The sequence below is a fragment of the Anguilla anguilla genome, chromosome 18, assembly GCF_013347855.1.
Source record: "Anguilla anguilla isolate fAngAng1 chromosome 18, fAngAng1.pri, whole genome shotgun sequence".
Lineage (NCBI taxonomy): Eukaryota > Metazoa > Chordata > Actinopteri > Anguilliformes > Anguillidae > Anguilla > Anguilla anguilla.
Genome location: NC_049218.1, coordinates 1675629 through 1963986, shown reverse-complemented (window position 1 = coordinate 1963986; position 288358 = coordinate 1675629). Strand labels below are relative to the sequence as shown.

At 45.3% G+C, this 288358-nt stretch overlaps 11 protein-coding genes across 21 annotated transcripts in view; 4 read left to right on the top strand and 7 right to left on the bottom strand.

The window, feature by feature from the left end:
• Positions 1–3271, bottom strand: part of LOC118217809 (inositol polyphosphate multikinase-like) — a 15449-nt gene extending 12178 nt beyond the window's left edge. The window contains exons 1-2 of the mRNA XM_035399858.1: positions 2773–3271; positions 309–394 (exon numbers count right to left, since the gene is read on the bottom strand). Of these exons, the coding sequence (XP_035255749.1) occupies positions 309–394; positions 2773–2971 (285 nt within the window). The 5' untranslated portion in view covers positions 2972–3271. The remainder of the gene's footprint in view (positions 1–308; positions 395–2772) is intronic.
• Positions 3272–4514: 1243 nt separating this feature from the next.
• Positions 4515–7373, bottom strand: LOC118217676 (CDGSH iron-sulfur domain-containing protein 1-like). The gene is made up of 3 exons (XM_035399627.1): positions 7178–7373; positions 5880–6085; positions 4515–5489 (listed from the first exon to the last, which is right to left on the bottom strand). The coding sequence occupies exons 1-3, from the start codon at positions 7200–7202 to the stop codon at positions 5400–5402; spliced, it is 321 nt and encodes a 106-aa protein (XP_035255518.1). The 5' UTR covers positions 7203–7373; the 3' UTR covers positions 4515–5399.
• Positions 7374–8516: 1143 nt separating this feature from the next.
• Positions 8517–13936, top strand: LOC118218222 (ubiquitin-conjugating enzyme E2 D4-like). The gene is made up of 7 exons (XM_035400747.1): positions 8517–8707; positions 10519–10582; positions 10684–10715; positions 11937–12014; positions 12109–12214; positions 12765–12858; positions 13477–13936. The coding sequence occupies exons 1-7, from the start codon at positions 8684–8686 to the stop codon at positions 13520–13522; spliced, it is 444 nt and encodes a 147-aa protein (XP_035256638.1). The 5' UTR covers positions 8517–8683; the 3' UTR covers positions 13523–13936.
• Positions 13937–15603: 1667 nt separating this feature from the next.
• LOC118218221 (transcription factor A, mitochondrial-like) lies at positions 15604–20373 on the top strand. The gene is made up of 7 exons (XM_035400745.1): positions 15604–15759; positions 17280–17419; positions 17772–17842; positions 18339–18488; positions 18673–18768; positions 18864–18920; positions 19416–20373. The coding sequence occupies exons 1-7, from the start codon at positions 15683–15685 to the stop codon at positions 19650–19652; spliced, it is 828 nt and encodes a 275-aa protein (XP_035256636.1). The 5' UTR covers positions 15604–15682; the 3' UTR covers positions 19653–20373.
• A 3817-nt stretch (positions 20374–24190) lies between these two features.
• On the top strand, positions 24191–85573 carry LOC118217569 (protein bicaudal C homolog 1-like). The gene is made up of 21 exons (XM_035399441.1): positions 24191–24675; positions 40495–40541; positions 52522–52591; positions 62415–62494; positions 63706–63864; positions 64752–64805; positions 68359–68541; positions 69883–70134; positions 70983–71114; positions 73546–73723; positions 76835–77008; positions 77198–77385; positions 77685–77826; positions 79015–79168; positions 79657–79813; positions 80162–80201; positions 80551–80705; positions 82013–82169; positions 83158–83318; positions 83721–83820; positions 85409–85573. The coding sequence occupies exons 1-21, from the start codon at positions 24483–24485 to the stop codon at positions 85537–85539; spliced, it is 2907 nt and encodes a 968-aa protein (XP_035255332.1). The 5' UTR covers positions 24191–24482; the 3' UTR covers positions 85540–85573.
• A 13549-nt stretch (positions 85574–99122) lies between these two features.
• On the top strand, positions 99123–116484 carry LOC118218432 (phytanoyl-CoA hydroxylase-interacting protein-like). The gene is made up of 5 exons (XM_035401078.1): positions 99123–99891; positions 112161–112357; positions 113127–113301; positions 113885–114002; positions 115065–116484. Exons 1-5 carry the CDS (start codon positions 99786–99788, stop codon positions 115600–115602), a joined length of 1134 nt encoding a protein of 377 aa, XP_035256969.1. The 5' UTR covers positions 99123–99785; the 3' UTR covers positions 115603–116484.
• Positions 116485–117221: 737 nt separating this feature from the next.
• LOC118218431 (protein FAM13C-like) lies at positions 117222–126745 on the bottom strand. Of its 2 annotated transcripts, XM_035401077.1 has the most exons (11): positions 126685–126745; positions 124741–125164; positions 122842–123040; positions 122421–122562; positions 121887–121968; positions 121353–121543; positions 120655–120738; positions 120252–120356; positions 118566–118765; positions 118095–118196; positions 117222–117774 (listed from the first exon to the last, which is right to left on the bottom strand). In XM_035401077.1, the coding sequence occupies exons 1-11, from the start codon at positions 126703–126705 to the stop codon at positions 117651–117653; spliced, it is 1674 nt and encodes a 557-aa protein (XP_035256968.1). In that variant the 5' UTR covers positions 126706–126745; the 3' UTR covers positions 117222–117650. The 2 variants fall into 2 exon arrangements, with proteins under 2 accessions (XP_035256968.1, XP_035256966.1); XM_035401075.1 differs by lacking the exon at positions 126685–126745 and having other exon boundaries at positions 124741–125417.
• A 1414-nt stretch (positions 126746–128159) lies between these two features.
• Positions 128160–137847, bottom strand: LOC118218313 (mental retardation GTPase activating protein homolog 3-like). Its single transcript, XM_035400905.1, has 8 exons — positions 137527–137847; positions 136085–136262; positions 135501–135710; positions 134972–135152; positions 134375–134522; positions 133603–134189; positions 130479–130653; positions 128160–128261 (listed from the first exon to the last, which is right to left on the bottom strand). The coding sequence occupies exons 1-8, from the start codon at positions 137554–137556 to the stop codon at positions 128160–128162; spliced, it is 1611 nt and encodes a 536-aa protein (XP_035256796.1). The 5' UTR covers positions 137557–137847.
• An 11974-nt stretch (positions 137848–149821) lies between these two features.
• Positions 149822–158760, bottom strand: LOC118217687 (monocarboxylate transporter 9-like). Of its 6 annotated transcripts, none has more exons than XM_035399641.1 (6): positions 158099–158760; positions 155992–156204; positions 154101–154244; positions 152926–153021; positions 151954–152778; positions 149822–151791 (listed from the first exon to the last, which is right to left on the bottom strand). In XM_035399641.1, the coding sequence occupies exons 2-6, from the start codon at positions 156194–156196 to the stop codon at positions 151607–151609; spliced, it is 1455 nt and encodes a 484-aa protein (XP_035255532.1). In that variant the 5' UTR covers positions 156197–156204; positions 158099–158760; the 3' UTR covers positions 149822–151606. The 6 variants fall into 6 exon arrangements, with proteins under 6 accessions (XP_035255532.1, XP_035255531.1, XP_035255534.1 ...); XM_035399640.1 differs by having other exon boundaries at positions 158094–158757; XM_035399643.1 differs by lacking the exon at positions 158099–158760 and adding an exon at positions 157565–158065.
• A 3088-nt stretch (positions 158761–161848) lies between these two features.
• LOC118218205 (coiled-coil domain-containing protein 6-like) lies at positions 161849–178205 on the bottom strand. Its single transcript, XM_035400703.1, is given in 11 exon segments — positions 161849–164917; positions 164919–165019; positions 166817–166938; positions 167990–168090; positions 168481–168637; positions 169495–169655; positions 171415–171518; positions 171835–171963; positions 172712–172861; positions 176586–176877; positions 178132–178205. Coding segments are annotated over 11 exon segments (1458 nt in total). The 5' UTR covers positions 178191–178205; the 3' UTR covers positions 161849–164835.
• Positions 178206–178970: 765 nt separating this feature from the next.
• Positions 178971–285358, bottom strand: LOC118217965 (ankyrin-3-like). 5 transcript variants are annotated; one of them, XM_035400220.1, is made up of 50 exons: positions 284839–285358; positions 254291–254392; positions 253627–253725; positions 251395–251493; positions 250073–250171; positions 248281–248466; positions 247542–247565; positions 244575–244673; positions 242557–242655; positions 240560–240658; positions 239845–240042; positions 238302–238400; positions 237681–237779; positions 236295–236393; positions 235431–235628; positions 233875–233973; positions 232467–232565; positions 228610–228807; positions 228044–228142; positions 227483–227581; positions 226889–226987; positions 225352–225447; positions 223995–224067; positions 219769–219892; positions 217474–217485; positions 215576–215660; positions 215134–215184; positions 213914–214020; positions 213448–213480; positions 211176–211400; positions 209255–209409; positions 208582–208793; positions 206770–206977; positions 206435–206531; positions 204477–204705; positions 203729–203854; positions 203075–203197; positions 202566–202592; positions 201365–201446; positions 192941–200320; positions 192027–192101; positions 191042–191173; positions 190027–190170; positions 186458–187133; positions 185885–186086; positions 184382–184459; positions 182942–183025; positions 182674–182823; positions 181585–181670; positions 178971–180750 (listed from the first exon to the last, which is right to left on the bottom strand). In XM_035400220.1, the coding sequence occupies exons 1-49, from the start codon at positions 284953–284955 to the stop codon at positions 181605–181607; spliced, it is 13461 nt and encodes a 4486-aa protein (XP_035256111.1). In that variant the 5' UTR covers positions 284956–285358; the 3' UTR covers positions 178971–180750; positions 181585–181604. The 5 variants fall into 5 exon arrangements, 4 of the variants coding, with proteins under 4 accessions (XP_035256111.1, XP_035256112.1, XP_035256113.1 ...); XM_035400221.1 differs by lacking the exon at positions 184382–184459 and having other exon boundaries at positions 215576–215675; positions 284839–284955; XM_035400222.1 differs by lacking the exons at positions 182674–182823; positions 184382–184459 and having other exon boundaries at positions 215576–215675; positions 284839–284955.
• Positions 285359–288358: the final 3000 nt, after the last annotated feature.

Here is a 288358-nt window from a genome sequence, read left to right as displayed (position 1 = left end):
GTTTTAGGCCACATTTCTGTTCAGTGTTCTGAGGCTATGCACAGACAAGAGCAGAGCTTTCATGAGACTCACATCGCTTTCTCCTCGAACTCCAGAATTTAGCTGTGGACATCCGCATAAACGCTGTTTCTAAACGGCAATGGTACATTTTGCTGGAATCGGTTTGAGCCTGCGTCACGTGGCTACTCAGTAAAGCATCTTTGGGACATTTCTCCGTAAAAAGCAAATATACAAAGAAAATTGAAGTATCTGAACTGTAAAGAGATGCTTGTGAAGCTGGAGAGCAGGGCCCTCACTGTGTACAGTACCTTACTATAAAACTGCATTTCCCTACAGCCTCGAGGGGGAGGCTGGAGCTGTTTCAGGACAGTTCCATCTGGATGCTGCAGAATACCTGTTGAAGGCAAACAGAACACAAATGCACCGTATTCATCAGATTTTTAGGAATAATTTAGAGCCCTCTTACTCAGGTAACACCTTTGGATGGTTTAAGGGACCAAGTTCCTTGATTAAGAAACCAAACACACATCCAGGGTGTCAGTTCTAATGTCGACATGCAAATAATTTAGTTTGAATTGCATTAGTAGTGGTGTGCTTACACATATGGCATACAGTTGACAAACTGGATCACACTCAGCATAGGCAAAGTTTGATGTTTAAGCATGGGGGGGTTGTAGATTGCTGTCACAAACCAGGGGAGGGGGAGGGGGAGGGGGATTTCAGATCCAAAACTGGGTGGGGAAGGGGGGGGGGGGTTAAATCGCAGGCTGGGTGTGGGTACCATGGACACCCCCCCCCCCCCCACTCTCCGCCCATGATACTGAGGTCCTGTTTCCCCAGGTTTTTGCATTCAGTGTTCCACCTGACCTGACAATCAGGTTGCAACTGGCATGTCTCACAGCTACCAGGCGTTTATTATGGGATGCCGATTGCCAGAAGAATGCTGGTGCCAGGAGTAGACTCATCTCATGTTGGAGCATTTACTACATTCAGATCCAATACTACCTAAACTCAACCCAGACTTCCTCCATATGCAATTTAAATCATATTTGGCCAAATCAGATCCGTATCCTGTTTACTGAGTCTAGACTACAAGAATGATTTGACAAGTAAGCAGACATATGTATATATATGGGACCTAAGTATCTATGCAGTAGAACTGGATGAAATGGTAAACATACAAACCAGGGGTGAGGAGCACTATGCACAACTTAGAACACCTATAAGCCAACCGAAAAGTTTTTATAAAAGAGAAACTGTGTTAAGAAAAAGGATAAAACACCCAAAAGCTCCCTTCGCTACTCCTGCAGACAACAAAATGAAGTGGATCAGTGCTGCTCAGTGGATTTCGGCTCAAAGCTGACTCCATAAGCCCACATCCAACTTAGAAGGCCTTTGGAGACCCGAGAAGAGGGGAAAAAAAAACCATTCACAAATGCTACTCCCTCCCCAGCCCTGGGTGGGAAAAAAACCTGACTTACTCATCCACACAAACCTGTTTGGGAGGCCTTTCCGCATTCAAACGTTTTCCTGTGACAGAAAGGGCATTCATCTCTTCACGAGGAGCAGTGGTTATGCTCGTAAGAATCCTAAAATTCCAACTGTTTTACCTTCACACTAAATGAATGAACAGTTTTTTTTGGGGGGGTTCTTTTTTTTTTTGACAGCTTTGCCCCAGCTCACATTAGGCATTTGATATGTTCCCACTGACCCACAAACACCACAGTTAGATTATTCATGCAATGCTCTTTACCTGTAAGAATGAATTTGAGAACAGTAACTGCTTGCTCAAGATATACCAAAACTGAACATGTGTTGAATCTGCCACAACATGTTTACCTTAGGAAAGCACAGCATTTGTATAGCATTCCAACAAGGGTTATAAATAAACTGAAAATTATGTATTTGGTGCACATGAGTACACATGATCTTTAGTTGAAAAATAACACATTCAGCAGCAGAATGTATTAAGCTTTAAACACTTAACATGCGAGACAAGTGTGGCTGTGCGTCTGCATGGCCTTTGAAGTCACACTTATGTTTTGGTCTACAATAAGCACATCTGTAGGCCAGCTGAAAACTTCAGCCATGGAGACGTTTACCAGCAACATTACTGGTGGAGTGCCTAGTAAAAGAGGCGCCTGTGTTTTTTGTTTTTTTTTGTTTTTGTTTTTTTAACCGGTAGCCTATGTTTCAAAACCTGAACACTGGACACTGGACCTGTTGCTTGAACGTCTACATTAAACTTTTAATAACGGACACTGGGTGCGCTAAGTTTCCTTAAGTTATTGTGTTACTCGGAGAAAAGCAGCTTAAGAGTCGTTTAAATTCATTACAAATGGCCAGGTTATCTTGCAACCCCGGACTTTGACCTAACAATAAATTCCAAGTCAGCAGCCAGCAACGGGACCAGGAACAGGGTGGTACAGAAGCCAAGATCAATGAAAAGCTTGAGAAATTACCGGGTGAGGCTACAACTCAAAACCAAGCAGTCCAAAGAAGTAGTACGCGCTTTCCTCGAAGAAAATAAAACTTACGTGATTATCCTTCTGCACAACAACACTCAAACTTGGACTCTGAATCGATGAATTGTGGAAATTATTTTAGTTTCCTTAATATTTTATTCTTCGTGTAGCCTACACAATGTCCTTTTCACAAGATCAGTTCTAGTAGGCTACGATCTTACGATAAAATGCGTTTGGTGAGATACAATGAAATTAAATCTCGCATTAGCAATTTCGAATACTAATGTTTATTCTGACTGATACTGACCTACTTTACCAACTCCGCATTTGTGTCCAGCTACTTGATGCGGGAGCGGTAAGCATCCATTCAAACGAGATTGGGGTTCATCCTGGACGTTCTTCTCATTTACATCGCTGTAGTCGCTGTCCGATCTTAGTACTGGACTTTTAATATCCAGTCTTCCCAATGCAAGAGATGAGTCCATGATCTGGTGTCCAGTCGACATTTTACAGTTTGGCAGTTTGTATGTCTAGCTAATATACTACATGTAGCCAATGTTTAAAAGATTGAACCGCGCAATATCGCGCATATAAACGTACTATTCGATTTTAATTGGACCAAACGGCTCTCCATTTAATCTAAATCAAAGGTTAGCTAACGGTAGCTAGCTTGTTAACAATCATTCCACGATCAGTCATCACTGGATACAAATCTAGCGGAGTTTAGAGGTGCATTGTAGCTAGTTATCACGAGGTACAGAAACACGCAAGCCAAGACAGCACTTTGAACGTCCTCGCCGCTACTGACTGAATTTGCACATCTCAAACAGCAGCACAACATCAGCTCGTGGCCACATCCCACTTCCTCGCGGGGAGAGCCGGCGCTCCTCCCCAGATGTCCCGGCTCTAATTGGGTTTGTCATTCTGGATGAGTGGAAGTCAGAAAATGCACCGGTCGAACCGCTGGTGGCGAAACCATCACCAAGCAGACGCCACTTTACTTGCCGTCTTACGCAACTATTCATATCTATCTCATGACGCATGAGAAATGACAACTTGTGAATATCAGAATGGCATTAAAGACATCACCGAATAGTGCAATGTAGACGTGCTTTTTAAATGACTTGGATAAAGAATGAAAGCTGTTTCCAGCACTGCCATGGCGTGTCCACTATGTACAATCTGTTAATCTGTTTTAATTTCGGATTGGTTTACTCGGTACATCTTTGTAACCGAACTTTATGAGTACAGATTGGCAAAAAAAGAATAGATGTTATCTCATACTTGGAGTTCCATATTCCCGTGCTAATTACTCTAATTATAGATGTTCATGTATACATCCTTTTCAAAAAGCCTTAATTATGCTGTTTATATATCAGTTTTTCTCAAATAAAGGAAACTCGTGCCGTTATTTGAAAATAATCACGAAAGAATTGGAGAGTAAATACAGTATATTAAATACTTAGACGTGTCCAATTATCAAGTAAAAATAGTTACAATACTATTCTGCTACAGCCTCTATTGCTTTCCATGGTAATATTCACAATACACGATACCAAATTGCTACCGTAGGCTAAAGAAGAGATATGCAAAGTGATCCCTGGCATCCCTCCAAACTGTGGTTCTTGGTGACATCACCCTGCTGACATGTTTGAATTCTACACTGCCTTCCCCGTGCATTGCTAGCTTATGTGACACATTACACTGGCATTTAGGCCAGGACTGCCCAACCCTGTTCATGGAGATCTATCATCCTGTAGGTTTCCACACCCGATTTTACCAATTAGCAGCTCTAAAAAATATCTAGCTGTTGAATTAGGTGCACTTTGTTAGGATTGGAGAGAAAACCTACAGGGCAGTAGATCTCCAAGAAAAGGGTTGGGAAGAATGTTTTTTGCAGCGATCAATTTATCACTCTTATTCACACCACTGTAGTCTATTGGTGAATGAGTCTTTTTTTTTTTCTTTCATTGACATACAGTTCCTATACAAATTCTCAGCATGTTCAATCTCTTTGGCAGTGGAGGTTGAGGAACCATTCCATAAAAGTATGAATCCAATGCATTTATTCAGAAGCATTCTATTATAAAAGGTGATTCAAACTGTATAGAACCACTGTTTTCAGTCAACCAGTCTCTAGTCTAAACACACCAAATTTTACTATCACACTTTTCTCAAGAGGTGCTCCATGTCAAAATACCAAATTTCATCGTCTTAGAAAAGGCCTGAAGATCACTCAGTCTCAATCCCTGATTTTAGGATTATCTCTGACCACACACACTGTACTATACACAAACAGCACTGTTATTTGAATTATTTTCTGTAGCAAAAACAAAACAAATATACATATATATATATATAGTTGACAGGAAATAAATACAATTTAAATACCCAAATAAATATGGTGAAATTACATAGCAATTACATTCCGTAAACTGTATTGTGAAAATTCAAAACACCAATATATAACCACTTTATTTTCCATACACAATGTAACAGCAGTCACAGAAAACAAAACACAGACAGGAATATGATTTAGTTCAGCTTGCTTTCTATCGGTATCACATCTGTATTTAACAAAGGGAAACAATGACCAAAATCTGCAACAAATATTTTTGTGCCCAAAATATTTTGTAATTATACAAAATGAAACCCCTGCCTATGAGCATTAGACACACTGATACAACACCGCTGGCAAAGCAGTCCATTCCCTGACCTAACAAGTAATAATCCGATGACACACTGTAAAACACAGTGTGCAGTCCTGATATTAACGTAGCATAGCCATAGCCTAGCCATAGCCTACACCAATCATTGTGCGTAAAAACACTGTTAATAGATCATTGGCATGACATTTTAATAAAATAAATACTTCTATGAAAAAAAAAAAATAGTGCGTGTAAAGCAGCATTTTGGGGAACAGCAGAGACGGCTTCAAGCTTCCTTCCTCTTTATAATGAGGGGGCCGACGTTATCGCCCGTCTCCTGATTGTGCTTCGTGTGGGCACCGTCACACAGAGGAAACTTGGGAGGGAAGAGAAAATACAGAAAAAAAACCACATTGAAAAGGTTACCAGGGCCACAATGCAAACGAATCATTCTCCCAAACAGATTAAATGGCTGACAAGCAGAACATTAACAAATTCTGCATGATAATGCATGGCATTACATATGACGAGTAAGCACAGTGTGAACTACAAGCACATAATATCTGTAAATGCAAAGGCCAAGTAATCTGGAGATGCTTCCATCAATCTTAAAATGGAAGCCAAGCACAATAAAGCTGCAGAACTGATGTTAATATTTTATTGTTAAATAAATTCATGACCCAACTGAAAATTGATCCACATACTGGACACAAATAGTGTAATGTAGTGCCTACGATAACCGGATGTTTCATTATTTATTATTTACCTTCTTGGACCGCCAGCATCTGCAGTACACTGCTTTGTCTCCCAGGTCCTCGATGTCAAAAGCGTGCACCACTTTTGGGTTGTCTTTCTGCAGGTCCAAGTTTACCCAGGACTTACAGTTCTTGTCTTTGGAAAAAAACGTTTTATAGACTAGTGCACCCACGGCTGCAGTCCCCACAGCCAAAGAGATGGCTGCTATCAATTCAGCTTTGAACAAAGACAAAAGAAAATACAATCAATTAAAGGACTCGAGTAATAACTATTATTTTATCCTCTGAGTGTAATTATTATTCAGAATAACGCAAACAAATATACAAACACAGCACTGTGCAAAATTGAGACTAGTCGTAAACTTTCACTCTGACGCATGTGCAGTGGCGTCGCATGGTGAGACCCCTGTGCATGCATGACTAAATCATAGGTTAGTTGTGTAATGTAAAAACTTCATGAATTTGAGCATAAATTAAATGAATGCACAAACACCGCTCATTGCGAGCATCCTTTGTCCCTTCAAACACTGGGATATTCTCCCATAAACATGACAAACTCTTGTGGGAAGATGGTCCACGCTTTCTCCTCCCAGAACTTTCCAGAGATCGTATAAATTGCAGTACTAAATAAGTTACTATAATTATTTGCGTCAGATTTTCCCTGATCCAAAAAGGGATGGCTTCAAACCTGTTTTGCATTTATTCCGGCCTTCGTTAAACTTTTAAAATAATGTAAACCCATAATGCGTGACCGGCGATTTAACCATGTTTATAAGTTCCCTGCTACATTCAGATACTCTAGCTATATATGTATAGCGACGGGACTGCTCAAGAATTGTCGTCATCAAATTACTGTACCGCATATTAGATATAAAATATGTCCTAGACACTATGCATTTTATCATGGCCTTCTAGAACGATCTGAGCTACAAATGATATATGAGAGTCGGTTCTTAGCAGGCGCTGTGCGGATCAACTTTTTTCCCCCACACCATCTGGCACCTCTGATAGGTATGCCTGTAAACATAAACGTACGGTATGGCTGACTGGTCACAAGTTAGCTTGTAACGATAAGGCTATTAACTAGTCATATTTAGCCAAGTGGCTCTGAGACCAAAAACAGCGAAACCTAGCTACCTACCACATTCAAGAGCCAGAAAAATTTCGCAATGTTTGACTGCTAGCTTGCTACTGCCAACAAGAAGCGCCGAGAAGTATTATTCTTCTATTAATATCATAAACTCTCCCTTAGCTCGCCATGTAATTAGTTAGCCAGCCGGGTAAATCAAGTAATCGCGAGAGTTTATACCTTTAGATACAGTATTTGAGCTCATGACTTCAAATTTCACCAACTCGGTTGACTTCAGCTTTAAATATATGTTTGGGCTTCCTCCTCTTCTTTGATCTGGCTCGTGATTAAATGACAACCGAGGTTTTGTGAGGTGTGTTGGCTAAAATCAGTTAGCTTTATTAGGCTTCTGCGCAGACCTGCCGAAACCGGAAGAATCCTGCTCCCAGTGGCTGGACCTAGTATGACTTCTACGCATCGCTCCCCAATTTGATTACATTTTTTTAATGGCTAAAATAAATATAAATAAATAAAAATAAAACGTTCCTAAACCACTCTCTGGTGACCTTACGTCATCTCACAGCATCATGGTTCCCCTCCACAGAACTGTATTGGGATGGCAGCCATGCCATCCCGCCAAGTTATGGCTTGGTGGGGTGGCATGCCACATACCTATATAGCACCAAGAGTTTTCCTACTTTTCAGGATTTCCTACAGACATAACCACAATGACCTCAGACTCTCAGCCCTTAAGATCATTAACTTTTGTACCTTCTGACCTCATGTAAACAGATAAGAACAGTTCCGTGCCAGGCGGTACTGACTGGTGTTTGTTGAATGCACAAGGAAGTCTCAGAATGTGAGAGGCAGTGTTGATAAACAAAATACCTGTGTCAGTAAACACTATGTGTGGCCTATGGATATATAAGTGTTACATCATGCAAACCATTCAAGCAAGGCATGCATACTCATCATTCATTATCACATTTTTAAAAGTAACTAATTAGACAGGTTTATTCTGTTGCATACACAGTATTGATGTTATGAGTAATATTACAGAATGTATCTATCTATATATCTGGTACACTGAGGCCATGAGGACTCCACGTAGCCACAAAATGTACTAATATGAGTAAAACAGATGCCTGACTTGCTACTATGACTTGCAGCAGATTTGTATGCCATGATTGCAATAGTCAAACGAAACCTGTCAAAATAGGTGAATTTTAATTTCAGCAGATCTTGCCTGCCCAAAACCAGAGTAATGACATTGTTACAGGTCGTCTTAACCTAAAATCTAGTTAGGCTACTTGTGCTCAGCCATTGGTCAATAAATGCTTATTGACTAACTTAAAAAGTTGTTTGTTTTTTATTTTTATTATTTTTATTTTATTCATTTATTTGTTTCTGTTAAACATTCACCTCATACTGTTAAACATGGCATTTTTTCAGGCCTGTACGTTGCCTATCCTGATCTAATTTCGTTAGAAGATGAACGTGTACATATCTTGTTCCTGCTAAAGCTGTCGCTTTAAGAGGAGGGGCTAACGGGAAAACTCGGTATCCCAGAATGCAATTGTTCTAACTTTCCTGAACAAAAGGCGGAAACAAAAGAAATCGCAAAAATCCTAAAACACACCCTTGTGAGCAGTTCGGGGAAATAGACATAAATAGGTTGTTTTGACGAGAAGAGTACAGGAGTGACAAAAGGTAGCGGCAGTTGTGAACGGCAGGGATTTGGTCGTCATGGCTTTGAAAAGAATACAGAAGGTGAGTCGAAATATGTATTGGCTATCTTAGCTACTATTCATAAACAATACTCCCCTCATAAAAAACAAGCTAGCGCTAGCTGGTTGTCTATTTAGGTATCGATAGCTTTACATATGTTACAGCAACATTCCAACAACGACGCAGTCGATCACGGAAACGGCTAGACCTTAAAGCTTTTTACTTTAACAAGCCAACGTTCATAGCTATCTAAATGAACGTTGTGTAAATTGGAATAACTAACCTAGCTATCGTTAGCTTACTAACTTTGTATCATAAGCACCGTTCAGTGCACTGCCTGCTAGCGTTTGCTGGAGTGTTAGATGGCCAGCTACTAGCTAAATGAGCTGCCCACAAAGCTGACTTTGGTCGCTTTTACATTTTCGTAACTTAAAGTTGTAAGCTAATGTTAGCTGGGTTGATATAGTTAGCTGGCCACATACTAGCTACCGCAACTCTTTACAACAATTCATGATAAATTAGATAAGAACGTTACATTTGGAAATGACAGATATTTCTATCTAGACTATGGCATTACTTGTCTAAGTTAGCGTATAGTCTAATGTTTATGTTTGTTTGCTGACGTAACTGATCCGTATTAAGAAACCTGGTCAATACGCGTTTCACTAGAAACAATAGCTAGCTAACGTAATCGTAGCTAGTCAGCTAACGTTTAAGCTAGACCTGTCTTTTTTTGAGCTCGCTAATGTCGCATTTCCTCAGTTGTGTGAATGTTTTTGGTCGTGGTTATTTAACACTGGTAACGGAGTTAGATGATTATTGTTTTATTTATTTATTTTGCATTCGTAATTGTATCGTGACTGCTATTTTCTTGCTGTAACGTTAGCTAGGTTGGCTTGGTGTGGCACCTGCTGTTTCAGAACGGCCGCGTCTAGTTCGAAAACTAACGTAATGAAACTCGTTATCGGGTTGCCATCTGTCTGGTTTGCTAGATGAGTTGACTGAGGTTAATTCCATATCCAAACGCTGGATATTTGACGTTGGCCAATATAGCTGACTTGCTAGCCGTCTGTCATTTGAGGCCTGACATTTGGCTCAGCTAGGCCCCAAAAGCCTACAGGAGCTACCCCAAAAGTCCATATGTGTAACAAAACTGAACGATTTCTTCATGATTGCTGTACAAACTGTTGTGTATAGGGATCATGCTATTAAATTTTGTATAGCTTGCTAGGTGGGGTAATGTTATTTATTGGTGTCTTTAGAAACGCCGAGCGAAGTTGGATAATCAGCCTCTGATGTAACCCGTTGCTTGCTAGCTAGCTCGTTAGCGAGCAAACAAAGTGTTGAAAATACCCCCAACGTTGCAGTAGGTGTTATGCAACTAAATTTGTGACTTGAACAGCTGGTTAACCAGTTAGTTCAGGTGGTGTCACTGTATCCATTGAGTAAGAAACACTTGTGTTAACACTTCTGGGAAGTGAGAGTTGCATTGCGTTTTTAAAGTTTGTGTTTTTATTTAGATTTTCATACCATACCATCCCAGGACAACTGCTTCAAAGATAAAAGCCAGTTAGGGCTTAAGTCCAGGCTACAACCTATTGTATTAAGTTGGTGTACTTTTTTGTTACACTGAGACTTGTTTGTTAGGGTAGTGCGTACTTTGAGTCTGAAGTGAAACAAACCTAAATTAATGTGTGGAAGAATGTGCGTGTGTGTGTCCACATCCTGATTCATACTTTGGCCTGCCAGTCAGGCACTCCCCAAACGTGTTCTACTGTAATAAGTTGCGGTTCTGGGTAGACAGAATTGCTTGCATGTAAGGCACAGTATACTTAATTGTGTTCATTTTTCAGGAGCTACATGATCTCCAACGGGATCCTCCAGCACAGTGCTCAGCTGGACCAGTGGGGGAGGACTGTAAGCGCATCTAGCACCTCTTGCACTTCTTGCCATTTCATAACTGCCTGTTTCGTGGTTGATGTTGTGATGGTTCAGCACATCTGTTTCTTTCTTTTCAGTGTTCCACTGGCAAGCAACAATAATGGGACCTGTAAGTTAAGTCAGACTTCTTTTCATTTATCTGTCTCTGACCTGATGCTCAAAATGGAAGAATTTCCCCCAGAGTTTCCATTAGGAATAGTTTGTAGACTAATGTTGCATAAACCCTTGAGGTGCTTCCAGTCCAGGCTTCAGTCTGTGCTGGATACTCTGTTATTGTAGGCCAGGGTCCACCCTGCTGGAGATCCAGGTTTGCTGTTGCTGACTTACCAGAGATTCCTCTCACTGATGTTGCCAGTCTAATTCAGTGCCCAATTAGAAGGGAATGACTGGAAGCACAAAACCCAGCACCAGAGCCTTCATTTGGGCCGCATTTAAATAGCCTTGCTCTTGGTATGTGACAAGCCTGGGTAGGCTAAATGGCCTTGTCTTATCATGTTTTTATGGCTGTTATAATCATTAGGCCCATTTAGCTAGTGCTCTCCAAGGATCCTTACGAAGCAGAATTGCATTGTTTCTTTGCATTTATTTGGCAGGCAGACAGTCTGTAATATGACGAGTAGTGCAGGGCTTATATGGCATTGTATTATCATTTATTGTATTATAAAAGAACAGCGGTGAGTTTCGAACAGCAGTAAATACAGTGAATGGGCACCAAGCAGAAAAAACGGTGCTACAGTAAAAATAGTGCAGTAAAACCACAGTTCTGGATCATAATGGGCGTCTGGAGATGCATGTAATATCATAAAAATACATTTTAAATAAGTAGGGCACGGTGGCTATTTCGGTAAGCAGTACAGTAGCTAAACGGACGAGGCTAAGCAACTGCAGGATAAATCCACATATGACACTGTTTGCTAGTCTGATCAGTGATCAACACATTATGCCTGGGAGTCTGCAGTGTAGGAAGTCAGTTACTAGTTACATGTGAGGCACCTACCACTTATCATCAGTCATCAGTGAGAGGTGCAAGCAGTTGGTGCTTGCTCTACCTGTGGCTTGTTGAGTAAAATGCTCACTGGCTTGTGTGCGTGAATATCAGAGGAGTCTACGTGCGTCAGCTGAAGCCCTTTGTGGGGCACAGGTGTTATAGCAGCAGTGCAAGAGCAAAGCTCCGTTTGGGAGATTCCAGAATGAGGCGGCAAGGATGACTGTGGCTGCTGGTATGCTGGTATGAGCAGTTTTATGAACTGAACTTTTTTTTTTTTTTTTGCATAGTGTGGTGCTGCGGTGTGTAATGTCTGTTCTGTGGTCTTGTGCTCCCCTCTTCCAGAGCGACAGTCCGTACCAAGGAGGAGTGTTCTTTCTCACAATCCACTTCCCCACAGACTATCCCTTCAAGCCTCCAAAGGTTGGAAATCTCATGTATTTTTTGTATTATAACTGACATTAACGTGGCGCATGTGTTGGGTGTTGAAATCTGATGTGTATACGTTGTCTCATAGGTAGCATTCACAACAAAAATATATCACCCAAACATAAACAGCAACGGCAGCATTTGCCTGGACATCCTGCGATCACAGTGGTCCCCGGCACTCACAGTATCTAAAGGTGAGTGTCTTTCATGGGTTTCTGTCAGTCACCTTTCATGCAGGTGTTTATGGTGTTTATGCAAATGAGCTCAGTGCTATTGAACATGATTCCATTAGCATTGTGTCACCCAGCCGTATGACACGGGTCATGAATTGTGACTCTGTAGACTTCATTTCCTTGAACCTTGAACTATCCCCCACTTCTGTCCTGCAACATTTGGGGAGTCGACTTTTCTTATGGCTTCAATTAAAGAAGCTCACAATGAAGCTGAGGAGAGAATCTTAATGACGTGTGACCTTTAGTGTTACCTTTTATGGGTTTGTGCACACGAGAAGGTGTGGTGGCAGTTTCAAACCTGGTGCATGTGTCTGGATTAGAATACAAATGCAAGAAAACATCCTTTCAATTCAATTTTATTTGTATAGTGTTTTTTAGACTAGCACTGTCACAAAGATGCTTTACAATTATTGTAACAAGTGTGCAGATACAATAGTTGTTGTCAGTCACTATAGCCGATTGGCACCTTGCCAGGAAAGCCGTCTGACTGCGTTTCAAACTTGTTTTCCAGTTCTCTTGTCCATATGTTCATTGCTTTGCGACCCAAATCCAGACGACCCTTTAGTTCCAGACATAGCACACATCTACAAGTCAGACAAAGAAAAGTGAGTATTGCTTTATGTTATTCAGTTGCGGGCCAATCGGTTTGGAATTTGAATCCTTAATTGTGTCACACAAATATTTTGCCTTGTTTCTTTCAGTCATGATTCCTATGCCCAGCGTGTACAGTCTTATCCAAAAATGGCCGGTGTGGGTCCAGGTTTTTGTTTTAGCCCAGTACCAAGACACCTGATTCTACTTATTTAAGGTCTTGATTGAAGACCATAAGTTGAATCAGCTGTCTTAGTGCTGGGCTAAATCAAAAGCGTGCACCGACGCAGGTTGTCTTTGGATAAGACTGGGCACCCCTGCTTTAGCAAAATGACCTCTTTGACTTAGCATGAGTATCTGTAGATCCAACATATTTAATTGGATAAATTCAGGTAATGCTTATTTCATGACAGGATCAAGGACATTTATTCAGTGTTTTATGTTAGTCACTCTTTAAATCTGGACATGTTGGATGATTAAAATGAGATATTATAAATCTGACTGGACACTGGGACAAAATGCATTCAGTACATTTCATATGGTGTGCCACATGGACAAATAAATACTTGTATATGAGTACTTTGTGTGAACCATGTCGAATATTATTGTTTTTCTTGCTTTCCGTTTTCCAGGTACAACAGACTAGCAAGAGACTGGACCCAAAAGTATGCGATGTGAAGTGCTGTACATTATAGAGAATTTTAAAAAGTAACTTAGGTAATATTATTAAACATAACATACTGTTAACATTTATCATCAAATCGGTCACCATTAATGAACGAACTTAGTATTTTATAGGAAAATATTCCTCAGTCCAACATTACACGAAAAGGCTTAACATTTTGCATTGCAGTTTTATTTTCTTTTTTTTTGTTACTGGGAACTTTTTTGTTAAATAAATTTCCATTTGATAAATTATTATACAGTTGCATTGCTCTGGTCACCCAAAGTCAAGAAGACCAACTATACACCCCACACCCGCCCTGTCCTTTAGGTACTTTTTTTTTCCTATTAGAGATTTTTATTGTATAGTAAAAGCTATACTGGATCTATTTTTATTATTTTGCATTAAAATATAAAAAAGTCCTGCAACATTGTGTGTTTTGTTTTACTTTCAGTGCAGTAATCACTGACTATATTCATAAAAAGGTATTGGAGATATAAAGAATGTGCTGATATGTTTTGTACTAGAATGTGTGTTCTCTATTGGAACTCCAGGCACACTCACTGTTTAAAACCATTTAAAATGGTACATTTACGCATGCAGATCTTTGCACACATTAGTTGCACCAAAAACATGAACACACTCCATGAATCCAGTTGTTACTCCCATAGCTGACTAAATTAGTGTCTTGAAGTTAGCAAGGCTTCTACTGCTGTGTTGTGATGTGAATTGCAGTGAATCCTTCAAAAAGGAAAATTTTCCTTGGGAAGTTGTGGAGGGAAGTCGTGGTGCTTGGCAGTTCAAGTGAGTACAGCCAGAAGACGATATTCTCGTACACGACAATATAATCTGAATGAACACGTTTAATATGGAATACCGAAGAAGTGGCATGGTCAGCAAATTTGGGCAATCGAGTGCTGCCTTCTAACGGTGAGCATTTATATATTCAGTTTTTAAAAAAATACAAGTTTGCAGGAGGATATTCTTTTCAGGGTCTGTGTAATCCACACAGTTCCTTCCTATATTGGTCCACAATAAGACATTTTCACCCAGGATACATGTTAAGTCTACAGCTGTTGAAATTGTCATCCTTAACTGAGGGCAAGGTTAAAGAAGTAATTTCTTTTCTGGGATATGTTGCATTTGCAACATGATAGGGGATTGGTTGTGTTCGACAGCTTTGGGATGGGTTATCAGACCATGTACATTGCTCATATATTTGTCCACAAATGCATACATCAATGGAGATATTACCAATGTTGATTATATACATCAAATATGGCTTCAATGCACTGATGTTTTAAAGAATTAGTCATTGTTTAATATTCTGTTGATGATTCTGTTTATACGGCCACATAACTGAAGCCATATGTATTTGTGCAATGTTCAAAATTAGTTATGAACTTTCAGTTGGCTTGTTTTTTTCTTTTCCAGCCATTGAAGTCAATGTTCACATAAACGCATTATTGGGAAAAGGAAGTTGTGAGGGAGCCGGGAAAGCTGCGGTTGAAGTCATGTTCAGCTTTGAGTTGAGATCACACGGCTGTTAAGGACAACGCATGTAGAGCACGCAGTGTCCCTGAACGGGAGATAGGAGAACAGGCAGTGTACCAGGGAAGAGGAAAGCACAAGGCACTTAGGTGAGATTGCCCAAGTGGCCATGGGAGGAGGGGGGCCGGACATGGGATCGCGAGTGAGATGGACCTCTGGGACAACAGACCAGCTAGGGATCATGTGTCACGGAGAACTAACAACCCATGCAAGAGAGCAGGAACGTTCGTTTTACTGTGACTGTAAGGCACCAAATGTGTCAGATAACGTGGCTATTTTTACAGAACTCGCATTTTAATAGGCAACGGCGTCCAGCCCCCTCGAATAAATATGAAATAAATACGTTAGCGTTTCAGGTGGTCGATACACGTCCCCTCCTCGGGTGCTCAATAATAGGTGCTCTCACCACATACTTATATTTTTTACTGGGTAAGGTAAATGTATTTATTTATTTATGTTGCATATTTTTGTTCGTGATTTCGCGGTATGGAATGTACTGTTGCAAATTGCTAGATACAGTAGCCTTAGGGGCGGGGACTTAAATGAGCACGTTTTCAGCGGGAGGCGGTCGTTACATTCACACGAGCGCGCTAAACTAGCTGCAGTTGACTGATGAACTCAAAATGATATCCTTGATTTCTACTGGAGGCAACTTGTTATGTCGATTGTTGGGGCCTTCCACAAATACTCTGTTTGTGCGGTAAGAACAATATATTTTTCTCTGCAAACGCCGTAAGCCCCAGAGAGCTTGCATCCTATAATTTTCAGTAGCATAGGTGACTGGGTATGATTTTGGTAGAATCAAGTGAACAAGCTAGCACTTTCTGTTCACTTTAACCACTTTTGTCGATGAGCAAATAAGCGATCAAACTATTTATCTAGCTACGCATCTTAGTGAATCGTGATTATTTTAACTGTTAGCTAGTGAGCTAGCAACCTCAGTCGTATATTTTTTGAAAATACACGTTCTTTTTGCTACGGCAGCACGACAGTGTGGATGCTATCATAGCTACTTAGCTAGTATATTCGTAGTTACTGTAATATGGGTAACTTTAAAGTCGTGTCTGTTGGAAGGAGAGCAGGGGCTGGTGCAGTCCTACCCAGGTCGTTTTTGCGGTCACAAAGAATCGAAAACGGTACGGAAGTATGGTGTTTACCAGAACACTGATCGTTGCTATCTACACGGCTTCTGCAAGCAGTAACGTCGCGCCGCCTGTGACGGATAGTTTGACAGTTATTATTAGGCGACATTTTTGGTGAGCGTTAGCTTTATGGCTGGGGTTATCGGGCTAAATTGATTTTAGGGCGCTAGTTTGCGTTACATGGCCAGATGAGAATGTTATTCTTGGTGGGCTACTTGTATGGCCTAAAGAGAATGTTATTGAAGGTGCATGTGGACGATTGAAGAAAGCCGAGGTCTAGTGGCTAGGGCATGATCTGTGCCCTCTTAATGCATCTCTGTACCCATAACCATGTCAATAGTTTGTGCCCAATAGGAAAATTTGTCATTTTTCAGGACTTCTCTCATGGCCTGATCACGCAGTCCTTGTCCCCCTAATAAATATTTACAAAATTATGGTAGTAATAATTAGGCCTGTTTAGCTTGAATTTGTATTGTATGACGACTAGCTACTGCCATGGATCTCAAAGCACTCTACAGTGAAAGGGGATGGGGAAGGGGGTACTCACCTCAACTGCCACCAGTGTGTAACCTATGCATTGGCAGGCCAGCACACAGTGTGTACGCAGTGTGTAAACACTGTAACTCACGAAACACAGGCTGAAAGTTTGACAGTCTGGTTTCTGTCTTGAATGTATTTCTTGCAGTGAATGCTTGCAGTCAAAACCCTTCAGCTCTCAGCTTTAAATCCCTTAACTTACCATTGACTTGTGGCTAGAACAAATGATTTTCTGTCCACAGTAATTCAGTTAATTTGTTTTGACACCTACCCAGATGGGCAATTAGCTGCTGTGTTTAGTCCTTTATTCTTTCTGCAAATGATTGTGGAAAGAGTGGAGCTGTACTGTGATGCTGGTTCAAAGAACCCAACAGATTCCCATTTTGAATGCCATCAATTTGGGTTGTTCCCTATTGTAAATGAACACTTTATTAATTCTGCTGGTCAAGCATGTTAAGAAGCTTGCGGCATTGTGCGTCTGGCTAGCTATCTGCTCGGGAGTAGTGAGTTCTTATTAGCTGTGTTTTACGTCTGGGTACAGGAGTTCCTGTGTTCGCGCGTGTTTGGTTCACGCGGCTAAGAGCTTCAGCTCCGGCTCTGACGGTCCACCGAAGGTTCCGGCGACTGGATACATACGATTTGTAAAGCAGCAACAAACGGTGGTTGCCAAGCAGTATCCAGGTAAACTGTTACGTGACTGTTGCATTGCAATATTACAAAGGTAAAAGACCTTAGTCAGTGTGAGTGGAGGCAGCTCTATTTATTTCAAAACAGGTATTTAACTCTAAAGTTCTCATTCTTCAGAACTGGTTTATTTATTTATTCTTTTTTGGGGGGGGGGGGGGGGGTGATAATACATTTGAATTGTGTTTAATTTAATGGTCTTCTCCATAAAGGGAGCAAGTTTTAGATGTGTGACGTGATGGTTTTTGAGTTCTGCTCTATGTGATCCCGAAGGAGGCGTTTTCTCTCCGTATCTACCTGGTGAATGATGTCAGCAGTCTGGGTACTGAATCTGAACACTCTTTTTTAGATGTTAAGTATGTGGAAATAACTAAAAAGATCGCACAGCAGTGGCATGCCTTGACACCTGAACAGAAACTGGTAAGGGTGTATATTTCCTTTACATTCATTTGGCATTCATTTGACTGATGGGAAATGATGAGATTTATTTAAATATTGACCATTTGGCTTTTATAGAACAAACAGCAGGCTTGGCTCTGTGGCAGAATCTAACCATCCAAACGTTAGAAAACTCTTATATAATACAGCTTTCAACATGGTTCACAGTTGCTGGAGTAAATCAAAGCTTTCATCAGCCTGCTGGTGCTATTTGTTAAAATATTATAGCATTAGGATGTTGTTGTTGTTGTTGTTTTTGTTTTGTTTTTAAAGAATCAAAACGAAAAAGTTTTGTTTGTGTGTAGTTTTGTCCAAATCCCCCTTAGTCTCTTTTTGCTGAGCCTGAGTTGATTGTCTTTTCTCTCAACTATTACATTTCATGCCTTCCTTTTCTGGGAACCAATTTAGTTGCCCTTCTGTGTGCTTTTTTTGAGAGCTGCCTTATCTATGTCACACATGTGTTCTGCTCTGTCTGAAGCCCTTTGAGCAGGCAGCACAGGCCGCCCGGGAGCAGTACAAGGAGGAGCTGAAACAGTTCCACGCCCGCCTCACTCCGGAACAATCCAAAGCGCTGCTGGAGATGAAGCGGCAGAAGAGGGTGAGGAGGAAAGCCATCAGGATGAAGAGGGTGAGAAAAAAAAACATTATTTTCACCAAGTAAACGAATATTCCTCTCTGATACTGTGTTCCTTTCAGCCCTGCTGTTGTGCTGCGGTCAGAGCAGGATACGAAAGCCCTTCTGCCGAACACTGCTGTCCGCACATTCATTTTGTGTTTTTAAAATTTGTATTTTTTGTGTGTGCCGTACTCAGGAGCTGACGATGCTAGGAAAACCCAAAAGGCCCAGGACTGCCTTTAATATCTTCATGTCGGAACACTTTGTGGAGGCCAAAGGGGTAACCATGCAGGTATGACAGTCTGGGTGTAAAAGATTAGATTTTGCTCTCTGAAGTCTACTGGTGCCTGTAACCATGGAGGTGACTGTGTGAAACTCTCTCATTAGGGAAAGATGAAATCGCTAGTCGACGACTGGGCTAAACTGGACGTCTCGCTGAAAAAGGTGAGTTTTAACATCAGACACGGGGTACCGAGCCCAGAAGCTGAAGTGCAGATCTTAAGGCCGGAAACATACCCGAATAAGTACGCGATGCACTGCAAACGCGTGTCCCGGTTGTACCTCCACAGTCCTCAAGGGGGCGATCCAGGACACTTGCAAAAGACTGAGCAGAAGAAGGCACAAATGGAAGAAGGCTGCTTCATCCTGTTGTTGCCCGATTATAGCGCCCCCTCGCTGCGACGCTTTCAACTGCAGCTTGCACTTGCGTTGCGTTGAGAATTTCACGTGACACACGTTAGAAAACACAACGTGTGAAATCGGCTTTGCGTAGCTCGAAGCGTCTGCGTTCGCGTACTTTCGGATTGTGTGTTTTCGGCCTAAGTCCTTCCCAAGATTAATCTTCATTGCACAGATGTGATTGGTTGAGTCGGGAGCAGTTAGTCCATGCTGTTATTTGTTTTTTGTTAGTTTTTTTTTTGTTTTTGTTTTTTGTTAAAGACCTACAAGCAGCTTGCAGAGGATGATCGAGTTCGCTACGTACACGAGATGGAATCGTGGGAGAAGTACATGGCACAGATTGGGAGGGAGGATCTCGTTCGAAGGAAAGGCACGCTCAGAAAGGCCGTTGGCGCAAAAGGAGCCGCTCGTGGGACCAAAGATAAGGCCGTTCAGACTGACGCGACCAGCCAAAACATTACAAAGTCAACAGCCAGACTGAAAAAGCCAGAAGAGTGATGATACCGGACGTAAGTTGCCGCTGACTGGTGTTACTGTGGTGCAGGAAACACTTCGGAGTCTAGACTAGTGTCTCGTGGTGCTACACCACAATTTGGCTAAATTAGCCGTGAAAGAAAGCCTGGCAGCAATTTCAGTTGAGGAATCCAGTCTCCCAACACTGTACAGTTGGGATTGTGTGTTTTTTTTTTTAAACACAAGTGCAAAGGTTTGCTAAAGACTTCCTCCTTCATTTCAGTAAAAGCAAAATAAAAAATACTACCCAAAGAATATCTAAACACAGAAAAACGTTTTGTTACATCAGCTCCTACAGAGTACATATGGTTCCTTTTGGACTCGAATGTAGTCTTTTAGTTAGATAAACATTGGCTATTTTGGATATTTGCATTTATTGCTTGCTAATATTGGCAGCTAGTCCCCAGTCATCATATCACTGTTATGATTTGTAAATGTGAAGAACCCTGTGTTAGATGTTGTGTTAAATAACCGATGATACGTTACTCAGAGTGTGAGTGAGAGCGTGGCGGTCATTTGGTGTGACTACGTACTACGATGTGACCAGTGACCACGCGCGCGCACACACACACACACACACACACGCGATCATGTTTATTCTTTCCCCCTGCACAGTCCCATACAGGAGCTTCATTTTGCTGCATCATGCAAGTGTTTTGTATCTTTAATTACTAAATAAATGTTCCAAGTGATATATTTTTAAGTATTTGAATATTGTTGAATATTCATTTAAATGTTGTTGCACTCACTGAATCGACAGATGGAAGAACTTCATGACTGAACTTCAGGGGGTGGAGGGGGGGCGTATTGGAAATTTCCGGGGAAACCATAACATCTGGTTTTTTTACTAAAATTTTTCAGTTTTGACCAGATCTGTGCTTAAAATTAAAAGTGTGATCCTTAATCTTGAAACCATTTCCTAGTCGCCTTATCTTTATACCTTAATGCTTTCCTCAAATTTACTTTCAAAGTTTTATGCACAAACATGTCCTGAATCCTGGCCAGCGATTGTGTGCCTGTAACTGCGATGCAGGCTCATGCACATACAGATCGCCAGGAAGATGAGGACCACCTACATGCTGCAATCTCACACACACACACACACACACACACACACACGAGTGTGCTCATCCACCTACATGCTGCAATCGCTTTGTTCCCTACACACACACACACACACACGCACACACAGGAGTGCTCATCCACCTACATGCTGTAGTCACAATGTTCCACACACACACACGTGTGCTCTTGGATGAGATAAATGGTTGGTGATGTATGCCCAGTAGAGATATTTGTCTAGTGATCCTGTCCAATAATCCTGCCCACTTTTTTTTATTTTTGTCGTTTTTCAGGTACATGCAAGTTCAGTGTACCGAGTTGATAGCCAATGGCAGTTGGCTTGGTAACATGCAAGAATTTAATTGTAGTTAAACTTGATTCATTGTTTCTAAGACTACAAACATAACTATTTCATCAAATGCAGAAGACATTCTGAGGAGTTTTTTCTTATAGGAATAATGCTGTTTGTTCAGAGGGGTTACTTAATTTAAAGTACTTTATAGTATCTAAACCTAAAATCTAAACAAAGTTTAAAATCCTGTTTTATTTTTATAGCAAAGTAGGTTCTGTCTTAAATGATGACAAAGAAAAGAGTCATAGAGAGGGGGAGAGAAACAGGATGTCAAAAAAAAAGATGTTTTCCTGTTTTGAGTGCTCCCAGAATTTTGGAACTTCAGAGGAAATGCACACAGCATTTGCAATTAAACACTGAGGTCTCTGGACAAACAAATAACCAGGACACAAACCTGCAGTTATAACAGGTTTTACATCAACAAGAAGGGAACGAGAGCAACTATAGCTTCTAAACTCCCCCCTGTCTTCAGAGTAATGTCATTTGTGAGTCTTCAATCAGTAAGTATTGGATATGTACTGTATTAATATTAGTGATCCTCAAATGGCATTCAGGTTGAATCGTTTATTTTATCTGAATAGCTGGAAAGGACACCATCATGCCTTTTTGGCTGTTTTGGGCTGTATGGACTGTGGCTTTGGACACAGGGGTCTGTATCATGAAGCAGGATTCCTGAGTTAGCTGGATAACTGCACTGAGTAAAACCCAGAACCCTCCCAAATCTGGAACATGGACTGAAGTAAAAAGAGCTGATCTGGGGTTTATTTGGTGCAGTTATCCAGGTAACTCAGTAATCCTGCTTCCTTATGCAGGCTCCTAGTAACTGTTACGTACTTACCATTGACATTAATTATTTTAATTGTCACCACAAGGGGGCAGTACTTATTCAGTTCACAGGGAATGGGAAAACAAAGTTTTTTAACTAATGGGAATGACTAAATTTGCATTAAAAATTACAGATTAATTTGATTGTAATTTACAGCTGCACAGAGTTTTGGTCTATTATTAAGGCTGTAACTTCCACTGACTAATATTTATTTTGTAATACTGTTAGAATTTGATGGTTAATCAGTTGTGTACCGCATATCAGAATAAAAGGAGTACAAAAAGTAAAATGTGTGTACAATGGATTTGCCATTCGTTGTGGGATAACTACCTTGCCATGACAGTTAACAAAAAGGAATTGTGTGGCAAAATGTGTGGCAAATAGAACATACAGATATGTTTATTAGGTATATTCCAAATCATTGTGTACAAGGTCCAGTGTGTTTAAAACATGAAGGTCCAACATGTCTTATTCTGGTTATGCATAACTGGGATACTATTTACATCCCAGTTATATTATAGTTGGAATACTGGAATATTTGTGTTAAAATCATAATATTAGTATGCATGTGAATGTAGGGATTGTAAGCACATGCCCTTACTTATAGCAATTTGTGTCAGATGCCTTCCTTATGGCTACAATAGTAGTGTTCCATCTGGGAATCGGAGTAAGTTTGTCACAAACAAATACCATTAACCAAAAACACTATTGTATGCTGAAGCTGTAGGGTGAGGAGGGGAGCAGTTCAGTGCAGTGTTTTGGCAGTTGGAGTAACTTGGGTTGTGGATTTGATTCTCATGTAGAGCAGTGCCATTAGATCTTTTATGAAGGCGCTTAACCTGAAATGCTTCAGTAATATATCCAGCTCGATAAATGGATAGTGTGTGTAAAAAAGTGCAACCGATGTAAGTCACTCTGGATAAGCATGGTGAAAGTGGAGCTTCTGTAGCACCATGGACAGCATCCTTTTCACCTGGGCTGCAGTACCATAGAGACCCAGAGCTCCACTCACCTGGGCTGCAGTACAGACCCAGAGCCCCACTCACCTGGGCTGCAGTACAGACCCAGAGCCCCACTCACCTGGGCTGCAGTACAGACCCAGAGCTCCACTCACCTGGGCTGCAGTACAGACCCAGAGCTCCATTCACCTGGGCTGCAGTACAGACCCAGAGCCCCACTCACGTGGGCTGCAGTACAGACCCAGAGCTCCACTCACCTGGGCTGCAGTACAGACCCAGAGCTCCACTTACCTGGGCTGCAGTACAGACCCAGAGCTCCACTCACCTGGGCTGCAGTACAGACCCAGAGCTCCACTCACCTGGGCTGCAGTACTGACCCAGAGCTCCACTCACCTGGGCTGCGGTGGGGATCCAGCGTTCACCTGGGCTCGAAGAAACTTCCAGCTGAGCATCGGAGGCTGTTCTAACAAATCTCCCAACTTCACCAAGAATCAGCAGGTAGGCGTTGCATGAATCCTAACTGTTCAATTTTTACCGAAAGTTTTATAGAAAGTGCAGTGTGTACATTTTCTGCTTAAAAAAAGACTTTCAGAAAACATACTACGTACCATAATTCACTTCACAAGAATAAAACTGTCTCAGATTGAATTGGGCATTGTTCAAGACGAGTGGAATACACTAGTCTGTCAATAGGTGCAATTTGGTACATATCAACAGAACGTAGGCCTACACAATATTCCATAAACATTCTTGTTTTGCGCAGTCATTTATTTTGAGACGAATGGGCTAATGGGATAATGTATACTGTCCTGTGTTGTGTGTTGCCTTGAATAGACGTTTGCCGAGCACACAAGGCTATTTCTCACTTGGTCGAGTTTATTGGGTTCCTAATTGCGCGTATGGGAAACTTACATTCCAGTAGGATGAATGCATATACAGCTGACGCCCTGTTCCGTTATTTTAATCGTTTTCTTCTGCTTCCCTAAATTTATGCATTCGGCCTTTTCTTAGTACTCTACATATCTATGGTTAATTCCCAAACGGGCTATATATAGCCCGTGTTTTAAATATTGTGGTATTATATTGCGCCTAACATTCTTTTGCGGCCCAGTTAATTATTTTAGACATTCCCAGTGCATAGGCATCATATCCCTCTGCAAACGAGTCATAAAACTTTTTTTTTAACGTAGCCTGTTGCTGAGAGGTCTGCAGACTTGATATGTTTTTGGTTTATAGAAGTTAAGCTCAGCATTTTGAGAGCACAACGTCAATGTTCTCTTGAGGGGAGGAGGGGGAGAAAGCGTAGTTTGGGAGGGGTGGGGGTTATAATGTGTTTGACACGTGAAGTTTCAGCGAAGGCTTCCGAATGTGTTCGAACTTATATATTTTCATGTTTTATTCACTTCGTATGGTGTGGATTGGTTTAAGGGCGACTCTGGATTAAGAAACGTACACCCTGGTATTCGATGAAACCGCGCACTGAAGTTCCAACTGGAAAGCTATCGGGTCTTGCGGATTTCTGGTTAAAGAAGCGAGGAATGAGGGTGAATATTTTTAAGTGCATAGGCTATCTTTAATTCTACGCGAGACTGTGGACGTGGAGTACTGCAGACACCATGGCGGCCCAGGGCGACTCTTTGAGCGGCTACATGCAACAGTCGGACCCGGGCTCAAATAGCGAATGCAGCGCAGACTCTCCGGTCCCGGGCGGCGAGGATGACTGCAGCGGACCGCCGGCCCCTCCAGACCCGGAGTGGACTGAAGAGCGATTTCGCGTGGATCGTAAGAAACTGGAAGTCATGTTATTAGGTAGGTAAATGTTTGTAAATACCGTTAAATGTTCATATGTTGTAGTCTTCTGTGGGAAATACATACATTGGCAGACATTGAGAGATTTTACATTAAGTTTCGGCCACTTAAAAAGTATAGCATCGCAGTTTATTTTAAAACAAACTTTTGAACCTGTTTAAAGGGGTTTTAACATTTTGTGGAATAACAAAATCCAGTATTCTTGCATTTATTGGTAGCCTATATTATCAGTTTTATCAAATAGTGAAAGTCTTCCAGAAACTTTTGGCTCAGGAATGCGCCGTTGAGTACTTAAGTCTATGCTTGAAAATGAACGAAATTCACGGGTAGCCTGTAGTGTGGCCTTCATTCGACAACGTGCTGAATTTTAAGCACGAAAGTTTTGTTGCTGTAGTCTTATCCCTGTGAATATGTTGAAATGTATGACTCGTAAAAATAATCAATATTGGACTGTAATGTTATGACGTGGGAATAATTAACCACATTGGCGTGGCTGTATATTAAATGCTTTTTGTTTTTGGGAAATATTAATTATGCTGCTTTTTAGGGGAAAGTCGCTAAATAATTAGGCGTACGTTAGCGAGAAAACTGCTAGACTTAAGAGCGCTCAAAACACTAAAAAGTCCGCATCCAAAATATGCGATATGCTAGGCTAATTTGCGTGTGCCTATAGGTTCTCTGGGTAGATGGGCATTGATGGGAACATTAGTCAGTCGATAATGAGGCACGAGTCACGATTAATAATCAGTATCACGCAAACCAAAACGCAAAACCATGACACGAGTGAAGGTTCGGGACAATCTGCTTTCATAGAAGAAGTAAACTCAAGTTCATCGCATGATGTAACAGCTACGATTCCATGCGATATCTTTTACGGAAATGTAGGCTATAATTCACGTACGTTACGTCTGTGAAGTGGTCCGCCTGTATTTTGTCTTGTTTTTAAGTTAAGTGCTATAATATTGACGTAGGTAGATTTGGGAGTTGTTTTGAAGCTTATAGACTTAAAATTAAGGCCAGAAAATACTGTGTACAGTATTTAAGATGACTGATGACTGAGTACAACAACACTGTCCTCTGCTTTACTTTAAGCGTATCGCCAGTTTACTTAAGGTAATGCCTCTGACGGGAATCGGAGCGCACACACCAGTGATGCCACCTTTGTTTGCAAACATTTCCTGCCTGAAGGATACGTGTAGTAGAATGATAAGTGTCACAGGGATTCCCCCAATTTAGAAGTCAGCACGTTCCTGAAATGTTTATGCATAAATTAGGCAGGCATGGCTGTGCATTTTTTTGTATACTGATCTCTGTGGCTATTCTTCGTGCGGCACATATTATCCATTACATTATCCGTGGAAAATGCAATCCCGTCCTTCAGATTACATTCAACTTTCTGACTCATTACAGCCTTGACCAGAAGGTGTCACTCTTCAGTTTACTGAGCGACATCTCTGTTGTGTTGTTGGTGTAAAATAAACATTTATATATTGCTTTCCAGCTCTGATTCTCTAAGTAGGTTCAATCAAGCTGTCAAGCGAACATCAAATTTCATAATGTCCTTTGAAAAAAGGCTTCTGCCCAGTTTCTAGAAAATTGCTGACAATAAAGTGAGATGTATAATCAGTCATGTTTACAAGATAGACAAAGTACTACTTGTCTGCTGATGATGTGCTTTTGCTATCAGCTTGACGCTAATGCGTGTATTTGATGCTGTGCCTGTTGTGGGCTCAGATAAGCACATTAAGGAGAAGGTCTTTCACTACAGCGATACGATTTTTACAATGATGTAGACGGTGCTTGCTATTTTTCTCAGTATGAAGGCTCACATAAGATATTTTTATGTTACCAATCTGAATCTGAGGACCTCTTGGGTGTCAGTCAGCGATTCCTGGAGGCAACCAGGAATTTTTCATGAAAGTAGGAAGTTATTCATATCCTGTGTTTGTATGAATACCATCATTTCCTGCGCGAAGCGTAAGTGCGTTTTTGCGCGAGTTGCCATGTCGTTCCTGACTCACCGCAGTCCAGCGGTGCGGAGTTCGCTCGAAGCGGGCTTTTCACTGCGGGGGGTCGCTTAATTAGCAACCGTTATCCCGTCCCCTGCCTTTTACTACTGAGCAAGGAAGAGGAAGACCGTGGCCTGGAATCGCCCTTCATTTAGAAGCGAAATATCAGTTTGCGGTCTTCTCCTCACAGAGCCTTACGGAAGTGTCTGATTCCCGAGGGATGAATGGGTTTACTCTATACAGATGTCTAAGAAAAATATACTTACAGCAAGATTATATATATATATATATATATATATATATATATATATATATTGCAGGAATAGGAGTGCGATTCGTAGGTCACGTTATAAACATTTTTCTAAATAGAATACGTGATGTGTATGACGATAGTTTTGTAGCCCCATTTAAAGACTGAACATTTCATTTTTGGCCAGATACCTGTACATGTCTGTTAATCCTTCTTACTGCATACTAACAGTATTGCAGTATAGAGTACAGTTTATTTATTCAGGGCTGACGTACTGAAAAAGTTCTGTGTTTAATATCAAGCCTTTGGCCAGGGTGAGTAATAATTTGAATAGCACTTTTCTTGATTTTGAAGCACTTTATAGTGGGGGGGGGGGGGGGGTGCTCAACTCGACCAGAACCAATGTGTGGCACTCTCATGGATGAAGAAAAGCATTAGACAGTGTGTGGGTTGACAAGTAGACTTCATTACAGATGCCTAGTTAATTTAGGCTAGCTAATTGCAGATGCAGTCTTATTTTAAAAGTGTCTTATTTCTTGATTGGGTCTTAGTTCTTGTTGAAAATGCAGGTTTAGTTTACATGATGCAGTGGAGTCAGTACAATGCCTTCACAGTAATGCTTTTTATATTCCAGTTTTCTCTGTTGTCTCTCTGTAAGTTTCTCAGAATGAAAAGGAAAAACAAAAAGAAAAAGTGTGTTAAATGAACATCAGAAGGAAATCAGGGATAGCTTTTGTTCACTTATAGGAGGAGCCAGTTCAGTCTAGTGCAGGGGTGTCAAACTCCTGTCCTGGAGGGCTGCATTGTCTGTGGATTTAACTCCAGTCCTGGAGGACCACAGTGTCTGCTGGTTTAACTCCAGTCCTGGAGAACCACAGCGTCTGCTGGTTTAACTCTAGTCATGGAGGACCACAGTGTCTGCTGGTTTAACTCCAGTCCTGGAGGACCACAGTGTCTGCTGGTTTAACTCCAGTCCTAGAGTGGGCGCTGTGTCTGCAGGTTTAACTCCAGTCCTGGAGGGGGCGCTGTGTCTGCAGGTATTTGTGGTTTCCTTTCAGTCAGCAGCCAGCGACGGCCTGGAGAACAAGATGTGTATACACTTTATTCAATAAATGACTTAAATTAGTCACTTGTGCTGATAAACAGTGAAGACCAGCAGACACTGCGGCCCTCCAGGACTGGAGCTTGACACTACTTGTCCATGGTGTGACTGAATGAGCCTTTCTCTGAACAGTCCTGTCTGGGAGAGGGAGTAACCGGCAGAGGATGACTGACAGGGGGATGTGCAGGGGGGGTGGGGCAAAATGAGTTTCCTAGGTGCACAGCGGGATGGAGTTTCCACAGGCCTTTACAGCTAAAAGGGCTGTAATGTGTATCACACATTTTGGGGCTGAATACTTTGCTAATTTGCAGATTAGTCAGTGTATCATTAGCCTGATTTCGAAACATTAGCTGCACTGATGGCACAATCACTGCATCGGAGTAGATAAGAACGATAAGAACATGAAACTGCCGAAATTACAGGCTCTGCTTTAAAAGAAAACAGAAAGTGTGCAGTGTTTTGTGAGAGTGAGGCAATTCAAAGCATGTGTGTTTTTCATTTCCTTTTCATTTTCAGTGCAATGGTTTTTAAAAAAGCAAGGTCAGGGTTTCATAGATTTGATCTGTATTTTTTTAGTTCTCTGTAGCTATGGACAGACAGTAAGTACACACACACGCCAACACACTCCCCACACACCACACTCATACACACCATAGACACACACACACACCACAGACACACACCACACACACCATAGACACACATACACACACATACACACACTTGTGGGTTTTTGTACGTTCACTGTCGACAGTGGCGACTCTCGTGGCGGCTTTACATCCCACTCCTCCCAGGCCTGGTGAACATCCCGCTCCTCAGAGGCCTGGTGAACATCCCGCTCCTCCCAGGCCTGGGGAACATCCCGCTTCTCCCAGGCCTGGGGAACATCCCGCTCCTCCCAGGCCTGGTGAACATCCCGCTCCTCAGAGGCCTGGGGAACATCCCGCTCCTCCCAGGCCTGGGGAACATCCCGCTCCTCCCAGGCCTGGTGAACATCCCGCTCCTCCCAGGCCTGGTGAACATCCCGCTCCTCCCAGGCCTGGTGAACATCCCGCTCCTCCTAGGCCTGGGGAGCATCCCGCTCCTCAGAGGCCTGGTGAACATCCCGCTCCTCCCAGGCCTGGGGAGCATCCCGCTCAGAGCGTGGTGAACATCCCGCTCCTCCCAGGCCTGGTGAACATCCCGCTCCTCCCAGGCCTGGGGAACATCCCGCTCCTCCCAGGCCTGGTGAACATCCCGCTCCTCAGAGGCCTGGGGAACATCCCGCTCCTCAGAGGCCTGGTGAACATCCCGCTCCTCCCAGGCCTGGGGAACATCCCGCTCCTCCCAGGCCTGGTGAACATCCCGCTCCTCCCAGGCCTGGGGAGCATCCCGCTCAGAGCGTGGTGAACATCCCGCTCCTCCCAGGCCTGGTGAACATCCCGCTCCTCCCAGGCCTGGGGAACATCCCGCTCCTCCCAGGCCTGGTGAACATCCCGCTCCTCCCAGGCCTGGGGAACATCCCGCTCCTCCCAGGCCTGGGGAACATCCCGCTCTTCCCAGGCCTGGTGAACATCCCGCTCCTCCCAGGCCTGGTGAACATCCCGCTCAGAGCGTGGTGAACATCCCGCTCCTCCCAGGCCTGGTGAACATCCCGCTCCTCCCAGGCCTGGGGAACATCCCGCTCCTCCCAGGCCTGGTGAACATCCCGCTCCTCCCAGGCCTGGTGAACATCCCGCTCCTCCCAGGCCTGGTGAACATCCCGCTCAGAGCGTGGGGAACATCCCGCTCCTCCCAGGCCTGGGGAACATCCCGCTCTTCCCAGGCCTGGTGAACATCCCGCTCCTCAGAGGCCTGGTGAACATCCCGCTCCTCCCAGGCCTGGTGAACATCCCGCTCCTCCCAGGCCTGGTGAACATCCCGCTCCTCAGAGGCCTGGGGAACATCCCGCTCCTCAGAGGCCTGGTGAACATCCCGCTCCTCCCAGGCCTGGTGAACATCCCGCTCCTCCCAAACCTGGTGAACATCCCGCTCCTCCCAGGCCTGGTGAACATCCCGCTCCTCCCAGGCCTGGGGAGCATCCCGCTCCTCAGAGGCCTGGGGAACATCCCGCTCCTCAGAGGCCTGGGGAACATCCCGCTCAGAGCAGAGCGCGGTGACTCATCCTGGCTCTGGCCGCGGCTCTGCCACTCCGCGCGCACATTCCTCAGCGCTGCATGTAATCCCGCCGTTTCCCGGAAAGGGGCTGGAGCGGGAATCGCGATCCCTGCCACGTCTCTCTGCCCAGACGCACGTCTCTTGTGATCAGCGAGTCCCCGGGTAACGGCTACGGCACGGCGTGACAGTATCGGTGTTTACAACCCAGCGCCGCTCTGGTGTGGTTTCTAGATCATTCCATTGTTTATGACACCGCCGCTTGTTTTATCTTTGAGAGCGCAGCACTCCTCTTTTGTTTATCCCATTCAGTTCCCATCAAAACTGTGTCAGTTCACCTTGATTTGTTCTGCAGTGCAGTCTGTGAAATGTTCCGGACTACTTCTGTCGTAGTGAACACCACGCTATGAGGCTTTCTGAAACTTCTGAAGCTTGTTCTCACTGATTTGCTATTCCGGTCCAATGATGCAGCCGATGTTTGCTGGAACAGCAAAAAGAATCGATTGGTTGAGAAAGTTCCCGGTTATAGTATTGCTGTTCTTTTCTGAATTGCTGAGAACCTTCATATTTTTCCATTCCTGTATCAGAGCCTACTTGATGGCTTAGCTGTGGTTTAAGATCTTAGCCCTTGACAGCTCTGGGTTTGAAGGATTAGTGATGGATAAATAATGTGTGTAAGGTACAGGCACTCCTGGTGTTATTATAGGTAATAGCCTTTGGGTTGTGAGTTGTGTAGGAACTGCAAAACTTGGTTTTTTATATACATGGTGAAATTATTATTATTATTATTATTATTATTATTATTATTATTATTGTTGTTGTTGTTATCTGTAATTACCCCCTGAAATGGCATAAGTTTCAGTGTAACATAAGTGAGTTTGCTCTGCAGATTTTCAAGTAGTTATTTGAAGGGACCTAGTTTTAAATTGTTAGCCATAAACATATGAATTTTGAGTGACTGTGTGTCTGCATCACTGTGGCCAGACAACATAAGCTGGAATGTATCTAATGTATATATTCATTTCCTCCTCACTCTGGGGAAAAAGCATTCGAGCTGAAGCCATAGGTATTTTGAGTAGAAACAGGCAGAAAAACTACACCGCAACTTTAGTGAATTTAAATGTGACTATTAATGCATCATGCAGTGAACAGCCCACACCCATATCTTTGCTTTGTATAGAATAGGTTTCTTGTTTTTGTTTGGCTTTGCGTAATTGTGTCATCAACATGTCTTGCTTAGTCTCAGAGTCATTTGGCCTGTGGAGGGGCTTCACATTTCTATGTAAAATCCTTGAATCTGCATCTGGGAAGCCGGAGAATTGGTCGTACATTTACATGTAGGTTATGCTGTTATAGCTAAAGCAATAAAAAAGTGTGTTAAAATGTACACAAATATGATGTATTATTACTATTTACAATTTTCTGTGAATGTGTCTTAATAGCAACCATGGTAGCGGGACTGCTTGAACTTTGACCCCGGAGAGTAGGCTAAAGCCCCTGTCACCACCGCCGGCACACCCTGTCCACAAGTGCCTTCGGGTCTGTGACGAGCGTCCAGACAGGAAGTGTGTCATAATTTGGTCAGGACGGGTCATTTTCCCTCTTAGTTTCAGAATTTCTGACAGACGAGAAAGGATTTGGGATAAATCTCAGTTTTAATAAGTAAAAGTTCCGTTTCCGCAAAGATTTGTAGTGCTCCAAATATGTCGATATGATATGCAGCTGAGCTACATCTTACAGTGTGTTTACTGAAGGATTTATGGAAAATACTTCCCCAACCCAAAAGGTGTGGAAATGTACTGTATAGTTTCCATAGCAGCTGGGCTGAACTGTAGCATGGAGAATCCATATTTTATTACAGGACAAGTTTGTGGACCAGTTTACTTTTTACTTTTTTTTACTTTTTTTTTTAAATTTATGTTATTTCTGGACTTCACTAAACTATTCACTTTTTTGTATAGTTTATGTGAATTATGTTTGCCCCCAAATTGTTCTAGATTTGGATACAAATAGCTGTAGAGACTCAGGAAATATTTATCAGAGTATATATGAAGTTACTCTGTAAAGTTGAACTTTGTGTTGTGAATTTGCAATCTGTGACACAATCTAGACTCAAATCATGTAGCCAGGTAAAAAAGTAAAAAATAAAGAGAACTTCTGTGTCTATATTGAATACAACAGACAAACAAAGAATACAACAGACAAACAAAATGAATATAAGCAGATCTAATAATTACACCTTCCTTTACCCATAATGTCCATGTGCACAATGTGGAAATGGCTTCAATATTTTGATACACATCAATGTTTTTTTACATGTTCAAGAGTAATAATTACTGTATCCAAGCCCACCGTGGAAGATTGTAATGACATTCATAACCTGTGTTGAAGATGCACAAATATAAAGGGAATTCACAGTGATCTCCTCTTTGTGCCTTATGGTTCTGTGATTTGAGGTTATAGTGTTTAGTGGATCGCTATATATGTGGCAACATATATGCAAATTGCCTTTAATGTTATAACTTGAATGTAAATGCCATATGATCACGCGCCAACTTCCCTTAATTGAAAACTGCCCATGCATGCAAAATCAATGCAAAGTCATTCATGTGAAGTGAAAATCAAACATTTCCAACTGCTGTTTGCCCCCCTACGGCGAACGCAACGATGTGTACCGTGTGAGCATCACTTAATGTAGACACACGCTCAGCCAATCTCCCACAAGTTTTAGATTCATCCTTCAGGGCAGAAAAAAAATAATAATTTGGATTCAACATAGTGGGTAAATAAAAAAATGAGCACGAAGGAATACTTTATATAACTGGGAGGAATGGTCAGGACATGCTCAAGTTTGACTTGACTGAGCAATGTTTTCCTATTATTTGTGTGGAGCTGGGAATTCACAGAATATATTATTCCAGTCCTGCAGATGGTTTGAAGCCGGGTCTGTAGAGGTGGGAAGTGGAGGTGTAGAGGTGTACAGTTGGAGTTCCAGGCGGCACAGCACTTGCTGTTCACTTCACACAGGAGCAGATATGGTTGGCCTGCTGAGGAAGAGGGCTGCTGGTTGGCTGGTCTCTTCATGCAGGAGCAGGTACGGTTGGCCTGCTGAGGAAGAGGGCTGCTGGTTGGCTGGTCTCCTCACATAGGAGCAGATACGGTTGGCCTGCTGAGGAAGAGGGCTGCTGGTTGGCTGGTCTCTTCACGCAGGAGCAGATACGGTTAGCCTGCTGAGGGGGAGGGCTGCTGGTTGGCTGGTCTCCTCACGCAGGAGCAGATACGGTTGGCCTGCAGAGGGGGAGGGCTGCTGTGATTGGCTCATCCTCTCAGGGCACTGTTCTGGTGTATGGACGGGGCACCACGGCCTGGTATCCAGCTCTGACTGTGATGCCAGTGCCGACTGTAGTCAGCAGCCCCACATGGTGAGGCACAGTCGCCTCTCGCGTCGGCCCATTGAGAGCAGAGCATCAGCTTGATCAGGCAGCCAATCAGCTGATGCAGGGGTCATGACCCCTGAAAAGCGATTGCAACCAGGAGTTCACTCATTGGATAAAGATTAGATTTGAGTTTATGGAGACTGCCGCTGTACAAACAGTAAAGAAAGGCTCTGTATTTGGTTTTAATTTATGCTGCCGTACCCAAACAATTATAAACTTAAAAAAAAATATATTATTTAATATGTTTTCATGGAAAGTGAGCAATCCTTGTTGTGGTTGTCATGGAGTTAGGACAGCTGTTGATCGGCCTTGTAGTCATGATTTTCCGAAATGCCCAAAGAGGGACAGGGCAGGACAGGAAGTCTAGTCCTTTGTGCTTGATTTGTGTGAGGATGATGGGTAATTACTGGAAAGCTCTGTTTTCCTTTTGTGCGTGTGCAGAAGTACACAGTGGGTAGCTGTGAAGGCCTCCCGCACATGAATCCTGTCGGGCCAGTCTCGAGAGGATCTTTCTGGAAGGCCTCCAGTGCTTAATCCTCACCAGCTGTTCGAGCGATTCTGTGGAAAAAACAAAAAAACAAAACTGGCTCACAATGGTGACAGAGGAGAAAACAGACCATTAGAGGAACAGCAGCTCTGGTCCTGTGGCCTGGTCGTATCCCCCATTTTGAAGGCAGAAAGTCCAAGCAGGACATCTTTTTGGTGCTATACTGTACTGTACTATGGCAACAGTGGTACTATACCTTTCTGTCACCACGTTCATAAAAATGCGTATTTGTATTGATATTGGCTGTGGTAAGGACATGCTAATTAGCTTTATATGATGTCAGGTGGTTTTTCGGCGTTAAATGGGATTTTAATTATCAAGTATTCATTTTGCAAATTGCATTAGCACCAGTGAATTAGAAACATATGTGGCTAAATGTAGCAGGTTGCACTTCTTGTTAATTGGCTTGGCTCTTTCCTTCACCCTACAGATGTGCGTTTGAATTAAATAAACTGACCAAACCAAAGGCAGGTCTGTATCGATGTTGCTCTGTCTTCCAGGCACTTTTTTGAGTCTTTATCAAAGTCAGAACCTCCAAGCTGAAAATCTGTGTGTTGAAAAGTAAAAGTGACTTGTTCACACAAGTTGAAAATGGCTTTCCCAAGTAAGTCAGTGTGTTCCTGCTACCCCCATGATAGGACAATTGCAAAACTATGCTAAACAAAAAAACCAACCAATCACACCGGGCGACTTTGCGGGTCATTGAGTTGACGGTTCTCAGGTGTAGCTTTTAACCGGGAACTTAAGATGGCAACTGTCGCCTGGCTCCTTTTAACAACATGAGAAGCTGTTCAACATAGAAATAATTAACATTATTCCGTAAATATGTTAATATGAGTAGAAGTATTTATCAAACTTTATCTGGTGGTCTGTAAGTCATCTAGATATGATAAGAATGCTAAATATATAACTTTGTTTGACCGTTCACTTTGAGCAGAGCGAGGGTTGCGGGAATCTTGTATAATCTTACGACAGAGGTCTGGAGAGAAGCCTGTGTTTCATTTCTAAAGAAAACAGAACTTGAAATCGGAATCCGCAAGTCCACTTAGCTAAAGTTTTTTTTTTTTTTTTTTTGGACCCGTTTCCCTACTGTAAATGTAGGAAAATGTAAACCAGTTATTTATTTCTTCTCCCTTTCAGTCTCTCTGAGGTCAGATTAATGATTTGTCGGGTGTGTATTCACTGTTTGTTGCTCCTGTGAGCCGGTCCATTTGTCTGACGGGGGCACTGGTGTTTTTTCGGGGGAGCTCAGCGCTGAAAATGAGTACGTCTTCGACTTGCTCTGCCTTTGAGGCCTAGGCCAGGTTTGTACCTCTGCTCCCTGCTTTTAGCAAGGCCGTCTATCATTTAAAGGAAGTAAGCTCTGTTTCGTGTTTGGCCGAGGCTGGCTATGGTACAGAGGTGTCGTATGTAAAATGATACTTTGTCGTGACTATTCCTGTCTTTTGGAAAGGGAGGCTTGTAATTTGAAAAATACTGTGCAATCCAAAATCATAATTTAATATTTTACATAAAGAACAAATAAGAGGGTCTGGATGGGGATAAATTGAAGGGGCCAGGGTAGAGAGTTTGGTTTCTTTCTGTTTGAAAGTGCTTTCTGTGCTCTGTAGATAATTTTGTCAGGCACCTGATTTTTGTACCTAACCCCGGTGTTTAAGTTGGACCATTAGCCTGACTCCAGGCCACAGAACACTGTCCTTTCCCATGGAATGGGCAGCTGTGAGGTTCTGATTCTCATGGTTCCTGGGAAACGGAGTATCCCAGCAAGGTACTGTAGTTCCAGTGAGCCAGGCAGGGGATAGAGGCCCAGCAATAGGCTCCGGCACACACACACATTTCAGAGTCCAGTGTTCGGTCAAATCCACACCTTTTTTTCATAATTAGCACCTTTCGTACAGGTAAATGTAGATCAAAGAGCTTTTCACACAAATGCAAATGTGATTGACAGAGAAGCAACATACAAGGAAGAATTTTAAAAAGTAAAATAAACTATGGAGAGTCGTGCGCACCAAATATTAAGATAAAATTAAAGATAAAAATGTTAAATGGTGCAGACCCATCAGTGCAGACCTAAGGCACTGGCTGGCAGGCAGATTGGATTGGCAGCACTGGCCTTAATGCAGTGGCAACTGGAACACAGAAATTCTGGAATACCAGATTGCCCTGAAGGAAGCTCTGTCTTTATTCAAGTATATTTATATTTTTTTAGTATTGCTTTCAGATGGTTTTGCAAACTGCCATGTTTAAGGACATAACTAAGACATTTAAATCCTCTGAATATTGCTGTTTAACATAAATGTGCAAAACATTTAAAAATGCATTAGGCTTTTCTTTGTTCAGGGTCTTTTTTGTTCTGCATCATTTGAAATCGTTCAGTGCGGTTGTGATTTTCTCGGATGATAGGAAACCTGGAACATCGAGATGCAACCAAATCAGTCTGTTCCCCATTACTACTTATAAAGGGACATTAGGTTCTTTGTGTAATGAAAATTGTTAATTTGGGCATTCCTTACTTTATTGGATGAGAGAGAAAGGAGAAGAAGAACAGAGATTGGAGATATGTTTAGCATGCAACACTAAATCTTTTTTCCGAAATATATTTTTGCAATTTATTTGTAATTCTTGTGCCAGTTCTTGTTCACAAGTCTGAATTATTGTGCCAGACATCTCTTGCTCTCTTTCCCCCTCTCTCTCTCTGTCTCTCACATACATACACACACTTTCCTTGTGTGTGTGCATCATGCATGTGTTTGTTTCAAGCTAGAAATATACCAAGCTGCATTTAATTTTATTAGCTTGCTGTTGCAACGCTCAACACTTGTAAATGATCATAATTGGTGATAAGTGACTCATGTTGTCCTGACTTCATGGTACAGACGTGTTTTTTCCTTTCGTGTAATGGACGAGGCGAAACCAGCCTGAGTTTTTTTTGTTTCACTAGATTGGTAAATGGTACTGATGGAACCCTGTGGCGTTCCTGTTAGCAGTAGTTTCAGAGACCCTGTGAAGTTTAGCAGGCTACAGTCTGCCTGGGATTCCCCCGTATACTCCTGAGAATGCCAGGCACATAATCACCTCTCTGCAAATGGCCGACTCCGCATCTCAAGCACCGTTTGAATGTTCTCCCCATGTCCGTGTGGGGTTTCTCTGGTTTCCTCCCACAGTCCAAACCCATAGACCTTCAGGTTAGGGTCATTTGGAGGTGTTAACAGGACATTGCTGTAAAAGAGCATGCCTGCTCAGTCAACCTACCCTGCATAAATACAGGTTAATAATTATAATTTTAAAAAATACTGATGATAAAAACCTGTATCCGTGGGGTCAAAGGTCACGCGGTGTCGGGAAGACGACCCCGTTCATCCCTCCTATGGCGTACCACTCCTCTGTTGCTCTGTAAGACCCACTGCGCTATTTCCCAAACACGCGGTACTTCACGGACATTCAGTTCCAGGCTGACCACAAAGCGAGTTCACTCTGGCCCCAGGTGTCTGTCGGGATGCCTCTGTTCCCTCGTTTTACTTGTACTGATTTCAGAGCTGCGTAATGTACAGACTTCTCTGTGTTTGAGAAAATGTGTTTTTCTCGAAGCGGCTCACGGATAAACTCTCATTAGCATCGCAGACAGCCGATGAGTGAGTGAATCGATGACTCGTCCGCAATGGAAGGTTCCCGTGGTGTAAGCTTTTGCTGCCATGGCAACATTAAGCAGACTTTGGAAAACAGTCGTGGGAAAGTTCAGAGACTGTAGGTGCAAGAGCTCTCCACATGCAGTATAACGTTTCAGCGGTTGAATTCCTGTCTCCAGTTTTTGATCTCGGTGTGCCGGTGAGTGTGGCACTCCTGAATGAAGCACCTCATAAATTCAATAGCGTGACTCTGTATTCAGAGTAAACAGAGAGCTTTTACCATCTGGATGAGACTGTTTATTAATCTGTAATTAATTAGATTAATCACTGGATTGTACATTTTCCGCATTTTTATAAACTGTGTTAAAAGGTGTATGTATACTTAATTTCTGGTACTTATTATTTTGCGTTTGTACTTGTGAATTCAGCAGATGATCTTATGCAGCGTGACTTACACTGTTACTTAGAATTTATTTCTGTAGAAAGTGTTCAGCGCTAATATTTCGGTGACTGATTTGCCTCCCCAAGTCAACTTTACGGAGTCCACATTCAGCGTCTGACTGTTTGCAGGATGCCTTCCCTAATTTGCCAAAGCGCGAAGGTACCTGGGGGGGGGGGGTTCCATCATGGCTGATGTGATAGTGTTGTTGTGCAGACAGCTGTTTTCAGCGCATTGGGATTGGATCGTGAGCTAACAGGAAGTACGGCATAAAAATTCACTGAAGCTCAGCCACGGCCAAAAGCAGTCGTACAAAGATTGTAAAATGTTCAATTTGTTATGTTTCTAGTTTTGCACTCCAAAAAAGCTCATTTTTAACAGCTTAAAACAATAAAATATTTTTTACTTGAGAGAAATAGAGATAAAAATTTTGGGGCCTGTTTCATGGGCACAGATTAAGCTTAGTCCTGGACCAAACAGAGTTTTGTTTGGAGAATCGCCATTCATAATTGAATTTAGTTTAGTATTTTCGAGATTCTTATTTTTTGGCTTTTGCCGTGTGTTTTTAAAGATGTATCAAACTTCCCTGTAGTCATGCAGACTATGCGCGTTTTGTGTGAAAGTCATCCTCACCATAACGACATAAGCCCCTAAATCACCTGATTATTCAGCCAGGTGATTGGACAGTGTTCCTGAAGTGATTTAAGCTGCTGAATGTAGATCATCGCAGTCTTAAAGAACAGACACAGACAGGAAGCAGTGCAATGCCTTATGAGACGTTATATGCGGGTTGGATTCAGTACAGGAATCCACTTTGTTTGGAACTGTGATATCTACAGGTAATCCTGTTATTTTTAATGAAAGCTGACTGAATTCTAATAGTACTAATGCCACGGAACACCATAACCATATCGTGCTACGCTTTGTCCTCGGTTGTTTATGGATAAGTGAAAATTTCAAGTCTCATTCATTTTTTTAACCAGTATCTTTATAAAATGCTGATTTATTTTTCCATTTCCATTAAAAAAAACTATACGGGAATACATCATATTTCAATTAAAACTGATGAACTTAAGCCTTGTTGCTATTTGGCTGAAACAGACTTTCCTGTGAGCCAGCTGCAGACATTTTGCCGGGGTGGGGGGGGGCTGGGGGGCTGGGGGCCTGGGGGGCTGGGGGTGGCGTAATTACAAGCGTATGTTTTCAGCACAGTCACTGCTGCAGAGGCATTCGCCTGGACGCACAGATGTGTTTATATGGGCTCCCGCATAGGGCTGTAAAGAGCTCGAGTCTGTGAGTCACGCAGCGAATGTTTGATCGTTCCTTTGTACACACGATAAACGGCACACATTTTGGTATAGAAAAATAATAATCATACAAAATGCTCGCTGTGAAGTATGCAGTGTTTATTGACGTTCAAAGTGACCTTTCTGTGTATCAGATGTAAATTTCTGAGTTCTTTCATAATTGGGCAGATGACTGATAAGCAAACTGAAGTTGCCAAAATGATTCATACAGCACAGTACTGTTAGACACAGCACAGCCACATACAGTACTGCTGGTGTTGTTACAGTGCCTTTGTTAGATAGTTATATTGGCATTATAAAACAATTCGTTGTTTCTCTATTTTTTTTTTTTACCATTTTGTTGAGTCATGAACCGTTTACTGAAACGTTGTCTTGGAGAAACAAGATTTTTCTATGAAGTTGACAAAATACAGTGCTGTTAGAGAGCACAGCCACACACAAGTACTGTACCATTACAGAGCACAGTTATATACAAGAGTGTTCTAATTAGCCATCTTTATAGCACAGCACTGTTACAGAGCACAGTTATATACAACATGCAGTATTGTTACAGACTATAGTCATATAATTGTACAGTAGTTAGAGCATACAGTAATAAAAATTAAAATGCATTATTGTAAGAGAGCCCAGTCATATGGGTGCAGTAATATTATAGATATAGAATAAGATGCTACTGTAGGAGGTGGGGAGAAGACAGTGACAGGCGGCACTGAATTTTCATTCCAGATAAATACATGAGGTGTTTTATTTCAGAATTATTATTAACACGCCAATTTCTACCTTTAAGCTCAGGAAAAATGACATGCCAAGAACAATTTGTAAATTGCATGTCCACAGATTGCTGGGTAATCTGAAGGCCCTATTATGTTCACATCCAGGATAAGACGGCACAGGACGGGGTTTTCCATAAAATGTGTGATGTCTGTTTCCAGCACGTTGGGTTTACTGAGCGGTTCTTTTTCTCCACAGCTGGCACGGAGGGGCAGATCAACGGAGGAGAAGATTTCTTTCAGAAGGTAAGCGCCTCATGTTCTCCCCTACGGGACAGTCCAGCATCCCCATCGCAAAAAAAAAAAAAATAAATAAAAAAAACTACCTTCATGGAAGTTTTTTTTTTCTGCATGTAAGAGAACATACGGAAGCTGTGAGAACATCGGCTGTTAAATTCATCCCCGCTCCACCTGCCAGAGTTTGATGGGAAACAGAGGTTTGGAGAAGCTTTGCGAAAATACGCTCCAAAACTGTCAGGGGTGTATTTATATAGGGCTGTACAAATGATCGGTGTGGAATTGGTAAGAGATGCAATAGTGAAACGGAAAGAATAATGACCTGCTTATACTGCTGAAGTTACCCTGGCTGGGCGTCATTTTCTCTTTTCCTGGTCTGGGCCAGTGAACTCGTGCATGGGCCCGACTGGCTCAGTTTGGGTTTGTAATGGGTGAGGAACTGGGCTTGTAACCTCAAGTTCACAGGTTCCATTCCCGAGTAGGACACTGCTGTTGTACCCTTGAGCGAAGATACTTCACCTGCATTGCTTCAGTAGTGTATCTGGCTGTATGAATGGATACTGTTTAAAACATGCTAAAGTAGCTCTGGATGAGAGCGTCTGCTAAATGCCTGTAATGTAATGTAATGTAATGCAGTTTGGTGTTGTCCCAGTGCAGTGACTGAAGCCCTGGAAGGCTTTGCTTCCTGGAGTAAGCCTTGGAAATCAAACCTCACCCTGTTTCCTTCACTATCCCAGGCTTTGAAATGGTGAAATGGGACTTTCTGGCTGAGAAATATTAACCTTTCAAAGTGTAGATTTTTTGGAATGTTTTTTTTTTCCCCCAAAATTTGAAGTCAGTGTTCCAGAACTCCGTTGCTCTCAGGGGGATGGGGGGGATATCTGAAGTGACAGACAGGTCACCAGTTGTGTTGTGCTGTGGTGTGGGGTGGGGGGAGGTGGTATGGGGGGGGGGGGCGGTGGGGGGGGGGGATGTATCTAAAGCGACAGACAGGTCACCAGTAGTGTGGGGGTGGGACTGACTGTCTGTGCCTTGTCCTCACATAACCCAGCCTTCAAAGGACAGCCAGAGAAGCACTTTGAAAGGAAAACACAGACAGGGTTGACTTCTCCTCAGAAGCTGATCCCGAGGGTCTCGATGGAACACGGTTGTGTAAAATCAGTTTGGTGATCTTGTTTCATTGGTATGTTAGTGTTAGAGAGGTTGGAGATTAGGTCACATGGAGAACGTTACGCAACTTTGAACAGTTGGTCAGGTGCTCTTCATCGTCATTCTTTTTCACAACAAGGTGATGATGATGGCAGCTGTGTAGTCCTTATTTTAGAGTACAGACCCCTCTTATAACTTTTACTTTTACTGTTACTGCTACTGTTTATTCTTACTTTGAATAAGTGGCTTTTTTAAGCACATCTTCCACTTCACTGCAACTCACCTTTTCAGTTATTTTCTGTTGTAAATGTTCTGTAAATCATTTTAAAAAATCTAAAATGTTTAATAAAAAGAAAATGCAGAATACCAGTTCTACAAGCTAAGGGCGAAATCCGGAAGCCACTTATTGGGCGATCAGTACAGAGACCGGTCCTGAATCTTGCCAATGCAGTCTGGCCTGTCCTGCAGTGGCACAGGAAAAAAACCTGACTGTTTTTGCTGATAGATTGCATCACACTGTATATTTACACACAGAAAAAAAAGTAACTCTGAAACCGAAAGTTGTTTGAAACTCTTGAAGTCAGTGGGGTAGTGGTATCATTTATTCTGCTTCAAAGCACACTTATTTTCCCACCAAATGTTGAAATGAGGTTCACATTTAAGACGAAGCTCTAGAGGACAGAAACGGTATCACTGGGCAGCTATTTAGGGGCGTGAGTATCAGCCGGGACAATTAATGGCGGTTTTTTTAGCTTGCGAACCCCTTTTCCAAAAGGTTGAACTCTGAAAAGCTGTTTTGCGTAGCTGTTTTTTTTTTTTTCTTCTTTTCTTGTACTCTTCTGTTGTTTTTTTTAAGCGTAAACCTGGCTTAATTATTACAAAAGAGTGAGACTTTTTTTTGCATTGTAACTGTGTTATTACAGCTGCAGGTTTCCTCACACTTGTGTGCTTTGAACGCATGCCCACTTGTGTGCACAGTACAGAGCACGTCTCGCACTGTTACTCAGAAAAATGATACGTTTTGCATTAGGGATCATAATGAAAATGGTGGGAAAGCCGCAAGCAGAGAAACCTTTTTGCATTTACAGCGTGTGACAGAGTATGGGAGCTGACTCACTGGGTAGTGGTAGCTCAGGAAAGTGGGTTGGGAACCGCACTTGTGACTGCTGTAAGGGCTTGCGGGTTTGATTCCCAGGTGGGGCAGTGCAGTTGTACGCTTGAGCAAAGTACTTAACCCTTTAAGATGTAACACATCACAAATGTGTCATTAGAGTATTCTTAACTGAACATTCTAATGATGATGTAACTATGGATACTATTGATTAAACGCAATGGAGTTCTAGAACACTGACTTTTGAAAAGATTTTTTTTTTAAACTACTAAGTGGGGTAGTAGCAACAGTGAATATCCAGCTCTGTAAAGGATTATACACTAAATGCAGATCTGACTGGGTATGTGCTAAATGCTGAAATGTAATATAATGACTGTGTGGTCAACACACAAGGTCCCTGCAGGACCACAAAATGCCTGACCACCCCCCCTCCCCCAAACACAGGCAGATGAAACACATTATACACGCTCTTTTGAAAGTAATGACAGCTTGGAAAGTTGTTCCAGTTAGGAAAACTTGCAATATGTGGAATCATGGATTGCAATAGTACTGTTCAAGATTATATAGTCTGTTACTTGTTAGGAAATAATCCAATCACATTTTAATCAAAAAAATATTGATATGTGATATTTTATTTTATTTTTTTAAGTGGTCATGTAAACTATTTTGTCTTGGATTGGTAGAAAAGTAGGCCATCATTAATGTCATAATGGGTAAAAGCTCAAAGGTAATTGGCTCCTGTGGACACATGTTTTCCCATAGCAAACAATTATGATTGGTTAAATCCAGAGAGTTTCTTTTTGTCACCATTATAATAACAGGTCTGTACCAGTGATCTCAGTACTCACCCTCACACCGTTACTCGGAAAGCCAGAACTTTCTCTGCCTGCAGACTGCCGCTCGTCTACTCAAACGGCTGCTGTGGACTCCCTGTGCTGTGAACCCCTGGCCCTTCCATTACTCACGGGACTGTCAGACACACAGACGGATATTCCCTGGACTGACTCCCCCCCCCCCCCCCACAGACACACACACACACCCACCAGCTCCATACCACCACACACAGGCTGAGCCATTCCAGCACAAGATAGCCACTGCATCGTCTCTGAATCTACGCGTTGTATGGCTGTATTCAGCTTGCCTCTCAATGGTGTTACTGCACTGAAATGGCCTCGGTCCCGCTAACAGCACTAGCGCAGCCTTTGGGACACCTGAACAGAAGGTGAGATCCTCAGCCCGCAATGAGCCTTTATAACAGACTCTTCTGCCTCACCAGATAGTGAGGGCTGACTGCATTTTCAGAAGCTGAAACAGATGCTTTATCTTCAATGGTAGGGAGACTGGGTGGGTGAAGTTTCAGCGTTTAAGAATACAGAGCTGGGTATTAGCAGTGTGAAGCAGCCACAGGAAACTCCTGCGATTATGGGAAACTATGATGATATACCTACAGTTTAATGGTGACATACATACAGCTCCAGGATGATATACATCTCAGTGATCCTGATGGTGCTCATATTGTAAAGGTCCTTGTGCATTCGCAGCAGGGATGGTCATTGCCAAAAACTGCATGGCACCCCAGGCCTACGCTCTTTCTGTGTCCCCCTGTCTTCCCATGCCCTCCTGTAAGGTCGCCGAGCTTAACGGTCCCCCCCCCTCCCCCTTTATGGCCAAGCTCTATGATTTACACCCCAAACCCCAAACCCCTCCCCCGTTCACCTTTCCTGCCCGGTTCTAGCTGTTAATGCGCTGCGGTCTGCTGAAGAATGTCGTGGTCCTCCCTTCCCAGAGATCTTTCGGTCGTCTCCTGGTCTCCTCCTCCTCCTCCTCCGTGGCTGCAGAGCGTTTCTATGGGAAAAAGAAGCAGGAGGCCGGTAATCCAGACCAGGCGTGGTGTAGTAGCAGCGTCCGGCCACACCGCCCAGTGCCCTGGCCTTGTCCAGAACAAAGATCAGTCAGAAATCTCCATTTGCTCTCCTTTGGGTTAATCGCTGATGACGCGAGCGCTGCGGCGCACACACCGGCTTGCGTTCAGTGATCCGCGGAAACGGCGAGGTCTACGGTTACAGGCCAGGCCTGGTCCGAGGATTTCAGCTGGGTCTTATTTTTACATCCAGAGGCTGACAGCAGTCAGTAGCGCCTCACTGCTTTCCTCCCAGGTTTGATGCTGAGACACTAACGTCCCTAATCTCTATCGAATTTCTCTGTGTTTTTGACTCCAGGAAACTGAAACTAGGTCAAACATAAAATTACAGTATAAGATGGCACACTTGCAGTGCACGCATTTGTCCCAGTTGTGTGCGGTTAGCATGTTGTGTGGTCCGTAGCCCAGCTGTGGTGGTGTTATGGGTTTCATTACTTTCCCAGAAGTGATTCTGGGCCTGGAGAGAGCAGAGCTAAGCCAAGGCTTCGGCTTAAAAATGTGATTTATACTGGGTCAGCCATGAGGCTCTGAGGTCAGACAGACAAAGTAACTCAAATATACACACATACACACACACATACACGCACACACACACTCTCACACACACACACACACATACACACGCGCACACACACACTCTCACACATACACACGCACACACACACTCTCACACACACACACACACACTCTCACACACACACACGCACACACACTCACACACACACTCTCACACACACAGGCACACACACACTCACACACACATGTGCACAAACACGAGCGTGCACACACACTCTCACACACACGCACACACACACACACAAACACAAGCGTACACACACACACATGTACAAACACGAGCGTGCACACACACACACACACACACACACACGCACAAACCGAGCGTGCACACACACACACACACTCAAACGCACACATGCATCTACACTCACAGGCACACACATACACTTACGCACACACACACACATGCACAAACCGAGCGTGCACACACACACACACGCTCAAACGCACAAATGCATCTACACTCACAGGCACACACATACACTTACGCACACATACACACACACACACACTCACACAGGACTGATTGTCTGCCTGCTCTAGCCTTGCGGCTAATTGGCGTGTGTTGTGTGTTCAGAGAGAGGTTGAGTAATCCGCTTCATCCTGCGAGGGCAGCGTGGAAACGCACTCCTGTTCCGCCGTGTCCCTCCCTTGCTCACCGTCTGAGTGACTTCCTGTCCGCGCCGTGATGAAGCGTTCTGTGTCTCGGGGTTATTATTTTATGCTCTGCAGATTCACCCGTCACAATCCCGGGGTTTTCCCCTGCTGTCGAATCGGGGTGTGTGACGCTGGCGGTATTTTACTCCAACTCCAACCTTGTTTTAAATGTTTTCTTACGGTTTCTGCACATCTTTGACCGTGCGCTGTTCTCCAGTGTTCTTGCTCCCCCAGATTTGAACAGAATCGTTTTCAGAATGTTTCACTGGTTCCCCACTGTCTCCCCGTTGGATTGTTTAATAAACAGACTCAAAGTGAATTATGACTATGACGACTGATGTCATCTGAGGTGAAGCCACAAAACTCTGCTTCGTTTTGAAGCATGATTCCACCTTTCTGTGTAACACTGAAGATCTCATTTCGAAACGTAAACAGTGTTGAGTAATGGCTGCACAATACTTATGGGTGGTTTTATTTCTGCTGTAGCTACAAGCTAGCTACGAGAGCTTCTGGTAATATTGCTAGTCTGTTGCCTTAACTATGAGAAGAGGCATTTTAATCGGGTTTCCTGGGTTCATTGATAAGTTATTTATTTGACATTCTTTGGTGAAGGGATTACAGCAGAGCTGTCGATCTCAGACAGTAGGGTTATTATTGTAAATAAGACCAGGCATTTAGGCCATTGATGACCATGGAGATAATGGGTCATATTCAATTAAAATGTGTCCTAATCTTTGACTCATATATTCATGCAAGCGTTACTTTCTCTGTAGAAACAGTTTGGCAGGGTCATTTCTGAACTTGCCAAATTTTGTTTACTAAAAAAAGTGCAAACATCTGCATTTGAATGTGAATCAAAGGACAAATCTTACTGATTTAATCTGGGACAATGTCAAGGCTCGTATTCCTGTTCCAGCAGGGCTCCTATTCCTGTTCCAGCAGAGCTCTTATTCCTGTTCCAGCAGAGCTCTTATTCCTGTTCCAGCAGGGCTCTTATTCCTGTTCCAGCAGGGCTCGTATTCCTGTTCCAGCAGGGCTCCTATTCCTGTTCCAGCAGAGCTCTTATTCCTGTTCTAGCAGGGCTCTTATTCCTGTTCCAGCAGGGCTCTTATTCCTGTTCTAGCAGAGCTCTTATTCCTGTTCCAGCAGAGCTCTTATTCCTGTTCCAGCAGACCACTGGCATTCAATGATCTGTTGGTTTCTTGACCAAGGGACCCAGCAAAGCTCAGAACTTTAACTTTGTCAAGACCTGTCCCCTTGAGTAGGGCAGACAACAGGCTGTCACCATGCCTTTGTATTTGTGTTAATTTCTCAAGTATTTAATTTCAAGTATGATATTCTTGAAGGTTTCCAAATAAAAACTGTGGTAAGATGTGATGTTCAGGGTTCCATGATATGACAAATCAAAACAGCCGACAAATCAAAACAGCCGCCAACAAGTTTAGTGTGTTTGACAATCTAATCATTAAGTGAAAAATGGACGCACATTAAATTCACGGGTCAACTCATTTTGGGTAAGTGCTGCACCCATTTGAAAAGCATTTACAGATTTACCGTAAAATAAACTGATATCCCTCTAGAGGTGTGTGGTCTGTCTTTTAGAAGCCATTCACATGGCCAAGCTTGCCAAAAATAGCAGCAACTTTAGAATAGCACCAAGTTTGTGTAGCTGGACCTGGGAAAAATGGGTAGTGAGCCAAAATGGAGCAATTCAGTCCAGTTATTTCTCATGTCCAGTTTGGCAACAGGAAAGCTTTTCAAAGTTTAGGTGCTGAAATCTGAGGCAAACGTAATAAAAATATTTTTTAATACTGGCACATGTCTTGATATTTCATTTTTATTTTGTGTTATGCAGAGGTCAGTAATGTCTTCCTTGTGTGCTATTGTTAAGTAAGCCGTAAAGCTAAAAGTCGGAATGTGTGCATGTGGTATCTAACTGATTGTGTTGAGCCATAGAAACGGAATGAACATTTATATATATCGCATCTGAACAGTGTGTGATGAAGGAAGTGGAATCCACCGAGGACAAGCTAGAAACAGAGCACAGATCAAAGGAAGTTGTACTACTTTTACACTTTGACTTGAAGCATATTTAGAAAGCTTAGTTCAAAGTTTCTCTCTACGGTATAACGTGGACATAGAAGCTCAAGGAAAAGTAAAGAGAAGGCCAATCAGTCCAAGACCTGGCTGAGATATGAATTATTTATTCTCTTTTTAATCTCAGAGTAATTTATGCAGGTAATTCTGGTTCTGGAATCATTTTAACAGCTTCAGCCAGCTGCCCGTCACCATAGTCCTACGTACTCTGTGATTGGTGGAGCTCAACTCTGTCATTCTGTTTTCTACCAATAAGGTGACATCACATTTGTCTTATTCCTATTTTATTATCATTGTTTCTGTTGGGTATGTAGATACCCACGGGATTAAAAATCATGTACATAAATTTACTGACTCGGTTGATATAGATAATGATACCACTTCAGATGTATTTTATGTTTTGGCTGGTCTTACAGAGAGCAGTGGGATTTGAGAGCTCGGTGTTGTCTTAATAAGGCCATGCCTCTAACTCTTCTTCTTCTTCTGTAGTCAGAGGAGATAGAAGCACCCAAGCACATCTCCTCTGGAGGTGACAACATGTTCTGGTCAAAGGAGGACACTTGTGAAAATAAGCAGGACTGCATACATGGGCCTGATAAACCGGGTTATATCAGGGCCTAATAAGCCTGGTTATAACGTTTATTATGAAATACCATCATTAATGCATTCCCATACATGTTTTGAACATTTGGTTTTTGGCACACTGGGACTGTATGTGAACATAAGTGCAGTTGTATAATATGCCATATATATAATGTCACGGTTTTGGCATGAACTTGAAGGTTGATGTACATGATCATGTGGACAATATTGCCGTGGCCAGCTGAAGGTTATGTAAAGTGGGTTGAAGAGAAAACTGGTGAAAGGTGTGATTAGGTTTCTAACAGAAAACATGTCCTTTTTTGGGTTACTACTTTTTTGGGAAATATAAACTTCAGGGTCACCTCCAGATTTATGAACAATTGTTGTTGGCAGAGTCTGTTCTGGCCATTACAGAAAGGTAATATCCCACACTAGGAACCACAGACAGAACCTTTATCAAAAGAAGAAAATGTAATTCAGCGTATTTTAACTGTTGTCAACAGAGAATTTTGCTTCCAGCCCTGTGCTTTTAAAAAAAATATATTTTAGTTTACCCTTAGAAGCTGCCAGCAAAATTCAACCCAAAATGACTTCACTCAAAAAAAAGAAAAATTAACCTTATTATAAAAATCTTTATTTTTTGGAAGGAAAAATAATTGAGTTATAAGTTGAAGGTTATGGAGTGTTTGTGTGGGCGGTGCATACATAGTGTGTGGTTAACAAAGGAAAATAAGCCAAAATATTTTTTCTGCATTAAGCATGTATGATTGAGACACTCTGTTGGGTTATACATAGAATATGACATGGCTGCTTATCTTCATGAAACTGTTGCTCTTAATTAACTGAAATTACCTGTGAACTTTAGTATGCTAACGCTTTTTGTATGGGCTCAGTCAAATGGTTTTCATAATCCTAAAAGCATATTAACGATTTTCAAATGTACACATTAGTTTTTTTTTTGTTTGTTTGTTTTTATCACTAGTGCACTTCATATGGACATCCCTCCTTGCATTAGTAATGTAATGTAAGACTACATTTGTTCAACGACTGACCATCCCCATTTGTTCCCAAATGTGTAACGCCCATTGTAACACCCATTGCATAAAGTGTAATGTAACACCCGTTGTGTAACGTGTACTGTTCCTAACTGGGGAACTGTCCGTCACTGTGACTTGTCCCGTAGGGTCAGGAGGGCATAACGTCCCAAACGTGCACCAAACTGCCCCTTATTGTCCTGCTACTGCTGAGCTGTGGCCATGCGCGTGGATTCCGGCCATCTTGTGTAGCTGGTGCAGGCAGACCGCAAGCACCTGATTGGCCAGGCGGTGTCACTGTTGTGCTGTGAATCAGAAAAATGGCCTGCTGGCTCAATCATGCTTTTTGGCTGGACCGCTACAGCGGGGCCAGCCCTACAAACGCGAATGTCTGTGACTGACTGAGTTAGTGACTGAGTGATGAAGTCACACCATTGGTCGGCCGGATGACATGTGTTAGGTCCAGCCATATACTAGGTTTTGACCTGGTCTTGTTCTAGGTGATTTTATGTATAGCCAAATAGCATTATACATAGCAAAACAGTACTCCCGGTGTCAGTTTACACTGGATCAAAATAAATATTCGAATCCAGACTGTGACGTGTGCTCTACTAGACCAAACAAATTCTGCTTTCCCTGACGCTTTGTCCAACAGCACACGTGTCATAGTTTTTTTAGCATATGTTTCTTATTGGCGAACTGACACCCACAATTCATCCATGCAATGCATTTTTTTGTGAATAGCAGTTCAAAGGAGGACACCATTCTTGGAGTTTTACAGGGTAATGTTCAGCATAAATTTCTGTGGGAAAGTTGTCTTTTGCTGTTGTGTTAACTTGTAGTCACACCTGTGTGTCTAACCAGGATTTTATAGGCACACACTGTACTTTTACTGCTAACTCCTGCTAGAGGATATTATTAGGATACTGAAAAATTATTTTCAGATAAACTTGAAATAAAAATGTCTACTTTCACCATGTCTGCTTGGATATAATTTTATTACTGAAAATATTCCATTTACACTCTTCTAGGCACAACATAAGTCGCTTGACTCCCCCCCCCCCCCTAAGAAAATACTGGAACACAGACGCATAGCTAAAAGCTAGGCCTGACGGATATTTTAGTGTTCAAGGACATTTCAAGCACTGCCATTTCACCAGTCAGCCTCTAAAGCAAACCAGATGTTTCATGTTTGATTCTCTGGGCTGAAGTATTTGATTCCCCTGTTGTTGTACAGGAAGTAGCCTAAGGTGAGACGGCTCCACGAGCTTGTGGAAAATACTTGGTATTACAGCGGACAACGGCATCGCGCTTTTTCAGCTGCGCGCACCCATATGCTCCTCGTTACCGTTTGTTTTGCTTGTTGATTCATCTGGCTTTTGGCGAAGCTCGTTCCAGTTAACGGCTTCTCCGTGTGCTGTGGGGCCAACCGCGTGTCCTTCGAGAACGTGAGATTTTTGCTTGCGGATGTTTGCCAATCTGACCGAAACTGTTAGGCACCAGTTTTAAACCTTGAACTCGGAATACTCGGCGTATTTTAGCCAGCCGGTGGCGATTTAGGAGAGAGACAGCCAGGACTTGAAACAGGTCACGCAGCAAGCTCTTCCGAGAGCAAGCCGTTTTAGAGCGTTTTTCAGAAAGAGACCTCTTAGTGTACCGATCATAACATCCAAAGTCAACAAGCAGCAAGGATATCATGTCTTGAAGGTGAATTATGTTTGAAGTAAAAGAACACTGTCTAAGGCTTAGAGAGCTTTGAACTTCACCGAGCCCAATGTAAACAGTCTACACCTTTTTCCTGGCTCGACGACATCTATTATTCATGTGACCAGTTCATTCCGTCCATCCTATCTTAGTGTTTCATGTCTGAATTTTAAACTAAAATCATTTCATTTTGACGGTATAATATTTCAGCCCTTTTTCTTTAACTGATTGCAAATGTGGGAGTATTTGTTTTTTCACAGTTACTGTTACAATAACAGTACTGCCAGACTATATGTCTTGATTTTTAAATTATTAAAGAAAATATGGTTTGTTAATATACCTTCTTATTGGTATTTTCTGATAAAATCTGAAAACAAACGGTAATATCCACATCTGACATCACACTTTATCAGGGTGTTGTTATTATTCTAATGAGTCATCTCTGATCCTGAATATTTTTGGCTTCTTTCTTGATCTTTCACATTTTTTATTCTGAAGATTCATAACATGATATAAAATCCAACATTTTTATTTTTCGTGGTTTTGACGCAATAATCATAGATATGTTGTTATTAAACTGAAGTCCCTTGTACCAGTATAAAACCATATAGTAAAAATTAATACACAATAGTTAAAAAAATAATTTTTTCTGAAACTCTGTATTTTGTTGTGTCTGTATTGCAATGGATTACTCCTGTCAGTCAGGTCCTTTCCAAAATCGCTATGCCCTTAACCAAGATTTTGGATATTGTAATATCCTTTGAACATTTATTGTGGTAAATTAGATATTGTTGGGCAGCATGGTGGTGCAGTGGGTACCTCACCTCACAGCAAGAAATCCTGGTTTCCTCTGGGTACTCTGGCATCCTCCCACAGTCCAAAGACATTCAGGTAGGTTAATTGGAGACTCTAAATTGCCCATAGGTATGTGTGTGTGAGTGAATGGTAAGTGAATGGTGTGTGTGCCCTGCGATAGATTGGCGGCCTGTCCAGGGTGTATTCCTGCCTCTTGCCCAATGCACACTGGGATAGGCTCCAGTACCCCCCATGACCCTGCCCAGGATAAGCAGGTATAGATAATGGATGGATGGATTGATATTGTTTAATTAAAATGTAAATTTTTCTTTCTTTATTGAAAAATGAAATCTCTTACAGGTTATGGAGGAAACAAAGACCCAGATTGCCTGGCCTTCGAAATTGAAGATTGGTGCCAAGTCTAAAAAAGGTAAATGTTGGTTTCCCTCTTTCAAGTTAAAAATTGTTGTGCACATGTATATATGTGTGTGCATGCGTGTGTGTCTCTGTGTGTGCGTGTGAGCGTGCGTGTATGTGTGTGTGTGTGTGAGGGCATGTATATGCATGTCTGCATGTGTGTGTGTGTGTTTGTGCACATGCATATTTTTGAGTTTAGTATTTTGTTCTGGAGATTAGCATTGGACACAGTAGTTATACTCTGTCTATGATACTGACACCAGTAGCGTGGGATGTAATTCATTAAGCTAAAGTTTACGAAAAAGTAAAACTCACTCCGAACATGCATTTCTAATTCATTAATTCCAATAAAAGAATATATAGCACTTCTGCGAGCTGTGCTTAAAGTAATTAGTTTGGCATCAGTCATGAGGAAGGCTGTGCGCTGAATCTAATTTCCTCTCTTCAGCGCATCACACGCCGAGCCTGCAGAGCTTTCTTCTGAATTGTTATTAGATAATGAGACGTCGTAGCAAACTTCCTCTTGGGCCTAGCGTCATGTTGCTCCTCTCACTCTACTTGTCCCGAAGCATTAGCTTTGGTGTGCTGCTACATTAGCCCTCCAGTGTAAGCATGCTAAGTGTTAGCTTTGGTGTGCCGCTACGGTAGCCCTACAGTGTACGCATGCTAAGCATTAGCTTTGGTGTGCACCTACGGTAGCCCTATTGTGTAAGCATGCGTAGCGTTAGCTTTGGTGTGCCGCTACGGTAGCCCTACAGTGTGAGCATGTTAAGCATTAGCTTTGGTGTGCTGCTACATTAGCCCTCCAGTGTAAGCGTGCTAAGTGTTAGCTTTGCTGTGCTGCTATGTTTGCCCTCCAGTGTGAGCATGTTAAGAGTTAGCTTTGGTGTGCTGCTACGTTAGCCCACCAGTGTAAGCATGCTATGTGTTAGTTTTGCTATGCTGCTAAGTTAGCCCTCCTGTGCTAGCATTTAAATTAGACACGGAAAGCGGTGACTTCCCTGCGTCACTGCTTTGTACCCTTCCCATCTAAACACTGACATGGCTACTGCAGATTCATAATTAATTTTTCTGGGCTGTTGCAGTCCTGGGAGATATGAATGAAAATTTCCTATCTGAGGACACTAAGCAGTGTCTTATCTGTAGACCGGTCTTATCTCAGTCTGAAGCAATGTTTGGAGTCTTGCATTTATTGTGCATTTCTCAAATGGGTCATTAGAGGGCGCTAACATACCTCGTCGGCTCAGAAATGACAGCCTGGACTTTTCAGTTGATGTTTCCTGACAGAACTGGTGTTCCAATCTGTAAAAAAAAATAAAAATAAAAAAAGCAAACAAGAGGAGGTCAGGAGTTTACATAAAATTGTGCAGATCCATTTCAAAATCCAGTCTGACCTTAGTGCCCAAGTTCATTTGCAAGGCTGTTTGCAATCATTTGTCTTGAGGTTAAAGGTTAGCTGAATTCTGGCGCGAACGTTGTGTCTGTTGGCAAGCAGCTCTAAGGCTTGCTTAACTTAAAAAAAATCCCCCAGTGGAATAATGTTAAGCAATCCTGTGCTGTTGTGTTATGACTGCATACACAAATTATTCCTGATTTTTACAGAAAGGAAACACATGCATGTCTGTGGTATACAGCCGCCAGCACACACAGACGTGCACAGCTGTTCTGGTTCAGGGGAGTGGCCGTTAACTGGCTGTCTGTCTGTCTGTCTGTAGTCTACTGTTGATGCCCATATTGGAGCTTTCTCAGGGTTATTCTGAGGTTAGTTGTAAGTGTAACCAAAGCTTATTGACTGAAGATTCAGCTTCCAGGTTGAAATTAAGACTGCTTCCTTGGAATAATTCCTAATAAATCGACCATCTTGATAACCTTTTTTTTTAGTGGCTTGTCTTTTAGAATTCCAAAATCTTACGTTCTAGACCATAAATCCTGTGCTTCGTAGGATGATGATACTGTGAGAGCTAATATGAGCAATGTGTGTGGCATTAGTTATGCTTGTCAACTAGATTATCAACGTTTGCCATGTGAAAAAGCACTTTGCTAGCTGGCACGTTTCCATGCTTTTGTCAGTCCTTAGGCTACTGTAGTCGGTGCCATACTACAGATCTGTACTTTGAAAGGAGTAGAAGTAGACTGGAGCACTGGCTGGGCAATGAAGTCTTTATTCTTGCTGAGAGAGAGGGAGAGAGAGAGAGAGAGAGAGAGAAACAGAGGAAGACTGAGAAAGGGAGTGAGTGAGTGAATGAGTGAGTGAGTGAGAGAAATAAAGAAAGAGAGATAGAGGGAAGGAGAGGGAGGAAGAGGGAAAGAGAGTGAGAGATAGAGAGAAGGAGAGGGAGGAAGAGGGAAAGAGAGTGAGAGAGAGAGAGAAGGAGAGGGCGGAAGAGGGAAAGAGTGAGAGATAGAGAGAGAGAAGGAGAGGGAGGAAGAGGGAGAGAGAGTGAGAGATAGAGAGAGGGAGGAAGAGGGAAAGAGAGTGAGAGATAGAGAGAGAGAAGGAGAGGGAGGAAGAGGGAAAGAGAGTGAGAGATAGAGAGAGAGAAGGAGAGCAGCATCCAGCTGTTCCGCTGTTACAGTCTAATCTCGCACAGCCTCTGGGCTGCCGTGTGCTGCCGTTGCCATGGAAACTAAACACAGAGCGAGGCAGGTGTGTGTGGAGTGTGTGGGGGAGTGGTGTGGAGTGTGTGTGGGAGAGCGTAGTGGGTGTGTGTGGGGGGTGTCGGGGAGTGGGGCGCGTGTGTGTGGAGTGTGTGTGGGAGAGTGAGGCGTGTGTGTGCAGAGTGTGTGTGTGGGAGCATAGCGGGTGTGTGGGGGAGTGGGGCGCGTGTGTGTGTGGTGTGTGTTTGGGAGAGCGTAGTGGGTGTGTGTGGGGTGTGTGGGGGAGTGGGGTGCGTGTGTGTGGAGTGTGTGTGGGAGAGTGAGGCGTGTGTGTGTGGAGTGTGTGTGTGGGAGCATAGCGGGTGTGTGTGGAGTGTGTGTGGGAGAGTGGGGCGTGTGTGTGTGGGGGAGTGGGGCGCGTGTGTGTGGAGTGTGTGTGGGAGCATAGCGGGTGTGTATGTGGGAGAGGATGGGGTGTATTTGGAGTGTGTGGGAGAGGTTGGGGTGTATTTGGAGTGTGTGTGGGAGAGTGGGGCGTGTGTGTGCGGAGTGTGTGTGGGGGAGCATAGCGGGTGTGTGTGGAGTGTGTGTGGGAGAGTGGGGCGTGTGTGTGCGGAGTGTGTGTGGGGGAGCATAGCGGTGTGTGTGGAGTGCGTGGGAGAGGATGGGGTGTATTTGGAGTGTGTGTGGGAGAGTGGGGCGTGTGTGTGCGGAGTGTGTGTGGGGGAGCATAGCGGGTGTGTGTGGAGTGCGTAGCGGGTGTGTGTGGAGTGCGTAGCGGGTGTGTGTGGGGGAGCATGGCAGGTGTGTGTGGGAAAGTGGGGCGTGTGTGCAGAGTGTGTGTGGGGGAGCATAGCAGGTGTGTGTGGGAGAGTGGGGTGTGTGTGCGGAGTGTGTGTGGGGGAGCATAGCGGGTGTGTGTGGAGTGCGTAGCGGGTGTGTGTGGGGGAGCATGGCAGGTGTGTGTGGGAGAGTGGGGCGTGTGTGTGCAGAGTGTGTGTGGGGGAGCATAGCGGGTGTGTGTGGGAGAGTGGGGTGTGTGTGTGCGGAGTGTGTGTGGGAAAGTGGGGCGTTTGTGTGCGGAGTGTGTGTGGGGGAGCATAGCGGGTGTGTGCGGAGTGTGTGTGGGGGAGTGTGGCGTGTGTGTGGGGGAGCATAGCGGGTGTGTGTGGGAGAGTGGGGCGTGTGTGTGGGGGAGCATAGCGGGTGTGTGTGGGAGAGCGTAGCGGGTGTGTGTGGGAGAGTGGGGCGTGTGTGTGCAGAGTGTGTGTGGGGGAGCATAGCGGGTGTGTGTGGAGTGTGTGTGGGAGAGTGGGGCGTGTGTGTGCGGAGTGTGTGTGGGGGAGCGTAGCGGGTGTGTGTGGGGGAGCATAGCGGGTGTGTGTGGGAGAGTGGGGCGTGTGTGTGCGGAGTGTGTGTGGGGGAGCGTAGCGGGTGTGTGTGGGAAAGCTTGGCGCGTGTGTCTGAGTGCGTGGGAGAGGAGGGGGACGGGACCCCGGAGTTCGCATTGGGGCCCATGACTTCCTGCCTGCTGACTCTCGGAGGACTCCAGCTGCCTGGCTGCGTTAGTGCGGCCTCTGGTCCTTAACGAGGAGCCGCTCATTAACACCAGACCTGTGAGAACAGTCACCAGCCTGGAAATGGCTTCAGTTCCTCAGGGACACCAGGCTTCCTTATGAAGCCACAGGGAAAGATCACAGTCTGTGCATCACACAGCTGTAGAGGAGGCTTGTCTGTAAATGTTGAATAGAATTGGGCTATTCAGGAGTGCACATGTAGAATGTCACCTGGCTCTTTGAGCTTCGCAGAGCCATCATGGCGTCATAATAGAGGGTCTGGTTAACTCTTGTTAACTCAGTTAATCGGATAATTTATCCTTGTAAGCAGGAATTATAGTTTCAGATCAGAACAGGATGAAAGAATCCTGTTCCTTGTATGAACTAGGTAAGTTATTATTCTTTTTCTAATACACACACACACAAATATATATATATATATATATATATATATATATATATATATATATATAATGTTGGTAGAAAGGATGCTTCATTATATGATTTTACATGTACAATATTTGTTCTTTAAGGGGATAAAATAAGAAAAATATTAATAAAAGACATCATGCCTCCCTGCTCTTTAGACTGTGTCCAATTGTTATTCATTTTATTCACAGATAACATTTTTTTAAAAATAAAAAAGCAAGAGAAAACTAATCTCATGTTTAGCTGTTAGCTCAGAATGAGCTCATTTAACTGATTTAATTTGCATTGTTAATGGCTGTTTGCTCGCATTGCTGAAAATGCCCTTTGTATCTCAATGCCCTGGTTCCCCCTTTGGAATTACACGTGGAACTGTATAAAATTCATAAGCCTACATAAACGTACTCATATTTCACATCAAACTGGCACTTTGAAAATCAGAAGAGTTTCAGAAAAAAAGGCTATTTATTTCAATAGCGCTGCTAGCATTGCATTTATATTGCTGCTAGGATTCCATTTATATTGCTGCTGGCATTGCATTTAAATTGCAAAATCAGCTGCACTGTTGTCCACTTTTCTAAAGATTTTGCTCATTGCATTATAGCAAGTCAGACACCGTGGATATATCATGGAGTCTCACTTTTCACATATTTCACTGAATCCAGTAACGTGCTCATTTCCAAGGGATTCACTGTCTGCCAAGCTTCAGCATTTACCAGCAGTCCACAGAACGTCCCTCGCTGTGTTGAGCACCCCAAAGGCCACCTGAGGAGTGATTTGATTGAGGCTTTTAAATTCATAAAGGGGATCAACAACGTGAACCACAAGAGATTCTTCAGGTTGAGTTCTGTTAGTAGGGCATGTATCGGAGTCCAGTCCTGGAGAGCTGCAATGTCTGCAGGCTTTCAGTGTGTTTCAGTACTAATGGTTAATTTAAGTCATTGATTGGCTTTAGAGACCTCACACCTTGTTCTCAAGGTCTTAATTGGCTGCTGATTGAAAGGAAATCACAAATACCTGCTGACACAGCGCCCCCTCCAGGATTGGAGTGTGACATTCCTGATTTAGGCCATGCTTCTGACTCCAGCACCTCGCTTTTAGTTGTTCCCCGGGACATCCCTGTCAGGGTGATACCCCCAGAGTGGGTTGGCATAGGAGTATCTCTGGTTATTTTCCAGTTTGATACTGTGAGCTAGCTGGAGCAGAAGCCTTGTTTCATAGTAAACACATTTAAACATTTTGCATGTTAATTTGTGTTGATTTTTTTAATTGATTTATTTTTTGATTTTTTTTGTTTACCTTCACTATTGTAATCATTTGTGTCATTTCCTGTATTTGAATTTGACTTTTGACTAGGAAGTATTTGAATCAGTTCTGGGCCTGAATACGGAAGAATGGGACCGTATTGTTGCTTACCAAACAAGCACTGAATTGTGTTTCAGTTCGATTTAGCCCATGTGGAACAGTGAGTCTTATCCAGACGGGAAACCAATTAAATGAAGAGTTTACATTAGTTTGGTGAACGCCAGTGCACGCATACTTTTACCAGACAATCTGTGGCCACAGGGAGGAATCTGACCTCAGGAAGTACCCAGCTGTTCTCCTCTAACACACAAGTCCTTAAGTTCTCCTGCAGCATATGAGTCACAGCGGCCTTAATGGTGTCCCCTATAAAATAAAACCCTGTCTCTAATTTATATGGGTTCCGTGTGTTTCCCAAAGAGTCGCGTGTGTACCCCTACCCCTCTGACGTACCCCAGCCGAGCGTGCCCACACGTGGCTCCCAAAAATGCGAAGTATGCGGTGGAAAAACAGCGGTTTCCTGCCTTGCGCAGAGTGTGGCCAGTGTATGACACACAACTGGATTAATTCGGGCTTAAAATGAATATTTTTGTCCTCATAATGATAAAGGTTCTTCTGATTGGCTCGCTGCGCTCTGAAGCTGTGTCGGGAGCACAGTAAATCCTCTCTCTGTGCTCGTGTGAGACGCCTCGGAGCTTTTCCCAAAGTCGTTACGGGACCGTGAGATCGTAAACAGTTCTGGTTTCTGCTTTGTAGTTCTGGTCCCGGATACGTCTTAGAAACGGACGATTTTTGCTCCACAAAATCATTCAACTGTGAAAGCTATTGATCATCAGAGTGAATGGCACAAAATATTTTTTTAAAATCAGTGCTGTGCCAGTGGTTCTGCCAAGTGTAATTAGAAACAGATTTTTATTTGCATATCATGCAGGACTCTTAACTGCTTTGGTACAATGGTGCCATCAACACTAAATTATGCTCTTTTTAACAAATACTTTTTTCCTTTCTTCAGAACTGCTTATACTTGAGGCTTATGCTAAATTATAAAAGTTTTTTAATGATGCGACCAACATGACGACTAACTAGTGAGTTAGTCAGACAGCTTACTTGCCTGCTATTGAATATGTATACAACTAGTATGCAGCTTATATTCTCAGTAGTAAATGGTAAATGGTAAATGGACTGCATTTATATAGCGCTTTTATCCAAAGCGCTTTACAATTGATGCCTCTCATTCGCCAGAGCAGTTAGGGATTAGGGGTTAGGTGTCTTGCTCAGGGACACTTCGACATACCCAGGGCGGGGTTTGAACCGGCAACCCTCCGACTGCCAGACAATCGGTCTTACCTCCTGAGCTATGTCGCCCCTAGTAAGCAAGTAAACCGTTTCAGACGTGGCCTGGGTCAAGAAGTGATAGTGAGCGCCCTCTACTGGTAGCCTACCGCCATCAGGACACAGGCCCCTCAACAGCCCGGTTTGGAAGGTTTCCAAACACACAACTGGGGTCTCCAGACACCTCTACTTTCCTGTTTCCATCGGAGGCCTCTTGTTTTAGTGCAGTTTTGGAGTGTTTAGACCTCCAGGCCTTCACCACGCTCGCCGATGTGGCCGCGTAGTCCCTCACCACCACACGACCGCAGCATCATCCAGAGCTGCCGTCTCGCTGCTCCATAATCCGAGAAGTTCATTTTCGCTTTTTATTTACCGTCGGAATTATTTTACCCTAGCCTCAAGAGTAAAAGAATACTAATATTTTTCATAACCCGAAGTCGTCTTTGACTCGATTAGCAGTCTGAGCGTGGGCGTTTGTACGCCTCTCTGTAATGTTTTATTAAAGGAGGCCAGCGGCAGTTTGTTTTTTCTGAAGCGGAGCACGAGGTGAATACCTGAGTCACTCCGTAATCCCAGACGCGTGAAAACGGTCCTGATCAGCTCCACGAGGTGGGGATGAGCCCCTCCGTCCCCGAGCTGTTCTTCATGGAGCTGTTTTCAGTCGGACCGTTCGCCACGTGAAACGCGCCTTCCGTTCACTACTGAGTCTGTTCACCGTGCGAAACGCACCTTCCGTTCACTGTTGTGTCCGTTCACCGTGCGAAACGCACCTTCTGTTCACTGTTGTATCCGTTCACCGTGCGAAACGCACCTTCCGTTCACTACTGAGTCCGTTCACCATGCGAAACGCACCTTCCGTTCACTACTGAGTCCTTTCACCGTGCGAAACGCACCTTCCGTTCACTACTGAGTCCTTTCACCGTGCGAAACGCACCTTCCGTTCACTACTGAGTCCGTTCACCGTGCGAAACGCACCTTCCGTTCACTGTTGTGTCCGTTCACCGTGCGAAACGCACCTTCCGTTCACTACTGAGTCTGTTCACCGTGCGAAACGCACCTTCCGTTCACTGTTGAGTTTCATGTCCACTACGGGGCACAACTGTAGAGGACATCAATCTTCAGCGAAGCAAAGCGCTGAATAGTTATTGCGGATAATTCTTAAAAGATCTAGTTCTGAAGCTTCTCTAGTCTTATGTTAATATTTCCCTCAATTGCTTTGCTATTATTAAGGCCCCCTTGCTTATACCATTCCTGTCCAAAACTGTTGTTTTGCTGTTTTTAAATAAACATCTGCAATAATGTACAGAGTATTGATGTGGTGGAGGAAGTATGATTATGTACTGTAGCTATGAATTACTGGAATTTAAGAATTTATTTAAAATAAAGATTTCACTTTTTCCACTATTTCTTCCCAGTTTGTCTTTTCAGGTTCCGTATAGCCATCAAGACATTTTAAAACTCTTTCTTTTCACCCGCGAGATCAGTATGTTGAAATTTATTTTAGAACTTCTGAAATTCTAAAAAGTTTGTTTTGGACTTTTGTCCTAACTAGCTCTTTAAAGAGTCAGCGAATAATCGTGAATAAGCCGTTGTTAAATTTCACAGGAACAGAGATATTTTTAAAGCTTGCAGCCGATTAATTTGAAAGTGAGCTCCTGGCCGCCTGGAACTCTTAGGGGTGTGTCTTTATTGTTGCTAGGTCTGTATAAACAGGTGCTCTGTTCCGACAGCCGAAGGTGTCGCCTCTGCAGCGCATTAATAAAGTCTGGCAAGTCTGTCAAGTACCAGATGAAATAACAGGAAACTGGAGGCTATTAAAAGCAGCGTGTAGCTCCAGGCTCAACGTTACGTAATCCTTCACGGGGAAGGATGAGTCGGCTTTGACTATCTTGAGATTTGCTGCAACGGAGTGCACGGCAAGTTCAGTTTTGTTTTTGACGTGGACGCGCCGTAGACACCCTCACAGAAGACACATGTTTTTTCGCTGACTCATTTTAGTCTGACATCATGGGAAAGATCACGATGTTTGGAAAGCAGGATTTACTCGGGAAGTGTGCTGTAGTTTTATATGAATGATAACTACTTTTGATGCTTTCCACCTATTTGCAATATGCTGCAGTGTATTTCCTTTTCAGGTATCCTGTTAACAGAGGGGTTAGCTATTGTGAAGTGCTGGATGCCCGTTTGTAAATGGTGTAGGCCAAAATTAATATTTATTGGATTGATTGATTAATGTCTGGATTGATTTATTTATTGATGAATGTACTGATTCATTGATTGTTTAATTTACTGATTGGTTTATTGGTTAATGTACTGATTTATTGATTGTTTAATACACTGATTGATTAATTGGTTAATGTACTTATTGATTGATTGATTGGTTAATGTATGGGTTGATTGATCGATCAGTTGATTGATTGGTTAATGTACTAATCGATTGATTGATTGATTGAGTGATTGATTGATAGAGAATAGCTGAAAAATCACAGGCAGCGTCACTCACTAGTTGCCGGCTCCTGTCTGAATGGTGAGCTGTAATCCTGGGAATGGAGAATGGCCCTGATGGTGAGCTGTAATCCTGGGAATGGAGAATGGCCCTGATGGTGATGCTCTCTCTTTCAGATCCACACATCAAAGTCTGCGGAAAGAAGGAGAGAGTGAAGGAGGCCAAAGAGAAGATCATGTCTGTCCTCGATGCAAAAGTGAGTGAAAGATCTGCCTGTGTATGTGTGTGTGTGTGTGTGTGTGTCCGTGTGTCTTTGTGTGGGTGTGTCTGTGTGCCTGTGTGTCTGTCTGTGTGTGCGCGTGAGTGTGTGTTTGTGTGTGTGTCTGTCTGTCTGTCTGTGTGTGTGTGCGTGAGTGTGTGTTTGGCATACACAACAGTAACTGATATTTCTCAGTTGGTTCCAGCTCATTTAGGGCTTAATGGGGATATGATGGCAGAAAGCAATAGGATTTCTGTCTCTCAGAAGTGAGGGTGAAGAGTGAGGTCTCACAGCCACTAATCCTTCAGATGGAAGTCCATAGACAAGGGGTCTGCTGGCTTGGATCCTGAGGCCCAAATGGTTCCAGGTTTCTTTCCATCTTAAAATCGGCAACCAATGAGTAACCAACTACTTTAATCGGTAAATTAAGTCATGAGTAACAGCGACAGCCAGCAGATATTGCGGCTCTCTGGGACCAGGGCTGCAGACCCTGCAGTGTGTGAAATGAGCCTGTGGTACCTGGGAGGTCCTGTTTCAGGTGCGTGGCCATCCTGTGAGAGGTCCTATTCCAGGTACAGGGTCCTCCTGAGAGAGGTCCTGTTTCAGGTACATGATCCTCCTGAGCTCTTCCCCATCCACTTCCTTAGCTACATTGCACTCACATGCGCCCCTTGTGGTGCTTTTGCCCATTCTCCCTGGGGCTCAAGGATGCATTTTTCTGATCTGATTGGATGTCTCCTACACAGTGACCTTTTTAAGTCCTCTAGCCTGTGCAGTTTTTCCTTACCATTTCTTGGGTGTTTTATGAGTATTGCTTTTGAATCTCAGCCCAGAGTTATGACCGGCTGGAATTGTGAAATGATTACTGTTGTTGAGCTTCCAGAGAGAAAATCCCTGAAAAAATACCATTGTTGGCAGTCAGTGGTATGGGACACATACCTTAAAGTACTACATATGTAAGGACATCGGTCTCTCTTCACAAGGTGATGCTCATGTCAGCATCACTTTTTTGTGTGGAGAAAGGCTGAAAAGGTTTCAAGGTTAAAATTTTCTGCATTGTTTCTTTCTTTCTTTTTCTGCATTGTATGATTCATTGTATGTATGTATGTATGTATCATGTATTGTTAAGCTTCTTTGAGACCATGAAAAGCGCTATATAAAATAAATTTATTATTATTATGACCGAGCAACTGCTGTCTCCCTCACAGGGCAGCCGCGTCACGCTGAAGATGGACGTGTCCCACACAGAGCACTCCCACGTCATCGGGAAAGGAGGCAACAACATCAAGAGGGTGATGGAAGAAACAGGCTGCCACATCCACTTCCCCGACTCCAACCGCAACAACCAGGCGGAGAAGAGCAACCAGGCATGTCCGCGTCTGTCGCCGCCCATCACCGTCCCTCACCCCCCCTCACTGTCCCTCACCGTCCCTCACCCCCCCTCACTCCCCCTCACTGCCCCTCACCCCCCCTCACTGCCCCTCACCGCCCCTCACTGCCCCCATGACGATCTAGCTTTGGGGTAAATCAAGGAAAACGAAGACCAATGAAGAGGCTGTGATCTAATGCCATGATAGTCAACATGTCGATTTATTAGACCTTCATTTGACATGTGTGCACTTAGGATTGAAGATGGTATTCAGGCAAAAAAAAAAAATGTTCAACATAGACAAGATGTGGAAATTGATTCACTCAAAATTGGTTAATTTTGTTCAATGACATTGAAGAGCTTTGTTGTAACTGAGTAGAACTTGATTTTGATTTTTTTTTTCTTGCTTGGTTTCAATTTATTAATTCAGTCATTAAATAGGATTGTGAGACCAGTAGTTAAAACCATATTTTATAGACAGACAGACAGACAGACAGACAGATAGATAGACAGATAGATAGACAGATAGATAGACAGATAGATAGATAGATAGATAGATAGATAGATAGATGCAATGGCAACCAACAAGTGTCAGCAGCAGCAGCAGCAGCAGCAGCAGTTGTGACACAGTGGGTGAGGAGTGTCATCACTGTGGCCGAATTCAGTCAATATTCGTCTTTAACTTTGACTGGTAATTAAATTAAAGTGCTTGTTGTTTTCCCAAAAGCTGTCTGGGGAGTTCAGGGCTCACCAGAAGACCTGGGTAAACTGTGTTTGTGCAAAAGAAAAGCTGCCAGTGTCTTAATGGGTGGTGGTAATGAGTATTGCTGATTAAATCTGGCCTGTGGCGCTTCCTGTAGGTGTTGACTGACGTGTTTCTCCCAGGTGTCCATCGCAGGCCAACCAGCTGGGGTGGAGACAGCCAGAGTTAAAATCAGGGTAATAAACCTATTTTACGCACCTTCGTCCTTTATGCTGTTCCTGAATGAAAAACACCAGTTCACCTGTACTTACAGAACTGGAACACAGCTGTCCTAATACTACAACTATACTAAAACTCACCTGTACTAAAACTACAACTACACTAAACACACCTGTACTAATACTCTACTGAAGAATTTTATTTCACACCAAACACCTACACTACAAACTGACCCTGACGAGGAACACACCTGCTTGCATCACAAACACCTGACCCAAACACCACTTTGCATACTTATGCACATACATGCCGAGGTCCATCTTGGAAATGACAAGTTTAAAAGCCAGTGAGGACGCACAGCTTGTATGTTGTGACGGCGGATGTGTTTGTTTATTTTATCAGCACGCCCTGTGCAGCGCGTGCTTACGTGATCGCCTCGGTAATCCCGCGCCTCTGTTTCCATGGCAACGCGCTGAGAGTTCGTGGAAGAGCGTCCCCCCGCGCGCTCGGTGTTTAGTCTGCCGCGGCTGGCGGCTAATGGCGGCCTTTGATGTTCGCGGCGGTTTTTGTGGAGGAGGTGTGATGTGGGATCTGGAGTCCGCTGTTCGTTGTGGCTTGATGTGGAACATGTGTTGGCGATCAGAGAGACCAGTTTCAGCTACGCGAGTTCGGCGGTCCCTGTTTTCCTGTTTTTTTTCGACGGGCGCGTCCGTTCCACTCCCGCCTGTCATTCCCTTCCAGACGGCCCTCTTTGCATCTCACGGGAACGGTGACACCTGGCTCTCTCTCTCTCTCTCTCTCTCTCTCTCTCTCTCTTTCTCTCTCTCTCTCGATCGAGGGACTGTGGAAAACTCTCTGATTCTCACCATCCACGCACGTAACAGAGCTAATATGTGCGCTGGCTTTTCAGCAACAAAGAAATAAATGACCGCGAAACAGACGTGGTTTTTGGCTCTGTTTTTCCTAAATAGACTCTGACAGCCGTATTGGTTGCCTGGCGTTCCTGAGCACAGAAGTATGGCACGGACCAGAGGGCTTCTCTTGACTTATGGCCTGCCTCAGTCATGCCTCAGTAGGATCAGTACCTGAGTAGTGCCAACTCAACAGGAACTCAAACAGACCAGCGCCAGTTCAACAGGAATTACTTCAGACCAGCTCCAACACAACAGGGCCTACACCAGACCAGCTCCAACCCAACAGAGCCTACGCCAGATCAGCTCCAACCCAACAGAGCCAGCACCAGACCAGCTCCAACCCAACAGGGCCTACGCCAGATCAGCTCCAACCCAACAGAGCCTACGCCAGATCAGCTCCAACCCAACAGAGCCAGCACCAGACCAGTTCCAACCCAGCAGAGCCAGCACCAGACCAGCTCCAACCCTACAGAGCCTACACCAGATCAGCTCCAACCCAACAGAGCCTACACCAGATCAGCTCCAACCCAACAGAGCCAGCACCAGACCAGCTCCAACCCTACAGAGCCTACACCAGATCAGCTCCAACCCAACAGAGCCAGCACCAGATCAGCTCCAACCCAACAGAGCCTGTACCAGACCAGCTCTAACCCAACAGAGCCTGCACCAGACCAGCTCCAACCCAACAGGGCCTACACCAGACCAGCCAACAGAGCCTACACTAGACCAGTTCCAACCCAGCAGAGCCTGTATCAGACTGGTTCCAACCCAACAGAGCCTACACTACACCAGACCATGTGTAATATTTTTGGATTTTATCTGTGAATTCTTTTAAGTTCTTTTCAACTCTGGCAGGAAGATTTCTTTTGAATGGATGGGGCAAGTGAATGTATCCATTGAATGCCGATAGAGTAGATCATGTAGGTGGGTAGCATGAAATGGAGTTCAGAGAGAGCACTTGTGCGTGAGCTAATAGCTTCTGTAACAGCATGGATGCAGATTGCCCCTGTAGGGGCTGATGAAGATGAAAATTGAGATGAACATGGAAGTTCCGCGTTGCTCGCGGCAACGTTCAGGCTGTTAGCAGCACTTAGCATGTCTCCCAAGTGGACCCCCGCCCAGTCAAACGGCCAACGGCACTGAGTCGCTCAGAATATTTTCCCTTTTTCCAGTAAGATAAAATGCGTGTGCTTTCTCTGGTGAACTCTGTACTGAGTATTACTGGACATCAGTGCTGTTTTTCACCCTCAGCTCAGGTTAGGTGTACTTTTAATTAATTAGGTCTGCCTTCTAATTGGAGAAGATCCCATTCCTGGGAATAGAAGACGTTGTGATGTAGGACGGGCCTTGCTCATGGTTCTCTTACTTGGAGTAAATAAGAAAACGGTTCCCCATCTCAATGTCTGTGAATTGAGCTGAATCTGATGTGTTGGTCTGATGCTGAAGGGGTATTAAGTCAGGCGAACACGCAGGATATGTAGATAGCAGAACTGATAGCTGCTCGTGCGTTGTACCTACGCTCTCTATTTTTAGCCCAATCTTCCTGCCTTAGACCAGGTTTCCTGGACTCAGTTCAGTTAAGCGTGAGAGAAACTGCTTTTCTGGTTTTCATCTGGAAAAGTATTCCATTGTGATATTTCTACAGGAAAATATAATGCCATTTTCCCTCTTTTTTTCCCTCCACGCACAAAAGTAATGCTTGGAGACATAATCTTAACGCAGTTTCGTTGAACATGTGCTAGTGATCATGGCTGCATTTTTTCGGTCGCTGTAATTTATACAGTTTACCATTCTCTGGCGGCCGGTGAGGCTAGGCCGCGGTGCCAGGAGGCCGGGGCCCAGGGTCTGCGTGCGTGCTTCTGCAGAGAGAGAGAGCGTGTTCTCCGTGCGCTTTCGTTTCCTCACCTCCACAGAGGGCGTTTATCTGACCGCGTTTGTGTCCGTCAGCACCGTTTCAGTCTCGATCAGCCCTGTTTGAGTCGAAGGGTTTGTCTCAGTGCTCTTCTCTTGGCTGTGATGGCTCTCCAGGCCTCGTATTCACGAAGGTCTCTGATCTGGGATGGGTTCAGCCTGTTAGCTCATAATGGATTAAGTTAGCAAATGAACTGGGGAGAACTGACCCTAGTTTAGCACTTCTTACGCTGAGACACATATTAAATTAATATTAAATGAGTCTCTATGGGTTAGAATAGTACAGTGTGGATGCAGTAGATGGGTCTAAAGCTCATGTGTATTTTAACTGCATTAGACATTTAGTCTTTAAAAGTCTAGACGCTGGTCGCTGGTCGTATTTGAAAGCATTTCTGCTGTCAACAGGAAGAAAACATTTCAAATAGTTATTTAACCACGGTCTGCTCTTTTTCCTGAGCACAACTGCTATTAATTCATATGCTTATTTATTTATTTATTTATTCAAAAGAAATACCCCATTGACACTGATATCTCTGCTTTAAGAAGGACATGGCAAGTGATTTTTCTCCCCCTTTTGTGGTCGACTTGGAACACAATTCAAAATACTTTCCAAATAAATACAGTAAAGGCCAAACATATATTTAAAAGGTAGAAAAGAACATGTGCAATACACTCATACAAACACACAATTTAAATACACGCATTTGAGATGCTGCCCCCCTCTGATGCGGACCCCCCCCCGCAGGAGCTCCTCCCCCTGGTGCTGACGTTCGAGCTCCCGCCGATGGTCCAGCCGGACCCGGGCTCCCCCGCGGTGCAGCACATCTCCCAGACCTACGGCATCTCCGTGTCCTTCAAGCTGCGGTCCCGCCTGTACCGCACCACAGTTACGGTCAGGGGCTCGCAGGACAACGCCGCCGCGGTCAAGGTAAGCCCCCCGCCCCCCCAACCCCCCAACCCACCCACCCCCTGCTGCGTTAGCGTCTAAACCGTCCTAACCCTAACCCTCCCACCCCCCCACCACCCCAACCCCCCTACCCCCACTGCGTTAGCATCTAAACCGTGGTCCTAACCCTAACCCCCAACCCCACCACCCCACCCCCCGCTATGTTACCGTCTAAACCGCAGTCCTAACCCTAACCCCCAACCCCACCACCCCCTGCTGCGTTAGCATCTAAACCGCGGTCCTGACCCTAACCCTGTGACTGTAGCGGCGTTCTGGCTAAAACTTTCAGCCCATCTGGCGCAATGTGACCGCTTGATGTTTCCCCATTTTAATTGGCTCAGTAATTCCCCCCCCCCCCCCATCCCCCCCCCCCCCCCCCCCGTCTCTCCACCCCATTAGATAAAATGGCTGCCGTTCATCACCCAGGTACATTGGTGGCAGTTGAGGACAGCTTCCCCCTCCTTTGACTTTAAAGTGCTTTGAAATTGCTGTGTAAATGCAGTCCCTTGTTATTATTATTTTTCTTTTTATTATTATGATTATTATTGTTATTATAGAGCACTCTGTCCATGTGGACGAGTCCTTATCTGGCCTCTGCTGTGGTTGAGGATTTGGCCTGGAGATTATTTTGGAACAGCAGTCCTAACTGCTGTTGACAGAGAGGGGGGTGGGGGTTGGAAGGAGTGGGCCAGTGGTTTTGGAGAGCATGTGTGCCTGCATTTCTGTGGTGTTCGGTTTTTTATTAATAATGCGGTCGCTATAGGACAAAGGGAGGAATCCTACTCTGAAAATGTTGGAAATAACAGAAAAACAGAACAGAAAAAGATAAAAATGTGTGTGCTCACGGGCTGTGTGTGTGTGTGTGTGTGTGTGTGTGTGTGTTTCAGGGCTTTTTATGGTGGCAAACCATGTGCAGGACCAATTGGTCGAATTTTTAGACCGTAGATCTGACCAGAAGCTATAATTTATCCAGAAGTAATCGTTACTGAAGTACAGTTGATCAAAAGTACTTTGGAAATCTTACTAATAAAAGACCTCACCTTGCTGAATGCGGTCAAGGATACTCCCCACTCTCCATCCAACGTTGGCTGCTGCCGCCTGTGTTTTGGTTGTGAGAAAACATTTCCGTTGTTGTTTTCTTATGAAATGCAGCATGTTTCTGTATTGTCGTTGTGTTTTCGATTTGCAATTGCTTCGCAATTAGCAGTTGCAGTTGAAATGGATGAATTCAGGATTGGCCTTCACTATCTGTGTTATTCTTCCTGCAGATGAATAGAATTTAACTTCTTTTGGCCGTTTGTGTGTTCCCCGTCCCGTTTGCAGACGGGGACCGCGCTGCTGCTGGAGCACCTGACGGGCGGCCTGGGCGGGGCAGTTTCGGTGAGCACCCACCTGGACATCGCGCCCCAGCACCACCTCTTCCTGATGGGCCGCAACGGCGGCAACGTGCGGCACGTCACCCAGAGCACCGGCGCCCAGCTGCACTTCCCCGACCCCAGCAGCCCGCACAAGAAGTCCGCCGTCTACCTCCAGGGCTCGGTGGAGTCCGTCTGCCTGGCACGCCAGCATCTCATGGTGAGGGTCTCTCATTCAGCACGTCTACTGGAAAATCAGGAAAGTCAGGAAAGTTGTTGCTTTTTTTTGACAGTTATCTAAATTTTGTATGACTTGAAAAAGTCCAGCTTTCTGAGTTATAAAACCCTTTATTTAAACCCTTTCTGAGGAGCAGGTTTTTTTGGAATGTTTTTCTTTTTTTCTAAGCTGGTGTTCTAGAACTCCACTGCTTTCAGTCACCAGCAGTGATTGTGACATCAGCATTAGAATGTTCAGTTAAGAACATTCTAACCACATGTTTGTGATCTCACACTCCTCCTAACCCAGGTAGCAAAAATTATTTAAAAAATATTTTTATATGAATTATTCCTTTAATTTTCCTCCCTCCATCCTCACTTAAGCTTTCATAGACCCGCAGGCCAGAGGGCCCTGTCTGCTTTGCCTTGCTCTGAGTCTTTTTGCCTTGCTCTGAGTCTTTTTGCCTTGCTCTGAGTCTTTTAGCCTTGCCCTGAGTCTTTTTGCCTCAGCTGAAGGTTCCCCCAGAGGGGCACTCTCCAAAGGAGGGTTGCATCAGCCTGCAGTGCAAATAGAGCTGAAACAGGGATCGTTATGGTGCAGCAGTGCTGGGTATGCACAGCAGCCTGCTGGCGTTGAGCACGTTGTACATGCTTAAGCGGTATTGGCACTGTTCTATTTTTAACAGCCGTCCAAAATAAAGAGTTAAAAAGCTAAAAGTGTGTCTGTGTGTGTGCGTGTGTGTGCGTGTGTGTGCATGTGTGTGTGTGTATGTGTGTGTGTCTGTGTCTGTGTATCTGTGCCTGTGTGTGTTTGTTTGTGTGTGTGTGTGCCCATGCTTGTTTGTTTGTCAGGGCTTTCTTCCCCTGGTCCTGATGTTTGACATTAAGGAGGACATGGAGGTGGAGCCGCAGTGCCTGACCGGTCTGATGGAGCGGCTGGACGTCTTCGTCAGCATCAAGGCCAAGGTCAAACAGCCCAGCAAGGTACAGGCCCCGCCCAACAACATCCATACCCAACCGATCCCGAGCCGTCAGTCATCCCTCAACCAATCACAGCTTACAGTGTGAGCACCAGGCCCCACCCACCAACATCAATGCCCAACCCGAGCCGTCAGTCATCCCCCAGCCAATCACAGCTTACTGTGTGAGCAGCAGTCTCTGCCCACCAACATCCATCCCCAACCCGAGCCATCAGTCATCCCCCAGCCAATCACAGCTTCCTGTGTGAGCACCAGGCCCAGCCCCCCAGCCCTCTCCCTCCCTGCACCTGGCCCAATCACAGACACAGGCCACTGTGAGTGGCTTCCCTCTCCCCCATCTGAGGTACCTGAGGGCGTGAGTTTCGTCGGGTCCATTTCCCTGCTGTCTGTCTGTTCGCTGCTCTTTCTTCCTGATCTATAACATCAGACCAGATAAAGATTTTCGTCCCTGGTGGGTTGTGAGTTGTGCGAGTCAGTGATGTTCTGGCTAGCTTAGCCGGGTGCTTAAGTACCTCCTAATGAGCTGTGTTGTGGATGAGGTGCTAATTAGCGTTAGCGCTCTGGGGATTGGTGCTTTCTATGCAGAGAGCTGTTAGATTATGTCCTCTCTCTCTCTCTCTCTCTCTCTCTCTCTCTCTCTCTCTCTCTCTCTCTCTCTCTCTCTCTCTCTCTCTCTCTCTCTCTCTCTCTCTCTCTCTCTCTCTCTCTCTCTCTCTCTCCCTCTCTCTCTCTCTCTCTCTCTCTCTCTCTCTCTCTCTCTCTCTCTCTCTCTGCACTTGTCTCAGAGGATGGCATTTCACCTGTAGCCTCCTCTCTGTTCTAAGAAACAGAGAGCAATGGCTAATGCTCTAGAGCCCTGTTCCTCAACTCACGGCCCTCGAGGTCCAAGAACTGCTGGTTTTCCACCCTCCCTTTACCTGGGAGTCAGGTGTGACTAGAGTCTGGCCAATCAGTAGCACTGATTGCTTCGTTAATTACCAAGGGGGGAAAAGAAACCGGGGCTGGATTTGGATTTGAGGTCCAGATTTGAGTGACCATGCTCTGGAGAGAGCATGTGCAGTACACATAGTAACTGTAAAAGGCTGGGATTCAGTCTACATTTGTTCTTAACTTTGACTAAGGATTGAAGCCATAGCATTTTTATTTTATATGACCACAGACACAGATTGATGATTTTGGGCATTCACTAAAATTAGCTTGCCAAACTGAGTTTGTGAAGGAAATTTGTAATGCTTGCGTTTACTTTGAAGTCAAGTTAAGGACTAAGGCTGATTGAATTCAGGCAAAGGCCCAGGATGAGGAATTCATCCATGTGTGCTTTTCACAGACATACACAAATGCTCAGTTATTTTTCTGTATTTAACAGTGCATACATTTTCCAGTACTAGCCTTCAAAAAAGTTTTTTTACCAAATTTCAAAGCATAGTATTTACATTCCGCATATATACAGCTGAACGAGACACAGCGGTGAAGAACAGGCCGAGAAATGGTTCTTCGCCGCAAAGAAATGCTTTTATTATTTACTTTGCCGTAAATATGTATTCCTTTTACAGCGAATTTCATTCTCCGGTGATAATATATTGTTTGTGACACCCAGTCGCTATGGATTTACTGTTCCCACAACCCAGACGGTCGGGAGAGATCTCCAACTGGCCCGGCTGTCTGGGAACAGCACTTACTGTAGCAGCAATGGGCGCCCTGTCTTAGCTTATGTTTCAAAGCCAGTTTGAAACACTTTCTTCTTTGAGTTGATGTGATTGACTTGGTTTTTTCAATGGTGCTTTGTATAGGAAGTTCTTTTGGGGAAAAGCATTGTGTAAAAAGAAATAAGTACCCGTGTAAATGTGTGTGAGTGGGTTAGCAAGAGCCCGCTGTCTGTTCCCCGTTCACTTCCTGTGGGTCAGCAAGAGCCCACTGTCTGTTCCGTGTTCACTTCCTGTGGGTCAGCAAGAGCCCGCTGTCTGTTCTGCGCTCACTTCCTGTGGGTCAGCAAGAGCCCGCTGTCTGTTCCCCGCTCACTTCCTGTGGATCAGCAAGAGCCCGCTGTCTGTTCTGCGCTGACTTCCTGTGGGTCAGCAAGAGCCCGCTGTCTGTTCTGCGCTCACTTCCTGTGGATCAGCAAGAGCCCGCTGTCTGTTCTGCGCTCACTTCCTGTGGGTCAGCAAGAGCCCGCTGTCTGTTCCCCGCACACTTCCTGTGGGTCAGCAAGAGCCCGCTGTCTGTTCCCCGCTCACTTCCTGTGGGTCAGCAAGAGCCCACTGTCTGTTCCGTGTTCACTTCCTGTGGGTTAGCGGGATCCTGCTGTCTGTTCTGCGCTGACTTCCTGTGGGTCAGCAAGAGCCCACTGTCTGTTCTGCGCTCACTTCCTGTGGGTTAGCGGGATCCTGCTGTCTGTTCCGCGCTGACTTCCTGTCCCGTTCTCCTCGGTGAGCCAGACGGTGATCGTGAAGAGTGTGGAGAGGAACGCCATGAACATGTACGAAGCCCGGAAGGTTCTGCTGGGCCTGGAGCACAGCGGGGTGCCCGTACCCCAAAACAGCAGCCCGCCCCCTCTGGCCTGCACTGCGGGACTGGACATCCTGGCCTCAGCCGGTCTGGGGCTCACCAGTCTGGGTAAGGGGGTACAGCAAGGGGGTGCCAGTCTGGGCAAGGGGGTACAGCTGGTGCCAGTCTGGGCAAGGGGGTACAGCTGGTGCCAGTCTGGGTAAGGGGGTACAGCGAGTGCCAGTCTGGGTATGGGGGTACAGCAAGGGGGTGCCAGTCTGGGCAAGGGGGTACAGCTGGGACTAGTCTGGGTAAGGGGGTACAGCTGGTGCCAGTCTGGGTAAGGGGGTACAGCTGGTGCCAGTCTGGGTAAGGGGGTACAGCGAGTGCCAGTCTGGGTAAGGGGGTACAGCGAGTGCCAGTCTGGGTATGGGGGTACAGCAAGGGGGTGCCAGTCTGGGTAAGGGGGTACAGCTGGTGCCAGTCTGGGTAAGGGGGTACAGCTGGTGCCAGTCTGGGTAAGGGGGTACAGCAAGGGGGTGCCAGTCTGGATAAGGGGGTACCGTGAGTGCCAGTCTGGGTCAGGGGGTACAGCTGGGACAAGTTTTGGTAAGGGGGTACAGTGAGTGCCATTCTTTGCATTCAGTGCCTTTCTGACACACCACACTAACCATATTTATGAACAGAAAAGACAACTGTTGATTGAATCCAGGCATCGATTGTTTTCTGCATGTTAAAAAACATGTGTTTTAGAAACTACTTGATAGATACACTCCTTCTTGTATTCCTAAAGAACATTTGTCATTTCCAGATCCAGGACATTGAAAAAACATAAAACAGACGCTGGAAAAATGTAGACTAATGTATGGCATAATTTACATGCCTCTTGTCCCACAGTACTTGGCAAGTGTACTGTTTTAATATTTATATTACAAAATTATGCCTGAAACCTCTAAATGTGCAGTTCATTCATTTTTTACGTTGTTTTGACAGGGCAGCTGCATAACAAGACGATTATCCTCCTTTCCATTTAATCACAATATATATGATCTGATTGGTGCAGCAAGAATTTAATATGCATGGGCCTGCCAATCCGCTGTCCTGTAGACAAAATTAATTTCACAGCACTCACCTCCGGGGTCAGATAATTACACAAACCTTTAGACAACAATGAAATTCCTGCAGATTACCGACCATTTTAAAATATTCAAAACAAAATTAATCTTTCATATCATCATACGTTTTGGTTGAGTAGCGTGTTGTGTTGCAAATTCTCTGGGATCTGCATAAGTTTTTTAATTTCACCAGTTTCTAGTTTCTCAAACTGATATTTCATCCAAGTCTTCTCTATCCTTGCAGCGTCAAGAATGTCCTTTGACATAGTACGCCATTGTGAAGTGGCCTGGCCTTCATTTTTATAGTGGTTTAGAACTGGATAAAATGCATTGCTCATTTAGCATTGAACCTTGAGTATCCTGTGATTTTTCCAGTTAAAAGCTTTTTCCCCAAAATATGACATTCACAAGGGTTATGTCTTTCATCAGCCATTGGCTGTGTTACAAATGTTTTGAACATCAAACATGCCCTCTTCAGCAGTGGCCCAGCCTGTATGTATTTGGATAAGCTTCGGCATTAAAATGCCATCCAACATAAAATATGCCCCCATAAAGCTAAACTATCACGGTCTGCCATCTGTGATGCTATGCCGTGTAAAACCTGAAAATCTTGTGAAACCAGCAGCAAACATTTGAAGTTTTGAAAGCATCGCTCCATTTGCACATTCACTGAGAGGATTCATCAAGAATGCGACAGACCAGAATTCAATCAACATCCTCTTTAGAAATTTGACTTGCAAATAAATGCAAATTATTATTTTTGCTCCTTTACAGAACAAGTTAATTTTTGTGATCGCATTTATGAACACATTTTTTTTTAAAACACCAGATGTTGGCTGAATCCAGACGGAAAATAAAAATATCAGTTCCAAGTGTAAAAATTGTGGTAAAAAGACATCTGTCGGTGTCACTAATTGGATATTTGAACACCATCTCAATGTAACAACCAATTAGGTCTTCGCAGGAAAAACTTGCATCGCAACACTGTGTGTGCTTTGTGTTGCTGGAGCTTCTCTAGTACAGAGCCTGTGCCTTTGCTGCTTCTGTGTGTGAAAGTACTACAGTGTAAAAGGTGGCAGTAATGTGTTGCTGTAGTGTCGTTTTAATGAGAAACTGAAGGGCACAGTTTCATACAGTAGTCCAGTGGTTCTCGACCCTGGTCCTGCAGTAACGCCATGTGTGCTGGTTTTTATTCCAACCTGTTTCTTGTCTAAATAAGGCTGCTGAAAGAAGATTTTAACACAAGGCTGAATTTGGCTCATTTCCAACTCTTCATTTACTGCAAATTATTTAATTTCAAAGACCAGGTGTCCACACTTTCAGATCTAAGGACTTCACCGCTTTACTGAATTAATCAATTAAAGAAGAAACGTCTTCCAAGGTATAATTTGCCAAGGCACATTACAAAAACTGAAAGCGTTATCTCTCTGAGAACTGATTGGACTGCTTAAACCTCCTGTGTCACATGAATATCTGTTTCTGATATGATACGGCAATTAATAGAGAAAATCATTCCTCATTAGACATTCAGTGTGTCTGATTAAACAATTTATCAACTGAAAAAATTGACTGATTTTTATGCTTCAGAAATTGCCCTACGCAAGAGTTCTGTAAGACCAGGGTTGAGAAGCAGTGGACTTAGTCTATAGTCTTAGTCTTAGGCTCGAGTCTACATCGTTACTCAAAAGGCAAATGTACCTCTCTAATATATAATTCTGAAAAATGTGGGTGGCTCAGTTTAATTCACTTTTAAAGTTAGCATTAGAGAGGTCTGTAGCAGGTTTATTTTAAATTACAGGATGAACATATTAATAAGATAAAGTTCCTCACCATGGCGGAGTGCCTGAGAGAGAGAGAGTGCTGCGTGTTCTGTTCAGACGATTCCCGTGGGGCTTGTATTACCTTGAAAAATGATGATGAATTAATGATGAAAATGATTTGTTTAAAAAAAAAAACCGTCACGCATATTTGTCAGGTTTAAGATGATTGGTTGAAAGATGAGTTTTTATCAGCCGAGCTGTCGCGCTGCGTAGCGGTGTGTGTGTGATTAATAGATGCTTTATCTCATAAAGGCTGCAGACTGATGGATGTCTGGGTGTGTGAGACGTGTCGGTGATGTTTTCAGGCCTCGGTGCTCCCAGTGGGGGGGGCTCCTCTACCCCCAGCCTCCTCCTCACCTCCCTCAGAAGCTCAGCGAGCCCCCTGCAGCCCCCTGCGCCCAGCCCCGCCCCCCAACGCCACGCCCCGTCCAGCCCCGCCCTGTGGGCCGGCCCCCTCAGCACCCCGCCCAGCACTGCAGGTGAGAGGTGCACACACACGTATGCTCACACACACATACACACACACACTGATGTATGCACATACACACATACACGCACACACACACACACACACACACGCGCACGCGCACGCACACACACACACACATACACACATACAGATAAAGAACAGGGTTCATATCTCTCTCTCTGCGGCACCTCTCTCTCAGGCTTGTCATCCCAGCTGATGATGCACCCGGCCGCCCAGGCCACTCTGAGGACCCTCCTCCTGACGGGGGCCCAGGGCTACGCCCGCAGCACCCCCTCCCCTCCCCCCGGCCTGGCCCCCATCGACACGCAGGCCAGCAGCCTGCCGGACTGCGGGAAAACGGCCCGCTCTCTCAACGGCCACATCAAAGTACGCAAGTCCTCCGTTTCACCTGCTGCACCTCACTACGCTCAGACGTGTGTGAGCATGCTAACCTCACACAGCACTCATACTTACAGGCTGTTTAGCACTTATGTTAGCATTGGGTTTTTGTGTAGTGTTACTTGGTTAGTCTGTGGAATATAGGGGTGGTTTTATGTGGAATATAGGAGTGGCACCTGGCATGGCCAATCACATTTCAGAGCTGGGCAGTGCCACCCCGGCCGCCCCGTTGGACAGGCCCCCTGTGCGCTGCAGCCCTGACGGTGTTTAACGCTGTCGTTTTGCAGCACCCCTGCTCGGTTTACGGCAGAATGTCTTCGACGGCGCTGGCGGACCAGGTCCTAAGCCCCTCCCACAGCGACCCGGCGCAGGACGCCGGCGGTCACTGTCCCGCCGAGCCGCGGTCCGGCAAGTCCGGATCCGACCAAGGTACCGCCGACTCTCACCGCGCGGGCAAACCAGGGGGAAAACCAGGGGGAAAACCAGCGGGAAAACCAGCGGGAAAACCAGGGGGAAAACCAGCGGGAAAACCAGCAGGAAAACCAGCGGGAAAACCAGGGGGAAAACCAGCGGGAAAACCAGCAGCCAGGCAGCGCTCAGAACACTCAGACCGCTCAGACGCAGCCGAAATGTTTACGGAAAACAGCCTCTCAGTTGATTTCACAGCTTTGCCTCTCTCTGTGTGAGCTGATGATTGGCCTCTCCTGGCTCGGTTTCCTTTGGGTCCACACACCTGAATCATGTGCAGTCTGTTCCGCTTCAACTGGCTCTGCTAGCGCTGAAACTGTTGCGTGAGCAGTTTGGAGAAAAATATCTGCAGTGTATTGCATGTAATTATGAGGCCGAACGTTTTCTTTTTTTTTCATATGCACCATCATAGATTGAGCCTCTGTTAGGTGACCTCACTATGCCCAATTTTAAATAGCTTTTAACTGAAGACCCAGTTTGCATTTGCACTGGCCTGGGGAATGAAAATGGACTGGTAATGCAAGGGGTTGTGCAGTTAAGTGATGGGGGAATCACGAGGTGGCCTGATATTGAGACACCCTAATCTTTTTCTTAAGTGCCGTGGGATCTTTATTGACCAGTGTGAGTCAGGAAATCAGTTTATCATCTCGGATACCTTTTATAGCACAGTGTCCCCATCTCTATGCTGGGGCAATGCATTCTTATTTGATCCAGACTGCCCTCTGGTGGACAGCCCAACATCTCTACCAATAGCAACTTAGTTTTCCCAAGAGGTCTCCTAACTAAGTACTAACCAAGTCCAACCCTGCTTAGCTTCAGCAGTTAGCCATGAGAAGGGTACAGGGCTGCTTAGCTTCAGCAGTTAGCCGTGAGAAGGGTACAGGGTGGTGTAGCTGCTTAGCTTCAGCAGTTAGCCATGAGATGGGTACAGGGTGGTATGGCTGCTTAGCTTCAGCAGTTAGCCATGGGATGGGTACAGGGTGGTATGGCTGCTTAGCTTCAGCAGTTAGCCGTGAGAAGGGTACAGGGTGGTATGGCTGCTTAGCTTCAGCAGTTAGCCGTGAGAAGGGTACAGGGTGGTATCGCTGCTTAGCTTCAGCAGCTGAAGCTAATAAGGTTGTTGGCTGTTTGTGGCCCGTTGTGTTTCAGGCTCAGACACGTTTGTGGAGGTGGGGATGCCCCGGAGCCCGTCACACTCGGCCAGCAGCGGCGAGCTGAAGCAGATGCTGGCTTCCTGCCAAACCACAGGGGGGAGCCGCCATTCCGTGGAGCTCCGACAGGGACCCCACAACCCCCACCTGCAGTACGTACACACGCCCTACTGCAGCTAAACCCCCACCTGCAGTACGTACGCACACCCTACTGCACCTAAACCCCCACCTGCAGTACGTACACACACCCTACTGCACCTAAAACCCCATCTGTAGTACGTACGCACACCCTACTGCACCTAAACCCCCACCTGCAGTACGTACGCACACCCTACTGCACCTAAACCCCCACCTGCAGTACGTACACACACCCTACTGCACCTAAACCCCCATCTGTAGTACATACACACGCCCTACTGTACCTAAACCCCCACCTGCAGTACTTAGACACGCCCTACATTTTTATTTTTTATACAGTCCACTTATGCAGCTGGATATTGGGTTAGGTGAAAGCACTTTGCTCAAGTGTGCAGCCGCTGTGCCCCACCTGGGGCTTGAACCTGCAACCTCTGAGCCAGGTTCCCTAACTGTTGCACCTGCCTGGCAGTCGTCACGGTAACGGCGCGGTCTCCTCCCACAGCTCCGACCGGCTGCTCTCGGACGCGGAGTCGAGCCGCGCGGACAGCCCGATGGCGGATAAGCGGGCGCCAGGCAGCGAGAGGGCGGCGGAGAGAGCGGCGCAGCAGAGCTCAGACAGGCTCCGCCTCGCACCACAGGCCTCCTTCATCAGCATGGAGGTCTGGGGCTATTATTATTACTGTTATTACTATTATTATTATTATTATTATTATTATTATTATTATTATTACTAGTACTATTATGATTATTACTAGTACTACTACTACTGTTACTATTATTATTACTATTATTATTTTTAATCTTGTTATTATCATTATTGATATTACTATTATTATTATCATCATGATTATAATTATTATTATTATTATCACTATTATTATTAGTTGTAGTATCAGTTATTATCATTACATTATTAGTGGTGGTAGTAGTAGTAGTAATAATAGTAGTCTGCTGTAGTCTTGCTGTGATGTTTGAATAATAACCTCTCTTTGTTGTTCTGTTTTCAGGCGTTCGATTATGAACACAAAAAGCTATTAGCAACCAAAGGTTAGTGGTTGTGGCTGAGATTTTACTGCCCTTTTAGAGTGTAGGGTTTTAGTTTGGTGTCCCTGTGCTTCTGTATCAGATCTGAAGTTGCAAAAGGCAACTTTTAGTTGATGTGTTGCAGATGCTGGAGAGTTAAAGATGATTGATTGGCTGTTCTGTATGAATGACCTCATTTCGAAAGGAAAATGATTGGCTGCGCCATGTGAATGAGCTCATTTATGGAAGACTCAGTTGATTGGTTGTCCTGTGTGGATAATGTTATTCACAGAAGACTCAATTTATTGGTTGTTCTGTGTGAATAACATCTCGTGGAAAGGCAGGTGATTGGTCAGTTGTGTTTGTCCTGTAGCCATGCTGAAGAAGCCCGTGGTGACGGAGGTGCGGACCCCCACCAACACCTGGAGCGGCCTGGGCTTCTCCAAGTCCATGCCTGCGGAGGCCATCAAGGAGCTGCGCCGAGCCAATCACGTGCCCTACAAGCCGACCATGAGCACCACCTACGAGGTACACACCCGCTAACCATGAGCACCCGCCAACCATGAGCTCCACATACTACACACCCGCCAACCATGACCACATCCACCAACCATGAGCACCACGTACTACACACCGGCCAACCATGAGCACACCCGCTAACCATGAGCACCCGCCAACCATGAGCTACACATACTACACACCCGCCAACCATGACCACCACGTACTACACACCCGCCAACCATGACCACCACGTACTACACACCCGCCAACCATGAGCACCACCTACGAGGTACAGACACACACACCACCATGAGCACCACATACTACACACCCACCAACCATGAGCACCACGTACTATCCACCCGCCAACCATGACCACACCCGCCAACCATGAGCACCACGTACTACACACCCGCCAACCATGAGCACCACATACTACACACCCGCCAACCATGAGCACCACGTACGAGGTACAGACACACCCACCAACCATGACCACATCCACCAACCATGAGCACCACGTACGAGGTACAGAGACACACCCACCAACCATGAGCACCACGTACTACACACCCGCCAACCGTGAGCACCACGTACGAGGTACAGACACACCCACCAACCATGACCACATCCACCAACCATGAGCACCACGTACGAGGTACGCACCCGCCAACCATGAGCACCACGTACTATACACCCGCCAACCATGACCACACCCGCCAACCATGAGCACCACGTACTACACACCCGCCAACCATGAGCACCACGTACTATACACCCGCCAACCATGACCACACCCGCCAACCATGAGCACCACGTACTATACACCCGCCAACCATGAGCACCCGCCAACCATGAGCACCACATACAAGGTACACACCCGCCAACCACAAGATGAAAGCAACACGCCTCACATCAGTGTCATCCATATTAAAGGCTACGCTATACACCTGTATATTATGGGATGCTAGCTGAGCCACCATAGCTAACACCTCACTTTTTCCTCTCTCTTTGAGTTTCTTCTTGCCTTGAAGTGTTTTGTGGGTACTGGGTATATGCAGTTTGAATCGATCTTTTTATCCACTTACCAACAAAGTGTTAAAGTTTTGTTATGTGTTTCTCGGCCCAACTTTATGAGTTATTTCCTAGCCCCAGCTGCAGTGCTGTCACCTGCGGGGTGTGGGGAGGGAGAAGCTGCAGTTTGTGAAGTCAGTTTAGCACTGTCACATTCCTCCGTGCCTTGAAGGGGCTTGTGGGTAGTTTTAATCATCTCTGTCCACCTTCCTTCCTGATTTTATTTTATGAGTGGTTTTTCTCGTCCCGCCCGCTCCCAGGACTCCCCCCTGCCCCTGTCAAACACCCTCGAGGGCGTGGCGGGGGCGGCGGGCAGCGACTCAGACAACTGGAGGGACAGGAATGGCGGGGACCTCAGGGGCCACTCCGAATTTGCGGCATCCGTTGGCAGCCCCAAGAGGAAGCAGACCAAATCAGGTGCGCGGGGCGGCCTGTCACGCTTCTTCCCCCCTCAGGAGAGAACCATGAAGATACTTTTTTTGTTTCTTTCTTCTTTTTTTTTGAAACAGAGCTCAGGAAAAGTTTCCTTAACCCTTTGGAAAGTTTTTTTAAGTTCTAAGTCAGTGTTCTAGAACTCCACTGCTTTCAGTCACCAGTAGTGATTGTGACATCAGCATTAGAATGTTCAGCTAAGAACATTCTAATCACATTTTTCTGATCTCACACCTTCAGGAGTAACTGCACTCACTGTTTCAGCTTGGCTCCGCCTACTACACAGTTCTGAAAATCCATCCTGGGGTGGGTGGAGTAGGTGTGTCCATCTTAATTTGCATAAAGTATTCTATATGCAAATAAATTTGTACAGCGTAGCTGTGTATGGCTTATAAAAATGGACCTGGATCAAACTGTCAAACTAGGCGTTGCAGATCAAATATAAATCAAGAGGCCTTCTTCTCACCTGAAATGTTTTCAGAATATTTTAGTGGACAGCGTAGGTGGAGAAAGTTAATGAACAGGCCACCATGTTTCTTCGGTTTGAAAGATGTTGGGTCGAAACCAGTCCTGCCAATCAGGTGGCGGCAGTATTTTGTCGTACTAAAAATTATACGGACGAGTTTGTGGGCGGAAACTATTTTCTGACTGGATATCTTGATCGACATCTAGATGACGTAGTTGTACCGATGATACTTACCCTTTAGGGTAGTACCGCCAAAGAGGTATCACAAGGTTTCACTCTGAAATCACGATTGGGGCGGGGCCAGAGTGGAATGCGTTTATGCCAAATGATATCATTTCAGAAATGTTGAAATAACGGCACGGATTAAAAAGTTTCATTATAAAGTAGGCATAGAAACACGTTTACATTTAGGCGGGTTTACGTATAATAACGACATGGATTAAAATGTTTAATTATAAAGTAGCCGTTAGCGCTCTCTGCTTGCTGATTGGTTCTCTCCCCCTGCAGTGGAGCTCTACCTGAGCAGCAGTAACTACATGGACTGCGTCTCCTCAGCCATGGGCTCCAACGGCTGCAGCCTGAGCTCCTCGGCCAAGGGTTCGGACCTGCCCGAGCTGTTCAGCAAACTGGGCCTGGGGAAGTACACCGACGTCTTCCAGCAGCAGGAGGTCTGGAGTCACCGCCGCCTTAACGCTGCCTTATCACTGCCTGAGCACTCCACACACACTGCAAATCATTATTAGTCAGTGGTGAAATTCCTGCAGATTACTGAGCATTAAAAAAGTAACACCATTTTCACCAGTATTCAGGACAAAATCAATCCTCTGTATGATTGTGACGTTGTGGTTTGCTAAAATGCTTCATTGAAAATTTTCGCGGATGTGTGTGAACAGCGTTAAACTCTTCAGGCTTAATGTGTATTTGACTCGTATTTGGACTTGGGTCATACAGCCCGGTGATGGATTGTCGATCTGTCCAGGATGTATTCTTGCCTCTCGCCCACTGCATGCTGGGATAAGCTCGGGTTTTTACTGAAGGTGTTAAACCTGGGGGCATCTTGTGTCCTTCAGATCGACCTGCAGACGTTCCTGACGCTGACGGACCCAGACCTGAAGGAGCTTGGCATCACCACGTTCGGCGCTCGGAGGAAGATGCTGCTGGCCATTTCAGGTGTGCACTGGAGAAACACTGAATTTAGCCTTTTATCAGACGTTACATCCAGAGCAACTTTGCACAGCATACATATCTGTTAAAATGTTTTTTGTTTTTTCCACACCATCCCATATAAACACAAGTAATTCACACTCGAGGTTACAGCAACAGTACTCCACCGGGGAAATGACCTCTGCGGTCTCTCAGTTACAAGTCCAGTTTATTTGTCATATTTTCTAATATCTCACAGTCCGCACCGATCCAACCGCCATTTCCTTAGCCAAAATGGCGGCCAGGCTCAGTATTTGTGACAAGCAATTACAGCTTCATGTTCGCACGGCTCGGTTCGACACAAACTTTCAACCAAAGTCCCCCGGCGAGAAGTTCCTTTTACTGTGCTTTTGCCGTAACAGCTTAAAAATGAAAAGTAAAATTGCTGCGGTCGTTAAAGATGTGGGATAATGCCTGAGGAAATGGCCTGCAGACACACTGTGTGGAGCTGAACGCCAAGCGTAACTGAAGACGAGGCCGTCAGCGTACCGCAAGAATATGTAAACCCAAAAGTGTTTTTCCAAAAAAGTTTCAGAATTCTTTATTCAACAGCTTGCATTATCATATAAATTGCAGTGTGTGGTCACCTTGCATTATCATATAAGGTGCAGTGTGTGCTAAGCTTACATTTTCATGTCAAATTTGTGTGCTGAAAAGTGACCATGCCCTCTTAGAGGTGCCAGGATATTTTATTTTCAAATTTCGGCGTCTCTTGCTTGAACGCAGTTCCAAATGATATCATTCTGCACCGAGGGACATATTTATATTTTGTACGTTTGTGGAGTAAACCCAAAACGGGGAGGTGTGGGCTGCTCGACAGAGGACAGATAAGCCACGGCGTGTAGAGGAATGAGGCTAGCGGGCCTGTACTTGCTGAAATGGGGAAACTGTCCGTTTATTGTAATGCAGTGTTTGGCCTGACAGAGAATGTGTGAATCACGCGCTATACAGACGGACAACAAATAAGCATCTAATGGAAAATTCAGAGCCTCTGAATCTGTTCATTGTCCAGCTGTTTGTGACACCACTCTGTCATTCAGTGTCATGGCTGGTGCAATAAATGGACTTTATTGTCGTTCCACAAAATACAGCACACAGCATGTTTATGTATTGGAATATAATATGATTGCAAATGAGTTTTACAATGTGTAGCACATTTCAATGGCAGCTTTTGTGTGAATTACACATAGCGGAAGTGTTTGTGTGGGAGGGGGGCAGTTGTGGGGGGGGGGGGGGGGGAGTCTGTGAGGTTGAAAGTGCGTGTTTCATTAGCAGTGCTCGTAAACCAAGCTAAAAAATCTCCTTTATTCTCCATGCATACGCTGCCATTTCAGGAAAACGTTTGTAATGTTGTCACACAGAACGGTCATAGGACAACTATTCAGAAAGTCTGAAGGGGTCATATTGCCCTTCACGAGTAGCACAGAACGCATGTAGTCCATTTCAAATGTTTTGATCAGTGAAATCCCCCTGTAGTCTCTGTTTGCTGCGTGCGTTGCGTATCTTAAGTTAGGCTCTGCTGATAATCGTTTCTTTCTGCTTTTTTCCCCCCCAGAATTAAATAAGAACCGGAGGAAACTCTTTGAGGCTCCGAACATCCGCTCCTCCTTCCTGGAGGGAGGGGCTAGCGGACGGCTGTCCCGCCAGTTCCACTCCGACATGGCCAGCGTCAGCGGCCGCTGGTAGGTCTCTTGGACCCCCCCCACCACCCACCCACCCATCCCCCCCACCTCCAGCTGTGATGGTCTGAGTCACGAGCGCCATGGTAACCCTGCGTGACACTCTTGAGTCCCATTCCCGGCCAACTAACCAAAGGTGACCAAAGGAATAAAAAAGCCAAATAGGCGAGGAGGAAGACGAGGGCTCGCTGGCCTGTGGTGGATCGGAGAGGCACCTGCAGGACGAGGGAATCCCAGGAGGGAACAGTCGCTGCTACTCCTGTAAAGCCATGCACCGAACAGCCAGCGGGACTCTGCTGAAGCCATGTGCAGTCTTAGCTGTTTATATTAGGCCTGTGCACTTTAGGAACACTTGATTCCTTGCCCCTTGGAAGGGTTTTTTTTGGGGGGGGGGGTGGATCTGCTGACCAATAGCGATTGGATACCAAGTCAAATACAAGCACTGCGTGGTGTGTGTGTGTATGTGTGTGTGTGTGTGGAGCAGCGGGTGCTGAACATCAGTTGAAATCCCGGCGTTATCAGGAGTGGACAGACGTGGGGTAGAGATCTGACTCTCAGCAGGTATCGGTCTGTGTTGCCGTGCTGCAGAACAACCTGTTGCCTGTCTGACACGCATCTCTTTGGTTTGTGTCTGAATTTTCTGTGCTAACATCAATTTGAATGTCACTTTTTGTTTAAAACATTTAAAATTTTTATTTTACCTTTTTTATGTGAGAGGCTGTGTTGTGTTGGGCCCAGAATCAGTTCAACTGCTTTGCACCTAAAATTGTATTTAAAAATTTTTTCCCCATTTTTTATCAAATTATTATTTTTTTATTTCATTACAAGTGATCAGTGATTGTGATTGTGTGAGGAGCAAAAAAAAAACTCGTACAGTGTATAACATAAAGTTGAAAACACAAGGTGCTGCAGTTATAATTATTTTAGGGCCTTGGTGTTGGCAGTTTTTTTTTTCCTTCTGACAATGACGTATTGAGAATTAGAAACGGAACGAGGTGCGTCAGTGGGGGGCTTGTTGGGGGACTGATTGTCTGTGGGACCCTCACTGCCGCCCATAAGGCCCCTACGCCGTGTTATCCTTACCGCCTAGTCTCCAGGCAACCAGCCGCTGTGGCCGGAGTGTTCCTGCGAAACCCGCTAGCGCTGCGGGGCAGGCTGTGGCGGTGTTCTCTTCGGTAGTCACTGAAACAGGCTCGGCCGCTCCCGTGGCTATCCATCTGCTGCCTTCCTGTTTTCTGAAAACAGCCAGTCTGCGGAGCGCGTAGCTAAACCTGCCTTCTGCGTTAACGTGTGAAGTATGTCTTCCGCGTTAACACGGAGGAGAAAAAGCCCTTCACATCGTCAGACTTGGTGGGCAGCCGCACACAGACATGGATGAAATGCGCTGAAACCACGCACGCATTCCTCATACTCCATTTTGTGTGTGTCTGGAATGCCAGTTTAAGTGCCTGTTATGCTTACAGGATCACTGGAGACTCGGGCTGAAGGGTAAACTATCAGGACCCAGGGTAAGCAGTGTTTATAAGACGGATGTGCCGGCCTATATCGCCATAGAAACATTTACAGGGACTTCTGTGACTCATCACTGAGTTCCTTGCATGTGCAGTGCGTAGATCAGGTCATTTCCTGTCTTGTCTTCTAAAAGACAGGAAGTGGCGGATGGCACAGCTCAAGCTCACAAGGAATACAGACAAAGTCTGCAACATGTGCACACTAACAGAAACAAAAACCAGGTGTGTGTGTGTTAAGATACAGGTAAATAGTTTTTATTGTATTTATCGTTTATGTTATTCAATAGCTGGACTGGACAGTTCTGTCTACAACCTTAAAAACCGCAGAATTCCTGTTCTGTTTCATCTGTGATCGTCTGAATAGGGCCATTCCTGTCCAGAATCTGTGTTTCTTTCATGGCCCAAGGTTTCTGCTAATCTTTTGCCGAAATTCTGCAATCCACTGGGGATGGAATGACTATGGTGAGAGAACCAGGTATAATGGTGTACAGAAAGCGTTATTCTTGTGTTTTTTTTTTTAAAATATATAAAATGTGCCTTTGCCAAAATAGTCTTCTAATCCATCAGTTGACAGTTTTATATTCTGAATGATCTTACAGGTTTCCCTGATTAGCTTTACGTTTTACCATTATGTTTTTCCAAAGATAATCAACTGTACCATGTTTTATAGGGATACAAAGGGAGACGTGAAGACTGTGCACTGTGTTCAGATGGCAGGATGTTTAAAATTCAGCCGACACCAAAGTATTGTTACTTTAACTATCGTTTGTAATATGTGTAAACCTGTGTGGTGTAATCATCTCCACAAATACGAATGTTAAGTATTGTTTCTAGTGAGAGAAAATAGATACAGTTTTAATAGAACTGCACAAAAGAATGACCTTAATCTGGTCCATTTTTCTGTGGCTGTTGAGCTGCAGAGCACATTAATTGTTGGCCTCTTGCAGCCCAATTGTTCACATGTACGTGTTGTGTTTCATTTCTGTTAGTGAAATAAATCTCCCTACTGTATAGGGACCAAATAATGTTAGGCCACTTTATCTAAAGTGACTTTATTGCGATGTGTTCCAGCTGTGATTCAATATGACCCCCCCCCCCCCCAAAGAGGAGGATTCTGGGAAACGTTCATGTTTGTGTTTAGTTTTTTTTTCCGGACATTGCCACACTTAAGCAGCACTGAATGGCATTAAGAATGCCTCGTTTAGTGAAGGACCACTTTTTATTTTTTTATTTTTTTGGAGAAGGACACGGGGCACATATGGGGAACCCCCGGAGAGGTGGGCTTGTGGCTGTGGCAGGGGTGCTTCTGAAAGCAGATCTGCGCACAAGACGTCTGGATCAGCTGCCCAAGCCTCACTTAGTACAGGGGACTGCGGTCCTGCTCCTGGAGAGCCACAGGCTCCGCTGGCTTTTGTTGTTACCCTACACTTAATTAACCAATCAGAGCAGCCGATTACACAGTTACCTCACTTCACCGGGTTACATGGGTCTGAATCCGATGCTGATTTTAGGGTGAGAACAGAAAGCCAGTGGAGCGTGCGGCTGCCCTGGACCGGGGTTATTGACCCCAAATCAGTCCGTGACCAATGAGGGCAGACTGCCTGAGGATGACACTCGGATGAAGCCGTATTCTGTGGTGTCTGTGCGCTCTAAAACGATGAGCTTTTTTTGTGTTAACGAAAGTTTGTAAACTCATTGAATATTTAGCTCCAGGTTTGGTGCCTTATTATAAAATAATAAACCAGTAGGAAGTTCTCTCTCTCTGTCTGTTTTTTAGGTGTTCTTACAGCCAGAGCAACTTACAGAACCCACACATCTTCACAACATATGTTTTAGCCCAGGGTTTCTTTTTCAATTAAATGTAGTTTTTTGTAAAGTCGTCTCATGTTCTCACGTGGTCAGGTCTAGAAACCATTGTGAGAGGGCTGCTTATTGAGGGATGTCACGTTGGAATACCAAAAATGAACTGTACATCTCCCATGCCAAATGGAGGCCATGTTCCTTCTCCAGGTGGGTCTGCTTTCTGACCACAATTTTCCATTAAAAGATGGCCAGTAACCGTAAATTTATAATATATACGTTCTGTACTCTAGAGCACCTGTTTGTTGCAATACCGCATATACCCTCATCCATCCACACATAAAACATGTTCACTTCCGTGTAACCTGCAGCACATGCAACCACAAATAACTTATTTCACCACTGACCCCCTCTGACTAATAAAACGTCAGTAAATGTTAATAATCTCTCTGTTTTAGGACCTGTGTACAGTAGCTCGATGACAGACACAATAGCCTGGTTACCGTAGACAGATGAGGGCTACAGAGCTTTAATGATGCTTTAGTGTGACTTAGATACAGGGTTGTGTTTTTTTTTTTTTTTTACTAATTCATTAGCTCAGTGATTGGCATATGACCTACAGCAGCATGACACCGATGCATCAGTGACCTGAGAATTTGCAATGAAAGCATCACATTAGAGACCGACATGCAGGTTTCCACAGTTCTGCACTGATGATATTCTGGGGAAACAAATTAGTGCTGAAATGAAGGAGCTTCAGAACATTTATGTAATTTGATTTAACTAAAATAAAATGGTGTGATATCCCTTCAGACCGCGTATATCACAGCAGACTTGAGAGGGAAAGGCTTCAGGGACGATAACAGCTGAACAAAATCAGCAAATAAATTGACATGGAAACCAATTTGAGATGAGCTTTTCATTTTTCAGTTTCTATAGAAACATTTCATTACATATCTTGTAATTATAGCACTTTCTGATTAGACTGGCAAATCTTTCATCGTTTTTTTAAAAAATTAATCTAATGACTTGCTAAAATATTTAGTTTTGCTTGTATTGACAACTCTTTAACCTATGTTAATGTAGATGGCCTTGGTTGGCCCCGGGAAAAAAAATTCACATTACTGTGAATACTAGAGCCTCACTTGACCTGTGTAATATTGGTGCCAACATCCACATATCCACTAATCTGGGGCTGCCAAATCTCTCTAATCTCTGCAGCAATGCATTAGGATATAAAGTAATTACAGAAGAACGAAGAGCCTTGTTGCCATGCAGTATTTCATAGGTACTGACAGTGAGTACAGCATTCGTTGCCAAAGTGTGAATGGTGTTCTTTGGATGCAGTAGTGGGTAGTTTACATGGAAAGAGATTTTGCTCAAAGATATTTGAGGTGTTTAAGGGTCTCTGAAATGCTCCTAAAAGATGCAAGATATCTTATCCTCGGTTTGGTTTCGGTTGTGCCGACTTCCGCTGTTAAATTATCTAATTAAATCAATCACGTCTTGATCTGACATTTGTATAAGCACCAGCTACAGCTGCAGACTGCAAATGTATCCTAAAGATTTTTCTGTGCTCAAGTACAGGAGTGAACCAAGATAGTATTTTCACTCCAACCCTAACAAAGCACACCACATTCAACAGCTAGACATCTTGTTCAGCTGCTGATTAGTAGAGTCAGGTGTGCCAAATTAGGGTTGAAGTGAAAACCTGCAGGATGGTAGATCTCCAGGAACAGGGTTATTTACCACTACTTTATCACTGGGGTGTCCAATCTTATGTGAAACTGGCCAGAGTGGGTGCAGGTTTTTTGTTATAGCCCAGCACTGCGGCTTTTGATTCAAATAATTAACTAATCTTAGTCTTCAAGCAAAGATGCTGATAGGTAGAAACAGGTGCCTTGGTGCTGGGCTGAAACAAAAACCCGCACCCACACCGGCTCTTATTGGATAAGACTGGATGGACAGCCCTGCTCTATTGGCTGCTGCCATATATCCCCAAAACCTGGGAGGCCTCCAAGGACAGCAACAGCCAATCAATAAGCACAAACAGCTGAGGGTGATTGGCAATTAGCCCAGCTGTTGCGCGTGGCCTTGTCAGGCCAGGGTATAAAAGCGCCGCTTTCGATGGTTCTGGAGGTAAAGGTTTGTATGATAGGTTGGTGTGTGGTGCAGTAGTATTTCTGCAGGTTTATGCAGAATTAAGTTCTTTTCCACACCTGCCTTAAGGAATTGGACAGGCAGGCAGCGTGCTCTTATTTTTGAGATGTTCCATTTTATAATGGGGCAAAAAAAAAAAAAAACGCAAATTCTAGGTTTGGTATAACCACTCAGCATGTGGGTACCAGTGTGAAATAGGTTTTTATTTGTTTATTTTTTTTTAAAAGGGGCTGAAATCAGTGTTAAAATCCTGATGGGGCACTGCAGCCCTGTTTCATCAGATCGCGAAGCACTTCCTGTAGAGCTGCACGTCTTCCTGCTCGTTTGCGTGGGACTTCAGAAGGGAACACTGACCCTTGAACGATTCCCCCAGTGCTTCAGCACTGCTGACTGTGCTGAGATTGCATCTCTGCCTCTAACTTTATCAAGAATTTACTGAAGTATGTTTTGACTACTTTAAAAATTTATTGATTATTTTTTTTATAACCCAGGTGATCAGAGTGGAGCTGTGGGTTAAGCTCTAAGCTGTAATGGTCTGTCCTTCAGAGTCTTCAGTCTTGCTGTGAGTGTTTAAACCCTTGAATCATGAGCATTTTTCATTGGAGCTGGGTTCTTTTAAGCAACTTTCAGTTATAAACCCGAAGCGCAAGTGGAGTCATTTTGTCACACCATGTCTCTGCTGGTCGGGTTTCAGTCTGACTCGACTGGCTGATAAATTGAGCACCCATGCTGCCACTCAAGCCTGTCCAAACATGTCCACCATGTTGTCACCTTAGTTTTCCCTTCCTCAAATAAACCTATCCAGAATGGCATGTTGGTGACAGTGTAATATACTGGCTGTGATGTATTTTGGAGATGGAGGGCTGCAGTGTCTGCATGTATTTGTGGTTTCATTTTGATCAGCAGCCAATTTCAGCCTTGGAAGAAAGATGTGTGCTAGCCAATCAGTGACTTCAATTAATCAATTAACTGTTGAAATTTACCAAAATCCAGCAAACACTGCGGTCCTCCAAGGCTGTTGTCTGACGCCGCTGATATACATGATAAAATAGGCTGGTACCTTTTTCCAAACTGATTAAAACCCTATAACAGCATTACATTTCGTGTGAAAGTGGCCCTTTCACCTTTCAAGTTTAAAGTACTGTTCAAACCTGTTCAACGTTTACAACTGAAAATAACAGCAAAAACATAAACCGCAACAGCACTGACACCCTGCCCCTTTCTGATAACCTTGCTTACAATGGAGACGTAACCTGATCTTCCTGCCCTGACGAGCCGCCAGTGCAGTTAGGACTGGCTGTGGACAGCGTGGTGGGGACCAACCGTTACACATAACAGACTACAGCGTCTGGAAGCAAACGAGAGGGCATTCAGTTCAACGGGCTATTCTTTCAGCCTCTCGTTTCGAGCTACAGAACATCACGGCATTTCTCTATAAAACATTCGGTAAATTACTGGGTTTCCTCTGCCTGTGTCCTAACCTTTTAAAAGGCAAAACTGAACCCTGACTGAGCACTCCAACACAGAGGCCTTTCAGAATATGGGCAGAGATGAAGGGACAGTTAGAAGTACACATGTACCTCCTGTGCCACTTTCATGTTACATGTACCTCCATCCAGCACGTATACTGCACTTACATTGTTATCTTGATGTTGTAGCTTTGTAGTTGTCATGCCTCCTAAACATTACTCTCTGACCTAGCCTATGCTTACTGTGTGAACTGGACTTAACGTGTTCATGGCTATGAATAACTGTTACACAACGAGTATTGTACGTTATCGGACCTGTGTTTTGTCGTTGTTCCAATGACCTTCGGTATGCACTTATTGTACGTCGCGTTGGATGAAAGCGTCTGCCAAATAAATGTAACGTAATGTAATGAAGGTGCCAGGAGGTAAATATTTCTTTAGTGCAGCAACACCCAGCAACAACAATGCACTGCTCCCCGGTGTGGATTACTGCGGCTGCTCACGTACCCATGGATTCATTGAAAGGGATTATCTGATTTTGTTTGAAATTGAGGAATTGCACACTACAGAGGCCTCTAATGCAGTGAAATTGTCACGCTCCCAAATTCTCATTTTCCCACAGGCTGGCGGTTTGTCCTCTTCATCAGATACCAGGACGCCATTTTCCAGTTTCTGCCTCGGCCTAAAGTGATTTACATCGAATGTGATCGTTTGAGGGAACTCCATTGCTTATTCTCAACGCATTGCTGAATGCATGGTGTGATACTGAAATAGAGCTTTTTTAAATGGGCTGTGGTAAAAGGAAAGTAAAACCAAGGCCATAGAAGAAGTCCTCTTTTTTTTTAGGGAAACTGATAATTGAAAGCCTCACAAAGCAGAATGCAATGAAGAATTGTCTCTCAGTCTTTGCACTCGGTGATAATCGTAGTATTTGCCTTGCAAAAAAATTGAGGGTACGGAATGCGATTGGTTTGCTTCATCCTTATTCTTACAGAATATCTGGTGTCAGGCAGTTATGACCCACCTTGCCACCTTTGGAATATGTCCCTGGTACATGAATGCTGAAGGCCCATTCTTTTCCAGTAGACCACCAAACAAATTTAGCCTTACGTACTGCAGATCAATGATTGGTTAAATTGCTAGGCACTCTCTTCCAGACAATCAAAGTGTCAATCACTCACTCACTCAATCAATCAATTTATTTTCCTTTGTGCCATTTACAGACAGGTTGTTGGTGCATCACATTGGACATTTGTAGAGGGCTTTAAAAAAATAAAAGTAAAAGAAACCCCCCATTTTGAGTTGTTGGGGGTAAACTGGAAAATGATTGTCTGACTCCTTGAAAGGATATTGAGCTGAATTCTGGGTAAAATGCTACGTACAGGCTGCTGCTGTCACAGTAATGCATAACCGTCAGGCACACTGAACTTCCTGAATCCCAACGCAGAGAAAGCTGTCACACCAAATACCCATCAACACTTCAGACAGAACTCTGCCAGCATCCTGTACGCAGTGGGGTTGCTGGCACTCTGCTAGCATATTCATTGCATACTATATATAGTTTTGGGGTTTATCCTTCTCTAATGCAGAGCCCTGATGGACTCTTCCTCCTAATTGCTTTTGCATAGATTTCTGTCAAATTAGCATTCCTGAGTCATAAGAGACAGTGCTTCCTGCCCTTGCTAAGTCTTGCTGCTGTTGCTAGTTTACCACCAGAGAGGCTGCATCTCCTGCACCTTGTTTCTAAGGTGGACTGAGCCTCCTGGGTATTGTAATAAGTGGGTACTGTCACACAACGGTGCCCCTTTTTTGGTGCAGAGCTCCTGAGCTTGGAGCTGAAGGGGAGTCTGTGGCTGAAGTGGCAGCCGGTCGGCGCACTGCGGCCGCTAGCGAAAGCTAGCCAGCTCCCGGCGTGGTGCGGCCGCTAGCGAAAGCTAGCCAGCTCCCGGCGCGGTGCGGCCGCTAGCGAAAGCTAGCCAGCTCCTGGCGTGGTGCGGCCGCTAGCGAAAGCTTGCCAGCTCCCGGCGTGGTGCGGCCGCTAGCGAAAGCTAGCCAGCTCCCGGCGCGGGACCGGCTGTGCGCCCCTCGTCCGCGGCCGTTAACGTGGCGGGTTGGCACTGAGACGGGGGCCGCGTGCGTAGCGGTGTAGCGAACACCCCACAGGAGATGCGGGGAGGAGCAGAGTGGAGGTGCAGCCCTTCACCCAGGGCTGGTGAGGGGGAGGTTAACCCTGAGCAGCCCACCACCGCAGTTTGTCAAAGCGTCGGCTTCTTGCACACCTGACCCAGCGCTCTTATAATGGCGCCAAATGGCTCCGGAGAAATCTGTTTCTCCAACAGATTTTCACCTTTTTTTTTTTTGTATTTTTGTGAGATCTTGTTTTCTGAACATCTTGTTTTCAGTAAACTCACCCTCCCTCACTCTTACCATCTGCCACTTTAATTACACAAGGATGGGGGGGGTCTGGATGGTCCTCACAGAGTGGGTGAGGTGGGGTCGGGTCTTATTAAGACTGTAAAAACAGCTTCAAAATATTTGTACGCGCGGTTGAGTAACTGCTTTTAATAAACTGATTTGTCAATGGGTCACTGAAATCAAATAAAATGAATTTTCTTTGTACAGTGCTTTTCGCAGAAAACTGTCATGAAGACACTGACAGGCCTGATCGCCCAAATAGCAAGCACAGGAGTTAAAAAAATAAAATAAAATAAAATTTTAAAAACTCCCATTGTGGAGAAAAACTGCCTGATGGGAAGAAATGTTGGGATAATGGGAGAAACCCATCTATTGAGGGGGAGCAAATATTTGTTTTCAGAAACATATTTTAGTGGACTGTTAGGTGGAATATGACAGTTTAAGAAGAGGCCACCATGTTTCTCTGGTTTCAGCCCAACATTTTTCAAACAGATCTAGCCAATCAGGTGCCGGCAGTGTTCCATCATATTAAAAAGTAAATTAAAAAGAATTTGCGGCCACTGGATATCTTGACATCTACATGACACATTAGTACCTCCAAAGATGTACTCTAATGTCACAATTTGGGTGGGGCCAGAGTGGAGTGCAGAAAGCATTTTTCAAATGTTAGAGGGCAGCACCTAGATGTTTTCTACCATTTGTTTTTCAAACAAGCATCCTTATAAAGTAGGCATGCAAATACATTTACAGCTTTTTAAAAAAAGGTGATCTAGGGTGTAATTACCCTGTCAGTTGCCGGTGGTGATTGTTCTTAACTGAACATCCTAATCTCACGTTTGTGGTTTTGCACTTTAAAGGGTTAATCAGTGTCCCTCCTCCTCTCTATACCCCTTGAATGGGTTTCTGTCCACCCAGCTTCCAAATGATCAAACCCAAAACAACTGCCTTGATCCCAAGTAGTCTGGCTTCAAAGCTAACAACTCAACGGATCCTGACTGAAATGCGCATTTCGGAGAAAACCCACACAAATGTTAATTTTCATACCTTCCTGACTGTTTCTATCAGGTAACCTGGAAAGGCTCAATCTCAGATTCCCGCTGGATTATCTCAGGAGATTCCCTCAGATCTATTCTCAGCCCTCTTCCTGCTCCCTTTATATGCCAAACCTCTTGACTCAGCAGGGGAAGCCGTGTGAAGACACTATTATGCTGATGACACTGCTGTTTCTCTCCTCTCCCCAGACAGAGTAACACACTGCCTCACGCATCATAGCCTGTCGTAATGATGCCTCCATTTGGATGATCAGCTGTCATCCCAAACTACCCTGTTATAACAGGTACAACTACCCTGGTGCTGTACCTGCCAGCTGCATCCTTCCCCTCCAGGGTCTGTTCGTTGCCCCCGGTAACACAAGTCCCCGCATCCCAGACTTAGATTCGGTTTAGAGGGACCGCAGTGGTCAGGCTTGTCCATAATGATCTGTTGGTTCTACACCCAAAGGGAGGGAGCAGAAAGTAGCGAAAACATGGATGCAAATAATCATAACGTCCATTTTTGTGGGTAAAAAAAAAATATTTGTTGTTAAATGTATTTCTCTGAGCAATTGTTTTGCATTATACTTTTTAATTTCCCCTTTTTTGCATACACTATTGCTCATTATTGTATGTAAGGTGAAAAAATACATAAGGAAGGTGGACTCCTCCTCTTCTTAAAAAAAGCAAACAAACTCACCAGCCAGTCTCAGTGCATAATGCATGCATAAATATTTACATTAATGGTGGAAAAAAGATACAGGACCACATTAAATCTGAATTAAAATCCCCATAATGACTCATAATATCCACGGTTCATGAAGATCCATGTAAGTGTGGAAGCGATTAAAAATATGAATTATAATGGGATTTAACAGAGGATATACAGTTTTATCACGCCTGTGATATAATTACACCATCTTAATGCCCTTATTTTCCATAAAGCCAACACCACTTTACAATGCATGTGTGAATAAATATAGAATTAAAATCCAACGAGAAAAATAAACATAAACATCATATAGCAGTGGAGGCACAAAACCTAGCTTTTAGACTTTGTGTACTTTATTCTAAATCTAGACAATGGTATTATATATATATATATATATATCATTTTTAGTTTTTTTGCCATGGATAGCACATTCAAGGTCCTGCTCATCCTCAGACTGCAGTGATATATCTCCAAAGCGCAGCTGCTGCTATCTTCACAAGCCAGGTTCCCACTAAAAGCAGTTTCTATGTTAAGCACATAAGTGTGTTTGGGGAAGAAAAGGTGACACCATCCACATGCCAAATATATATATTTCTCAACACCTGCAATCACCTGAACACACGTTATTCCAGTTTGTTATTCTTACCAAATATCTCCTTCTCATGTATGGGTTTTGCACACCAAGATTAAATCTATCACCCACAGACATTGCCTTTGTAACTACTAATGACAATCAAAAACAATTTTTTAGATCCCATACATTTCCAAGGCAGCCGATTCAGTGACACCAGTGTAACAATGTATTGAACCTGACACTGGGTAGACTGTCAAAATTGTTGGTATTTTGTGTGAACCTTTGTGTTCAAGGAACACACTGATACTGAATATTGGGATTTCTTGGATTGTTTGATTCAGAGCTGCAAGAATCACTAAGGGGAAAAATCTGAGCATATCGATCAGGACTATTACTCTTCCTCCTCACCACAGAAACACTGCAGCTATCTGAAGCCGTTATACTCAGACAGAGACAGACAGAAGTGTAGGGAGGGAGGGGGTGGGGTATGGGGAGAGCTTAAAATCAGATCGGGTACAGAAAAAGATGTTGCTTAGTAAGGAAGGGTTGTGGAGTTTTCAGCCAAAGCCTCCGATTGCCTGAGAGAAAGAGAATCTGAATCCTATCTGTCACGTGAGCAACCAAATAAAGTAATTTACTGAAGAGCCTCACAGCTCTCTCTCTCTCTCTCTCTCTCACCCTCCCACACACATGCACACTGGCTGCTGAAACATTCTGTCAAAATAATAAGCATATGCTTATTAATTTTAAACTGTTAATGTTAAATAAACACTGGTAATTACACTACTCGGGAACGCAGGTTTCAGTGTGTCTGCGGCTGGACTAAAGGCACCTAACACTAAAGAACAGGGCTGGGCTCTAGCCAGGATGGGCCAGTTTGTCTACCTTCACTTCTGGGTAATGGTGACAGTGCTACCTTTACTTATCCCCCCCACAGTCTGTAACTCCCTGGACCTCAGGCTGTACTCGTGTTACCCCCCGTCCACTCTTGGACTCCTTCAGTGGCTGAAGTGCGATCACAGAGAGCTGGGGAAAGATTTGACACCCAGAGATGGCATGACAAGCTCTGGCCTCTACAGCAGCTCATGATCACTGGCATTGCGCACAAGGGGTGCATTTGCAGATCTGACCCCTGGTTCGGCTGCCTCTGGGCAGCTTCAGGCAAATGCAGCTGGTTTGGTTCACTGCTGCTCCCTGTCTTCGATGTGAAGAGACATGATGTGAATGAATAGATAGGCCTACAGTATATGCTGTATTTGTTTGTGTGATGTGAGGGATGAGGTGGGCAATCAGTGGGTGGGTAATCAAGCCTGCCCCTCTAAACTGCACAATATACATCCCATCATTTGGACTTCTACTTTTCCTGCTAGTTTATTACCTCAACTGTTACCTGCTCAACCCATTTTATTTGCTGTGATATGGGATCTACTACATTTCTGTAACCTTCATTCTACCCCTACTTTATACCAGGCCAGCCAGTGCAGGATGGGCTCCCCCACTACAGCTGGGTTTTTCCTGAGATTTCTTCCCATCAGGGAGTTTCTCGCTGCCATTTGAGGGGTTTTCTCCTCAATGGGAGTTTTTTTTTAATTTATTTTAATTTCATTTTTTACCTCATGTGCTTACTATTTGGGCTTTCAGGTCTGTCAGTGTTTTCTTGACAGTTTTCTGTGAAAAGTGATGTACAAATGCATTTTATTTGATTTGAGTGACCCATTGAAAAATCACAGTTTACCAAAAGCAGTTACTCTACCGCGCGTGCAAATATGTTGAAGCTTTTAAATTAAATAGCCTAGATGCACCTTGCAGGCTGATAGCCACCGCCCGTTATGTAAGTGACAGGATGAGACAGGGCGAGGGGTACATAATTGTTTTACAATTGACTGGTTGGGCGTTCATAAGTATGGAAATGATTCCATTACTACGAAGGGATACAGTGTCTGGAGCTCTTAACAAAGGCACGTACGTCAGCGGCTGGAGCTCCGCCGTTGGGTTAAAAACACTTTGCAGGGAATTCCAGGGGATTTTTGGATGACGCCATCAAAATGAGGGGAATTTTCATTTTATAAACACCAATGAATTATTTAAATTCAATAGCGGGGACACTGTAGTCGTATTAGTATACATAAGAATGCAATTAATTCACCGTTCACTTGCTGCAAATCCGTTCTTCGTGACCGTTCACTCCCTGACCGAGAGGCTACACACTTGTGGCTTGTATGAAAGAGCGTGGTTCGTTATAAGCTGAATAACGAATGGAAAGAAGTGGCCGCCCCTTATGCGCGTGAGCGGCTGTAGCCTACGTTTTTTTTCTTCACATTTTCCTTTTATTTTTTTGTCTTAAAAGGATTCGACTTATCTACAATTTATGCCCCTCACGTTGCAGCGACAAATCAGCACTGTGCTGTGGGCTGGTGACGATTCGCTGACGCCGCTTCTCCCACACCGTTAGAGAGGACCGTAAGAGAGTGGGAAAGGCTGTGGACCGGATTCTGTTCAAGGTGAATGCGAACCCTGCAGCACGGAGATCGACATTCTTCTGACACCGGGGAGAGACACGGCTACAGACACAGCTGCGGAAATGGAGGTGCCGAGCCTCGGACACAACATTGGTAGCCCCACGAGCCCCTGCGAGAGCATGATAAAGAATCTGAGCTTGGAGGCAATTCAGCTGTGCGAGAGAGACGGTAAGGTCGCGAGCATTGAGGGACCTCATACCGGTTTTTGCCACAATGCTTTTTAGAAAGCAACTGTTTTTTTCCACACACGTTCTCTGTGGTTTGTGCATAACGGCGTTGATGTATTGAGATGCTTCTGCTTGAAAACGTATAGCCTCCTCTCAAAATTCGGGTTGATACAAAAAAATCACTTTCTTATGGGCTATGCGTTCAAATTATGCAAGTCAGTCAAAATCTAGCCGCTACTTTATTTTATTTTGATAATATCATCATGTGAGCTCGAACAGCTTTGCTATTTTTTATTTATTTAATTTTTTTGCACTGAGCTGATGAGAGCGGGGGGTGGCAGTTGCATTAAGCGGCTCTGCTCAGATTATTATTTGATTTCAATGTGTCATTTTAATGTGTCACTGAAGCTACATTTCCTTGCGCCCAAACGCCAAAAAGTGTGTGCTTCATAAAAAACAGATACATGATTCTTGTACGCGGGGTGTAAGGTTTCAGCACCATGGACACAGACTGAAGGGAAAAGCACTTGCCGATATTGCGTTACGGGTTTTTGTTCATTTGAATAGCTACCACGATCCGGTCGGATGAAGTTTCCTACATATTTCCCGTGTATGACTCAAATCAACATAGAACATTTCTGGATAAATATTGCTACAGAAAACACTCTAAGATAATTCTGGTTTAATTGTAGTCTATTCTAAAAAAAGAAAACATATTTTACGTAACAGCTGGAATGCAATAAGAGACTAAGAACAAACCAACTACAGAAGAAAAAGCTCGTGCGCCGGATTCTGTAGTATTTTTTAAAGTTTGATTCCTGTTGATCTTGGGCTGAGAATATGACACGTTTGAGGATTTAAAGTGCTTAATGACAACAATATTTTAAAGATTTCAGTCTACATCTGACTTTATAGGCAGGTGTATTTCGTTCAGCGAAACATAAAGAGACGAGTAATGTAAAATCTTTGCCATTAATTGCATAGTTAAACACCTTTGTGGTAGGGTTATGCTGACAGCCGTTTAATCCCGATGATACAGAGTGGCCGATTTTTGATGTAGACTAGCTAACTAATTAACTCTCAGAAACTATTACATAACACGATACATAATATTTTATTTATTGACGATTCATTTTTTGTCACTGTATCACAGTGGGTTTCAACAGATATATCAGTTCTAAAAATGGCTGCACGCGTAGCGGAGAAACGTGCGGGGAAGCTTCCCACCCTCGTGTCATCATTCACGAGATGTAGATCATCTCATTTATTAAAACTGAAAGAATACATTTTTTTACATATTATTATTATTTTTATTATTAATAGTTAATTGCTGGTTCATTCAAGGTGATGCAGTGGGTAGCACTGAAGAAGGTTGTTAGTTCGAATCCCAGGTGGGCCCTATCTGTGTGGAGTTGGATGTTGTCTCCATGTTTGCGTGGTTTTCCCACAGTCAAACGGCATGCAGGTTAGGATATTTGCAGTGTCTAAATTGGCCCTAGGTATAAGTGTGTGTGTGTGCGTGCACTACGATGGACTGGCGAACTGTCCAGGGCGTGTTCCTGCCTTGTGCCCAATGCATGCTGTGATAGGCTCCAGCACCTCCCGCGACCCTGACTTGGAATACGTGGGTATAGATGATGGATGGATGGATGGATGGATGGATGTAGTGAAACGGTACATAACCATCTTAATAATGCTGGTACCTACCTGGGAGTGCTTATCAGCTAGAATTGTGTTTTAGTTTGCATTCTGGTATTCCTCTGTTGATTCCTACGGCACGGCTAAGCTGATAAACTGACCACATGAAAATGGAAATTATAAACTGACCACATGAGAATGACAAGTGCAGTGTTTTTCTTTTTTACAATGACTTTTCCGAGCTGTGAGCATAAAGCAGTGACTGAGAAGAACATTTAACAAAATGTCGATAGCACTACATGCAAGCTGTAAACTGCATGCCTATTTGTCACACAATCATAAATATAACCTGCCATACTCTGGTTCTGTGAAACTTTTACAGCAGTTAAATCACCCTGGGGTTTGGAACCTCTTGTACAGACAGCAGAGCTTGTAACTGGATAGTAGCTAGACTAACAAGTTTAAGCTTTTATGCTTGTGATTTATAGTTAGCTCTGCTGAATCTTTCATAATGCGTTTATGAAACATGACTCACTGTAAACTGTATTAGTACACCATTTTAGAACAGTAAAATACCCATTACTTAATGCTGTAATCTTACAGTAAATAGCTGTTCACTGTTTTAGAGCAATGCATTAATGTGCTGGATAAATCCCCTTGAAGCCTCTCCTTCTTACTCGGTCTAAATTTTAAAGCAGTAATTTTAGGAATAGTCCTCAATAATTATTGTTGCGTTTTACAGCTCTTTGCTGTGTTGAGTGCAGCTAGGGGGTCAAAACAGTGCATTCCACATAGTGCTCATTGACTATCAACACAAAACAGAGGTTTTGCCTTCATATTTACAGAACTACAGTTTCTCATTTAATAGTCCTCGACCTGACCATTCTTTAATGTGGCACAGTAACACCAGGTTTTGCTCGATTAAAAAAGGTCTTGTTGCTTATTCTTACGAAATATGATTTAGGGAGTTGGCACATCTGCATCAAAGCAGTAATGCATTATCATCCTACCCTCTTAGCCTTGCAGATTATATGCTAGAAGTCTGAAGCTGTGGTGACTTGGTGTCTGAAGTGTTCTGTGCAAAATGCTATCATGACTTTGCACTTTTGCAAAAGACACACTTGGGTGTATTCTGAAGGAGAACCACTTTTTGGCATTTTTATTCTTTCTCCATTAAAGGGGAAAAAAAGATTATAAAAGATATCTGCTCCTTCACCTGCAAACTCCCACACTTACTTAGAAAAATGCATTTCTAGTTAAAGGAGAGTTCATTAACTCTGGTGAGGATAAATATTTAACACCATTAACATATTATAGACTAGAGCTGGTGCTGTGTTCTATAGGCCCTCTGCTTTGTTTTTGCATTTTAATACTTCAGGCTATGACTCTTCCCTTCCTCCCTTTTATTGTTCTTCTTCCATATTTAATGTGCCAAAACAGGTGGATCATCACCTTTTGCTCAAGCAGTGTGACTTGTTTCCCTGCAGACTCACAATGACATTTGAGTCAAGTGTCAAAGGAGGAGCTTTTAAACTCACACAAGCTCAACTGACCAGATGCAGGGATTGTTTTTTTTTCTCTCCCTTTTTTTTCCTCATATGGCTGGTTATTTCAACATTGTAAAAAATGGGCCAGGTCTTCTTTTACATGTTTCATAGCTGAGGTAGTGGGAGAAATAAAAGAGCTCAGAACCTTTGTTGCATTTATGGAAGCTTGTTAAAGTTTGATGACTCAACGGCGCCCTGCATTAAAATGATTAAATGTGGTGGTAAAGGGCTTTCTAAGCACTCGGCTGTGTGAATGGAGACCTTGGAGAGGGTGGTTTAGGTGCCCTTGAGGCAGTGAACGTGGCACAAAGAGCCTTCAGCACAGCTGCATGCGGCCTGCAATTTGTGATGAGCAGGCGGGGCAGAGATTGGCCTTCTGCCAGGCCTCTCTGACCTGATCAGTGACTGAAGGAAGTGACTTTAAAAAAAAAGACCATCAGTTTACAAATATTACACTGCAGCAAACCTTCAGCTCAAGATAATATCTGATGTGAAAATCATACATTTTGATCCACAGTTTTCATCCTGCGAAAATAGCTGGCAGATCTGGAGTGCAGAGCATCTTGCATGTAGGCAGGGGTGTCCTCACACATGCGTGCTGCATCCCAAACTGTTCCACGAAACCAACGCTGCTGTGGGCTGACTTGTTACTTCTTACTCACAAATATTTAGCAGCTAAATCGCACTAAGTTTGTTATGAGGGTAAGATCCAGTAAAGCACAGCATAATGGGTAATGGGCCTAGGGTAGTAATCTAAAAATTCAAAATGAAGGGTGTTTTTTATTGGCCATGTATGTTTTTGGGTGAGGGTAGCTACTTACAAATAGGCTATTTAAGATATAAAATTGCATATTTTGCTACCTTTTCCCCATGAGATCAAAGAATAGTTTGCTGGCTAATTCATACACTTCTATATTTAAGAAAAGTGCGGAGGGCACTAAATGGTGATATGTTAATATTGGCAGCATTGCTTCACACACTACAGTAGTAGACCCCATGTGATGTTTCTCCAACAGAATACAACATTTATTTAGGAAATATTGACTGTCGATGTGGATTTATCGTTTTGACGTTCACCTCCCGGAAACAATACAGTAAACTATTCTGTGGAATACTAGCCAGTGTTACACTCAATATATTATATGTCTACATTTGTCGGCACTGTATTCGTAAATCCATAAATTATGTATTTTGTTTGTTTTTCCATTAAATTTTGGCGGGTTTTACTCCCTGTAACTGTCTTCCAGTTTGGGTAACATTCCAGCGAATGTTAACGGTTTTCCGGGACATAAACGGCTGTTGTAGACTATCACTGTCCACCTTCAGAATGTCAAAACAAGGTCAGTGAGTCACAGTAATTTGAATATTAATAACACTGTCACTTTTATCTGAGAGAGTTTAACTTCATAAAATATCACAGTCCTTTAGTTAGTGTACGCGGCCTGTGGTGTTGGAATTCATTTGCAGTTAGACTACCAAAACCAAACATAACGTTAGTGATCGCTTGCCAGAACAGAACCAGTGACCGTTGGCGTCCGCTAGCTAGCCTCGTCACTTTTTCCTTCACTTTCAGTAAGTTGAAGATACCACATAGGCTACGTTTACACCGCAGGTCTTGATGTCCAGTTCCGATTTGACCTCCTGTTTACATCTACGTTTTTAAAGTGACAGATAGTCGCCCGATACCTGTGCTCATACGACTTGCACTTGAAACAACGCGCATGCGCACACATGGGTTTGGTTACCGATACGAAAGTGAATAGCTACGCCATCTACAAGGGACGCAAAACGAGAGATAAATACTGAAAAGGACCTGGCCGAACCTTGGTTTTCGCCACTGTTTTTTCGTCCTTCGTTTAACTTCTTTCAACATTTACCGTTACCAACGGAGCGTGGTTGTGCATGTGATATACGTTACGCATCATTCAAATGTGAAAAAAGTATGACAATATCGCATTTTGAATGACGTGACAATCGGAATTACCGGGAAATTCCAGTCTGTGCGTTTGGATGACATTGCAAATATCCGATCCAATAAATAACTGGAAACAGAATCGGTATTAGATAAATCCGCTTAGGCTTTAATGGTTTATATTGCAGCTCTCATTTTGTCAAATTGAATGATTCAGCTATGCATTTTAATTCAGATTAAATGTGGATACTTAACTTCATGGTCTAAAGGCTTCTTATGTGAAGATGTCCAGGGCTTTGCACATTTTGTGCAACATCCAAAAAAGAAGAATATTTCAACACAAATATTTATTTTCGTGGCATTACTGGACCCGAAAGGACCTAATTTCTGAAACTAATGTCTCTCAAGTGTGTACCTGAGCTGTTTAGTGTTTGATGCTGTGCATTCTTTTGGCATTACGTTTCAGGATAAATTTTTCTCACAGATGAACTAGAACAAGGCATGTGCTCTGGCCCCTTGTCACTGGGCTATTGAGATGTCATGTAGTTCATTTGCGGCATTTTAAAATGGAATCCTTGTGGTGCCTCCAGCCATGGCTAGTTGTTTGTGTGTTGGAATAAAGATGGGCTTTGTCTCTGTTCCTTACCGGCTCACTGGTGCATGCAGTCTAATTCAGTTGAAGACACTTGAGATGGAAGGTAATCGATCCTCTGCTTCGTTCTGACACCCATATAAATATCCCAAGAGAAATTTAATGAATGTATTTTATTTTTTTTATTGCTCCTCTGGCATTTATTTTTATTGATCATTTTCATGGATGATTTATTTAGGTTTATCTGTTTTTTGTGGATTGTGGTGTGATGATAAAGTGGATTTTACACACCATTCATGTAGGCAGTGGGAGTGTACAGGTGGTGCATTCATGGAGAGGGTAACTACGCCTGTGTGCAAACTGCCCCGAGCCACTTGTGATGATGCTTGTACTTCCTTATTCACGTAGTGATGTGCTGAAATGTCACGAAAGAAATCCGGAGACTCCCCAGTAAAACAAATATTGAAGGAAATGGGGTCAGTTTGGTAGCCTGTATGATCAACATTTGGCTTTGGTACATTTAGTACTTACTGAGTCACACTGCTCTAAGAGGTGAACTCCACCTCAGTCCTGACGCATACATTTTGCCTTGCGCATACTCATGCTGTGGTTATGTTTTGGTGAACTGAGTTCCCCATGCATTATTGTACTGGCTAGGCCTGACCTGTATTTATCTGTAAAAATTAACTCAGCCCTTAAACACATGCTGCACAGGTCATGACTGAAAATCCTGCTGTATTGAGTATGCAACAGCGAATAGAATTATTATTACCTAAGAAATGCGTGGTAGCCTGATCATTCTGTTTTCCCTCGGAAAGCTCAGCCATGTCTTTCCAGCGCCCCACTGCAGCTGTAACATCCCTATACCGCCAAATACAATTTAAAGTGAGGCATTACGCACAAGTAGTGCGCTACTTTATGTAGTTCGGCTGTGATGGAAAGGGATTAAGTTGTGATTCTCACTGGATTCAAGTAGGCTAAGTGGTGGGCTGTTTAACAGTAACACAAAACTTAAAGAGTTTATTCATTTACTCCAGTATAGACTCGTGAGATGAGATTTTCAGTTATTTATCCCGTTTTATCGAGCTGAGTCTCGTTGGGTGAGAAATCACATTTTCGAGGGAGCCCTTGCCTTAAGCTCGCTATTAGAGGTTATCTGGAAAATCGACGTGACCGACCGTTTGTGCTGATATTGAACTTTTTATCGAAGGAGCACGCTGCAGAGAGAATTTTCCCCTTTTCCACGTTCCCTAAACGCTGTTTCATCAATAGACTAAGTCAGCGGCAGTGGCTGAGGCGTCCATGATTACAGTTGCCATGGTTTTCTCGCGTAGTTCGGCTCGTTTAAAATAGCAGGTGAGAAAATGGACGTTGCAGGTCACTGTTACTTGGGCTGCTTTATCGCGCCTGTGGTCAGGCTCAGTGTGTGGTCCGAGAAATAATGTGTCTCCCAATGAAAAGCATGTGGGACAGTGTTAATGTAGATAGCATAAGAGTGGAAGATTCATGATCCAGACACTTCCCTCCCCTCCCCCAGTCCACAGTCTTAGATGCCTTTTCTTCTCTACTTTACTTTTCTGGCTATTCTGGTGCCAGAAGTATTGGGCTGAAAAACATCTGTAATCTGTAATGGTCACTGTCAGCCAAGGAAGCAATAGGCTTAGACCATTTTGTTCAAGCCTAATTTGTCTAATTGAAGCCACATTTTGACGTTAGGGGGGCATTTTGCAGTATCCAGAGCCATTTAAGTACAGTATTTTGCATTGATTCTCATTTCTCACATGCAATTTACGCCTTGTGTTATCAGCCTTTTTCACTGGGGGGGGGGGGGGGGGGGGGGGGGGGATATATAACTGGCAGATATTAGCCAGCTAGCCTTTCTGCTTGCTTAAGATCAGCATCAGAACTGGCCTTGAGAAATCTACAATATCAGTCAACCTCTATTCATTATGATTTTATAGCAGGGAATACGCTTACACATCTGAAGCAATGATACATAATCATAAGTCTATTGAACGGCTAACAACTTCAAGTTAATGAAGCACTCAATGCCATGTGGTATAGCAAGTAGGGTTACACCCTCTTGCCCTTGGACAGCTGCAAGTTTTCATTGTCACTCAGCACTTAATTGACCAATTAAAGCAGCTGATTAGCCTCGCTGATTACACTCGCTTCAGTTGGAGCGCGTTCAAGATGCAGAAGCCATTTGCTGTGGTTCACCTTGAATGCTACAGTGCGCACCCTGACCGGTGTGCAACAGTCTGAGTCATGCGGTACAGTCTGAGTCACGCAGTGCAGTATGAGTCATGCTGTACAGTCTGAGTCACACGGTACAGTCTGAGTCATGCGGTATAGTCCGAGTCATGCGGTACAGTCTGAGTCATGCAGTGCAGTATGAGTCACGCGGTGCGGTCTGAGTCACGCGGTGCGGTCTGAGTCACGCGGTACGGTCTGAGTCATGCGGTACAGTCTGAGTCACGCAGTACAGTCTGAGTCACGCGGTACAGTCTGAGTCACGCGGTACAGTCATGTGATGCATCCTGGTCTGCGTGCCACGGGCGCGACCATGTGACCGTAGACATTTGGACTCGGGAAGGGACAGTGTTTCAGAATCAGTGTCCATCAGCAGCCATGGTAACAGCGCTCCGCAACTGGACATGCGATACAGCTCCTGTTCAGTTTATAAAAGGCTTCGCTGCGGTTTTCTGATCCCGTACACAGCCCTGGTTTCTTGGCTCTGAATCGGCTGCTGACATTTTACGGTGAAAACAAAAACCGTCCAGGCTGCTGCTTTCTGAGGGCTAGGGTGATTATCGCTAACACCAGCCAGACGTGGTTTGTAAAAGCCCCGTCTGTAAACAGACAGTCGTGTAATCTAATTCTGCTCTGTCTGGAACAGCGCATTGAATTGTTCGTGGCTGTAAGGTTTTAATGGTAGAATGGTAAGACTCAAGTTATAGTGGGACGTGCAGGAAGAACTGAATAATCAGTTTGTGGGAATCATCTTGATGTGTCGTTTGATTCGTGATTCATTTTTCTTTTCCAAGTGCCAGAACCACAGCCAATGGTGTGTATTATTTTTGATGTGATTATCGTTCATCATGGATGACGGATGTCTGCTTGTCATACCTTGGCTTCCGATTTGAAGACATTGCAAATAAATGGGGAGTGTGTGACTGAGCTGCATTTTAAGGTCAAGAAGATAAACAGAGTTTATCCAACACAGCTAAGGATGCAAATGATTATACAAATGAATGTACTACTGTTTTGCCTCTCCTGCTGGTGTACAACCAATGCAATAGGACATTCTGGAAAGTCAATCACAGTTGTAATTCAGCGTTAAATATTTGTATACATTTTTTTTGTGATGGTTACTCTTAGTGCCCCTTGAAATTTCACATTGATATCAGGACAATAGTTTCCCAACTTAAAGTTGTGTTAGTTTCGCCCAAATGTTACAAACCAACCATTCCTTTCCCCTACTGAGGGGCTTATGCCATAAGCACAGATGACTGTGATCAAGTCCCATGAACACATTAGCCTCTTATGTAACTGAAAATTTGGCCTTTTCCCAATGCTTTGATTCCAGTGGTTCAGAAATTGTATCTCTGTATGAGCGAATTGACCTTACTTATGAGCCCATTCCTATCGTGTAATTTTAATGCCTTCTGTGTCCTTGCTAGTGAGTGAGAAATACTGCAGACAGCCCTGGTACATCTGCCAGTGTTTCATTCACATTGGGGAATCTACACAGTTCTGTTTCTGTACAAGTCAATATTGTGTAACATTGCAAGCATCAGGTTTCAACAATAACATTTGCTTTCTTGCCTGGGGCTAGTAAGAGCAGGTGTTGGAAAAAAAACTGCCTAGCCAGCCACTCGTCTCGATAACTTACTCCGGCAGATAAACATGAATGTGAAAACTGAAGTGTTGATCAGTGTGTGCGTTGTTCCTGTTAAATAAATAGCTTCTTTTTTTCCTGAAGTTTAATGAATAGAAATACAAACTTTCCCAGTTATGGTGTGTGTACTGACAGCGAAGCAGCAGTTGACCACCGATCACAGTTACGGAGGCACTTGTAGTAGGCTACATCTAGCTATCTGTCACTGCTGTTTATGTAAATAGTTAGACCAAGGGGGCAGTAAAAATAGTCTTTGGGCCAGTATATTTTTGAGCCACTGGTCCAGAAAAAAAAGTTTAATGTTGAGCCTTGTCGAGTATGGGTAAATAGATTACTTACCAACTTACCTGAGCAAGTACAACACACCTTCATGTTGAATCGTGAGCAGTAGGCTATCTGCTCAGACCTCTGGGGATTAATTTATCACTGCTGTTCTGCAGCAGCCTGGTTTTATGGAGGATGAAGTTTCTCAATAAATTAAGTTCATATGTGACCATCAGTGTGAAAATACATAGCCAAATACAGACAGAACTGAATCATTGAGGGAATGTGAATGATCAACGCATAGAGGCGTGTATTAGCTTAGCCGCAGAATGAGCTATGCAGGAGACATTTAAAGAACACACATGTGGATGTTTGTTATGAGTACTGTATTTAAAATTGTTGCAGTAAATGTTAAATCTACAGTAGGAACATGTTTAGGGATAATTCTGTTAGCCTATATGATAAAGCTGATATGACTAGCTTATTTAAATGTAATAGTTCATTATCAGGGGCTTAGGAGAATTCCATACTAGTCAGGAAAGCCATTGATTGTAGAGACTGATGCCACAACCACAGCAGAGCAGAGAGTGGCTGAATTTTATTTCTATCATTTAAAGACTGTTTATACAATGAGCTGAACATTAATGACTGGCAGGTTTTATAGCAGAACACGTAAAAATCAACTGGTCACAGTTTTACTATACAAAACGATTTCCAGACATGCTCACTGCAACTCTTTCTTCAGACAGACCCTTCTGAAACTGTTCGCTTGGCACCATGGGGAGTTTTACTTATTTATTTATTTTACACAATCTGTTCCTAACATAGAGATTCAGGCATTAAAGGATTACTTCAGTAGGCCGGAAATCTGCAGATCGTTTAATTATTGCAGTAATAAACAGCTTAGTGTTTTTAAACATCATTTGCAATGTTCTTGTTGGTGGAGTTTCTTTGCACAGGAGAGCATCTGTTTGCACAAAGATATCAAACTAGTTTTCTGAGCACATTACAAGGGAATTAACAATGTTGACATTTTTGCTTAGTAAACTCATTTTGACTACTCATTCCTCTGTGGAAGTTAATGGCTGCTTGTTAACCTTGTTTAAATGTCATGCCATAACTAAAAGGCATAGACTGTTTAGACCTAATGGAATATTTTATTTGAAATGTTTCCAAATTTCCTTTTAAATCGCATTCTCTTTTGCCATGTTACAGCTGACAAAAACATTATGCTAAACAAGTTAAAGTGATTGAAAATGTTAATCGGGGTAACTTTAGTATCACATATTGAACAGCTACATTCTGTTCTAATTTCAAATTGCTAATAGGCTTTTTCCCAGGAGGTGCCCAATGTGTTGGAGACAAACATTAGTGCGCAGGAGGTTTTGGAAAAGGTTGTGTGATCATTTGTGTTTAGTACCGGAAAACGGGACCCAGTTTTGTAAAGGGCTTAATTAGGGGACAGCGGGGTTTGAGGTGGACACACTACGGGCCTTTGCACCCCCATTGTCCTTTTAGCTCCGGGCTGTTAACAGATATATTCAAAAAGCTCTCCCTGCATTCAGTAAGCACAAAACTAGCATTGTTGCTGTGCCAAGCTGGCGCAAGGGCAGTGTGACCCTTCCCCTCATTCCACTGGCACTAGTGCGCTCTTCACGGTAGAGACGTCACAATGGAAAATATGCTGGCCCCTCGTTTTTCTAAGTATGGTTAATGAAGAGCCGGTCGCTAATGGGTCGTCCCAAGAGCGGGGCTGACGTGAAGACAAGCCCATGTACGAGGATGGTGATCCGCAGCCATGTCTCCACTGGCCCTTCCTAGCGTGAGCCGCTATGGGGCTAGCGGCCCACCACAGTGAGCTTCAGTGATGTTCTGGGCGTATCCCACTGACCAAAGCCAGTAACCAGGGATTGCCTGGCGTGTCACTGGGAGGAGCTAATGCACTTATAATCCAAAGGACCCTGGCTGACTTAAAGCCAACTCATGCCCAGCAGGACCAAGCCAATCTTGTCCGTACACCGCAAATGTAGTGCGGATTTTCGAATTAAATGTTTTTCTTGACGTTTAAGAGTATTTGTTTACTTGAGTAAACGCTCCCACCTCTACGCTCAAAGTACACAGCTGAACCTTCCCTCCTGGTGAGAGCCTTTACCGACTGAAGCTCTCTTCAGCTTCTTACCAAGCATTGCACTCTACATCTCAGTTCTCAGTGAGGTAGTTGCCAAGTTGCCCAGTGTGTGCACTTTTTGCACTTGCTGTCTCTTTTGGGAGTATGCTTTCTCCTCTAGGAAATTTCTGTACTTAAGTCTCTGATAATTGCACTTGCACAAGTCTCTGGAAAAGAGTATCTCTTCCTCTCCTTCCTCCGCCTCTTCCTCCTCACTAACCTGGAGTGCCCTGCCTCCCACTCACACAGGAAGTAAGTCCCAGGACAGCGGGATCTCAGAGATGGAGGAGCTTCCTGTTCCGCAGAACATCAAAATAAACTGCATCACGTGCGACTCCTTTAAGATCTGCTGGGACATGGACCCCAAGTCCAGGGACCGCATCACGCACTACTTCATCGACCTCAACAAGAAGGAGAACAAGAACTCCAACAAGTTCAAGCACAAGGTAGGCCCGCACTCTGAAATGGCGGGAGGGAATGAGTCATGCCCGCCTTCCCCATGGCTGCGGTTAAGCCTAATGCCTCACACAGATGTAGGAGCCCTTGACTTTGCAGGAGCCTTGGGGGTGCTGAGCGGATGGGGTAAATGAGCCTCCCAGCCAAACCCCTGCTAGCAGCCGCACTCCACATGACTGGCCTGCAGCGTGATTTATATCAGGGGCCGTGGAAACGTTCTGTGGCAGTTATACCTCAGCTAGCAGTCATAATGCCGGGTGGAAGCATTTTCTCTGTTGAAGGCCGCAGCATGTGAAAACAGAAAGGGCAAACACTCATCCTAATGCCCCACCGCTGGCCAGCACCCACGCTGAGGGGTTCTAGACTACAGGAGGTGGGAAGGTCACAAATTATGGTGACAAATTATGACTTTTATATACCAAAGTCAAATCCTGCCGTTAGCAATAACGCGCAAAAATGCATCATACCTGCAGCTGGCTAATAGGCCATTGGCCTGGGTCAGTTTTCTGTTGAAGAAATCACCTTGGCTATAGCCAAGCTATGTTGTTGTGCCTAAATGATGTTAAATACACCCGCTGGTCTGAGAATGTTAGCCTGGTGTGACGCTGCTGCCCATGCAGCTCAGGTGGCTGTTCTCCTACACTGTGATTGGATGAGATCGTCTGTTAAAGGAATGTAATGTAATGACTGACAATGAGTTCAGCCAATGGAAACGCAGTTATAGGTAATAGGAACGTGTTTATTTTCGTTGCGTTCCAGGACGTCCCGACCAAACTGGTGGCGAAGGCCGTCCCGCTCCCCATGACGGTGCGAGGCCATTGGTTCCTGAGCCCCCGCACCGAGTACACGGTGGCGGTGCAGACGGCCTCCAAGCAGAGCGACGGCGACTACGCCGTGTCCGAGTGGAGCCAGATCATCGAGTTCTGCACCGCGGGTAACCATGGAGACGCCAGTGCCTACAGGGCTCATTCCAGGCTCTTATGTTACACTCCTCGCATCCTGTCCTCGCGTCCTTTCCTCAGGTCCTTTAGCTCCACCACACAGAGGACATAAGGACAGAGAAACGTGTATCAGGCAAATGGAGCTTTCAAATGTCCGTTTGAAGCCACGTCAATTACAGACGTGGCAGATGTGGAGAGGTGGATCCGTAGGTCGATCATTTATATGTCACTCATTCTGAAAAAAAAAACTTTCACAAAACATGCATTCATGTTTCCGTACTCAAGCATACTTTGCGAGCGTCCTAGCTCCAAGCTCCTTCAAGAACTATTTAATGGATTGGAATGTCCTGTCATAAATTTTGGTGATGCCAAACTCACTTTAACATTTGTTGAAGGATAAAAACAAGCACTTGCACTTTAAGTGTCAAGGACAGACATCAATTGAATACAGTCTATAAAGTTTAGTTATTTACTTGTTTATGTTGAAATTATACATGGGTATAAACTGATGCCTATTTGGGACATTGTGAGATTGACAGGAAGGCCTGATGAAGTGTCTTATCTGTTCATTTCCAGATTATTCCACTGTGCATCTAACGCAGTTATTAGAAAAGGCAGAGGTGATTGCTGGAAGGATGCTCACATTCTCCGTGTTCTATCGCAATCAGCACAAAGAGTACTTTGATCATGCCAGGTAGGTTGCCCTGTGGCTAACATATCTACGTGACTTCACCAATAATGGAGTTAAACCATTTCACCTGTGTGAAAACAAAAGCACATTAATCCAGATGTCAAACTGATCACATGGAGTTGATTGAATGTTGGGTTCTTATGCGAGTTCTCATTTCAGAAATATTTGAACAGCAGGTGATGCTCCATACGATTAAGGTGATGTGAAGGTGCTTTAGAGGTGTACTTGTACATGAGGTGACAGGACTGTTACCCAGCATCAGAGGCCCTGTGAGAGAGCTGTGTCTGATTGTGTGTAATTAACAGCAGGGAGGGGACGTTTGAGGTCAAACAGTCCTCTGATGCGCTGAGTCATGGCTCTGACTTGTTGAGACGAAAGGAATCCTCTGAACACGAGCCATTTTCAGATTAGCCTGAAGAAGCAAGCTGTACGGAAATTACAGCGTTCTCTCAGCAAAAACAGATCTTGGAGCCGCTACCTGAGGTGCTTTGTTGCGATTTTAAAAAACCAAATAAACCCCCAGAAAATGACAGTTATTTTGGAAATGCTTTTAATTCGCTCACACACACAGCTGTCAGGAAATGAGCCGCCGCTCGTCACGGGCTGGGCGAAGGCGAGCGCAGCACGCTCCCTAAGACCGTTTAATCAAGCGCAGAGTCATTAGGCTGGAATGTGGGAGATTATGGAAATGAGCCGCCAGAAACGCCATTCAGCCGCTCCAGAGGAGCGTTTCCACCCCGCACTGAGGAGGCACTGGAACCTGGGGGGGGGACGCGTTTGGCCTGTGATCTCTCATCGTTCGTCCTTCGCTAGCTCACGCTTAAATGCAACCGTTCATTTAAAAAAATTATAATTCACAAACACAGTATGGCGAGTTCAGCAGTCAGCACTGTGACCTGCCAGGCTGTGCGAGCTTTCCACAGAAAGTCAAAGTTAAGGACTAGCACAGGCTGCTGTACGTTTCTAAGCATGTTGAGTAATATTTTGACCCAGGTGTGATGGAGGTGTGTGCTGCATGTGCTTGTAGTGTGCGTGCTGGATATAAGCGTGCGCTGGTTTCCGCAGGGAGGTGCAGAACAACAGGATGCTGCCCTCGGTGAAGGACAACAGCGGCAGCCACGGCTCGCCCATCAGCGGCAAGCTGGAGGGCGTCTTCTTCAGCTGCAACACCGAGTTCAACACGGGCAAGCCCCCGCAGGACTCGCCGTACGGCCGCCAGCGCTTCCAGATCGCGGCCGAGGCGCTGCTCAACCCCGACGCCCGCCTGTACTTCGGCGACTTCTACTGCATGTACACGGCCTACCACTACGTCATCCTGGTGCTGGCGCCCCGCGGCTCGCCCGGCGACCTGTTCTGCCAGCAGCGGCTGCCCGCGCTGGACCTCGCCGACAACCGCTTCCTGACGTGCCGCCGGGGCGAGGACGGGCGGCTGGCCTTCCGCCACGCGCAGGACGTCATCCTGGAGGTGATCTACACCGAGCCGGTGGACCTGGCGCTGGGCACGCTGGCCGAGATCAGCGGGCACCAGCTCATGAGCCTGTCCACCGTCAACGCCAAGAAGGACCCCAGCTGCAAGACCTGCAACATCAGCGTGGGCCGCTAACTGCTGCCCCGACCCTCGCCCCCATCTCTCCCCCCCCCCCCACCCCCCCAAAAAAGATTTAAAAACTCCACACAGGTCGTCCGACCCCCTTTAATGCTCCGCCCCCACACTGTTCAGACTCCTCCTCCGCATGACTTCACAGATTTTTACCACACGGGCCCGTCTTTTCTTTGACCAGTTACGATGTTTTCTTTTCTTAAATCTGTTTCTAGAGCATTCCAAGTTCCTGTACTTTCCCGCTCTTTTTTTTTTTCCTCCCCCACTGAAGATTCTTTTCCAGCATTGTCCTGTCAGACAGTGCTACTCCCCTCCCCTCCCCCCCCACCCAAACCCACTCCGGTTGTTATGCCGACAGCAGCCCATTCCTCCATGTCTTAGAGCTGCCATGTAATATTTTGCCAAAGGTAACAATAAAGGTTCAGAACTGCTGCAGAAACGCTATGGTAACTGCTTCTAGAGGGCATCCTGAATGCCAGTCAGACACCTCCTGATTTGACTGCGTTTGCTGGAGAACTTAAATTAGCATGATGAGGTTTTTCCCAGCAGCATGAACTTTAATACCGAAAACTTACAAATGTTATCACATGCGCATTGTTTGCAGTGTCTCGTTATTTATTAACAGAAATCATATACTGTGTTGAAACATAATAAATGTGATAGAAAAAATATTTATTTTTTACTGTTGTACAAAAAAAATGTATGAACATGAAACGCACAATAATTTGGTCAGAGCACTGAATGCCGTTTGAGAGACGACAGGCATAAAGAACTGCAGTAATAATTTGCAATGAGCTAACTTTCTCAAGCTAGCTTAAAATCAAAACACGCAATCTGTCACAGGATGCATGTAATTATAAATAAATAGTACCGAGCTTAATATCAGACTTCAGTACGCTACATCTTTACATTGCACAATTTAAGATTTTTAAAATAACTTGCATGCAGAAACTATTGTTAACTACTGATTACTGTTACACTTTCCATTCCAAGTTCTCATCAGCATTTTTTTTTTTTTTTTTTTTTTTTTGCAAATACCACATTTTTAACCTCTCACACTGGAAGTGTACTTCATTAAAACAGTAGTTTTTCCTGCATAGGCTACAGAGTACTTTCACATTTCAGTGTCACAAAGTGTCACATCAGTGAGAACAATGCGGAGAAAAGCATTTTTCACAGCCCCATTGACATAACATTAATGCTGCCCATTATAAAATCGTCACAATGGTGAGCAGTCTACAAAATGTATTGTGCTGATTTGCAAGGTCTCTCACACACATTTGAAATGATTCCACATGAGGGAGGTTTGCTGCAGCTCTGTGACTGGTGTGCAGTCTACTCCTGGATCAACGCTGTGGTGCTCCCTTCTCAAACTGAAAATCTTATTATTTCATTTCAAAATGACAGCTTACTAATGTGATATTATAGCTGGCAGGAGCAATATACTATATAAACATACATGCACATCCATTCATATTCACTGGAAGGAATAAATTATACAGCAGATTCATCTTGGCCTCTGTTTTCCCTCATACATTTCCCAGCATACATTTGCAAGGAAATAGACATTTTTTCCCCTTTTAATAATTTCCTAACAGTTGGTATCTCAGTTACACATCACATTTTTTTTTTTTTTTTTACAGTTTCTCTGTCAATATATGCGGCTGTTGAAATCAGAGCCAGTTTAACTAATATCTTTCATTATGGGCATGTATGTGTGTGTTTATATATTATATCCTATTTTGTTTTTTTTTTAAAAAGGCAAGGTGCCATATATTAGATCTGCAGATGTTTCAAAGATTGGTTTATTTTTCACCCGAATAAAACTAGAATTTTTATGGGTACATTAGGCTTCATGTTGAACGTTGCATCTTTGTCTGGAACAACAAGAGATGTTTGAATTTTGTTGCCTAGCAACAACTGGATAGCTTGGCTTCTATTCTTTTTGCCAACCGAGGTGAATGTTCATAAAGTGCGTCAGGGCATGAGTGTGGCATTAGAATGTCCGGAATGAAACTGAAATGAAAATTCTAAGAACAGAAGCCTTTCTCTCAGATGAACTTTGGAGTCTCCTGTTTGCTTAGCAGAGCTTCCAGTAATCGGAGTTTAGCTTTTAGATGTTTGTATTCCTGGTATTCCTCTGCCATTGGAATTCGGTCATCTTTTTGTGCAGTCCTTGAAGAGAGGGGAGGAAAAAAAAAATCAAGTAGAGTTAACCACTGTCTCACCTTACTCAACCAGTGCTGTTGATCAATGGCAGTTTGTAATCCAAATATGACTTATGCCTGCAGTACCAATATAGTGTGTTTAGGGCAGCGGTGTGCCCATACGACTCTCTTGGTGTAGTTCTTGGTGCTTGTACACTGTTGTGTCATTTGCTGACCAAGCTTTTGTGGGTGTTTTTTTTTTTTTTTTGCCCAGACAGTGTTAAAAGCTGAAATGTTCATTAAATCAACAAAAAAGGAACAAGGAGGTGTGTTTGAGATGAGTCTTACCTGCCCACCTGTCTGTAGAACTGCTCCTCAAATTCTCTCAGCCCCTTGCGTAGTTTCTTCTTCTCTACCCTTGTCTCCCGAAGGCAGTGCAGTAGCTCCAACCTGGAGGAGTTTATAGCCATACCCATTAAACATGGGTCCTCACAAACCATTCAGGGTCCTCACAAACCATTCAGGGTCTTCACACACCATTCAGGGTCTTCACACACCATTTAGGGTCTTCACACACCATTTACGGTCTTTAAGGGGTTGACTGCATAAGTGAAGGTAAAGTACTGGATAGATTCCATTTATATAGCCCGCCAACTTATGGGGATGTGCTATGCTGATAAACTAATGATTCAGTTCCTACTCAAACTCCTTCAGTTGCCGCCTCCGTTGGCCTATAGCGTAGCACTCAGTTAAAAATTGACAGAACCAATCAGATGGCAGGAACCAGACTGTAGGCTGGAAGAGGCCCTTCCCCCGTACCTGGACGCCTCGTGGAGGTTGGACACGGTGATCGCGGGCAGCCTGACGGCTTTCGCCTCGTCCAGCGGGGACACGAAGGTGGCGTCGCTGTCCTCCTCCTGCGGACCCGCCCACTCGTCCAGGCGCTGCAGGCGTATCGCGGCGCAGGAGGGCAAGGACCCGCCCTGTGTGCTGTCATCATCGGAGCCGTCCTCTTCTGCCTGAACAAAAATACACACAACACTCAGAGACGTCCTCTTCTGCCTGAACAAAAATACACACAACACTCAGAGACGTCTTCTTCTGCCTGAACAAAAATACACACAACACTCAGAGCTGTCCTCTTCTGCCTGAATAAAAATACACACAACACTCAGAGCTGTCCTCTTCTGCCTGAACAAAAATACACACAACACTCAGAGCCGTCCTCTTCTGCCTGAATAAAAATACACACAACACTCAGAGCCGTCTTCTTCTGCCTGAATAAAAATACACACAACACTCAGAGCCGTCCTCTTCTGCCTGAGTAAAAGTACACACAACACTCAGAGCTGTCTTCTTCTGCCTGTACACAAACATAATGCTCAGAAAACCTGCAATGTATCTACAATATTTGCACAATGACTAAAAAAGTACCAAAAGTAAAAATCAGTTACGCAAAACTACTTCAAGGAAATCTTTTTTTTTTTTTAAAGGCTCTACTCTCGCCTGAATTGAATGTAAAATGCACTGGCCACAAAACTAATTAAGTCGTGTAGAAATAAAAAAAAATGCAACTTAATTAAAAGTTACTTAATTTAAGTGCTTAGGCTGAATATACATGAGTCATCCACCCACAAGAGCCTCTTGGCACTGATGCAGGGTGTCTCTGAGGGACCTGATGTTAGATTGGATTGGATTACTTGTTGAATTGAATTTTTTTTTCAGAGTGATGCTGGATAAAGTACTCTCTCCATTTAATTTCTAATCCCTGACGCCACCTACGCCTCCTGGCAGCATTTATAGCCACTGTGTCGCAGCTCTCACAACCCACCCAGAGTCAAGACTGAGTTTTTCCCAGGCAGACACAAGACATGTAATCAGCTTCTTGTGCAGAAAAAAATCAGAAAATGCATTTATTTGCACGCTCTCCTTCCCATTTTTGTGGTCATGCATATGATCTCTCTTTACTTCACTCTAGTGTGTTTCTTTTGCACCTCTGCACCTTGAACTAATGCACTTGTTGTACGTCGCTCTGGATAAGAGCGTCTGCTAAATGCCTGTAATGTAATGTAATGTAATCTCCTGAAAATGCATATGCAGGAGCCTATGCATTAATTAACATATGCATGAACTATAGCATTTACTGCAAGCTAAATACAGGTGTGAGGGCTGAGTGAATATGCAGCACTGGTCATTTGTTGCGCCTGATGTTCCAGGAGAATTTTTCACTGCCATCCCCTGATCTGGCTGCTTACCACATGAGTGTAATTATTGTAACCATGGCGATAAATGTGCCCTGAGGTGGCGGTTCTCAGTCCTGGTCATTCGCCTTCAAAACCAGCACCCATTTTAGACCAAAGAAGCCAGGTGTGGTCAATTAACTGCGTAACTGACTGCTTTAATCGATGAATTAAAGCACTGAGCAACAACAGAAAACCAGGACAGGGTTCTGTGAGCCACAGGCCCATTGCATTGTGGGATTGGTGGAGCTGTCCAATGACTCACTATGGCAGTAATGGTGGTAATGGCGGACGCTGCACACAGGAGTTGTTTGATGGTGCGGTATCTGTCATACAGCGGCTTCATCAGGTTCCTCTCCTGCCTGGTGCCCTGAAACGCAGAAAACAGGGTCACATGATGCTCAAATCACACACCGCACGCTCTTCAGCTCGAGCAGACTCCTCTTAACATTGCTCTCCATCCAGACATGTATCCTCATCTTTACTAATTCAAGAGGCATTTCTTTTTCTACTCAAGAGCACTTCTGTAGTTTTTTTTGGTCATTTCTCAACTCACCAAACAAACCAATTCTGAAAATAAAAAAGCAACACTTGCATTTTATTGAGTCAAAGGTAAGGACGCATGCTGAGTGAATGCAGGCCATTGAGTAGATGGCGAAGGGTCTTACCGGACGACCGTGCAGGCTCTCAAAGTACAGTAAACACTTCTGCAGAGTTATCTTCTCCAGGGCCATCTGCTTTTTGGTCATTTCCTGAACAAAACAAAGACATTTTAGACATGTTCATAACCTCAGAATACAATCAACCACGGATCTCAAACTCAGATCCTAAAATGCCACAGTGTCTGGTCTGCTGGTGTGCTCCAGCACTTAAGTGCTTCATTTAAGCCATTTTGATTGGCTGCTGGCTGTAAGGAAACCATGGAAACGGGCCGACACCTATTCCCTGAGAAACCACGGAAACAGGCCGACACCTATTCCCTCAGGACCTATAAGTTTGAGACTCCTGCAACAAGCTATTGGTAGTCAAGGAAACAACAACTACACAGTGTTCAAAGCTTATAGCACAGGTGTGGGGATTCTGCTCCTGGAGGGCTATATCGGTTTCTGGACTTCCTGTCATCTTTTAAACCCACACAAAAACTGTACCTAGGTCAATGGAAAACATGGACTTAAACTAAAACTGAAATAATATATATTTTTAAAAAGAATGTGAACTAGTTTTCTGAAGATTCATTAAATGTTAATGTTTCAGTCCCAGCAGTACAGACAGACCTTTCAGTGATGAGACCGCAGAGCCCAGTATCTGGGGGGTCTGGGGAATCAGCGGAGGCTCGCGAGGGGAACGCCTCCCTCCCGTGACTCACCTTCACGTTGTCAGGGAGACCAAGCGCCCGCCGCTTCTCCCTCAGCCTCTTCAGTAGCGCTTCCACTGTGTCCTCCAGGGAGGGCCTCTGGCTCTGTGCTGGCGCCCCCTGCAGGTCACCGCCGTACCTGCAGACATCAGCAGGCTCTTCCGTCTTCTGATCCCTCACCTGCTCCTGTTTCAGTCTCAGGTCTGAAGTGGGAAAATGCCCTACAATTAAATCTCCACGAAGCTCTTTGAAAGGAACACTGTTCCAAGTACTCTATATCTTGGATAGAACTTTGAAGCCTCTTCTCAGTCAAAGATTTTGTGGTCAGCAATTGCTTTTTGTGAAATATTTCTATCTCTCTCTCTATTGGTGTGTATTAGGGAGTCTGTTCATTTTTGCTTATGTATGGCTGTGTGTATGTATCATATGAAACTGTACATGGGTGTAATTTCAGCTGGGAGGAAAGATTGAGTCGCACACATCAGTTTTAAATTAAAGACTGTATAGACTGGCCATTAACTGGCTTCTACATTGCAAAACTCAAACCTCTGAGCTGTTTCCGAGACTTTGCCAGGTCACCCATCAGCTGGAACATCTCTGGGTGGGCGGTTTTGTCATTGTGTGATGGCTGAAGGAGTAGAGAAATAATAATCATAATCGTAATCATCATAACCATGAAAAAGTCTAAGAACTAAAATAAAAAACACTAAAATAAGTCTTTAACAGTTTACTTTAACAGTGGGCAAATAAGTGGGCACATCTTTTTTGCCAGTTTATATAACTTCCAATTTTATGCCCCTATGGGAATTACTTCCCTTCAATATTCAGTGCTATATTTTGTCACGCTAAGAATTTCACCGCCTGTTTATTTAGCTGGTGAAATTATTCCTCCTACATACTGTATCTCCTGCACAGCAAACAGAAGAGGCGGACAGACAGGAAATGGCACATTGCAACCAGCAGGGGGAACCATAACATTCATTTTATTACTCCTCTCCAAGTGGCACTGTCTGTGCCTATTCAGATTCAGCATTTTTTTTTTACAATTAAGGGCTAAACTCTTTGTGGGTGCTTACTTACCCTGTAGTTCCTCTCCCGCTCGAACTGCTCCTCAAACTGTCTGATCTTCCTCTTCAGGCCCTGGATGTGTTTTGTGAGCAGAGCGGTGGAAAGCGTGTCTGCGGAACCTTCCGGAAACTGGGTCCGGCCAATGGGGCGAGCCCTGAGGAAGACCGCACTCGAGCGTCACCCCAGCATGTCTGTCTGCTCCGTGGCCACATACAGCCCTTAATCTCCACAGTCACACAAACATGGATCCCAGTGCACAAAGCCTAGGGTCTAATACGCTCACAGATGTGTGATTAGAATGCTCTTCATGGAACATTCTAATGCTGATGCTGAACTAAACTGAGCAGGAGTCCGATTCCTGTGTTCTGTACTAAAGAGAAAGTGTCTGAGAGAATGAAAGAGAGGACTGAGGAAGAGGAGGGAAGAGTCGTACTTGATGAAGGGCTGCGAGCAGGGGGGCGAGGGTGCGGTCTCGGGGTCGCTCTGGAAACGCTGGCTCCGGCTGAGGTGGGGGCAGCGGGGGGAGGGGAGGGGGCTGGCGCAGTTGGCGATGTGGAGCAGGAGGGGGCTGGGTCCCGGGGACCCCTGGGCCCCCCCATCGGGGGCCGTGACACTGGGGTCAGGATCCAGCCCTGCCGGGGAGAACACAACACACAATGAGAGACACACAACACACCCCAAACCAGAGTCCAGACCACACCTGCATGCCAGCAGGCTTGTCAACTCAAATAATGAGTATCATGAAGAACCCTGAAGTCATTTATTTATTTATTTTTGCATTTGGACAACCTTTTTCATGTCCCATTAGTCACATATTTAGGACGAGCATGAGAATGAATTTTTGAAGTATTCTAATATTGCCTGTATGTAAATGTGGCCACTAAAACACTGAGAATGATGCGTTAACAGATAACGCCTGCAGGGGGCGCTGAATCCTGCACTTTGGTCAGAATTCCTCCAGGTGGTCTTGCAGGACAGGCTAAGTTTCTCCCAGGCTGCTCTTTAAGGGAGGGAAACGGTAACCTTTCTTTTTGAGCTGGTAAATATTTTAACGTGACATATGCTGTAATAGATTTTTATATCTAATGAATGTGACCTGCATTGCCTCCTGTAATGTGTTAGCTAGCTCTCTGTGTTAGCATCTACTCATCACCAGATTACCCAAAACAACCGGCCTGCCCCTGAACACACAGTTGACAACAGAAACACACAAGTGCACAATACTAGTCAGTGCACAATGGCCCACACCATGAGTCAGGGCACCCCTGGGGCAGGGGGTCCAAATTCACCCTGAGGATTCAGGCGCACTGACATGCTGCTGTTCCGACAGTGTGGATCAGTTCTGGGATCAGCCTGGCAGTGTGGATCAGTTCTGGGATCAGCCTGGCAGTGTGGATCAGTTCTGGGATCAGCCTGTCAGTGTGGATCAGTTCTGGTATCAGCCTATCAGTGTGGATCAGTTCTGGGATCAGGCTGTCAGTGTGGATCAGTTCTGGGATCAGCCTGGCAGTGTGGATCAGTTCTGGGATCAGCCTGGCAGTGTGGATCAGTTCTGGGATCAGCCTGTCAGTGTGGATCAGTTCTGGGATCAGCCTGTCAGTGTGTATCAGTTCTCGGATCAGGCTGGCAGTGTGGATCAGTTCTGTGATCAACCTGTCAGTGTGGATGAACTGGGCCCTGTTACCCTACACTCCATTGCACATGGCACACGGTTATTAATAGAAACCAGACTTGGAACTCCTTACAGGTGCTGAACGGCTGCCATGTAAACAACCGGCGAACAAGAGCAGCGAGAGAATCACTGAGCTTCTACTGCTTCCTAACTTGCTCCTAGGCTGCTCCTAACCTTCTCCGAACGTGCTCCTAACCTGCTCCTAACCTGGACTGCAGCAGCCCTCTAAACTAGTTCATTTGTTTCCCTGTAGTAATGTAGCACAGGGCTGCATGGGTGAAACCATTACATGCAAATTACATGCAAATGAAATCTAACTTAACCGCACCCATCACAGCCAGTTCAACTCAGAGGCTAAAAGCATCAGCAGCTAAGCATCAGCAGCTAATACTGAGCTTGGTATTTAGCAAGAGCAGGCATTCTGCTCACATTGCATCTGACTAAGAAAGCATGAACTGGACATACAGACATCAGTGCTCGGTGAAGTCTCTATAGAAGCCTGATTACTGCGTTCTCACCTCCCCAGCTGGTGTGTTTGCTTTAATACTTCAAGTGTTTGTTTCCCCTTTTATCTGTGTGGAAAAGCAGAGCACTTTCTGCACAGCCCTGTGTGGGTGTGTGTGGGTGTGCGTGGCAGCAGAATATAGCTGTCGGTTTTACCTGTCTCTGGGGTGGAGGGTGTCTGGCCGGTGGTCTGGTTGGTGGTCTGGCCGGTGATCTGGTTGGCAGTTTGACTGGCGGTCGGGCTGGTGGTCTGGTTGGCGGTTTGACTGGTGGTCTGGTTGGTGGTCTGGTCGGCGGTCTGGCTGGCAGTCTGGTTGGCGGTCTGGCCGGTGGTCTGGCTGGTGGTCTGGTTGGTGGTCTGGTTGGCGGTTTGACTGGTGATCTGGTTGGCAGTTTGACTGGTGGTCTGGCTGGCGGTCGGGCCGGTGGTCTGGCTGGCAGTCTGGTTGGCGGTCGGGCCGGTGGTCTGGCAGGTGGTCTGGTTGGCGGTCGAGCTGGTGGTCTGGCCCGCGTCCTCGTGGCGGGTTCCAGCAGAGGGACACGCCTCCTCCTCCAGAGCCTGCAGCTGGAGCAGAGAGCCCTGCAGGCAGAAGCAGAACATGGTGCTGTGGGAGAGGGGCGAGGGAGGTGGAGCGGCGTGGGGGGGGCGGGGTCCGCGTGTTTTATAGCGGTACCGCGTCACCACCCTTTCACGGTCCTGGGGTTCCTCAGCGCCGGCTCGGTTCTCCCTCTCTGATCCCCATCTCTGCGTCTGCGTTTCTCTCACTCTCTCTCCCTACCTCACCCCTCTCATCCGCCTCTCTCCTCTTTCCCTCCCTCACTGTTCTCCCTCTCTTCTGTCATTCCTGCCCTCTCTGCTCTCTCTCCCTCTCGCTCTCTCTCTCTCTCTCTCTGCTCTCTCTCCCTCCCTCTCTCTCTCTCTCTCTCTGCTCTCTCTCCCTCCCTCTCTCTCTCTCTCCCTCTCTCTCTCTCTGCTCTCTCTCCCTCTCTCTCTCTCTCTCTCTCTCTGCTCTCTCTCCCTCTCTCTCTCTCTCTCTCTCTCGCTCGGTGAGGCTGTTTGATGCCGCATTATTCATGGCTCTCGTGTAGCGGTGTGCAGCTTGGAGGGGGCGGGCCTCTGCTCCATGCTAATTTCCGCCACACCCTGGAGCATCTGATTGGTGCACAGGTGTAAGGGGGCGTGGTCTGATCGGAGGTTGAGCTGAGGGCCGGGGGCGGTGTGGATTGGTGGGCAGCGGCTGGCGGCGGGGAGGGGGGGGGTGGTGGTGGGGGGGGGGGGGGAAACGGGGGTGGGGTTTTCCTCACGTTCGGTGCTGAAGTGAGAGACAGATTCTCCTGCATTCACGCGGGGTTTCTCCATTCAGGCTGAATGCTGCACACTCACACGTGCACTTTCACAATGGCTTACACTAACAGATACTGAACACACTCTGACCAATCATCTCCCACAGCTCAGAAAACAACAACATACTCACCAGCCCCATTTTATAATGTAAACAGTTTCAGCACATGGGCCTGACAAATATGCTTTTTTGTTTGTTTTTTTACTCCCTATTAAGCATACATTGGATCATTAAATGTGCTTACAGTTGAGACAGATAAGCTGCTTATCACAGCGGCTTTCTGTACAGATTCATTTGTCATTAGTTTGGTTTGTTTCACCCTATTAAGTGCAAGTAATACGCACATACTACTAACAAGATGTCTCATTTAAGAAAATTCTTATTTCAATCTTCAGCAACCCTCCCCATTGATCTGTATGTGTTTTCTTTTTCTTTTTCTCTGAGTAGGTATGTTGGAAAGAAATGTCATGACAGATCAAGACATACAGTAGGTCATGACTCATGACCAAAACATACATTCAAATTTTTCAGGAGTTTGGAAAAAAATAGTAAAAATGGATCCGCACAAAATTTTCTAATTGACCACATGCTACATAACACCATATACTCCAGACTTACTAAAATCTATTTTTCCAGGCAATAACATTTGTCTTGGTGGCTATTTTGCACAAGTAAACATGGCGGTCTGAATTCTAATGGAAACATTCTGTATATCACAGTGAGAGGACAACGACAGGTGAGAGAGATGGCTGGCTACCTTATCAAAGGCCTGAAGCATCTCACTGTCCTCTCTCAGTATGTCCTCCTCCCTGCAAGAAAAAAAATGCTTTTAAAGACTCCTGTCTGCTAAAAACCGGTTAATGGTCCACTCCTCTTAAAAACATGACTTTACAGAGTATTCAACTGTAGATGCAGAGCTTTTCCATATTCAGCTGGAAAAGTACACGTACGAGAAAAATTTGTGACATCACAAATCTTTCAAACCTATCATGGTCCGCTATGCAAATATATGCAAATTACAAGAGAGCAATGTAGCGTTTTTTAAATATAGCATTTCCAATAATTATCTGAGGCAGGTCTGGTATGGCCGTGTGTTACTGAGACTGTGTGCACACTCTCTACTTTGTGCTTGCGTGCGGGAAATACATAAATGCATAGATGCATGCACATGCGTACGGAAAGGACCTCTTGCTTCAAGCATTTATCTTTCCCAGGGAGATAAGCCTAGCTCCTGACACACAATGCCCATGCAACTCTGCACGTACCCTCAACCGTATGTGACAGCTAAGGTCCCGGAACCTGACCGCGGGGGAAAGTTCCGGAAGTTCAGTGACCTTTGGTTTGGCCGGCCCTGTCGGGACAGTGTGTCACTGCTTTAGGTCTGCGCCCTGTCCTGCTTAAGCAGCTCAGCCTCACGGACACACAGGTGGCAGACTCAGCGGCCTTAATTAAAACACCCCGCGCGGTGGCCAGCTTACCTGCGGCGGCCAGCTTACCTGCGGCGGCCAGATTACCTGGTCAAGAAGCTCGTTGCGTTATAGCTCACGAGACTCGCGAGGGCGACACAAAGACGTTTTAGAAATGCAGCGCATTAAAATGGCCGTTCCAGGCGATTAGTTATCTGGGACAGCGGCGACTCAAACAGCGTTAGCGTTGGGTCAAACGGCTCCTGCAGGCTCCGCTGTCCTCCGGTAACTTACAGCCGTAGCTCTGCCAGAGAGGGCAGTGCTAATAAACAAAAGCCCGACACTAAGGCCTGGATCAATCCATATTTGCCTTGACTACTTTTGTATTTATATGCCAAAGTTAGTGTTTTTATATGCCAAAGTTTATATGCCAAAGTTAGTTCAGCAATCAACAAAATGAACTGTGAAGATAAAAATTAAAAACATGCACTTGAAGTTAAGGATTTGATTGGAGTCCAAACCAAAGCGTTTTATGCATTCCTAAGACATATATCTGGCACATCCACTCCTTGGCAGAGTGTTGGCAGAGTGTGCCGGCTGACAGTTCTCTGAGCTCTTAACCCTTTGAAGAGTGGGTTTTTTGGAATGTTTATTTTTTCAGAGTTCTAAGTCCGTGTTCTAGAACTCCGTTGCTTTCAGTCTGCAGCAGTGATTGTGACATCAGAATTAGAATGTTCAGTTAAGAATAATCCTATCACAGTAATGATCTCACACCTTAAAGGGTTAAAGTTGACCACGCACAGGTGTGGGAGGAGCTGCTTTGCGCTCACCTGTCCGCGTGAGGTGAGCCGGGGCAGAGGAGGTCCCTGTTCTCCGGTGGACCCGCGCTCCCCTGACGCTCCGCCAGCTCTGCTGTAGCATCCATATCCTGTAACGGGAGAAACCACGCCCCTTTTTCACGGCTGAACAATGTGCCTGGCATCCCAGAGCTCGCGCTCGGAACCCTACTGATAATGGGCTCAAATGAACATGAAACTGAGCATAGAACTGAGAGAACCAAACACCCAAATAATACAGGGCATATACCTGTCAATAAAGAGACTATTGTATTGTTTATAATGTTAAAATCTGCCTTATATATGTTCTAGCATTATGTAGACCAATATTTCACATCAAAAAAATTATATGCTGTATTATTATATCATATACAGTACATTTGTCTGCTATATGAAATGTACTGTATGCAATATACAGTATATGGTCACCATATAAAATATCTGTTCTCACATGAAAACCACTTCAACAATGGACGTATAGATCCAAAAACATTCCATGCATACATTAAAAACTATTAATTAAACTATTCTACCTTAGAAACTAAAAATAGACAGATACAGAATTCATGCTCACCCCCTCTTTTGTTCTGCAGTGTTCTTCAATGGTCATAGAAACATGTTTTATAATAATAACGTATTATATGGATATCCAAAGCAAAACAGCATTGAACTCGACAGCTGTAAGCTGAGCACAGAGCGACAGGGCGTACTGTCTGAGTGCGCTGGTAAACGCACGCTCATTATTAAATCTCTCCAGGTCCCCCTTTTCCCATAAACTTGTAGGCTGGACCGCCAGCGTCCCTACGCCTGGCTCGGCCACTCCAGGTTCTGCCCCTCTGTCCCCTGCACACGATCACATGACCACCCCCTGCCCAATTACAGCCTGGGGACGATGCCCATGTGACAGCAGCTATTAAGCCCGGATGGAAAAATCTACGTGGAACAAACTGCGACATTTCAACCGACAGGCACGACAGGAGCCGTCTAAGTACGGACCTTCTTCACAGACAGAAACTACAGCGACGCCTTCGAATCCCGCTGAAACAGTTCGGCCATTCCAAGCCGAGTGTTTGTCAAAACTGGAAACAAACTTTATTAACACACGGCCCGCATTTACAGTAACAGTCTGTTTGAAGTGACCTTTGAGGAGATGTCCTCCCTATTTGTCAGCCACCCAGAAGATGTGACCACAGATGAACGTCATGGGTCAGTGACCGTTACTATGCCAGTACCGTCAGTGTTCACCATTACTCTCAGGATGGCTGAGATGGGGGGTGAGGGAGATGGACAGCCAATGAAATAGGAGCTGATTATGATGCATGTGTGCAGCCTTATTGAACAAAGGAATGAGGTGAATGAACAACTTAAAATACATCAAATCTAAGTAAAATACAAAAAGGCTATTATCTGACAATCTCTTTACTGATATCCAGAACACTAATGTTTAGCAGTAAGAAACAAACAAGACCAATGGTTCTGACCACGCTTCCTGCTATTGATAAGACATTATTTTTAATCTAGAGATGTAAAAATACATTTCTGCCCACCCGTCCCACCCACCCCTCAGCTGTGCCCGTCTTCAGCAGCGACACCTGTAGCGTGCGTATCATGGCTTCAAAACTGGTATCTCACAGCTTTCAAAGCTGAGCTGTAAACCAAACTCTGAACTTTTAAACAGGAAACATTGCTGTGTGTATTGTAAGGACTTCAGAGCTGTCATCCCTGGCATTTCAGTTTTACATTAAAGGCATACTATGCAGGATTTTTTAACCTGGCTGTGCTCCTGTGTTTACAATCAAAGAAGTCTCCAAGCCCACTCACCCCGAGTCCCCAACTTTGGCCATAATGCTACCTAAAGTAGCAAGCTGGATAGCCAGAGGTAACGTTACTTACATGTCCAACAGAAAACACACCAACTCCAACTTACTTTTCATGCCCTTTGTGAAGTTCAGTTTTTGAACAAGCCTTGTCAACTTTACCTCAGCAATTGCAGTAGCTAGTTACTGTAGCTACAAACGCTCTGCCGAAACCTGATCCCACCGCACAGGCTCTGCAGCCACACCCACCCCTCCCCACACAGCAGAGAGCGTCGCACCCAGAAACGTCCCAAACACATATCAGAAGGACAAACACAGGCAGAGGAGCACGGATTCAGCAAATATGCGCCAAGACAGAGACTGCCAGTGCACCATCGATATGATCGAACATGGCTATTTCATAATATTTTCAAGGTAAAAATCATATATAATGCCAAGACTAAATGGGCTCCAGAGCTTCTTATGTACTCTTATATCTTACGGCAGGTATACCTGGCAGAAGCCCTCCTGAAGGTCAGAGATGGGTCTGCAGCTGGATATCGGTTTTTCGGGCTGGAGGATCTGCTCTTGTCCTGGGCTCTCCACCCCTGACCTCTCCGCTCGAGGTGTGGCGTCTGTGAGGACCACACTGTCCTTCTCCGGCGGCTTCAGCCTGCTTGGGTCATCCCTGGGGGAGGGGGCAGGGGAGGGGGGGGGTGTCACAACCACTGGGGACAAATCCCTTAATCCAGACAACAAAAACATGTCACTAATCTGCCTTGGAGAAGCGGTGAACTGATCATGTGACACTACTGTGGCAGTTGAACAGGACGACCGGTTTATCACCAGGTAGATCATTCAACCTGGTCTGCTGGTTTGGCTCTGGTCAGTGGAATTCAAGCGGTTAATTCTACAGTTCTGAAGACAGGTTTATCACTGAAGGGAGACCATACCCAGTATAAAGTATGACAAGTCCATTATCCTGCTATCAGCTGATAAAGATACTCTACTTTAAAGGAAGTTAACTTTCTGGGTTTTCCAGAAATGTTTTTTCTTGCTTTATAGCCAGAATTTTGATGTGATGGTGAAACACAAATGCTGGATCTTCTGAACCACAGCTAAACCCATAAAGAGATTAGGGTAGGAGAGGCGGAGATAATATTTCGGTCAGAGTGTCTGTGACCATGACCAGGGGAGGGGGGGTGTCAGCCAATCACAGCTTACACTCTCAGGTATAAGTAGGCCAGCTTTGTCTGCCTCATGTCTGCAGCTCACTGAAGCCCTTCTCAAATTTCATAAGGTTTTAGCATGAGGAGAAAGGGATTATGAACTTACAGTAGAGCATTTGTGTAAATCACATATATGTATTTTTATTCACTTGGAGAAGTTTCACCTCTGATAAGTTTGTGCCTGTTGGAACAGAAACTTTTGTCTGCTTCTACAGTACAATTTATATTGTCCTCATCCACTTATTAGCATTCATGGCTGTCTCCATTTTAATTCAGTTCTCCGTGTGCACCTGTCAATCCTGAGCTTGTTTCCGGTCAGGTGATCAGTACATGCCAATATCCTGTTTCCTTATTGGCTGAGGTCATCAGAACATGCCACTATCCTGTTTCCTTATTGGCTGAGGTCATCAAAACATGCCAGTATCCTGTTTCCTTATTAACTGAACCATACCACATAATGTAGAATTGGGTAATTTTAATGTATAATCCTGTCAGCCAGGCCTGCTTTTTATTCACCAAGTATAGGTGATTATTGATGTTGCCTTCAACAGATTGTAAAAATCTGACATAGCAGCGATTGTGAATTATGACAAGGACACATGATTAGATAAGAGGGCAGTTCTAAAAGGAATGAGTACACACAGAGCTGAGACACTCTTCATTATTTCAGCAAACAGGCAGTTCAGTAGTTCAGCCTTTGAAACACCACTAACCACTGTATTCTAGTGGTACAGCAATGATGACCATGATCTCACTGTTTGCAAGAAAACCTCATACTGGGGTCATTTTTACAGATTTATAATTTGGTAAGGATCAGAATATTTAATAAGAAGGTATCTAAATTAATTTCACACAAGAATCATCTGCCACAAATCAGGTATTCCTCACCAAGTACCAAATGGTACTCATAACAAATGTTTAGTGTAAGTAAATACACAGTACAGGATCTATTCGACCCAAATACCAAAAACAATTAACTCAAATATAACACTAAATCTATAGTATACAGATTTATAGAGTATATGTCTGTTCAATGCATAATGTGTGGGTCCATATACTGTATGCTATTTGATTGACACTCTATGCATCCTGTGCAAACACACATCAGACATGGCTGAAAAACAAGGCATGTTTGGGATATTTTATTAAATCTCTGGGCTCTGTGCAGAGCGGCTCACGTGAACCACCTTGTGGACAATAAAGGGTAGTACAACTATTTTGAGGCCCAGAACCAGGAATTGATTTACCACCGCATTTACAATCCACAGGCCTGTAATCTCCTCTCAGGTTCTGCTCTAACACATCCTTGGCAGATTGTCAGTCACCATGTTGCCTGGGTCATGTAGTTGTAAAAGAGTAATTTTAGCCGTTAGTCTGCGTGCACACAATACTGCAGGAGCACAGTTTGTAGGTTAACGATGTCCACAGAGTGCTCAGTCCAGAGCTGGAGTCTGTTATGCAGCTGTTCCCCATGTGATGGGGTTTAAACCATGACACTTCTTCATTTTAAACACTTTACCTAATTCCTGGCATTTTACAGCATTCGCTGAGCTGAGACCAGGTTATCCACTACACTGTGTCACAGCCTGTCTCTCTCTCCTCTCACACACATACACAAACACACTCTCTCTCTCACACACACACACACTCTCACAGACCCACAAACTCTATTTCCTCTGCTCTGTCTCTCATTAACACACACACACACACACACACACACACACACACACACACACACACACACACACACACACACACACACACTCTGCTATTAATCAGGGGGTACAGGTGAATGACAGGGCACATGCAGGCCCACACCAGCAGTTCATACACGCACAGAACCGGCCGCTGGCATACACACTCTATGCATTCATTTAGGGCCACACCCATCCCCGGGCCACAAGCTTTTATGTGACTCAGTGATTCATGTCGGAGCACTTTGGAGCCACAACAAGACACGTGCAGAACTGCCTCGCTGGGCTGGTATTCCAGATTAAATCTGTGTGTGCAGTGAGGAGACAAGGTTCCAGTGTCAGCCACATCCCATCTGGTATCCCCGAGCGACACTGCAAAGCCCAAAATATCAGCCTGACCCCTGGATTAACATGAGCATCTTAACAAGCATCTTGTTGGACTGATCGTTACTCAGACAATACATAAAATATCAAAAACACACAGGAAGCAAGTGTGAACAAGACACTGTGATAAGACATCTTTCGGATATAAACTCTTGTACGTTTGTAAACTGTCCTGAACTGATGAGAGGGGAACTGCAACAATGACACAAGTCAACAGTTATTAAAAGCCATTCCAATTTAAGGGAGAGGGAAAAAATAGGCATATAAAAAGCCTGTTGAAAAGAGAAAAGAATTGGGAACATAAACTGAAGGAAGGATTGGGGGACGTACCTTGTTATCTGGAATGGTGTCAGGACCGGATGGGAGGTGTCAGACAACAATGTCTCAGCTGTGTTAAGCACTTGTGTCTTAGCTGTGTTAAGCACTTGTGCCTTAGCTGTGTTAAGCATTTTTGTTTCAGCTGTGTTAAGCACTTGTGCCTTAGCTGTGTTAAGCATTTTGGTTTCAGCTGTGTTAAGTACTAGTATCTCAGCTGTGCCTGGCAACGATGTCTCAGCTGTGTTAAGCACTAGTGTCTCAGCTGTGTTAAGCACTTGTGCCTTAGCTGTGTTAAGCATTTTTGTTTCAGCTGTGTTAAGCACTTGTGTCTCAGCTGTGTTAAGCACTTGTGCCTTAGCTGTGTTAAGCATTTTTGTTTCAGCTGTGTTAAGCACTAGTATCTCAGCTGTGCCTGGCAACGATGTCTCAGCTGTGTTAAGCACTAGTGTCTCAGCTGTGCCTGGCAACGATGTCTCAGCTGTGTTAAGCACATGTGTCTCAGCTGTGTTAAGCTCTACTATCTCAGCTGTGCCTGGCAGCTGTGCTTCAGCTGAGCTCTCATAGGGCCAAACTGAGGGGATGGGGTCAATGGCCTTCTCCTGCAACAAAAGCAGGGTTGGCTTTCACAGGCAGAAGAGCACACACAGACTCAACACATACACAGGTTCTAACACACAAACACAGATTAAATACATTTTTTGGCAGTATCTGTTTTCATGCTGATATAACACACTGAGCTGTGCTGAGCGGCAGCGCTGCCACACACAGACAGGTAAATGCTCACCTGAGGGGTGGACAGAGCGAGCAGGGCAGGGGGTGGAGAGGGCGTGTCCAGGGCCCCCCCCAGGAGGAAGGAGAGGTTGTGCAGTAAATGGCAAACCAGCGCATTGCACAGGGTCTGCTCCTCCAGCATCCTGGGGCTCTGAGGAACACTGCAAGCACAGACACACCCGCTCTACTGACTGAACACTGCAGGCACAGACACATCCGCTCTACTGACCGAACACTGCAGGCACAGACACACCCGCTCTCCTAAACGAAGGCCAAATATACACTAATACTTTTTTTAGTACTACAGTCTTTTGTTTCTTTGTTCAGTTTCTATTTATTCCTTCCTGCTTTCATCCTCAGATAACCCTTATTGTCCATCACACATTTAGTGCATCACAATCATTTTCTCTTCAGAACACTCAGTGCCTTTACAAAGAGGAAAATTCATGCCATTTGTAATGTTAGTTACGACAAAAACAAAATCCAAATTGCTGAGTCATGCTTTTAACCATCCCCAAATGACCGTAAATGTCATTTGACACACGTGCCTGTTGAATGTCTTCCATCCGTCTTTATTAATTTATCCCATGCCATTGAAATATAAACTTACTGGAACAGGCAGGGGCCGAAGATTGTGGCCAGGTTTTCCACCGACATGTGATTGACCTGGCTGTGGGAGGCCACCTTCAGCAGGAAGTGACATACGTAAGACAGGATGTTGTGGTTGTCTTCAGGTAGACCGCTCAGCTGCTCCTTCAACATATGGTTCAGAGCCCGTTCATCTGTACACTCTGCGACACACACACACACACACATATTATACTTTCAGTATGACTTGTATTCCAGTACAGGTAATTTCCTTTACTCTAAAAGCATGCTATGTGACATACTGAAGCTAAACAGCTATAATGTGTACTGAAGCTAAATGATGAGATGTGCCTGTTTTATGAATGGTCAATGCATGGTGTAGTGAAGCTAAATGGCTATATTGTGTCTGTTTGTAAGAGTGATTTGAGGTGAAGTTGGAATGTGTCAGTCTGTCAGTATGAGCAACCCAGTGCTGTACTGACCTGCTGAAGCTGAGCAGCGTGCCTGCGTGTGTGACCGGGAGGTGGGGGGCGACGGGTTCGGTTCTGTACCTCTGAAGCAGCGGACCATCTCGACGCGCTGGGCTTCAGGAATGACGGCCTGGGGAAGCTCCCTCAGGAACAGCTTCAGCAGGGAGGCCACGCTCGGGACGTCACCAGCCGCGCCCACTTCCACGGCCTCGCCGCGGTCACACCGGGCCTTCAGGAGGCCGGTCTTCAGCACTGCGCCGCCCAGGCGGAACAGCCCCCTCTGCTGGAGGGCTAGGGGAACGGCGGGGGGAAACCGTTTTTTACAGAAATGGCAGCAATACGCATAGTGTTTCATGGGGTAAGGCACACGCATGCCTGCCTGCTGTCATCAGCAATGAGCAATGATATACAAACACACAATCACGCACACAAACACGCAAGCACACACACACAAACATGCACGCACACACACAAACACACACACACAAACATGCACGCACACACATGCGCATGCACGCGCACACACACAAACACACACGCACATAAACACGCACACACAAACATGCACGCACACACGCACACACAGAGGCTGAACTCCCCTACAGAAAGAACGTATGCCAGCGTTGTCACAGTGTGACCCAGTGAAATAAGCAGTGAATCCGCACCGTGCTTCTCCAGGAACTCCACCATCTCCCTCAGCACCCAGGGAAGGCCGCACACCAGCTGCCCAGTCTCTCTCATCACCGGCAGGGAGACACCAAAGACCGGTCCCAAGCGCACACCGCACGGCTCGGGCTGGATCTTCCGGCTGGGCTTCTTGATTCTGGAGGATGAACCCGCCTTCTGTGGCACGACAAGAAACAGCAATGAGAGTTAATGAATAACTATCGCCTCACAGCAAGAAGGTCCCAGGTTCGAATCCGGCCTGGGCCTTTCTGTGGGGAGTTTGCATCTTCTCCCTGTGGCCGCGTGGGTTTCCTCCGGGTACTCCGGTTTTCCTCTCACAGTCCAAAGACATGCAGGTTAGGCTAACTGGAGACTCTAAATCACCCATGTGTATAAGTACGTGAGTGAATGGTGAGTGAATGGTGAGTGAATGGTGAGTGAATGGTGTGTGCCCTGCGATAGATTGGTGGCTTGTCCCGGGTGTGTACCTGCCTCTTGCCCAATGCACACTGGGTTAGACTGCAGTACTCCCCACGACCCTGCCCAGGATGACCGGCTATAGATAATGGATGGATGAATGGATAATTTCTGCCTTTCTACCTACCTCAAAGACTTGGCCTTCAGATAAATAGGTATTTGCTTATATACTGTAAGCAGATGTATCCCATAATTACTTTTCACCTCTTGACTCACATAAGGCAGGTAACCAGGATATGCAGTGCTGTTCTGCAAGGTGTACATGTATTCAGAGATGCTAACCATTACATATTTCTATATAGCACTTTGAAATTCCAATATAAATACATACAAAATGACAATAGGCCCATAAAGTGTCTCTGAGATTTGACAATTTACATAGAGAAATAATATTTTTATTTATAAATATACCAATTTGACATTTCGATTTGACAAGCAAATATGGCTCAGTCATATTGAAGGAGCAATATAGCCTACGTTTCCTCTTGTTTGAGAGATATATCTTAAAAAGGGATGCTTCCATAATTACTGGACGTTTTAAACAAATTTCTTGCTAAATATATGCTTGCCTCTGCTACCCCACCGAAGTTCAAGTAGCCTACTTTTGTGGTCAAACGCAAACCCTTTCCCCATTAATAGGCTTACCAACTTCCGCCTAATGCTATGTAAGTTAACTTAAATTAAAGCTGTTTTCAGAGATTTACCACAAAACGTTCTCTCGCCCCAAAACGTTCTATGTGTGGCTTAATAGACAAAACAAAATACCGATTTGCAATATATATTCACTGTTATGTCACTATAAATATCGTTACCAAGAGCAAGAAGATGCAGCCAATCTTAGCTGGTGCATGAACCTTTCGAAGAATGATGCGCCACCTGTCTAAACGGGCTAGCAAGGTTCTGCACGAATATACTGCACCTGCAATAGAAACGGTAATGTTGCTACGTATAAAAATGAACTTACAAAGATTGCGAATGAGGCACCTGCTCCCATTTTAATCTTGTAAACCACGACGCTCCATTCCCACGAAGGAGGGGTGTCTCTCTCCTTTCCAGCAACGTCCCTCCCGGAACATCAAATACTAATCGTATCGTAACGCTCTTTTGTTACTTTGATTTTTTTCTCGCACCAGAAAGTTACACTTGTGTGTAATTTGCTATAAGAGGCCATTAGAATAAAATACCGCAAAACGTCATCAGAGCAGAACCAGGATAATGCTATTTTATCTAGTTTAGCTATATTTGTTTACACGTTGCTATCCATGTGACCAAATAGTCACACTTTGTTTATGTATCCATGGTGATAAGCTATATGGTGAGCGTAGGGTACAGTCAGCAAATTATGCAGCTTGCCGCTTCGGATAAATATAGTTTGTACTGAAACTACATGACACAAGTTTCAAATGATGAGCAGGCGAAAATGTAGGTTAGTTAGGGGTTTAATAAGCGCAAATGAATATTGAATAGTAGCGGCATCATTTACAGTAACCTTAAACACCTAGTCTATTATAGCCAACCTTTATTATTTTTATTTCAAGGTAGCTATTTTGAACAGCTCATTACCCTAATTGGCACTTGGTTGTAGCAACGCACACAGCTTCCTTCAATTAAATGGTACTAACAGTACAGACAGTAGAGGCAAGAGTATAAAGCCTAATCTATAAATCAGAGCAAAGTTTTAGAGAATCATTAGGTGAATGGTTAAAATAAATAGGCCTAAATAAAAAATAAAAACATCCTACTTAACACTGCATTGCTCTCACAAACATCAAACAGCATCTGAATGGAAAGAAACAATCTAGGCATTTTTGCATTTTAATTTTTTGATATATAATATATTAAATTATATCAAATACATTTTCATTAATTTAATTCACCACGGCTGTTGAACAAGGATTATTTATGAAGCATTTGAATGAAAAATCATACATGGGGTTATTTTTCACCCAGTGATTATTATTAATGAGTTATTTTTCACGTGTTAGATGGAAAAATTGTCAATTATAATTATATTTTAAAACAATTTCTCCTGTTGTCCACTGATATACACATTATCACGTCTGTCCTGGGTTTTTTGTTTACATTTGTCTCTGCTGCGTGTGTATCTCCCTCTTCCTGTTCATCATCTGCGTTTCCGCCTCAGGTTACTCTGTTTGAAAAAACCGCCATTTTGCCACTTGCCAGTGGAGACTACCTCTTCAAACTCGATGCTTGGTGTTTTGTTTATAGTTATCGCTTTGTTGGACGTCACGTATTTGACCCTGTTTAGTTTAATTCCGATTCTCTCGTGGCCCCTCTGCTTTGTTTGCTGATTGAATTTCGTAATTCACCACTTTTTGTTCGTTTGTTTGTTTGTTTTTTAACCGTTTTGGCTTCCGCTCTCAGTATAGTGACTTCAGTATGATTGGGTATCGTGAGAGTTCAAAATTTACAAATCTCGGAATTCGTTAATAAATGTACGTTTCCATTCCGGTGCTTATCGAATCCTGAAAATGTATTCATAATTTGAAACAACTGCCAGGAACTGGTGCTCTTACTTCTACCTCTGTGTTTACGCAATACGGACGCATGGACGCGCCTGTAATAGGCTACGCCCCCACGATAGGGGAAAACGATAAATTGCTCTTCATATAGTTAGTATGAGCAGTCAGGGGATTATCAAGATTATAAAAATGTACAAATAACAAAGCCAAGAACTCTGATTTTAAATTGTATGCCGTCCCGTGTAAGAAGACTGAGCTAATGAGGGGGAACAAGTTGATTCAGGAAATGTGTTGTGAGGGGAAAGATTTTTATATTTATACTGACAGACACATTTGTTGTAAATGATCTATTTTGTCCCTGGTAAGTACTTAGCTTTCTTTTGCTGTGGCTAAGAGGCTGTGTCAGAAATGGTCATTTGTATGTTTTATTCGTTTTTTTTTGTTGTTGTTTGTTTTTTAAAGATGTGATATGACATGTAACTGCATTGCTAGCAACATTGCATATCACACCACATCATAAGGAAACAGCTACCTAGCTAATGTTATTATACTTACTTGGCTGTTTTTATCTAACATGGTTTGAACAAACTTTATTAGCTATAATAGACCTAATAACATTAGTTAAAATCATCTTTTTGCACACAGAATTTCAGATTTCAGATTACAGCCCCCCACACAATGACGTTTTGGCATATTTATAGTCTTGATAATCCACCAACTTTTAATATTAACTTTATGGAGTGCAACAGGTTGTTCTCCCTTGAGTATGGCCTTCATTGGAGAATTAGCAAAAATTCCATACAGACATTAGGAAGATTTTTTTTACAGAGAGTAGGGGAGAGTGGGGGAAATATAACACTGGGTAAAATGCAACACAGACCTTTTAGGTAGATGCATCGAGCTTGAACGACGAATTTCAGGTTAAACGCGCAGAATTACCATCCCTGTCTCTCCAACGAACGGTGGGTGTGTTCAAGAAATATTTTGGGACATATTGCCAAAAGTCTGTTTTGGCTGTATGCAAGTGAATTTTTTTTTACTGGAAGTGTTTTTCGGCTACTGTATTGTGTGTGTATGTCAAGGGGTCCAAATGTGTGTAATCGTAAACAGTCTTTTAGTGACTAACAGACCGCATTGTTCTGACTTCCCGACACATCTTTTTAGCCACTGATAGAGCTGTATGGATTGAACAGACATTATACAGGAATCAGAGAAAAATGTACAGTCTTGTGATAGATTTTCACTGATGTAGGTAGGCCACGAAAAACCTAAATGTAACCAAGAAATAAATGAAAGACTGTTTGTATCATATAACATGGAATTGTATTGAATTGCCTTACTTCAGGTATACCCTGCGCCGTGTTAGTTCTTACCCCAACCTTGGGGTTAAATGAAACATTTCAATCTCTGTACTTTTGGTCAGATTGCTAGTGTAATCATGGCCAAGGGGTGTATGTTATTTGTATTAAAAATGATTAATGTATCTCTAGTAATATTTTCAGAACTTAGCCAAATACTAAAACGGTTATGATCCCGCTGTCCCCTAGTCAATGCATGGAATAGCCTGCCAGGTACGCAGTAGAGGCAGAGACTTGGGGGATTTTCAAGACCAGGCTTGATACGGTGTTAGATACAATCTAGTCTGTAGATAATCAGAGCACTAGGTACAGAGCGTTTTAGTCTGGAAAATGGTGATCATTATTGGGCTAAATTGTCTGTTCTCATCGTTATGTTATGTTATGTGTGACACGTTATGCACTCTATTTTACTTTTTTTTTTAACCAAAATAACTATTTACTAAATCTGCTGAAATTAAGGTGTTTTTCTTTCTTTCTTTCTTTTTTTTTTTTTTTTTTTTTTGCATACAACACATTTTGGTTTCTTTTCATACTCCAAAAATACAACAAGAGTTGGAACCAGGATTCGATAAGAATCAGATTTGATAAGCAGAATTGGAATGGTAGATGGAATCTATTATATGTAAATACCCAACTCTAGACTCCAGTTGGTTAGTGTGTTCCCAGCTGGACTACAAATCCTTCCATTGGGACACAACTTTATTTTGCTTGGTTATTTTTTCCTTTGTTATTTTTGAAGGTGACTCTGGGTGCAATTTAAAATCTCTGTTGGGGGTATGCTATTCTGACTTTTGGTCCCTAACTACAGGCTAATTGTGCTGAAGTTCAGCGTTTAAAGTCGCCCTGTGGTCCAGTAACCCGTCAAAGACTACAGGCAGCTTTAGGTAGTGCTGGATAGTCAGTCTGCAGTACCATTGTTACACTTTCACCACTCAATTCTGTTATCCTACATCCTGTAACAGTCTGCCCCAAGACCAGGTTGTAACACATTTTTCATTATACATTTCTTCAAAAACATTCCGTTGCAAATATTTCAATATTTTCTCCTTTGACCTCTCCCTACAACACTCTCCTCCAACCCACAAGGCAGGCAACCTCCTAGACCTGATCTTCCTGAGGACCTGCTCCAGCTCCAATCTTACGGTTACCCCCCTGCATACGTCTGACCATCATTTCATCTCCTTCTCCCTCCCCCTCTCTCCACACCCTCCCTCTCCCCCTCCCATCCCCACTGTCACTGTCCGCCGTAACCTCCGCTGCCTATCACCCTCTTCTCTTGCTCCCAGAGTGACTGCTTCCCTCCCCCCTCTTCAATCATTTTCCAAGCTCCCCACTAACTCTGCATCCTCCACCCTGACGTCATCTCTCTCCTCAGCACTCGACTCCCTATGCCCCTTCGTCCCTAGGCCAGCACGTTCATCCCCTCCCAGTCCATGGATGTCTGACATCCTACGCACCTCCAGGGCCACCCTCCGTGCTGCTGAGAGGAAGTGGGCCAAATCCAGGGACCCATCTGACCTCTCAGCCTATCAGTCTCTCCTGACAGAGTTCTCTTCTTCTGTCACTGCCGCTAAGGCAAAATTCTACCAAACCAAAATTCATAACTCCATTTCTAAGCCTCGTCAATTTTTCTCTATTTTCTCTTCTCTCCTCAGCGTGCCACCTCCTCCACCCCAGTCTTCCTTCACTGCAGATGACTTTGCAGCATTCTTTGACGAAAAGATTGCAGACATCCGCAGCTCCTTTGCCCCCTCTGCGTCCTCCGCCCCCTCTGCGTCCTCCGCCCCCCGTTTCTCCACATTTTCTCTCCTCTCAGACACTGAAGTCTCCCAGCTTCTACTCACCCACCGCCCTACCATCTGCGCCCTCGAACCTATCCCCTCATCTCTCCTTCAAGCAATCACACCAGACATCCTCCCTTTTGTCGCCTCCCTCGTGAACTCATCCCTATCTTCTGGATGTTTCCCCTCATCCTTCAAGAAGGCCCACATCACCCCGCTGCTGAAGAAACCCACACTAGATCCTTCAGTCATTCAGAACTACCGCCCGGTATCTCTCCTCCCTTTCCTATCCAAAACACTTGAACGTGCTGCATCTAACCAGCTCTCTGCTTTCTTCTCTGAGAACAACCTGCTTGATCCCCACCAGTCTGGCTTCAGGCCTGGCCACTCGACTGAGACTGCACTCCTCTCGGTCAGTGAGTCACTCCATGCCGCACGAGCAGCCTCCCTCTCCTCTGTCCTGATTCTTCTAGACCTCTCCGCTGCATTTGACACTGTGGACCACTCTACCCTCCTGTCCTCCCTGGCAGCAACAGGGATCCGCGGCACAGTCCTTGACTGGATTGAGTCCTACCTCTCTGACCGCTCCTTCCAGGTTGCCTGGGCGGGTAAGGTATCACCACCCCGTCCCCTCACCACCGGAGTTCCCCAGGGCTCAGTCCTTGGTCCCCTTCTCTTCTCCATGTACACCAGATCCCTTGGCCCTGTAATATCTGCCCATGGCTTGTCCTATCATTCCTATGCCGACAACACGCAACTCTTTCTCTCCTTCTCCCCATCGGACACACAGGTCCCTGCCCGCATCTCCGCTTGCCTGAGGGACATACAGAGCTGGATGGACAATCACAACCTAAAGCTCAACCCGGGAAAGACGGAGCTAATCTTTATTCCTGCTCTAACCTCTCCCCTCCTCGACTTTTCCATTTCCTTAGGGGACACCGTAGTGACATCATCACCCTGCGCCAAGAATCTCGGAGTGATGATGGACAACAGGCTGTCCCTCTCCAACAACATTGCAGCAGTAACCTGGGCATGCAGATTTTTCCTATACAACATCCGCAGAATCCGCCCCTTTCTCACCACCTACTCAACCCAGCTCCTGGTCCAAGCAATGGTTCTATCCCGCCTGGACTACTGCAACTCTCTTCTGGCTGGACTACCGGCATCTGCCACCAGACCCCTGCAGCTCATTCAGAATGCTGCGGCTCGTCTGGTCTTCAACCTCCCCAGACACTCCCACGTAACTCCCCTGCTCACTACCCTCCACTATCTGCCTGTTATAGCTCGCATCAAATTCAAAACATTGGTCCTACCATACCAGGCAGTCAAGGGATCAGCCCCAGCATACCTTCACAAGATATTCAAACCCTACATGCCAGCCAGATCCCTCCGTTCTGCTACCTCAGGACGCCTAGCACCTCCCCCTCTTCGCACCTGCACTTCCAGAACACGTCTCCTGTCTGTTCTGGCCCCACGATGGTGGAATGACCTCCCTGTGGAGGTCAGAACAGCTGAGACTGTGACCCATTTCAAACGACGACTGAAGTCCCACCTCTTCAGGCTGCACCTCTCCCCATCCCTCCCTTCCCCCCTGTAAATGACTAAACTTAGGGTTGTAACTAGGCAGCTGTTTCATAGGTGACTTAGGCGCATCAACTGTCTTAACGACTACTTGTATTTTTATTTATTTTTATTTTTCCATAGATTGCGTTGTTGCCGTTCTCGTTGTTAGTGTTAATCAGTTTAATCATCAGGGTCCAAGTTGAGTTCCCTGTACTTGGACCGGTACTTCTCTCTAGGGGTTTCGTCATACTTGTTCCTGGTTATGGTTATACACTTTGTTGTACGTCGCTCTGGATAAGAGCGTCTGCCAAATGCCTGTAATGTAATGTAATGTAATGTAATTTCATCCTGGTTTTTATGAAAACTTAATTTCCTATCCTAATGCATAAAACATTACAAGTTTTTTTTTCTTCAATTTTTGGGAAATAGTATGTATTTTCCTGCCTTCATTACAAAATTACTGAAACCCATTTCCATACATTTATTTAACTGTGGTTATTACATAAACGTGATCCATCGGCGTGAAAAAAAAAGGCAATTCATTTTTAGACTATTGGGGCAGAAGACTATAGCCTTGTCTAATTTGGTATTTTTGCTATTTTACACTGAAACACATTATTCATCGTAAATGTCTTCCAACACATTTATGTGCATTTATATGCAACATCTATTGCTGTTAAATCAACATTGTTCATGATACAGTGGCATCCATACATACCATTTTTCCATTTTTGGGACATAAGGCTACAGGTTTGTTTATTTTGCAATTGTCCGCTGAAATACATTTTTCATTTATATGTATTTATTTCTCTATGACTGTTAAAGCAAGATGATTAATGATCCACTGGCAACATGCCATTTTTTAATTTTTGACATTTTTTCCACTTTTGGGACATGAGAGTCTATGCTTATGTATTTTGCCATTTTCCATGAAAATGCTTTATTGATCATAAAATTCTTAAAACACATTATAATTCATTTATTTCACCACAGGTGTATTATAAATATGATTTCCAATCCCTCAGTATCAAAAAATAGGCATTTGTGAATAGTTGCCACTTTTGACCTCATTTGGACATAAGACTATATAGTCTTATGTATTTTGCCATTTTCCATGAAAATACTTTATTGATCATAAAATTCTTAAAACACATTATAATTCATTTATTTCACCACAGCTACACTATAATCGTGATTTCCCATCCATCTGTACCAAAGAAAGGCATTTTGAATTTTTCCATAAAAACACTTTATTGATCATAAAAGTCTTAAAACACATTATAATTCATTTATTTCACCACAGGTGTATTATAAATATGATTTCCAATCCCTCAGTATCAAAAAATAGGCATTTGTGAATAGTTGCCACTTTTGACCTCATTTGGACATAAGACTATAGTCTTATGTATTTTGCCATTTTCCATGAAAATACTTTATTGATCATAAAATTCTTAAAACACATTATAATTCATTTATTTCACCACAGCTACACTATAATCGTGATTTCCCATCCATCTGTACCAAAGAAAGGCATTTTGAATTTTTCCATAAAAACAGTTTATTGATCATAAAAGTCTAAAAAACACATTATAATTCATTTATTTCACCACATGTGTATGATAAATATGATTTCCATTTTACCAGTACCAAAAAATAGGCATTTGTGAATAGTTGCCACTTTTGACCTCATTTGGACATAAGACTATAGTCTTATGTATTTTGCCATTTTCCATGAAAATACTTTATTGATCATAAAATTCTTAAAACACATTATAATTCATTTATTTCACCACAGCTACACTATAATCGTGATTTCCCATCCATCTGTACCAAAGAAAGGCATTTTGAATTTTTCCATAAAAACAGTTTATTGATCATAAAAGTCTAAAAAACACATTATAATTCATTTATTTCACCACATGTGTATGATAAATATGATTTCCATTTTACCAGTACCAAAAAATAGGCATTTGTGAATAGTTGCCACTTTTGACCTCATTTGGACATAAGACTATAGTCTTATGTATTTTGCCATTTTCCATGAAAATACTTTATTGATCATAAAATTCATAAAACACATTATAATTCATTTATTTCACCACAGCTACACTATAATCGTGATTTCCCATCCATCTGTACCAAAGAAAAGCATTTTGATTTTTTCCATAAAAACACTTTATTGATCATAAAAGTCTTAAAACACATTATAATTCATTTATTTCACCACAGGTGTATGATAAATATGATTTCCAATCCCTCAGTATCAAAAAATAGGCATTTGTGAATCGTTGCCACTTTTGACCTCATTTGGACATAAGACTATAGTCTTATGTATTTTGCCATTTTCCATGAAAATACTTTATTGATCATAAAATTCTTAAAACACATTATAATTCATTTATTTCACCACAGCTACACTATAATCGTGATTTCCCATCCATCTGTACCAAAGAAAGGCATTTTGAATTTTTCCATAAAAACACTTTATTGATCATAAAAGTCTTAAAACACATTATAATTCATTTATTTCACCACAGGTGTATGATAAATATGATTTCCATTTTACCAGTACCAAAAAATAGGCATTTGTGAATAGTTGCCACTTTTGACCTCATTTGGACATAAGACTATAGTCTTATGTATTTTGCCATTTTCCATGAAAATACTTTATTGATCATAAAATTCTTAAAACACATTATAATTCATTTATTTCACCACAGCTACACTATAATCGTGATTTCCCATCCATCTGTACCAAAGAAAGGCATTTTGAATTTTTCCATAAAAACACTTTGTTGATCATAAAAGTCTTAAAACACATTATAATTCATTTATTTCACCACAGGTGTATTATAAATATGATTTCCATTTTACCAGTACCAAAAAATAGGCATTTGTGAATAGTTGCCACTTTTGACCTCATTTGGACATAAGACTATAGTCTTATGTATTTTGCCATTTTCCATGAAAATACTTTATTGATCATAAAATTCATAAAACACATTATAATTCATTTATTTCACCACAGCTACACTATAATCGTGATTTCCCATCCATCTGTACCAAAGAAAAGCATTTTGATTTTTTCCATAAAAACACTTTATTGATCATAAAAGTCTTAAAACACATTATAATTCATTTATTTCACCACAGGTGTATGATAAATATGATTTCCAATCCCTCAGTATCAAAAAATAGGCATTTGTGAATCGTTGCCACTTTTGACCTCATTTGGACATAATGTATTTTGCCATTTTCCATGAAAATACTTTATTGATCATAAAATTCTTAAAACACATTATAATTCATTTATTTCACCACAGCTACACTATAATCGTGATTTCCCATCCATCTGTACCAAAGAAAGGCATTTTGAATTTTTCCATAAAAACACTTTATTGATCATAAAAGTCTTAAAACACATTATAATTCATTTATTTCACCACAGGTGTATTATAAATATGATTTCCATTTTACCAGTACCAAAAAATAGGCATTTGTGAATAGTTGCCACTTTTGACCTCATTTGGACATAAGACTATAGTCTTATGTATTTTGCCATTTTCCATGAAAATACTTTATTGATCATAAAATTCTTAAAACACATTAGAATTCATTTATTTCACCACAGCTACACTATAATCGTGATTTCCCATCCATCTGTACCAAAGAAAGGCATTTTGAATTTTTCCATAAAAACACTTTATTGATCATAAAAGTCTTAAAACACATTATAATTCATTTATTTCACCACAGGTGTATTATAAATATGATTTCCATTTTACCAGTACCAAAAAATAGGCATTTGTGAATAGTTGCCACTTTTGACCTCATTTGGACATAAGACTATAGTCTTATGTATTTTGCCATTTTCCATGAAAATACTTTATTGATCATAAAATTCTTAAAACACATTAGAATTCATTTATTTCACCACAGCTACACTATAATCGTGATTTCCCATCCATCTGTACCAAAGAAAGGCATTTTGAATTTTTCCATAAAAACAGTTTATTGATCATAAAAGTCTTAAAACACATTATAATTCATTTATTTCACCACAGGTGTATTATAAATATGATTTCCATTTTACCAGTACCAAAAAATAGGCATTTGTGAATAGTTGCCACTTTTGACCTCATTTGGACATAAGACTATATATAGTCTTATATATTTTGCCATTTTCCATGAAAATACTTTATTGATCATAAAATTCTTAAAACACATTATAATTCATTTATTTCACCACAGCTACACTATACTCGTGATTTCCCATCCATATGTACCAAAGAAAGGCATTTTGAATTTTTCCATAAAAACACTTTATTGATCATAAAAGTCTTAAAACACATTATAATTCATTTATTTCACCACAGGTGTATTATAAATATGATTTCCATTTTACCAGTACCAAAAAATAGGCATTTGTGAATAGTTGCCACTTTTGACCTCATTTGGACATAAGACTATAGTCTTATGTATTTTGCCATTTTCCATGAAAATACTTTATTGATCATAAAATTCTTAAAACACATTATAATTCATTTATTTCACCACAGCTACACTATAATCGTGATTTCCCATCCATCTGTACCAAAAAAAGGCATTTTGAATTTTTCCATAAAAACACTTTATTGATCATAAAAGTCTTAAAACACATTATAATTCATTTATTTCACCACAGGTGTATGATAAATATGATTTCCATTTTACCAGTACCAAAAAATAGGCATTTGTGAATAGTTGCCACTTTTGACCTCATTTGGACATAAGACTATAGTCTTATGTATTTTGCCATTTTCCATGAAAATACTTTATTGATCATAAAATTCATAAAACACATTATAATTCATTTATTTCACCACAGCTACACTAGAATCGTGATTTCCCATCCATCTGTACCAAAGAAAAGCATTTTGATTTTTTCCATAAAAACACTTTATTCATCATAAAAGTCTTAAAACACATTATAATTCATTTATTTCACCACAGGTGTATTATAAATATGATTTCCATTTTACCAGTACCAAAAAATAGGCATTTGTGAATAGTTGCCACTTTTGACCTCATTTGGACATAAGACTATAGTCTTATGTATTTTGCCATTTTCCATGAAATACTTTATTGATCATAAAATTCTTAAAACACATTATAATTCATTTATTTCACCACAGCTACACTATAATCGTGATTTCCCATCCATCTGTACCAAAGAAAGGCATTTTGAATTTTTCCATAAAAACAGTTTATTGATCATAAAAGTCTTAAAACACATTATAATTCATTTATTTCACCACAGGTGTATGATAAATATGATTTCCATTTTACCAGTACCAAAAAATAGGCATTTGTGAATAGTTGCCACTTTTGACCTCATTTGGACATAAGACTATAGTCTTATGTATTTTGCCATTTTCCATGAAAATACTTTATTGATCATAAAATTCTTAAAACACATTATAATTCATTTATTTCACCACAGCTACACTATAATCGTGATTTCCCATCCATCTGTACGAAAGAAAGGCATTTTGATTTTTTCCATAAAAACACTTTATTGATCATAAAAGTCTTAAAACACATTATAATTCATTTATTTCACCACAGGTGTATTATAAATATGATTTCCATTTTACCAGTACCAAAAAATAGGCATTTGTGAATAGTTGCCACTTTTGACCTCATTTGGACATAAGACTATAGTCTTATGTATTTTGCCATTTTCCATGAAAATACTTTATTGATCATAAATTCTTAAAACACATTATAATTCATTTATTTCACCACAGCTACACTATAATCGTGATTTCCCATCCATCTGTACCAAAGAAAGGCATTTTGAATTTTTCCATAAAAACACTTTATTGATCATAAAAGTCTTAAAACACATTATAATTCATTTATTTCACCACAGGTGTATTATAAATATGATTTCCATTTTACCAGTACCAAAAAATAGGCATTTGTGAATAGTTGCCACTTTTGACCTCATTTGGACATAAGACTATAGTCTTATGTATTTTGCCATTTTCCATGAAAATACTTTATTGATCGTAAAATTCTTAAAACACATAATTCATATATTTCACCACAGCTGCATTATATACGTCGCTTCCCATCCATCTGTACAAAAAAAAGGCATTTTGAATTTTTATATAAAACACTTTATTGATCATAAAAGTCTTAAAACATTATAATTCTAACTTGGAACGTTAACATTACGTTAAACCACTCAATCCATTAAACCATTTGTGACTATATGCCATGCACGCAATAATGTACCATCAATATTCCTTTGTAAAATAAAAACAAAAAAAAAACAACTTTATTTATCTGTTAAGAATGGCTACATTATGAATGTCCTTCAATATTTAATCCATGAATATTTCAATAAAAATAAAAATATTGTGCCATCCCAAAAGTTACTATTAATACAGATTAAGTAAATGAACATTCTAGCAAAAGTTAAGAAGCGATTGTGTCCTTTACTGGCAATTTCTGTACACTATTGCAAACACTGATTGAACAGCACTGACCTTCTAAAGGTTAAGACTGTGTTAGAGGTTCGAAAAAAAAATTCTGACAGCATCTACAATACTTTAGGATTTTTTGGAGTATAAATCAGCTTTTCCTGTACATATTTAATTTACATTTTGTGAATATCTCAAATACATACACACAATACCTGGAATAAAGTCACATTCCAGCATTTGAGAACAAGGAAAAATAACTCCAGATAATACTGAGTAGCTATAACCCAGCTCCATGCATGCTAAAGGTAGAACTGATGACTGTTTATCAAAAATATTGTATAAAAAAATAAAAATAAAAAAACAGAAAATAACAGGCCCAGCTTCATGGACTTCAACAGCAAGCATGTGCCATGCAAGACCGGACAGACGTGCAGTAACACAGTGGACCACATTCATATTACAAAACTAACAACAGAAAAATCTGACTACTTAGTGTGATTTGCCCTGTAAATGGCACCTTTGAGTACTTGCTCTGTAAGATAAGGCAGATTTACTCATTATGTGCAACTTCACAGTGAAAATTACAAGAGGACATCTGGAAATGCTACAAATGAACAAGAACAAAAACACAAAGAAGAAAAATAATATTGTGCAGCTAAATGAATTCACATTCCTGCATCTATTTCCATCAGTATTTTTCCACACCAATTCATGTGCAAGGGATTTTATAAAATCATTAAATATATATAAAATATTTTAAAAACTGTATGCTGCCAATTTTGATTGATCTGGCAAAGATCCACATTGGATCAAAATGCCACGAAATGATAATTATAAATAAATGGCAGCATCATTAGGGATTTTTAAAATTTAGTCATGGGTCTCTCTCAACAAAGCCCCAAGCATTGGACGTACGTATGTTTCCTTGTTTTTGACACAAGAAAATCAGTAGTAAGACACATTGAAATCTTTATCACTACTGAAAACAAGGCCTTTTGTGTTTATGCGAATGACAGCGGATGGCATTGATGTAGTGAACTTAAGCTGATATTAAGGCCTATTGAAACAGTCTTGTTATATTGCAGCCTATTAAACCAGGCCATAATAATATGTAATACTAAAAACTCTGAAGAAATAATCCAGTCTACTGTATGAATTAAAACAATTAAACTCAAACAATTTCAACAGGGGAACATTTTTCTCAATAATAAATATCCAAGTATTTATCAATTTAATTTTATTATTTTAACTATTTGTTTTACAATTTACAATTGTTGCAAAAAAAACACTCAGCCACATTGGTCACAAGAAATGTGCAAAAACAAAACCAGAAAAGCAGCTGGTCGCGAGGGTAGAGCAGTTCATCGGGTGAACGTTCACTGTGGCTTACGCCACGGATGCCATTTTGTCACAGTTGCTGGCGCGCTGGATTTCGGGCCTGGCCTTCTCTCTCTGCGTCCTTTCCCAGCAAGGCAGAGCAGACAGAAAGAGGAAGAGACCCCCCAGGAGCACGCAGCCCCCGCTGAAGTAGAACGCCACATCGTAGGACTGAGTCCAGTCATAGAACCAGCCTGGAAACGGCACAGAGACGGGAGGAAGAATAAGTAAACAAAAACGCTTCTTTAACCAGAGCCATTGTGACATTCATACGATTTCAATATGGCGTTATCAAAGCTCGTTTGACAGGCAATAAAACGGCAGTTTAATTTCGAACGCAGCGAGGAAGTCCTTACCCATGACCGGTGGCCCCAGCAGGTATCCGAACCCACCGAAGAACATGAGCACCCCGTAGGCCTCGGGGAGCCGGTCGATGCCCACGAGCCTGGTGGTGATGTAGGGCGTGATGGACCAGTTCCCGGAGAAGAAGCCCACCACGGCGGAGAGCACCTGCAGGGCGGCGTAGCTCCGGGAGGCGGGGATGAGCAGCAGCGCCAGGCCTGTGGCCGCCATGGTGAAGGCGTACAGGTGGGCGCTGTTCACCCAGCGCAGGTCCGCCATGGCGCCCAGCGCCAGCTTCCCCGGCGCCGTGGCGATGGCCACGATGGACACCAGCGGCAGGGCGCCGACGCCGTCCACCAGGCCCTCGCTCTGCGCCACGTCCTCCATGAAGAGCACGGGCGGGAAGGCGCCCAGCGTGAACAGGAAGAGCGCGACGCAGAGCGCGGCGAAGACGCGGTCCCGCAGGAAGCGGCCCGTGGAGCGGGCGTACGCGCGGTAAGCGTCGCGCCGCCGCCCCAGCGCCCGCAGCAGGCTCCGCCCACAGCCCGGCGGCGAGTCGTCCGCGGCGATCAGCGGGTCTTTGGCCACAGCGGCGGTGCCGGTGGTCTGCGGGGGCTCCTCGGGCCGGGCGGGGCCCCGCTCCTCCTCCTCCTCCGCGCGCTGCAGCGCCTCCCTCTGGCGGAGGTAGTACCCCGGCGGGTGCAGCGGCCTCAGCAGCCCGGCGCAGGCCATCAGGTTGAGCGAGACGGCGCCGACGATGAGCAGGCAGCCCTCCAGCCCGTACAGCTCCACCAGCTTGTTCTGACCGGTGGCGTACAGGAAGCCGCCCAAACTCGTCCCTGAGAAACGCGGGAAAAAGGAACCGCGTCAGAAGCCATCGTCGAGCGGCCCCCCAACGCATGCTGAGCCTTACCCGAGGCGTAGGTTTGAGGAGGCGGGGTGTGGTTCCCACGCCACCCTGGGACTCTTAAAAAAATGGGCGGTACCTGTCGACACGATGCCGAGGGCGAGGCCACGCCTCTTGTCAAAATACTGGCAGGTGATGGTCACGGTCGCGGTGTAGACCAGCCCACACCCGAGCCCTGCAACACACAAACATACAACACAAACAAGCCTTCTTTAGGGACATCACAGGGACATCACACCAATCACATGGACCTTTAACATACATAACCTGTATATTGTCCATCAAAATGATGGTCACCTGTATAGGTGAACATTTTAATAATAACAGAATAACAGTTTTTGCCACAACATACATAAGTATAAGAGAGAGAGATAGAGAGAAAGAGAGAGAGAGAGAGAGAGATAGAGAGAGAGAACACAAGTATACATGCTATGAAATAACAGAAGCTTTGTAAAACCCTCTGCTTGAAGCCTGGGTGGCCACACTGTGTGCCAGCATTCACTCCAGCAACCCACAATCACGGGTTTGATTCAGTTACATCTCTCACCCTCCACCCAGAGCTCAGAAAATTACTGGTTTAAAAAAATCTAAACAAGAAACTGCTAGAGCCTTCTGCTCTCCAGAACTGGGGTTGAGCAAATCTGCTCTAAAGATAATATCTTTTCCTTAAATATGTATGCCCTCGCCTTGGCTAAGTGCACTGCCTGCTCATCTTCCAGACCCAGAGCCGTCCCTCCCACTAAGCAGGTCAGGCAGTGTGCCCAGGGCCCCGTCTTCTCACCCAGGGCCCCGCCTTCTCGCCCGGGGCCCCGCCTTCTCGCCCAGGGCCCCACCCTCTTGCCCAGGGCCCCGCCTTCTCACCCAGGGCCCCGCCTTCTCGCCCGGGGCCCCGCCTTCTCGCCCAGGTCCCCGCATTCTCGCCCAGGGCCCCGCCTTCTCGCCCGGGGGCCCCGCCTTCTCGCCCAGGGCCCCGCCTTCTCGCCCAGGGCCCCGCCTTCTCACCTTCCTTTGACAGCAGAAGAATCGGATGGTGCCAATGATTTCAAGGGCCCCCCAAATTATTTTTAGCCCCCAGAAGTCCAAGTGAATTCCTTTCTCCTTCCGGGTTCAGCCCAGTCGGGACTAAAGGATATGTCCAGCGGGATTCCAGTCATTCTCCCTCACGGTGTGGTGCAGCTTGACTCAACACCAGCAGGCTACCGAGCACCCCTGGAGCGAGGGGGGCCGGGGGGGGGGCCCAGGGGGCAGACGTACCGACGACCGTGCCGTAGGAGAAGATGAGGAACTGCACGCTGGGGGCGAAGGCGCTGAGCATCATGCCCCCCGCCACCATGACGCCACTGAAGACCGTCACGGGACGGGCGCCGAAATTAACCACACAGGCGCTGCATACGGGACCTGCGGGCGCACGGGACAGGACCGTCAGAATTTAAACTTTAAATTCACTTAATAAAATAATATTAACCACACAGGCACTGCATACGGGACCTGCGGGCGCACTGGACAGGACCGTCAGAATTTAAACTTTAAATTCACTTAATAAAATAATATTAACCACACAGGCACTGCATACGGGACCTATGAGCACACGGGACAGGACCGTCAGAATTTAAACTTTAAATGAACTTAATAAAATAATATTAACCACACAGGCACTGCATACGGGACCTACGAGCACACGGGACAGGACCGTCAGAATTTAAACTTTAAATGAACTTAATAAAATAATATTAACCACACAGGCACTGCATACGGGACCTGCGGGCACACGGGACAGGACCGTCAGAATTTAAACTTTAAATTCACTTAATAAAATAAAAATAAAATTAACCATAGACTAAATTATTTGACCCATGTTTGTTTCAAAGTAGAGGAAACCAGCAATAAAACTGAAAATAATTATTAATGGTTATTAATTATTAGTTAAGTAACGGTGCTAGGAAAATAAGTGAGGTCAGTTAACTGTAATCAACTGCTTCCACTGATCAATTACCAACAAAAGCCAGCAGACGCTGTGGCTCTCCAGGACCAGGACTGAAGATGACCGATGTACAGGAGATACATGTACCATACTCAATGCATTTCAAAATCATTTTGACATCTTGAAGGGAACGCCCCCCCCAAAAAAACCCTGCAGGGACTGAGGTTTTTTTTAAATGCAGTCACCAATGGCCTGCCACAAATTATTAATCAACAAAACCTTGTGGTGAAGAAAACAGAACAAATAGTGTTCTTTATTTGGAGAGGAAAAAACTTACATGTAATAACTCACGTGTAATCTAAAATTAGCAAATGTTTTTTTGTGCATCTATCAATGTTCTACTCGCATTGTTACTATTTTATATTTTTTAGTTTAGATCCACTGACATTTCTCTTCATTATCATAGTGCTGAACACTGACTTAAACTTTCTATGATGACAATCAGCTCCATATCAACACAGCAGAGGCTGAGGCTGTGAAAAACATGGAGGGTTTTTTTTGTTGCCTTGGGATAAAGAGGCCAAAGCAGACTGTATTTATCATAGAGTCTGAGGAAGTCACTGACTCTCTGAGTCACTGCCCTCCGCTCCCGAGTCTCTGTCATACACTGTTTTTATCACAGAGGCCACGGGGCAGAGGAAGCACGCGTCTAGTACTAAGCCTTTTATCCGTGTCTCTGGGTTACCCCCGACTGCAACCGCTGTCCTTATTCATCAGACTTTGTTTGATTCATGTAACAATAAAACAGACAGGTATTACTGCATTCCAAAGGGGACTTCAGTGTTTATACGCAGTCGAGAAAAAAAAAATCATAATAATAAATCCTGTTATGTCAAATTGAACTCAAGCACACACAACAGAAGAACTTTTATACACTTTACTTACGCACCTGAATCGCTGTTTTTCTCCCTGGAAATATTTTCAAATGTAGAAAATTTTTTATTAACATCATATGGGGTCCCATTTCACATTTGTGCTCAAAACAAGGCTCATCTTTCAGGATCTGCTCCTGATCAGAGTTCAGAAAATGAAACGATGAAACCCCATTTGGTTGACTTGTCTGACAGTTAACCCCCCTGCACAAACAGGGATTTAGCATAACGACACTGGGGCCATATCGGCGCGCCCCGTCTGAGGGGGGGCCTCTGCGTGGGGCGAACTCACTCGCGATCAGTCCGGCCCCCCAGGTGACGGACCCGACCCAGGCGGTCAGCCCCTTGCCCTCGTGGAAGGTGGCGAGCCACTCTGGGTAGAGCACGCCCACGGACTGGGGCGAGCCGTAGGCCAGGAAATGGCTGGCGAAGGAGGCCGCCACAATCACCCAGCCCCACCCTCCGTCCGGGGCCTTGTCCTGCGTCTGCGAGCACATCCTGTTTCCTGCCAAATTCAACAACGAGAGAAAGAAAAAAACTAAATACATAGGTCAATAAATTAGTAAATTAATTCATTAATTAATTCAACTCAAAATCCATACTTTAGAAAAGGCACAGCTCACGAAAAGTAGGTCACACCCATTATAAAAATGGCAGCCTAAGATATACAGGCAGGGGGGCTGAAATGCACACTGGACTCAGTGGCGGACATTTCAGTATCGGTCGCCTTTGAAACAGGCTGTTGCGTGATACAAACGCAAAAGACAAGTGAAAAGTGAAAGCTTACACATGGTATAAGCAGACACGAGGTTAAATGTTCAAATGGACTTTGCTGGGTTCCATTTCGTATTATAATCCAGTGACACCTACCCATTAGGCTGTAGTCTATTGGAAAACCTGCAGTGACTGAAATAACATTTCAGTACCTCCTAACCTTCTTTAGAGAGACAATTGAATGGTAAATGGTAAATGGACTGCATTTATATAGCGCTTTTATCCAAAGCGCTTTACAATTGATGCCTCTCATTCGCCAGAGCAGTTAGGGGTTAGGTGTCTTGCTCAAGGACACTTCGACATGCCCAGGGCGGGGTTTGAACCGGCAATCCTCCGACTGCCAGACAATCGGTCTTACCTCCTGAGCTATGTCGCCCCTATTTATATAATTGAGTACTATGTATCAAAAATAAATGGCTAGGCTTCCAAATTAAGGCTACAGTCATGGTAATATCAATGGACCATTCGGTGAGCAGATATAATTGTATCAAGAGTTCTTCACATATATTTTCACATATAGCACATAGAACGCATAAAGCAAACTTACATCTTATTGATGCTCAAGGGAAAACTTCATTAATCAGGTCTGACCTGTCTCGCCCATCGGCTATAACTCCCGCCAGACAGGCAACGGCTTTTCCTGCGCCTCGTTATTTAGACAGACATGACACCTCCCCGAAAGCGATAATTTAAGAACCGGACAGATTACTGCATACACTACCATACACGTTTCGGCGTGTTTTTACTTTAACTGCGTCAGTAGGCTAATGGGCCGTGCAGTGGGCTGGTATCTGTAGCGTTTTAGATGCGCCCAAGCCTCAGATGCTCCGATTTACGGCGTTAAGCTAAATTTGGCCCATATTCCCATTGTAAAATACCACATCTGTGTCCACCGAAATCTTACAGCCATCCCCCCCAGTAGAGTTCTACACAGTTTAATCGTAACAATTAAACTGTTTTCATATCGCACGAAAAGCCCGCTGCCCAACCCATCAATGACGCACAAACGGAGATGCGGAACATATTCTAACAGGCTGTTCAATGTTGTTGTTTTCTTTTTTTAAATAACACAAAACAAATGCAACAATGACCTTAAACTGGGACACCTGATAGCCAATGCCGTAGGTGGGTTAGGATATCAATGCTCATTCTAACCAATTACATGAACACTTCCTCGTCATAATGATACTCAGGGAAACAGAACTCTATGATTATAAATAAACGCAGACAATTTCATCAGATGGAAATTTACGCATGCATGTTAATTTTAGGATCCTTGTTCACGTTTCAGTTCGGCAACCATCGACTACAGTCGGCGCAGCTTGGTTGCTGGAAGAGCAACCGGTTTGAAGCTGTTCTTGCAGGTCCGTTATTTTGCGACGCCAAAAGGTCTGCTTATTTCTCAGGCGCGCTCAGTATAGAGATACTAATCCCATCGGGAAAAAAGTAGATAGTTAAGAAAAAACAGCCTATTATAACGATTAACCCCCGTTCAATTTGCAGAGGCAGAAACGCCAACAATACCAGGCCGTCATGCATCATCCCCATTGTTTCTGTATAATCAGGTATTTCACGTTTTATCAAAATAACAATGAAATAGCACACACGGGAAATTTTTACCTTATCAGACTGCTATCCCACCAAGGTGTGTTGTCTCGCGCAGGAAAAGCACCTTCTTACGATTTTGTTATCTTGTTTTTATCACGTCATTTGGAATTCTGGAATCAAATATGTATTTCTTTTCACCGTCCTATTTATTACTGAAGCTAAGACGTTATAGCTTTGCAATGTACGCATAGTAATTCAAGCCTCTCCAACGAGTTCAAGATGACGACAAAGTTGGCAATGAAGTTCATATACAGACGGATGGCGTGACTTCAGTAAATATTGTGTACATTGTAGATATTGCAGCCGGTCCAGTCAAAACCGGTTATATGATGGCAATAATAACAGCGGACGTGCTAAGCACGTGCTGCCACTAGGGCGTTCCATGAAGATAGCAAATGAACGAAAAGGTTTGCCACTGCTTTAGAACGTTCTGTGGAGATATACAACTATGCATTGCAAACGCCTCTCATCCGCCCTTGCTCAAATCGAAGAGCCGAGCTGCATTATTGATCATGTGTGGATACTATTATGGAACGCTTCGAATACAAAATATATTTATTATCAGACGCATTTTATTTACAAAACGTTGAATTAACAGACTCATCCGTTTGAATCAGAAGACGCCGACAGTTTCCAACTTCCGTTTCAAAACCGTTCACTCGCCAACTATCAACAACCTATTCTCGCTATAATTAAATTTCCCCTGCTTTGTGCCACAATGCTATTAATTTTATGATGACTGCAATTTACCTTTTGTACAGCCAAACCTCTGGTGCATCAAACCTAACGAAGCGCAGTTGCACCTATCTTTATCACCTGGCCAGGAATTCTTTGCACATTATATGAAGCTGAAGTTGGCATAAGAGAAACAATTAAAGCATCACCAATTTTACACCTATATACATTTACAGACCAAACGGTGAAAAGCAATGTTATTTTCAGCAGTGTAAATAACTCCAGGTACAAAGGTAGCCTACTGATTATCAGTGCCAAGTTCAAGATGTAGGTACAAGGTGACCCAGGTCTGTTGCGCACTTGGTGTGTTATACCTTTATTGTGAACATTAGCTGACTGCGGCAGAAACGTGGCTAAAGCATGATGATGAGCAATTTGATGTTTTTATAGTCGGTACACCAATCCGGTACTGTTCCGGATCAAATTTGATACTGATCCAGAGTCAAATCCGACCCCAAGATACATAACGGAAATCTAGAATGCCGCAGAGAGGAAGAACAGTGTACAGGTTCATGTTTATGGCCACATGCATGGTTTTTACGTGCACGCATGATCGCACATGCACACATTGTTCACGAAGGAACCGCAACCAACTTCTGAAGGTTGAGAAAGACAAACTGGCAGCTATTAGGGATGTGTTTTTGGCTATGTGGGTGGAGAGCTTGCCGTGCCTGCTCAACCCCGGGACTGAAGTCAAACTGAACGCACGGCCGGCTCCTTTAAGAGGCCATCAACCTTTCAGGCAGTACAAGCTCACAAAGCCGAGGAAATATGGCGGCAAGACATGGGTAGCATGGGTAGCATGGCGGCAAGACATGGGTAGCATGGGTAGCATGGCGGCAAGACATGGGTAGCATGGGTAGCATGGCGGCAAGACATGGGTAGCATGGGTAGCATGGCGGCAAGACATGGGTAGCATGGGTAGCATGGCGGCAAGACATGGGTAGATCCAGCTATGCCCGACTACAACAACAATGGAGGAGAGGAGAACCTTGAAAAGCTTACAGGGACACACAGCTGTGAGAGGATCATCTCTTACCATGTCATCGGCGTGTCCTCGTACAGAGCATTAAGTGTGATCTGGACTGAGATGGACCCAGGAGGATGGAACAGTGGGGAAACCTCACAGGAGGAGGACATTTCATCAGCAGCTGGGGAAAATCTCTACCCCGATCCTACCTGCCCTGGACTTCTTGTAGATCCACTCAAGGTCTTGTGAGGGTTGTTCTGCAGCAGTACACTGAAGGACAGGAAAACCTACGGACAAGTAAAAAGGATTTACAGACAAACAATGGAAGAGAACCTTGAAACTCTTCAGATCTAGAGGTGCATCAGATCTTGGTCAAATGCACATTTTCAATTTAAACACGTTACTGAACAAAATACACGATAAAATCCAAGAACAACTTTGTACTTAACATTTATTAGAATTCTTTCAAAACTGTTGGCACTCTGGACATATCCTACTGGCGACTTATGGGTTAAAGCACCCAGGACTGTTTTATACACTGACACATTACCTGCCCAGGAGCTTCCTCGCCATGGCAACCCATCTCAGACAGCCAGGAGAGAACAGAACGCTGCGGGGGGTCTCCAGGCTGGTTCCTCATCTTGCACTAGATTAACTAACTTTTCCTTCGTTCACAAGTCTGGACCCCGGTATGGGAATGCAGATGCAGACTCCTCAGGGCCAGTCTGAACCTTCCATCTGTGACAGGAAGTGACGATGATGATACTTCCTGGTGGTTTTTCCTTCATCCGTTGACACAGGGAAGTACTGTTTCCTTCTCCAGAACACACAGAAAGTATTCATCTTCAGTCCTCACCTTTGTCCCTTAAAAATAAACAACTTTCCCAATAAAACTGCAATTTGACCACCCCATTCACCAAAAAAAGTGGTCGGTGAATGGGAGGGCAGGGGGCACTAAACCTTATCAACTGTGACCCTGGGATAGGAAACAGGTTTGAAAACCAATTGTAGACTGGCAGAGAAATATAAAGGGCGAAAACCCTGAATCGGGTCGTTTTGGACCCTACCGTTGGTTTATGGGGTCACAGTCTACAACAGAGTGAAAACGTACAGATTCCCTCCCATGCACTCGGCTGAAGTACCCATGGACCTGCTATGACAAGTGTGCGCGTGTGTGTATGCACGTGTGTGTCCGCCTGTCTGTGTGTGTGTGTGTGTATGTGTGCGTGCATGCAACATGTTCATGTGTGTTCGTGATGTGTGTGATGTTTTTCCTGCATGTAAGCTATGATAGATGTGTGACCTAACCCCACAGATCAGACAACCTCGATGTTCTCACTTCCCTCTGCACTATCTGCGGTTATCACAGAATTGGGTGAAGGTGTCACAGTAGGTGCCGAGCCCCGTGAACAAAATAAACCCGTCTACTTTGCCGTCCTTTGGTTCTATTTAAAAACCCGATGCTTCACAGCTTGCTTTTAATTCAGCCAATCAGAATACTTGTTGGGAATATTTCTAATTACTTAGCAGCAGAAAACCACCGCATAAAGGAAAAAATGTATAATATGCTGCGCCCATATAATACCGTCCGACACAAATAACTGCCCAAACATGGGAAGATTGGGGGGGGGGGGGGGGGGGGGGGGCAGGAGCTTCTGCCTCGTTTCCCACAGGTTAAAGGGAATACATTTGGGTCAGGTCACACATACCCCCACACCGATGGCCCTGAAACTCAACAGGCCACCCTCATACGCGGGACAGCGCCGGGCTCATTACCGCTCAGCGCGTTACAGTAAGGCAGGCATTACCGCCATTGCGGCCATGCAGGAATTACAGCATCTTACCGCCATCACTGATCAGGAGTCTCACCAGTTCACTCACAAACTGGACAAGGCCAGTGCAGAGGAGTTCGGTTCGGCTTTGAAAATAACGCACCAAAATTCCAGGACCGTTTCTACAGAAAAAAGGCTCATGTCACATTTACAGCAGATCAGGCGGCTAGACAGAAAAACACGCTGAAGCAGTTCACTAAAAAAAAAAAAACTTCTCAGACACCTTACAGTTCCCATCAAATATTTTAATAGATCTCCTTTGTGTACTTGGAATATGATTTAAATTAACCTTACATACTGTTACTTTAGTCTGTCCCAGGGTAATACAGAGGTCAGTTAAAAGAAAAGAAAATAATAAAAAAAATAAAATAAAAAAAACCTCTCATACCTTCAAAGAAAAGTGCTAGCAGAATGCCATATTTAGTGCTGGTGTAATATCCATGCATGAAAGGTGGGTGTTGGCACAATATTTCAAGGACTTTGTCTAACCCATTATATTGCTAAAACAAACAATACAATCCTTAGCGAGCCACATTTCATCCCCAGTCTTAACTTTTTTGTCGAGATGGAAACGAAGCTGTAACTTTCGTAGTACCAAAACAGAGCCGTTGCCATGAGAACGGCGCGACGGCGCTATGAGAGGCTTTCAACAGGAGAACACGAGCGGGAATCCAGTCGACCGCCGTCTTCGCAAAAAGTGTTTCGAGTGACAGTTTAACCCCTAAACTCAATTCAATTCCAATTTGAGGAAGGTCAATAATTAACAGCCTTCGCAACCAAAGTCTTCTAGGAACACAGATTAAGGCTTTCATCATTTGATGGGGGGGGAGGGGGGTAGATAATGTTTACATTTAGCCACACCACAGGGCGTTAAGGCTTGAAGGTGATAGTTCCGTTAATGGTAGCAGTAAAACATGAGCACACTTTACATTCATTTGTCAACAGTCTAAAATAAAGAAGCAAAAACACACCTCCAAAAAATCCTAAACCCAAAAACATCTCTCGCAAATGGGCTTGGTAAAATGTTGAAATGTAGGTCAACACCACAGATTGTCCCTGTGTTTTTTTTTTTTTTAAACGAGAAAATATTTCCTGAAATTGTGCATACTTACAACTCACACGTACAAGGGAAAGTAAAACAACAAGAAAACAAAAAAACCTGGAGTGAAAAGGTTGCCTTAGGAACAGAAATACAACTCAAACACATTCCGCACAGAAATCATAATTTCGCGACATTCTCTCACATTTATTTTCTCGGCCACACTAAACAAACAAAACCATCACAGGAAGGAAAAAGTAAAATCACAGACTCGTGTGTTTTTGAGCCTCAATATTATGCAGTTGTGTGTTATGTCCACTGATGGAAAGTTTTTTATTTTTTGTTTTGTTTTTTTTTTCTGAGGGCATACAGCGAGGTTAAATATCTGCACATATCTGGGCCATATCCATTTCTATTGCGGGATGTCCTTCCACCTGAAATACTGTGAAGTACAGCTGGAAGAAAATGCAAGTGCTTAAGGTCATCTGGATGATGATGATTATTATTATTATTTTTTTTTTTTTTACCCAGCTACAGAGACAGCTGATAGCACCATTGGTGCAAAATACTCAGTACGCTGGCTTGGACTAACATGGGGGAGATGAGAACTCAGAATTAACTCAACATTTTAGAATGTGACTATTTTAAAATGACTTTGGTTTTTTTAATTATTTTTTTACAAAGCTTAAAATATATATATTTGCTCTAATGCCATACTGGTACGATCTCTAGTGCTATTATTGCAAGGTGCAAGCCGATTCCCTAGCAGTATTTAAAGGGGGGGGGATTATAATTTATACTAAAGTCACAGTGGTATAGCCATAAAGAGATGCTTGGAATCCCTTGAAAGTCAATGCCAGAGCCTCAAGAGGAGTGCTGCTTAATGCCGTGACAGAAACACTCCATCAGAACCTCCGTTAGCCTTTTAAAGTGAATCAAAATGCCGGGAGCAACGTTAAGCTCTTGGGTACCTACGCGCAGGGGGTGCCCGAGGGTGGTCCAGGCCACCAGCGAATGACTTGAACCCTCCCGTTAAAAGAGACGCCGTCCTTTTACACTCCCAGCCACTTAACGGTTCCGTAGAACAGGTAAGCGGAACATCACGTTTTTTTATTTTTTTTTATTTTTTTTTACAAAAGAGCCGATTGGTCAGGCACTGAGCCAGTTTAGCGAGATGCTCCCGCAGGAGAGTGCGGTCTCTCCCGGGGCACTCCCTAAAGAAACACCCCTTCAGCTACACGCGTGTGATTTCTGCACAGCCATGCGTGGACCAGCGGCGGCTGAACCGACAGCACTTGCGCTTTCAGATCTTCGAAAGCGATGACGACACCGCAGCGACGCGACGCCGTGGACCGTGCGCCGAACGCGAAGCTCGGAAAACTGAAAACTTAAGACGGACCATATTTACGCGGTCTCTCAGAAGCTGAAACTAAGCGTCGGAGTAAGTTCACCAACCGATTATCAAGATGGAACTGCATACGCTTCCTTTTGTTCGCCGGTACCATTCGAGTGAAGCCCATTTACTGACCGGAGAAAGGCTGTAGTGACACTGCAGGTAGTGGGAGGAAATGGTACACTTGAATTGTTCAAACCGGCGTTGGTAGTTCTGTGGCGTGCCAGCGTTCATCCAATCACGTGATGCCAGGTGAGCAGCGCTGGAAAGCTCCGGGCTCACCTGTGCAGGTGCGACTCGCACCGCGCTGGAGAAGGGAGGAGCCCGGTTCCCTTTTTCAAAAACCAAAAACTCGCAGTCGTCCCAAAACCGAGCGTGACATCATCACACAATATCGTTTCCTTCACAGACAAATCTCTGTAATATCATTTTTGTTTTGGTGGCAAATGCTTCAAACCAATAAAAGAAAAAAACAAATACAAAAAAAAAACACAAAAAAAACAAAAACAGATTCAACAAGCACAGTTCCAGTACGCGCTGATGAGAAAACGCCGTTAATTATTATTATTCATTTTTTTCGTTTTTTCTTTTTTTTTTTTTTTAAAGTGTCGTAGGGCCACAACACTGGCTGCATTCTAAACAAACATCTACAACACACTTAACAGCTAAGCCTACACAAGCTCAGTGCTGGTAAAGTCAACACCAGACAGGGAGGAGGAAGCCTTTGGCTTTGGGGGCCGCGCCCCGGTGAACCCGCTAGCTGGCGACGAGGCCGCGCGCATGCTCTACGGCTGCGAGGACTGGGACTGCAGGGGGGGCGTGTTCTGGGCGGAAGAGGACAGGACCATGGGCTGCGCGGGCGGGGGGGGGCGGGGGCGGGGGCTGAGCCATCGACTGCGTGTTGGGGGAGGGCGGAGGCGTGGGACGTTTGAACTTGTCGGGGCTGTTGCTTCTTCTCGGAGAAGGCCTCTGTGGAAAAAGGAGGGGGGGGGAAAGAAAAGAGGCGAAGGTCAAAGGTCATCGCCTCCATCAAAACAGAAACAGCATTTTAGACAAAGTAACAGGCGAGCCCCATGATGATGTCAACGGTTTCAAAGGGCAGGACGGCAGACTTTCACAGAACGCACAACTGAATACTCGGTAATTCAAACATTAAACATCATTACTCCCTTTAATGAGGCTGCAGACAAAACCATTTTGAATGTTTTGTAGCAGGAGTTAGCGACAGACACTGCAGTTCTGCAGCAAGGCTGTGAGATATTTCAAACCCAAAAAACAACTGCAGACCATCTACCGCTGCTTTGATGACTGACTGGAGGCAGGAGTGTAACCGGCCTGACGGACATCTTGGACAAAACGGGTTCTGGTCTCTTAACGTAACACGGGAAAAACGGAACGGCAATTACAGAACACAAACACACTGAATCCCATCGTGCAAAGGAATCAAATACACTGTTTTTTCAATGGAAAAATGAAGGATTGACAAATTAAATCCAGGCCTACATCTTATTCATCAATGAAACAGGGACCACTGGTGAAATAGAAACCAAGTGCCCTACGTTTGTCTAACGGTTTCCAACCGAGTGTTCTGGAAATCTCAGGAGGCCCCAAGAAACCATGTTGAGGAAGATGTTGGGACTCACAACGAGAACCCTCTCCTTTTAAAGAAAGCTATCTGCTTTCGTTTAAGTCAACACAGTTAATGAGACGGGCTTCACACGGACCCAGTACATAGGTTAACAGTTCATTCTGAATCACCTCGGTCGAGAGGTCTTGGCTTCTCACCGAAGTCCGAGCAAAATCATCAGGCACTAATCTGAGAGAGGAGTTATTCAGCTTACCGACTCGCCTGCTCTCAAAATGTCACACAGGTCAGATTTTCTGCCTCGTCATTTTTCCATCCAGATATAACACTCTGCTAACCCAAACCTACATACTTAGTCAAACAAAACCCTGACTCATTACTGAGAGACTCATGATAAGACTCAACTATGATAAGCTTTTAATGGCGTGCAATTTGAAGAGCTTATCTCACAAGGGTTCACAAAGTGAAAACAAATGGATACGGGGAAATACCAAAAAACACAGACACACACACACACACACATATATAAAACTCTTGATTAACATTCATCAATGCAGTGTTTCCAAAATTTATGCTAGTATTGTGGGTGCGTTTGTGTGTGTATATATATACCTTTAAAATAATTATACTTAAAATACTATTACAATAGTACATTACAGTATCATATTCATTACCCATTAACCTGGGCTGTAACCTTACTTAAAAGGTGACCACAAAATGCCTCATAGGGAAGTCATTGTACATCAGTAACACCCTCATAAAGCACTGATGCTCCACCCTTTCGACACTGGAGGCAGGGCCAGGCATGGGAGTTAGCTCTGGGGGCGTGGTTAAAAGACTCTGGAGGCGGGGCCAGGCATGGGCATTAGCTCTGAGGGTGTGGTTAAAAGACTCTGGAGGCGGGGCCAGGCATGGGCGTTAGCTCTGGGGGCGTGGTTAAAAGACTCTGGAGGCGGGGCCAGGCATGGGCATTAGCTCTGAGGGTGTGGTTAAAAGACTCTGGAGGCGGGGCTAGGCATGGGCGTTAGCTCTGAGGGTGTGGTTAAAAGACTCTGGAGGCGGGGCTAGACATGGGCGTTAGCTCTGAGGGTGTGGTTAAAAGACTCTGTAGGCGGGGCTAGGCATGAGTGTTAGCTCTGGGGGCGTGGTTAAAGGACTCTGGAGGCGGGGCCAGGACTTACCGCCACGCCGTGGGAGCCGCCCACGTGCACGTGCAGCCCGGGCGTGTTGTAGTACGACATGCCCGCTCTGGTCAGGGTGGCCGGGGGAGTGAAGCCCACCGTGTGACTGCCGTACGACAGGCCTGGGGGAGGAGGAGACAACCAATCAGAGTGTGTGTGTACAATACAACACCCAATCAGACTGTCTCTGTACAATACAACACCCAATCAGACTGTGTGTGTACAATACAACACCCAATCAGACTGTCCCTGTACAATACAACACCCAGTCAGACTGTGCCTGTACAATACAACACCCAATCAGACTGTGCCTGTACAACACCCAACTAGACTGTCCCTGCAGAATCCAACACCCAATCAGACAGTCCCTGTACAATACAACACCCAATCAGACTATCCCTGTACAATACAACACCCAATCAAACTGTCCCTGCAGAATCCAACAACCAATCAGCCCATCCTACGCCATTATTAATACTAATAATAATCATGGTACAATTGGGTGGCCCACAATTCAGTCTAAGACTGCCAGTCTGACATATAGAGCTCTCTATCGCTCTGCTCTCTCTCTCTCTCTCTCTCTCTCTGAATAAAGCAGGAAATGTGACAGGAGTGTGGCCCTGTACACAATACTGCTTCAGGGACACAGTGTGCCACCATCTTTTCCCCGTTTGCTTTGCAGTTCCCTTTCTTCCTTCCCAACATGCACCACGCTTTCCATCGAGCCGCCGCGCGCATCATTTCAAACGGGTCTCTATGGCAACACAACTTGGTTGTTGTTCTCCTCTGGCAGTTTAAAATCAATCAATCAAGTTTTATTTACACTACGCATTTTTACCAAGGACTTGTCACAACATGCTTTCCAGTTCACCCTGGCCTAAACTGCAAAGCATGCTGTGACAAGTCCTTCTTAAAATGCGCTAAATAAAGAAAATTTGATTGTTTTGATCGATTGGAAATTACCTCAGAGAATTACATTAATAACGCTTCTGCAATCATTCTGAAACGAGTAAAAACACAACCTTGGCCTGATTACAGCTGAGGGAAAGAACTGGGTTTCATAATCACTGTTAAGCCTTAAGCTCCCCGTTCTCACACCACACTGCCATTAAGGGCTCGGTACGTTTTAAATGCCCAGGAATGAGCAGGTAGGTACCTGGCGCGGATACGTACCGGGTGAGATCGGCCTGCTGGAGCTGGGGGAGGGCGTATACGGGATGGGGCTGGACACAGTGCGGGGGCGAAGACCTTGTGCAGACATCTCATTAAAATACCTGTTCAACAGAAGGTCACGCTCAGTTTAAATTAACGTTTTTACATTTTAAAATATGCATATACATTTTAATTAACCCATTTAGAGATTTATATAAATGCATTTAATTTACTTAAAAAAAAAATTTTTTTTTTACACATTCTAAGTCAGTGTTAGAACTCCGCTGCTTTCAGTCACCAGCAGTGATTGTTACATCATCAGCATTAGAATGTTCAGTAGAGAACATTCTAATCACGCATTTATGACCTCACACCACAGAGTGTTAAGGTTAAGCTAGGCCGTGTCACAGAGGGCCTGGGTTTAAGGGCCAGTGGAGGGCCAGCGTTAGCAGCGTGGAGGCGCGTCGGCGGGTTGGCGGCCCGGCGGCTCTGGCGGTCCCGGCGGCTCTGACCTCTCGTCGTCCATCTCCAGGCTGGACTCGCTCTCGGACAGCTGGCGGCACAGCGCCTCCCTGCGCTCCATCTCCCGCTGGAGCTTCCTCTGCAGCCGGACGTTCTCCTCCCGCATGTGCCGCTCCTCCTCGATGTACTGCGCCCGCTTCTCCGTGTCTGAGGGGAGAACGCGCAGCCGCGTGGGCAACGGGCAATAAGGGGACATGCAGGTCTGGTGCTGTTACTGTAGGTAAGATGCATTATGGGATCTGCTGGTATGATGCTGTTATTGTGGGTAACATGCAAAATAGGGACCTTATACTGTTTGCAGCTGCCATTGGATGGGCTTCCAACGTATACCTGTGGCAATACTGCCCTCTAGTGGCTATATAAATTTCCAAAAAGCAGAAGAATAATGATTTGTCCTTTGCAAACTTAAGTTTGAGACTGTTTCTTACACTTTTGGCATATAGGAGTCAATAGACAAATTAAAATGCGCAAGGCTGTGTTTCCAAATGGGCTCTCATCAGAACATTAACACTGGCAGCAATACCACAGGGCCACTGTAAGCAGTGGTCAAACGGGGATCAAACTTTCAACAAACTTCCATTAACACGACTGAAGTAGAGAAAGCGAACTGGGGTCATTTTCTACAGGCTCAGGTCCCTGCAAAATAAAATAACCTGCTTCCTATTACGCATCAGGTTGTGAATACTATGTAGCATGAGGACCTGGTAGGTTGACTAATCAAGCTATTATTGGGACATTAGCATTGATAATGTAAAATGAGGGCACCTAGAGGACTGACTAATCCAGCTCTTATGGGTTAGTAAGTGCTTGACTGCAAATGGTTGTGCCAGTACCCTGGGAGCTCAGGTACAGCACCTCAGTGGGTAGAGCGTTTGTGGGTGGAGCCTTTGTGGGAGGGGCGTTTGGGGGTGGAGCCTTTGTGGGAGGGGCGTTTGTGGGTGGAGCATTTGTGGGAGGGGCATTTGGGGGTGGAGCCTTTGTGGGAGGGGCCAATCAGCACTCACGTTGCAGCTCGGTGATTCGCAGGTTCTTCTTCAGGCGCTCCACCTCGTTCTTCAGGAAGCGGATGTGCCGCATCATGTTCTCCGGGGAATCGATCTCCATGGAGATATCCCTGGGAGACGGAGGGGCGGATAGGGGCTGGTCCAGCTTCTCCTGCAGAATTCTGCATTTTCAACAGGAGACACGCGTGTTAAGTGTGTCACAATACAGTCTAATCAAAAACAAAAAATTAAAAAAAACCCCACATGGATTAAACTACCCTGGCAGTTCCTTGTTTCTAGTTATGTTCCCTTGGAAAGTTTGATCAGAAAATCCCCTTGCATTTTACTTATGTGCGATACAGGAACTTGCTGGTGTAGATTTACAGAACAGGCTAAACACTGAAAGTCTGTTGTGGTCATGAATTGAACATCACAGGAACTGAATGTTCTGAGATTCACTGTCCTGGGAAATTTTTAGAAAGTTGTACCAGAATTTTTTTTTGTTGCCATTTAATTAAACTAATCCATTATTTTTTTCCAGTGTCAAAAGACAGTCCAAATAAGACTGCACATTTTAGATTTTTTTATCTGGAAGCAGAAAAATTAATTGATTTTTGTTTGACAGCATCTGAAAACCAATCGCATACCACAAGGGCATGCTCCTGGTCCTGGTGTGCTGGAGGAGCACAAATATCGACGTGCAGAAGTACTGCAGGCACCTAAACTTGGTCAGATCGTCCTGCTGGATTATACTGAAGGAGGGTGTGGGTCAGATGGTCATGCTGGATTAGGATGAATGAGGGTGTGGGTCAGATGGTCATGCTGGATTAGGCTGGATGAGGGTGTGGGTCAGATGGTCATGCTGGATTAGACTGGATGAGGGTGTGGGTCAGATGGTCATGCTGGGTTAGACTGAATGAGGGTGTGGGTCAGATGGTCATGCTGGATTAGGATGAATGAGGGTGTGGGTCAGATGGTCATGCTGGATTAGGCTGGATGAGGGTGTGGGTCAGATGGTCATGCTGGATTAGACTGGATGAGGGTGTGGGTCAGATGGTCATGCTGGATTATACTGAAGGAGGGTGTGGGTCAGATGGTCATGCTGGATTAGGCTGGATGAGGGTGTGGGTCAGTGGTCATGCTGGATTAGGCTGAATGAGGGTGTCGGTCAGATGGCCATGCTGGGTTAGACAGAATGAGGGTGTGGGTCAGATGGTCATGCTGGATTAGACAGAATGAGGGTGTGGGTCAGATGGTCATGCTGGATTAGGCTGAATGAGGGTGTGGGTCAGATGGTCATGCTGGATTAGACAGAATGAGGGTGTGGGTCAGATGGTCATGCTGTATTAGGCTGAATGAGGGTGTGGGTCAGATGGTCATGCTGGATTAGGATGAATGAGGGTGTGGGTCAGATGGTCATGCTGGATTAGGCTGAATGAGGGTGTGGGTCAGATGGTCATGCTGGATTAGGCAGAATAAGGGTGTGGGTCAGATGGTCATGCTGGATTAGGCTGAATGAGGGTGTGTCTCAGATGGTCATGCTGGATTAGACTGGATGAGGGTATGGGTCAGATGGTCATGCTGGATTAGGCTGAATGAGGGTGTGGGTCAGATGGTCATGCTGGATTAGGCTGAATGAGGGTGTGGGTCAGATGGTCATGCTGGATTAGGATGAATGAGGGTGTGGGTCAGATGGTCATGCTGGATTAGACTGGATGAGGGTGTGGGTCAGATGGTCATGCTGGATTAGACTGGATGAGGGTGTGGGTCAGATGGTCATGCTGGATTAGGCTGAATGAGAGTGTGGGTCAGATGGTCATGCTGGATTAGGCTGAATGAGGGTGTGGGTCAGATGGTCATGCTGGATTAGGCTGAATGAGAGTGTGGGTAATCCGGGAGGTTGTTTCAGCGGTAGGCGGTGCAGCCGCACTCTTCACTGACCTCTTCTCCGCCTCCAGCTTGTCCATCCTCTTCCACAGCCGATTGACCAGGGCTTCCTGCTCCTGCTCCAGCGTGTTCTCAAGGTCAATTTTCTCACGCCTCAGCTGGAAAAACATGGCACAGATAACGGTAAACAGAAGTAATTCTCAGTAAAACAGCCACAGACTGCTCATTTTTGGGGGGCTTTGAGATCACAGCTAGGGAACCTCTGTCCCGCAGGGTAAACATGGTTGGCCTGTCCCGAGTTTGGCCCTTGTCTGGAATGGCTATCGCTGACGTTCCCTGTCCCGTGTACCCGTCTCTGGCACACCGCCACCTGCGTCCCCAAAATGCCAGACTGAGATCATGTGACCCTACCGCAAGAGAGTCATGTGATCACCGGCACAGCCCGCCGACCTGACAGAGGTCATGTGACCCTACCTGCTCCAGGGTCAGCTGCTTGGAGATGGTGTCGTTCTCCAGCTTCTTGATCTTCTTCATCAGCTTGTTGACCTGGAACTCCTGCTCCTGCTCCAGGTGCTGCTCCAGCTCCGCCTTTTCATGCTGCAGCTGGGGGGGTGGAGCCAGGGGCACAGACACACAGTTAATAACCACACACTCAAAGACCAGCTCCGCCTTTGCCTGCTACAGCTGGGGGGTGGGGGGGGCAGAAAGGGGTGGAGCCAGGGGCACAGACACACAGTTAATAACAACACACTCAAACATTGTATCGTCATCATCAGCTGTTTTCTAGATGGAGCAATTCCAAATCTATGAAAGCGATATTCTCTAGCTTTTACAAAACACTAACAGTGTAAATAATTAACAAATAATACATATGGCTATACCGCTCATAGATGCATGTATTGGTCCAATGGTCATTTTGGGAGATTTTCAATATTTATGTTACGTAGCTGATTTTTAATAATCGCCAAGATTAATAATTCCTTCAGTGTCTTCTTCACGGTCAGAAATATGTAAGATTTTCCACGCATTGCGTAAGCCCAAACTAATTTTCAAAGAACAAATTATGTTCAAGAAAAGATTGTTCACATCACAATAAATATGACCTATTTCAAAAGGGCTCCACAACCTTGGGCAAATTTCAAGTTAATAATCGACGGAAAGCACACTGATATTTCACAGAGGATGTCATTTCCTGTACATGGTCCGTCATCCAAGCGCAGTGGGGGACAATACAGTGATCCATGTTCCAGCGGGAACACAAACACTTCTCTCCCATACCCCTCCCGCTCCCCACCTTACCCAGCGCCGCATGTAAAAACACATTGCCAGACAGCAGTCAGGTGACTCTTACTTGCATAAGTTTGCGCGAGAGCTCATTGGTGAGGAACTCCTCTTCTTTCTCGTAGTTGACAGCGAGCGTCTCCTTCTCCTTCTGCAGGGCCTGGATCTTCTTGAACAGCGTGTTGCTGATGAACTCCTCCTCTTGCTCTGCCCTGGCTTGCTGCAGATCAAAAGGCAAATGTCAGAGCGACGTGGGGCGCGAAAGCCCTCCTTTACAGTGTTCGTCTACGCCGTCTCCTGAGCGCGTGACATCATCACAGCACAGCTCCGCTCACGGCAGTCTGGTTCCCATGCGACGCACGGATTAAAGAAGCCGGCCATTAATGAAATGTTTCACTGACATTTTATGTAATCACAGCATTAGCTTTCATCTTAACATCTTTTCATTTTCCCCAAACCATCAAGTCTGATAAATTTTGATTTTAATGAGTTTCTCGTGCTCGTTAATAAAACGCATCTTGGCCAGTTGAGTAGAAGGTGGAATCCAAAAAGCCTGTTCTTAAAGACTGCATTTCTTAAAGACTACATTTCTGAAAGACTGCGGTTCTTAAAGGCTGTGTGTAATCACTGTTTTCTTGCGTTTGAAGTGGTCATTGGACCACAGGTTAAAGATGTGCGCTTGCTCATTTCAAACGCATAAAAACGGGAAATGACACTGCGGTGCACAGCATGTCCTTTCTAAACACGAGCCGGCTGGCCAGCCCCGAGCGGCCGTTCGCTTTAAGGTTACTCCTGATCGTCAGCCCGCTAAACAATCGCAGCACAGATACGTTAAAATAGAAATGCCATATTAATTACACAACAAGCATGGCCTCAAAATGAGCACTACCCAATCGACCAGCAGGGGGCACTACAAGAACTCTGCTGCTTTCAGACTGAAAAAGCCCACTTTAAAACACCAGCTGAAAAAATAGGCTTAATATGGTAATACTGGTTTCCTTATGCATAATATGACCGGTTAAGTTGTTAAGTCACCCTCAGAAGTTCAGTGCCCATCTCACTTAAGGCTGCATGGACTTAAGACTGGACCTGTGCCAACATACTGGGTTTCAGGAGCATGGCCCAGATAAGGTCCAGCCTGCTTATAACAGCGAGATAACTGATCTATCAGCAACAGCACGTTCACCACCCAACAGCGCAGGACAGTGAGCGCAGACAATGAACAGCATAATAAAACTCACGGTGCCGCGTAAGCAGCCGCAGTGCGGGCCACGCGATCCGGACGAATATAGACGTTTCCCTTAAGGTCAAAGGCTAAGTACATTTATTTCTGTGCGAGCTAATTGGCAGGCGCAGGAAAGCACTGGCTCACAAACACATTCTGTGCAGGGAGCAGGGCAAAGGCAGGGCAATTAGGAACCCCTCACAGGCCCTCCCGGGCTCTGCACACACTCGGCAGCCGACTGGACGCTTTTATAACGCAGTTTCCCGTGTTCAGAGAAGGCCAGTGTCAAAATGAGGGCTCAGGTACATGTAGCAATGCGCTCAGAACCCACGTGCATTTGCAAATACTTCATATTTTGCGAACGGCACCAGGACGCAATCACACTTCTGTTCACCATGAGCATTAATCCAATGCAAATCCCAGCAACACAACCCACTCCAGTCCACATAGCCCAGTCCAGTCCACACAGCCCAGTCCACACAGCACAACCAATCAATGATCCACCGCTTACCACCCGGCCAGATGGTCTCAGGTGATTCGTGGTCTGACCCTGCCTCTTCCCCTGTCAACCTATCGCACTGCATGTCTCACCGAATAAATACCGTTAAGCATTACCTGACCAAGATCCACACAGGATCTGAAACTCTGCAGAATAAAGGTGCATACTGAGTTTCAGCGTGCAGGCTTTACTGAACTGCTCATGCTGCTTGCCCAGCCCAGCACCTGGTTTGATGTGTGTGTTTACTTCATCAGGACCAGCACATATACAGACTGCCATGACCTGGGGGGACAGCAGTAAAGGGGCTCTAAATAGGTCTCTTGGCACAGGCGGGGTTGGGTGTTGAACACTCATATGATACCACCTACTGACATTAACCCACATCAGAAAAAACAAGCAATTTGTCTTTGGTTCTAAAAAAACATTTTTCATGCAATTGCTATGCCCTTTCGCCCCCAGAAATTGCTTTCCCCATTAAGATAAACAATTATGAAAAGAGCACAAATTGTACAGGATCAGTTCACTGTGCACAGGCATGAATGTCTCTGTGCTTTAGCTGTTAAACACAGTGGAATTACCAATTTTGGGAAAAGCATTTCCTTTTTAAACTGGCAAGTTGCTGTAAGAGTGGCATTTGTCAAGTAGAACTGTGAAGTACTTTTAGAGTACTGGATATAACACAGGCTACTGTATGCATATCGAACAACTGCAGTAATTCATAGTTAAAAAAAAAAAAATCCCGCAGGCAGACACATCCAGTCAGCGAATTCCCTCCACAAAAACGGCAGTGTCCGCCAACAGTGAATTACGATCAGCTGACTGCGAGGACAGGATCATGCAGCCTTTGCATCGTGATCAAACAGAACGCAGTGAAGAGCGTATACAAACGTCAACACTTTCTAAAAATACAGAAAAGTATCCCGGTAGACCGACACCTCCAAAAATCTGCGCATTTTAACTATCCCTTCAGCTTGTCCCATTTTGTTACAGGACCATTTGACACACCAAAGATGTTGCATCTCTGCGTCATTGTCTGCGTCAGAACAATGGTGTTCCTGGTCAGACAGGAAGATCATATGAAACCTTTCATGCCCATATCTGAGCCAAGCATGCTGGCTGGCTAATATTGCTACTAACGTTACGCCAAGCATGCTGGCTGGCTAATATTGCTAGTAACGCAAGCAATCTACATTTCCACACGTCTTATCAAACTTATCCCGAATCAGGGGGAAAGTCGCTAATATTGGACGCATTACAACAAAGACATTTTATTGCACAACATCACCATAAACTAATTAAATGGCTCTTGTATGACAAACCAGACCCAATCCAACACCCAATCCACAGATAGCTAGGTAGCGAAATTAGCTAGGTCAGTAGCAGCAAGACAGGAGAGGGAAGTGGTCAGTATCTGGCTAGGTTAGTGCAGACCATTTACATTTTTCCTATCAGCTACATTAAGCCAGAATTATACTACGGTCATAACCCAGCAAATGGCAAAACAAATAATCTTGGCTCCTTAACGTCCCAGGCAGAACTGTATAGCAACACGCTATCTAACGGTCAACAAATACTAAACCACACTGCCACTGTGGCCAGCCATGGGCAAAAACATATTAAGGTGTTTGAAAAGAGAAAAAAATGGAATGCCACGAAAACCAACACGCCAAATATCTAGCTCACGTTATCTAGCTACTAGGCGTGCTAGCCCGTTAGCTAAACTAGACGTGCTTTCTCTCGGTATGAGTAGGGACCACCATGCTTCACCGATCTGGCTGGACTTAGCTTGCTAGCAAGCTGTTAGCTTGCTTTGCATGAGCAAGGCCTATAAAACGTTACTTAACTGGCAAGATAACTTGCATTTCTACCATAACGACCATTAGATAGATAGGCTTATACAGTGCTTAGCTCGGAAGTTGGTGTATAATAACTGACCATTTGTTTTGACTGGCTTTTTAAATGAGGAAATAATGAAACCACATAAGGTTAGCAGTGCTACGACCACCGACAGACATTAAGCTGACACGATAACGTTAGCTAGCCAGGTCTTTATTTTGCAAATCATATGTCGCTTTGTTAGCAAGCTAATAAGCAAACCACTTGGTTGCACAATGAAAATCACATTTATATATCGGTAAACTACTAACGTTAGGCAATTGTTTTGGACCCACATGACACAGCCTATCAATGCTAACGTTGGGCAGCTAGTAAGCTACTCACAATGGTGACGCTAGCTTTACGCAGATCCCGGTTCTCCTCCTGCAGCGCTTTGCACTTCAGTTTGAACGTTTCTAGCTCGATTTTTAGCACTTTGTTCTCTTGCTGCAGCGAGGCCAGTCGGTTCGTTAACTCCTCCAGTCGGAACGGGGAAATTACTATGCCCGGCTTGCTGGAAGCTGAAGAAGCCGTAGTCGACTGCGGGGCGGCTGTGGTGCTCCCTGCACCATCGGTATCACTTTCGCTTGCGCTGTCCGCCATCGTCGAACACTTGGAGGGCCAGCTATGGTTTGGGCTGTGGGGAGAGAAACGTGGAATGCCACACGGAGCGACCCCTCTTGCTAATCATTAGAAGGAACACTCCCACCAAAGAAGCAGCGTCACCATGTGACGAAAAAGGGAAATGCGTTTCGCAGGGTTTACCAACGGCGAGAAATTGACGATAAGCACCACTACACCACTAAATCATGGCGAAACACCCATGCAGTTCCATGAAAACCCCAAAAAGTTGGAAAACGTTTAAAGATATGCCGCTAACGCAAGGGCTACATATTTTATGAACACATCTGCGAAAACTACATAGACATACTGCATAATATAATACATCTGCTGTAACTTGCATACCTCACATTGTGTGGGTGTTGTCTGCATTGAGGATAATATCTAAGTGAAACCGATAAAACAAATGCATTGCTATAAACTGCGTATTATGCATTTTTATTCTGTTGCCGTTGTGCTTTGTTATAAGTACAACACATTTGGTTGTGCATAACCTAAAGCAACGATTAGATTATATTGATCTTATTAGTGATTGCATTTTAAAAGACATATTCATTGTGCACAAACCGTAAATATTTATTTGAAACCACATAATACATTTCTATTGGGCTATGATTCCATTGATATATGGATGAAATATGCTGTTAAAAAAATGGTCTTGTCAAAAGAGGGCTGTGTATAAAGACAGTGCATATAGCAATACTTTGATGTTAGAGGAATTAGTAATGTTAAGTGTCTCCATCGCTGTGCTTCTGGTTGGGCCTTGTACAATAAATTAATATAGTAGCATAAATATTTAATGTTGAAATATACCAACAAGGGCACACATTTCTCTTTAAGACTTTCCTAAATTATGCAGATAGTTATTACAGTGTATGGAGAAAGCTTGTTGCAAAACATGCCTGATGCATCAATGCAGTGTGTGCTTCTACAAATAAATGTTTGTGTGATTTTGTAACCCTTAGCAATAGTATGAAAATGGACATAAACCAGGTGCACACAGTGGACAGTAGACCATCTCTTAAGTAATGATACACCATGTCGCAGTTTTACACAAAATCAATGCCTTATTGAGGACATTTTCTATTTAAGTCTTCTTTCCGCTGGTCATTCAACGAGGTCTGCTTTACTGAAGAAGGGTACGTTTCACTTCCTCTAATGTCCGAAACATTTCTGAAAACATTTCTTGCACGTGCAAACTAATGTGAACACAGCATAAGATGGAGGGTAAATTGTGCAGCAGGTTGCACTGGGAAAAGTAGTTGCTTACCGACTCGTAGAGCGGAGCAGATGAAAGATATCATGAACACGCTGGCAGTGCTCAGACATCACGCGTGTGCGTGTGCAATATTATGCAAGGTCTCTATGGGAGTGGTCTGAGATCTAAGGAGCACGAATGGTTCCTCCGCTTGTCAAATATTGTGTTTTCAGCAGCATTTATGGAATATCATTACATTAGATTAAGCATAACTATGCATAAAAAAAATACTAAATAAAATTACCTTGAGTTACCGCTTTTTTTCCCTTCTTTTTTTAAAAAATTTGAACAGTTTCATGATGTTCACTTTGCTGGCTGTCCTTTGAGGTCAGTGTCATGCGAATCAGCTTTACCAGAAATGTTTGTGTGTTTGGGAAAACACAAACATGTTTTTCATTCATTTATTACATTCATTTTAGATTTAAAGTAAAAAAAAAAGTGATTTGTATCACATTAGAACCAATAAGTACTACAGCTTGATTATGCCATTGTGGAGATTATGGAAAATAGAAAAATAGGGGTGATTACAATGGAGGCCAAGGGTGATGCTTTACAGCACAATGTGCTACAATGTGATAATGCAACTCAAGAGTCGACAGAAATCACATGGGGAATTGTGCAGGAGTATGGTAAAGTCATTTTGCCATTATCATTAATGTAAGCTCAACACACGACACAACCATCTCATAAATCAAACGCACTGTTCCCATGGCAATCTTCATTTTATTATAATTCACACAATTTCATATTGGCATTATTTCTTCTTTTTTTTTTGAAAGCTGAAGGAAACAACAAAATAGGATTGAAACCTTTGAAAACAAAACAAATAGAAGCCAGGTTTGCAAAAGCAATGCTGTTTAATATTTTATTCAATTTAAGCAAGCCACTAGCTTTTTTTTTTTTTCAGAAAATGTAGCAAATACCTTCCAATGACTCGGGTGCTATACTTTTCTCACTGAAATGGCTCCACTCTGTAAGAATTGTACATCATATATTATTCGCTTGAATAACACAGATTCAACAAAACCGTTAAATTACATGGTTTCACCATTCTAAAGATTCCTTCAGTCACTGCTTTACATGTTTAGAGGATGGAACACAGCATCCTACAGGAACTTCACTTACTCAATAAATGAAGTAATCCACATCTTTATTTCTACCGCAACATCAGTGCACTTAATCTGCTCTAACATTACTGTTTGATCATTCTCTTTAAAAATTAAGTACTGAGGAGAAATCTAATGCACTGAACCACAGTTTTGTGAACTATTAACAGGCTATCAAAATAGTGCTAGACACTGCGTATAAAGATCAAGTCTAAAAAGAACACACAATCTGAGTTTAAACACAATTTATTTTATGCTTAAATAATCATTTTGATCATCCAGTGTTTGTTGATTTCTCATACGTACATATGTCATTAGGACTATCAATGAATGCGTTTGGTTGTTCTCGAACGAACAGATTCAACTAAAGAAAAAAAAAGTTTCACCAAAACCCAAATAAAATGCCCTTTAATACACCGCTAGATAAATTACAAATGATTGGCTTACAGGTACCTCTACATCTTATGGCCGATACAGGATACAGTTATAATTGTACAGCGCACCAGTCTTCTAGCTTATACATTCAGATTGCTTTTCTTGCTCTCTTCCAGTCTGTGTTTGCAGAAGCTGCCCTTCAGCTCAGCATCAGCAAGCGGTGGACCATCAGAAAATAATGAAGCATAGCCACTCTGTTCCCCCTTTAAGGAAGATATTTTAAAGACAGCGTCTTAAAATAACTGTCAAGTGTTGCAATTACCAGGGCTGTGTGTGGTAACACAGGGGAAGGGTTTTTATTCCTTGTTTTTAATACAATGTCTTGCAAACTTACAAAATCTGTAATTAAAATATGGTGAATCGCATGCTTCAAAATATTAGTGCTCTGATCGAACGCTTTCACAGAACTAGATATCCCCCCTTTTGAGAATTATTGAAAGTAGATTTTAAAGAAACTTGCTCTGTTAAAATCAAGCTAGCTTTTTTCATTTACAAATGTTTAACCTGCTAATAATTATACAAGGACACGTGAGGTTATACTCGATTTCTGTAAAAGTGGAACAGTTTCAATAACGTTGTTTAAGTTCGATGCACTCCACAGTGCCTTAATATTCATAAGCTACGTACGTATTTTAGAATTTATACAATGTGTTTTATATACAGCAGAATCACTCATCACTTCGTTAAAAAGAAACAGCATTTTGCACCCTGACATTATGGGTCCAAGAGAAATGTAAGGCGAGTACAGATGGTGATTCAGGAGTTTTACTGTCTTCCCCGTTCAAACGAGCCGTTGTGCCGTCTTTGGTCACAAGAAAGGTATTCTCTGTCTCCGTTGTTCTTGAGTCTTTGTGTGTTTTTTTTTCGTTGATGATCCACAGCTGGAAAAGAAATTGCTCCTCTTGACACCATGGCATGTCATGGCCGTTAGTTGTAATTCTCCTTGTCACTGACGAACGCGAGTATTCATGCTCATGCTAAATCATAAAGTCTTCTTGCGGGAAATAAAACACCATGCGTTAATGTGGAAGCTGCAGACTGCCACCTCAGCTGGGCGATGTCCTGTCTCCTGCCATCTCGCCCTTGGAAGCTGAAGACAAACACAGGAAAAGGGCACCGAAATAACTAAAGCATCACAGCCTGGTGTTCAGTCAAAAGACAACTTCAATTCCAGATCTGAATGTGCACCGTTTTGGCCAAGAATAATTCTACAGACACAGCACAGTCATAATTATGTTATGTTATATTTGTAATATTAGACATAAAAACACAAAATAATTCACATTCGATGACACTAAGCTTGTGTTATTCAGTCGTCAGACTTTGGTTGAGATCTTCCCACAACAGGAGAATTTAGTGATTACTGCATAATTAACATTACATTTGACCTTTTAACCAATCAGAGGTGTGACTGTTTAGTGTGCAGCCAATCAGGTACTACTTTCATACCACCATACAAAAGTATTTTTTAAGCTCACCTTGACCCAAATCCAGACTCTACCCCTAAGGTAGCTGGGAAGGGTAGTTCAGTTTCTAGGACTGGTTTTGGCTAAAAAGTAAAAAATCCTGAAATTCTATTCACCTCCATTAAATTTTAGCCAGAGTTAAAATGTATAGGCTATAAATGGTTCTCTAATGGGTGAAAATTAAACACACTGGACTAACTATACTTGCTAACTATGCTAATGCAGGCACAGCATGTTATCAGTGGTTGAGTTGGCTTGAACCGGACCCCACCTCAAATTAGAGCTCCACCTACACAAGACCTGTCAAAAGCAACTGACTGTATTTTGCGTATTAGCTCACATCCGTGTGTCACCTGGTAAAGCCCATAATACCATAATGCTATGAAACTGAGTGAGGCTAGTGCTCCTCTAATATACTCAGGGTTACCACGGCCCTGGGTTTGATGCTGGGTACACACCAGGGGAAGCACAGTAACTGTTATGAGTGGATCTTCTTGTCCCCGTTCCTCCCCTCCCTCTTCTTCTGATGGGATCCCTCTCCATGCTGTAACACAGAAAAAAATACACAGCCAATCAGAGACCGCACTGGCAAAGCCCCAGGTCCGTGCACAGCCTATTAGAAACAGCATTGGCTAAAGCCCATGGTGTCCACACAGCCAATCAGAGGCTGCACTGGCTACAGCCACAGGCCAGTGCACAGCCAATCAGACACTGCTCAGGCTAAAGTCCCAGGTCTCCGCACAGCCAATCAGAGACTGCACTGGCTAAAGTCCCAGGTCTCCGCACAGCCAATCAGAGACTGCACTGGCTAAAGTCCCAGGTCTCCGCACAGCCAATCAGAGACTGCACTGGCTAAAGCCCCGAGTGTCCACACAGCCCACACTGAAACAGCAGCTACAACGACAGCCTGGAAAAAGTGTGTTTAAAACAAACAAACAAACAAAGAATTAGAGACAGCTGTCCTCATTAGTCTTTTTAGTCACTCTCAATGCCATCAGAGGTCACCATCACACACAACCACACAGATGGCAGATTATGAGTCTACAGAAAATTACAAATATATATACATGCTCAGTACTCAAACTGCAAAAACCCCCCCCCTAAAAATATAAGACGCGTGTGCGTTTAGAATGTCTCATTATGGCAGTGTTACTCTTGCCTTGGAGAGATACAGGGTGTGCTGTTTTTTGGTACTACTCAGCACTGAACTACTCAATTAAAGCAGCCGTGTACACGGTTCATTCCCCTGAGTTTTTTTTTTTTTTTTTTTGGTCTGAACCGGTTGCTGACTTTAAGGTGAAAAGCAAAACTAGCGGCGCTGCAGTTCTCCAAGAACGCGAGAGAAAAGCACTGCGTTACAGCATCCGCAGCAGCGCTGGACGAGGTTAAGATGAAGCAGCTTCTCGCGTGGATCAAAGCAGGAGCTTGCGCAGCGTATATGTTTTCTGGCTAGCACACGCTGGTAGGCCGAGCGCAGCGAGCTCGGCACGCGTCAGGCCCTGATTCGCGTTAGAGGTCTGTGACTCCGCCCCCGTCCCCCAGCCGACCTCGGCCTTGGCCTTGTGAGGCCCCGGGCCCTGGGCGAGGTCGCCCTCCTCCGCCGCCCGCCTCGGTCCGGAGTCCGCCGCCCTTTTCCCGCCGTTTCTGTCCCTGTCGTCCGAGGAGGCGCCCCCGCGGCGGATCACTTTCCGGATGACCTGTGGGGGGGGGGGGCGGGACACGGCCGGGTCACGACCCCCTGTCCACACACGCGCGCGCGTGTGCGCTACAGACCGCCACGCCACACAAACAGCTATCGGAAAAAACGGCCATTACTTTTCGCGTGACGAGGTTGCCGTCCTCGTCGACGAACTGCTCCTCGGTGACGGAGTCTCCGGGGGCGTTTCTGGCCTCCTCTCCCTGAAGAACGGAGGGTGAGACACGGGGAGGAGGGGGGGGGTAATGTTCACCCACTGGAGACCAGGCTGACCCCCCCACACCCCCCCACCCCCCCCCCCCAGCATGCACTACACGCACCTCACAGCACACAAGCTGCCGTTAAGCGACACGCCCACTCCCTCCATGCTTTCATGTGGAAAAACCCTCAGTGAACAGATTTAACATTTAACAGGGTGGATCTCCCCCTCGCTCTCCTGCTGCAGACTGTACTCGCTGAGCTGCTGCCCATATTCAGTGCCAAACAAGCAAAACATTTACCAGCACAACGACTGAAAGGCACGACTATTTTTCTCAGTCCTGAGGTACCTTTTTGAATCTTATTTTAGAACCACAAGATTAATTCTCGACACTCAACAAAACAGAAGGCAAAAGAAATGTGCTGTAAATGCATGGTTTGGGTCTGGATTTATACTCCAACATTCAGAATGAACTGAATGAGGATATAAGCGTTATAACACTTTGTACTAAAACAAAAAAAAAAAAAATCTCAATTATTATGTTTTACTTAAAATTCTGGCAGTAAAATACATTTCTATTTAAAAAATCTTGCAAACAGGGAACACTGATCAATAATAGTGGCTGCCAAAAATAATTTGTGTCACACCAATAATGACTTTATGAGGAACAATAATTTATCTGTTAAAGCTTTCAGTAAGTCTACATTCAGCATTTTATATAAGTGATATTTTCTTATGTAGATGGCTTATACAACTTGATCTGAATTTAAACTATGACGTTTACAGGAATTGAAAATAATTTGAAAATAATTTTAAGCCCTGTAGTGAAAATTAGATTAAAAGGTTCATTAGGTGAATTTCACCAGTGAAAAAATCTCACCATTTATCTTTGATACTTGAATAATCCTGCTAAAAATATCTAAGCTTTTGCACATCCATTGAAGACTTTAGCAAAGCAAAAGATCTTTAATCTCTTTCTCAGCTGCCATGCACCACTTCAAGGTCATGTGAATGTCACCTGTGCTGTACATGTGCAGTTTTCTCCAGTCTGTAATTCCAAAAGCCAAGCAAGCATTCAGCATGACACAAAATTATTATCTGAGGGGGAGAAAGCAGAGAGAAAGGTGGCCTGTTCACAGAGTGATGTCAGAATGTCAGCAGTGGGAAAGAAAACGTACTTTCAACCTTGGCTGTGGTTGAGGTGAGCTTCCCCCTTTCCCTGTGAATCGCCCTGGGCAATATAAATGCAATCCAAAAGCCATGAAACTACGCCTGAGGGCTCACACCGCATATTAAAGGTAGCTCTACGCCACAGCACCACTGCACACCGGGTTCACACCAGCACAAGGCCGCAGTCTACCTTAAGAATCACCCGTCGGCGAAACACCCTGGTGACAGTCCGTTCTTCATCTGAGCTGGAGTTACTACCTTTACGCTGCTGCTGAATGCATTTGGCACATTGTATTAACAAATTATCACTGCGGCAAGGCACAGAGAGGACTGTGTGTATGTGTGTGTTTGTGTGTGTATGTATGTGTGTGTGCATATAAGTGTGTGTCAGTATGTTTGCATATGTAAGTGCATATATGGGCTGTATGCACAAGCAGGACAAAATATAAATCTGACAGGGTTATCACTGTCATATCATGTGTTATCACTGCATCACATGCATCACGTGAGGCCCAGATACAAGCAGGTAGTACATCCGTTGATGGACACATGAGCTGGAGTTTCGAAATAAATCCAACTGAATCATAACACTGTACAAATGAACAAATCCTGCTGATTTTATGGACTGAAGTTAACATTATGAACGGCAACACAATTTTCAGCACAATATGTAGTCAATAGGATCAAGGTAGACCCATTAAAAGCAGTGTTTTGTGGAAGTATCTTTTCTGAAATACAGAAGACCAGTACAGTCATTATGTGATCACACATTAAACTTATTAATCGCCATTTCTGTCCTCATTGATTGGTTTTAATAATTTTTAAATTTCTATATTATGGCAATTATCATATGCACACTTCCCAAAGGAGATGCTCCTGCCTAAAAAAAATAAGCACGTTTGCCCCCAAAAAAGAGCATCTGTTAAAAACATTTTAATCAAAGGAAAAGTTCATTACTAATGGACCACGCAAACGACAGGATGCCCCCAGGAACCTGCAAAGGTAAAACCTCAGGTGATATTTAAACACGTTTGGAAGGAGGTCATTTGTTAGGGCTGACGGGACCCGTGACAGTGGTTACAGTACGCCCCCCAGAGAGGCCCGTCCAAGGGGCCGTTGTGAAAAACAAAACAGAGTCGTCCCTCTCGCAGGAACAGGAACAGGAGCAGTGCGGCTGAGCTCCCTCCCGGTTTCTGTGTGGTGTGGTTTACAGACGGTCACGCAGGGCAATCCCAGCGGCCACAGCGGTGTTTACGCAGCTGTGAGAAACAGAACGCGGCCCGTACCCTGAGCGCGAAGGTGTGTGTGTTACCTGAGGCCTGTACTCTGAGTGTGGAGGTGTGTGTGTGTGTGTTACCTGAGGCCTGTACTCTGAGTGTGGAGGTGTGTGTGTGTGTGTTACCTGAGGTCTGTACTCTGAGTGTGGAGGTGTGTGTGTGTGTTACCTGAGGTCTGTACTCTGAGTGTGGAGGTGTGTGTTTGTGTTACCTGAGGTCTGTACTCTGAGTGTGGAGGTGTGTGTGTTACCTGAGGTCTGTGCTCTGAGTGTGGAGGTGTGTGTGTTACCTGAGGCCTGTACTCTGAGTGTGGAGGTGTGTGTGTTACCTGAGGCCTGTGCTCTGAGTGTGGAGGTGTGTGTGTGTGTTACCTGAGGCCTGTACTCTGAGTGTGGAGGTGTGTGTGTGTGTGTTACCTGAGGTCTGTGCTCTGACGGGACGGCGTCCTCGCCCCGCCCCGGCCCCGCCTGCTCGTCCTGGCCCTTCGCCGCGCTGGGCTGCGGGGGTGTGCGGGACGTCCCGGCCTGGGACGGGGGGTGCGTGTGATCCCCGTTCTGTTTGGGCCGGCCTGCTCTGGCCTTGGAGGACACCGTGGTGGATTCGCTGGACGTCTCCTGGCTAACACACCGGAATACAGCCCCTGTTAGACAGATGCTCTTCTCTGGAGCACTTACACAAGAAAACTCACCGATGATGCCGAGTGATCACTGTCACTGATAGTAGCAGCATTAATTAGTTTCATTCTTTATTTTTGCATTTTTCACCTATGCGGACAAACGTTACATTTGCACATATATGCTGTTTCGATTTGTTGTACGTATATACAATATTTAGAATTTGTACTTCCTTTTCTGAACTGTATCTTATATATCTTGTAGATATAGATCTGTGCCTATCAGTGACAGGGTGTGGTGTCGACCGAGCCAGCCCGGCGGAGGCTGAGCCAGCCCGGCGCGACCGAGCCAGCCCGGCGGAGGCTGTGCCTGTACCTGTGCTCCTGCTGGCTGTTCGGCTCGGCGCTCAGACCGCGGCCCTGGGGTTGCGTCTCCATGGTAACGTTGGGCACCTCGTCGCCCCAGCCTGGAATTGAAGACAGGTCTCTTTCTGCCAGTTCTGCGTGACTCAGCACAGCCTCCTCCCTCTCCTCCCCCTCCGAGCTCTCCCCCCGCAGGGAGTTCAACCGCTCCCGAGCCTCCTCCTCCTCCTCCTCCTCCTCTTCCTCATCAGAGGCAGACTCGCTGCCGCCCCGCAGGGCCAGAGCCCAGGCTGTCAGCGGGGACTCGGTGGCGCCCCCTTCCTGCTGCCGCTCCTCTCCCGCTCCCCGGCGCTCCACTGACGCCCCGCTCTCTCTCACCCGCTCCCTGGTGGAGCCGCGGTGCTCTGAGGAGGCGCTGGCCGTGTGGGTAACGCTCGGCTCCTCTTCCACACAGCCCTGCTGCCTGCTGCCCACCCTGGGGCCCTCTGGGGAAGAGGGGCCAGGGGCCGGGCCCTGGGGCTGCTCAATCAGGGCCAGCCTGCATGGCCTGCAGGGGGCTTCAGCAGAGGCCTCTAGCCTACCCTCCTCCTCCTCCTCCTCACTAAAGACATCGTCTGTCCAGAGCAGCCCGGGGGAGTCCGGGCCCAGCTCTGTGGGGGAGCACAGTTCCATTTGCAGCTTGTCGAAACCTGAACGAGACAACATAGCAGCACTGACACAGCAGCACTGACACAGCAGTACTGACACAGCAGCACTGACATCAGAACTGTCACAGCAGCACTGACATAGCAGCACTGACACAGCAGCACTGGCATCAGAACTGTCATAGCAGCACTGACACAGCAGAACTGACATAGCAGCACTGACATCAGAACTGTCACAGCAGCACTGACAGTGCAGCACAGACAGTGCAGTACTGACACAGCAGTACTGAGACAGCAGCACTGACACAGCAGTACTGAGACAGCTGCACTGACACAGCAGTACTGACACAGCAGCACTGACACAGCAGCACTGACATAGCAGCACTGACATCAGAACTGTCACAGCAGCACTGACAGTGCAGCACAGACAGTGCAGTACTGACACAGCAGTACTGAGACAGCAGCACTGACACAGCAGTACTGAGACAGCTGCACTGACACAGCAGTACTGACACAGCAGCACTGACACAGCAGAACTGACACAGCAGCACTGACACAGCAGTACTGAGACAGCAGCACTGACAGAGCAGTACTGACACAGCAGTACTGACACAGCAGCACTGACACAGCAGTACTGAGACAGCAGCACTGACACAGCAGCACAGACATCAGAACTGCCACAGCAGTACTGCCACAGCGGCACTGACACAGAAGTACTGACACAGCAGTACTGACACAGCAGCACAGACATCAGAACTGCCACAGCAGTACTACCACAGCGGCACTGACACAGAAGTACTGACACAGCAGTACTGAAACAGCAGTACTGACATAGCAGCACCGACAGGAAGCACATCACAGATAGCCATTCACACCACCAGGGGACCTGACTGAATCAACCTTAAAATTAAAACAATGCCTACATGTGTTATAACAGTGGTTCTGAAAATGGTTTATTTGAGATGTATGGAAATGCATGAAATGACAGAACAATTTAAGTGCAGAATAGAGATTCCCAGTTTCAGTGGACTGGCTTTGGCATATTGTCTTTGAATGGATTATTTATACACAAAATAGACTTAAATCGATCATAAAAAGGTTTAAATTGATCACCAGTCATTAAAATTTGCACCACAACACACAAGTATTTCAGTGTACTTATTGATCCAGTTTAAGCTGTGAAGTTTCTAAGCTGTGGCCTGAAAATGATTGTAGACTCCAAGTCAATTCAGAAGCCCTGCGTGACAATTTGCCTGAAAACGGTGCTGTAAAAATTAGGACTGAATGATTGATTGATTGATTGATGAAAATCTGCCACAGAGTGGGAGAGCCAGGAAAAAGAAGAGGAGATGGGTGAGCAAAAGAAAATAGCTGGCTTAACACTTTGGAGATTTAAGTCAGTGTTCTAGAACTCCATTGCTTTCCATTTCAGGCCTGATTGTGAGATCAGCATTAGAATGTTCAGTCAAGAACATTCTAATCACATATTAGTGATCTCACGCCTTAAAGGCTTAAGGAACTGGAAGGTGGGGAGAAGTGGAGGGATAAATTGGGCACGGCTGAGGTGCAGTTTTGTTTCAAATCCATCAATTCAAGCAAACAAAAATACAAATACATTTTTATAAAATCCTCAGAGAGGCATAATGGTGAGTTGGTGACCGACCTGAATTGATTGAATTTAAATGGGACTGGGCCAAACACTGAGTGTTGGGGGGAGGGGAAGGGGATGTCTTGATTTGGACATAAAGAGGATTGGAATGGTAGGTTTCCATTAGTGTAGCATCCAAACCAGGAATCTTTAAGCACCCTTGAGGAGAATGGGCCATAAAGAAAATAAAATACATATTAATTTCTTTTTTTAAAACCGTGTCAGCTAGACGGGACGGAAAGAGGAGACTGTCTCGATGGCCTTGCAGGAGGAGAGCGGGGGGGGGGGGAGAGAGCGCTGTGGGCTGGGGGAGCAGCAGCAGCAGGAGGGAGGACGCGGCAGGAGAGAGGCTGTTTGCCTGTGGGCTGCAGGAGGTGGCAGGAGGTGGGAGGAGCTCTGGTTTTGCAGAAGAAGCTCAGAGAAACACTTGGCAATACATAAGCAGATTTTGTCATTAAGCCATGGCCAATGGTTTAAAGCAGTGACAACAAACCCTGTTCCTGGAGATCTACCCTCCAGTAGGTTTTTATTTCAACCCGAATTTGACACACCTGACTCTACTAATTAGCAGCTCAATGAGATCGCTAGCTGTGGAATGAGGTGTGCTTTGTTAGGCTTGGAGTGAAAGCCTCCAGGACTGTAGGTCTCCAGGATCAGGGTTGGTTACCACTGTTTCAGAAGGCCCAAAGGTGTTACCGGTACAAAGAGTGACTACAAAAATCAGAAAATCAATCAGCTATTCATTATAGTTGTTACTGGTTTGCAAGGTTTTTTTCCAACCATATCAATGATTTACATTATTATCTTTATTAAGCTTGCAGACCAGTGAAACATTTGGCAAAAACACAGGCAAAGTATTAAAATGATTCGTTGCACATTAATGAATACATTGTCACCTTTAAAACACCACACTCCCTGAACCAAAAAAGAACTGAATAAACTTTTTGGATGCTGCTAGTATCGATCACCTGAAATCTGAAGTGCTCATCAGAAGTTTCCTGATAAAGGGATTTTCTATGTAATAACAGTCGCTTTTAGAAAGCTTTGTGGAAAAAATATTATCCTTACATACACAAATAAAATTAAGAACTATATATTTCTTCATGCATTTGATTGAATTCTCCGGAGTACATTTTCATAAGACTTGCATAAAATAACTTAAGTACGGGACCGGATGCTGGTGTAAATTGACACTGTCAATGTCTGTTTTTTTTGTTTTGTTTTTTTTTTGTTTCTGTTCCCAAATGATAAGTTCAAAGCACAGACCGGCAAGATGGAGCTAAACTTTACCGTCTGCTTGATCCAGGAAAGCAGAGTTATCATCCGCAAAACTTCTGGTGCCTGAAATGTTACCGTAGTCAAATATTGGGCCTTCCAGCAGCGTCACGATGTCCATGCGGTTCGCCTTCGTCAGCACGGCGGATAGGGCGTCCGCTGGAACAGGAGGGGTTAACGCCAGCATTAATTTAGGCAAGGCGCCATTCTGTTCACAGGGTCGCACAGGCCTGGCTCAGATCACTATTCGACTTTAGGTTTTCGGATACTTTGAAATGGCCTGGAGAGATGACCGTCGATTTTAAGAGCAATTATACATATATTTATATCAACATTCAGAAGAAAGTTCTGTGATCGTAGGTATTAAGAGTTACAATCGTGTTTTCGTAAATCTGCAGGACTGCTTTGCAGAACTGAGAGCATCAGAAGGTTCACTTAAAATACACATTTGTCCTAAGTGTGAATCTGACAGGTTAGAAGCATGATCACTCTCACTGGCCTGCTAAAAATGCAGGTGAAGGCCTGCTGGTGAAGGCCTACTAAAAATGACCATTTTGAAAAGCCTGTTAAAAACAGCCATTTTGAAAAGCTCTCCTCACTCACTGTGTCCAGAATACTCTTTTCCTCCGGCCTGCGGTCCTACTCATCAGACTGGGTCAGTGTTGTGGACACAAGCCCTGCCGCCCTGTCTCCAAAGCCTGGGGGGGGGGGGGGTCGGGTCCCACAACTGCATTCTGAACCGCTCGCCTTCCCCTCTGTGGCACTGCCCACCACCATGTTACAGTGGTTTCAGTTAAAAATGGATTTGGAAGGCTGGTTACTGCCGGGTTTTTTGTGCACGTACACCCAAACGCCTGACATCACGACTGCTCTATCAGCTGTGAATCTCCCCGGTTCCGTTACGGGTTCTGTTACGGGTTCCGGTACGGGTTCCGGTATGGGTTCCGGTACGGGTTCTGGTAGGGGTTCCGGTACGGGTTCCGGTACGGGTTCCGGTACGGGTTCCGGTACGGGTTCCGCTCACACTTACTTGTGGCGTCTTTGCCGTCTCTTTTCACCCACTTCTTCAGCAGCATGAAGCTCTGTGCCGTCAGTGAGTTTGGGTTCTCCAGGCGGATGTGGTTTATTTCATCAACCGAGAAATTCATCTCCCTGGCCAGCTCTGCAACACATCAAACACAGGCCCCTCTGAAACGCAGCCACTGCCAGGTTCAAACAGGCGCAGTGACACAGGGCAGCCTGCAGAGGGCACTCTTACGCAACAGAGGTTCCCAAATCTTCTGACCTGACAAGCAGCATCTTCAAGTAAGGAATTAAAATAGTCAATATACTCAAATATGGAATTACTTTTCTAACATATCAAAACAACTGCATGTTGTTTAGGTTCAGTGCACATCATAAATGCAATATTAAATTTGACTCGTGTAAATTAATTAAAAGTGCATTATACAGAGCAAGTGACACTTCATGTGTATCTCAAGACCTACTTCAAGGCCTTCCTTGACCCATCTGTGGGTCCTGTCCTCCTGTTTAGAAACCAATAATTAAGTTATGTGCTTTGTTATCAATAATAATTTGTAAGGGCATAAGTGTGATAAATTGACCTAGACAACACAAAAAAAATTCTGTTAAAAAGCAACAGTATGAAAAACACATTGAACAAATGACCCACTTAAAAAAATAAACAAAGAGATAAAAATATCCAAAAGATTTTTAAAAATAATGATATAGCACAACACTGTAAAAACATGCTACTGGCACATGTAGCTGTGCTGTGATTTTAATAGCTACACTGAATGCAGCACATGACAGTATGGTTATGCATAACTGGGGAGGTGTAATTATCTAACATGAGCACTCAAAGAAGGCTCTACAGACCTCATGGAGAGGAATGACTGAAACGCAGGTGAGAGAAGTGCTTTGGAAAAACTGGTTATGTAACAGATCGGTTAGACTACTGCAGAGGCAATGGCCTGGTAAGTCCTCTAGGGGGCAGCAAATCTGGAGTTATTTACCAGTCCAGCTCAGGCCCAGATGGTCAGCGACTATGGCCATCCGCAAGTCAGTCCTCTCACAAGGACTCTCTGGGCCTAAGGAGGAGAAGATAAAAATAAAAAGGTTTAAATCAAACATATTAATGAAAAAAATATAGCTCTTAAAAGAGACTGCACCCTTTTCTGGCCAAACATCTATTAAGAAAAGCTGGATAAGTGATCCATTCACTATTAATATGATATGATCATATCCATATATATATATAGTCATTCAGTGGACTATTAATCTTCTTTAAAGATAAAATTATTCAAGGTATAAAGTCATAAGTGCTTAAATGCATTTCCCCATTTACAATGACAAGAAAAGGGATAACAGTCACTTTATTGTGGACCAGAGTTTTGTTGACAGTTCACTCGTGCTCTAGGTGTGCTTGTGATTATGTACCCTGTGAACCTATGCAAGCAATTTTCTCTCACAGGGAAAACAAACAAAACAAAACAAAAAAAGTCCACAAGAGTCAAACTTCTTTTCTTTTCTTTTCTTTAAAAAAAAAAAATTTTTTTTACGGAGCTTCATATAAAAGACTAAGGTGGTTTCACACTAAAATGGAACTACACATGCGGGACGACCTGTGTGCGCTGTCAACAAAGCCGCGAGGCTCTGCGGTGCGAGTCGATGAAGCCGTTAAAACTGCGCCCTCTCTCGCTACCTGCACAGACACGGACCGGAGGCCAGTCCGCCAGTGCAGCGGGCACAGATCCACTCTAGCATGCTGCGGCTAACGACTACTTGTGGGTTGTCTGACAGGACGGGCAACACAGAAATGACAAAGATGACAAGAGATGACATTTAACTACGGTTTTAAAAAAACCACGCCACAGGCAATCACAACGGCTCATGCACTAAAGATCAACAAGTTGAAAGTTTTACAAACTAGGCTTGATCTCCACGGGGGGAGCCTGACTGCCTCCATGCCCACCAGTCCGCCTATTCCGCCGCCTCTCACCGGCGGCCAGCTCAGCCTTCGCCCTCGCGGGCGCGGCGTCGCCCCTCCGCCCCCTAGCGGACCGCGACGTAAGGGAAGGCTGAGAGGCCTCCGACAGTGAGGTGCTTCTTGACGTGCTGTCTTCATCGGAAATGCTGTCTGACTGCATCTTTTTCTCTTCGTCAGAGAGGCGGTCCACCAGCTTTAGGGTCTCCCCGCTAAGGCCCTTAAAGTACTCGATGGAGCGTTTGCACACCTCCCTGCCTGCCTCGCACGCCGAGCCACTGCCGAAACTGGGCCTGTCTTTATCGGGCAACCTGGGGGGCACCTGCTTAGCTCGGTCTTTCTCCGTTCTCACCGACCTGGACACAATCTGCACTGAAACGGGGGAACTAACGTTACTCCTCTTAACCTCTTTTACTGGAATTCTAGACCTGGGTTCGACGGCCGTTGGGCTGCTGTCTACCTTTTTCCTGACCTCGGGTTTAACTGCGTGTCTCGGCTTCTGCTTCCCCTGTGCTGTAGAACTCAGTGCTTTTGAGCTTGCTGAGCCAGGGGCTTTGACCGGAAGCCTCGACTTTGGGGGCCTAACTTCAGTTTCCTTGGACTCGCTAGTCCTTCTCCTCCCCCTTGGCTCACCCTCTCCTCTCGTGCTCTCAGGGTCCCTGCAGAAGGAAGCCTCGATCCTACTGACCTGCTGGAGAGTGGGCTCTGACGAGCACTGCAAATTGAACACTACACTGCCGCACTGAATGTAATTGGCCTGCACGTTTGAGGACTCGAGATTGTTGTTGTTATTGCGATTCTCTGTCGGGAAATCTCTTCTCTCGGATGACTTGGACGCTGCAAGTCTGCCTGTGTGCGTTTCAGAGCCTGAGTGTTCTGGATTTGGACTGTCTAACGAGTCTGCTTTACACTCAGTTAATTCAACTGAACCAGCTTCTTTTTTTATGGTGATGGAAGCTGCAATCCCCATTTTAATAGGGGTGCGCAATTTAGAATCAACTTTGGAGGCTGTTATTGTGCATGAGGATGTCTCCGCTATGATTATGTCACCAGATGACGTGTTCAGACAGTCAGTGCTGGTTTGAATGAGATTGCACTTGACTGTGGTCGTAGTGTCAGTGGGAGCATTTTCCGTTATCTCTAGCGCATTGTCCCCTGCCTGTGAGGTAGCTCCACCTGGACTCCTGACCCCTTTCCCTTTCACCCCTGACCTCCCTTCAGACGTATGCTCACCAATCTGAAAAAACTGAAGTGTCTCTTCAACAAAATCCCGCTTGCTCATGTCAATTGCACCACCGCGAGTCATCTCAAACATCTTCCCTTCGTGAAAGGGGAAAGGGTTGGGCTCGCTAGTTGGAGTACTCTCATCTGTTGGGGTTCTGGCAGGGGTAGTGTCTGGAGTAGTTGCTTGTGACCTGTCCTCTACAGTCAACCCGAAGGGCTTGGGTTCTTCGTCTTTAATTCTAGAATCAAAAACGTCACCTTCTCCGCCTTTGCTGGGCCAAGGATCAAAGTCCAAGCCTTTGGTTGCACTAGTTTTAAAAGTTGTGTCAAACTCCTCCTCTAATTGGTAATTAAAGTAGCTTTCTGCAAATCCTTGTCTGTCCGGATGTCGTCCTTCCAAAGAGTAGATTTCTTTGTTTTCATCTCCTGACTTGTTGTCAGATGAGTCTTTTTCTTCTCCATTTCCCCCTTCTTCACTTCCACCCTTCTCTTCCTCGATGACTTCAAGCCTAAAGGAGCGATCCGATGCCTTTGAAAGGTTGTCCTTCATATCTTTTCTACTGTCTTTGGGTAGGCTTGTTGGTTTTGAGTCCTGCTCACTCAGACCATCATCCTCATCCTGAAGGTCATACCCATCAAGGGAATCTATTTCTGTTGCATCAGTGTCATGAGAAAACTCTGCAGTAGTTGCAATTGAGCAGTCGGTAACGGACTGATCGTTTCCGTTTTGCTCAAACTCAAAATCCTCTCCTTTGGCTTCACTGCCCGTTGTTTCCTGTTCATTGTGGTTACCATTCTTTTCTTGCCTTTTAGGCTTGGAGCGCATCTCATCGTCCTCTGAAATCTTAAAGGTATACTTTTTTAAGGGAATGGGTTGAAATATAGACTCATCATCACTGGAGTCGCTATCTCCCATCACAGTGGGCAGAGGGGATGGAGGCTGAACTCTGATGATGGGTTCAGATAGAAGGTGTTTGTCATGCTCCTCCTGCAGGTTGACCTCCATCATTTCAGTCTCCGTCTCAGATGATGCACAGGAACCCTTTTTTTCAGTCTCTGATGGCTCTGGGTCCAATGGAGGTGGTGGAGGAAATTCAATATATGCAACTCGTTTTTCCTTAGTTTTCTTCCCCATATCCTTGTTTGCATTTGTGGTCTCAGATTGGGAAGGTTTTATCTTGCCTGTTGGAGAATCCTTGAGGAAAAAAGGGGCTTTGTCTTCTTCCTCTTCCTCTAATTCCTCAGAAACTTCTGCAATAGGACTGGCTTTGCCTAACATGAAGCCAAATAGAGAATCTGGCGTTCTGGAGGTGAGGTCATAACTAACTTCCTCGGAACTAGGAGTCTCAGGGGTTAGGGGACTTTTCCCAGAGCTGTCCATAAAAGAGACCTGCTCCAGAGTGTCGTCTTCAGGGCTGCCTTGGGGAGATGGCGGTTGCTTCTGTTTTACAGTATAAAACATTCCCCGAGTCTCGTGCACTGTTCGGCTCTCCTGGCTGACAATCTTTTTGTAAGTTCCCTGCTGCACACCAGCAGTTTCTTTCTCATACTGCTTGCCTACTTGTATACTGACATAAACTGGCAGTGTTTTAATATCACTAGAGCTTTCAGCTTTGACTGTGGTTGCTGCTTTTTCCATGTACTCTACTGGAGTGCTGTTACCAACGTCATCGGATATGGTATCTTTAACTAGGCTACGCTCCAAAACATTGGGTTTGCTTATGGATAAATCTGCCCTAGATGTGCTTGTATCAACACTACTCTCTAATCTATTTTTACACAAGGAGGGAATTTGTGACCCAGTCCTATCAGAGGGTTTTATTAAGCTGTCTGGTGTTGACTTTTTAAACTGGCTATTCTCTCTGAAACTAGATGGCATCCTAACAGGAATTTGGGAATCCGTCTTTTTTTTTAGGGTCCCGTTGCAGGCGTCAAGGCCCTCAGCATTATCCTGAACAACCAGTTCTGTATAGATAGTTTTTTTTGTTGGGGAATTTGCTGTCATTTCCTTGTTCAATGTCCCATTTTTAAAAAGTTGTCCTTGCTCTTGCCTTGTGACCACATTTTCAATGTCATTCCCGTTGGCCTCCTTTAATGTTCCTTGAATGAGGGTATGGGACAGATTATCCTTCTGATTCTTGTTTCCATTTCCATGGCTGTCCCAGGTCTTGTAGATCCTTGTATCCGGTTCCTGGCTATTTGTTGCCTGACAGTGTTTTGGTGATCTGTTTGATTGTTTCTGGGTTACTGAGGAGATCTGGGTCCTATTGTTATCTGTGCTTTGTCCAATAATTGCCTTGCATTCAATATCTACAGTGTCTCTATGGTTTGGCCCTTTGTCAGTTGCTTCTGCAGATTTAAGAGCCCTTTCTCCAGCAAGAAACTGATACACAGGAAGTTTACTTTCCTGTAGTTTTTTAACCGGGGGTTTTGTTTGCCCACACTTTTGTCCCCACTCTTGTTTTTTAGCTTCAGATTCAAATTTTAGTCTTACAGAGCTCACTGTGGACGACTTAAGCTGGAAAGGTTGAGAAGCCTCGCTGTCAGAGCTGTGCGATACGCTATCGGCACGTTTGGGTCTATCATCATTATTAAACTGGGGCAAAACACGTCTCTCGGGACTGCTCGGCAAACTGGCACATTTTCTTTCACTGCTGAACAGCTTTCCCATTCTGTCTTTACCCCACTCCTCATTACCACCTCCGTTCATCCGATGCTTTCTCTCAGGGCTGCTGCACGTGGAGCTGGGTCCTGACCGAGTCTCTCTGGCACTTCCCTTGCAGGCCTTCTTCTCGGGAGACTGCAGCTCGTCATTCAGTTTCTCCGTTTTATCACGAAAAAACTGAGAAACCTCACTCAGCTTTTCCTCCGCCTCCTTCACGGTTCGATCCACCCTGTCTTCATATATGAGCTTTTCTCTGTTCCTGTCCACTTTGTCTTCAGTAACACGCATCCACACAGAGTGCTTTGGGCTACCAGGTTCTGCTGTGTAATGCAACACTGTCATTTTGTGCTGATCTGCATTAGAATTAAATTTACCTGATGCCTCCCTTGATGGCTTCATGAGGAACTCTTTTTTGGGACTACTTGAAGCCCTCTCACTTCTATGCCTCTCTGCATCCTGTAGCTCCGAGCTTCGGGCATGAGCACGGTCGGTCCCGGACTCCTCTGTGTCTGAGTGAGACATGTCAAATTTCTCAGAAAGAAGCATTTTCTCAGCAAATCTGTAGGACTCTCCTCTGTGATCTGTTGGATCATCATCATGATATTCAACAGAGTGCTGGCTCAGTAGCTTCAAGGTTCTATATGAGTCATCGGTGATAAGCTGAGCCGAACCTGGACGACTGTCCTCCTCCTGTGACACTGGGGTACTTACTCTAGATGATTCTATGTAGGGGGGAGGTGATTCTTCTGTAATAAGCTCCTCCTTTTCCTGATGCACATCATCATCCATGTCTGCTTTATTTGGTAACTCCTTTATCCTGTGATCCCCCATGTACATATACATCTCTTTCTCTGGGTGATTTTTTGTCTCTCGTATGATTACCTCAGTTGGTTCTGTTTTATTTCCTTTTTCAATGTGAACCTCGATTATTCTCTCCACTTTGGGTTTTGAATGGACGTCCTTTTCCAGAAGCTGGGCTGATGATTCAGTTCCTTTGTGATTTTCTCCGCCTTTGTGCTCAAACAACCCAGCTAGCTCTCTGGAGGGATCCCTGCCTGACTGAAATGCTTTCATTATGTCCTGAACCGACATGGTTTCCTCGATCCTCTCGGATGCAGACTCTTTTACTTGGGGCTTGTGGAAGACCATTCGAGTTGTGGTGGTGATGTGCGTTTCCTCTTTGACACACATGCCTTTGCCTGCAGCGTCGTCCTCCGAGTTGATTTTCACCTGATAACTCTTGGCCTTGTCCCTGACGGGCCCGTTAGATTGCGGCTCGGCCTGAACGCACACAGGTGACATCGACGCTCGCGATTCTTCGGCCGCGGGCTCCTGGCTGTCCTCGGTGGGCTCGTAGCTCCTTATGACATGCACGACCTCGGTGCGCGTCTCCGTGATGACGGGAGGGATGGGGACGTCGTGGAACAGAGGCTTGGGCCCCGTGCTCTCGGCGCTCTGAGGGGCCGAGGGGGTCTTCTCGCTCCGGGTTTCAAACCCGCTGTCAGAGAGAGGACTCTTATCTTGGTCGTGCGATATGTCATCCGGGGACACCACCACGGCATCGGTGCCAAACAAAGCCTCGGCAAGCTTGCACAGCTCTTTCTCAGAGGGAGAGGAGCGCATGTTTGACGGGGGCATTTTAAGCTTGTGCTCCTGCAGGGCCATGGTGGGCTTGAGAATGCGTTTTTGCTTTTCCTCACCCTCTCTCCTCACTTCATCGTATCTGCACTTCACGTCAGAGATTTTTGAAAGGGAGTTGGCCCCAATGTCATTTGTCAAGTAGTCCACTACCCTGGCTAGATTGAAATCTCGATCAGTTATGGACTTTGTCCTGACTTGGAAGCCATCTGTGTCGTAGGCCAGAGGACACCTCCGTCCATTCTGCTGAGATTCCTGTATCTCATCTTTTGAAAACTCAACCCAGTCGTCCTCAGATCTCTTATTTTGAAGGGAGGCTTTGCTCTCTCTCAATGCGTCCTTTGTCAGGATCTCACTCACTTTAACTAGATCCTGCTTCACTTTCTCTACAATTCTATAGGGCTCTTCATCTTCAATTTTTTGTTCTTTGGGAGAGTCTGACCTGGAGCTTTTAGCTGTTGGACTGGTGTCCGTCTGTAAGAGAGCAGACATCCGTATTAAGTCTTCCTTCATTTCTGCCACATCCTTCAAGATCTCCTGACTGGATGACATCGAAGATGTGGCAGTTGATTTCAGGGCTGCAGGACTGGCAAAGAGGGCGGATTTTACTGGGGACAGTGTCTTAGAGAAGGAAGACTGGGCCGGGGTTTGGGGTTCCACAGTCCTGGTCTTCAGAGGAGACACAAGTGCCGCGGCTGATCTGGTGACTTCAGGAAGTTTTTTAAACTGGGGCTCTGGCATGACGTTTATAACAGAGTACACAGGGACAGTGATGGTGGCGGACGTCACAGAGGTGGTCGAGGAAGCTGGAGGAGACCTCAGGGATGCGTAAATGGAGGTTGATGGGGAAGATCTTATCGACTGGTAGGACGAGGAAGGCGAGGAAGATATGGACTTCAGCGTTCCGTAACCAGACGCTGAGCAGGAATTGAAGGTTTTTTCGGCTTCGTCCATAGCAGCGCTGATACTCGTCGTGGCCGCGTGAGTCGTGGCTTGTATCCTTTCCTGTAAGCTGCTAAGCCCGCCAGAAAACAGAGGGCTCGACGAAGAAGGGTATTTGACTGGTGAAACGGATCCATTGATCAGTGCGGCAGCAGAGGGGGTGGACGAGGATTTTAGTGGTGAGGAGAGAGATGAAACCAGCAGTCCTTTTGATACACTAGTAGCATCTGCACTGGATCTGATTGAGGACAGCCCAGACACACTTTTCATCGGGGAAGACGCCGCAGGTGACGCAGAGGCTATGACCGACTTATATGGCAAACTGTACATGTTTACTGTCGACTTTGGAGACGCGGGTGGGGTCATGGCAATCGAAGACCGCTCCAGCAGTGACCCCGAGTTCATGACAGGGGACGTCCGTGAAACCAGAGACACCGCCAGGCCCTTCACAGACACGGGGTCCGGCGCGCTTTTACCCGGGGAAGAGAGCAGAGGAGAGGAGACCTGAACCGGATACTGGGCTTGCTGCTGAACTACAGTCTTTATCGGGGAGGAAATAGTTCTAAATGACCTGATGGGAGAAGCCATATCGCTAACTGACTTGACCGAGGATGCGGTGGAGGCTCCGAGGTTGGACTTGATTGGAGACGCCGAGGTGATGGACCACACGGACTTCAGTGGAGAGGCGGACGGTGTATTGGACGACGAGCTGGAGAGGGAACCAAATCCAGATTTTGCTTGCCCAGCGACGGTAACAGGAGCAGCCGCCCAGGCCTGGTAAGGTCTCGTGGAAAAGACAGGTTTGTAAGCGTAACCAGCAGGCAGTGTTCTTGGTGAGCTTCGGTCAACTGTTTCTTAAACAGGCAAATTAAAATCCAACATAAAATCAACAAAAGTGATTGAAAAAAACAGAGAGACCAGAGGGAAAAAAGAAAGGTCAGTGAGTCCCGTATTATTTAACAAGGAGGAAAAATACAATTATGGCGTTTTGAAATGGTAAATGGCGATTTTTCTGGAAAAAGCTAACAAAAAAGATGATCCAATGATCCATGAAGCAACACAAAATACGAACCAAAAGATAAAGGCAATGAAGCACAGAAATACAAGGCACAAGACAAAACAAAAAATAGTCAAGACAAACGAGTATAAAACAACTTCACTTCATCAGCTTATGATGAGCTGCTTTTCTGATCTCTCTGCTAAAGTGCCTTTTATCTGTTTGTCCTGAAAGTCCACTGAATTTTTTTTTCTTCCAAAATGCGTGCGCTCAGACAAAACATAAGACTACAACAACCTCCTCATACCTGTATTAAAGCAAATTATACAGGTGTAAAAACTGGATTTAAAGTCCAGTCTCCCTGTGCATGACATGCAACACTGCATACCCACAACGGCTGGCATTTCAAGCTCAAAATGAGAAGCGCCTGGAGGAATCTCATCTTGCAATCTTTCATGCATTTTTTTTTGTTATAAACAAAACAAAGTAAACGGCAACAATCACCAGGCAAAAACGAGGTAGGCATACATCAAAGAAGAAATGTCAGTTTGAGAATCAAAGTATTTTTGATTATATAACAAGTTCAACTATTGCACTTTGAGTTGTTTTTTTTCTTCTTCTCCCACATACAAGATAACAAACATATTCCAACATGGAAGCAATATTTAAAAAATGCGGGCAAGCATGACAAATTAAAAGTCACAGTAAACCATGCAAAGTGTACCATGTTTAAAAAAAAAAGATATGTATGGTGGCCATATTCAGAAGACAAGACACAAAAAAAAATAATATGTATGTGATATACGTGGGGTATACTGGTGAAAGTGAACTGCAGTCGTTTCGAGGCGGACGTTTGGCGGTGATGAAAGTTAGCGAACGTTAGCGAAAGCGTCACACTCACTCGATGCGGGCTCGGCCAGGTAGCTGTAGCGCTTACGCAAGGCTAGCGAGGCGAAGGTGTGACGTCGCTCGGGTTTGTCGGCCTGCAACAACAACAGAAGTGCCAGTCAGTTCCGCGCAAGAGACGCCTATCAAACCTCCATTTGAGGAAAAACAGCCGTCTATAATTTATAGCACATCTTTCAATCGGACAGAGAGCTGTGTCTTTTATTCTGTGTAATATGTTTATGTGTGCACTTAAATATGATAACTTCTCTAAATAAATTGGCAATTAATTTTTTTTATTGAGTCCTAAGCAGTAATTGGCTTACACTGAACACAACCACAATATTATTGTGCATCCCTATCAATGCGAAGGTTCGACAGCTTCTGTTTATTGCTGCATGAAATATTGTGAGCTAGAGTAATATTTGATTGTTTTTAGATGAGCCTTGATAAAAAATTATAAAAATATTTGCTGGCATCTAGAACAGTAATTACATATTTCTAAACTGGTTTCATGGGTACTTGTGACAGAATTGGAGATTAGCTATTAACCCTATGAAGAATACATTTTTTGGAATGTTTTTTCCAAATTTTAGGTCAGTCAGTTATAGAACACCATTGCTTTCAATTACCAGAACTGATTGTTACATCAGCATTAGAATGTTCAGTTAAGAACATTCTAACCACATACTTGCACTCTCACACCCTAAAGGGTTAACTGATTACCTTTAGAGAGCAGGGAAAGGGTGCAGTAATGAAAAGATCTTTAAAATTAATCAAACAGAACACATCTTACAAATATTAAACGAAAGATTAAAATAGTATTAAAATAAGATTACTGAAATAAGCACTGAGTTAAGAACTTAATCTCAACTGAAGACCTAATTAAAAGAAGGATTAGCTGTCCCAGCTTCTGTATTCTCACAGCTTTGTGTGACAGAAGAGAGTACTGACAGAGGAGTAAGTGACAGGATGACAGAAAGACAGAAAAGACTTAGTTTAAGCCAGGGCGTGACACAGACACGAGGACCAAAGGAGATGAAGGAACTTTCTTTTTTATTTCTCAGGGCTGTCTCTTCTGTTGCTACAGGGCTAAGTGTGTTGTAGTCTTTCTAACCGCTAAAGTATTTTATTGACAGCAGCATAACGTATAAGAGAAGTTCAATCGAAAATAATAATGGGACAAGAAACACCTGGAATGGAATGCTTCAAATTACCTCTTCATCTGGATCTGACTCCATTTCCTTTTGGTTCCCATGATGCATTGCAGAAACAGGAAATAGCACAATGGACAGCAGGGGAAAGAAACATCAGGAGGTGAAAAGGGGCGATCGAGCTCACGCGACGTAAGACCCGAAAAGACACCACAAAAGCCCGCCAAAAAACAAAAAAAAAAAAAAAATAAATAAATTAAAATAAAGGCCGACATTTACCACAAAAAAGTAGGGCAGAGATAAAAATGACAACAACAACAGCAACAACAGCAGCAACGACAAAAATAGCCATTATTAAACACACAGTCAGAGCATCGTCAGGCAAGTGCGATCAGACCAGATCGGAAGTCGGGATCAGACAGAAACGCAACTCGGAATTGCTGGAAACAGATAAAAGACACAGCGGGGCAGTCTCGCCCGAGTCTGGCCCTACGAGCTTCACTACCCTACCTCTCCTTGTCATGGGGATGGTATGACATGACACAGGAACAGCTACCGGACAGCGGCCTTACCTTCTTCAGAGTTGGCAGTGTGATGTTCAGATTGCAGATGGCAGTCTGTGGAAGACCTTTAGTGGTCTTTGGCTCTTTAAGAAAGGACAATCGGCCACAGGGTTCTTGACTAACGTCCCTGATCTACAGAAATAAAAGAGCATGGTTGTGCATATGAATATGCAATTCCATAACTGACATGGCGAACATGACAACAATTTCAGAATTTGTTATACTAGCGAGAGACGGAGAGAATAACACAAGAAATGAACACTAAAAAAAAATAGACATTTGAATTTACATAAAAAAAGAAAATGTAATATCCAGCACACAGCCTGTATTCAGAAACCAACGTGGTTAAATTCAGTTCCAGTATAAATTGTTTAAATAATTTTAAATAGGTTGATAATCATGATTTGTTCCATATAATGAAAAATTCTAATAAGAATAAAAAAAACACATCTGGTAAAGTTTTCTATACTGAGATATCAAGACAGACAGGAAAATGTTAATTATCCAGTTACTAAAAACATTTCAAGTGAGATCCATTATCCTTTATAAGAGAGTATAAAATGATCTAAAAACGAACTGCCATTTTCAACACCAAAATGCAATCATTGCACCACACCAAACACCAGGGTCGAGAGAGAGAGAGACGACAGCCATGTGCTTTACCTTCACGCAAAATGGAAGCCGGTTTTCTTTGAATGCATAAAAATTGAACACTAGCTGCTGTCCAGTTTTGATCAGCGGAGCAACGTTGCCATAGCAATCCACGTGTATGGGCTTTCCTTCCAGAACCTGCAGGACAACAGCACGGCTATTACACCCACACAGGCTCTCAAAACCATCTTCGTACGGTTCGTAAACAATATCTAAAGAAGAAGAGTTATTTTTTAATGTTTCAATTACAGATTACAGGTCTCATGATTTACGTTTATGATGTTAAAAAGCCCCATGGCACATTGTACAGTCGTCCAGTGAAAGGACGTTCTTTAACACTAGCTATCGTTTACAACATAAACTTCAACACTGCAAAAGAAATGCGGTGTTCAGTTACAGACTATTCCTGGACATGTGTATGTCACATCCTTAGGTCACTGGGGACAGCGGGATCACAGGTAAACAGTTAAACAGATAAATGAAACGACTATTTACTCCCTTCTAAAACTGCCAAGCTACTGTGACAGCAACATAATCTGTAGGTAATCTGTCATGCTTCACCAGTTCCATCCATTCATTCTGTGAAATAGCAGGCCTGGATGTTCTGGATGTGTTATCTAAATATGTGCGGGAGTCTAACAGTTTGCATATCAGGTAGCTGCTGGTGCCGTGTAATTAAAAAACCGCGCCCCTGAGCTGTGTGGGAAACGCAGCTCACGGGCTCCTCCACGGGGGGGGGGGGGGGGGGGGTCGAGCGCACCTCGATGTCCTTGCTCCGCGCCACCTCCTCGAAGTTCTCCTGCTGCTCCAGCGTCTTGTCCACCTTGTCGTCCGTCATGCAGAAGCAGCGCAGCCGCGACTCCACCGGGTCGTTCATCTTGGCGAACACCACGAACTTGGCCATGTAGGGGACGCAGATGAGCTCGCGGTACAGCTGAGCGGCCAGGCCCACGGTCTCCGGCACCTGGTGGCAGTCCGCCAGCCAGAACCTGCAGGCGGCGGGAACGGGAGAGAGAAACAGGCTCAGTGACACACAGGGAGCGCAGGGACAGACACGCTGCCCAGGGTACAGGCTGGGACAGACACGCTGCCCAGGGTACAGGCTGGGACAGACACACTGCCCAGGGTACAGGCTGGGACAGACACGCTGCCCAGGGTACAGGCTGGGACAGGCACGCTGCCCAGGGTACAGGCTGGGACAGACACACTGCCCAGGGTACAGGCTGGGACAGACACACCGCCCAGGGTACAGGCTGGGACAGACACACTGCAGAGGGTACAGGCTGGGACAGGCACGCTACCGAGGGTACAGGCTGGGACAGACACACTGCCCAGGGTACAGGCTGGGACAGACACACTGCCCAGGGTACAGGCTGGGACAAACACGCTGCAGAGGGTACAGGCTGGGACAGGCACGCTACCGAGGGTACAGGCTGGGACAGACACACTGCCCAAGGTACAGGCTGGGACAGACACACTGCCCAGGGTACAGGCTGGGACAGACACGCTGCAAAGGGTACAGGCTGGGACAGGCACGCTACCGAGGGTACAGGCTGGGACAGACACACTGCCCAAGGTACAGGCTGGGACAGACACACAGACACACTGCCCAGGGTACAGGCTGGGACAGACACGCAGCCCAGGGTACAGGCTGGGACAGACACGCAGCCCAGGGTACAGGCTGGGACAGACACGCAGCCCAGGGTACAGGCTGGGACAGGCACACTGCCCAGGGTACAGGCTGGGACAGACACACTGCCCAGGGTACAGGCTGGGACAGACACGCTGCCCTGGGTACAGGCTGGGACAGACACACTGCCCAGGGTACAGGCTGGGACAGGCACGCTGCCCAGGGTACAGGCTGGGACAGACACGCTACCGAGGGTACAGGCTCCTCCTCCCTGGAAAAGCATTCTGGACTGCTTTCACTCTTACGAGTACTTCTCTGTATGCTTCTGAGTCACTGTACTGCATGTGCTTTGGATAAAGCGTGTCATAGTGATCATAATAGTGATGGTAAGTCATGCTAAATTATTACTAACAGAAGAAGAAGGAGGAGGAGGAGGGGGAATAGTAAAATCATGCATTTCACGGAAAATAGTTTTTTTTTTTTCATAACCACATGGAAAAAAAAACAACGTGGCCAAATTTCCAGCAAAGCCTGTGATTGCAGCTGGGATCATGTGGTCATGTGGTCTCTTCATTCCCAGGTTTACAGTCCTACCACATGTTCTGTGTTCAGCAGCACTGAACTGAAATGGACCCGGCAGCACTGAACTGAAATGGACCCAGCAGCACTGAACTGAAATGGACCCGGCAGCACTGAACTGAAATGGACCCAGCAGCGCTGAACTGAAATGGACCCGGCAGCACTGAACTGAAATGGACCCGGTAGCACTGAACTGAAATGGACCCGGCAGCACTGAACTGAAATGGACCCAGCAGCACTGAACTGAAATGGACCTGGCAGCACTGAACTGAAATGGACCCGGCAGCGCTGAACTGAAATGGACCCGGCAGCACTGAACTGAAATGGACCCGGCAGCGCTGAACTGAAATGGACCCAGCAGCGCTGAACTGAAATGGACCCGGTAGCACTGAACTGAAATGGACCCAGCAGCGCTGAACTGAAATGGACCCGGCAGCGCTGAACTGAAATGGACCCAGCAGCGCTGAACTGAAATGGACCCGGCAGCACACGGTCACCAGTGGCCGTACCTGGCAGACACGTTGGTGGTGAAGGAGACACATTCGGTCACGAAGGATAGAGGCGTGGTCCCCGTGATGTCCTCCCATTGGGCAGGTGAGGTGCCACCTGTAACACACACCTGCTCATTACACGCCCCCCCCATGTCTGAAACACAAACCTGCCCATTACACGCCCCCCATGTCTGAAACACAAACCTGCCCATTACACCCCCCCCCCCCACCACCCCATGTCTGAAACGTTAGCTGTGACAGTTGCAAGAAACAGAGTGTTAATGTAGAGGGCTCAGTAACGTTTACCTCACTCAGTCATACTCCCCCCCCCCCGCCCCCCCGGCTGCACTCGCCTGTTATGCTGCAGAGGAGCCGCAGGCAGGGGGCGCTGTCCCCTCGGTACCCATTGGACATTCCCTCCGCAGACGGAGGCGGGACCGGGATCGTCATGGTGATGGGCTTGTGGAACTTCCGCCTGCGAGGCTCTACGGTCACTATGGGGCTGAAGGTGGCTCTGGACCCCACCAGCTTCTTCACCAGCTCGTCCGGGACGGGCTGAGCCTTGGCACAGAGAGCGACAGCAGCGGTGTTACTGCAGTCTCCAGAGCCTGGCTCAGCGCTATTTCAGTACATTCAGTTCGGGAAATTAACTGAAATTCATCTAATGCTTTTTTCAATAAACCTGAACTTCAATTAATTTCCTGAACTGAAATGGAATTAAACCAAACCAGGACGGGAAAATGTATCATACTCTCAAGCTGTTGGAAAGTAATCAAATACATATCATTATACCTTATTTCATTCAAATCTTCAGTTTTCTGTACGTTTATGCTAATCACTACAGCTTCAATTAGGCAGAGCGCGGACAAGCAACTGCTCTACTCTGAAACGATGTGAAGCTGCTACCTCTTCTCACTCCACAACTAACCCTAACCCTAACAGACACTGAGCTGGAGGAACCCTAACCCTAACAGACACTGAGCTAGAGGAACCCTAACCCTAACAGACACTGAGCTAGAGGAACCCTAACCCTAACAGACACTGAGCTAGAGTAACCCTAACCCTAACAGACACTGAGCTAGAGGAACCCTAACCCTAACAGACACTGAGCTAGAGGAACCCTAACCCTAACAGACACTGAGCTGGAGGAACCCTAACCCTAACAGACACTGAGCTAGAGTAACCCTAACCCTAACAGACACTGAGCTAGAGTAACCCTAACCCTAACAGACACTGAGCTAGAGGAACCCTAACCCTAACAGACACTGAGCTAGAGTAACCCTAACCCTAACAGACACTGAGCTAGAGTAACCCTAACCCTAACAGACACTGAGCTAGAGTAACCCTAACCCTAACAGACACTGAGCTAGAGGAACCCTAACCCTAACAGACACTGAGCTAGAGGAGGACACTGAATGAGCAGCTTGTCCAGGCAGGCAGCGGTAAGAGCTGGACACGGGTGTGAAACGAGACCAGAATGAGTCCAGGCGACTCCATGGCCATTTACACACCACCATGCAGGACTGCAAGCCACAGGCATTACTGGCAGACCCTGAGGTCCATCCACACACTAGAACAGGGCTCCTACAGGAAGCGCTACCCAGAAGCACAGCTGTGTATGATTTAAGGTGGTCTCTAATGGAGAGCAGAGACAGCCGGCTTTGCCGCGAGCTCCCAGGTTTACAGGGACCCAGATTAACAGGGACCCAGGTTTACAGGGACCCAGATTAACAGGGACCCAGGTTTACAGGGACCCAGATTAACAGGGACCCAGGTTTACAGGGACCCAGATTAACAGGGACCCAGGTTTACAGGGACCCAGATTAACAGGGACCCAGGTTTACAGGGACCCAGATTAACAGGGACCCAGGTTTACAGGGACCCAGATTAACAGGGACCCAGGTTTACAGGGACCCAGATTTACAGGGACCCAGATTAACAGGGACCCAGGTTTACACAGACCCAGATTAACAGGGACCCAGGTTTACAGGGACCCAGATTAACAGGGACCCAGGTTTACAGGGACCCAGATTAACAGGGACCCAGATTAACAGGGACCCAGGTTTACAGGGACCCAGGTTTACACAGACCCAGATTAACAGGGACCCAGGTTTACAGGGACCCAGGTTTACAGGGACCCAGATTTCCCGGGAATGAGGACAGACCTGCAGGCCGACGCGGATCCTTTTAGTCAGGGCCCCCTCGGGGAAGGAGGCGCGGACCATGGGCACCGTCACGCTCGTCAGAACCCCTCCCTCCGGACCCATGTGGTTGCTCTCCTGCTTTATCCGGGACACCACCGCAAAGTACTGTGGGAAATCCCTGGTGACGATGCGACAGATGCGTTTCTTCTCCAGCTCGTCCAAGCTGTCCAGCTCTGCAGATAAAATAAAAAATAAAATAAAATAAATAAATAAATGACAGCTGTCATTTGTGAGCTTAAAAATAACTTAAAACGTCAGATCCAGCAAATGACCGGACTGCTTAAAATAATTACGAGCTAAAGTTGGCAAGAAATCCAGAAGCAGACACAACCCTCGAGAGAGAGAGAGAGAGAGAGAGAGAGAGAGAGAGAGAGAGAGAGAGAGAGAGAGAGAGAGAGAGAGAGAGAGAGAGAGAGAGAGAGAGAGAGAGAGAGGTGGGGGGGGGGGGGGGGGGAGAGAGACAGGGAGAGAGGAAGAGGGAGACAGGGAAAGAGTGGGAAAGGGAGAGGGAGATGTAGAGAGAGAGGGAGAGAGGGAGACAGGGAGAGAGATGGAAAGGGAGAGAGAGAGAAAGAGAGAGATTGAGAGATTAGGCTTTGAGTGGGAGACACTGAGGGATGGAGGACACAGGCACCTTCGTCCATCCCATTGAGCAGGTGGCTGAGCTCCTCGGGCCTGTAGTCGTACTGGTGCTCCTTCCACGTTTCCCCATTATCACTTCTCAGGACAATCAACTCACGTTCCTTCCCCCGCATGGAGCCAAAATGGGGGATCTCCACTATCACAGGGCTGTAAAACACAAGCAGCAGTCTTTCAGTGAGAACCACAGGCAGAGCAAGGACCTCGGGGGCGATGAACTCTCTACAAACCCCCCCTCCTAGAGGTTCAATTTAGGACGACAGATCGCCCGGTGACATCCTGTTTACTCTGAACCTCCACTGGTGATGGCTAATTTGGACAGGAACACATCAATAGGTAACATTCAACATTTTGTCCCATTAAGAAGCTGGATATTGTACTGAAACAGTTCAGGTAAATTACCTGGCTGAAGGATACGTCAGTTGTGGAGCCTAGGTTTTCAGTTCCTTAAACGCATGGTTACAAGCCAAGTTCTGTACAGTAAATCAATGCTACACTGCCACCATCAAAGTAAAACTTCTACATTTTACAAGGTTTGTTTAATATATATTTTTATTTTAAAGGATTACACATTTTCCCCCAAAACCATAAAAACGGTTCAGGCATAAAAGCTTGTGAGTCTTTTGCGAGTTTCAGATCAAAACTTTTGAGCCGCAAAATTTCATGCTGCTGTTCAAAAGAAGGAACAGTAAATTAATCCAAAAAGCTCACAATACAAAAGAAGACAGCATACAAAATAAAATGCACACAAGGATAAAACACATTTGGCCCTAAAACCAAAGTCTAAGGTCTGAACAGTACAGTGGAGAGTGTTAAAACTGAAAACAGTATTTTGTTGCGCGAGTCTTTAACCTTGCACAAAGGACATGCAGCTTAAAGTTGCAAGGTAATGTAGACCCCCACTGTGGAGCCACTGTGCCTCAGACAGACTCTTAGAACAGATACGTGTCCTAGTTTTCCAGCACCGGTAGCAGCTAGAACATTCAGTACAGTTTTTGGAGGCATTTTCGACAGTTCCGGTCATAAATATGCAGATTACGGAAACGTTTTACACGGGACAGACCATTTTCAGAAGGCGAGACCAGCGAGTCTTCAGGAGCACATAATATAAAGAAGTACTCTCAGTCTTTAAATGACGTCTAAATGCTCCCAGTGTACTAAATCATCCCACAATGCACCATGGAAGTAATCACCAGCACTGACAAGCAGACACAGCTCATCTATTTTTCCATTTCCTATGCAGACACTGTCTCCATAAACAAAAATCTGCTCGGAGCTAAAAGGTTTTACTTTTTATAATGAAAGCACCTGGAAGTGTACAGCAGAAATAATATATGAAGTATTTGTTTGACACATAAGTGAATGCTTTTATTCATTAATTTGCAATGTTCCCTTACTGATGTCATCTCCATGTCCTCTTTTCTGACACTCCAAGAGCCATCTCTCTCTAGCTTTACACTCACAGTGCAGTCCATGTGTACTTCTCAAAAATTCACAAACACACACACACACAAACACACTTTCTACTGTTTTTGATTCAGCGAGCTCCAGACAGAAACCTTTGCGCGAACAGTTGCCTACAACAGGCGCAGTTAATGACTACAACGCCATGTACATCCATCACATCACACCCACTCTCTCACAGTGACACGTCATGCTAAATTTGGAGCCGGTTAACTCAGGCGAGTGCGAGTTATCAGAATTCACAAGTTCCTCCTTAGCCACAAGTAACTGGAGGCAAGCTACACAGTAAAATTTCTCTGTACCAGTGTCGATTTAACACTGGACACTTTAGCAGGAACATATGTACTGTTAGAGCTGATGAAACACTGGAAATTTAACTCTGTATTTTACTCTGTGCCGTGCCCCAGGGAGAAGGTGCGTTAGGCCAGACTGCGGCGGCGGCGGCTGCTTACCCCAGGAACTGGGCCCCGGCCGGGCCCACCTCCACCAGCCGGCTGGCCAGCCCCTCCCCCTCCACCATGGGGGGCGGGGACGCCAGCTTGTGGCGGCGCACCAGGCGGCAGGTGACGCGCGTGGGCGCGGTGCACTTCCGCGGCGGGATGATGATGCGCATGCCGTTGTGGCGGCTGCCGCGCATGGAGCCGCCGCGGGCGTCCACCATGAAGCTGACCAGGAACCTGCGCGGGGTGGGGGGGGGGGGGCGCAAGGGGGGAGAGGGCAGAGGGGGAGACGCAACAGAGTCTGATTTACTAAGACCTTTACCATGCGCAAAACCTTTCAGCACACGCAAAAACTAATAACAGCAACCATTGATTGGTGCACAACAAATATTGTGACCAATCAGTGGTCATGTTATTGGTTTTTTTGTGTGTGCTAAAGTAAATCAGGTCCATAGGGCCTGATTCAGGCAGAGACCTCTGTTCTACTGACATCCACTGTACGCATTTCAATTCTCATACTGTCACCAGAAACAGAATTCACACGCATAAGGAGAAGAAGAGAGAGAGGGAGGGAAAGAGACAGAAATGAGGGTTTGAGTGTTCAACCCTGGCAGGTAACACACTTTTTGCTCTGGCCTTGTAATTTGCCCAGGTGAAAATAAATACATGATGCTATCAATAGTAAACAAGCCTTTGCAAGTCACTCTGGTAAAATTATTGGCTAAATGTGTGAAATGTAAATGATAAGTGTACTAAAACCTAGTGCTATTCATTACAAACACTTCACTGTAAGTGACCTATTTGGGGTGGGTTTGCCATCAGCCAATCAGAATTGAGTTTTTATCCAAGGACGAAGTAATAAAAATATATACAAAAACAAAAAAAAGAAATGTGTATTCCCATATGTGACACTGCCAAGATAGATCCTTCAGAAATAGCACAATAACATCCTGATTTAATGAATATCCTCTGCCCATCATTTTTAAAGGCTACATAACTGTACTTATACTTACGTAAATAAAAAATACAACAAAATGTACATTGTTTAGAAAAATATTTTTTCAATTCAAAAAAGTATGTGCAAGAAGGTGCAAAAATGAAAAGTTTCTACAGTGAATCCTGTATATTTTTTATTTACAGGTAATCCACACCCTTTAAGACTATGTCACCTGGAGCTTAGAACGCACATTATGATTTAAACCCAGATTTAGCCTTCATAATATCCATATATTAAATAAAAGTATTTTAGATCCCTGCTGAAATGCCCAAATCAATCAACAGTGTAGATCTTATGAGTGTGTCCTGGCATGTACCTATGAGACATGCATTAACTACCAGCGTGTCAGATTTGTGTTCTGGGTCAGGTTTCACAACCTGCCAGCAGTGACTGTAAAACAACCGCTGCACAACGTCCTGCTCCAAGAGCTTCTCACAAGAAGAGCCAAGAGGTTTGGGAGAGTGCGCAATGTGTCACCTGTGCAAGAGCACACTTTAGACATAGGCTACTTGTCACGTATATCCAGAAATTTGTGTTTTTTTTAAAGGCATATAACTACTACAACAAACAAAGGATGTTAAATAATTGGACAGAAAATGCAGAGAAGCTCACAAGCAGTGGGAGGTAATTTTGTACATCTCTGACGGTTATGACAGTTATGACAGTTACGTCAGTTATGACAGTTATGGCAGTTATGTCCAGTATTCTAAAATCTCTCAGAAAGGCAGCATGTGAATAAACAGCTTCTAACCGTAGCTGCAATTCTGCTGAGGTGACAAGCACTTCTCGATTTCATTAAATCGTGTGGAAACTGTATCAGCCACTGCCAAGATTATTCTACAGAAGGCAGCTTGCATAGTATGCAGACTTCAGTGAAATACGTGCATGAAATAGTTTAACACTTTAACAGCCTTAAACATTTGAAAACATTACTGCATGTTCCTGAGAGGTTCAAGAAAGCATGCTACTAACCAAAATGTGGGATCATGTGGACAAATAATCCTCTGATGAATACCAGTGAAAATATATGCTTTTTTCCAAGCAAGAATAGGCAGTTTTGGAGTTAAAATATTCCAGTTAGGTATTTCACCAAGGTCAGTACTGTATGCAAGTAGTGTGTCTTCATGTATGATCTTCAAAAACCACACTGTGTGTTTTAAGCTCAAGGTCATTCTTTGAAGGGCAAGGTAAGGTGAAAAATGTCATCACAGCTACAGTAGCACGAGGTGCTAGTCTAGGTGAGAGACTGCACAGGAGAACAGTACAGAGCAGGGTCACAGTTTTCACCTGGAGTCATACAGAGGGAGAGGAGACCAGAAGCTGCAGAACAAAATCAAAAAATGAAGGAGGCAAAATAAAAGAGATTTATTATTATTATTATTATTATTATTATTATTATTATTATTATTATTATTGTTGTTATTATTATTACCATTCTCATAATTTAAAAAATAATCTGCATGTTTATCTGAGGTAAATAAGCAGGTGTAACAAGCTGGGCTGAAATCAAGCAGAAGGAAAATTCAGTGACCGGTGATATCAGGGGGGCAAAAAGCAACAATCGGCAGGGCAACAAGAAACGAGGCTGATTTGCAATACCCCCCCCCCCCCCCCACCCCCAGAGCAACCAGGTGGAGGAGCCACCCGCCCCAGTCCCCCCAAGCACCCCCCCCCCCACTCCACCCTACAGCGAGCAGGCACAGCCCTCCCCCCACGCATGGGCACACTCCGGCCAGGCGGGGGCGCTGCTCACCCTGAGTGTATGGGGCTGGAGACCAGGTGGGCGTTGTCCGTGGTGTCAGCCGCCCAGCTGTACCGACGCTGGGTGTCCGAGCTGCACTCCCGCGTCACCGCCAGGTGCTGAGAGAGAGAGAGAGAGAGAGAGGGAGAGAGGGAGAGAGAGAGAGAGAGAGAGGGAGAGAGAGAGAGAGAGAGGGGGGGGGTGAGAGGGAGAGAGAGACAGAGAGAGAGAGATAGAGAGAGAGAGAGGGAGAGGGAGAGAGGGAGAGAGGGAGAGAGAGGGAGAGAGGGAGAGAGGGAGAGAGAGAGAGAGAGAGCGACAGAGAGAGAGAGAGGGAGGGAGGGAGAGAGAGAGAGAGAGAGAGAGAGAGAGAGCGACAGAGAGAGAGAGAGAGAGGGGTGACGAGGCGCTGCGTTTGACACCTGAGAGCGTTTTACACCCGCCTCACCTCACCCGTCATCCCCCCTCTGCCCACGCCCAGCCCCCCCACCCCCATCACCTCCACCCCCCCTCACCCTCACATCTGTGTCCGCTATCATATTCAAATTTCCCGCCTTCCCTCCCCAAAATCACTGCACACATTCAGCTAAACCTGTGACCAAACAGCTGGCCAGGGAGAAAACATCACTGCTAATAACTTAACTGTGTAGACACCACTGCTTCCTGCAGATCACTGACAATTAAAAAAAAAACTTTTTTCCACCAATATTCAAAACAAATGTATTCTTTCAAATGATTTTGTGATGTTGTGGTTAGTTGTAATTTTGGTTTACAATTCTCAAGGAACTGCAAGAATGCTCTTAAATCTCTTTTAAAAATCAGACCCAGGACTACAATGCAGAATCCAAAAGTGCTGAAAACTCCCCAGATTCTTCCCACGCACTGACAATTCATTGACTGACGTGGATCAAAAACATTGCAAACCATAAATCATGCTTTTAAAAGGGAACTGATGCATACAAAAAATAATATGGCAACATTCCAGGTAAAATAAACATCTGTTCGGGCAAAAACTCAAAGCTTGGAGGCAAAGTGTCGCATGGGAAAAATTCCTGGGATATGACATTTGAGTCGTCTCCCGCGAACAAAATCATAATCAGAGCAGGGCTGGTTCTGAAAGGAAAAAATAGCGAGCAAATGTGCACATCAATGCAGAAAAAGCCAGAGTGCCTTTCTGCATCGGAGTTGCGAAGAAGAAAACCATAGAGGTTACACAGTGATATGTCATATACCTTATTCTGAGGATCGACAACGAAGGAGATGTCTTTACAGACATTTTGAAGCTTTTGAAAACAAAAAAAGACAAACCTTTAATCACACAAACAGCTCTGGAAGAGGGCAAAACAGCTCAGCTGTCATAGACACAGAGAGGAGAACAGTAGGATTTGGATACCTGTGTCCATTACTTAACCTTCACATGGGTCCAATACCCAATACACTGTATCTCCTCCTTGTAGGCCAAGAGAGTTACCCCCCCCCCCCCCCCCCCACCCACCCTTTAATGGAAGCCTCCACAAAGCACTCACTCAAAATGGAGATCGGCAAATGAAGAATATCTCCCGTTTTGTTCCCATTTTCAAATTGTTTTTTATTTATTAATTTTTTGTTATCTGCATTTTCAAAGACTTGGAGGGGGGGGGGGGGGTATAAAAGAGGGGGTTTTGAGACTCGTACCGTGTCCTTGGGCGCCAGGATCTCCTCGATCATCATGCTGTCGCGGGTGAAGGAGCTGCGGTTCAGCGTGTTGGACCTATCCGAACTGAAGGAGCGGAGACTGGGTGTGTTTACAGGTTACCGCACACGTGGGGGGGGGGGGGTGGGGGTGACAGTGAGATGGACAGGGAGGGAGGGGGGGGGGGGAAAAGGGGGGGTTACTGCATGCAACTTCCAGGGAACCCGGCTCAGGTCAAACGGGAGGGACAGCAGTTAGCTATTCAAAGATGGAAATTAACGAGCTGAGAAATGTGTGTTTTCAGGGAGGGGGTAGAGATGGGAGAGTGGGAGAGCGTTACGTGAAATGACTGAAAAGTAGTGACATGTTTAAATGAAATGTTCAGTACTTCATGTAGGTTTGGAATCAGAAATCACTTACAAAACAACAACAAGGGAATACAGTAACCTTGCATGTGCTCCTATGCACCCCCCCTTCCTAAAACTTCTTTAGAGAAGTTCACCTTGACAATCCACTGAAAACTCTTTACAAAACTTCGCTGTTTGACATGAAAAAAAAAAACAAATAAAGATTCATCCTCTGTTCCCAGAAAAGAGTCAACAAATGTTTTTTGAAAGTAAACACCAGAGAAGTATGTCATTAGACAAACCCCACACAACGAGTCAATGTCCTGCACAAAGCCTGCTTACGAATTCTTCTCTGTTTTCTGTGGATTTTGCTCTTTTGCACATGTACCTCGGGTGCCCTCCGAATTGGGCCTGTGACAGACTGTACGAGCCCACAGGTCACGCCCTGCTGCAGTTGCTATGGCAGCCGGCCCCCTCTGGCAGAGGTTCCGCTGGGCTACGGGCTACAGAAATTTCCCACAGTTCCTTGCTCTGGGCTCCCTTCCATTGCTGTGACTCCAGCGCTCTCTCTAACAGCCCTAAATCACACTGCTGGCCAGCGCTCGAGTGAGAAATGTGCACTTCAGCAATATCGCAAGATCTCCGACGCGGAGCGGTGGGGACTTTATTCAGGCCCCAGTGCGTCTTTCCAAGCAACGTCAAACCCGGCTCAAGAGGGAAGTGTTTCAGCCTGGCCTGTCATTTACAGGCCCCCCACCCCCACCCCCTCGCCCCCCCTCGCCCATTCATTAACATCATCTCCATGCGATTATGCTGAAGTCATGTGGACTTCATTCTGAAAAGTAGACTTTCGCTCTGTGGTAGGTTGCACAATATGTTTCCCAGTCATCAACATCAGATAATAGCCGATGTTATAACTTTCTGCTGTGGTTTATTTAAAACCTGCATTCTTTGGCTGCGATTATTTCCATCTTTGCATATGGTTCCTTTAAAAAAAATGTAACAAAAATTTTTTAAAAGGTTCCTTTTTCCCCCCTGAATCTGATTGGTTATTTGTGGAATTCTCTATACAGTTATTGGTTTATGAATCCCTGGAAGCTACAGAGCTGCATTACAGAGCGAAGCTCATGCCGTGTAAATCGCCGCCCCCGATGTTCACATCAAACGAACAGCAGACAGCGTGTTATTGTGTTATTGTGTTATTGTGTTATTGTGTTATTGTGTTATTTACTCAAAGCGCGGGAGGCACCGCTAGCTGTTTGGTCGCTTACAGCCACCTTCATCGGTTTCACCTTTCTCGTCTTTACAACAACGATCAATGAAGGTTAGTTTTGCTTGATGAGGGAAAAACTGAACTATTTGTTGAATAGCTAAATGTAGTGTATCAAGCAAAAACAACAACAACAACAACAAAAAGCTGCCATTTTTACATTAAAAAATGGCCAGCGAGAAATTCCAAGGGGATGCAGCACATCACAAGACAATGACTGGATGGAAACGTGACAGAGAGGCCCAGCAAAGGTCTCCAGCTGCCAGGTGTCAGCCCCGCTTACCTTATCCTAGGGCTACGGTGAGGAATTATGGGCAGGGAGGGAGGGAGGGAGGGAGGTAGGGAGGGAGGGAAAAGAAAAACAGAAGATATTGAAAGCAGTGCATCGAGGAGACGACCAAGCAGAATGTGGTGGAGTTGATGACAGGGGTGCAGGCGCTCAGACTCTGCATGGGTTGCACCCCTGGACCAGACCTGCGCTCACGGGACGCCAAAGAGCCTTAGTGACCTGGTGCTGCTGAACACAGACTATGGGCCTTAGCTTAGCGACCAGGCGCTGCTCAACATGCTGCTCAACACAGACTATGGGCCTTAGCTTAGCGACCAGGCGCTGCCCAACACAGACTATGGGCCTTAGCTTAGCGACCAGGCGCTGCTCAACATGCTGCTCAACACAGACTATGGGCCTTAGCTTAGCGACCAGGCGCTGCCCAACACAGACTATGGGCCTTAGCTTAGCGACTGGGCGCTGCCCAACACAGACTATGGGCCTTAGCTTAGCGACCAGGCACTGCCCAACACAGACTATGGGCCTTAGCTTAGCAACCAGGCGCTGCTCAACATGCTGCTCAACACAGACTATGGGCCTTAACTTAGCGGCCAGGCGCTGCTCAACACAGACTATGGGCCTTAGCTTAGCGACCGGGCGCTGCTCAACATGCTGCTCAACACAGACTATGCACCTTAGCGACCAGGCGCTGCCCAACACAGACTATGGGCCTTAGCTTAGTGACCAGGCGCTGCCCAACACAGACTATGGGCCTTAGCTTAGTGACCCGGTGCTGCTCAACACTACGTGCCTTAGCGACTGGGCACTGCTCAACACAGACTATGGGCCTTAGCTTAGCGACCAGGCGCTGCTGAACACAGACTAAGCACCTTAGCTTAGCGACCAGGCACTGCTGAACACAGACTATGGGCCTTAGCTTAGCGACCAGGCGCTGCTGAACACAGACTATGGGCCTTAGCTTAGCAAGCAGGCGCTGCTGAACACAGACTATGGGCCTTAGCTTAGCAAGCAGGCGCTGCTGAACACAGACTATGGGCCTTAGCTTAGCAAGCAGGCGCTGCTGAACACAGACTATGGGCCTTAGCTTAGCGACCAGGCGCTGCTGAACACAGACTATGGGCCTTAGCTTAGCGACCAGGCGCTGCTGAACACAGACTAAGCACCTTAGCTTAGCGACCAGGCGCTGCTGAACACAGACTATGGGCCTTAGCTTAGCAAGCAGGCGCTGCTGAACACAGACTATGGGCCTTAGCTTAGCAAGCAGGCGCTGCTGAACACAGACTATGGGCCTTAGCTTAGCGACCAGGCGCTGCTGAACACAGACTATGGGCCTTATCTTAGCGACCAGGTGCTGCCCAACACAGACTATGGGCCTTAGCTTAGCGACCAGGTGCTGCTCAACACAGACTATGGGCCTTATCTTAGCGACCAGGTGCTGCTGAACACAGATTATGAACCTTAGCTAAGACTAAAAGTTCAGACGGGACCAGAGTTCAATCCAAGGGTGCAAAATGCAAGCAGGCTCTGCCGTAAACAGAAAGGTTGAGAAAAATAAAAACTTTGCTCAGCGCTGTAACAGTAATGAGAAGAATCATTGTTAAAAAAAGAAGAATTCATGGAACCCTAGGGTTTTGAGCCACAGCTTGTTTATTTTACTATGTTGAAATACATATTTCAGAAATGTGAAACTGTTTAGGAGCATTTTAAATAAAATTTGAACATGTTTGCATATTCAATATGATATTCATAAAAATAAAAACCCCCAAAGGATGCAGACATACAGTTTACATTAAAATTTTCCTATTATGTTAACCCTTCTTTATTAAAAAAAAACTGCTCAACAGAAAAGGCTGAATGGTTGTGATTCCACATACAAACTCTAGGCTACAGTGTACAGAACAGCAGAAACATCGGGGTGAAAATGGCCCTTCAGTATCTACAAACAGCCTGTCTTTTCCATTTCACTTTCTGTTTTCAATTCTGCTTCTATACATTCATGCATCTACAACAGCTGACGTCTATTGCACGATACACATGAACAACAAACAGGACAGGCTCGGCTAAATTTCTAATTCTTCAATTCACTTTTAAATCAATCACAATTCTGAACAAATCACCAAACAATGAGCAGATTCAGAACAAGCCCACACTGAAAGCAATATTCCACATGAAAAGCACAGGGACGTCTCGCTTAGCATACTGTGTACAGTAACTATGAGCGGTATGTTGGCAGGGCCGATGCCAAATGGATCATTGCATGGCAGGAACTCGTGCAGCGGCTCGCGTTACCTGGCAGACCGCGCGCCGAGGCTGAATCCCATATAGCCCTCCTGCGGAAGAGAGTCGTCGCCGAGTTCCTTCAGGTCCTGGGGCCGCAGGTACTTGTCGGTGTCGCCGGTCACCGCATCCTCACCTGGCAGAGAGGCCGGGTTACTCACGCCGTGCCCAATATACCAGTATCCAGACGCGACCGGGCGCCTCCGGCAGCTAGTAACGTTAAGCGTCTTTTGGTACCACCCTCCAGACCCCCTTCCATAATGATCACCAATATACATCCTCCTCAGTTGTCACGCATTATCCATCACACAACATCTGAACGACATTCGGCGCGTGCCAAAGGGAGGTTTCAGTTTAAAAAAGTTGCAAAAAATACCATTAATGCCGTAGGGAAAAAAGTGAGTTTGCCCATAGATAGCAATACTGTACATCAGCTCTCTGCGAAGAAGCACAGGATATGTTTGTGAATAAAATGTTACTATGCATGTTAGTTGTTGAAGCTGTCCTTGAGAAACGAAGGTGTTATTTGAGGCTTGAAAGCGTAGTTTAAAAAGCAGAAAATGTTAGAAAGCTTGCAAGACAGGAGCAAGCCTACCAAGGAGGAAGAAAAAACTGCATTCCAGCAGCAGCGAAAAAAAGCAGTGCCCGATCCCCCTCTCCTCGTCCCCTACGCTACCCTCCACTGCACCCCCTCCCCCGAGTCAGCCTTTCTCTTACTGCCGCGGCACACAGTGAGTAAAAAAAAACAATACACTAAACCTAATCTCTCAGCATTAATCTTTGAATGTTTACATTCACGCACCCCCTCTACCTCCAAAAGTGACGATCTTACTGCAAGGTGAGGATACTTTTTTTCAGGAGAACGCTCTGCGGCAGATGATCGTTCGCAGCTAACTGTTTTCCCTCTGTGCGCACACAAGCAAGATCTGCTTTCCCCCGACTCGGCTGCTCGGGATATACAGCGATTATTTTCGGCAGCTATTCATCAATCTCCCCACTGAACGCGCGAATCTGTCCAGCATAAATTCAAGACGAGAATAGTAGCTCTTTCAAAATGCGTCTCTTACACAGGATGGCAGCCATTGCTATCGGCACTTTTATTTATCCCTTCTTTGTTTTATAATTCCTTTTCCAGATCTGCGGTCAATCCACGGGGGTGGAACCTTTCCCTAGTTTTTCCACTGAAATACAAGATGAATTAATCCCAGGAATTCGAGTAGGAAAGGAGCTCTGGGACACAGCTCTGAGGGTCGGCTTTGGCTGTCCTGTCCTATAGCTTTCTGCACCTGAGTCAGCCTGCTTTTCCTCTCGGCTCGCGCTGCTGCTGCTGCTGCGCACTGCACTGCCGCCGCGCGCTTCGCTGCTAACAAAGTTTAAAACTGTGCGGGGCTCGCGCACGCATAGTGGAAGTAACGGTTCTGTAGCAGCCAGTCGATGGCGGGTTGAGGTCACTACTGCGCTCCTGTGCTGATTGGACTGAAAAGAAAAATCCTTATTTCTGTGGCAAACCCGCAGTATTTGGAAAATTATTTACAATTTATTTAGTTTAAACAGTCCCGGATTCGTGACCAGCCTACCTGATATATTCCCCAAAAGAAAATCTATGTTAAACCTCTAAACGTGCGTTATATACAGAGCTATAAATTAATGACAAATTTACCTTAAATAAGACAGCCTATTTGCTCCATCTGTTCAGGACATTAAATTGCGGTATGTCACAAATAGACGAGGAATGAGTGTGGCATGATCTCGCGCTGACAAGATGGCAGGAGGCTGCATCTGGCTCCAGCTCAATTGGATTGGGTTGCATCAGGATTAAAACGAGTAACTCGTAAAAGAGGGACCGATCCAATCTTCCTGCTAAGCTTTTAGTATAATGTTTATAAAACGTAGGCAGGATGTTACAGTTGCATGTCTTCTCTAATGTGATTAAAGTTTATTAATACCAACGATGGTTACATTTTAAGCCAGGACAATTAATTTATTTAATTATCACAGCAATGTAGTTTAATTATTGTATGGGCTTCGATAACTATGTAATTAGAAAAATTCCCATAACTACATTTGCCATTTTACATATAAGACATATTAACTGTATATATAGGAGGATAGGTAGCCAACTCCCATCTTGAGGAAGGTAATTTCTAGCATGTCAGTAGCAAGTGCCAATAATTTATTTATTTATTTATTTTGCAGCAGGAGGAAAAACTGCTTGCAAATTGTCCCAGCCAACCCCCAACAGATTTAAATTCTCCATTCAGTAGACTGTCCTTTGAATGCATAATGACATTCAAAGCAGATTAGTATAATCAAAATTCTATACACCCATCTCACCTATTAAATCATATTGCAGTTCATTATGTGCATCATGTGCTGTCGGTTTAGGTGAAGTATCTAGATGCTTGATATTAATTCAGTATTTTTATTTGCCTCTTCCATTCATGAAAACCAAGAACTTAAAACCTCAACCCCGGCAGAAGAATATTGAAGGCAGTAAGTCTAATGCAGGCTGCTTCCTTGTTATTGCAATACAGTGATTTTGGGGGGAAAAATGTTATCCTGAATAGAGTATTCACAGACATACTTTATTCATCTGACTTTGCACTGGCCTGACCAACTGTTTTATTGGATACTGTATTCCTGCAGTAAGGTGCACAGTTAAAGTTGTTAAATCATGTAATTTTGAAAAAAAGAAAGTTTTGGAATTGTTCCCTTTTAATAATGTGGACTTGCCATTTATCATCTGTTGCCTTAATAGCCTTTATGTAAAATCTATAATATTGTGTCTAATGTGTCTTTTATGTAGCCTGTTGTACTGGATAAGAAGTATTGAACTGTACCATAGATATCCATCCATCCATTATCTACACTGCTTATCCTGGGCAGGGTCGCAGAGGGTGCTGGAGCCTATCCCAACATGCACTAGGGGAGAGGCAGGCATACAGTCCGCCAATCTATCGCAGGGCACACAGACCATTCACACACCATTTACTCAACCATTCACTCACACACTCATACCTGCGGGCGATTTAGACCCATCCCATCACTGCAACATCTCACCTGGTGGCGGCTGAGGTGAGTTTTACTTTACAGTGAAGCATTCTGGGGTTACTCTGTGATGAGAGGCGCTATATAAATCTAATCCATCATTATATTTGCCCTTCAATTCAGCATATGACACACTGGCATAGATAGCATATTTATTTTGTATTTCCTAAAACGTCCTCAAATGGCAATAGTGATTATGCTAAAGATTATATTCAGTCATGAGAATGATCAAAATTATTGCCATGGTGCCTTATGCAGTATGGTCGTATTTACTCTGTTTGGTGGGCGCATGAAGTCACTTTCTGAAGATGCTGGATGTGCATCTCTGTAGAACGGAAGCTCCTAGCAGTCGTTCGACTATAAAGGCTGTTTTTCAGCGCTGTCAGGTGTGTGCCGAGCTCCACCCCCAGCTTTAGGAACACAATGAGCTCAGGCCGTAGTAAGCATTCAGCACAAAGCCCCCAACCTTGACAGAACAGAATCGACGCATCGACTGCCACTCGAGCGCTCCTGACCGAATAGGGTGGACCGGTTTCCATTTGTTATAGTCAAACTGTACTCTCCTTTGCTATAAACCAATCATGAGTTTATGGTTTTACCGACACAACAGCGATCAAATTAATATGTACCTGTCCTGTACCTAGTACATGCAATCATGGTCGATTATGCTAACAGACATAAACAAGTCATAACTGAGTCTTCATTTCCCATACAAGTAATGGTGATTAGTAATTTGTTATGTACACACACAGAGAAAATATCACTACAGACAAAAAAAAAAAATTCCTCAAAAGCATAATGAGTAAACGCAGCATATTTGTTCAACACATTTTTAAAAAATCACTTTGCAACCAAGAAGAAAGGACTACTCCAAGTACAGTCAAGCAGGAAATAAAATGTATATATAATAGCACTGTATGAAAGGAATGGAGAGTGGGTTAGTTTAATATCAGCATGGAAAAGTTGGATTTGAACTGTGTCATTTGAATAAATAAGATGTTAAAGGACATTATATGACACAAATTCTCACATGCAAAAAAAAAACATACAGCTCTTTAAAAAAAAAATAAATCATATCATTATTACACTCAACCACTGTCAAGCACTATATATATATAGCAGCTTGCTTCATATAAGACTTGCTTCAATAATGAAGCAGAGAGCATATTTTCAATTCAACACACACTTACCTTCATCATCTGACATGTCAAGGACCTCATTCATAGTTTCCGGAACATTCATTTTATGCTTTTCCATCACAGCCTGAAAAAAAAACAAAACAAGAAAATCATTTCAATATGAACTATTACACTGAGGCGCTTGTGTCTGTGGGGAACATGTAGAACACGGCATTACATCAGGCACACAGTACACTCACACATGCGCTTAGAACCCAAAACAGAATGTTTCTTGAGGGCGAAAGAACCCAAAATTCTTCCTTTTGAATTCGCGCACAATAATGCGTAAATTACCAAACTGCACCACATGCTGATCTTGTGCCCTATTCAGTAAGCTGAGGTTAAGCATGTGGATAAAGAAAAAAACAAATACATTTAACATAGACTTTAGAATGCATTTCATTCGGTGTATAGCATATAGATTACAAATAAATACATATTCTGTCAAATGCTTGATATGCTTTATGCATACACAAATATGCTGTGATGATCTGTTATCATTACACAGTAGTTATTACTTTGTATTATCCTAAAGCTGTTTTGTGACAGTACTGCAACATTCAGCAGTTAAATAAAATAACAATAGATAAAATCAAAAGTCAATATTCATTGGTTTAAAAGTGAAATAAAAAGTGCTCTTTTTTCCTGTAAGGTTAGTCACATACAGTATGTGTGATGTCCGAGGTCATTTTCTTTGTAACACATTTTTTATCTTATTTTCTCTGAAACTGGCCCTCGAGGCCAGTAGTTCTGCTGATTTCCTTTTCTACCTGATAGTTCACTGATCGATCAGTACCACTGATTGGCCAGAGACTGAACTCACCTGGTGTCTCCAGGTTTAAATCAGTCCCTGATTGGAGGGGGAAGACTGAAAGCCAGCAGCAGTACTGGGGCAGGAGGGCTGGATGTGAGCGTGCCTGCTCTAATCTCATTAGCACGCCCTCATCACTGCTGCAATGTCCTCTGTGACAGAGCGCAGGAGGATACACGATGATGCACGATGATGATGATGCACGATGAAGCGCGTCACCCCGCACTGCACCAGCTGAGTCACCGAGTCACGGGAGCACACTGTGTACACACACCGGTACAGTCCGGCCGCAGGCGCGACCGAGACGCTGCAAGACGAGCGCCACCTCGCCAACCGAAACCCCGCCTCCCTGGGCGACGCTACGCTGAACCCGTGCATTAGCAGGCTGCGCCACCTGGTAACCCCACCCGGGCCCAGTCTCATATGAGCTATACTGCACTCCTGTCTTCCTGGGCCTCTCCTCCTGGCCCCTGCTCTGTTCCCCTGGCCTTTGCGAGCTCCGCATCGTCACCGTTCGAGCCGGCTAGCGGCGGCCAGCGGCGACGGCGCAAATCTCACCGCGGCGGTCGACGTCTCCTCGGTAACGACCTTCAGGGTGTCCACCACCGAGATGTAGCCCAGCCTCCTGGCGATGGACAAGGCCGTGTTTCCGTTCTGCACACAGGAGGAAGAAGAGTCGTGTCACATGACTGGGGTCAAAGGGCACAGGCTCAGGCCACTTCAGGCTTCAGACGCGTCTTCCTCACACTTGAGCAGGGATGTCAGTGCCAGAAGCAGGTCTCACCTGAATAAGGAGTTATATTTCCACCCTCTGACCTGTGTGTGTATGTGTGTGTGTGTGTGTGTGTGTGTGTGCGCGCGCATGTGTTTGTGTGTGTGCATGCATGCATGTGTGCGTGCGTGTGTGTGAGTGTGTGTGAGCACTTTCCAAAAGAAAGGAGGAGTAACACTCTCTGGTAAAAGAACACTTTTATTGATTTAAGTTTAAAACTTGATTTTTTTTTTTGGCAGTAGCTTTCCTCAGACCTCAATAAAACAGGGATTCCCCTCTTCTGACTCTTTCATTGCACACCTTTTCTGCGGCAACAACACAACTTTACCTTCTTATGGCACAATACCAGTCCGATTTAAACAAAGACAAACATCTCACAAATGCAATTTGCATTTGGTAACCACAAATGGCATAGCACCTAAAATATGCTTCTTTAAGGCTTATTGGCTCAGTATGCTCAGTATGATCATGCCAAGTTTAATCTACACCGGTCTATTTCACGAAATGCTGTTATGCGACCGAGGAAGACGTGGAGGGAAAAAAAAATTGCAGGAAACAATAGGCTTCCCCTAGGCCCTGTGGGACTGGAAGCCTTAAAGAGCCTATCAAAACAGCCGGCTTCCCTGGCCTCTGGGACCACACCAGCTGTGCAGTCCTGATAGGCCCCAGCAACGCATTCTGTAGTCTGGGGCCTAGCACAGAAAATGCTGACTCACTCGATTCCTCATCGAGCGTTGGAGGAACACTGAACACACTGGCGAGCATGATACGTCCTGGAGGCATACGCTCTATTGCAGTGCTTTCCTAATTTGGTCCTGGGGGCCCACTTGTGTGTATGCTGGTTTTTGTTCCCGCTGAATGAGATGTTAACTGCATTACAGTCTGCATAGGGGGATAGTTTACTTTCATCTGACTGACTGACTGACTGAGTGACTGACTGACTGATTGGCAAAATCACACTGGAGTCCCAGATGTCTAAGATTCGGACACAGTTATGAAAGCCTAGAATCGGTTTGTATAAATAAATAAAAAATTTAGTTCCAATGAGCCAAAAAGTTCAGTTAACTCAAGTGCAGAAATGGATGAAATGCATGTACAGTATTTAGTCACTTTATCTAATCATGGGATGGACTGGAAGAACACCAGGCACACACAGACGGCTCTCCAGCACGTAATATGGGCTGCCATGCTCAGTTAGAGAGGGATGCAGATGATACACAGCAGGGATGAATAACTCTACTCCTGTAGGGCCAGGGTGTATCCTGGCTTTTGTTACAACTAGTTATCCTTAGTATTTGGGAAAGAAAAGGGGGTGGGACTCACCACAGTGAGCTCATTGGGGGAGGCGCCATGCTGCAGCAATATGTTAATGATGTGGGTGTGGCCTTGCTGTGCCGCCTGGTGCAGGGGCGTGTACCCATTCTGCAGAAAGAGAAAGCACATCTGTGAGCACAGCTTTCTTTCTCTCTCTCACTCTCACGCTCTGTCTCGCACATACTCACGCACTTTATCTCTGTCTGTTTCTCTCCCTCCTCTCTCTCTTCCTCTCTTTCTCTCTCTCTCTCACACCTTATATCTCTAACTCTTTCTCCTTCCCACCCTGATTCAGCACAATACTGATTCATCAAAGGCTGCTCCTAGCAGGCTAAACAGTGCTCAATAAGCATTGAACAATTTGAGATATTGTCTCTAGGAAAACTGAATAGAAAACACAGTAACATTAAATAGAGCCCAACCCTCTACAGCACAGCCATACAACACTATGATTAAAATGAGTCTTCAAGTTCGTTTACATAAACTAAATGGTAGTAGCATTGTTTAATGCGTCTAATTTCTTAACATCTTTTTTAAAGAACAGGAGGATGAAGTAAAACATACTGTATATGTACAATCGAGGGTTAAAACTTCACAGCTTACCTTCGTTTTTGCATTGACCTTAGCCCGATTCTGCAAGAGGAAGTTCACCATCTTCACGTTGCCATAGTGACAGGCCACATGCAGTGGAGTGTATCCCATCTATTAGCAGAGAGAGAGAGAGAGTGTCAGCAAAATACGCATTAAGTTTGATTCAAGAGAACACTGCAGCACAAAGCTCTATATTCAGTTTTCTTCAATGTTAACATTTCTAAGTGAATTTTGATGAAAACACAGTAAATAATTTGAGTAGTATTTTAGGCAGCATTTTGATGCCAGTTACCCTCACTGGTTAAAAACAGAGCGTAGCATCTCCCACTGTATGCCAGGCTTCAGCAGGGCCTGTTAGCATTAGCATGAGATGTAATGAGATGCCTCCAAGGCTTGGTTGTGGACTACAGCCAAAGAATAATCACCCAACGAATGTGACACAAACTGAGCAATGCATTGTTTGATATGTCCCATACAGACAGTTTATTAATCCGATAATAAACAAAGCAGAATATACTGAATCAAAGGAAATTAATTTTCCTGAATGCTGTGCAAAAAGTGTGAGAAGCCTACCTTCGTCTGGGGTTCAATAGCCGCCCCCTGATTGGTCAGCACCTCAGCCACGCTCACTTTGTCCGTCTGTGCTGCTAAGTGCAGTGGCGTTAGCCCGCTCTGGAAGAGACACACGAACGCCAAGATTACCCATCATTATTCATCAATAATACTGAACCTAACGAGACGCACCTGTGGAATGGTCGTCAAAGAAAAACACTGGATTTGGAATTGGAAACCGAGAGCCACGTTTGTGACTGATGATAGGTTTGGCAATGAACCGCATTTAAGAAGCGATCTTATACTTCGTATTTGCAGATTATGGGGTGCGGGCATCTGTTAACTTTTAAGGATTGTTTCTTAAGAAGCCAGTGCACTTATATATACAAATACCAAAAAGAACTCAGTATTCGATAGGAATTGACTGAAACTCAAGAGTCCACGCAGAGTCCTGTAAATGTTATTTGGACACAAATCCAGCTGCGTTTTACAGAATGACCCAGGCTGGCTGTGTTTTAAAGAGCAGTACTCCAGCCCCGCCCATGCGGTGAGTGGCGGCTGAACCGTCGCCGTGGGGACGGCGGTACCTTGTTGCCCAGGTTGACGTTGGCGCTCTTGGCGAGCAGCAGCGACACCATGTCCACGCTGCCCTCCTGGGCGGCCAGGTGCAGCGGGCGGATGCCCTGGCGCGTGCCAGCGCCCGTGTCTGCGCCGTACTCCAGCAGCGTGGTGCCAATGTCCATCTGGCTCTTCTTGGCAGCGATGTGCAGCGGGGTGTAGCCGTTCTGGAGGCACACACACACACACACACACACACACACACACACACACACACACACACATTGCACGCATACACACGTACCACACCGGCACGCAGGGGCACACACACACACACACACACACATTGCACGCATACACACGTACCACACCGGCACGCAGGGGCACACACACACACACACACACACACATTGCGCGCATACACACGTACCACACCGGCACGCAGGGGCACACACACACACACACACACATTGCGCGCATACACACGTACCACACCGGCACGCAGGGGCACACACACACACACACACACATTGCGCGCATACACACGTACCACATCCATGCGCACGGGCGCACACACACACATTACACGCATACACACGCACCACATCCACGCACACACACACACACACACATTACACGCATACACACGTACCACATCCGCACACACACAAACCACATCCACGAGCACAGGCACACACACACACACACACACGCACACACACACACACACACACACACATACACACGTACCACATCCGCACACACACGCACACACACACATGTACCACACACACACACACACACAAACACACAAAAATACACTCAGGTGTCTGCTTCAGAGTTGACCGCAGCATTTACAGTTACAAACCACGCATGAGACTGCAGGAGGAAGGGAGGTATTGAGATGACCATGATAGTGAAGCCACTGCAGACACAGTCTTTGGCCCTTTTAAAGTATGATTCGGACGTATCAAAACTTAATTTGATTTGGCTTAGCCGTTCATTTCCTTTTCCGAACGTGAGAGAAATATTTTGATTCTGCTCGAGGCTGCAGATGTGCTTTGTGTCCATCTGTGAGGAACCACAGCTGTGAAAGACATTCACTACGTCTGTCTGTGAGGGACCACAGCTGTGAAAGACATTCACCACGTCTGTCTGTGAGGGACCACAGCTGTGAAAGACATTCACTACGTCTGTCTGTGAGGGACCACAGCTGGGAAAGACATTCACTACGTCTGTCTGTGAGGGACCACAGCTGGGAAAGACATTCACTACGTCTGTCTGTGAGGGACCACAGCTGTGAAAGACATTCACTACGTCTGTCTGTGAGGGACCACAGCTGTGAAAGACTTTCACTACATCTGTCTGTGAAGGACCACAGCTGTGAAAGACATTCACTACGTCTGTCTGTGAGGAACCACAGCTGTGAAAGACATTCACTACGTCTGTCTGTGAGGGACCACATCTGTGAAAGACATTCACTACGTCTGTCTGTGAGGAACCACAGCTGTGAAAGACATTCACTACGTCTGTCTGTGAGGGACCACAGCTGTGAAAGACATTCACTACGTCTGTCTGTGAGGAACCACAGCTGGGAAAGACATTCACTACGTCTGTCTGTGAGGAACCACAGCTGTGAAAGACATTCACTACGTCTGTCTGTGAGGGACCACAGCTGTGAAAGACATTCACCACGTCTGTCTGTGAGGGACCACAGCTGTGAAAGACATTCACTACGTCTGTCTGTGAGGGACCACAACTGGGAAAGACATTCACTACGTCTGTCTGTGAGGGACCACAGCTGGAAAAGACATTCACTACGTCTGTCTGTGAGGGACCACAGCTGTGAAAGACATTCACTACGTCTGTCTGTGAGGGACCACAGCTGTGAAAGACATTCACTACATCTGTCTGTGAGGGACCACAGCTGTGAAAGACATTCACTACGTCTGTCTGTGAGGGACCACAGCTGTGAAAGACATTCACCGTGTCCCCTGTGGGGTGTGAGACATGGTGCCCAGTGCCAGAGACCACAGCCATGTTTACCCCCCCCCCTTACTCCATTTACAAATCAGAACCCACTATACGGGGGGGTGGGGGGGTGGGGGGTACTCTTAAAGGTCAAACTGGCGGAATGAAGAGCAGGACTCTACTAGGAAATATTTACAAATGTCCCGTTGGTGCCAGCGGTGATTTCCAGTCAGCCTGACTGCAGCTCAGCGGCCCCTGCTCACCAGCACCGTTACCGCTCGCCGTGGGACGGGCAGGGTCCCCAAACGCCCTGTTCGGCACCGGAATGTCCGGTTTGTGGAGCCGACTGGACGACACAATCTCCGGTCAGTGTAACTGAGTGAGGAGATTTACCGTTGGTTTGTACCATTTGTAATGTAACGAGCCCCTCCCTGGTCCCTGGTCCGTTCCAACGGCTCACCCCAGAAATTCTAAACCTGGCAGCCCGTGGTGGGGCGGGGTTAAAGGCAGTAGCCTGGTTGCCCAGGCGAGCTTTGGGATCTTCTCCAGCCCCCAAAAACAGAAACGCGTGACCTTTCCCTTCGTCCACTCCGCTCCCGTGTGGGACCTCCCATGAGGTCCCACAGCCCGGGATTCAGACCGGGGGCTGGGGTAAATCACCCGGTCTGGGCGGCTGGGGAACCGGGCCGGGGGCTGGGGTAAATCACCCGGTCTGGGCGGCTGGGGAACAGGACCGGGGGCTGGGGTAAATCAGCCGGTCTGGGCGGCTGGGGAATAGGACCGGGGGCTGGGGGTAAATCACCCGGTCTGAGCGGCTGGGGAAGCGGACCGGGGGCTGGGGTAAATCACCCGGTCTGGGCGGCTGGGGAACAGGACCAGGGGCTGGGGTAAATCACCCGGTCTGGGCGGCTGGGGAACCGGGCCGGGGGCTGGGGTAAATCACCTGGTCTGGGCGGCTGGGGAACCGGGCCGGGGCCGGGGTAAATCAGCCGGTCTGGGCGGCTGGGGAACAGGACCGGGGGCTGGGGTAAATCACCCGGTCTGGGCGGCTGGGGAACAGGACCGGGGGTTGGGGGTAAATCACCCGGTCTGGGCGGCTGGGGAACAGGACCGGGGGCTGGGGTAAATCACCCGGTCTGGGCGGCTGGGGAACAGGACCGGGGGCTGGGGGTAAATCACCCGGTCCGCGCAGCTCGATCAGCTGTTCCGCCGCAACGGAAGGACTGGATTCCGGAAGAGACCGCAGAGTCCCTTCCGTCTCACTGCCTTCGGTTACAGTGCCTGGCAGGAGGCCGCGGGTCGCAGGTAATAAAAGACCTGGGGCACCTTCGGCCAGGCGGAAGATGGGTCAATCTGTCTCGCCTGTGATTGATGTGCGAGCTTCACTTCCTGACCCCGCCCCCTGGTTTCTATTGGGCGGGAGTGGAGGAGAACGGGCAGTCATTCGTTCATTATATTCCATATGAATCTCCCACTACTGCCCTTCCCACAGACTACCTGCTTCCGCCACCTAAAAATACCCCACCAGCCCCATCACCCCCCCCCCCCCCCCCCCCCCCCCCGACTCAAGACTCCAGCAGCTGCCAAGGGCAGGTAAAGCTCCACTTACCAAAACACCATCACTGCAGGACGCGCATTCATAAAGACTTGAAACCCATCAGCTAACACCCGAGAACAACAGGTTCTTTTCACACTGAATTTAAAATTAACTCTAAATGTGCTGTATTTTGAGATCCCTTTCAAGGGAAAACATTATTTTTAAAGTACAAAAACAAAACAATCCAAAAAAAAAAAAAAAAACTCAGATGACGGACCACTGTCCATCTACTGTGCGTGAGAGTGATAGGCTGTGGTGTAGCGTGCTGCTGTGGGGGGGGAGAGGGGGGGAAGAGGGGGGCTCTGATTCGTCCGTTACCTTGGCAGCAGCGTGGGGGGAGGCTCCCTGGTCCAGCAGGAGGAGCGCCACCTTCTGGTTGTCGTAGTGCGCTGCGACGTGCAGGGGAGTTAGGCCACTCTGCAAACACAGGCAGAGACTGTGCATTAGCACAGAGACAGGCGCCATGGAGCGCTTCAGGTCACATGGTAACATCACCGGCTGAAGAAATAAAATGAGTACTAACAGCTTGTCATCTTTCTTTATGTTTTTCAGACGGCGATGTTAAGGGAACAGGCATCTAACATCGCTGGGCCAGCATCGCAGTCAAGGTTTTTACAAGAACACGGCAGCAGCAGATTCAGAAGCCGACGAGGCCGTTTCAAGGCCGATCTCTTGCTGTGAGAGAATTCCTGCTCTTCTATTCTCCCCTAATACATCAGCCCAAAATGGAGAAGGGAACCGGACAGAGGGGCAGCCTCAGTACCTCAGGAGGAACAGGGCCAAGAAGATTATATTCTCCTGAGCATCGTAATAAACCAGCACCTAACCTGTGTTTATTGCCCTGCAGTCGGTTTACTATTTGCAAACAGCACTGCGGGTTTCCTGGGAAACGGTGGGCGATTCGTGCGGATAAGCCCGGATGTTGGGAAACTGTGGGAATGTCCACACAGAGCGCTATCAGTCAGACAGACATGTTTATCTAATTACAGAGCCTCTCAGGCCTATCACTGCAGAGCTAGACCAGGAGGGGTTTTAACCGTCCCGCTCCAGGCAAACAGCTGAGTTTCATATTTTCAACTTTCCCAAGATTGGATGCAAATGGTAACCCACAGAATGGCAACACAGCACGCTGTCCTTCTGCAGAACCCCTCTCTCATATATTGCAAAATATATACTCCAATTAATACAATTTAATATGATCATATAAAAGGTAATCATTGTGTAATGCTGTTTAGCGTTGCAAAGGAAGCATGCAATTTGCATGACATATTCACAACGACTACCTTGTGAAGCCGAAACACGTCCAAAACAGTAATTTTGATGCGCCTTCTGAAAATTCTTTAAGGGGAATGACAAGCACAATGCTGCAACAATGGATGTTTGGTACTGTAATACAGCACCAGACACTCTTGTTGACAAAGAGAAAAAGGAAGGAACACAGGGGCCAACTATCTGGTGTGTTTAACCCTTTGAGGTGTGAGGTCACAAATGCAGGATTAGAATGCCCTTAGCTGAACATTCCAATGCTGATGTCACAATCACCGCCGGTGGTTGAAAGCAGTGGAGTTCTAGAACACTGACTTACAGTAGAATTTTGGAGAAAAAAAAACATTCCACAAAGCCTACTCTTCAAAGGGTTAAAAGGCCTGAGATAGCCCTGTTTTCCCTCCCACCCTGTTTCCACTGGGGGGTGGGAAAGGGAGGGGGGGTCAGTTAGCAGCCCCACCTTTCCCGCCGCGTCGGGGGTGGCGCCCTTCTGAAGGAGGAGCTTGGCCACTTCCATCTTTCCATATTTAGCCGCCACATGCAGGGGGGTGAAGCCTTTCTGCAAACGCCAAGCCAGACAAAATCTTCAGTGAGGAGCCGACGGGCGCGAGCAGCTGTAGAGTGTATTTACGGCCGGGGTAGGCCAGGACACAGCCACTATAGGGCTGCCAACAACCTTGCATTTCCCGAGATGTCCTAAATTTCACGAAAAACAAAACTTGTCTTGTTTAGGATGCCCTTTTTTTGTTGTAGTTTGCGCTTTGGGGAATATCTTCCAAAAGAAGGCTTGCAGTGCAGTCAACAACCAACTGACATCCCTCTGGCTCAGCAATTTCATCGCTACCCCGCCCAGACCACCCCAACTCTGTCAGCAATTTCATCTGCGACCCAGTAGGACAGAATCTGATTTCCTTAGTAATTCTTTACTGTGTTGGGTCCCGTTTTTGGCTAAGGTTTTACAACACAAAGAATAGCTCAATTCTACTTTATTTTCATATTGCATTTACTTATTGTAATGATATTTATATCAACGGGTGGTTTTTCGCCACGGAAACAGGAACAACATGGCACATCTTGCGCATGTGGAAAAATGTTGCACAGTGGATTAGGCAACACAGGGCTGCTTCCTGCTTGTGCTCAAGGTTCTCTCAGATTAGGCAACACAGGGCTACTTCCTGCTAGGGCTCAAATGCTCTTTCCACAGGCATGACTCAGTAAACGATGATCTTTTGCTGCAAACACGAGCCCCATTCTAGTGGAGGATATAATGTGGCATTCAGATGTTCATGGGTAATGTAGGCATTAATGGTGTCGGAAAGGCAAAACACCTCTGACTACACTGTTACCTTAGCTTAAGAGGAGTATGAACTGTGTGTGTGTGTATGTGTGTGTGTGTGTTTACATATGCACATGCACATACACTCTGAGCAAGCAATCTATGTGAGTGCTATTGCAGTATCCAAGTTATTCTATGCAACCCTGAACGTCTGATTTTAAATGAGAAAACTCCAGATAATGACTTTTAAATTGAGAGCATCCACTGTACGCAATAAACAGGATCTATCAGAGAATCATTTTTTATGGTTTTTGTCCAAAAATCAGACAACAGGAAAAGGCAACGCATATGAAAAACACAAGACAGCAAAACAGAGCAGAAACTCTGGGACATAATTATTTTTTTGTGTTATTGGTATACGGTTCCCTTATAAATATAATTCTCCACAGCACAACACTCAGAATAAAAAGACTCAACCAGTGAAATAGTATATCTTTGCCATGAGTCAAGCTCTATATGTAATCTCTAATTACATGCAGTAAAAGTCATGCAGTAAACAAGCTACACGGCAGCCCTGTATCGGTTACATCTACTCCAACTGAAATGTGACTTAATTGGTGTTCATCCAATAATTATGTTTAGGCTGGTCATCTCTGCCCAGCAACTGATATCCTCCCTCCTCCCCCCTCCCCTCTGGGCTGCGAGGCCACGGGGCTGATGGGAGTTGTAGTCTCTCTGACCTTGGTGGTGGCGGACAGCGAGGCGCCCTGCTCCAGCAGCAGGGCCGCCACCTCCTCGTGGCCCTCGCGGGCGGCCAGGTGCAGGGGCGTGTACCCCGAGGTGGTGGAGGCGTTGGCCGACGCCCCGCGCTGCAGCAGGTGCTGAACGATGTCGGCCTTCCCCAGCCGGCTGGAGATGTGCAGCGGGGTCTGGTCGTCCTGCAGGGGGGGGGCAGGGGGGACAGGGAAAACACCGGAAAATTCTGGTCCATGGACTACACCCACTTTAGTCCTGTTGTCACATGTGATTTAACGCAGTGTCAAAAAGCCACAGCCACTTGCGTTCTGCAGTTAAAATGATTTACTTACAGCGTGTGCAGTGTAAGGGTTTTACAACCCCAACCATCTGCATCGCATGCAAAATAAAATCATTTCCTCCTTCAGGAATGCCTGGACGTCAGGCAGCAGGCCCCAGAGCCCCCCGCCATTTTAAAGCTGATAATGATGATTACTCACACGTGTAGCTAAAGCACACTCACGCACACACTTTGGCTGAAGTCTCTCATGAAGTAAGAGTGCGTGTTTCTGTGAATGCGTTTCCTTCCTGTTTATTCCAATCAGGAATGCACAGGCATTGTCATCAGCAGTAATCAAGGCTAAAACGCTATCTGCTATCGATTCGGGAGCTCACAGACGAGCATGCACTCATCTCCGCAGCAGGTAATGTCAGCCCCTGCTTCTCATCACACCACAGTGTACAAGTCCGGCTCGCACAGGTGTGAGCCAGAGGAGGATGCTTCATGCGCAGCGCAACAGGTGGACCGCAAGCACCCGATCGACCAGCAGGGGTCGCCAGAGCGTGGTGAGTTGACCAGGAGTGCCTACCTTGGCCTTAACCTCCACTTTGGCCCCGGCCTTCACCAGGTGTTTGACCACATTCACCTGCCCCGCCCGGGCTGCCATGTGGAGCGCAGTCTCTCCCCTCTGCAAAAGAGAGAGAGAAAGGGGGGGAGGAGAGAGAGAGGGAGAGAGAAAGAGGGAGGGAGAGAGAGTGTGTGAGAGAGACAGGGAGAGAGGGAGAGAGGGACAGAGAGAGAGAGAGAGAGAGAGAGAGGAGGGGGGAGGGAGGGAGAGAGAGACAGAGAGAGAGAGAGAGTGAGAGAGAGAGAGACATTCTGAGAAAGAGAGGTTTCCATGGAGACACTATTACCACACTGTCTCTCCTCAGCATCTCCCTCCACACTTTTCTGGCTCTATTATGACTCTGAGGGAGGAGGATGGACCTGCATATTCTCCACACTGATTTATTAACGAACCACTAAATCAGACGGCCGTGCTTATGTTCTCCTGCAAAGTCTCTCTGCACCAGAGACTCTGCTAAATGCACAGGCCCACAGTTTGTACAAGCGCACAATTTTGTGCTGGAAGCATCAACTGAATAAAGGTGCAATAATCAAATTACAATTGTCAAACTCTAAAGTGGTGCAGTGATGGGCGAATATATATATATTTGGACTTTTAAAGGGTGCAGTTAGATTCTTTTTCCTCAACCTGCTGTATTTTATTTTTACCCAGCAAGCACCACCGGACTTGCACATGTCAGTGTTCTGTGTGCATGCTCTTTCTGTTGTGACCTGGCAGAGAGACACAGGGCTGTGACATCATGGCGAGAGAGCAGAGGCTAATCTCCCGCAGTAGGGACACACTAATCTAGGCCTCGCCAATTAGATAAAAACACAACAGCACAGCAGGACAGTCATAATCCACAGCGCTGAGAAACGACTCCGGCTGCAGCACGGGTCAAACGAGGGAAACCACTTATGAGGGAAACCACTTACGACCAAAGCGGTTCTGCTAATAACGTTTAAAATAAGCATCTCGAGTTTGGCGGATATCAAGGTCGGCACAGATGACGGGAGGGTGCTGGGCGGTAATCGAATCTCAGAGGCTTTCCTCAAACGCCCCGACATCACCGTACGGCTCACGGGACAGTGGGTATCGGCCTGGGGTCGGGCGCAGTCCTAAAGCCGAGGTATTGAAGAGACCCCCCCCCCCAACCCCCCCACTCCCCCTTAGACCCCCCCTCGACCCCCCTGTGCTCACCACGTTGGTGGCGTTGGGCGAAGCTCTGTGGTGTGTCCCCCCCCCCCCCCCCTTAGACCCCCCTCGACCCCCCTGTGCTCACCACGTTGGTGGCGTTGGGCGAGGCTCCGTGGTGCGTCCCCCCCCCCCCCCCCCCCTTAGACCCCCCCTCGACCCCCCTGTGCTCACCACGTTGGTGGCGTTGGGCGAGGCTCCGTGGTGCGTCAGCTGGGTCACGATGTTCTCGTAGCCCATGAACGCGGCCACGTGGATCGGCGTGAGTCCCGACTGCAACGACAGAAAAAAACCTACTCACCATCGTCACGGCAACATGGAGCCTGCACTCAAGTAATCAGGTCCGTGCTTAAAAAATAAAACTGCCTGCAGGTCAGAGGGGCAACATGCACTTGCAAAAAAATATATGCTTACTTTATTTTTGAAAACACAAAATTCTATTGTGCTGGCCAGAACCTTACAGAGATAAACCACATAATCAAAAATAATAATAATAATAATAATAATAATAAATACATTTATGGAGGTATACTTTATTTACTTTTATATCTCTGTATCTAAATACATAAATGATTATATTGAATACATAAACGATAATATTGTATCATTGAATATCACATATAGACTATACTGTATATGATATATTATATGACAGTATTCTGACATAAAGGAGAAATCCCCTAATTCGACCGGGACACATTTAGTGCCGTTAACGGTTGCCCACGTCCTCCAGCAGAGACGGGGGTCAGGAAGAGGGTCAGGAAGGCGGTAAAGGTTTCGGTTCCCCTTCCCCACCTCGGTCACGGCCTGGATCGACGCCCCGTGCTTCAGCAGCAGCTCCATCACTTTGATGCGGTTCTTCTTGCAGGCGATGTGGAGCGGAGTGAAACCGTTCTGAGACAGGAAGAAGAGAAAAAAAACATGCAAATCTTCAGACATTTTAGTCTCTTACATATTCTCACATTTAGCTTCTACTCGTATAAAAAAAAAATGTTAATAATTTTTTTCTTGCTGGTGATGATATGTAAAGTCAATGGGCCTCATTCATGAAACATTTGTACGATCAAATTTGATCGTACACTGTGTGTAAGAATGTTTCCAAGAACATTTCGGCATTCATCTTTTTTTCTTATCTATATTTGTTCATGGCTGTTTCCTCATGCAAATCACATGAACAGGGTTGCACCTAAAATTCACAAACAGTCAGCATTCATCATCTCGTACACAAACACAAAGGCCTGCGCATGTTTCATGAATCCCATATTAGTTTTTCATAGGGACATTTTTAAGAACGAAAGTAATTAATAATTGAAGGAAAGCTTTGTGAATGAGGCCCGATGAATTTTCATTACCAAGAGAAACAGAAGTTTCACAGCAATGACAACATATTTCACTCAGCAGTTACTTCACAACTTTTTGCGAAGCCCAGTTTCTTCACTGTTTCCTCTCACTTTCTTGCTCCTTTTTTCTTTCTTTAATAAACTGCAGCCGCACACCCACTTCTTTCCCATTACCGACGGCATTACCATGACGGCAGCCTTAGCGCCCCGTGCCAAGCCGGTCTGTTTCTGTCAGCCTTCAGGCTGCCCTGAGCAGTTCCAGAACGTTCTGCGGGAAAGCAGCGCTGTGATTGGCTCAGAGGCGAGCTGTGCATCAGGCCCCTAATTCACGAGGGCGTCGGCGCGGCTCGAGGCGCGCTCTGGGTCGGCACGACGACGCTGAAGAATGCGCGAGCGTCGTCTCAGCTGCTCAGCGGACGTTATCGAGGGGGAAAGGGGAAGTTATCTTCAGGATGCGAGCTGGGCGAAGAAAAAACAGACACCCAGAGCTCCACCCGACAAGAGGCCCATAGGGGGGGGAGGGGGGGTGTTGGTTCAAACTGGCCTGATGATCACCAGCACTTCCACTTTGAGGGTTGGGGTTGGGGTTGAGGTTGGGGAGGTGGGGGGGTTGCTAGTTTAAACTCACTAGCGCTTTGGCGTTGGGTTTGGTGTTGGGGTTGGCGTTGGCGTTGGGGTTGGTGTTGGGGTTGGAGTTGGGGTTGGCGTTGGGGTTGGGGGGTGGGGGGGTTGGCGTTGGGGTTGGGGTTGGTGTTGGGGTTGGCGTTGGGGTTGGGGTTGGGGGGTGGGGGGGTTGGCGTTGGTGTTGGGGTTGGTGTTGGGGTTGGCGTTGGGGTTGGGGGGTGGGGGGGTTGGCGTTGGGGTTGGGGGGTGGGGGGGTTGGCGTTGGGGTTGGGGGGTGGGGGGGTTGGCGTTGGCGTTGGGGTTGGTGTTGGGGTTGGCGTTGGGGTTGGCGTTGGGGTTGGTGTTGGGGTTGGGGGAGGTTAGTTCAAACTCACCAGCGCTTTGGCATTGGGGTTGGCCTTCTTGTCCACGATGACCTTGGCCACCTTGTAGTGGCCGCAGTGGGCGGCCACGTGCAGCGCCGTCAGGTAGTCGTTGGTGACGTCGTCCACGGGCACGTCGTTCTGCAGCAGCAGCTGCACACAGTTGAGGTGGTCTCCCTGAGTGGCCATGTGCAAAGGAGACAGCCCGTTCTGCGGGACACACACACACACACACACGGGACACACACACGGGCGTGTCAGGGTACTGCTGCCGCACGCTGACCTGGACTGAACATACGTGTAACACGCTCAGCTGAGCCAAACACGCATTTTAAAAAAAATGCAAAGTGAACTATTGCCCTCCCCAAGAGGCTTCAAACAGCCTTTGTCAAGGTGTGGTCACTCCCATGCAGTTCCAGAGAGTTTTCCAAAGAAACATGATAACTAACTCAAATTCACAACGAAATTAAATTTAAAAAATGAAAAACTTATGAGGTTGGTGAAGATACACATTCCTTTCAAAACTGTAATCCGTGGAACATGTACTGGCGTCTATCAAATACTAATACCACAGAATACCACAGAATAACACCACAAAATAAATGTGGTATGACATCATTGTAGCTGATCTCACCACTTCTATTCTAGAACTGTTAGCACTGAAGTACAGTTCTGAGACACTCTGTGTTTGGTATGTGGAGGAGGGGGGGAAGGGGGGATGAGATACCTTTGTTTTGGACAAAATTGGGGCCCCCCTGTCCAGCAGCATCTCCACCACCTGCTCGTGACCGCTCCGGGCCCCACAGTGCAGGGGGGTCAGCCCGTCCTGCAGGAGACAGAGCGGTTAAATCTAGCCCTCGAACCCGGCCCAGCCCGGCTGGTCCCCTCTGGAAATAAAGCCCCCCCTATATGACATGCAGGGTTTAATATTTCAAGGGAAAGCACATCTGATAGGACACCATAGATATCACATTACGCTTGACCGTGCATCTGCTCTAAACTATATTTATCATTTATCATCATATTATAACTGACATTAAAATTCATACAACGCAGTCTGCGTGCTCGACATAAATGGCAGAAAACATAATGTAAACGGTAGAAAAAATATGTGTGAATGTAAAAGCATACATATTGAATTGGACAGCCATTTTATGCATGTTGCATGTCATGTATGATTACAGCGCCAGTCCAACAATGTTATGCTTGAGATGCAGAAGAAAACAGTGAAACAGTTTTAACATATTTGCAAATAGAGCTATTTACAGTACATATTGAATGGTTCTCCATGTTCAGTATCAATAAGATACCAGAGCCATTCTATAAAAATACAATATGTATGTGCAACATACACTAGAAAAGAATAAAATGGTCTAAAAATATTTACATACAGAGATATTTCCATATGGAATTTTTCTTCATGTGTAACCTCACAAAGATGTCATGATCATGCTATAAAAATATAGTGAATGTACTCTTCCAAAGAGCATCGGTAAAAATGAAGGCCTTGGACAGCTCCATAAACTGGCAGCAAATGCTTTTCATTTAACCAAAGAATGTTGTTGTTTATCTGGCAACTAAAGCATTTTACAGTGGAATAGGGGGTGTGTATGATGAAAATGCCTTTTCCTGGAAAAAGTAATGAGTCACAGCCCACAAAGGCATGAATCAAGGGAACAGCTCACACTTCCCATGGCTCTGGTCTGTGCCTGCCATGAACTATAGGAGCCAATCAGCTCTATGACTCAGTATAGGAGCCAATCAGCTCTATGACTCAGTATTGGAGTCAATCAGCTCTATGACTCAGTATAGGAGCCAATCAGCTCTATGACTCAGTATAGGAGCCAATCAGCTCTATGACTCAGTATAGGAGCCAATCAGCTCTATGACTCAGTATAGGAGCCAATCAGCTCTATGACTCAGTATCAGAGTCAATCAGCTCTATGACTCAGTATAGGAGTCAATCAGCTCTATGACTCAGTATAGGAGCCAATCAGCTCTATGACTCAGTATAGGAGTCAATCAGCTCTATGACTCAGTATAGGAGGGGATCAGCTCTATGATTCAGTATAGGAGTCCATCAGCTCTATGATTCAGTATAGGAGTCAATCAGCTCTACCCATCAGTGTAGCAGTCAATCAGTTCGATCCATCAGTATAGGAATCAATCAGCTCTATAAATCAGTATAGGAGTCAATCAGCTTGTGACTCAGTACAGGAGTCAATCAGTTCGACCCATCAGTATAGGAGTCAATCAGCTCTATGACTCAGTATAGGAGCCAATCAGCTCTATGACTCAGTATCAGAGTCAATCAGCTCTATGACTCAGTATAGGAGTCAATCAGTTCAATGACTAAGTATCAGGAGTTCATCAGCTCTTTAACTCAGTGTCAGAGGAGTCAGTCAGCTCTATGACAGGGCGGGCATTGGGTGAGTCAGAGAGCAGTAGGATGTGGAATCCATTTAGACGTTCCGTTTACTTCACTTTCTCTCAGTCATTGGATCATTTTTACAGTTCAGGCTGAAAAGTACAGGCCTGTTTTTAATAAAGTCAATGCATTCTTTCCTTATGAGAGAGTGTTTCACATTTAATTTGCTCTACAGTATTGTTGAGTAGCAGGATTATGATGCTGTGTTATGGAGTGTTATGTTTTAAGGCTGTACTGCAGCTCGGTTACTGCAGCACAAGCGTTCAGGACGGACTCCAGGCCCGACGGGGGCTCACCTTGGTTTTGGCGTCTATTTTCGCCCCCCGTTCCAGCAGCAGCTTGACCATGTTTCCGTTCCCCCGCTTCGACGCGACGTGGAGAGGGGTGATGTCATTCTGAGAAAGGCGAGCAAGAGCCACGAAGGGGACACACATTAAAAACTATCAGATACTGTGCGCATATCAAGTCAGAGAAAGATGACAGCTTATACAGCCGTGCTTATGAAAGCTTGGTCCGTGTTACACATGAGTACGGTACGTACAGTTGGGGAAAAAAATAAAACGCACAGACCAAATAGAATAGAAATGCTGAGAGATGTCAGATGAGTCATTGCATTTCCTTTATGTCATTTTACACTGCCTACTCACTGCAGTGTGTTTATTCCAGAATGTTCCAAGCATTTTCATAAAAAAAAAACGGTTGTGGGTTTTTCAGCTGGAGAAAGGCACTGAGGAACACACTGGAGTAAGGACTCATTACATTACAGTGCCCTCTACTGACAGTTTGCAGTAGTGACATTGTATAGACAGTATATATATAGTGCAGTATTAGTATTGAAATACTTTTTGGTTTGCTAGCTGTTAGTGATGTTCTTCCCCAGCGAAACTCTGCTCTGAGTGAGCTCTTCCATGTTAAAATCAGAAAGCAATCTAGGCCCAAGAAACTAGAGGAGGAGACAGCTGTGTAATCACCTGCCTAAGCTGATCAGTTAATCGCTAAGCAACAAGTAAACCCAGAAATACCCTGCACATCTCCAGGACCAGAACTGGACTGCCCTTTGGTGAGGGATTCGAAATGCCAGCCTTTCCTCTGGTCTGCTAACTCCCATTGCCCTCTGCCCCAGATCTAAAGGGTCTTCCTCAGGACACACAGAGGCATAAGGGCAGGGCAAGGGTGATAAATCTGCTCTCCACAGCATCTATCCTAATCTATCTGCTCATGTTTCAGATCTTGCCAGTTAGCACTGGGCTATGTGTGTGTGTGTGTGTATATATGTGTGTGTGTGTGTGTGTGTGTGTGTGTGTGTGTGAGAGAAAGACAGAGAGAGAGAGAGAGGGAGGGAGAGAGACCATGTATGGTGTGCGTACACAGGTTCACAAATTTGTGTATGTTTACGTGTGTGGTCAGACACTTCTGAAAATGTGAAAAGGCTATTTTAAAGTTAAAGGGACAGCGTGAGATTATAGCTCTTGTAGTTTGATGCCAGCTAAACAGGGTGGGGTGCACATGATGGTAACATGATGATTTTAGGGTCACATGATACGCTTAGGAGATCCAAGGTCATGTCAATGCACTGGATCTCTGCAAGGCCTACAGAGTTGATCAAACCACAGAAGAGTCACCTAAAGAAACAGAACAGACTCCAGGATGGGATAGAGAGCACACCTGTAAAGAGTTGCTCTGTAGAAGAGCGTCTGCTAAATGCCTGTAACGTAATGTAATGTAGTGTAATGTAATGTAGTGTAATCCAGTGTAGTGTAGTGTAGTGTAGTGTAATGCATGTAGTGTAGTGTAGTGTAGTGTAATGCAGTGTAGTGCACTGTAGTGTAAAGTAGTGTAATGTAGTGTAGTGTAATGTAATGTAATGTAGTGTAGTGTAATGTAGTGTACTGAAGTGTAATGTAGTATAGTGTAGTGTTATGTAGTGTAATGTAATGCAGTGTAATGTAGTGTAGTGTAATGTAGTATAGTGTAATGCTAATGGAATGTAATGTAATGCAGTGTAATGTAGTGTAGTGTAATGCTAATGGAATGTAGTGTAATGTAATGCAGTGTAATGTAGTGTAGTGTAATGTAATGCAGTGTAATGTAGTGTAGTGTAATGCTAATGGAATGTAGTGTAATGTAATGTAATGCAGTGTAATGTAGTGTAGTGTAATGCTAATGGAATGTAGTGTAATGTAATGTAATGCAGTGTAATGTAGTGTAGTGTAATGCAATGTAGTGTAGTGTAGTGTAATGTAGTGTAGTGTAGTGTAATGTAATGTAATGTAGTGTAGTGTAGTGTAATGCTAATGTAATGGTCAGGCCGTACCCTTGCTGTGAAGTCCACCGCAGCACCGCGGTTCAGCAGCAGCGTTGCCACGTTAATGTTGCCATAGTGAGCGGCGATGTGGAGGGGGGTGAAGCCGCTCTGGGTGGGAGATAAAGTAGAACACACAGTCACGGTCAAACACGATCATCCTCTTACCGAATCACACCATCACGATCAAACACGGTCATCCAGTTCCAACATCGTCCTGTACCGAACTATACCGTAACAGTTGGACACAGTCCTCCTGCTACCAAACCACATCATCAAGGTTAGACATGGTACTCATGTGACTGAACCACACCACTGTGGTCAGACCCCTTCGTCTTACTGAATCAGCCCCATTGTTTTGGTCTTGTTCCCATAGGACTGCACCACCACAGTAAGACATAGTACACATCTTGCTGAATTACATGTACAACGCAATTATAAGCAGTTCTCTAACTGAACAAAACCCACAGTGGTCATCCTCTCGCACAACTGAACCACCAGTCAGATGGTCAACATCTTCATGAACCATTCCATTACATGTAGACCTGTATCCTGTATGTTGCATTATGGGACACAAACTTATTTTCACTGAACGCCACCACCATGGTTATACAGAGCCCCTTAGCACATCACTGTTCATTTACATCCAAATAACAATAAAGTAATTTAATTTATCCACTGTTATCCTGAGCAACATAACAAACATGCTTTTAAAACAACAGAAACATAGACAGCAACATATTTCAATCATATCCAGCAGTTTAAATATCCCTGATACCAGAAGCCACAGTCTTAGCTGGATTAAAAAACAAGTTTGGTGTTAATTATGGCAATGAAGTAAGTTGCTGTACTATCATACATACACATAGATCCACTGCTATATACAACCTACGGTAGGCTGAAGAACTAACTCCAGTGAAAGGCATTCACAATTAAACGATGACGTTTCAGAACTGCACTAAGGTCGTTTAGAAATGACTGTGGTACATCGTGTTCTCTCAGAAAGATTTCTAAACTGCTAGCCATCTCGCGAAGACTGATCGATGATGATGAAGGAACTCTCTTCATCATGGTTTATTCATAATGCTGGTATTGCAGACGCCCTTGGCATTGACTGTAAAACACCACAGAATGCAATGGACACATATCCAGTTCTCACAGGTTATGGTTTGTGTACATTCTCTGATGAAATAAAAAATTTCAGTTCAAGCCATTGCATACTGTCTGATTGCTTTGTTAATGAGCTGCATATTTAGGCTGTTAGGCTGATGAAAATAAACCACTTAAAAGACTGAAGAAATAATAATTTAAGATTATTATTTCAGTTCCACAATAATCCCTTACAAAGCAGGTGGTTTTGCAGCCCTAAACTCCTGCTAGTTTGTTTTTCGCATTAATTCACAAGCGGTTTGCCACCGACTTTGCAGGGAATTATCACCATTATAAACCACAGGAGACATGGGCACAGGAACTGACTTTAATAAGCAAACAACTTAAAATGCATATGAAGAAATCTGATAGTGTAAATTTAACAGACCTGCGTCAAATATGTATTTGTTTTGGATTCAAATAATTTTCTGTGCTCTGTTGATTTTGCCTGGTGTAATTGAGCCTGCCAATATGACCAGAAGGTGGGGTTTGCATTTTTGAGAGTATTTCATTGGTTCCAATACACCAGACAAGATCAGTAAAGCGCAGAAAAGTATTTGAATCAAAAACAAATACGCATTTGACCCAGGTCTGAAACTTAATGAACAAATGATCAGATTGACCAGAAGAAATTTCCCAATATGGGATCAATATAGTACTACTACTAATACACCAGATTTCAATCAGTGTTCCCTAAGAAACAACCGAAGAACTTGAGTAGATTATGCATATTTGGCTTATGCATATTTTGACTTGAAAGAACACCTTTTAAAAAAAAAATTTTTTTTTAAAAAGAACAGACGACCCATGAGACTTGCGCAATAAAGGTTCCATCAGGTTTATAATACGCTGGGAGAGATCAGCAGCCCTTGTGATCCGTTGCGTGTTAATGGCATGTAATCTCCAGAGATCATGCAGCGCTGATGAGTCGCTCGTGTGCAGGCTGGCGCCACCTAGTGCGTGTGCTCGTGGGAGCCAAGGAGCCATGCTGATTCCTGATTGGAGGAAATCAAGGAGAGACTGTAGCGGGCGGTGCAGCCTCCGGGCCCCGCCCACTGCGCACCGCGCATCACTGACACCGCCGCGGTGAGACTCATGCACAAGCCGGAGGATCATGGTCTAGATGTGCTCTAGTGACCGGCAGGCTGGCTCTCTGCAGCTGGCCAGCTGGACTCCGTCATGGGCCCGGCTCCTCCCACTTTGGATCCGGCCGGAACATTTGGGAACATTGGTGCTGGTGGATCAACATTTGCTCTTAACTTGAATTTGGCAAACCAAGGGCGTAATTTAAGGAATCACCCCCCCCCACCCCCCCACCCTCATATATTACAAAACAGCCCAAATAAGCCCCCTCCCCCATTTTTTTTTGCTAATGAAGTTAAGCTCAAAAATCTCAAAAGAAGATAAGAAGAATGTAAGAAGCTAAATTAAGTTAAATTAAAAAATGCAAAAGTCTCACAGCCCCGGTGTTCAGTTAAGGACAAATGTTGTTAAGCAGAATCTTGGCCACACCCACTCCAGTGTTCCTACCAACCCTGGCCTTCAGTGGCCTTCAGAAGCCCAGTGTTTGGCTGCAGACACACCCAGTCTTTGTTAGTACTACTGACACATGCTAGTATTACCCCGCCACCCGCCCCCCACTCAATGACAACACAGGTATACTAACATGGAGACTACAAGCTACAGCAATGCATGGAGAGAGAACAGAGGACAGAGAGACGAGGACAGGTCAGCGCTAAGATGTGAGGGGGGGGGGGGCGTGTCGGGGGGGCATGTGGGGGCGTGGGGGGGGGGGGGGGCGTGTGGAGTGCAGAGAGTGTGCTTATGTACCTCCGTCGTTCTATTCACCATCATCTACGGGGCGAGCAACCGCCAGGCCAACAGAGAAGAGAGAGCGAGCGGTTAGTGTACACAACAGTCACAATGGCGGCGTCGAGCTGCAAGACTGGCACAGGGTGGAGAGCCACAACCAGCACAACAAACTAATAAACAAACAAACAAACCATCAAACACACAAACAAACCGACAAGGGTCAACTGGGTGGTGCTGTCCTGTCACAATATTAAAATTCCTCAGGATGAGGAGCCAGCTTTACATACTGAGAAACAGTCGATTTTCAGTTCTCTTCAAAGTTTTACATTTTACGTACAATGCAGACACATTACCACAGTAAAATCATTCAGAAAGTGTACCTTGCTTCTCACAAGCATCTTTCTCAGGCTTAAGTGGTACAGTAACATTGTTGTTTTTATAACAAGCCTAATATGACCAAGCAAACTGGGCATTGCGATAATTTTTACGAGACTATTTTTTGAGAATGTGGCCATGCTGTTTCATGAATTTAAAAAAGCCTCATAATGTGTTAGGAAGATTTTTCAATTCATGAGTTGAATGTCCATCCATTTCCCAAAATGGCAAAATTGATACAGAACTGAAAACCCTAACTCTGCCTTATGCTGAGTCTGCATTTCTTTCCAGCACCACCAAGTTAAAAAAAAAACAAAACAAAACAAAAGGAACACATAATTTTGGACAGGTGTTGCAGGTGGGAGGGAATAGGCGGGCGGACCTTGGACTCCACGTCCGCGTTGTGGTCGTTCTGCAGGAGCAGGGCCGCAGCCTTGGTGTCGTCCTTGCGGGCGGCGATGTGCAGGGCCGGCAGGCGCACCTTGCCCTTGGTGTCGTTCTCCAGGAGCAGCGACACCACCTGGTCATGTCCCTGCTGCAGAGCCACCGCCAGGGGGGTGAAGCCATCCTGCGGGGACAGGAAATACCGTTACACACAGTCAGGGGGGTGAAGCCATCCTGCGGGGACAGGAAATGCCGTTACACACAGTCAGGGGAGTGAAGCCATCCTGTGGGGACAGGAAATGAGGTTACACACAGTCAGGGGAGTGAAGCCATCTTGTGGGGACAGGAAATGCCGTTACACACAGTCAGGGGAGTGAAACCATCCTGTGGGGACAGGAAATGAGGTTACACAGAGTCAGGGGAGTGAAGCCATCCTGTGGAGACAGGAAATGCTGTTACACAGAGTCAGGGGAGTGAAGCCATCCTGTGGGGACAGGAAATGCCATTACACACAGTCAGAGGAGTGAAGCCATCCTGTGGGGACAGGAAATGAGGTTACACACAGTCAGGGGAGTGAAACCATCCTGTGGGGGACAGGACATGAGGTTACACACAGTCAGGGGAGTGAAGCCATCCTGTGGGGACAGGAAATGCTGTTACACACAGTCAGGGGAGTGACATCAGTCATCACAACTTTATGATGAAAATCAGTGTTAGAACAAAACGTTACAGTAATGGCTGTTTTATCAGCTCTAACATCTAAGAAATGATTCCTGGGCTGGTTTGCTTGTATGACTTCTCAGACAGAATCACTGACACACAGACAGGAGGCCCTTTTTTCCATCATCACAGGGTCTCATTTTTAACAGCACTGGGACCATGAATCATTAAGCAGGGGGGAGAGGAACGTTCCCACGTGACTACGTTTCCCATCATGCATTATTCATGCACCGTTGCCATGGCGGCACATTCCCAAGGACGGCCCCTTGCACAGCTGGGCCGAGGAGCGTGCGACTCACTTCACTCCGGCCCGAGCACTCCAATCTCCTTTTAGCGTAAATCATGCCACGTGCCGTTTGGGGGGGGGGGGGGGGGCAGATGGGGGGGCTGGAAATTGAATTCTCTTATCTCCTGAGTCCACAAGGTCATTCCACTTCACGGCAGCAATCAATAGGCCCGGCTGCCTTTTCTCACTGCGAGTGTCACAGAGAGGACTGTGGTGGTGGAGGCCTGGCCATTTAAAAAAAATTACATTTCAGCCAAACCATTTTTTTTGGGGGGGGGGGGGGGGGTTAGGGAAGACAAGCCAGTAATCTGGAGGTGCTCCTACCATGACAATCCCCGAAACTCTGCTAAACAGAAAAATACCTGCGCATTGGCAGCTCTGATTCTGCTCTATGATATCATAGTACAGCTCTGATTCTGCTCTATGATATCATAGTACAGTTCTGATGCTGCTCTATGATGTCATAGTACAGCTCTGACGCTGCTCTATGATGTCACAGTTCGAGGATTTCAAACCTAGCCTCCCGGGTCAGTGTCTTTCCTTTCTGACAGGTAATTAACTGATTAATTGTCCCTGGTTGGCCAGAGATCCCAATCACCGACTGTCTCAGGTCTAAATCAGTCCGTGATCTCAGTAAATTAAGGAAGAATGAAAGCCAACAGTAGATTTGAGTCTCCCTGCCATAGTGACCTTGACAGAGGGGTGGATTCCGAGAAACGGTGGGACAGATGCTCGGTGGCCATGCTTGGGGGGGCGGGGGGTGGGGGGTGGTTTAAACGCTCACCTCTGTGGCCATGCTCTGGCTGGCGCTGTTCTCCAGGAGAAACTGCACCACATCCAGGTGGTTCTCCTGGGCGGCCATGTAGAGTGGAGTGAACCCATTCTGAGGGGAGAGGACAGCACAGAACATCTCAGCACACACGTGTGTTTTCTAACTTAAGAAAAATAAAAGCAAGCTAAGTACAGTTTAGCACTGCATTTACCTGACATTGATAATTAATCACATAATCACAGCTAATGTAAACTGCTGGTTTTCTTACAGTCATATTCCCTGAAATTCCCCAGTTATCCTGACTGCACTTTCTCCTGTTCCAGGATTAGTCTGAGGCAGGAGAGGCAAGAGCATCATGGGATACGTGTGCATGTTCTGAGAGCGAAGATGATGATTGAGCAGTGCAAGATGCACGTGTTGCAGGCAGGAGTGGATGGTATGTCCAGGGACACACGTGTGATGGCCTCATGTAGAGCTTTAAAGAGCAACTGGGCCAGAATGAAGAACCCATTTTCACAAAACAGGAAATTGTTTAGTGAACCGGTGATGTATTGAATAAACAAGATGCATTTAACAGTAAACCAGACAGCAGTAAATCAGATTTAACATTATGTGTACATAAAAAAATCATACAGTATATGTGGTATGTGTTGTGCAACATTGATGTTCAGTATTACACTGAATGCATCGTGTTGGATTTTGTAAGCTCTCCAAAATAATTGAATTCTATATTTTTCCCAGTAAAAATAGAAAGAGGAACTGCCAGATAGTGACATAATGAGTCCTTTGATGCTGGTGCCAACAAGATAAGTACTGGATCCAGAATGGCTGGTGCAAGGAAGATCAGTGAGTATGTGCATGCCTGTGTGTGTGTGTGTGTGTGTGTGTGTGTGTGTGTGTGTGAGAAAGAGAGAGAGAGGGGAGGGTGGTGAGAGCGAGAGAAAGAGCTAGAGAGAGAGAGAGGGTGAGCGGGAGAGAGAGACAGATGGTGAAGAACAGTCAGAAATGCATGGCGGGGGGGAGAGAGAGAGACACAGAGCGTTGGGGAGAGAGAGAGAGAGAGAGAGAGAGACACACACAGAGCGGAGGGGAGAGAGAGAGAGAGAGAGAGAGAGACACACACAGAGCGGAGGGGAGAGAGAGAGAGAGAGAGAGAGAGACAGAGCGGAGGGGAGAGAGAGAGAGAGAGAGAGAGAGACAGAGCGGAGGGGAGAGAGAGAGAGAGAGAGACACAGAGCGGAGGGGAGAGAGAGAGAGAGAGAGAGCGAGAGAGACACAGAGCGGAGGGGAGAGAGAGAGAGAGAGAGAGAGAGAGAGAGCGAGCGAGCGCTCACCTGTGACTGGGCGTTGACGTTGGCCCCGTGGTTCACCAGCTCCTTCACCACGTCCGCCTGGCCGGCCAGCGAGGCTATATGCAGCGCCGTGTTTCCTTTCTGCGCAGGGAGGGATCGGAAGCGCAGTCACGCACCGGACAACCGGACGCTTTGTGTTCACATTCCGGGGGGCTGTGCCAAGCGCGTGCCATTCCCCAAACACCCCCCCCCCCCCCCCCCCCCCCCAAACACCCCCCCCCCCCCCCCCCCAGAACCCCCCCCACCACCACCCTCATCTTTAAATAATCCCCGGGCCTTTTTATAGCCCAGCGGCGTGCTCAGAATGCCCGCGCGTTCGCTGGCCGTGGAAAGCACGCCGCGGCGGCGGCTGCGTTGCGTAATGCTCTCCGCGGTCGCACTGAAGCAGGAGCGTGCGGACAGAGGATGCTCCGGCCTTCAATGGAAATAAACTGCCCCCCCCCGCTTCACACGCTCCCCGAGCGAGCCGACACCAGCTTACATTACACACAGGAAACGAGCCGCGTTTCAAACCGCACGGCGATTCCGCAAAATGTAAACAGCTTTACTTTAAATCGTGTTATTTCAGATTAATCAGGTCATGTAAAAATAACCTGTTTCGATTGTAAAGAACCACTGTCCACAACTAAATTAGGCAGACTTTTTACTGCGTGCATTTATAGTGGAGTAATAAGACCAGACCTGGGTAAAATATTTAATGACTCTTTAAGCACCAGTAAAATCTGTTGCAGATTACTGTCAGCTTCTAAATAAACTACTCTTCTTCTAATCTATTTTTTTTTAATTTATGAAAATTCTTCTTTTATGTTTGTACATGTTGGTCAGTAGCAGATTTTGTTGAAAATTCTCAGGGACCCACACATTTTCTTTCAGATTGTATAGTGTTATCTAAAGAGTTTTAAATGCTTCATTGTCCCAGGTGTAAATTACAGCACATATTAAGACTCCCTATCCAACGATGATGTGGACGCTTGTGTGACCAAAAATCACCAGTTATCACCTAGTAATTTAATACATTTTAGTTATCACTCTGTGCTGGAGTGCAATCCAAAACATTAAATGAAGTTAAATTAAATCCAAGGTTAAATTAGCAGCACATTTTACCTGCCTGAACCTTGCGATACTGAAATGTGAAGCAGATCCATTATTCCAGGAGAACTGCATTCTTAAACCCTGTTCGGAGATTGCAGTACTTAAAAAAAACGCTCAATTGTTAATTCTGAAGCCTTCGCCCATGAGATTAATGGCAGGTGAGCCTTAATTAAAGCTGAGATATCACATCAGGATTTTATTCCTCGAAAACAACGTAGTTTCGCAATACATGTAAGATCCGGAGCCTTGTGTACCCACTATGCGGTTAATAGAACAGGAGAACATTGTTATCTTTTAATTGCAAACAGGCAACAGGAGAGGAAGAACACACACGTGCTCCTTTGTACACGCTCCACACCTGTATCAGGCCGGGACGGGTTTGCCAGAACATGTCCGTACGTGTGAGGCCAGTGTGAGGTCGCATGTGTGACCTCTGCATCGTGTGAACATTAATCTTCTGTAGCGAGCAGCGTGACTTGGGCGATTCGCCTGACGCAGCACTGCTTCGCCCAATCACACGCTCACACGGTCGCTCGGTCGCAGTTCTGTACCGCTCAATGTCATCACCCAGAAGAGCACTGAGCTCATTTAAAGCAGAAGAGCACTGAGCTCACCCAGAAGAGCACTGAGCTCATTTAAAGCAGAAGAGCACTGAGCTCACCCAGAAGAGCACTGAGCTCATTTAAAGCAGAAGAGCACTGAGCTCACCCAGAAGAACACTGAGCTCATTTAAAGCAGAAGAGCACTGAGCTCACCCAGAAGAGCACTGAGCTCATTTAAAGCAGAAGAGCACTGAGCTCACCCAGAAGAGCACTGAGCTCATTTAAGCAGCTTCTCAGCAGAACTGAATGAGCCCAAACAACTGGAAAGGTCCAGAAGAACTGAGCCAGGCAAAGGTCCAGAAGAATTGAGCCAGGCAAAGGTCCAGAACAACAGCCCTGAATTGAGGAGGAGGAAGTAGATGATGATGATGAAGAGGAGGCAGGGGAGGGGAAGGATGAAGAATATGGAATATTAGGAAGAACAGGAGGGAGGGGAAGAATAGAGGGAGGGAGAGGAAGAGGAAGAAGGAGGAGGACAGGCGAGGAATGCGAGGAGGAGGAGGAGGTGAGCGGAACTGACCTTCGTCGCGGCGTCCACGTTGGCCCCGAGCTTGAGCAGCTCGGCCACGACCTCCACATGGCCCTCTTTGGAGGAGAGGTGCAGCGCGTTGAGTCCATTCTGAAAGCAGGAGGCAGCCCTGTTACAGACGCTGGGCAGCGCGGTGACACAATCGCTGTTTTACTTCCAGGTCATAGTTCACATATTACCTTACAGCGGAAACCGAGGAGTGAAACATACAGTCTTTAGAGAACCAATCAAACATCATAATCCTCCCAGTTGCTTCATAAATATTGCTGTAAGCATCTCAAACAGTGGTGCCCAATCATGTGCCAAGAAAGGCTGATAGAATGCAGGTTTCCATTCCAACCAATCGTTACACCTAATTTCACTAATTAGTGCCCTCCTGTGTTAATTAGTGGAATCAGCAGGTGTAGTGACTGGTTGGAATGGAAACCTGCGTTCTCTCGGCCCTCCATGGTATATGATGGGGCACCATTTATCTCATATCTTTAGCCTGAGATCTTTCCCTAATGATGACTCATAAATCAGAACTGATTGGGCAAAGGAGGACGTGATTTTCAAAGCAAACCCTGCAGGTCCTTCAAGAGTACGCCCCCCCCCCCCCCCCCCCCCAAATCTTCTGAAAACCGGTGGAGCAATGACAGAGAGCAGAGAGCCTGACCTGATTGCAGATGTTGATGTCGACGCCCGTCTTCAGGTAGTCGAGGGCCTTCTCCAAGTTCCCCGCCCGGGCGGCCCGCAGGTAGCTGGCGTTGCTGTCAGACTGGGGGGAGGAGACAGAACACAGAGTACTTAGCCCAGCAGACCCTGCAGCTTCCACAGAGACAAGTAGCGAAGACAGGGAGATTTTTAAAAAAACAACAAGATTCAGGCACCTGAAGACTCATAATGACTTCCACTCTGCACTGAATTTATCCGCAGTATTTCACCACTCCGAGTATTGTTTTGAACGCTGCCTAAAAATATTTACGAGCAAGCTCACACTCGCAGTCAGTCAGACGGGGAGGTTTAGAGTAAATGAGGAGTCCGGTAAACAGTGCAGTCAGTGGCCTGGCCAGCTGGGGCTCCACAGAGATGGAAAGATTGCCGGTTGACGGGATTTAAATGGGCCGTGTCCTGTTAATTGAATCGAGTAGCGATCTAAACGCAACATCGTGCAATGTTAACCTATCCAACCCCCCCATGCAAGATTCAGTTTTCCCCCCTAATCTCAGGCTGCATCCAATGACTGTGTGCTGGGTTCTGGTTGGCATGGAAACAACCCTTCAAGAAACCGTGGAGAAACTGCAAACGAATCGAAGAACTGCCTCTTCACAAAGGTAACACCTCACCTCTGCCTGCATAGTTTAAAATATGACAGTGCATAGCGACAGAGCTTTTTTTTTTTCTCTCTTCCGTTCCGTGGTGCAGTCGGCTCGAACAGTACATAGCGTGTCTGTATCTTTTTGTGATTTGCATGCAACCTTTATTTTAGTTTTTTTTTTTTTTTTCCAAACAGAACACAATGTGAAGACTCCAGCGCAGGGCCGGCCGAAGGGGCGAGAATGTGAGTTCACATCCGCAGGCTCAGAGAGGGGGGAATTCCGCGCCATTAGCACGCTCAAAACCCCCGCTATATTTAGCGGGCCCGTCCCACGCCAGCCCTCCCGGTAAACAGGCTCGAGAGACTGCAGCAGAGGTCCCGCTTGTTTTGCTTCCCAGGACCGAAGCGTCCCACCTGCTAAAGGGTTAACTCCAGTGAAGCAGACGTTTGCTCAGATTTACACAGCGATATCGGACAGGAACTCCGGTCCCTGGGGGTTTAACGGGGCGGGTGCAAAGGAGAAGGGACACATCTCGGCACACATCCCTTTAAAGTGTACACAGAAACACATTAATAATGAATGAAAAAGTGAATTTCTCAATATTTTATTACTGTGTCTTGTATCACATTATGCCGAGTCAGCATGAGCTAATAAGACACTCGCTGTTTCCATAGTTACGGATAAATAAAATATACGAATAACTTTGATAAATAACCTTATATACACAGATAGTCATGGGAACAAGTTTACCACAACATTAACCAAAATTCAAATTTTTTTCCAGTATTTGTATTCCAAACACTGAACTAATAGGCCTACGCTAAGGTCAAATCCTTCCCTTAAAAAGATGCTGAAGCTTTTCCAAATTAGTCTGTGCTGTTCTAAATTTTAATAAAAATAGTTTTGTTGAAGTCTTTATATATTGTGCAGTCAACCATAAAATGCATGAAAAGGTCACTTCATAGGCCTGTTATTACCCATGAAAATGCCATTTTTAAAATCCAGTCTTGAAGTGTGTCCAGCGGGGACAGGACGGTGAACAGCTCCTGATAATACAGACATACACTGTAGTCTTCCTTCTGCTCCCTGGCCTTTTCACTGATGGAGTCCGCTCTCTGGCTCCATCCCAACACTGGCAGGCAGAGAGTTGCTGGCATTCTCTTTATTCTGGACCACACCGTAAAAACCACCTGAAGTACCTGCGCACACTATCACTGTCACAAATGTCAAATCTCAAGGCCCTTTCATTAAACTGAGCAGTACCTGCCTCGCCTGAATATGGAGCGATGAGCGCGTGCTGAATTAGGGTTGAAGTGATAGTGGATAGATCTCCAGGAACAGGGTTGGGCATCCGTGCTTTGCCTATAGGACAGTAGATCTCCAGAAACAGGGTTGGGCAGCCACATGTTAAAAAAGGAAAACTGAAAGGAGACCAGCATTCCTACTCTGACACGCTTGATGAATATGGGTCTGGAACTAAACAGCAGCTCCTCCGAGATGCTTTATGAATATTGGTTTGGAACTCCATGGTAACTGCTCTGAGATGCTTTATGAATACAGGTATGGAACTCCATGGTAACAGGGTGGAATTGGCCCTGACCCACTTTCAGGAAGGCTTTTCTCAAGTTACTGCTGAATCAGCTCCTCCCAGACGCACAGAGATGCTCACAGGTGTCCAGGTGCAGGTATTATTCCCCTTTGATGTGCGTGAGCCTGCCTGTAGCACTCAGTGTGCTGTTGTTCAGGGATCAGTGAGCGCCTCGTGGGGAATCACTGATTACTGTACCAAACAGAGGAGAAATGAAAGATTCCCTACATCAAGTGTGTTCGACCTTGTGACCCCTGCCCAGGCTCAAAGGTGGGGGATGGTGGCATTGTAGTATGGCAATGGCAATGGGTAAGGAGCTGGTCTTGTAACCTATAGGTTGCAGGTTCGATTCCCAGGTAGGACACTGTCGTTGTACCCTTCAGCAAGGTGCTTAACCAGCATTGCTTCAGTTGTATATCTGGCTATAAATGGACGCAATGTAAATGTAAAAAGTTGTGTAAGTCGCTCTGGATAAGAGCGTCTGCTAAATGCCTGCAATGCAAAGGAATCCAGGGGACCCCCATCAAGAGCAAAAAGTGTTATATAGATATCCCAAATCTACTACGTATTCATAGCATACCAGTCTGGCCAGGGACCCCCTACAGTACCTTCAAGGACCCCCAGGGGTCCACGGACTGCCTGTTTAAAATCCAGGTGCTACATACACAACAGCTCACCAGCAATATAACAATACAATTTATTACATCAACATAAATAAACTAAAGATGAAAATAAAAACCCACAACAAAATAACTAGCTTCCTTGAAGGGATAAATTAGGTTATGTGGAGCTGAATTGAATGTTTTTAGCAACAGTAGTCAAGGGAAGGCACACTGTCATACAGTGCCCCTCACTAAATATAAAAATAGAAACTCATTCAAGAAATTTCCCCCGAACGGCAGCAGCTGCTGGACGGCTGCCGGGGTCCCCAAACCCCGTTTCCCGAGGGTGGGGGGGACCTGCAGGCTCCTGCTGTTACTCAACACAACCGATAGATTAAAGTGGCCAGTTACACAGTTCACCTGCTCGCTGATTTTTAGGTAAAAACCAAAGGCCATGACCCTCCGGGGTCAAAGTTCACAACCCCTGGATTAACATCATAGACTTATAGGCACACAGTGTGCTCACATTCACACACAATGTAGTCCCATACCGGACAACAGTTCTTTTCAGTTTCATGACATGTGAGCACACGGAGCACTGCAGATTCATACCCGACCTGTGTGGAATGTCACAGGGACTGTGTCCGATTTTGCAAATGCGACAGAAACGGTGGAAGTGAAGACACGCACAGGACACAGCTGTCTGACACTGTATCATTCTGTGAACCTATTTCAGACAGAAGGTTAGCGTTCGGTTGCTGTGATACTGTTAATATTAAAATATGATAGAAATGTAACCAGCCAGGTCACGCCAAGTACTGGTGTAGAAAAATGAATCCCATAAACTGGGTTCTTCTCAACAACAAAAAAGCTCACAAGAAGACCTACAATCGCAATGAATCAATAAAAACCGGCCATGGGATTTTATATATTTTCTAAATGCTGAATCAAATTTCAAGGGTGTCCGTATAGAAAACAGAAAAAAAAAACATACGGCAGGAATTTGGCCTTAACATTACAGCCTTCCGTACCCTTTGTTCATCATCCACAGAACAAGAAAAAGGAGGAACACATTTTTCATGTGCAGGGTTACCATGGCAACCTTAGCTGAGGTCGCAAGCAGTAGCTCATGCAAGTACAGGATCAAACATGGAGGCGGGGGGTGGGGGGGGGGGGGGGCGGGGGTGAGAGAGAAGGGTGACTGAAACACAAGGCCTGTTAAGCCTGAGGGAATCTGAACTGCACATCCCATAATCTCCCAATCTCCTGTCCCCTAATTAAGAGGCAGGCCTGCACTCCAATAATACCGTACCCCGAACATCAGAGAGTTTGCAGGATATTCTTTTCGCTCAAGACCAGCATACAGAGTTTTTTTATCTGCCCAGAATTTTCACCAAATATTTCATATATGTTTATAATAATTATCACACAAGTGGAAAATGCTGCCTTTAGCTCAGAAGTGACAATCCTGAGTATCAGTAAATAAGCGATGATCATCTTACTAGTCATCCACAGCCTAAAACTACCCATGATGCAATCTGAGTAAGATTAAGCACTTTGTGATGGAAGAATTTAGGAAACTTTAAACTTTTAAAAAGACTGTATTAGCGCTGTATGTATGAATGAGACTACGGAGGTTTAGTGATTCAGCAGAAATGAACACAGCCTCGCTGGAACCGCTTCCTGAGGAGGGAGTGCGCTGTGGGGACAGTGAACCGAATACGCACGGACACAGTCTGTCTGATGGAGCTTGTGCTTAGGTCAGAATAAACACAATCCCATCACACACACACATGTATATATACATATACACAGACACAGACACAGACACACACACAGTCTGTCTGATGGAGCTTGTGCTTAGGTCAGAATAAACACAATCCAATCACACACACATGCATATATACACAGACACAGACACAGACACACACACACACACACGCACATGCATATATACACAGACACAGACACACACACACACACAGACACAGACACACACATGCATATAGACACAGACACACACACATGCATATATACACAGACACAGACACAGACACACACACACACACACACACACACACACACACACACACACACGCATATATACACAGACACAGACACACACACAGACACAGACACAGACACACACATGCATATAGACACAGACACAGACACACACACATGCATATATACACAGACACAGACACAGACACACACACACACACATATACCCAGACACACACAGACACAGACACAGACACAGACACAGACAGACACACACACACACACACACACACACACACACCGGAACCGGAATAGTCAAGGTGAGCGCTATGATCAGATCAATAATGTCCACACCAGAACCACAATACCCTTACTGTACATCACATTACTCACAGCTCTCTGAAGACTGGAGCGCAATCAGGACAGCTGTATGCTCGTTAATGCATAACCATGTATGTGAAAACCCATAGTAACATTTGTGATGTGATCTGGGTCTTTGTCGGACAGTAAACTCAATCAAGCAATCAAGCATACAGTTCCTGCCTAAATTAGCTTCCCAAGCTCAAGCTGCCAGTATAAGGAGTGATTATTGGGGTTTTGCAACAACCTTTCCAAGCAAGGATCACAGCCTCAGATTAAAAGAGCAGGCCTGTCCACCACCGAAGATCAAGTCATTCCCCTGAACTTGTAGAATTGAAATGGAATTGACAAAAACGCTTCATAGTTCTTAAACGCATGGTCTCTGCCTAGTGTGGGGTGTCAAGATCTAGTCCAAAAAAGCTGCTGCGTCTGCAGGTTTCTGCGTTTTCCTTTCAAACAGCAGCCAATCAAGGCCTTGGGAACGAGGCGTGCAGATTATTTTGCCAATCAACGACTTAAAGGAGTCGCTGGTGCTGAAAGACAGTGAGAACAAGCAGCCGCTGCAGCCCCCGGGCCTGAAGCCCGACGCCCACGGCCTAAACCATCCGCTCCATTCCGAGAGCAGCTTTCACACTCATTTCTCACGCAGACACAGGCCCTCGTTTGTTATTTTCGGTGCGGCGGACGCCGCATCGGGTAAATGAACACACGGTCTTTCCCGGTGAGTAATCGTGCCATTGTATCCATGACACCGACCACCACCCCCCCCTCAACCCCCTCCGCTCCCCCCCCCCCCCCCCCCCCCCCCCCCCAACCCCCCCCCCCCACCCCCCCCCCCCCCCCCCCCCCCCCCCCCCCGGACCCCTGCACAGCCCGCAGTGAGCATGACCTATTGTCCCGTTCAAAAAGGCGAAGGGACGAACATCCGACAGGCACATTAACCTCGCAGAGAAACGGGGGTTCACTGACACTGCGGGTCACCCCAATCCTGCCAGAACGGGTTCCGCAAATAACAATCCCCGCTTTTCCAAAAACTCATCCCCTGACCGTCCGTGTCAAATGCACCCAGGAACCCACGCACAACGTGACTCACGAGTCCATGTTCGTCTGCTGTAAGTGTTTAACTGTGACTCGGACCCAAATGTAGCTGCATCCTACATCGGTTAATTTAGTAAGCGCTACAGGGAGGTGACTGTGTGCCCGTAAGATCAGGACGGACCGATGTCTTTGAAGGACATTTCCCCCTTTTCATTTCAGAGAGTTTAACCACTGAGTGACAGCTTGCATATTATTTCTATCCCTGCTTGTATACCCTAAATAAGTGAGCGATGACTGGGTATAGGATTAACCCCAGCTTCACCACGAGAACAATGATTTATGTTCAAGTTGTCAGGGCAACGCAGCCATGAATCAATACTGAAAATACCGGTGCCACATTCGCTCAGTATTGTTGCTTTTAGCATCCAGCATACAGCAGCCTATGTATGGAAAACACAACACATGCGCTCAAATGACATATTTTACTGTAATGAGAACACCTTTCAACACGTTATTAAAATAAGTAATACTGACATTGATACAATAATAGCAGTGGAGGAACACAAACAAACAATAACTGCAGCGTACAAAGTGAGAATTATCTATCAAAGCACTGATCATTTCCTGAAACAGGCCTTTTGCACCAGCATAATTAGGACATGGAGAATACCAGTAAACAGGAGAAAGTGTGCACCCTCTCGCTAATGTGATGTGAGCATTAGGAGAATCAGCTGCACGGCTCTGTCCTTCATACATAGAGGTTCGACTCTCAGGGGAGGTTCCCCAAGGTCAGCGCGCGCTCAGTTTGGAGAGGACACGGATGGAGAGAACATTTCTCAGTTTCACCGTCCCGACACACCCCGACCTCCACACCTCTCCCTCCCTCCTGGACTAATGCTCGTTGCTCCCTCCCAAGGAAGGACCTGAGGTTCCCATGGAGAGGTCCTTAAGGTAAGCATGGTGACCCGCTTAACCACACGAACACCCGCTCGCCCGTACACACCCCGCCACTCGCTCTCTCTCCTCCGAGTCTCAGTCAAGGGCAGGTGACCCTCAGGAGGAAGTGCATCCGTTTCCACTCTCTGTCCGAACTAACTGAGCGGCTAGCTAGCTAGCTAGCTCCGCTACAGAACACCTTTCCCAAACGCTCTCCACAGAACCCGCAACCTTTTCCAAAATGCTCGCCACAAACTTCTCTGCTTCCCTGCTTGCTCAGGTGCAGTTCTGCCTCCTCACCGTTTCCTCAACAAACAGCTGAGCACGGTGCACACAGAACACAAAAACATTTCCAACATCTTTAGACTCCCGGTGCGAGCCCCCCCTCCCTCCCCAGCCATGCAGTATTATTATACTTTTCCAGCTGGCCGGCAGCCCCGGACATGCACAGCTGTACAGGCGGGTTTAAACGCGACGCGGAGCCGAAAAGCAAAAGTTTGCGTTTTAAACGGGAGCCACTTACGAGCACAGCCACCTCCGCTCCCTCCTCCACGGCCATCTTTCCCTGCGCTTCAGGGTGCAACCCGATCACTCCGGGACCGGAAAATTCAGCGTGACATCACTACGGGGGGGTTTAAAAATACCCCTCTGCTCAGGCGCTCACCTTCACCCACACAACCACCCCCCCCCCCTACCCCGCACCCATCTTCCGGTGAGCGAGACGATGGGACAGAGTTGCCCTCACGGGTTCCTGGTGAAAATAAGGATGCGCTCTTCCCCGTTTCCACGGTAGCGGAGAAGTGAGTGCACTCGTTCCCTGATCTGGCACCGGGACGTCCGGCTCAGGACGGATCTCCCTGACTCACCAAATCTGTCAGAGCCGAGCACTGTGGGGAACTGGGGAGGGGGAGGGGAGGGGTAACAGGGGAATCAGGGGCTTTGCACAGGCTGAGGCACAGGAGAGAGAGAGAGAGAGAGAGAGAGAGAGAGAACACCCAATTGTCAGAGTGCCCTGTTGACTTCCCTCCATGGTCAGACATACTCTTTTCAGGCAGGAGCTGCCACTGAAAGCTGTCCTCCATACTGTTTGGGGGGGGGGGGGTGTGGTCCAGTCAGCAGCCATGCTGTGGGGGGGGGGGGGGGGGGGGTGATCCGGTCATCCGTGCCGTAGGGGGGTTCCGTTACCGGGCACAATGTGCCCTTTCTCCAGTTATTCCAGAACCGGGGTCTCTGGGATCCGGCCAGGGCCTCAGGCCAGAACCCACCGCCTTCCGACTACCGCGCCTTTACACAAGCTGCTCAAATGTCACTGCCGTCTGTGTTCCTCACTGTGAACATTCATAAACACTGCACTTCACTGTGAACATTCATAAACACCGTACCTCACTATGAACATTCATAAACACTGCTCCTCACTGTGAACATTCATAAACACTGCTCCTCACTATGAGCATTCATAAACACCGCACCTCACTGTGAACATTCATAAACACTGCTCCTCACTGTGAACATTCATAAACACTGCTCCTCACTGTGAACATTCATAAACACTGCTCCTCACTGTGAACATTCATAAACACTGCTCCTCACTATGAACATTCATAAACACTGCTCCTCACTGTGAACATTCATAAACACTGCTCCTCACTATGAGCATTCATAAACACTGCTCCTCACTATGAGCATTTATAAACACTGCTCCTCACTATGAACATTTATAAACACTGCTCCTCACTGTGAACATTCATAAACACTGCTCCTCACTGTGAGCATTCATAAACACTGCTCCTCACTATGAGCATTTATAAACACTGCTCCTCACTATGAACATTCATAACACTGCTCCTCACTGTGAACATTCATAAACACTGCTCCTCACTATGAACATTCATAAACACTGCTCCTCACTGTGAACATTCATAAACACTGCTCCTCACTGTGAACATTCATATACTTTTATTCCTGGATAAATCAAGGATAACAAAAGTATAACAGTCATATGAATAAATATATAAATAAATAAGTGAATGAGCATGGAGTTTCACAAAAGACATAAATATACTTTCTCTAATCTCTCATTGCAGCCTGATCATCAGAAATCAAGCCGGGTCCTATTCAAGCTGAGTTTAACAAATATTTCATCTTGTACAGCATCTGTTTTGGCCATCCATGACATCTGTGTGAACTTCCGTACAGTGGTGTGTTCAACGACTTGTATTTAATCCACAAAACTCTCACTTCAGTTTGATGATTAGTCAAAAGTAAATAGCAAAAGTCCAGCATTTGTACTGCACCCCAAAGTCACATACATTTTGTTCAGCATTGAATAAGAACAAAATGTATGTGACTTTAAATTTGACTATTTAACACTATAGAGAAAGCATGTGTTCATTTAGAGATTCACATACCGTGTCTGAACAACAAAAGAAAAAATTATGTCACTATAAGCAGTTACAGCATAATCATTAACCTTGACAAAAACAGCACATGGAACGGCTTCTGAGACTGAAGGTTTTTTTTTACAGGTACACTACACATCAAAATTCAGCCTGAACATCCCTAAATTTCACCACATCATTCAATATGATTTTATCTTCTCCACAGATTTTAGCAGCAAACCTCAGAGCAGCAACCAATCACAGCGCACTCCGCTCTGTCATCACCAATGTGGGAGTGGCCAGGCGTCTGCTCCCATCCTGAGAGAAGATGTCCGCCTCGCGGTGCACGGCAGTATCCCAGGATGCAGCGTGGCACGTGACGGGCAGGTCACACCGGCGCTCGTAGCTCATGGCTCCTGAAATGTGGCGTAACCATGGAAACGGAGCTCTCGCTGCGGCGGAGGCAGAGCCGAAGAGCCGCTCTCGTTCAGCCCCGTTTCCCGAAACCGCCATCGCTGCTCTCCGTGTGAAGGGCACGGACGCGCCAACGCATCATTTCCTACAAGCGCGACCGCGGCTTATACAAACACCGTCTCTCCGGATCGGTTTGATTAACGATCAAAGTTATTGTGTAAGAGGCCAAACCACTGTCAAACTGCGCAGCACATGACAGTGACAAAACAATACAGAGTCTACCGATGATGATGAAAGATTAACAGTCTAAAGTCTAATTTTTCTTAAAGCTTCACCAGTAATATGGAAATACACATGTAATAGCAAGTGGTACTTTATAAAACAAAATAATGTTTTTTTTAAAAAAAAGCAAAGCCAGAGAACAAACAAAAATAATTTGGAGAAAATGTATTGAGTTGAATATAAAAATAAACCTGCCAATCATTTCTCATATGGTAATTCCACAAAGCTGGAATATATAACATATTTTTACCCTGTTACTAATTACAAAGACTCATCCAATTAAATCAACACTTACTGTACCAAAGATTATTTCAAATCAGGCTTTCAAAATGCAAATTACAAAATGAGATTATGTGGGACTGGATTAAATATTGCCATATTCCTGTCTACTAAAGCAATTGCACACATATTTAGACTATAAATCACAGCATGATCCATTAAGGCTCCTGAGTAATACGAAATTTGTACACATTTGCGACCACTCTATTGGCTATGCTACGCTGGCTGTCACAGTTTCTGTGGACGCTGTGAACAAATGATCCTGTCTGGATTTGCATTTCTCTCAACATTTTTAAAAAAGCACAAATGTTTATTGGAGTCAGCTCATTGTACCATCCAAAGTTATGTTCCACATGCCTGACAGAATACAATTTACACTCACAGATGAACAGAAACAAAATAAAGCAAAGCACCATTTCAGTAAAAAAAAAAAGAGATATTGCAAAAAATGAGATATTGACAAGAAAATATGCAAATAATTGCCACTCTCAAATACTGCAGTATGCATAATAATGTTCTAAAAACATTGCTGAATAATGTACATATAATCGCAAATGGTATTACAGCTCTGAGATAAACAACCTTACCCTGGGACTAGTAACCGTGTATTCCCCGCCTGTCAGGAGTATAGAGCTGACCGCTGCCACCTTATGGTGCGAAAGCATTATCTAACCGTGCCTGGTTCTGTGCCATACACCTGAATGGAAGAGACACAGCTGACCCACACTGACCTAATCTACCTAAAGCTACTGAATATGCAAACACAGGACATTTAATGAACTGCTAAACAGTGATGTCTGCATTTCTATGAGATGTAGCCTGATTGTGAACCTTTATGCCCACAGCCCATGTTGCTGCAGCTTGCAGTAGCGCACTACTACAGTGCACGGGCGGGCTCCTGTGTAGTGTGGGATCTGTTGCCTCTAATTGCTGATACACAACAACACTGTCAACATTATACATGCATTTATAAATGCAAATGAAGGGAGAAATGGAGCAACCTTACACTCACTTGGTCACAGAGAAGCCCCCCCAACAAACTACAAATTTACCTGAGGATGGAAAGAGAAAGCGAGAGAAAGAGGGAGAGAGAAAGGGAGAGAGAATGGTTGTGTACAAGAGAATGTACAAGAGAGAGTATATGTATGTGTCTGTGTGAGTGCGTGTGCGCACATGTGTGTGTACATGTGCATGTGTGTGTGTGTGTGTGTGAAAGAGAGAGACAGTCAGACAGAGAGAGAGACAGACAGACAGAGAAAGAGAGACAGACAGACAGACAGTCAGAGAGAGACAGGCAGACGGACAGACAGAGACAGACAGACAGACAGACAGAGTTTTTGATGTGAGGTGAGGGCATCCGTGTGGAGAAGAGAGCAGGGAACAGGGATCCCGCCCTGTCCAGCCACAGGGAAGCGGATCACTGGTCCTACATCAGACCCTAGTGGACAACACTTCACATTACAGCATTTCCCTCTGCACTGCTCAGCACTGTCACAGCTGACACACTGTTTGACTTCACCTGCAAAGAAAATAAATTATCCCCTCTTCCAAAGTGCTCCCTTCTGGAGTCTTGTGTCCTGTCAATCACTACCATGACTGGTAGCTCCTTCCTACAGTATTGGCCAATGAGCACTGCTGTCTTATTGATGTCATACAGAGTTATAAACAATAAATCCGCACATGAACTGCATGTAATAGCACTTCATATGATCAAAGCAAGTGATTTATCACAGGTTTCGCATGTGAAACAATTGCTAATGTAGCCGATGTAACCTATCTGTAATCATTAGCAGTAGCACAAACACAGGCTCACAGTGGCTGAGAACAGATAACTGCAAGTCAAAGACAGATAATAAATGTAAAACATAATTAAATCATATCTAGAATTTATCACACTGTATGTAGCAAAATTCAATACATGGAAAAGATTAAAGAAATTAAAATCATAGATGCAAGCATAGCATTTCTGAAGAAATAGCACCCTTGAGTTGATTATAGATTGAATGGTTCCCTGGCTCAGTTGAAGATTCATCATTTTGAAGAGTGAAGCTTTATGAGATTGCTGACTGATGAATGTAGTTTTAGAGACCACAAAGTGGTATCACAACGTGCTATTTGGAATCGAAAACATGAGGCGTGATAGCCTTGCAAAATCAAACTGAATAAATTGAAATGCATTTGTGAGGACATAACCAATTGTGTTGTTCATGTGATCTTAAAAATCTGAAATGGGCAGCCAAAAATGAGTAGTAAAATATATTTGCGCAAATTTAAATCATTGTACATTTCATGAAATCCAGTTAATCCATTTTTTTTCTAGTCTCCAATCTTTCATTTCTTTACCTGCGACACAGAAGTGAGTAACTAAGTTTTACTCTGTGGTCCTCCAGCTTTGTCACAGCAGGAAATAAAGTGGAACACATGGGGCCTCATGTGTCCCTCTCTCTCACAGCCTCTCAAAGGAGGCTCTTATACAGCTGTGTACAGAACACAGCTCTCCTGGGTCCCCTGCGCTATGGTGTCCCCCTTCTCCTGAGCCCTCAGTACGGTAGTTCCACCCAGAGCAGGAGCTGCCAGGGAAATCAGCGGCCTGTTTTCTCACAAAACAGCTGAGCGCGCACACACACATACTCCATTACACACACACACAAGCGCACAAGCACACACACACACAAACTCGGACACACACACTCACACACTCCATTACACCCACACACACACACACACATGCACACATACACACACGCACGCATGCACACACATGCACACACGCACGCACGCACACACACACACACATGCACGCACACAGACACACACTCACTCAAATGCACTCAGGTGCAAGGGAGCATACACACTCAGGTAGACATACTCACAAAGGAAGTGGACCACATACAGCACATATCTCTCAATACACAGCATAAACTTTCTAAAGTTCAGCATTTCTTTTAGTCTGTGACACATCTTTTCCAAAGACTTGTGAGCCAGGATGAGCAGACAGACTCCACCCTGTGATGCACTTAATTACACGTGGTATTTCAGGGAGCCTCTTCTGTCCTTTAACCCATATTTACTGTCCTTCACCTGATGTAATTGATGATGCAAATAACCCCAAAGTATTTCACTGCAGCGATCTGCCTGTTCAGAAACGGCAGATCTACTGGTGGGCTGCATTTCCATTATTACCACCCCAGCAAACACTTTGAGTGTGCTGGGGAACATTTAAGACTGATTCCTATTTGGCTATGAGATATAAGTCTTAGAATATGTTAATTATCTCAATGTCTGTCAAACTTGGAGAAAGATAGTTCTGGAATGTGGTATGAATAGTTACTGACATCATCCTCTGATGGTTTTCATTTAGTAATAGAGAAACATCACGGATGATGCATCAATAACATTTGAAGAATCATCCAAATAAATATATAAATATTGTCTATCCGAACAAAAATGAATATGAATGACCATACAAGCTTTGAATTCCACACTAATAACACCGAACAACGTTCTACGAGTGTTCTATAGTGTTCATAATGATCAAGGGACATACAAGAAGCTGGAAAAATGTACTTGGTAGGAAAAAATAATAATGCTAACATACTCCGGCAGGAATGTTCCAGGAACCAAATATTGCATGAGGCTAAAACTGATACCCACTTATTTGTAACAAGAGCAGCATAACTGGGGAAATATTGCATTACACTGTATGTGCAAGTGCTCAGTTAACATCTTCACAGAACTCCATCTCCTGTCTCTAGTTAATCTAATATCACCTGCCTTATTATCCGAGGCTGGGTGAGCAGAAAGCCTTGGGAGCTCTGACTCTACATTCACAGCTCCTTCATTAGGAGCTCTCTCCCTGGCCGAGGAGCCCAGACTGGCGGATGTTCTGTGTCAGGCCAGCCACTCTCCCGCTCACGCGTCTGTCTGTCTCCGGCCACTCTCCCGCTCACGCGTCTGTCTCCAGCCACTCTCCCGCTCACGTGTCTGTCTCCGGCCACTCTCCCGCTCACGCGTCTGTCTCCGGCCACTCTCCCGCCTGTCTCCGGCCACTCTCCCGCCTGTCTCCGGCCACTCTCCCGCTCACGCGTCTGTCTCCGGATCGGTGCGGCTGTCTTTAATGGATCTGCAGCAACGGGCGTGGCATGTGTGTGTGTGTGTGTGTGTGCGTGTGTGCATGTGTGTGTCTGTGTGTGTGCATGTGTGTGTCTGTGTGTGTGTGTGTGTTTCTGTGTGTGTGTGTGTGCGTGTGTGCATGTGTGTGTCTGTGTGTGCATGTGTGTGTGTGTGCGTGTGTGTATGAGAGGCCTCTCATATGTGTGTCCGTGTCCGTGTGTGTGTGTGTATGTACGAAAGGAGTATTTTTAACTTTTCCACTATCCATTAAGAGTTAAAGTATCTCAGATGCATTTTTTGACGCGGTTCTGGCGTGGTGCTCTGGACCGAGCCCGGTGCAGACAGAACCTCACGCCACTCCTGATGCCGACCCGCCTCGCACAACACTAACCGATTCTGACAGGCGGAGCGGAAGGCCCATTAATAAGTCATTACTGCGCTAGTCGACCCAAAACGTCCACGATGTTCCACTCCTGGAGAAAGGCCGTGGACGTCCTTTCAGGCTGCAGACAACCTGCTCAGCTGCATCTCAAACTGTCGGCCATTCTTTGCAGCTGGTGGATTACACGCTGAATATTTCAACACTTCAGCTGCGATAAGAACAGAAACACGTTCCACTGTACGAACAGACGGCAGGGAGAGGATGGTTCTGAATTCCTGTCTCTGCAGGGCAGCAGCGATTGGATGGATGGGTTATTCAAGGCAACCTCAAGCTCAGCTAGCAGTGTCAGAAATCTAATTACCTTTCAATTCAATCAATTCGAGAAATGAATCCAAATCCAATCCAAATGGACGGAGTGTGGCACAGTGGGTAAGGAACTGCGCTTGTAACCGAAAGGTCGCAGGTTCGATTCCCGGGTAAGGACACTGCCGTTGTACCCTTGAGCAAGGTACTTAACCTGCATTGCTTCAGTATATATCCTGCTGTATAAATGGATACAATGTAAAGTGCTATGTAAAAAGTTGTGTAAGTCGCTCTGGATAAGAGCGTCTGCTAAATGCCTGTAATGTAATGTAATGTAATGTAAAATCAAATCTACTGAGAAGTCCTCATAGAATACTATAGGCATTCCATTCATAAGCACATATTCTGTTTCTTTCTGGAATCGACTTTGATTCTCGCTACAGTATTAGACGCATGTGTACAAGTTAACTGTTCAAATAATTGAAAATTAATTTTTTTATCCTGTTTTTAATCTCCATGTTGCTATTTATTCATAGCATTAACAAAGACTATGACGCAGAAATATTCAGGATTTCTGTGTCTGATCCTTCTGCAGTTACATGGGTTACTTTCCCTGTCTGAGTGAACTGAAGGCCTTTAAGATCAGATTCTATGTTCTGTGTAACTTCTTAATTCGACAGAAGAAAGATTCACGTCATTATAAGGTCACACAAGCTCCTTAAAATTTTAAAATGTCGGTGCTACCAGATTTAATTCTGGTATTACAGGATTAAAAGACAGAAGTCGTCCTGTCTTAAAATGACATTCCCTGGACTCCACGCTAATGGGATTGAAGGAAAATGGGAATTTGGGAAGATGGGAATTGTTTGAGAGATCCTTTCCTGAAGCACACTAGCCCAATTACAGCAGTAGCACTGAAGCATCTCCCAGTTCAAAATGATCATGAAAAATGTAATCTTTCCTTCCAGCAGTACAGCTTCCTCAATCAACCAGACAAAAGCTGAATATTTCACACCAAATCTCCCTGATGCTGAATTGGAAGAATTACAGTTTTGAAACAGATACAGCAGAGAGAAAGTACTGAAATGCCAAAATGCTGAAACTGCCAAGAACGCAAAATGTGACACTAATAATTGTGTACAAACAATCTAAAATCGTATCTTGTTAAAAAAAACCTGTCTGCAATTCCGGCTAACATAATTATGTACATTTCCAGATTAAATACAGTTCAATTTATACTCTCTCCTCACACAGGCACTTTTATAATTAATTGGTCATTTCTGATTATTCACTCAATAGCCCCCATCCCCCCCTCCCCCGCCCCCTCCCCTACTCCTAGGCTCTCCGTCACCCCGACCAAGTTAAAGATATTTCAGATCAATACAACCCGCAACCAGACTGTTTATTAGGCGAGGGAGTGTGATGAGCTTTCTCCAGATCCGCCGGGACGGAGGCCAGACAAAGGGAAGCCCATCTGTCCCAGCAGAGAGCCTTTGTCCCTGGGGGAGATCTGTCACTGGTCTGGTGGCATTTATGTGCCTCTCACCGGCTACAGGCCACATTCTTAAAAGACTGGGTCAAGCTCATCTGAGGCGCTGATTGAAAATATCAATTAAAAAAGTTGACTTAGAAAGCCCTGCGCTTGGTCCTCGCCATAATTCAGGAAGTGTCTGGCCGCTGTCCAAGGAGCGCGTCTTTGTATTGTTCGCGGCGACTGTCGCTGAATTCGCCTCGAGCGCATTTGCTTTAACACGCAAAACAAACAAGCTGCGTGAGGAACGAGTTGCGTATCGGGAACGAGCTGCATAGCTGACGAGCTGCATATCGGACGCGACCGCACGCGCCTTCCGCCCGGCGATCGCAGATGGTCCGCTTACGGTTCACGTCCCGCATTTGTTCTCAATCAGCGCCTCCGCATTTCACAGTACGCTAATCACAGACCGGGAGATACGCGGGGGGCACACCTCGCCCCGCGCCGAGGACACAATCTGATCTCCAAAAAACCGAACAACAGATGGGCGAAATCAAACAGGCTGCCGCACCGGGGGACGGGATATTTGTTTTGGCGTTGAGACACAATCACTGCATCAGATTTAAAATATAACCCAAACGACAAAAATAAGAATGTTGAAGGCTGATATCCACCTTCACGGACATCTTCATGGACATTTCAAATTTAACGAATTTAAATGAATTATCATAGACTAAATACAAATGTACACGTGTTTTAAAAGTCAAATGTTTCAAAATCACTAACATCAAAACATTGCATGAAATGATAAATTAAACAAACAATTTTGTTTAATGAAATTCCATTTTCTATATTTTAAATAGGCCCACAATATCCAGCCATGCAAATTTAGTTTAGTTTTCTCGCTAATAATAAGTAAAAGTAAAATTATCCCATGATGTCATGCTGAGCTGTGGTCTGTTGCGCTAAATCTACACACTTCAGACTTCACTCAGGGCTCTGAGGTATTGGGGGACAGGCAAATCACGGGACGGGATCTGGGAATGCTGCCAGATGCTCCGACTCTTCCATGAGCGCGGGAGCTGGTATGACATTCCAAAGAAATGCGCGGCCGTCCTCTTATCCTGACGTTCTCTGTCTCTATCCGACCCACCCTGCCATTCTCAGAGCCCCAGGGAGGAAAACGCAAACGTCCCGGTGGAGTTCCCCCTCAGAACCACCTCACACTCCCCCAAAGCCCCGGTACTCCGCTCTCCTCACATTATGCAGCCGATTCCAGGAACACATCCGAGATGAAAATCGATGCCGAGCTGCGCTCCATTCAGTTGGCTTTTTGGCAGGAGGAAGGCTGAGGTTAAAGGCAGCACACAGACACAGTACGGTGTGCCGCGCCCGCTGCCAACCCAGTTTAATCCCAATTCTCCCCCCTGTTTGGGGAAAACGCTGATACCGGTCATAGATACACCATCTCTGCCATGGAGCTCGCTAGGTTGCTAGGCAATGGTAAGGTGATTGTCCCTGCTATCAGTGACTGGAGCAGGGATCCCCAGCTCTGATCCAGGGGGACTGCAGGGTGCAGGGGTTTCGATGTCACTCAGCACTTACGACCAATCAAATACAGCGGCTGAGTAAACACAGCTAAGCTCACCTCACCTGCCTGCTTACTCTGGTTTAAACAGGTCGATGACTTTAAGGTGAAAACAGCCCCCAGGGTACCTGCAGCTCCCCAAGGACACGAGCGAATACCTCAGCTGCTCACTGCTCTGCTTTACAAACCCAAAATCTCACCTGGCTGAAACAGGGGTTGCCGGGAAACAGAGGAGACACTGCCCATCGGTCGATCCCCGCCCCCCCCCCCCCCCCCCCCCCCCACACAACAAGCCAGAGGCTTCAGCAGCGATCTCCCTGGGTGGCGTAGCGTGAAACCTCAGGAGTAACGAGACTCAGCTGGGAGGGAGTCCATCCTCCCCCGGTCGCCTCCGGGTGCGAGTGCATTCAGGCTCGAACACGAGCCGACTCAGCACCTGAGGACAGGTGCAGCACATACACACTCACAGAACTGCACTGTGAGAGGACGGGGGAGAAGGTACATGCTTTTTGAACACGCACTGTCAAGACAAATATGTTTGAAGAGTTTGCTTAAATAAGGGTGCCGCTCGCCGGTCTGACACCCCTGGGAGGGAGATGCAGCAGTTCCGGGAAACACCATGGGATGCCGCACGGGGAGAGAGAGAGAGAGAGCAGCGCACCCACACCCACACAAAAACATACAACAAACATCTTCACCCAACCCCCTCACTGGGTCCGGGCAAAAACAATTAACTAAAACAACAAGCTAAAATAACAAAGAACGTTTCAGTTCTCCGCTCATAGCTCCTCCTGCTTTTCAGCAGACCAGCTCCTCCTGCTTTTCAGCAGACCAGCTCCTCCTGCTTTTCAGCAGACCAGCTCCTCCTGCTTTTCAGCAGACCAGCTCCTCCTGCTTTTCAGCAGACCAGCTCCTCCTGCTTTTCAGCGGTGGTTCACTTTCTCCATCCTGCTCTGACAAACAAAACAAACTAAACTAAACAAAAATCAAACTCTTGCTCTCAGTGTGTGCTCCCGTACTCGGCCCCAAACTGTGGAGGGGAACACACCTTTAAGCACCTGGGCTAATTAGCTAACGCAGCCCAGGTGAGTGTGCTCTCTATCCACCAGCCGGCACAGCCGAGACCAATCCGCTTCTCCAGCTGACCAAATGCCACAGAAGATACTTAAATATGATTGCACAAATAAACAAATAGCTAATTAATAATTAGTGCAAATGGCTGGTTTGAACCAAATGAGCAGTGATTAGAATGCATTAACTAGGAGACACTGTAGACTTCAGGTGTTTAATTTTAATATGATATTTACAAGTCACAAGATGCCACAACTTGTGACTTCCAAGAAAAATGGGATCCCATCTCTTTACCCTGGGACAACAAACAATAAAATCAATCCTTCTGTTTATACTATTATCTATTTTCTGTAGGAAACCCGGAAAAGTGCCAAACTCTCTGCACTGTATAGTTAGGGGGCATGCCAAGCCATAACTTGGCAGATGGCATACCTGCCATCCCAATTCAAGCTACTGATTTGATGAGTCAGAAATAATAATAAATTATATATATATATATATATATATATATAAATAAAGAATTGGGGGGATAACATGCTTATAAGCGTATCACATACATATCAACATATCAGACAGACGTCCCATTGAATCTTTACCGAATTCCACTCTGCTAGTCTCCTGTTATTTACAGTGTCGCCATTGAGGCCTTATGTAATCCTGCAGTGCACCTCTCCAGAATGAGAACACTGAGATGCTATCTGAGCCAAACAGACTTCATATTCAGGCCAGGTCGGAAGCAGCCATTACCAGAGCGAGGGCTGGCGTACGGCATCACGAACAGCAGAGCTGCAGAGCTCTCCAAGCTGGAGCACCGCAGAGGAGATACTATCTAACTGCAGAGCGCTTCGTCCTTAAATCTGAATTTTAATCTACAGTATTCAGTTTTAGTGAGTATAGTGTGGTTTTTTCCCCTATTCTTCAAACCATTTTTAATTTAGTGACTGTCAAACTGAGCAAAATGAATAAATGTGCAATGGTTACATGACTCTAGACGGTGTCTGTGCCTCTGAGAACAGACAGTCATTGTCAGAGGACGAATACCCACCACCTTTGTGATTGGATGATTTACATGACTGACAGATGTGCGACATACATGATTGGTCACAGTCTCGCAGTGGCATTGCAAAGCTATGCGAACCAATAGGAACTGGTATCTACTCTCGGACAAAAGGTATATTAAATTAATGATAAGTTAAGATGTATCCGGGTCCAAATGTTCCCCAACTGCCACCGCGCACAAATGAAGATGGCTCTTCTCTGCCGTAGTGGCTGAGGACAGGTGCATTGTGGGGGCGGGACAGGGGTGTGTGAGTCGCAGCGTATCCTCACACTGCTCAGCTCAGCATAACCGGCTGGGAAGCCCCATTACGGGCAGGAGAGCGCTCATAAATCACACAGCACCCTACAGGTGCCTGCGTTCCAACCACAGACCGAACGCTGCAGTTCTCAAGCACCCGTAGTATTTTTTTTTTTTAAAGAAAAGAGAGAATATCAAACTGAAAAAGGAGAGGGCTTTTTCCGCAGTCAGCAAACCTGCGGGCCTGCTCTCCCACAGCGTGCTGGAGGCTTAACCGGTCTGCTCACGTTCTGCTGCTCCACCTGGCTCACGTTCAAACGTCTTCCCTGTGTGGGCCACGCCCAGATTTCAGTCTCATCTGCAGACCCCCCTCCCCCCAAGAGAAACACTCTGCACTTTCAGTCTCTTTGACAAACGGCCCCCTCCCCCAAAAGAAAACACTGCACTTTCAGTCTCTTCTGCAGACCCCGCCACCCCCCCCCCCAAAAAAAAAAACTCTGTACTTTCAGTCTCTTCGACAGACGAATGGTAACAGCAGTTAAAATGTAGATTTATACTTCCTGCCATAACGCTGCTGTCCAAGGTGCTAAAGATCTGCCTCAGCTGTGCTTGCTCGTACTGTGCATCAGAATGCTGCTGTCCAAGGTGCTGAACATGGAAAAGTCCAAAACTATCTCTCGACTGACTGTTTTTGAACAACTCATGACTGATCTCAAGAGTGTGCTAAATTTTGGATGTTGAAATAAAAAGAAGACACGATAGATTATAACGGCTACTCATTATGTCAAATAATGAATTTTTACATGCATTTCTCAATGCATTATCTTATTTCATGACCGCACACAACACACAAGCCACTAACATTATTGAAGGTGTCCTGATCAATATTCGGAAACATTGGGAATGAGGAAATTGTCTTAACCTAATCATTGGATACCGAGAAGTCTACGGGGCATGGCATGAGCGTTAATCCCAGTGGGATCATGGGAGGACAGGTGAGCTGTGCTTGGTCTCTAAATTTTAAACAGTAGCGCAAATGATTTATATTAAAAGATAGAAGTGAGCAGATAACGTGCACCAGATGTTCAGCTGGAACTCACATTATGTTCTATGAATATATTAAGTCGCTTGGTATGATAATAAAAAAATGAACTACAAAGATTTTCACCCCCTGAAATCCAATGTTCATGGCATCACTGTGTGCACAGATGTCTGGGTTGAAATGGGAAGCCATATTGTGTATATAATACATGGCAAAAGCTAAATTAAATTTCTTCTGAGAGGTTTGCATCAGGCTAATTCAGCCAGCTGGCTGTTGGTTCTGGAGCTGTATTCTGGTACATTCCAGCTCAGGGGTGGTTTCACACTGCAGCCTGTGAGGATCTCTGTCATTCCCCTTTACCAATCACAGAAAGCCTTGCTGACACCCAGTGTTCCTGTCCCCCAATCACTGAGATCCTTCTCATACCCATCAAACAATCCACCAGTCACAGAGATCCTCAGTCATGCCCATCAATGGCCTTCAGCAAACACAAAGATGATTACACACATCCATCGATTCTCTCCTCCAATCACAGATCCTCATTCATGCCCATCGATTCCATCCACCAATCGCAGAAATCCTCACTCACACCCATCGATCACCTCCACCAATCACTGAGAAACTCACTTAAGCCCATCTACTCCCTCCACCAATCACAGAGGTCTGGATGCAGATCCCTACTGGTGGCTAAGCAGCAATGAAAGCTGAATGAATAAGCTTCTAGGCACATCTGGGAAGAGTTGACATTAAATAATTAATCACTAAGCGCTCATTATGTAAAGTGCCTTCACCCACAGACACACACTTAGACAGCTGAGGTACATCATGTGTACTTTTTGTATCGAAATGCAAAGTCTTCAGGCTGACGTACATGCTGTAGAATGTGGTTTACACCCCAAAGGCCACAATCAACCTTTCAAAAGCACAGCCAACCTTTCCAAAAAACATAGACAACCTTTCAAATTCATATTCAACCTTTTAAATTCATAGCTGCCATTTCAAATGCACACAATGAACACATAGCCAGCGTTTCAAAAACACTACTTGAAAGTACACCTGTGTACAGTGCAGTCTTTAAAGTCTATGACTGAATGCATCGCCATGCTTATGCATGTTTATTACCAGCTTCTCTACCCAGGCACTCAGACTCAGACTGGAAAGATGCTTCTTATCAATGCACTGCTGCATATAGCCTACACAGCCAACCGCTGTGAAATCTTTAAGCTTTCACAAAAGCATGGTCCATTGTAAATGGTGCCACACATCCCTTGCGCTAAAAACTTGAAAAGTTGCCACAAGGCAATGTGTTTCATAACTCCCAAGTGCCAGTAAAAAGCATTTTTAAAGTAATTTCACTAAAATGCAAAAAGGCTTCTGAACTGTGGCAAATGCATTTCCAGTTACATGCTCCACTCATCATTACCATGCTCCTGAACCTCCATTTCATTTCTGTTTTCATTTCCGGAGAAATCCTCGTAGGACATTTTCAGCATTTCTCTATTTTTGAAGTGAACTCTCGATTCATTTCTGGAACGGACTGAACCGAATAGCAATTGACCTCAGTTAACTTTGAAATACACCTTATGGACTGCAATGTCTGTGACTGTTCTGTGCCCATTGTGAAGCCAAAGAAAAATTACACATTATGGGGAATAAGGTATTCTATTCTATTCTATTCTATTCTATTCTATTCTATTCTGTATTTCTGTAGAGCAATAGCATTCTGTACTATATGTTCTGCCTGGTGTCCATGTTATTTATTAATAAAAAAGCATATTTGCCAGAACTGCTGTTTGCACTGCAGATCTAACAGACTGGCTGTAAATAAGCATCTGTCCTCAATGCGGTGGAAGACTCCTTCGTTTGATTGGATGAAACCTGCCACCATCACCCACCAATAATATTTACCCTTGAGGGGAGAAACCAAACATCAGGCGCTTTCAAACACCTCAGAGATATCAGCAGTGTGTGGAGTTTGTCACGATCCCTGACGCGTGGATGAGACACGACCCACATCCCCCTTTTCACCGCTGCAGCAGAACCATTCCTGCAAACGCACACAATGACGCTTGTGTAAGAAACCTCTCAGCCACTCATAAATACTGGCCCCGGCAGAGAGAGGAAGGGAATTACTGCCACACCACGCTGACTGATTCCTCCTAGTACAACAGTCACCTTCTTCCATTAAACAAAACAGCTCACTAATGACTCAATACCGCTCCACTCGGAAGAATAATTGGAAGATCCTGTGAGGTGAAAGGGTTCCATGGTGCTCAGTGGTGCACAAACAGGAAGTGAACTCGAATGCCTCCCAGTAACAGCAAACATCTCCGCCCTGGAGCCGGCCTGTAAGAGAACAGAACCAGAACTTTATCTGGCCCTGATCGGTACACGGACCGAGCCTGCTCGCTGTCAATCATAATCATAAGCATCTTATCAACAACCAAATGGGCAGGGCCTGCTGTTTTTTTTGTAGCATTCAAGCCTCTAGCCCGAGACAGCCATTGAGTTAAATGCAGCAGTCTCTGTTTCTGCCTCAGACAGGGTGCGGTGTGAGTAAAGCCCTAATCTGAGACTGAGCAACATGCGCCACTGTGCATGCATGAGAACAGAGTACACCTGGCACCATTTAAAAACATCCATTACAAACCGAACACAGCAATACCCATTACACACCAAACACAACAATACCCATTACAAGCAAAGTACAGCCATACCTATTACAAACCAAACACAACAATATCCATTACAAACCACAATACAGCAGCACCCAATACAAACAAAGCACAGCAATACCCATTACAACCAAAGCACAGTAACATCCATTACAACCAAAACACAGCAATATCCATTACAACCAAAACACAGCAATATCCATTACAACCAAAACAGCAGTATTCATTACAACCTAAACTGTCCCACGTTGGCCCCAAAGCTTTATGTATCTAATTCAGTTCAGTTAAATGACATTTTATTTGTATAGTGCTTAGTACAGAGACACTGTCACAAAGACACTTTGCAGTGGAAGCCGTCTTCAGCAGTCAGGCACACACACACACACACACACAGACACACACACAGACATACGCGCGCACACACACACACACACACACACACACAGACATACGCGCACACACACACACACACACACACACTCGTATGATCGCTTTGTCCCTTTGTGATGCTCAGGCACATAAAACCAGACGAGGCTGGCCGCTGGCCGCGTGATCGCTGTGATCACTGGCGCAGCGTGAAAGGAGATTTAGGGAAGCGCACACCCATAATGGTCCCAGGGCTGGGACAGAGGGGGGGGCGAACGTTCTGTTCCGTTACGGGATAAGGGGCCCGAACACAAACCACTCAGAACCTCAGCGCACCCCAAAACAGCCCTGTCCCTCGGGACTGCAGCAGAGGAGGGGAACGGGGGAGTGACACGGACTGCAGAAATACCGTGCACAAAGGCGGGGGGGCGGGTTGGCGTTTATAGGCAGGAGAGGGCTGATAATTCAGATTGGATTGGGTTTGGGGGAGGGGGGGGGGGGAGGGGGAGGGCGTGATTTTGGGGCACAGTCGTGTATGGAGGGGAAGCCGGTCGAACTCCCATGGGGCAGGATGGAGGGAGAGCTGGTGAGGGTAGAGGGGGAGGGGGGAGGAGAGGAAAGCAGAGGAGTGGAGGATGAAATACAGAATTCGATTGCAGCTGGGATCCCTCCTCTCCTCTCTTCAGCCACACAATTCGCACATGAGCAGAGCTCAAAACCATCCCTCCTACCTGCATCATAATCATCAACATACTGCATTATTTCATTCCTCCTGCTCTACACAAATAGAGGCTTACTATTCACACCAGATTTTTTTGAAAGAAATCCCGGAAGAAAGTCAGGTGAAATATTGGGCTGTGTGGTGCACTTTGTGACTCTCTCAACAGTAACCACCGCACAGCGTGCGTGCGTCTCTCCCTTAGCAGGAGGTGTACAGGATGTCCTTGGCAAACCGGTCCTGGGCACGCGGGGTTTACCTGACAGAGGCGCAGTAGCACCCCTGGCCTCTGAGTGCTCGCGGGAGAGCAGTTTCAGCCAGCCAAAAAAACCAGCACTGCGCTCATTTTCAGAAGAGCCCTGAGAGGTTGAATTCATCAATGCAGAAAATAATAACACTCCCACCACTTTGCTGGAAGGTCGTAACTTTCCGTCTGAAACCAAACACAAATGGCCGCTACGTTCACACGGTAAACTCCACCCTCAAAATCTGTTTCATACAACAAGCGATCAATATCTCCCGCACTCAATAAGGACGCTCTTTACTATGTCACATGTCTCATAGCCCTACTGCTCTAATAAACTGCTCATCTGCAAGAGACACCGGGTTTTCTAAATATATTAATGCATATTTCAGCAAAACATACAGCACAACCATAAACAATCAACAGAAACCATTCTCGTTCTGGAAAACAACTGCATCTGATAGAATACTCCTGTTTCTCACACACAGAAGCACGTTCTTGCATGGTCAAAAAAAATCTTTCATTTCAACATGAAACAGTGAGAGCGGATATATGGCGATTCAGTCTCATGTTTGAAAGTTTACCTCAGAGAGGGATGTGTAATGTGTGAGAGCAGCAGGTCAGCGCAGGCCTGGGTGATGCCTGTGTGTAGTTAGCGTAGCCGGCTGGCTGTTGCCTGTGTGTAGTTAGCGTAGCCGGCTGGGTGATGCCTGTGTGTAGTTAGCGTAGCCGGCTGGGTGATGCCTGTGTGTAGTTAGCGTAGCCGGCTGGGTGATGCCTGTGTGTAGTTAGCGTAGCCGGCTGGGTGATGCCTGTGTGTAGTTAGCGTAGCCGGCTGGGTGATGCCTGTGTGTAGTTAGCGTAGCCGGCTGGGTGATGCCTGTGTGTAGTTAGCGTAGCCGGCTGGCTGTTGCCTGTGTGTAGTTAGCGTAGCCGGCTGGGTGATGCCTGTGTGTAGTTAGCGTAGCTGGCTGGCTGTTGCCTGTGTGTAGTTAGCGTAGCCGGCTGGGTGATGCCTGTGTGTAGTTAGCGTAGCCGGCTGGGTGATGCCTGTGTGTAGTTAGCGTAGCCGGCTGGGTGATGCCTGTGTGTAGTTAGCGTAGCCGGCTGGGTGATGCCTGTGTGTAGTTAGCGTAGCTGACTGGCTGTTGCCTGTGTGTAGTTAGCGTAGCTGACTGGGTGATGCCTGTGTGTAGTTAGCGTAGCCGGCTGGGTGATGCCTGTGTGTAGTTAGCGTAGCCGGCTGGGTGATGCCTGTGTGTAGTTAGCGTAGCCGGCTGGCTGTTGCCTGTGTGTAGTTAGCGTAGCCGGCTGGGTGATGCCTGTGTGTAGTTAGCGTAGCCGGCTGGGTGATGCCTGTGTGTAGTTAGCGTAGCCGGCTGGGTGATGCCTGTGTGTAGTTAGCGTAGCCGGCTGGCTGTTGCCTGTGTGTAGTTAGCGTAGCCGGCTGGGTGATGCCTGTGTGTAGTTAGCGTAGCTGGCTGGCTGTTGCCTGTGTGTAGTTAGCGTAGCCGGCTGGGTGATGCCTGTGTGTAGTTAGCGTAGCCGGCTGGGTGATGCCTGTGTGTAGTTAGCGTAGCCGGCTGGGTGATGCCTGTGTGTAGTTAGCGTAGCCGGCTGGGTGATGCCTGTGTGTAGTTAGCGTAGCCGGCTGGGTGATGCCTGTGTGTAGTTAGCGTAGCCGGCTGGGTGATGCCTGTGTGTAGTTAGCGTAGCCGGCTGGGTGATGCCTGTGTGTAGTTAGCGTAGCCGGCTGGCTGTTGCCTGTGTGTAGTTAGCGTAGCTGACTGGGCGCGGCTCGCTCCTCAGACTGGAGTATGGATTTTCCAGCTCTGCTGATAACGAGCCGGACATCCCGTACGCAGACTCCCCGCCGTCTGCACTACCGCGCGAGTTCCGCCACGCGGACCGGCCGACATGCCCACCTGGGGGGGGGGGGGCACCTGAGCATGGGGCTGGGGGCCTCTCACCTTCAGGTGACCTCTGGGGATCCAGCGAGAGACAGGGTCCCTCCCTTCTCACACAAGAGACCGCACCCCAGATGCGCCCAAGCATTTTACCCAGCTTAAAGAAAAGGCACCCCCCCCCCCCAGTATAAAACCAGCACTCAGCGCCCTGGGAGAACAGAGCAGCATGACACCCCCCCCCCCCCCCCCCACAGGCCTGCTGCTGCAGATCCGCCTCATTTCTGCCCTCTCTCTGACCCACAATGCACCAGTGCTCGTAAACACGCTCCGCTGGACTCTTCTCTGGCTACCAGGCCATCGACAAGCGCAAATCCCCCCCGCCCTGCCGGCCCCCCCCCCCTCCCACCGCCCACGCTGCGTACTCATGAGGAGCCCCAGCCGTTACAGGCCCCCCCCCCCCCACGCTGCGTACTCATGAGGAGCCCCAGCCGTTACAGCCCCCATCCTCCCCATCCTCCCCCCCCCCCCCCCCCCCCACGCCTCCTTTGTCCGCGCCGCCGTAGCCGCGGTCATTAAGGCTCGCCTGAGTGACAGGTGGAGAGCCTGTGACTGATGAGGCCGTTGTTAAGGTCAAAACTGGCCAATCGGGACTGGCGCAATCGGGCCGTACCAAGCGCACGTGCTGGGCGGGGGGGGGCGGGGGGGGGCGGGGGCGGGGGTGAGGCGGGGGCGGGGGGGAGGGGGTGTTAACCTGCATCCGAAGTGCGCTGCTGAAGCACACGCTACATGTCTGCACCCAGCAGCTTACCGACTGCAGCAGATAATGTCCCAAATGGAGGCCCAAGGCAAATCAAAATGTATTATCTTCAGGTTAATGTTATTACAGCCCCCCCACTGCTGAGCACCCCGACACCCTGACACCCCAAAACCCAGACACCTCAACACCCAGACACCTCAACACCCCAACACCCCGACACCCAGAGACTTCAACACCCCAACACCCAGACACCTCAACACTCCATAACCCAGACACACTGAAGCTGGAAAAACACCCTGACTTTGGAAACTATATGCCTGCACTGACCACACCTGTGGGTGGGGCGGGGGGTCCCTCTTTAAATAATTAACCAGGGGGTCTTCTAACTCTTCATTTGGCCCCGTCTCTGAGTTAGGATGTTGGGTTGCAGCCTCTGCCTCCCCCCCCCACACCACCTCCACTGGAAAATGTGGGGTGGGCCCAGTCGCAGGAGGTGTGGTGCCCAGCGGGGAATGAAAATGTCCCCTGCCAGCATGTGAAGCAGAGTGGAAAAGCACCAGAGTCATCCCTTTTCCCTGCACCTGCCTCCCCCCCCCCACCCCACACCCAGTGATGGACACTAAAGCGGGTTTCGCCAGGTCCGGGGGGAGCAGCACCACCGAACCGAACCCGTCATCAAAGGGCCGACAGCACGCCAAACCACATCTCGGGGGACGGGACGGGACGGGGCAGGAGGGGGCGGGAGGAACGCCAGGCGGGACACTCACGGGACCGTCTGCGTTTCAGAGCGGAGAGAGAGACCGTTACAGCGTGACTGACTGACTGCAGAAAGAGCCGGAAACAGAGCGGTGTCAGAGCTCACGGGGAAATCACACGGGGAAATCACACGGGGAAATCACGCCGCCAGCGCAGCTCGACACGGGGCAGACAAACACAACCACAGGATCTACAGTCTGCTTCCAAAACCAGACCAGCTGGGGATGGAGACCGCACACTGCACACTCAGAATCATGTGATGAATTACCATTAACATCTCATTTCAATGAAAACAGAGACTACAGAAAAATTACCTAAAGATAGATACACGGCAACTCGATGCTCCTAGGGATAAAGTAAGCGGTTCATGTCAGCATGGTCTTTAAAAACGCGACAGTTCTCAAATCAGGAGGCATACACAAGATGCCCAGCAGGGCTTTGACTTAGGCAAACACAAGGGCACAAAGACAGGAAGGCCATCTTAACCAAAACCTGTTCACCACAAATGAACCACTAATACCATAAACAGGAAATGGAGGTGAAATGGATACCCAAGAACATTTCATACAGGTGCCGTCATTGTCCAGCAGTAAAATACACACACGTGCTGTATGTAATGCACAGGTTACTGTGTAAAAACCACATGGAACCCCTCTTTGAGCGTCGGAATCGCCAACACCACCGAAAACGCTCGGGCTGTGGATGCCGTCGCGGTACGGCGACTGAGGAGAACGCCGAGCCTAACCTTGTGCCATCCCCGCAGTCCACCCTGCCGCTATTTAACCCTCTGGGATCACGGACGTGTGATTAGAATGTTCTTAGCTGAACATTCTAATGCTGATGTCACAGTCACTGCTGGTGACTGAAAGCAGCGGAGTTCTAGAACACTGACTTAGAATTCTGAACAATAAACAATAAAAAAAAAAAAACACATTCCAAGAAGCCTGCTCCTCAAAGGATTAAACAAGTGAAGTCCCTGCATCTCACGACAGACTGGAGAGGGGAGAGACAGAGAAAGAGAGAGTGCCGCATATGAACGGGATACCCAGGGAAGGGCTGTAAGCACCCCAGTACATGCATGTCTGCGTGTGTATGTATGTGTGTGCATGCGTACATGTGCAGTAGTGTGTGTGCGTGCGTGCGTGTGTGTGTGTGTGTGCTGTGGTGTACGTGTGTGTGTGTGCTTCTGTGAGTATGTGTGTGTGTGTTTTTCTGTGAGCATGTGTGTTTATGTGTGTGTGTGTGTGTGTGTATGTTTGTGTGTGAGAGAGAGAGAGAGAAACACAAAGGAATGTGATCGCCAGGATCGCCCCCCCCCCCGCCCCACCCTGTACCTTCTTCTTTTGTTCGCGGGACTTCTTCCTGTTTTTCTTCTTCTTGTCTTTCTCGTCCTCGACGTCGTTCACGTCAAAGTCCTTGTTCTTCTTGATCTGGGAGGCAGCGTGCGCCATGCCCGACAGCGCTCAGCAATCCTACTGAAGCTGAAGGTGACTGACGGAGGAGGAGGAGGAGCAGGGGGAGGAGGGAGGAGGGAGGAGAGAGGTAGGGATCCTTCCGCAGGCGCAGGGGGTAGCGTAGAGGAGAGGAGAGGATGGAGAGATCCTTCTTCTTTTTCCCCGTCGCACCCGTGGCAGGCTACCGGCTCCAGCCCGGAGACGCAGCGGCGAGGGAGAGAGAGAGAGCGAGCGAGCGGGCGGGCGAGCGAGCGAGCGGCGGGTTTCTACGGAAACCGCGCCCCCATTCCGGCAGGTTCCTTGGCGGCAGCGCTCCTCCGGCGGGGACCGGGACCCGTCTCCATGGCGCAGGGGGGGAGAGAGCGCGAGTGTGACAGGAGAGAGAGAGCGAGCGAGTGAGGGAGAGAGAAGGAGGGAGAGAGCGAGGGATGGAGGGAGGAGGAGGGGGGCTTTACGACTGTATTCTCCACCACCGGCTGGGAGTGCCTATGTGAAGGGGGGGGGGGGGCGGTCCCGTTGGTGATTCTGTGCAGATTAGTGCACGTGCCGGGTGGGGGGGGGGGGGGGGGGGGGGAGGGGGGCGCGAACTCCTTTCATTCCAGCCACACTGCCGTAAAACTGCTAACTGGGCGAAAACAATGAGGGCAGCATAACACTGGTGTGTAAACCTGCACACACTGAGGACAGCGTAACGCTGGTGTGTAAACCTGCACACACTGAGGACAGCGTAAGGGTGGTGTGTAAACCTGCACACACTGAGGACAGCATAAGGGTGGTGTGTAAACCTGCACACACTGAGGACAGCATAAGGGTGGTGTGTAAACCTGCACACACTGAGGACAGCGTAAGGGTGGTGTGTAAACCTGCACACACTGAGGACAGCGTAACGCTGGTGTGTAAACCTGCACACACTGAGGGCGTAACTCTGGTGTGTAAACCTGCACACACTGAGGGCGTAAGGGTAGTGTGTAAACCTGCACACACTGAGAGCGTAAGGGTGGTGTGTAAACCTGCACACACTGAGGGCGTAAGGGTGGTGTGTAAACCTGCACACACTGAGGGCGTAACACTGGTGTGTAAACCTGCACACACTGAGGACAGCGTAAGGGTGGTGTGTAAACCTGCACACACTGAGGACAGCGTAACGCTGGTGTGTAAACCTGCACACACTGAGGACAGCGTAACGCTGGTGTGTAAACCTGCACACACTGAGGGCGTAAGGGTGGTGTGTAAACCTGCACACACTGAGGGCGTAACACTGGTGTGTAAACCTGCACACACTGAGGACAGCGTAAGGGTGGTGTGTAAACCTGCACACACTGAGGACAGCGTAACACTGGTGTGTAAACCTGCACACACTGAGGGTGTAACGCTGGTGTGTAAACCTGCACACACTGAGGACAGCGTAAGGGTGGTGTGTAAACCTGCACACACTGAGGGTGTGTAAACCTGCACACACTGAGGACAGCGTAAGGGTGGTGTGTAAACCTGCACACACTGAGAGCGTAAGGGTGGTGTGTAAACCTGCACACACTGAGGGCGTAACGCTGGTGTGTAAACCTGCACACACTGAGGACAGCGTAAGGGTGGTGTGTAAACCTGCACACACTGAGGACAGCGTAACGCTGGTGTGTAAACCTGCACACACTGAGGGCGTAACGCTGGTGTGTAAACCTGCACACACTGAGGACAGCGTAAGGGTGGTGTGTAAACCTGCACACACTGAGAGCGTAACGCTGGTTTGTAAACCTGCACACACTGAGGGCGTGTCACTCTGGTGTGTAAACCTGCACACACTGAGGACAGCGTAAGGGTGGTGTGTAAACCTGCACACACTGAGGACAGCATAACGCTGGTGTGTAAACCTGCACACACTGAGGACAGCGTAACGCTGGTGTGTAAACCTGCACACACTGAGGGCATAAGGGTGGTGTGTAAACCTGCACACACTGAGAGCGTAACGCTGGTGTGTAAACCTGCAAACACTGAGGACAGCATAACGCTGGTGTGTAAACCTGCACACACTGAGGGCGTAACGCTGGTGTGTAAACCTGCAAACACTGAGGACAGCATAACGCTGGTGTGTAAACCTGCACACACTGAGAGCGTAAGGGTGGTGTGTAAACCTGAACACACTGAGAGCGTTGTTACGACCCCATGGGTCTAGGGGTGCATGGGGTATGTAACTTGATGTTAAATGGCCGGGAGATGTTAATACTGTAGGTATGGTAACAAAAAAAAAACACAGACAAAGCAGCAACTCAGTGCACGGGTGTTTACTGTGATAACAAACAAAATGGTGCAACAAACTACCAGACATATAACAACCCAGACACACACTACCAGGGTCAACGGACGCTGGATGTTGCCAAAAGAACAAACAAACAAGCTAGCTAAACCAGAGAGTAAACTAATCTAGTGTATCAAGTACACAAACAAAAAGGCCTATCTACTCTAACTAGCAGACTGAAACACAATTGGTTGGCAATCACCCCTAAGGACTAGTGAATCTATACATAACATAGCCTACGGGCATATGTACAGGAGCCCCCAGTCTTACCTGTCCCAAGCCTTGGAAGTGTACATAAAACAAGACAAATTCAAATGAGGTGTTAACATACATAGTCAAAGACATAACACAGAGCAAACAGTCAGACATCCATTGTTACAAACAGGTGGGGTTTTTATAGTAGATGTGGCGAGTTATGATTGGCTGTCCAGAATTGACACGGAGGGTGGGGCTTGGTGAAGGTGGGACTTGGTGGATGGTGACTGACAGGTGAAGGCAGGGAAGTCCACACAAAAGAAAAACATGGCACGTAACACTTCCCCCCTTAAGAACTAACTTAACACATTTATTTATTTTTAAGTTAGTTAACACACATGGTAATCTTATACACCACTTCATTCTAAAATACCAAAGTAGCCTACATAATTACAGGCGTACACACATTGTGCCAATTCCCCCTTACCTATACACAATTCAATACCTGACATATTTTTATTTTTAACACATAGTGGTGTTACCGCACTATTACACACAATTCATTCAAATGTTTTAATTATTCAAAACTACGAGACAATGTATCAGCCAGTACATTGTCAGTCCCTTTAATATGGCGAATATTTAAATTATATGCCTGTAGAATCAGCGACCAACGCATAAGGCGCTGGTTCTGATTGTACATTCGCGATAAAAACACTAATGGATTATGGTCTGTAAAGACCTCGACAGGGGTAGAACTCGAGCCAATGTACACCTCGAAGAACTGCAAGGCTAATAACAACGCTAGTGCTTCCTTTTCGATGGTGCTATAGTTTATTTGGTGTTTGTTAAATTTTCGGGAGAAGAAACAGACGGGGTGATCAATTCCATCTTTATCTTCTTGTAGCAGTACCG

What these genes read in the sequence shown, in the direction of transcription:
- LOC118217676 (XM_035399627.1), bottom strand. Translation starts at nt 7,202, where the DNA reads ATGAGCTCAAATACTGTATCTAAAG. An exon ending in CTCAAATACTGTATCTAAAG is followed by an intron (nt 6,086 to 7,177) that starts GTATAAACTCTC and finishes CTTTGTTCAAAG; the next exon opens with CTGAATTGATAGCAGCCATC. An exon ending in GATGCTGGCGGTCCAAGAAG is followed by an intron (nt 5,490 to 5,879) that starts GTAAATAATAAA and finishes TTCCCTCCCAAG; the next exon opens with TTTCCTCTGTGTGACGGTGC.
- LOC118217569 (XM_035399441.1), top strand. Translation starts at nt 24,483, where the DNA reads ATGGCGGCCCAGGGCGACTCTTTGAGCGGCTACATGCAACAGTCGGAC. An exon ending in TGGTGCCAAGTCTAAAAAAG is followed by an intron (nt 52,592 to 62,414) that starts GTAAATGTTGGT and finishes TCTCTCTTTCAG; the next exon opens with ATCCACACATCAAAGTCTGC. An exon ending in TGTCTGTCCTCGATGCAAAA is followed by an intron (nt 62,495 to 63,705) that starts GTGAGTGAAAGA and finishes TCTCCCTCACAG; the next exon opens with GGCAGCCGCGTCACGCTGAA.
- LOC118218432 (XM_035401078.1), top strand. Translation starts at nt 99,786, where the DNA reads ATGGAGGTGCCGAGCCTCGGACACAACATTGGTAGCCCCACGAGCCCC. An exon ending in CCAACAAGTTCAAGCACAAG is followed by an intron (nt 112,358 to 113,126) that starts GTAGGCCCGCAC and finishes GTTGCGTTCCAG; the next exon opens with GACGTCCCGACCAAACTGGT. An exon ending in GAGTACTTTGATCATGCCAG is followed by an intron (nt 114,003 to 115,064) that starts GTAGGTTGCCCT and finishes TGGTTTCCGCAG; the next exon opens with GGAGGTGCAGAACAACAGGA.
- LOC118218313 (XM_035400905.1), bottom strand. Translation starts at nt 137,556, where the DNA reads ATGGGAGCAGGTGCCTCATTCGCAATCTTT. An exon ending in GATGGTCCGCTGCTTCAGAG is followed by an intron (nt 135,153 to 135,500) that starts GTACAGAACCGA and finishes TGTGTGTCGCAG; the next exon opens with AGTGTACAGATGAACGGGCT. An exon ending in TTCAGGAGGGCTTCTGCCAG is followed by an intron (nt 128,262 to 130,478) that starts GTATACCTGCCG and finishes CTCCCGTTACAG; the next exon opens with GATATGGATGCTACAGCAGA.
- LOC118218222 (XM_035400747.1), top strand. Translation starts at nt 8,684, where the DNA reads ATGGCTTTGAAAAGAATACAGAAG. An exon ending in GGCACTCACAGTATCTAAAG is followed by an intron (nt 12,215 to 12,764) that starts GTGAGTGTCTTT and finishes CTTGTTTTCCAG; the next exon opens with TTCTCTTGTCCATATGTTCA. An exon ending in TACAAGTCAGACAAAGAAAA is followed by an intron (nt 12,859 to 13,476) that starts GTGAGTATTGCT and finishes TCCGTTTTCCAG; the next exon opens with GTACAACAGACTAGCAAGAG.
- LOC118217687 (XM_035399639.1), bottom strand. An exon ending in GGGGGCCGGACTGATCGCGA is followed by an intron (nt 154,245 to 155,991) that starts GTGAGTTCGCCC and finishes GTGCGCCCGCAG; the next exon opens with GTCCCGTATGCAGCGCCTGT. An exon ending in GCTGGGGCCACCGGTCATGG is followed by an intron (nt 151,792 to 151,953) that starts GTAAGGACTTCC and finishes TGCCGTTTCCAG; the next exon opens with GCTGGTTCTATGACTGGACT.
- LOC118217965 (XM_035400220.1), bottom strand. Translation starts at nt 284,955, where the DNA reads ATGGCGCACGCTGCCTCCCAGATCAAGAAGAACAAGGACTTTGACGTG. An exon ending in AAGTGGAGGTTAAGGCCAAG is followed by an intron (nt 235,629 to 236,294) that starts GTAGGCACTCCT and finishes CCCCCCCTGCAG; the next exon opens with GACGACCAGACCCCGCTGCA. An exon ending in TTTCCTGGATCAAGCAGACG is followed by an intron (nt 187,134 to 190,026) that starts GTAAAGTTTAGC and finishes TGTCTCGTTCAG; the next exon opens with GTTTCGACAAGCTGCAAATG.
- LOC118218221 (XM_035400745.1), top strand. Translation starts at nt 15,683, where the DNA reads ATGATATCCTTGATTTCTACTGGAGGCAACTTGTTATGTCGATTGTTG. An exon ending in ACAAATACTCTGTTTGTGCG is followed by an intron (nt 15,760 to 17,279) that starts GTAAGAACAATA and finishes GTCTGGGTACAG; the next exon opens with GAGTTCCTGTGTTCGCGCGT. An exon ending in TGGACGTCTCGCTGAAAAAG is followed by an intron (nt 18,921 to 19,415) that starts GTGAGTTTTAAC and finishes TTTTTGTTAAAG; the next exon opens with ACCTACAAGCAGCTTGCAGA.
- LOC118218431 (XM_035401077.1), bottom strand. Translation starts at nt 126,705, where the DNA reads ATGCTTCAGGCCTTTGATAAG. An exon ending in TGCTTCAGGCCTTTGATAAG is followed by an intron (nt 125,165 to 126,684) that starts GTAGCCAGCCAT and finishes TTCTGCCTGCAG; the next exon opens with GGCTCTCTGCTCCAGCTGCA. An exon ending in GTCTCCCTGACAACGTGAAG is followed by an intron (nt 120,739 to 121,352) that starts GTGAGTCACGGG and finishes TGTTTTGTTCAG; the next exon opens with GAAATGACCAAAAAGCAGAT.